Below are 217728 nucleotides of genomic sequence, written 5' to 3'. Positions count from 1 at the left end.
TGTGACACTTGGAGGAGAGAAAGGAGGTCACATTGAGGTGGAATAATGTCAGAAATCACCTGTGTTTAATAGCTTTTATTATGAATGGTATGTCCACTACAACATGACGTAGTAGGAAAAGAAAGGGAAATATGAGAGTATAAATAACCAGGGTTTCTGAAAGTCCTTTCGGAAGCCTTCCCCCTCCTCAGATTTACAGCAGCTCTCCACAGATCTTCTGTAGTTGGAGGAGTCTCATGAAGTATTTTTACAAGACAGTTTTGGGGTTTTTTTGCCAGAAAGGAGATGAAAATCTTATACCAAAAATGTCTTTTGACTTTAAATTTGGAGCTGTTGTCGCAATGTAATTCTTTAGAGAGCTGCCAGAGAGGTTTTAAAAAGTACTATTTATACATGTGCATTAAAAACAGGAGAACAACATGGCTATAAGAAATTAATTTTCTGGTTTTGAAGCTAGCAATTAAGGTTGGAACAAATGTTCCTGCTTGTTGTTCCTTCTGCAGTCACTCTTGTAAAGCTAAAGGAGAACCACTGACATGAAAGCTCTGTTGGTGTCATCACCGCTGGCCTGCTTTGCTTTGTGGAGTGCCAGCCTCTGGTTACAATGACATTGTGTAAGGCTCTTAGAATCCTGCTGAGGTCCCTGAATCCTGTTAGGGGATCCCTCATTAAAAATTCTGGAAGACAGTCTAAATTGTCACTTGCTGTAGAGAATGAGCTTGTTGACAAGTCCACATTAAACCCAACACTTTTTGTGAGTACAGTTTGCAAACCCAGAGAGACAAAGTGTGGTGTGTTCCTGATTCCCTTCTTGGTTCTGTCTGGGTGGAAAATGGAAAAACACTCTGGGTAAACTATCTCATGTTTTCAGCAAGAAAAACACCCTAAACTTAATCTAGACTTCATGTACAAGAGAGGAGGTTAAGAAAAAAGAGGAAGGAAGGGCCTGGTTTGTGAATGTGTTTTCTTCTGTAGCTCAAAGCCATTGGAAGATAATCCTCAGGGTAAAGAAGGAAGAACACAGTTGCTGCTAAGGCAATGCAAGTTGAAGGCATGCCACAGGAGGAGAAACAAGAGTATATTTCAATGCAAATGTCCCTATAAAATACATTTTTCACCAGGAAACTGTGTGGATAGCCCCGTGCTTTGTGTGTGTGTGTGACACACTGCAGTAGGAGGTAGCAATATTCCCAACATGGGCAAAGGAAGATACAGTCCTCTGGATCACACACAGGTGTCTGTGAGAAGCATTGCTACCAATGTAAGAACAGATCCTTCTGAGCACTGGCCCCTGCCTGGCACCTCGGGAGGAATTTGGCCAGACCTGTTTGGTTGTGAGTCAAAGTTGCGCACTCAAGTTCCAAGTGACTGGAGCTATAAACAGCTTAAAATTATTTTCAGGGGAGTTCAAAGATGAATAATGCAGCTCTTCAAGCTTGTAAGTGATCTTTTATTCACAGAAAATCAAAGCAATGTACAAATGTAGTTGCTGGCCTTGGGGACAGGATTCTGAATGACTCCTTGTCATTCACAGTAGCTACCAGAGGTGATGTGACATCTGAAAGGAAGAGATGAAAGATCCATTGCAATTTGTTAAATAAAAAACACCTCAGTGTCTTGCTAAATGGATGATAATCAGAGGTGCAGAATTCCAATCTGTTGTTTAGGGCTTCGATAGCAAAAAGAGGAGCTCATATGCTACAACCTACAGATGTTTTTCTTCCATAATTTTATGGAAGTTTGCTTGTAGTATCCATGGAAATTCCCCATGACAGAATTACTTGTCCTGCCACTCTGTGTCATGGCATTACTGAGTACTTTTCCTGTCACTGCCTTCCATTCTGTTTGGTTTGGTGGCTAGTTTTGTTTTAGCCACTGCATCCTACAACACCCAGGTTTGTGTGGTTCAGGACTGGGATCTGAACACAAGGTGAGAATCTAAACTTGACCCTTCTGGTTTCCAAAAGCAGGAGGTAGGAAAGGTTATGTGTCTGTCTGGAAAGTTCCTTCATAACTTAAAAACTGCATTTAATTATGAGACCATTTTTGCTAATAGATCCTGGGGGAAAATAGTTTGCTGTTTAGCATTTGTGATCTAAATAGACAGTTAACCATAAGAATCATTTGCATATTTCTTAACACTTTTAAGTTTGTCTGAAAAGATGCGTGTGCCTTTTCTTACTCTGTAATGCTGAAATTTTTATTCCTGTCATGAGAAAGAAACATTCCTGTCCTGAAGTGGGAAATGAATGTAAATCTGAAGGCAAGCCAATGGACCAACAGTTAATCCTTCAGTGCATCTCCTCTTTTGTGTTAGCAGAGGCACCAAAAGGTTAAGGGCTGAAGTGCTGCTGAGCTTTTCATGCTGTTTGCCTTTCACAGGCCTGGCCCTCGTGGGATGCCAGGATGTATGTGAGCCCTTCTTGGTCTCACCTTGAGGTTTTCCCATCAACAGCAGCTGCATTTCAACAAATGAATAGTCTTTTAGAAAATTTATGGATCGTACAAGAAGCTCCACACTGGCAAATATTAAAAGTTTTTGTGTCAGTGCTGGGTGTTTAGAAGTGGAATCCGTTATGCAGAGGGGTAAACCTGTCCTGTCTTGTGTAGCCTTTGTGAATGATTCCCAGGGAGCTTCCTGCTCCCAGCACCACTAACCCTGTGTTTAGGGAGGCCAGTGGTCAAAACCTTACTGACTTAAATGAGCCATGCCCTGGTCCTGCCTCACTGGACCAAGCAGCACCCAAACAGCCCTTTGTGCCCTCACTCTGTCCACACAGCCCCGTCCTGCCCTCTGCCAGGACAGTCCTTGCCCTCTACAGTGTCTTTCCTCTGGAGAGGACCTACCAGGTGAGCATTTCCATGTGCCTGTGCTGCCTTCCTTCCAGTTTTTCCCACAACTGATGGTCTCCTATGGTTGCAAGGAACAAAGTGCCAGTCTTGGTTCATGAACAGTAATGCAGAGTTGCTGTTATGGGCCTCCAGGAAGGACTTGGGAGTGGAGCCCATCTGTGTCTGTGCTGATGGAAATTCCTCAGGGCTGTGTGATCTGTTCTGGCCTCTTGCCTGCCCCTCTAGGGAGTGTATTTCCATGCAGAGTTAGTCAGAGCCGTTTGTGTTTTGCCATGTTCCCAAGGTAATCAGTATCCTTACCACATCTATTTGCTTACTGCACACCTGAAGTGACCTTTGCAAAGGTCAGCTCAGCTTGTCCAGCAGGTGAAGGCAACTGGGAGAGGAAGGACAACAAAGTATCTTGTCCTGGAGCAGAGGATGGAGGGGCCAGGAGGTGTGAGCAGAACTGGAAAGCCAAGGACTGGGCCAAGGCTGAGCTGAATATCCCAGCACAGGTACCCTGCTGACACAATGTGGAGTATTGCAGGAGTGGGATGAGGTCCCTTGATGCCCTCTTGAGCATCATTCCTGCCTGCTAATGCTGGGATGAAGCTGGAGTCCCTCCATGGAGAGGCTACAGTAGATGGAGAAATGTTGGCTGGAGGTTGAGAGGTGGTGCAGCTCACCAACATCTCCTCACAACCCACCTCCACTTCTGACTGCCACTTAGAATTGAAATGAGAATGGGCTGATCTGCATCCCCTGTTAGAGATGTGAGGGGCCCAGGGCCCAAGTGCCTGCCATACCCTGACACACAGGGCCCTCCTGGAGAGCACATTTTTCCTGCCTCACCTCTCCCCAATGTACTGGTTCAGAGTGAAGGCATGAAGCTGTTAAATGAGACCCAAATTTTAGTGTTTGCTGTTGTAATGGAGAAATGTATGCGTTACGTACTAAATATGTGCAGATTTCAAGAACTTTAAGGCTGGAGGAAGGAGTGGTGTCTGTTGGCCAGAGCTGGCAGCTACAGGGCTTTTGAGTTCTGTTCCTCTTCTTGCCAGTGATTCACTGCATGGTTCCAGGCAAGACACGTAACCAAGCTGGAATATTTTCTTCCAGCTGCAAAAGAGTTATAATGCCAAATACAAGGACGGCCTCTGAGGTTTAACCAATTTCAGTTTATGGAAAGCCTTGAGATCCTCACAAGGAGAAAGGCAAGAATTGAAGTACTGCAGTATTTCACACTGCTGTTCATAAATGAGCACATTGGTGAAAAGCAGTGGCTGGGCTCCCTCTGCAAACAAAACAAAAAAACCCAACCCCAGTGAAGGGGGTAGGGATGCAGGCAAATGGATGTGAAACCACAGCAGGAGAGGCCGCAGCAAACTCTATTGCTTCTTGTTGCTGCATCATGGACCAAGCTAGAGCAAACTTTCCCTGCTAAGAGACTTGAAGAGACTGAAGAAAGTTCAGAGAGGTGTGAAGGTTAGCCCTCAGGGAGCTCCCCTTGTTGGGCAGTGCTGTCTGAGATGTCTGGCTGATTTTCCTTCCAGCTGGGCAGTGGGAAAGCCCAAGCACAGGTAGAAGCCAAGATGTTTCTGCCAGGTTGCAACAGCCCCAGCGATGGGACCTGCGAGCAGCTGCTGAAAACCCTCTCTGGGTTTGTTGGGAAGGGCTTGGGCGCTGCAGAGCAGCTCTGCCCACCGCCCCGACCGGCCAGGCCAGGCCAGGCCGTGTGGTCAGGCCGTGACCCTCGGCTGCTGCAGGGTGGCACCTGCTGGTCCAGCGCCCGAGGGAACGAAGGGGCCCATTCCCCGGAGGCTCCGGCCGCTGGGGAGCCTGAGGCCCGGGTCAGCCAGCAGGGACGTGCGCCGGGATGCCGCAGCCGCGGCTGGCTGTAGGACACGGCGTTGTTTGGCGTTCAGCGGTGCCCTGAAGAGAGAGGAGAGAGCCCCCGCCGTGCTGCAGGGGTCTGGGAGCCCTGCATCCGCATCCTCCTGCTCGGCGCAGGGAGGGGCTCCCGGGCTGCAGGGCTGGGCAAGCGGGGAGGCGCTGGGAAGGGTCGGGGAGCAGCCGGGAGCTGCGTGGAGCCCCGGGGGGACTCGAACCGTGCCCCCCTGAGGCCGGGCCGTGCCGCCGCCCGTCCGCCAGAGGGCGCACTCCGTGCCGCCACCCCGCAGGGGCGCGCGAACCCGCGGGCTGCCCCGCCCAAGCCCCGCCCACGGCGGGAGCCCCGCCCACGGCGGGAGCCACGCCCCCCCCGCGCTCTGGTACCGCGGCCCCGCGCCCCGCCCATCCCGCCGGCCCCGCCCCCAGGCCCCGCGCGCAGCCGCCCCCTGGCGGCGGGGCGGGGCGGCGCCGGGATCGCTCCGGGCCGGCCGCGCCGGGAGCCCCGGTGAGAGCGCGGGGGGCGGCCGGGGACCCCGCCCGGCACCGCGGCGGGGGCGGCTCTGCGGGGATCCGCGGGGCCCGGCAGGCAGCGCCGCGCCGATCCGGTCCGGTCCCCCCAGGCTGCGGCCTGCTTGGAGCCGGAGGGCGCCGGCCGGGTCCCGCAGCGCTCCGGCGGTGGGCACGCCCGTGGCGGGGGCTGTGCCGGTGCGAAGGGCGCTGCTCGCGGGCAGGCGGGGCCCAGGGCTGCGGCTCCCGGCAGGCAGGCCGGACTGCGGGGCCGCTCGGGGCAGACCCCCACCCTCCCCCGGGCACGGGCACCGGGAGGGTCGACATCCCGGGCGGAAGGGGGAGCTGACATCCCCGGCCCCTGAAGAGGGCCGGGGGGAACCGGCAGTGCCTGCCAGTGCCGGCGGGGAACGAGCCACGGGAACCGGGAAGAACAGCCAGAAATACCCTGCTCTCCTCTGGGTCGGCTGCCGTCAGGGCCCTGGGGCTGGGCGTGGGGCTGGCAGCTCGGGGGAATCACCGGAGCCGTGATTGGAAGTGCCAGGTCTGTGTTGGTTACAGGGAGGAGCCCAGGCGCTGCGGGAGCGGGTGTATCCCTCCGGGAGCTCTCTGCTGCCAGGGCACCCGGGAGCAGCTCCGGCTGCGGCTCGGGTGGCCCCGGGGACGGCCGGGCTGGGACACACCAGCAGAGGCAGGACATCGTCCTCTTTCACCGTTCCTTCCCCATTTCCATGTTTCTTGGTGCCCGTGCATTCAGTCGCAGAGTTTTGGGAAGAACTCTTGGCCTGCATGGTCCTGCAGGAGGTTCTCCTCGGGACACCCCTCCTTTGGGGAGCGGGTCCGAGGTGACGGGGCGCCTTTCGGCTGCACTGCCACAGCTGTGTTGCCTTTGGTCCCGTGAGTTTGACAGGAAGCAATGATACTTATTTTTTCCTGCTGCAGCGCCACAGATCCTGCACCCCTGTGGATCAGATGTCTTGAAGCATTTCTGAGCTGAGCTGGTTTTTCAGGTGAGTGGGGTCATGGTGTGAGATGGTGCCTGGCCTGGGAGCGTGGCCCCAGTTTGGGCTCCGCAGGGCTTGGTTTTGCTGTGTGTCTGCTTGCCGGGCTCAAGCAGAGCGGAGCCGCCTGCGCTTCCTACCAGGATGTGGCTTTTCTCCTGTAAAGCTGAGTGAACAAGCAGCAGCCTTGGTGAACGACACTTTGTGGACAAAGTGTGTTTGTAGCACACAGAGGTAAAGGTGGATTGTTTACTTCAGCGCTCACTTCTAAACCTTCTGTGAAAGTCCCAGGGGAGCATCACAACCCGTTCCCTGTTTGACCAGAGCTGTGTCTCAAGGGAGCATAAAACACAAACAACTCTTCTGGAATGGTTTGGATTGCAACTCCCCAGAGGGTTTGCACTTGGTAGGTGAAAACAAGCAGGAGGCATTCACCAGGCTGCTGTGTCCCACCGTCAGCACAAGAGAAAAGATGCCAAACAAAACAGGAAGCCTTTGTTGAAGTTATAAAAACTCTTTTAGTTTAAAATAAAGCCATCTAAAAGGAATACCAGTAATTCATTGTACCCGAGTGTGTTGAAAGTGCTTTTTCTAGATGGGTTTTCAGCTTTCTCTGAGCCTGTCTGGGTGCTTGAATCTAGATCTGAACTGGTGTGGTCCTCATTTGGGTCATGACAGGAAGGTCTGAGCTTCTGGATGTATTGACAAAGGGGCTGCCCTGCTTAGAGTGGGCCTGATACCCATAAATGATTTTACTATGGTTCCCTGATCCTTAGCCCAGTGTTATGTATTTGTTATCTGTTGCATGGTGCAGGCTCTCAGGGTGGTTTTTCGGTCTCTCCTGGATGCAAAACTGGATTTGGACAGTTTTAAGGAGATGGAGATGATGCCTCTCTGTCCTCCCTTCAAAACCACCTCATTCCCAAGTGGCACTGAAGCAATATAATTTGTACCTGGTGACCAATTGGAACAGGCTGATGCAATGTGGCACTAATATACAGGAGGCTTCTGGAGGGGTTCCACTCTGTTAAGCTTCACACATAAGAAGAATTGCAAAAGAGTGCATTTTGCTGCAAATCAGTCATTTTAGACAGCAGTTCTTTGCCCAAGTGGTGGCTTGACTGCCCTTCCTTTTCTTCTCTCTCTTGCTGCCAGTGCCTCAGGAGCCGTGGCGCACCAGGTGTCCATCATGACCGACTGGGTGCTGCTGGGGCTGATCGCGGCGCTGGTCGTGCTGCTGCTGCTCACCGTCTTCGGCTTCGTCGTCTACTCGGGGCTCTTCACCGAGGTGGTTGTGAGTGCTGGCTCCCCCCCTGTCGGCAACATGACTCTGGCCTACAAGTTCAGGGTGGGCCCCTATGGAGAATCCGGGCAGCTCTTCACGGATGGCTGCAGCATCTCCTCCAAGCTCTGCTCCATCGGCGTCTACTATGACAACCCTCACACGGTAAGGTGTGCCCAGCGAGGCCAGCACGCTCTCGTGGTTCCCAGCTCGGGATACTCCCTAATTGTGTTTGAGGCACGTGCAGCTCATCCTCTGTAGGTGAGCACTGGGGTTCACAAGGTCTCCCAGATCTACAGAGGACATTGTGTGGGGAAAAGCACCTGAAAGCAGATGGGGTTTTGCATAATCCTCACTGAAAGGCATTGGGCGAGCAAAGCTTGGTATCTTCTGATAGCCTCTGCTGAACAGGGTATCAGCAGGATAACAGAGCTGGTTATGGAACAGAAGGCAGTGTTTATGACCCCAAGGTGAGGCATTCCTTGGCATGTTCCTTGGAAGTGCAGCCAAGGCTCCTTCTGGACTTGCAGCTCTGTGGTTGAAAGCAGATGGTCGCTTCTCAAAAGCTCGGTCTGTTCTCATCCATACTCCTTCTCTTGTTTCTAGTGTTCTCATGTGTTTCTGAGCTTCCCTGTAGTTCTTCCATCCCCTGAGAGTTCTTACTGAAGTCTCAGGTGCTGCATGCTGAGCTGAGGGCTCCTATCTGATGAAACAGTTTCTCCATGATGCTCCTTGGGCTGAGAGGTGAGCAGAAAGCACGCTGCCTGATGGCTGCCAGCCAGAGCCCAGTACTCCATGGGAACAGTTAAAGACAAGGAACAAACAAAAGTGCATCAGGACTTGCTGGGGGGGATGGAACCTGGCTGCTGATGCTGAATGACTCTGGGGTTTCCAAATAATGGCATGTGGGCATTTGTCTGGGGCAGACAGCCTGGCTCCCTGGTAATTCTGCAGTAGCTAGTGTGACCGTGGAGGAATCTGTGGGGAGGAGGAACAAAAGAGTGGCCAGCAGCTGTGCATGTGTGCTTGGGCTTGTGTGTTGGGGGCTGGTGCAGGGCACAGTGCTTGGGCTGATAGCTCTCACCCAGTGCTTCTGCTCTAGGGGTGTCTGGTCCTGATTTAGAAAACTTGTTTTGTTCCTTGCAAGATGGTTCTTCCAAGGACTGGACCTGCTTTGAGGGAAGAACTTGTCCATGAAAACATAGTGCTGAGTGAGCTGTGACAGGAAGATACTGGAGGTGAGAAAGCACTGGGCTTGGCTGTGCACAGAGGAGCCTGGTTGTTCAGCCACCTTGTGTCCTTGTATCCTGTGATGCCCTGACTTGTCTCTACCTACCTGGATCACGGGAGGCACTACTGTGGTGCCTCTTCCTGGCCTGGGAAGGATGATAACAAGGATGACTTCTTTCCTTAGGATGAGCTGGGCAGAGGCGGGGTTAGACTAGACATGCTTGGACACTTTTGTCTGGAGGAAGTGTCATGTTTGGAGCTGTAGCCATGGTGCTCATGTGTTCAGAGTGTCCATTTCATTGCCACTAATTTGTATCCTTGTGTTGAGGGTCTCACCTGGAGCTGAGAATCCTGATGCTGCTGCTTGTTCTGCCGTGGTCTCCAGACACAGAGCAGGCAGTCAGTCCTGTGGGAAGGACTCAGTGTCCATTCCCAGTGCTGTCCTGCTCCAGGGACGTGATTTGCACATGCCTGTGGTTGCCCTGCAGTCTTTCAGCTGACATTGTAGCAAGGGTGTTGTGCCTTGGCTCTTTGTTTGCTAAAGCCTGGGCTAGCAAAAGCCTGTACTGCTGGGGCTCACAGATACTGATAAGGATATTTGTGGTAACTCCTGCCCTGGCTGGCACAGGGAATGCTTTCCCTGGTAGCACCAGGTGAAACTAGGAAGGAGTAACTCTGATCTGACCCTGAAAATTTGGGCTGTCAATGCAGGGTGAAACTGCCTCCCCTTCCAGGTCTTTTTTTTTTTTTCTCCTCTTGCTGCATCTCTGCCTTCACCCTGTGGTTTTGGAAGCCAACTGTTCCGCCTTGTGCAAGAGTCTAACCTGCCCTCCAGGGCTTGGCAGGCAGCCCCATGGACCTTGCCCTTCTCTGGAATGGCTGCCTTTGCTCATGACACTGAGCAGGTGACACTGGCCTGAGCCTCCTGTCTCTAGCCACTGTGGTGGCTGGGGCACGGGGGGGCTGTGCAGGTTATAGTTGCAGTGCCTGCAGCTCTCCATAGTAGCAGGAGCCTCCCCTTGCCTGCCATCCACAAGCACAGTGTCAGACCTGGTCTGCTGGAGCAGCTGGGTGCTGGTGGGACCTTCCACGTGCTGATCTTTGGCTCCTGAAATGGTCCCCACAGAGATCTGCATATCACCAACAGGCAGGTCAGGCCAGGCAGGGTGCTGGGAGTGAGAATGTGTTTGGGCAGATGGTTCTCTTGCCTGTGGGCAGGTGAAGAAAGGGCCAGCTGTGGCTTGGTCTCTTGGCTGGAGACTGCAGTGCTTGTACCTGATGTGCTGGCTCAGGTGCAGAGCACCCCAGTGTCCCCTGGGGCTCCCTATGTGCTCATATCCACTGAGCCAAGATGGCTTGGGAGATGGTGTGCACTGCTGGCTCCTCATTCCTGGAGGTTCCGCAGGGTGGGATTGGTCACCCAGGCTGCCTTTCCCCTGGGAGGAAGAGATGATTTCCTCCTCTTCCTCCTCATTCTCTGTGCTCTCCTGACCTCGGTGAAGCACCCTCTGACAGAGCTGGCTCACCCAGAGCTGGCCACTGGCCACGGATGTTGACTTGTCTATAAAAATAGACCTTTGTCATCAGGCAGCTGAAAGTGCTGGCTGCGTCCTGCGGTGTCGGGGGTGGAGCACTGGAAGGCTCTGGCCAGACAGCCACCCCCAGCCATGGCTCCTGGGGGGTTTGGTGCCCCCAGCACTGGGACAGGAAGGGGCTGGTGGCCAGCAAGTGCCATGTGGCAATTACTGTGCTGGTGGACTCATGGCCAAAGGAAGCTTTGGCTAAGAGAAAGGATGGGAATGCTGAGCTGGAGAGCAGCAGCTGTATGCTGCTTTTGGCTGGGGGTGGGGCTGGGGGGGAACCCCATGGCCTAGAGCATGTGGGCTGCCTCAGGGTCATGCCAGTCCTCAGGGCAGCCACTGCCACCAGCATCCCTGGGGCTCCCTGCTGACTCCTGGCTCTCCCAACATTCACACAAGGATGTTCCCCGAGTGCTGCCAAAACCCTGCCAGCAATGTTTTATGTGTTTTAATGGATGAGATTAATATTAATTTAAACTCCCTTTTTTTTTTCCTTTTTATTTAATATTTAGCAGCCCAGAGGACTTCTCCCTCCTTTTCCCATCTCTGGCAGGAACAAAAATAACTCCTCAGCAAGGAGTGGATGTGGCGGGTGGGTTTGTGCTCAGCTCCAGCCAAGCTCCTGCTCACATATAGCTGTGGGCACATGCCAGGGACTTTTGCCTGCAGTCCATGTGCTCAGCCACAAGCCCATGCCCAGGTGTTGGATGGATAAGACCAAAATGCTCTGTGAATGCAGAAATGGGTTTTGTTCCAATTGGCAAAGCTGATGGATAGGTTAAGCAATGATTTCCAGAACTTCTCTGTCAGGATGCTTGAGGGACCAGAGGCTTTGATCAGCACCTGCCTACTGGAATAGACAAATCTGTTAGGCAAAGGCTGGTTTTAAGTGGAGCCTTTTTCCTTTTTCCTTTCCTCCCCTCTTTCTTTTTCCTTCTCATCTTGTCCCTTTCCATTCCAAGAGGGCAAATCTGCCTTGTTGCTACCCTTGGAAAGACGTCTGTGGGGCTACATGCTGTGAAAAGGAAAGGTAAAGGAGGAGGGAGGAAGGAAACATGCCTAGCCATGCGTTGCTTCCCACTCCAGCAGCTCCTGTCCTTCCAATAGTCACTCTGGGGCTGGGATTGAGCTGTCTTTGCTCAGGACATAAATGGAGATTGAATGTTTAAAGGAATTTAACCTAGATTTCCATATCTCCTTGTTTCATCTGGCTCATTTTCCAGGGATGCCATTTATGGCTGCCTCTTGCTGTCTTTGGGGTGGATCTGCTTCTCCTTTCCTGCCCGGAGCGGTGATGGATGCTGGGCACAGCCCTGTCTGCAGCTCCCTCTTGCAGCACAGGAGGGCAAGAGCGAGCCATGAGACATGTCCCCAGCCCGATGGATGCTGCTCCTCAGGCTGCTTTCCTCCTTCCATTTACATCTACGCATGTTCCCCCTCCTGCTCTGCCACATCAGAAGGTGTTTAAGGGAAAGGCAGGGCAGGGAGTGCAGAGAGAGTGGTTACACTGCAGGAGGAAGCTTTGGTGAGCTTTAGTACAGCAAAGTTAGGGATGAGATCAGGGAGCACAGATCCCTTTGTGGTGTTGCATGGGGATGGGAATGGGTAAAACGCTGGCCTTGGTGCATCCTTTCTCTGCTTCACATCGTCCCTGTGAGAGTTTTGTGACACCTTTGTGCCCTTAGGTTATGTCAGGGGGAGTGGCTAGGTTGTCCAGCCCCCTCCCATGTTCCTGCCCAGGGCTGTGCATAAGCTTGAAGTCAAGTGGTGAGATTCTGTTGAAAACTAGAAATGAAAGTTGTGGCCTGGGTCAGCTTTGGTGTGGAGATGGCTGGAGTCCCGTGGCCCATCACTGTGCTGGTGGCAGGGCTTTGAGCACCCCCCTTGCTGGGCTGAGAGCCCTGCACCCCCTGTCTTAATGGGAGGCATCCTCAAATCTGTAAAGAGAGCATGCTTTAGGTTTCCTGTGTTGTTTGGGTTCAGGATAGGAGTGAATATGTTTCTCTTAGTGTTACTACAAACAGCTGGGTGTCTGCATGCAGGTCTTACCTGCCTCAGTTTCCCCACCCCAAAACTGCCATACTGAGTGTGCCTACTTTGGAAGGACCTGGGAGCCTCTGGATTTCTCTCCAGCTTAGTGCTGGTGGCCCATGGTGGTTGGTGGCATGTGCTCATGGCTGCCAGGGGACTTCCTCAGGGGTGGGGTGGAGGCAAATTGGGCAAGCTGTGATCACATCTCTAAGCCCCCTCCCTATGCTGCCGGGTGTCCTGCAGAAGGGGATGGCTGCGACCAGTTGTTGACAGAAAGGTGTCTGATGCAGGAGAGACACTTTCTGCAATGACTGTCACCTGGGACAGGTTTGAGTGAGCAGCTTGGTGTGTTTAGCTCTTCTCTGCTGCAAATCCTTCTACCCTGCAAGGAGCAGAGCAGAACCTTCCCCAATGGGCTGTGCTTTTAGGCAGGGAGGAGTGTAGATGATTTAGGCCTGGATCAGCCTGGGTTAGGACTGGGCACCTGCTTTGCTGTGCCCGATCATGCTGGGCCATTGCCTTTACTGGTTTATGGTCATCTCCTGCCTCCAACCTCAGCAAGTTGAGGTTTTGGCTAGTTTCAAGCCTCTCTCTTCTTCTGACACCGTCTGTCTGTCCCCTTCAATCAGGTGTCTCCAGAGAAGTGCCGCTTCGCCATAGGCCGCATCCTGAGCGAGGGAGACGCGAAGCCGTCGGAAGAGCAGATCAAACGGTTCCAGAAGTATGGCTTTAAGATCTTCAGCTTCCCTGCTCCCAGCCACGTGGTCATGGCGACCTTCCCATTCACTACACCGTTGTCCATCCATCTGGCAGTCAACCGTGTCCACCCAGCCCTTGACACTTACATCAAGGTAAGCGAGTGTGGTGTGAGGACATTGCATGTGTTCAGAGGGCTGTCAGAGGCTTCTCTTCCTGACAGCTGATGGGGCTGCTCTGATGTGTCATGTCTTGATGTTTTCCCTTGGGCACTACCATCAAGATCTCCTCCTTTTGCAATCTGGCAGGTAGGTCCCCAGCAGGGATGTCCTTCCATTCGCTCGATAGGCACAGAGGTGTCTTTTCTTCTGTTTTGTGTTTATGAAAAACAAGTTCCCATCTAATAACTTGCTGGTTTTCTCCTTAACACAGAGATAAAAGCTGATTTTCCCCTTGAGTCTCTTTCTTGTTGTTAGGATCTGGCAGGTATGTGCCTTTTGGTGTAATGCTTTGTGCTATGGAGCTTCTGTTTTGAGTGCCAGCCTCACCGATGGGGCAGCTGTCTTCTTCAGGAACAGCAGGAGAAGTTAGAAACTTTCTGGCCTATGGGCTTATGAAAACTTCCTTTCAAGCAACACATTGAAATTAGTGGGTCTTGGCCCTGTCTGGGTAGCTGGCTGCTGTGGGCTGTGTTTGCCCTTGCTCTGAGTGGCCATCCCTGCTGCTTGTGGTCTTTTTGAAGCCAGCTCTGCTGCCTTACTCTGGCTGCCAGGGCAGCTGTGGCAAGGGTGTTCCCAAGCAGCACATCTGACACAGACACCTCCAGGTGCAGGCTTTCCAGAGAGCAAGGAAGGTCCTGGCTAGCTGGGTGATGGAGGGCAGGGACTGTCCTTCCCAGTGGGGGAGGATGCTGTGGAGGGGCCAGTGCTCAGCCCTTGGCTTATCTGACTGTTGAGTTCTGACGCTTTCGTTTGTTCATGTTGAAACACACTATTTATAAACTTGCTTTTCCTGGCGAAACTCCCAGCCTTGTGGGGGAACCGTGTGAATCCCTCCAGCCTGCGCTGTGCTGCAGAATGGCTGCCTGGGTGCCAATCCTGGAACTTCAGCTGGTCTTTGCCAGTCTCTTGTCCACTCTGGCTGCGAGGAGCTGCCCGCTGCTACTGGCGGAACATGCATTAGTGCTGGCAGTAGGTGACACCACCAGTGCTCCTTACCCCCGTTCTGGAAAGCAGAACCAGTCCCCCGTTCTCATCCTCTCGCTCCATCCTCCGTGTCTCCTCCTGGAGCTGTGCCAGTTTCGTTGTGGGGGCATCAGGCACTGCTGCCAGCCCCGTGGCGGATGCGCAGGCGTGCACGGAGGGGGCTGGCGCAGGCGGGAGCGCCAGGTTGGCCGCGGGAGTGCTCGGAGACACCGGGCTGACGCTGCCTGAGCCGGGGAAAGGTCCCGGCAGCGCATCTGCCGCATGAGACACGGAGCTGTTAGAGCTAAAAAGGGAACCACGGGTTCTGCTGGGAGCACCTGGTAGTGTTTAATGGGAGCGGTCGGTTTCGATTTACAATAACTGAAATCATAGGGAAACAGAGCACCCACAGGCACTTACAGAGGGAGGGGACACATTTTGCTTTCTGCCCCAGTCCCAGCAGCACGTGGGTCAGGGTGCCTGTGCCTGTCCTAATGTCCTGCTGCAGAGCAGGACCCCCTGCCCATCTGGCACTGACCGTGGGGACACAGGCAGGAAGAGGGTGGATTTGCCATGCCAGGAGGGGCAGAGGGGAGTGGGTGCTGCTGCTCCCTGCACGCTGCACCGTGGGGATGCCCTGCCTTTCTCCAGTGTGGCACAGGGGACTCGGAAGGCCATTTTCAGCTGTGCCAGCAGCATCCCTGCCATTCCAGTGTCATTCACTTAATTCATTGTCAGCCTGGACTGTCTGCACCCCTGGGGCTGTGCTGGCACTTCCTGGGATGGAGGGATGGGGAGGGAAGGGGGAAACTTTCATGGAAACAGGTGACCTGTGCCCGCTCAGTGGTGGGAATGGGGGTTGCCATAGAGACAGCTTCTCCAAATAGCATCCTTCATCCCACCCCCGGAGCCCAACTCCCTTAAGCAACCCGAGAGCGAGACAGATTTACTTTATTTATTTATTTATTTCCTGTGTGCCTGCTTTGGTAAAGGTGCTCTTAATGAGAGCTGAGTGTCAGGCCTGCCAAGAGCAGGTCCCCCACAGCTCTCCCATCTCAGGAGGTCAGAAGGCAGAAGCCATGAGGCATGAAAGGGGACTCAGTGGCAGGGATGAAAAGCTGGCTCCCATGGAGAGAGGGAATTAGCTGAAGTGGAGGGAGGATGATATGGCTGCCTAGTCCTAGAAAGAAGGTGTGGGAGAGCTGGGGATGGAAAGGGAGCTGAAGGAGGCAGGAATAAAGTTGCAAGGTGGGGAGGGAGGGTGGAGAAAGTTTTGGAGATGCTGAAAAATAGAGAAGAGGGATTGGAGGAGAAGGGGACTGGAGGAGGGCATGTAGGGCAAAGGAGCTGAGGGTTTGGGGTCCAGCTGAGGGAACAGGGCAGCGAGAGGTGGGGGGGAAGTCTGGGCCAGAGTTGAAAGAAGCCTTACCACGGATGGCACTCCAGCAGCCTTCCCATGGCATCCCCTGAGGTTAACTTAGGGACATCTAGTCCCAAAGGCTGGTGGATGTGGATATGTGGCTCCCTCTGGGCTTGCTGGTGCTGTGCAGCAGTTACCAGGAATGCATGTGGCTCATGTTTCCCAAGCAGTGGGGGTGCAGTGGTACTGGCTTTTAGCAGTCTGGACTTTGTGTTTCCCAGTCTGCCATGGCTTTGGAGGGACAGGAAAAGTTAAAAATAAATTTGTAACAAGAATTTAAAAAGAGCAGTAGGGTGACAGTCTCCTTTCATTAAGAGTGGAAGGGAGATGAGCTGGCACGGAGCAGGAGGTCTCATGTCCAGGCTATCCTTGCAGCATGCATCTTTGACCCCATGGCTCTTGTGAGCACAGGAGCTGGCATTTCTGTGAGACTTTTGCTGCAGGCCTGGCTTTTGGGAGCTGTGGGGAAATGGCTGCAGCCATCCTTGGCAGGTAAGAGGACATCTTTCCCCTGGAATAGCAGGTTGGCAGTGACTTACTGGCTAGAATTGCCTTCTGAGGAGCCCAGGAGGGGCTGCTGGTTCATTGCTCTGAACATAGGTTATTTAAGGCATAGGCTGGGGTTATTTAGTGTCCCTTAAAAGCATTTCCTCCCTAATAACCTCTGATGTTGCTTCTCTCTGCCTCCAGGCAGGTATGCCCTGCTTTCCTGGGATGTGTACTCCTAGCCCACAACACAGCTGCCTGTCAGACCAGGCACTCCCAACTCCTGGGAGCAAAGGAGAAAGCTCTTCTCTGGTGGGGACCCTTTCTGACAGGTCTGGGAGCAGGTTATTCCCCTGTAACCTCCTGCCATTTCAAGGAGTGTTTCTTCTGCTTTAGGTATATTGAGCTCTCTCTGGTGGGCTGTGTCCCTGCATCTCTCTGCATCCATTCTAGCATCTAGTGGGCACTGCCAGGTGGGTGGACTTGGACCTCCTGGCTGTTGGTCTCCTCTGGCAGCTGGAAAGGTGGCTAATTGCATCCAAGACAGAGCTGGCAGGTGTCTCCCACTACAGCCCTAGAAGTTCCTGCTTCAACATGGCCTCCTTTTGTGGTTTTTTTTGGGTCAGTTTTGTGGTCTTCAGCCAAGGCAGATGTGGAAGTGGATGCTGGTATCATCCTGACTGCCTTGTACCCTCCAGAGCACCAGCTGACTGACCTCAAACTCTGACTCTGCCTAACTTGGAAAACTGGGGTTTTATCTCTTTAGATGGTCTTGTAAAGGTATTCTCCACCTTCAGCTAAACTCCCAGCTTTTTTGCTTTCCCTGGACTCTGTAGTCACAAGTTTCCCACTTCCATGGGCTTGTGAATCACTCCTTTACAATGCAGATCTCAGGCAAGCAGGGCTGGCATGGACTCTGTGATGTCAGGAAATATTTGGGAACTATCAGGTTGGCTCCTGCCTGACAGAGGCTGTCATGTTCCTCCACACCTCAGCTCCCCATAAAAGGAGCTCCACAAGGTGCTAGAAAGATGTGACTTGCTCCTGTTTACAGCCAGGGAAATGTGTTATTCCTTGGACCATTAGCTTGGAGCAAGCTTTGCTCCCCTTGTCAGTTTTGGCAGTTTAGGATGTAGTCACCTCTTGCCTCTCTCTTTGTTAAGCTAAATACAAAAAGCTTTTAAAGTTCCCACATTTTCCAATGTTTTCCATATTTTCTGACCTTAATTTCTGGTTTCTTTTTTGGACCTATTTTCAGCTTAGAAAGTTCTGTGACTTGTCAGTAGCTCAAACACATGCTTTATTTCAGCAGTGGTCGTATTGCTGTAGCACATGAATCTGTGGTGGAGATATTGTCCCCTGCCACAGACCCCCCAGTCCTGGGTTTGATCTGAGCCAGCTAATAGCAACTTCAAACACGTGCCTCTGCCCTTTGATGGAGTTGTAGTTTCTCAGTTCAAGGTGGGAAACAATGCCAAGTCCTACATCTTCTCTGAGCTTGATTGAATGGCACGAGTGCTGGTTTGTTTATCAGTCAAGCCTGCCCTCCCCACTAAAACAAATCCTGTTTGCCAACAGGATCTGACAGCTGTAAACGAGTGTTGGTTGGCATTAATTACGCTGATCTCCTTTGCTTCCTGGTGATCTGGCCCAGTTGCAGCCATCCGTGTATTTTGTCGTGGCTGTCTTTGCCTGGGCAGTCTGTGCTTGTTCAAGTCAGTTATTTACCCGTTGAATGTTGGCAGGTACAGGCTGCTGTCTCTCCTGGGACTTTTTAGCATCTCCAGCTGGCCAGAGATCACCCTCTGACATGTGGACAGCTTGTCAGCGGGGACTTCAGCATGTTAAAATGTGTGTTATCTGGGCCTGCAAGCCATGTGTTTTATCTTGTTATGGAAGAACAAACATTTCACCTGCATCCTCTGCCCATGTCGTCTGACTTTGTCCTAATTTCAGTGCAGAAATACTCAGTGAACACTTCTCCTTTCTCACTGGTGCTGCTGAGGTTTCTCCTGGCTGACCTATCCAGGATCTGTGCCATCCTTCAGACACTTCTCCCCTACCTAGTGCCCCAAACAGCTCCATAACATGGATGCTTCTGTCTGGGGGGAGCTGGGAGCCTAAGTGGTCCTTTATGGCAGCTGAGCCTCAGCACCCTTGTGAGGCTGCACCTCATCTTTCCCCTTTGGCTCACCTGACCGTGCTGCTGAGCCTGCTGCCTTTGCTCAGATCTGTTGAAAATCCTTTTCTCCCAGCTGTTTTAAATGAAGGTCTGTGGAGTTGTGTTCCCATCCCAGGTGGTTTGTGCTTTAAAGGCCATCCTTTTGCTTGGCTGTGCTGGGAGGCTGAGGTTGGGGGTTGGGAGCTGATAAAACATTTGCAAAAATGGCTCAATTATTGGGATGTTTTTCCACTTAAATTCTTTCTCCTGGATGATTTAGTTTATTTGTTTGTCTCTGAGCATGAAGCATTCTTAAATGCCAGCTTGTCGTGTGTGAGCAGCTCTGGCTTCAGTCTGCACGTGCGTGAGAGCTGATCACAATGGCAGCTTCAGCCAATCAACTTTTGCCTGAATTTTCCTCCAGAGGTCTAGGAATTACTAACAAATGCTCAGTCCTGTGTTCCTCGGCCACAGCTTCATTTGTCCTCATGAACTCCTTGGCTCTCCTGCAAGCCCTGGGGACCAGAGGAGCCCTTGCTGGGCCAGGGCCACTCAAAGCCATATATCCATCTCTCTAGAAAGAAGGAGGAGCAGGATACCTTTATCCAGAACTTATCACCACTAACCTGGGACTTTGCTGCCCTCAGTGTCTCATCACGTGGGTCTGGCAAGACTTAATCCAGTTGACGTTCTTTCTCTTTGCATAAATGGGTTACCCTGCAGAATATGCCAGTGGCTTTCTGGGAAATAGAGCCCTCAATCCTTCTCCTGCCTTTTTCCCATGCCCCAATGTGACTGGGAATTGATTTGCTTAAAGAGGGTGCTGGGGTTAGGGGTGGTGGCTCAGCTGCCTGGCTGGGTGGGATGACCTTCAGTTTAAGCCCATGTGCTCTTGGGTATCGGTCTGTAGGGTTCCCAGAAAGACAGGAGTTTGCCTGACACTGCTGGGAAGTGATCCTCACACATCCAATAATAATGGGGGAAAAAGTCCTAGAGAGTCTTAGAGGATTTGATGTGTCCACCTTCTATTGATGTCAAGGACGAGACCAGAGCTGACAGTGTGACAGGCTGCTTGGCCGTGGGCTGTCAGATGTTTGGAGCAAGGATACAGGCTTCAGGGAAAGTGTTTTGGGAGCCCTTGCATGGTCCCAAGCTGGGCTGTAGGTCATGTCCCATGTGGCTTGTGCACTATTCATGGACCATTCTCGGTTGTCCACCAGCCTGGCTGATGTTGAGGACAAGGACCGGAGTGGCTTGGTCAGCAGTGCTGGAGAACACCTTTGGCTGGTGTGTGCTCTCTGCCAGGAGCCAGTGAAGCTCTGGATCTCAGGCTGGGCAGGAGGAGCAGGCGAGGGGTGGGCATTGTGATGCTCCAGCTCGAGCCCGTCCAAAAGGTGACATGCAACAGCAGGGAGCGGAGAGGGACCCCGGGGTGTCTGTGCCTTTGCAGGCACGTTCATCTCGCTCTGACCTGCACTGACAGCTGGTTTTCAGTGGGCTCTCTGCAGCGAGGCTGCCTGCTCACTGCGGGTTGGCACCCCCCAGCTGGATGTCACATCACATCAGTTCGCGCATTCGCCGCGACTTTTAGCTATTAAATATTTTTAGCGACAGAGCCATCCAAAGATGTTTCAGTCCTGTGAGCTGAGTGACCTCGCCTTCAGCCTGGAGCGGGCAGGGGAGGGCAAGATGCCCACGAGGTCAGGCTGAGGGCTGAGCCAGGTGGAAGGGGGTTTGGTGGGCAGCGTCGTGTAGCGCCGTGGGGGCCTTTGGAGCGGGGTGGGTTGTGCAGCGGAACAGGTCTGTTTAACCTGTGTCTGCAGGGAGTGCGCTCCTCCTGCGTGGCTAATGGAACATATGGGGATCCAGGGCTCTGCGTCACGTCTCCTGCCACCCGCAGCAGGCAGCCCCACTTTCCCTTTCCCCAGAGGAATGCAGCAGCCCCAGGCCACTACTCATCTGCTGTCACCTTCTCCATGGTCCTTGTGGGCAGGCTGTGAATTAACACTGACCATGCTTCATGTTCAGTGGTGCCTGTGCCAGGCACGTCAGTGTGCACCAGTCAGTGTGTGCTGGTTTCCCAGCCTGTGCTTGTACCATTCCTGCTTTCCTCTTGCAAGCAAACTGTGCAGCTTCTGTTTTGGCTCTGCTGTTCAGCTCTTGCACGGGAGCAGGTGGGAAACTGCAGCTCTGATAGCACTGCTGCTTTGAGCAGGAAAGTTTTGCTGACCAGCTTTGAGTTTTGGTAGTTACAAAGACTCCTTCCTTCCCTCTGCAGCTTGTGGCATGTGTGAAATCATCCAGGTTTTCCTCAACTTTTTGTTGACTCTGTGCAAGAGTCTGTCCTAGCAGCAGGCAGGGGAGTCCTGATTCTAGGGAAGCAGCTGATGTGGGATGCAGCTCCTGCCACTGTGGCCTCCCAGTTCTAATTGATCACAAAATGGGAACAGGTTGGAAGTTGCATGTGAAGAGAGTCTGGTACAACCTTTGATGGGAAAGGGAGTGTGGTTATCTGGAACAATTGCATCTTGAAAGCCTCTGGCTATGGGAGGCTGTTCAAGCTGGCAGATCAGCCCCAGGTCTCTGCCACAATGGGTGCTTTCCTGTGACATCCAGCATTTTGACCCTATTGTTATCCCAGCTCCTTTTTCAGGAACATTTCCAAAGGCAGCTCCTGGAAGAAGAGTGAACTTCAAGTGCCTTCCCTCCTGTGTATGCCAAACTGTGTGGGCACCCCTGATGGCCTGACAGCCAAAAGCCTGGACCAGTGTTGGCTGTCAATCAGTGGCCCTGTTTGGAGGCATTTTGGTCCAAGGAGGGAGTAGGAAGCCACCTCACCTTCCTGAGCTGCTGCTTTGGAAAGTTGGGAGAGCAGCTTTGTAATGACTTGCTCAACCTTGCAAAATTCTCACAGAGATGAATATTCTCAGACAAAAGATCTGCTTCCCTCTCTTCTTTGCAGCGAGGATTAATGATCACGGGAGGAGCCGGGGATATTTCATACGGCTGTCCAAGGAAGAGAAAGGACTGAAATGGTTTGCCTTGGGCAAGGAGGGAGAGTAAAATACTACAGTGCTTTTCTGTCAGATCTCTTTATCGACTTGATCTGTACGTATGCTCTCCCCAGATGTATTTATAGAGAATCCCAGAGGATGCAATCAGTTCAAAAGGTTTTCTTTGTCAGGCATTGGAGACGTGTCCAGATCTTTCCAGCAGCGACAGTGTCCTGAACCTTGGGGTCTTCCCTTCTTGACAGCTAGTCAATTAATTCAAGGATGAGATTGATCTGCCTCTCTGCAATTATTTTAGCTGAGTACTAATGAGTTTTGTCTGGACAGGTTCTTCCCCATAGCCCTCTGAGCCAGACCTTGCCAGCTGTGCCAGGCTTAAGAAATAGCAAAATGAACCCAATCAAATGCGAAACAGCTTCATAGAAATATTGCTCTTTTCCAACAAATGCTGTTGGCCCAGTTTCCCTGGCTGTGAAGCTCCCACTTTGAAACCTGTGGAGCGGGCAGATAATACACTTGAAAGCAGTGGCATTTTTACTTCCAGAAAAGGGACCATTTTGCTATGACTAACTTGCACTTTTTCAATTCTAGTTAGGTATAAAACGGTAGGAAAGGCCCTGCTTTGGGGAGGGCAGGAGAGTGAAAACATTTCTCTTCTGCAATGAGTCAAAATATGGATGGATGAGTCGCGAGGTTGGGTGGTGATCGGATCACAGGGATGAAAGAACAAAATCAGTTCTTCCTCCTCCTCCTGCCTAGAGCGTGTGTGCCATAGGCAAGGCACAGCTTTGGGGCTGCACCAGTGGCTGGGGCACCAGTGAGGTCACCGGGCCCAGCTGTTTGCTCTGAAGAAAAGGGTCACACTGGAAGTCCCTTGGGGTCTCTTTGTTTGACAGGGAGATAAATACACACACACAACTCTGTCAACTCTGCCTGCCTGCAGCAGCTGCTGCCCTGGGGATGCTGTTTGAATTGATGCTGCTGTGTGCTGGTGGCCCTGGGCAGAGGCAGCAGTCTGGAGGTGTCCAGAGGCTACTCCTCATGACCGTGACAGGTGTGGAGATGTGTGGAGCTGCTCATGTCTTGGGAAGGCCTTCATGGGCTCAGGATGTGCTTTTCCTCTCGCTATGCTGTTGCCTGCTGGCTGCACCTCATCTTCATGGTATCCAGCTGCCTCAGCTGTTGCAGGGCTCCAGAGCAGCTTGCAGACCGACTGTGAGCTCCTTGAAAGAGGAAGGTTGAGCTATACTTAATTATTGGCTTGCAGGCTTTTGGAGAGTGCTTGTGAACCCTCAGCTCTAGGACTCCTTTTGTGTCTTTTCCAGCATGTGGCAGCTTATTCTAGCCTGTGCTTCAGCCACACCAGGGAAAATCAGAGCCTGTAATATAAATGTTGGCAGTTTCTAACTCCACCACTCATGCCTGGGGCTGGAAGGGATTACTCCAGATCAGAGCTGCCCTGAGGCAGCTGATAGAGGTCTGCAGCATGGCAGGATGTCCAAGCTTCCTGAGCTGCTTCCCCTGCTCCATCTCCAGCGAACAAGTCATGACAGTTCTCTTCACCTTCATGGCCATTCTGCTGGGTGGGTCACCTGGCACCTCTCTGATTGCATGGGAACAAGGAAAGGTATGTTTTCCCCTTCTGTCAGACCACAGTGGGCAGAGGGGCCAGGCTTCCTGGGGAGCACAACAAGCACTGGCTTGTCCTCTGTCACCCCTGAGCTGGTTTCTCTCATGATCTAGTGCAGTGCCCAGTGTTGGTAAGAGATGGAAGGTACCTGTTACCCTCAAGAGTGGATCAGCACCTGATGGTGCCTGTAGTCCAACCCCTTTCTTTGTCCCCAGCCCACCCAACATTCACCTTTCTCGGGATCCTCAGTGCTGTGGTGAGTGTGAGGAGGCAGAGGCTCACGCCTGGCTTGAGCAGATGCATTTCTGCTGTCTTTGTTGGAGATAAGCTCTCCCTTAGGTAGGATGCCTCTGCCCTGCCAGGTCTGCTAGGCTGGGTGTGTAATCTGAAAAAGAATGCACTTCCAGTATGGAGGAGAGGAACAAGCCTTCCTAAGAGAGGAGATGATGATGGGAGGTCACTTCTTCTGAGTACCAGAGAGTAACTAGTACTGATTTGGTGCAAAGGCTCAATACAGCGTTCAGGACAGAATCAGCCTCCTCTGGCACTGGGATGGCAAAAGAAAGATGCTGGGGCCATGAAGTGGAGTTACTGGTGAAGCTTGGAGTATGCTTATCTTCCAGACCACTGACATCTGAATTTTGCACATGTATGTTTTGCATGGCTGCGTCTTCCTTAAGCTCAGCAAGGCTCTGCTGATCTGAGGCTGAGCTCCAAATTAAATGACACCAAACTGCGTGGCTTTACATTTCAAAGGCTCAGAGCAGAAGGATGCCTGGGACTTTCTGTCGCTATGGAATAATTGGAATGATTTTTTTTTTGGCGACTTGTACAATGACCACCGGGTGCTCGCTACACAGACAGATGGTTTTACCTGCATCTTCTGCTAATATGAGGAATTAAAACAACCCTGCAGGGATGAAGAGGGGTGACAAAGGTGAGTACAGTGGAGACAGCAAGTTAGTAGCTGTTCTGCATCCCTGGCTCTGGCTGCTTATCACAGTGGTAACTTGTGGATGGGCACATTTGCATCTCACAACCCCTGGAAATTTCTGCTTCTGTTCTCCCATTCCACACACCACCAACCAGAAAATCTCCTAGTACATTTAAAGTTGCTACTGTGTCTCTTTCCCTTATCTTCTCAGGGATGGACTCAGCAAAGGTGCTGCTTGAAGGTCAAAGATGGAGCTCTAAGGCAGCTGGGAAAATGGTTGGTCTGGGAGCCCCAGTCCCAGCATGGCAGTGGGGGCTGTTGCCTTTCAAATGAAACCTGAAGGGGTGTCTTGGCCCTGGGGGATGAAGAGAATGTGCCATGGCTGATTACAGAGTCACCCAGTCTGCAGCTGCCTGTTGGTTTCATGCATTTGCTGACAGGCTCTGTTCCTACTCTGTAAGGCTGTAACATAACAACACCCTGGGAAGGCTGCAGGGAGTGAAACAATGGCCTCATTCCCATTGTGGACACCTGCATTTTTTCCCTGCTACTGGATTGCTGGTTACTCTCATTAACTCAGGGATTTATTTCTGCCTGGAGCTGATGGCAGGTCCTTGACATGCAGGAAGGTAGATATCTATCATCTGCTGGGGCCAGCTGCTCTGCTCTTCATGCTGTGCAGATTCACAGCTTGGGGTAAGGTCCTCCCAATGATTCAGTAACCAGCCCGTGAGCTGGCAAAAGCTTATCAAGAGGTCAGTGGAGAAAGACTTGCTTGGGTATTTCTCGGACGAGCAGTACAGGGATGAGCAAAGCAGAATGGCTGCTGTGGCTGCAGGAGCTGCCAGATGTTGTGGGCTCACAGTGGAGCAACACAGCCATCGACTCCTCTCTGTTCTTGCATCTTCCTCCTCCTCTCTCACATGTGTCTCTACGTGCCAAGTTCAATTGTCCCACCCAAGTCCTGCCACCCCAAGAAGCCACCACCCTCATCTCCCAGCTGTGTCTCTTGGTGGACCTGCTTTGGGACCCATAGCATTGGCTCAGCCCTGGCTTTCTGCTGTGCCCTGGGCCCAGAACTAATGTCCAAATCCCTCACCTCTTGCTATCCAAGACCCAGCAGCCTTCCTGGGACAGAGCTGCAGCAGGCGGAGTACACCTCCTGCCCAGGGCAAGCTGCGGCTGCTTGGGGAAGGGCAGAATGGGACAGTGGTGTAGATATGCTTCCCCAAAGTCCTCCCCATCCTCCAGGTACTCAGAGGAGGGACATCAGCACTGGGAAGGGGAGGGATGTCCTCTAGGTCTCAGGGCACTAATGAGGATCTGGGGCAGCTCTGGTGGCTGCAGCTTTGGCTGCTGTGCTGCTGTCAGTAGTGTTACACAGGGCTATGTATGGTTTGGGGTACCTGGGGGTGCAGAGCAGTGGTACAGATGGGGAGTTGGCTCCCCGGGAGGGAGAGATCTGAAAAGCTTAGTGGTGTGATGCATCTCCAGAGCATTACTAGCTCATGGAACACATCTGGGGCCATATGGGATCCTTGTGGAAGGGCAGAGTCAGGCTGGGCTCTGTCCTTGCTTAACTGCTTTGATTTCTCCTCCTGATTGATCTGCACAGTCAAACTCACGATCCTGTGCTGGCAGAGGAGCAGTTGCCAGACTGCAAAGGTCGCTGAAAGCAGCTGCTCCCCTCCCCTGCTGCCTCTGTTGCCGGCAGAAGAGCCCGGCTTTGGAGGCGCTCAGCTTGTGTCCCTGCTGGCACCGCCAGCCACTGGCTCCCCGCACGCCCGGCACACCGCGGCCGCTGCTCTGCGGGTGCTCTGCTCTCCCGACCAAGGTAATGAGCCCCCTGGGACCTGCGCCGGGTCCCTGGTGGGCCGGGGAGGAGGAGGAGGACGAGGTGAAAGCTGCAGAGGAACGGCAGCCTCACCTCGCCTTGCCATGCCAGGTCACAGCAGTGCCAGTGGAGAAGTGCGGCCAGCACGTGTGGCCGCTGAAATGGCATGTCTGGGCTCGGGGACACCTGGAGCTGTCCCTGATGAATCTACCTGGTGCCGCTGCTTTGTCTCCCTTCCACGCCCTGCTCGCCTGTGTTCCCAGCTCCTCCCGCATTGCGGGCAGCCTGCCCGGCTGTGCCGTTTGCTCTGTGCCCGCCAGCGCTGTTTGATGCACTGGGGATTTCCTCGGGCGAGTCGTTACCGCCGGCGGCTGCAGCGGCTGCAGGCTCTGGGGGCTTCATTAGCCGAGCTCACCGGGAGGAATTGTCATCATGCAGGAGCCCGCCAGAGTCACTGTTTCTTTGCCCTTTGCCAGGTTTTTGGGGAAGAGAAGTGCAAGCTCTTGGATGTGGGGGTTTGAAGGTGGCTTTGCTGGAAGCCTGCGGGGAAATGCCTCTTGTTCATTTATAAGCATTCAGTAAGGAACTTGTCCCGAGCCCTGGCTTGCATTTAAAACATGGAGATATGTGTCCCTGGGGCAAGGGAAGGAGGAGCAGGAGGGGCAGCGAACCAAAGGTAACCAGTGGCCCATGGGTGTCTGCCCTACAGAGAGCCTGGTTGGGATCCCTGTCACCCAAGTCAAGTCTGTGAGTGCAAGGTTTCCCTGAGCCAGAGCTCAAACAATCTTTCTCCACAGTTGGCTGCACTTAGCTGATAGCTTTGAAGATCCTCCTGTCCTGGAAATTTGCTTTCTGACATCAGATTTGCCAACGTGTTGTACTTGAGATGTGCTTAGGGATGTCGTGATCAGCTTGCCTATTCCTCCTCAGCAAACCAGGCTGAAACCCGCTTGATCTCTTCCTCTGGATCTTCCTTGCCTTCCAAATGAGGCCAGTAAGCCTGACAGTAAGTCCCCGTGGGTGGGGAGGGAGGACTATTTTGTCTGGGAATCAGGCGGTTGCATCGTGGCTTTGCCCTGGGCTGCTGGTGGCTTTATCTGTGCAAGTTCAGTGAGGTTAAGTTCTTCAGCTTCCCTTTTTGGCTTTCTCAGCTGTGAAGGGATGGTGTGAGGCTGAGCTTAGCTCATCGTGAAATATATTCCATGAAGCCTGGGAGCTGGGGGCGTTGCAGAAAGACAAGGTTGTTCAAGGAGGTAGGAAGGGACAGGGAGGGTATTTATTCCACTCCTCCATTTTCCTCCTGGGGCCATTGATGTGACACCTGAGTTTGTCCTGGTGATTGAGGCTGTGAAAGAACAGCTAGAGATGCCTGCAATCCAAAGAGCAAGAGGAAAGGGTTGAGATTTGGGAGGGGCAGCTCAGACCTTGTCTCAGGAGACTGAGAGCCCCCATGTGCTGTGGGCACCAGGCACTGCTGCTCCTGCTCCACGGCTGTTGCTTTGGCTTTACTACAGGAGGATTTTGTGACAGGACTCGTTGCGGGTGAGGACGTGTGTGAGAAGGCTGCAAACCACAAGCCTCCAGCTTGTCTGAACATTCTTATTGCAGAAGGGCAAGTACTCAAGTGAATGGTGGCCCAGGAGAGAAAGCCATCAAGGTGGGTTGGGAATGTCCACCTGGATGAGGAGCTCACCAAGTTATCCATGGAAGAAGATCTGTCACCACAAGAGTTCTCACGGCAGGGTGGAGCAGGTCACTCTAGGTTAGGACTTACTCTCCCTGTGAGCAGCATCACAAAGACACAAGTTTCAAAGAGGCTCTTTTTGCCTGTGTGGTGTCCCATGCAGGGTGGGAGGCTGCCGTGCAGTGGGCTGCCTGGCTGAGGCAGAACAACAGGAGATGATCTTGGATGATACCCCTTTCCTGAAAGGCCCTGCCTTGACAGGAGACAGAGAAATTGCCACAGCTGCTGCTCTTGGCAGCCTTGCCAAGGCAGCAGAGCAGGCAAAGTGATTTAGCATTGCTTCAGTCATCCGTGGTGGCAGAGATCATTGCATCAACCCCTACAGCATTGTGTTTAATGCTGAAGAAGCATCCTGTGAGGGCTGGGAGGAGTGTGTTGGTCCCTGGAGATCTGCTCTCTGAAGCAAAGGCAACTCTCTCCAGCTGTGGCCCTCCTCTCCCACAGTGTCATCCGCCTCCTTTCGTGTGCAGCTGTTGACCTGTGTGCTCCCGTAGTGATGGAGTTCCTAGGAACTGGGACAGGAATTCAGGACTGGTTCCTCAGGAGAGGAGAGATTATGTGGATTTACACAGATTCTTGTCTTATGATGAAAATCTGGTGTTTGAGCTTCCAGAATGGTTAAAATCAAAGTCCCATACAGAAAGCTTATGTGTGGCTGTGATGGGGAAGGAGGAGAAGAAAACAGGAGGTGGTGGGGTCAGGTAGGAGGAAGAGTGTGAGAACGTTATGGAGCTCTGGGAAGCTGGTGAGTACCATCTCCCCAGCTGGCATTCTATCCATTGTGGGTACAGGAGCAAGGCAGAACTTGGGAAAGTGGAAAGCACTGAGTCTTTAAGAAAACGAATCTTTTTTAATGCTAAAGTTTCCTTTACTTCTGCAACTCTCTGCTCTAGGACTAATTACCAACAAATAACCATAGCACCAGGGGGGACCCAAGCCCCATGAATTGTGTTAGTTTGCACCATCTGCTCTTTATTCTGCAGGTGACATTCCTGTAGTTGGGGGCAGTACGATCCATCCCTGGAAGCACACAGACTAATGTACCTGAACGTATCTGGGCTGGCAGTTTTGTCCAAGGCTTGTCCTAACCCCACACTGGGGGCTCTGACTGCCCGTGGCTACTTTCTGAGAGGCTTTATCTCACTGGGACTTGCTACCTGGCTCGTCTCTGAAGATGATGGATGCTCCTTTATGTGCTGCAGGATTTCTCTTGCAGTTCAAGTGGGTGCTGGAAGAGGAGAAGGTCCAGAGTGTGTCAGGGCCTCTAGCGAGGTAGGGCTGGAGCTTATTCCCTTTTGCTGGAGAACAGGATGGAATTTCCATCCCAAGGAGGACAAAAGTGTTCATGACTCTCACAGTAGCGGCCAGCCATGACCTGGAAGCCTGTGCCTGGTCCCTGCCAGTCCTCTTAGGGTGCTGGGATCTCCTGAACCCACCAATTCCCCCGGGCTCGTTCCTTTACCTCTCAGTTTGTCCGTGCCTGGCAGCTGCCACTCTGCAGCTCCCACCCTGGAGGAGCCATGGGAGCAGCTGGGTGGTTCGGCCCTGGGAAGCGCGGGCGGGTAAGGTGTAAATTGCATGGCGGGCTGCCTTCACTGAGGTGAAAATGAAAAACTCTCCCAAGCTATCAAGCCCGGTGTTTCATGGCTCCCACGGTCCAAATGCACTCCCACTCCCTCTCGCTGCTGCGGACAGGATCTTGGGGGCTGGTATTCTCCTGCCTGTCCTGGAGCCATGGCACTGCCACGTCAGCATACGGTGTGTCCTAGTTGCAGGCAGGACGGGGGGCCTGGAGGGAAGGGGGAAATGTGCTGAGGGCAAGCAAGGATGCTGATGGTGTGGGAGGTGCTAATTGCCAGGCTCTGTATTCTGCTACCTGCAGGATTTGTTACCCTTTGGTGAGACTTTGTTTTCCGCTGCCGTAGTGCTGGTGGTGGCACTCGTTTTTCCTGCTGGCTGATGGAAACAGCCTTTTCTTGATTGCAATAATATCACCTTCTGTTTCTGAAACACCTCACAGCCCAGAGGATTTGAAAGTAAAGTGCACGTGCGTGGGAGCAGTCTCACCACCTCTGAAGTGTGAGTTTCTCCAGGCTCGGAAGCAGCAGCTGTTCCACAGCCCTTGGCAGCCTGGTGCTGGCGGCTGTGCCGTGTGCTGGAGCTGGCTCCAGGTGCTGTCACCCTGGGAGGCAGGGCCTGCCCGGCTCCATGTGCACCCTGCTGGAGCTGCAAGCTGAGATGTTGGGGTTTCCTTGATGTTTGAGGTATTACTGGTGTTAGCCGTGTCTGCCTGCCTCTCCCTCCAGCAATTGGTCTTTCCTTCTGCCCAGCCATCTCTTGGGCTGATGGCTTTTCCTCAGCCTCTGGCTGCCCTTCATTGAGCAGCCCTAAGCACCCAGGCTTCATCCCTGTCTCCCATTGTTAGGCTGTGGCTTAGCAGAGAGGACCAGAATCTGGGTTGGGTTTGAAGGGACATTTAAAGATCATCCAGTCCCGCCCCTCTGCTGTGGGCAAGGGCATCTTTCACTAGGGCAGGTTGCTTAAAGCCCCATCCAGCCAGGCCTTGAACACTTGGCTATGTCCAGGGATGGGACATCCACAGCTTCTCTGGGCAGCCTGTTCCAGTGCCTAACAACCTTCATCACAAGGCATTTTATGTCCAGTCTAACCTGATAGCTTTTGCTTTAAACCCACTGCCCCTTGCCCTATCACTACAGGCCCTGGTAAAAAATCTACATCTCTTACAAGCACACTTTAGGGCTCCTCAAAGGCTTCTCCTCTCCAGGCTGAACAACCATAATTCTCTCAGCCTGTCTCCACTGCAGAGTTGTTCCAACCCTTGGATTGTTTCTGTGGCCTCCTCTGGACCTGCCCTGGCTGTCTCGTGGGGACCCCAGAGCTGGAGGCAGTATTCCATGTGGGATCTAACAAGAGCAGAACTGAGGAGAAACATCCCCCTCAGGCTGCCGTGCACGCCACTTATAGTGCAGCCGAGGAGACACTTTGCCCCAGGAGAAGGGGTGCCTCTATTTTTTTGCTTTCATCAGCTCAGGTGGGTGACTTGAAGCAGTATCTAGCCTCAAGCTGCTGTCTGAGCAAAGAGGAATGGGAACAGGGACATTCCCAGTCTGGGCCTGGGACAGAGGGATGGCCCAGCAAGGAGTCTGTCTCCTGGCTGAACAGAGAGAACACCAAAGGGCGCTGAGTGCTGTGCAAATGAATTGCAAAGCCTCTCAGGACTACCTAGCACCCGTGTTCTAAGATAGGCAGGGATGACACACCGAGCATGGAGCGTGTGAGGAAGCGAGGAGGATGTGGCACAAAGCATGCTAGCACGCTCCCCCCAAACTGAGCTGGTGGCTCAGTTTCAGCTTTTAATTTTAGCAACTGATTTAGGGCTGTTCAGCTCCACGCAGTTTTGTTGTTCCTTTAAAATCCCTGGGACCGAAGCGTCCGACTCCATAATTGACAGGTGGAGAGGATGGGTGCCTCCAGCTGGAAGGAAGGTGTGGGGGAGTTGTGTTGTCTGGCGTGTGAGGACAGGGCTGGTGGGTCCCCCAGGGGTCTCCCCACACTCTCCCAGGTGCCAGCTGACTTGCTGGCACTGCCCAGAGCAGCACAGGCAAGGGGAGGCTTGTGGCAGTGAGGCTTGTGGCTGGCTGGGGAGATGCTGGTGAGCCCCCTCAACAGGCAGCAATCCCCAGCGATGGTCACAAGCCCCCTGTGTGTTTGCACCCTCCATCTCTTCCTTCTTTACGTGTGGCAGCATAATAAACAGAAAGGACTGACCCAACTGCCTATGGAAAAACTCCTCATGTGGTTGGTGTTGCTCCAGCGTCACAGCAGGATGTGGATGGAACCAGCTCAGTGTGCCCTTCTGCTTCCCTGCAATGGCAGCAGCACATCCTGTCACAATAAGAGCAAGGGTGAGCAGCAGTTCCAGGCACACTGTGCCAAAATGAAGTTTAGACAATCCCTGTGTACAGCTCACAGCTTTTCCTGAGTCTGGCCCTCGTGGCCACGTGTCCATTGGCCCCTCTGGGAGGTTGTTCTCTCGACTGGCTCTGGGCAGAGAGCTGTCAATGCTTAGGCTGGACCCTGCACTGTTGGCTTTCCCAGTGGCTCTGGGCAGGTGGCCAGGAGAGCAACTGGGGTCTGCCTGGTTTCCCTAAGGGAGAAGAGGGTTTGCATCTGCTGGGTGACCAGCTGCTTTCTCCCCGTGGTTTTTCCAGCCCTGGCTGGGGTTTAACAGGCATGTTTTTCACGTGTTGCAGGCAGAAGGTGCTCTGGCAGGTATGGGTGACAGGCACAAGCAATGGCTGTGTTCCTGTGGCACACAGGTGGCTGGAGCATGAAATGGACATCTCTGCAGTGGAACCAGGAGCTGCTGGGCAGCACGAACAGCTCAGCCTCCAGCTCTGCTCCTACAGCATCAGTCCTGAAACAGGGACTCAGCAGGCTGGTGTGACTTAACCATCACCTTGTAAGTCATTCCAGGAGGTCACAGTAAGGAGTCAAGGGTGACAGGGAGCTTGTGGGGTGAAGTAGGGTGAGGTCAGCAGCTGCCTCCCCACTGCCTTCCTGGCAACACTAGAAGTGTTCTGGGTTCAGCTGGAGCCTGATTGCCAGCATGGTGAGGATCCAGAGAACATCTACAAGGCTCGTTTGTGGTCTCCTAACAAGATGAATTCTTGCAGCAGTGGGAGATGAAGCAAATCCAGTTGGTGACATTTGAATTCCTGAGCAGTTGAACCTGGCAGAGTGACAAAGACAGTCCCTGCAGTGCCCCAGCTTATCTTCTGCTTCCCAGCAGGTGCTGAGGGCCATGGTGTGACATGAGCACCCTGCCACCTCCTTCTGCCTTTGCACAATTCTGCTGGGATTTTAATGACTGCAGGTCATGTCTTGGATACCTTGTCATGTCCTCTGTAGCCCTGGGACTGCCTTTGTACTCACCCAGGAAAGTGAGGGCATCTTCCTCCTGGGAGGCTGTGCCCAAGCCATATCATGAGCAGACATTGTAACCTTATGGACAAGTAGGGGGAGGAAGATTTGTGCTGATGAGTAGCTGGCACCTCCTGCTGCTGGAGAAGGTCTCCCAAAATGCTGGTCATTGCATAATCCTGTTGTTCTTTCTGATGCATGAGGCTAGGGGTGCTCCATTCCTAGCAGGATGAGAGTGACCTGGAGGAAATCCTATAGTCAGTACGTGGTGGGAGGTGATATGGAACCCGAGGTTAAAGATTGGGTGAGATGCTATTCCATCTGGGAAAGAGGAGTGCAAGAGTCTTCCCTTACGTAACGCCTTGCTCCCGAGGAGGTGGTGAGCAGCACCCCACCACGTTCCTCAGATGGGCTGAGAAGGAGTTGGCTTCATGGGAAGCAGTGGGTCTGATGTGGCAGGAGTATGCTGGAGCTGCTCTTCTGTCAGAACTGAACTTGTGGACTCTGGATGCATTTGTGTGTGTAGATGGGCTGTATGGATTATGTGCAATGAATCCCCTGTTTCAGGTGCCCAGGGGAGGGTCCTGGATAGAAATCAGCCCTGAACGCTGCGCTGCTGCCTCTGTCTTTGCTGGCCATAGGAAGGGAGAGCTCCTGGTGGAGTCTGAGGAGGGAGGTGGCACTGCATGACCTTGCAAAGGGACAAGTCCTCTTTCCTGTCCCACTTACCGGTCCTGTTGTCACAGCCAGCAGCCTGACACTCACAGTGTCCCACTGTTCACCTCTCGCTGAGCTCCTCCACCCGTGTGAGGCTGCATTGGATTTGACTGGAGGGCTCTACCTTGCAAACTCCACGTTCCCATTGCTGCTCCATCTGTTGGCTTGGTGGCACAGCCAGCCAGGGGCTCCCGTCTCAGTGGCAGTGCAATACTGCCTGTTGAGCCTTTCTGTTGTTTTGCCATGTTGTTGAGCCTTTGCTAATTTGCTCTCTTCCCGCACCTTTGCCTTTGGACTCTGCTCTCCAGTCTCTCTAGGTTGTTTCTTTTCATTGCAGTGTTTCTCTCCATGGGGATAATCCCAAACTCAATGTGTCACCAGCCTCTTTTGCACTTTGCTGCACTATTCTTGCCTGGCCTCTGCCTGCTTCCTAATCTCCTTTGGTATGATCACAAGGCTGATCTCCCTGCCCCTTTAGAAGATCCCCTTATCCTTTTCTGTTGTCCTGGCTCCCCACCTCATTGCCTCTGCCCATTTCTCAAGTCTTTATGCAGCCTCATCCCTTTGTCACAGGCTGGACAAAACAGCATTCCCAACTGCAACCTCTCTGCTCCTTCTTGGGGACATTTTCGTTTCCTGAGCCCACCTGCCAGTGCTGAGCTCTGCAGCAGCCCTGCCAGAGGCTGGGTTCTCTGGGAAGAAGCATAGAAGCAGAGGCCAGCTCACTAACCTGGTTTCCAGCTTAATTTGTACAGAAATAAACTAGCACCCCCAGGCTTTGGTTTCCCTTCCTTTCATTTTGGGAAAAACCCCGGATGAACTGGGAAGAAATCAGGTGTTGTAGCTGTCCCTAATGAGGCAGGCATGGGTATTGACAGTGAGTGTCCAGCCACTTCGGCGTGGTCCCACTGACCTGGTCCCCAGCCATGGGCTTTGGGCTGGACACCTGGGCTCTTCTGGCTTTGGGGACACAGAGCTGCTCCTGGCAGGGTGGAACATCCCTGTCTCTCTTATAGGATAATCTTGAGTGTGAAGCAGCATTTGACTCTAGAGCCAGTCCTGCTCTTCATTCAGGTGTGGATTTTTATTCTTTAAAAAGCCAAGATTCCCACATTTTGTATGGGCAGAGGGGGTGTTGTCTGTGTTTTGGGGGTGCCACTTCTATGTCTGTGTAATTGGAAGTTGTAGCAGCCTAGAGTAGATTGTAGGGAGAGGGTATGTCCCAAGTCTACTCTTTTGGAACTTTAGGAAGGGCTTTGGAAAGTCATCTTGGGATGTCTTGAAGGCCAGACTGGAGCCCTGAGGATTTAGACTGGTTGGAGACTTCACATGAAGTTAATGAAGATCTCTTTGCTCTAAGATCCTTTGAGTAGTCCTCATCTGCATGAAGTGGTGGAGGGCCAGCGGGATTTGTGCAAAAAGCCCTGCAAATCCTGGAGATACCTATCTCTGGTGTGTGTTGCAGTAACCTAAAATAAGGAGCTGAGCTGGAGGTTGGCGGATGGGCTTGTGGTTGGTAGAGCAAGGGGCAGAGCGGCAGGGAGGGCTCTCGTCTGCGTTGTTGCTGAAAAAGCAGGAGTGATATGAGCCGCCTCTGCTCTGCTGCTAAAAACAACCCAGCTTGTTTTTATTTAATGCGGTTTTGATCTGCAGGCCCCAGTGTTTCACCTGCCTGCAAGTGGGAACTCCAAACTCCAAGTGCTTTGGAAGCCTGCCTGCGTCCCTGCGTGTCCCTGCAGCACTGGGATAGGAAATGTGGTTCCTCCTCAGCTGGAGGAGGGACTGCTGAAATTCAGGCTGGAAGGCATTGGGACGGGACAGGTGAAGCTTCTGTTGGGGTCATGTTTCTGCCACTGAGGTGTTTCTGGGTAAATTGGGCCTCTGCATTGCCAGATTCTGCAGGCTTTCCCAGGAAAATGGACCCAAAAACTGCTCATGTGGGATTTCTGCCTGTATTTCTTGTGCTGCATCCTGGCAGCGTGGAGGTGGCTCTTCAGGTAGTACAACTGCCAGCACCGGGGAGAGGGTCAGTGTTGGCTCATGTCTGTTGTGGATCCTGCCTGGTGCCAGCATTAGTCTGGGAAATAAATGATTCTTAAATCACATTGGTCCATCCCCAGGGCTGAAGGGAGTCAGGCTTTTGTAAGGTCATGATTGATGTGTCCATAGAGCTCATTCTTGGTGTGGGACCAGCTCTGGCAACAGAGAGCCCTAGAGGGATGTGGACCCTGCTGGAAGATGTGCAAACAAGCCACACCAGCGGGCCATGACAGAGGAGAATAGTTGAAGCAGGGAGGAAAATCACTGGGTCAGGGAAGAAGAAGAGGATAATCAGGGCTAGAGGGAGGAAGAGAATAGCTGGGGCAGGGAGGAGGAGGAGGAGGAGGAGGATAATCAAGGTGGTTGCAGGGTTAAATAAAAGCTGTCAGTGATTTGAAAAGGGGAAAGAAAGGAAAAGAAAACCCGCTGAAGAGACACTCTCCTTTCTCACCCGGCTTGTAATCAGCCGCCCCCTCTGCCAGCGAGCAGCTGGCGGGCGGGCGGGCGAGGAGGGGGTGGCAAGAGGGGTCCAGCTGCTCCTCAGCCCGGCCTCGGCACCCCAGGAGTCCCCACAGCCCCAGCTCAGCACGGGCTGCACGGCCCGGGGGACATGCCCCTGTCATGGGTCCCTGACAGGCTGGGGGTCTGAGGTCTTGAAGAGCACTGCCAGGGGGAGGTGGGTGAGGAAAAGGAGGAGGGGGACTTGTCTGAAATGGCAGGGATTCATCTCCCACTCCCCCTGCCCTTGCCTTTCTTAAAGGAGCTGCTTGAGCTGTCGGCTCTGGATTATATTAATTAGCAGAGAAGTGCTGTGCCTGCTCATGGGGCTGTGCTGCTCATGGGGCTGTGCTGTTTGTGGGGCTGTGCTGCCAGCAGGAACTGGAGATCTGGCAGGTCTGTGTGAAGCAGCTGCCTGGCTCCCCAAAACCCCTCACTCCAGCCCAAAATAAGCACATCGAAACCAAGTGAGCTGAGGGTCTTCAGCATCTCCTCCTGGAGCCCAGCTGGCTGCTTACCTTCTGGGCCAAACCTGCCTGCCCTGATACCTGGGCTGGTACCCACACCTGGCTGGTGTGGTAGGGAAAGCAGCAGCATGGTTTTGGGATGGCACCCTCTGCTCCTCACTAGGCCTCCACGCCTGTGGGCAAAGAGGACCAGGCTGACCGTGCCAGGCTGACAAGTCAGTGTGGTGGGGGATCTGCTGGGGTGGGGGGCGAGGGCACATCCCTGCCCATGGCTACTTTGTGTCTTCCAGGAGAGGAAGCTGTGTGCCCACCCCCGGATCGAGATCTACAAGCAGGACCGCATCTACTTCGTGTGTCCCCTTGCCCGCCAAGGGGACTTCTATGTGCCTGAAATGAAAGAACTGGAGAGGAAGAGCAGGGCTGCTGCAGCTGTGGCCGAGGACGCCCAGACAGACATCACAGGTATCCCTGGCTTGTGCACAGGCTCCATCTTCAATCATCCCCACAGAGGTGGTGTCCTGGTATCCCCAGTCCTGCTGCCTAAGCAGAGAGGGACTGACCTGTGCCCACCTGGTACCCAACCACCAAGTCTCAGCACACCTCTTCCCCTCACCCTGTGCTGGTCCCCAAGGATCTGAGATGACATCCCCTGACATATCATGGCATGTCTCAAGGAGCACCCAGGAACCCTTACAGTTTTGGGTTAAGCCACTGGCCCACTGTTGTCAGTGCAGAGCTGGATCTCACAGCTTTTAGTTGCAGCTGGGCTTGTTTTTCTCTTTGTCATATACATCTTCCTTGATCTCATCTTCATCTGTTACATATTGGGATTGCAAAGAGCTTAAATACCAGGTTGCTGTAGCTCGTGGTGGAGTTGCCTGAGAGCATCTGCTCAGCAAGATTTGTTGGAGCCTGGATGTATTCACACAGGAAGGGACCACAATGGCTGTAGGCGCAGAACAGCAGTGCTATAGTAACCCAAAATGCTAGTTGCCTTCAGCAGCCCACATGCTCCCGTGCCTGAGAGACGTAGGAGCTGGCTATCCAAGCATTCCCAGGCACTGGACAGCACACCCAAGCTGGCTGCTGGCAGGGGCAGCCACCTCCCCCTGCCCCACGGGTCGCCCAGGCTTGTGTAATGTGCATGAAAAAACCATGAGGGCTGTGCTCGCCTCACGGGCAGTTGGGTCATTTGCTTTAACTCATCTTCAGGTTTGGGTCGCTTTAATTCTTAATCGCATAAAAGCAAGCCAGGGAATTGCTTTCTGGGAGCTCTGTCCATTTAGCCTTGCAATGAGGAGTCTAATTGGAGCTGTTTCTCAGCACTTCCAGGGCCCGTGTTAGCACGGTGCTCACTTGGCTCTTCTCTTTGTCTGCCTTGTGTTGGGGCACCAGCCCCCTTGGCCAGAGGTGCCCCAAAGCCCACTTGCTCTGACATCTTCCTACAGTCCTTCTCCCTTGGTTTTGGAGAGGGGTGGCGGGACCCATGGGAGCAAAAGCAGCTTGAGGGTTGCGCCTTCATAGCTGCGTGTGCTCCTGTCTGCCCTGCTCAGGGGGTGCATGATCCCACAGCACTGCCAGGGGTGCTCGGAGCAGTCACTGTCCTGTGCCCTGGCTGTCTTGGTGCTTTCCCTGGGGTGCCACTGCCAGCATGCCCATGGTGGGGGAGTCCTCTGCCCTGCTGGAAGAAGGGCTAGGAAGGTCTTCCCAGTTTTAGAAGGCAAATGATATTGGACTTTCCCACTCTGGGCTGGGGTCTCCAGCAGCAGCTCTAGGCCAGCTCCTCCACCACCCCTTCCCTTCCAGGCATGAATTTTTGTCAGTGCAATCTGATGCAGTGCATCTGCTGAGTCTGCACAAAACCAACTTAAAATAATAATAACTGTGGGGTTGGCCCAGGCTGAGAGACTAAAGAGTTGGGCTTGGATGTTGCACTGTGATTGTCACTGCTGGGCACAGTGGCAGAACCACATCTGATGGGGTGTCACATCCTTGCTCTGGCTGAGGATGTAGCAAGCCTATGGTTTGCTTGTGCAGCTCCTGCTTGAGGGCTTTGGTGGTCCCGTGAAGGTTACACCTTATGGAATGAGACTGGTCCTCCCTTCCCAACGATTTTATGTGCTGGGATCTGTGCAACCACCTCTGTGTTGGAGGAAGAGAAACCTCTTTTCCCATGAAGCAAGCTCCAGTTAGCCACAGCCCCTTCAGCATGAATGATGGACATGATATCTTGATGACCCAGCAGATTCCAGGATGTCTATGACAGTTTTCAAGCTTTCCTCTGTCAACTGGAGGGTGGGCATGGTAATGTCCCCATTTATCTGTCAGCACGATCTCTGCTACACCCCAGGTGCTTGTATTTGGGTTATTTCTTGATCCTTCTCAGGTTTGAGTAGATGTTTCAAGTGATCCTACTCTGCTGGAGGCTCAGAAAGTGCTCCTGGGACAGTGGGGGCAGGTGGCAGTCCCTGATGGTGGCTGTCAGCTACTCTAGCTGTGCCTGAGCTGCACAAATCCAGGTGTAGGGCTTTAATACCCAGTTGTCTCAATGGATAAGTGAAGACTGGGAAGGTTCTGAGCCCCATTTCCTCTCCCAACGGCAGCTGAGGCTGCTCTATGCGCAGAAGCTTTGGGCTGTCTGTCCTGATGTGGCAGCAGAAGAAACCTCCCCTTTCCCCCTCCCAAAACACCAAGATAAGGGCACTGAGTGTGATTTCAGAATGGACATCATGTGGAGTAATGCTCTGTGTGAACACGCCACTGGTCGGTCACAGCTCAAGAAACTGCCCACCAGCAGCTGGATTATGCTTTCTTTGAATTAAAGACTTGAGAAGTTCCAAGTGGAAGGTGTTGCCATTTCTCCTCACCTGCCATTGTGGCTGGTGCCAGATGATACCAAGCGACTTGGAAAGTGTAAGAAAAGCTTAGATTTGTTTTCTCGAGCCTCCTGACCTTGGACCAATCTCTCCATTTAGGCTGTCATCTGCTGTCCTTGCTCCTGAGCTCACCCTGTCAGGTGTCGTGTGCCTGTGGCTACAAGCAAAGCCAGTGGCCACAAAGGCTGTGGGGCATGGTCCAGGGTCTCTGCTTTCTGCTGCTGCTCTGCACAGAGCAGGGTGCTGGCAGCTCTACTGAGGACAGACACACTCAGCACACAAGGAAGGGGCCGGGGGCTGTGGCTGCTTCTGCACCAATTCCGTCCCTTCTTTGCCGTGGTCAGGGTCATTGGAAAGACAGGAAGCATTTTAGGAAGGCAGCTGATGGGTCTCCAGGGGGCCAGTGTCAATCATGATCAGTTATTTTGTACTTAATTGTTTTCTGGGGCTTTGGCTTGGCGGGTCCTCGCTGCCAGCTCCCCCCCAGCAGCGCTCTGCAGCGTGACCCCGCTGCTGCGCGTGGAAGGTGAAAGCAAACAAAAGCAGCCTCTCCACACGGGCTGCTGGCATGAACACAGATGGTTCCCGAGCCTGTGGCTCTGCCCAGATCTCAGGTGCTCATTTTCCTGGAGCAGAGTCTGTCCCACAGCATTTAGGTACAACTGATGGCATCACACGCTGAGCTCCAGTGCCACAGAGGAGCAACTTTCCTGGTGTGTTCTGCCTCATCCTTGCTTGCTTTCATCCTTCAAAGAGCCCTGCCTGTTCCTACCTGCCTCTACATCCTGGGAAGGGCCCCAGTCCCTCTCCTCATGGCTTGCGTGCCCCTGGCAGTCATGGAGGAGCTGTGCCCCTGGCACAGCTGTATTTAGAGGTGATGAATATTTGATGGAATGAGGGGAAGGAAAGGGCCCAGGAGCACCAGGAGTGGAGCACTGCTCAGGCATCAGTGTTGCACAGGGGTGGTGCAGGAGGAGAGCATGCCCTCATTCTGGATTTGGGAATATCAATACCTGGTATGGCACAGGGCTGAAATGTCTGGGGAGCCAGCTTCCCACCAGTCTCGTTGGCAGTATGGGTGAGGGGTTCCCATTGCACTCATCCCTGGCTGGCCTCTTGGAGTTGGCTGCTTGATATCCCTTCTTCCTTGGTGGCACTGGCTTTTGTGGGACTCCTCATCACCCTATAATGGCTTCACCCCAGGCTGTGCCTCTGTTTCCCAAATGCAAACTCCTGAGTCCCATGTCCCTGCTGAGTGAGAGTGCAGTGGGATGGCTATGCCATCCTTGAGGGAGCAAGGTCAAGGGCAAGTTTCAACAGAGGATGGCTGCTACCTTGCAATGTGCCAGAGGGAAAAGCCATGCTGGATCAGGGTGTTGGACTGGTTCCTGGTGTAAGGACCAGCCTTGGGAAAGCGGATGCAAGGAATGGGCAGTGGGTCATGGGAGGACCAAACAAGGTGTGTGGGGACAGATGGACCAGTGGGTGTAGCAGCTGCTGGAATTGTGTGCCTGTGAGATGAGAGCTGAGGCCCTGCTTGCCCTCCCACAGGGCTTTGGTTGCCCTCTCGGAGCCCCTTGCACTGCCTTCCTGGCCTCCCTGGTAGGACAGCTGGGTGTTTCTGCCACATTCCCATGTCAGAGCTGACCCCAATGGTCCCTGGCAGCAGCAGCTCTGTTGCCCTGCCCATCCCAGACATTTATCCTGGCCAGGCTCAGTGGCCATGCCAGAGCCAGCCTTTTCCTGTGCAGAGGAGAGCAAGGCTGCTGAAATGGGCAAATTTGCCAGCTGAGGCTGCTCAAACATGATCAGAAGTGACAGAACAGTGACAAAGTGCCTGGCTGAAGGGAAACAGGACTCGATTTATTGTTGCCCTTGGAGCGAGGGAGAGGAAGGTGGCTATGAGAGTGAGGACAGCAGTGCTTTCCCACGGCGGTGGCTTGGAGCAGTGTGTAGGTCAGCTTCATCTCTGTCTTCTTCTTCTTCCTGAGCTGCTGCTCCTCTCCTCAGGAGCTTCTTTGCTTTGTGTCATGGGGTTACATGACAGCTTCTGAGACAAAATGTTCCCTGGGGTGCCAGGGGAGAGGTGCTGAGCAGGAAGGGCACTGCTTGGGGGATTGGTGTCACTCCTGTCCCCTGGGATCTTAGAGGGACGCAAGATGGCCACATATGACATGATCTGTCATGAAGCCGTGGTGGGAACGTGCCCATGTCACTTCAGGCCACTAATTTGGCCAAATCAGATTATTTCTTCTTTTCAGATCACCACTAAAGACCTTGCAAACCCTGATTTGTCTTCAAGGCTCAGGGTCTGCACAACTCCCCTTCATCCTCCTCAGCTCTCGATCTTCCCAGAGGCTCCTTGCTGACCCACTGCCCTGCTGAGGTCCTGTCAGGTGGGACAGCATCTCCCACCTTTCTGCTGCCCACTCAGTGGCTGCTGTCCCCTTCAGCGAGCGCCTCGCTGCAGCGTGCAGAACATTCTTTTTAACTTAGAGTAAATGTAGTTTCCATGTCGAGGTGCTCCCTGATGCTGCAGCAAAGGCAGTGTGTGTTAGTGGCCAGTGTTTTTTTTCCTCCTTTCCATGGGAGGGGTTACCTGGCATTGCCTGGAGAGGGGCCGAGGGCTCGGTTTGTGCCAGCTGCCAAAAGGGTTGCCAAGGTGAGAGGGTGGAGGTTCAGGTTCCTTTCCAGGATGAAGCCAATATGCCATCCAGGTGGGATGAAGCAGTGGGTGCACTGTGTCTGCAGATCTTTTCTGGCTACACCTCATCCTGCTACCACTGCTGGGTCCTCTCGGAACAGCCGTCACTCAGCCGGCAGGACCGTGGGATGATGCTGCTCAGGAGGCAGAGGACTGCCATTTACAAGCAGTTCTGCTGGCAGCTGCCCAGGCCGGGAAGAAAAACAGCACAGAAAAAGGATTTAAGGATGTTTGGAAGGAAAGTTCCCTCCTTGGTGAGTCTCCTTCAGGAGATCAGTGGCTGCCACACAACTGCAGGAGAGCAAGCAGCCCAGCCTTGGGCATCCTGGCTGCAGGAGCTGCAGGAGGCTGGAAGTGCCTGTGGAAACCCAAGGCAGCAGTTGAGGATGGAGCTGCACCAGCAGGAGACAATGTGGAGAAGAGGGCTCTCCTCTCCCACCTAGGATGGTGATGGCTGCAAAGAGGCTCCCATTTGCCACTTCCCAGCTCTGTTGGTGGCAAGCCCAGTCCTCCATGAGTGCTGCTGCTGAGTGGTGCTTCTCCTGGTTTCCCTCCTGGTGCATGATCCTCAGCAGGGGTGTTCAGTCCAGCATGGATGGAGGTGCTGGAAAGTGGCAGAGCCTGGCACTCACTTCCCACTGATACAAGGCAGGCAGGGAGGGCCAGGATGAAACAGCCTGCCCAGCATTTGCAGACATATCATAATTAACAATGTGGATCTGTGATGTCATAATTAACCACGTGGATCTGTGATGTCATAATTTACAATAATTAATGCTTAACAGGAGGGTTTTGTCTCCTGGCTGGTTGCTCTGGCAACAGCACCAAGCTGCCGGCCTCAATCTGATAACATTCCTCTCCTTGTCGACTCCTTAATTGTATTGTCGATGGAGCTAATGAGGCAGGGATCTGGGGAGGAGGACGTGGCCCAAGGGGTCCACCTGGGCAGGCAGGGGCAGCCCCTGGGGGCCTGGTCATGAGATGGGGTGTGGCTGGCAGCCAGGTCATGTGGAGAAACACAGAATGAGCTGGGAAGGCTCCCCGTATCCTCTGGCACCCCAAGACCTGTCTGCTGCTCCCCTGCCTATCTTCACACTGCTGCCAGAGCTGCCGGCAGCGGGGGAGCCATGGAAGGAGTGGATGCAGGCTGTTAGATGCTGAAGGCACCGGGATACCCTGGCATGAGGCTGGACATACATACCTGCTTCTGACAACAGAACATCTGAGCATTTGCACTTGTGCCATCATCCCCTTGGGTGCTTAAACAGTGCTGCAGCTCCACATCATCCTCACAGCACAGTGTCCTTCCTGCTCTTTGTCTCATTCCTGGTGCCATGCCAGAATCAGGTATTCTCCCTAAGGAAGGACTTGGCAGGTCCTTGTTATGTGCACAGGGAGCAGCTGTGGGGTCATGGTGTGGCAAGGAGGTCGGGGTATGGCTGGAAGTTGGTGCTTGTTTGTGCTGACTTGGGGGTTCCTGATTTCAGGGAGCAGTTTGAGCTCAGCCCATTCTTGACCTGGTCACATCTCAAAGGCATAGGAGGTGACAAGAGGTAGGAGCTGGTCTCCACCGTGGCCTGATATCTCAGAAGCTTCTGGTGGTTTCAGAGGCTGTGGCCCCCATCCCCATTGCCTCCTTCCCACAGCATTCACTCCCATTCTCTCTCCATCCCAGGTGTCGACACCATGAGTGAGACGAGCTCCATCAGCATGGAGGCCACAACTGACAGCAGAGACACCTCCGTGGCCACCTCCATCCTGCTGCCCTTCCCAGCCAGCCGTGGCCGGGAGGAGGCGGACAACCGCAGCGAGCACAGCTACAGCGAGTCAGGAGCCAGCGGCTCCTCCTTCGAGGAGCTGGACCTGGAGGTTGCCGGGGACGGGGAGGGAGCCCCGGGCCTGCTGCCTGATGCGGGCTATGCGGGCAACCAGGAGGTCACAGACAAGTGGACCAAGGAGCCCATTGCTGCTGAGAGAGGAGAGGAGTGAAGAGAGACCTGGCTACCTCACCTCCCACTAGGGTCTGGGTTACTGGGAACCAGTTGCCTTTCCCACCTCCTTCCTCTCCAGCCAAGAGATTTTGGTCAGATTCCCCCCAGGACCCGCTCTCCCTCTTTGCAGAAAGGTTGTTTGACCATTTTTGGGGGTGCTGGGAGGTGGAGGGGGGGGATTTCTGTGGTGCTTGGTGGCACAGGGTTAGGTGCAAGCTGGGGCGACAGCAAAATGCATTTGCCGTGTGTGTGTGTCAGGCACATGGCAGATTCCTTGCAGGTGTCTGGGGGATGGTGGTGGATGTCAGAGATGTCCCCCCTCATCTCTGCTGGTGCCCCTCTCACCCACAGCTTCTCTCTGCTGCACCACCACGTTTTCTAGCACCAAAGAGCTGTGAGTTGGGTCAGTTGGGTTTGTTCCCCTCTTCTCTTCCCCTTGCTGAACAATAAAACATCCTGTGTAAATGTGGTCCTCCTGGCACTGCCACGGGCGCTTTGGGGTCTGTAATAAAGTGGATGCTTTTCCTCACTGGTGGCTGGTGCATGCTGACTTGTTCTTTGGCCAATTTTGCCATCCTGTCCCATGGTGGGGAGTGGGCTGTGGATGGGAGCTGTCCCCACAGCCCTCGACTGAGCCAAAGAGCTGCCCAGGGGCTCTGCATCCCTGCTGCTCAGGCTTTCTTCCTGCTTGGGCAACCCAGCAGGGCACGGGGTCTGTCCCCAGCTTGTGCAAGCTGCAGGGGAAGTGGGGAGGGAAGGGTCCCAGCTGCCATGCTGGGCTGGGCAGAGCTGGAGGGAGGTGGCATCCCCACTCCTCCTGGGAACCTGTGGAGAGTAAAACCAGTATAAAGCCAGATATAAAACTGCTGCTGGGCCTCCTCCTGTGGCAGGGGACACCAGACTGCCTGCACTGTCCCTTCCTGACATCCCATCTGTCTGTCCTGCTGCAGTGGAATGCAGGCAGGGATGGCTGCCTGTGGTGGTCCCAGTTCCCTAAGTTTGGGACAAGAGAGCAGCCTGGGCATCATGGCCATGGTGCCACGAGGCAATGCCAGGTGCCAGAGCACCTCCTGAGTGACCGTGGTGCCTCCAGCAGCCCAGGGATTGTTTCCTGGTGGTCAAATGTGGCAGCCCAAAACTGGGACTTGGGGTGGGGGTGCCAGGGGCAGGGGAGGTCTGACTGTCTCTGCATGGTGGGAATGTGTCCTCCCTGGCTTGGAAAGGTCATGATTAGTCCTCAGCCAGTGATTGACATGAGATTGTTCATAAATATTTTGTGCTCTGAGTGATAAAATATTAAACTCCTCCAGCCCACATGGAAAAATATTGCTCTTCCTGGTGTTTATCTTTGTTGCTGGTTATTACAAAACTGCCAAGCCCCCTGAAATATTTATGCTTGGCTGAAGCTCCCGGGGGATTGGAGCCAGGCAGTGGATACTAGCAGTACTTGTCCCCTAACCCCACTGAAGCTGGGCACCAGGGGGGCTTTGCCATCATTCTGCTGCTCTCGACAGCGCTGGAGCAGCAGCCGGGACGATGCAGCCAGTGCCGAGGTGTGTGTGAGGCTGGAGCCAGGACCCATCTGCTGGGGGGAAGCGGGACCATAGCAGTGCCAGCATCCCTTGGCACAACACACCTCCAGTCCTCATCTTCCCTGTCCACCCTGGCCCACAGTGGTGAGGTCCCTCAGCCCAGGCACCCTCCTGTCCCCAGTGTCCCACTCTGTCTGCACCAACAGTCCTGAAAGGAGAGGGGCCAATGGGGTCTGGGGTCCTGCTGCTGTGGGACTCCAGGGGGGACCTTGCCACGGACGTTCTGAGTTATCCCTCCCCAAACCAGGATTGCTGGGAGGAAGGGAGTGCAGCAGAGTGTCTGAGTCACTGCAGTGCCCTCAACCCGCAGCCTGCAAGTGCAGAAGCTGGCAGAGGGGAAACTGAGGCACACAGTGGTGAGATGGTTACTCGGCGCAGTGCCCCAGAAGCACCCTTGTCCCCTGTGTCATCCCCTGTCCCGTTCTTGTCTCAGAGTGATGGAGCTCTGTGTGTGCAACGCTGCAGGATCCTGGGCAGCCGAATGGCTCTAGGAAGAGTTTGGGCAATTTGGTCCGAAACCTTCCCCAGCTGGGCGCTTGGGCTGCCGGTGAGTGCTGGCACTGCGTGGAATGCAGGTGGGCAGTGGCGAAATGCCGGGCACCTGAACTCCTCCCAAGGACTTGGGGAGTGGGGGGCAGGCCAGACAAGGGGGGAACAAACCCCGGGGCACCAGCTTGTGGCTGTGGAGCTTCATCTGCGGCTGGGTCCCCTCTCACTGGCTGGGAATGAGCTGGGGGCTCTGGGGCCAGGGGAGCGGGTGCCGAGCTGTGCCCTGCCAGGTCTGCCAGGGTTCAGATCAGGTCCTGCCTGCTCTGGCTCTGTCCTGCCTCTGCCCAGTCTGTATCTGACCGTTCCTTGCTTGCATGTAGCCATGCTTTCCCTGTGTCCCGCCTGGATCTGGCTGTGTCCTGCCTTCTCTGGCCATGTCCTGCTTGCATCCTGACGGCGCTCTGGATCATTCTGGCCATCCCTTGCCTGGATCTGGCTGTGTCTTGCCTGTGTTCTACCTTCTGTGTCCATGTTCTGCCCGTTCCTGCCTTCCCTGCCCGTGGCCCGCCCGTGCTCTGCCTGGACCTGGCCGTCTGGCCCCGGCTTTGCCCCAGCCCCGGCAGTGCCCTGCCCGGCTCAGCCGGTGCCGGAGCAAGCGGGGGGCAGTCGGGGCGGCCCCGGGGGTGCCGCTTCCCACCGGGCCGGGCCGGGCCGGACCGGGGCGGGGGCCGGGGCCGGGCCGGGCGGGGGGCGGAGCAGCTCCGCTCTGCTGGGGCTGGCGGAGTGTCAGAGGCGGCGGCGGGAGACGGTGGCAGCCGCAGCTCCGAGACAGCGGCGGCACCGGCACTGGCACCGGCTCCCGGCACAGTCCGCCGGGCCCAGGTAAGGGCTACGGTCCCACCCTGGCGCTCCCATCGCCGTGACCTCGGTTCGCGCCGTGCCTCGGCGGTGCGTCTCCCTCTCCAGAGCCCCGGTACCGGCGGCGGAGCGGCACGGAGACCGGCGATACCCCGCAGCCGTCGGGGCCGCGCCACGGCGGGGCTCGGAGACCGGTGCCCGGTGCCGGGGCTCCCGAAGCTGCGGGACGGGAGCAGGGCACGGGCACGGGCACCGGCACAGGAGGGGCCGGGGATGCGGGCGGTCAGGGTGGCACCGGGGCTGCTCCCGCCGCTCACCCTTGCCCGGCTCAAGACGCGGGGCTCCGGGAGAACGGCTTGGGGGGGTTCTCGTCCCCTCGGTGATCCGACAGCCCCGAGCCCCGCAGTGGGCACTCAGCAGGACCCGCCACCGCAGCCCCCGGCCGGGCTGCCCGCCGGCACCGGGGCAGGGAAGTGGGGTCACCGCCCGACCCGGCGGGGACAGACCCCGGTCTCCGCTGCTCCCCTGGGTCTTCCGTCCGGCTGTCCGGGCCGGGGAGAGCCGGGGCTTTGAGCGGGCTGTGAGTGTGCCAGGGCAGCCGGATCTCGGGACGGGATGTGCGGCGGCCGCGGGGGCGCCGGGAGAGCGCCCCGGGGAGGCGCCTCGGCCCCGCGGGGTGTCGGGGCTGGCAGCCCTTGTGCAGGGGACAGCTAGGGGCTCCTGGCAGAGCTCGGTGGCGGTGGAACCTCTGGGACCTTCGCGGGAGGTGACGCTGTCCCTGCGCCCCCGCAGCACTGCCGCTCTCGCACACGCCCCAGGTGTCACACAGCCCCTGGGATGCTGGTGTCGGAGGGGTCAGGGCTCCTGGCAGCGGGTGGGAAGCGCTCCGAGCACGGAGGAGTCACGGCCCCTTCTCACCCACCCCACTCGCGATGCCAGGAGAGGCTGCCCGCGGCTGGCAGGAGCTTCCCGCCGTACCGTGGCCGTCGGGCTGGACTTGGCTCTGCCCTACCCGGTGCTTCATTTCCCCGGGCGTTCTCCAGAGGTTCCCGCGGGCTGTCGTCTCCCCAGCACTAAACCAGTCGAGCTGAGCAGCTGTGGGAATGGTGGAAGCCCTGCTCACTGTCGGTCGTGGCTCGCTGCTGGGTGGGTGGTGGTTTGCCCTTCAGAGGAGCTTGGCCTGAAGGTGCCTTTCATCTGGTGGGTCCTGTCACCTGCCCCAAAAGACCTGCACCACAGAGACCTGGGTTCCCAGTGCCACCGGACCCCTGTGCCAGGCTCAGCCTGCCGCTGATGGGCTCCATCAATAATCCATGTGCCTGTGGCCTCTTCAGTGCTTGAGGAAACCCCAGGTCCCTTAGAAACATTTATTCCTGAAATAAGGCAGGGACCTTCTCTCTCCAAAGTCCTTCACACTGGGGGGTCAGGTAGGAGATGCCCTGAGACAGATAGGAATTTAGCAGCAGCAGACAGCACCTGAGAGCAGGCACTTAGGGGCATGGAGGAAGAGGAGGAGGTCTGCATGTGTCTTCTCACCCCACCCTGTTATGCTCTGTGCCACACTGCTGCCCACAGCCCCCTGGGCATCACTGCCAGCTCTGGCTGGTTGCTGGAGGGCTCCTACAGCACAGCCATCACCTGTCTGGGAGCAGCATGGGGGCATCAAGGGATGCTCCTCCTGCTCAGGGAGAGCGGCCTCAGTACAGGCTGCAGGGAACTGCAGGGGGGCCAGCACTCTCTGGCATCCCCCTCCCACCCTCTGTGCCCCCACAAGCACTGCTGGGCTGTGGAAGAGGCTGTGGTCCGGTCACAGCATCAGCAGCTTCCCATTCCAGAGCAGCCTGAGGCTTCTGAACTGCCAAGGGGTCTCCTTCTCCCATGGTCCCTGAAATGCCAGCCCCGTGGGATTTCAGCAGTCAGCTTCAAATGGGAAACAAATCTCTCCCGTGATTTGGGAAAAGACAACCAGTCTCGGAGGGGACTGCATCTTCTGCCAAAACAAGGCCTGCCTGCTGCAAAAGCCTTTGATTCCCCCGCGCCTCCGTGCTTTCTGCAGAGGGAGTCAGCAAACCTGGCTCTTACTTTTACTGAAGTCTCTGAATTTAGTATACAGGGAAGGAAGGGGCGGTGGTGAGAGAACAGACTCTGAAGCACCGCGGCTGCCAGAACCCTGCGCGTTGCTGTGTGAGGGTGAAGCCAGAGGCGAGTCCCTGCTCCAGCCCCCGTGCCACGGACAACCCTGGGAGCAGCAGCAGGGAGGGTAGGCTCCATGGCTATGGGATGGAGATTAAAATACTGTGAGCACTGGGTGCTCTGGGCACGGTGGGCTCATGGCTGGCTGCTTTTGGCAGTGCTCTCAGCTGGAGGCTGGGGTCTGTCAGCACCCCTGATGCTGCTGGGTGGGTCGGGGGCTCAGCTTGGCTCTATCTGCCCAGCCTGACTTCCCTATGCCAGGTGACATCCCTGGCTCTTTCCCCCTCCATGATATTTTAAGGCTGTCAAGCTGTCCCCCTGCAGGCTGTTCTGGCCGATGCTGCCAGAGGGGCCAGCTCTGTGCCCACCGCTATTGCAATGTGTCCCTGGGAGTGCTGTGGGGAGGCTGGTCCCTGTGCCCTTCCATGTGCCCTGGGATCTGTGTCACTTGCGTGTGTCCTGGGGGTTCTGGGTCACTGTGGGAGCTATTGCATCTGTTCATCTTGCCTTTCTGCAGGGGATTTCTTCCTAAGGGCATCCCGTGTGGGGGGCAGAGGCAGGCTCATGGCCTGGCTCTCCTGTGCAGCACTGACTGCCCCTGTCCCTGTCATGCCTTGCATCCCGCAGACCCAGCAGCTTTTCCCTTTGCTTTTCCAGGTGCCGAGGGCTCTGCTGGGGTGACACGACTTCCCTCCCACCGACACCACGCCGTGCCACCCCTCAGCACCCAATGCCTGGGGACTGCCTGCCCTCACCTTGACGGGTGGCAGTGGGTGACACGGGGTGGTGTGGGTCCCCCAGCCAGCACCAGCACACCCCATGGCGGTCCCCTTGGCCGCCTGGCTGGGGCTGATGCACCTGGCCACCTGTCTGGCTGCTGGGCATGGCATGGCTGGCAAGAAGGAGATCAGCATGGATGGGGACCTGGTGATTGGGGGCCTCTTTCCCGTCCATGAGAAAGGAGTGGGGAGTGAAGACTGTGGCAAGATAAATGAGCACCGGGGCATCCAGCGCCTGGAGGCCATGCTCTTCGCCCTGGACGAGATCAACAAGGACGGGAGCATCCTGCCAGGGGTGAAGCTGGGTGCTCACATCCTCGACACCTGTTCCAAGGACACCTATGCCCTAGAGCAGTCCCTTGACTTCGTCCGTGCCTCCCTTACCAGGGTGGATGGTTCCGAGCACATCTGCCCCGATGGCTCCTACGCCGTCCACGATGATGTTCCCACAGCCATCACCGGCGTCATCGGGGGCTCCTACAGTGATGTTTCCATCCAGGTACCTCCCAGGCAAGAGGGACTCGGATAGGGCTGGGGGTTTGGAGTGGGGGAGGGGGATAAAACCTTGGCAGCAGTGCAGTGATGTCACTGCCAGTGTGGCACAGGGAAGTTCACTCATCCCTCACCGTGATGCTCTGCCCCTTTCTCCAGTGGGGAGGGAATGCTAGGCAGGCACCTGAACGAGCCATCTCTCTGTGATTGTGGGGGATGTACCCAGCATCCCCTTGGAGCCTGCATGAGTCCCCCAAACCTCCATTAGCTGTAGGAGCCAAGCCTCACATGAAGACAGGTGTTTACTCCTCTCCTGAGTTCAAGGTGGCAAGTGCAGCTCCTGCTGTACCAGGCAGAGCAGACCAGTGTGAGGGGGTACTGTCCCCCTTTCCCCTACAAGGGCAGCCCATGAGGTGCTGCAAGGGACACGCACCTCTGAGGGGCTCAGCCGTAGGGCTGCCTGGCTAAGGCAGGGTGAGCTCAGATGACAAGTGTCCCCGTGTCCCCAGTGATCCCACAGGAACAGGCACCTTGAGCTTCAGACCTGGCTGTGACCCTGGGTGGGGTGCATCTCAGTCCCCAAAACCACAGCTCTGTGGACTTGGAGGTTGGTTTCAGCAGGGAGAAGAGCATCCCCTGAGGATGCAGGACTCAGCAGGACCAGCTGAGTCACAGGGGTGGTCAGTGGGCCACATGCTTGCTGAGATTTAATGAGTCCCCAGCGTGTACCAGACTGTGTCCTGGTCCCTGGGGTCCCTGCATCCCCCAGCTATGGGCTAGGAGAAGCTGGGACTGTGTGATGGAGGCAGCATCCCAGCCCACCTGGGCACTTGTCCCTTCACCTGCTGGGAACCCAGCATGTCCCCATGTCCCAACCTCGGGCAGGCAGGTGTCAGCAGGGGCAGAATGTGGGCCGGCTGAGGAGCTCAAGGGGCACTGGAAGGACATGGCAGGCTGGCCGCTCCCATGCATGGTGAGGACAGGCAGCAGCATCACTGCACTCGGGGACATTCTTGCCATTAGGGGAATTTCGTCGTCAAGATCATTTGTCCATGTTAATTAGACACATCTCCTGCCTGGGGAGCAGTAAGATGTGGGCAGGCGTGGCAGCCCTGCTGGCACACTGGAGGCCCCTTGCTGCCCCCAGAGCCTGGATTTTAACAGCCTCATTAGTGGGGCTTTTTTCCCCTTTGAAGCTAACGAGGGATTCTGCTGAGTGGCTGGAAGGTGCCGGTCCCACTGAGCTCCTGATGTGGGATGTGCCGGCGCCATTCCCCTGACCCTGCATGGCCCACTTCTGCAGTTTCCCCTAGCCTGGTGGGGGGACTCTGCCCTGGCTCCCAGCCCCTAGAATCCTTTCTTCCTGTGCTGTAGGGCTGCCAGGCATCCTGGCTTTCTCCTTAATGTCAAACATCTCCCACAGGTCACCTATGGCAGATTTTCTGCTTTTGTCCCCTCCCCAGCCCTGAAATTTGGAGTGGAATGCTTGAAACACTAAAAAAAAAAAACCAAACAAAAAAACCAAAAAAAACCCCCGAGCATGTCTGAGGACTCAGTCACTCTGTGAATGTTTCATCCATTCTTCTCCAGTCCTTCCACAGATCAGGATGCTCTGGGTTGGTTGGGTTGTTCCTCAGCTCAATGGTTGTGTTTGGGAGCATTTGGGAGGTTGTGTTTTGGGTGCATCACTGGGTATTGGGCAGGGGTCCCTCCACAGGAATGTCCCTTGCTGGCCACCCCTTCAGGCACTCACCTCTCCTCCTCCATGCAGGTGGCCAACCTGCTGCGGCTCTTCCAGATCCCACAGATCAGCTATGCCTCCACCAGTGCCAAGCTCAGTGACAAGTCCCGCTATGACTACTTTGCCCGCACTGTCCCTCCAGACTTCTACCAAGCCAAAGCCATGGCAGAGATCCTCCGCTTCTTCAACTGGACTTATGTCTCCACTGTGGCCTCAGAGGGAGACTACGGGGAGACGGGGATTGAGGCTTTCGAGCAAGAAGCCCGCATGCGCAACATCTGCATTGCCACCTCGGAGAAGGTGGGGCGCTCCATGAACAAGAAGACCTACGATGGAGTGGTCCGGGCTCTCCTGCAGAAGCCCAATGCCAAAGTGGTCGTGCTATTCACCCGAAGTGAAGATGCCCGGGAGCTGCTGGCAGCTGCTCAGAGAGCCAATGTGTCCTTCATGTGGGTGGCCAGTGATGGGTGGGGAGCCCTGGAGAGCGTGGTGGCTGGCAGCGAAGCAGTGGCAGAGGGAGCCATCACCATCGAACTGGCAGCCTATCCCATTAAGGAGTTTGCTTCCTACTTCCGCAACCTCCACCCCTACAATAACAGCCGAAATCCCTGGTTTCGGGAGTTTTGGGAGCAGAAGTTTAGATGCAGCTTCCACACACAGGACTGTAGTCGGTACTCCCTCAAGACAGGCAAGTTTGAGCCAGAGTCCAAGATCACGTTTGTGGTCAATGCAGTCTATGCCATGGCTCACTCTCTTCACAACATGCACCGGACATTGTGCCCCAACTCCACCAAGCTCTGTGATGCCATGAAGCCTGTCAATGGCAAGAGGTTTTACAAGGACTTTATACTCAATGTTAATTTTGATGGTGAGTCCAAAATGGAGATGGGTTTTGGCGGCCAAACTGGAAAGGGATGGGTGGACGATAGGAAAGAAGAAGGCCTAGATTTAATCCAAAACCCTCCAATTCCTCCAGTCTGCCCACGCCCAGGACTGTGGTTGTCCTGAGGTGCCAACAGCCCACCATCATCCTTGGGAGGCAATCCAGGCCTTCTGTCCCCAGTGGAAATGTGTGGAGAGGCTGGCCACCAACTCCATTCTGCTACAACTGGGCGGGACTAGCCCCACCCAGCCCCAGGGACCCTCAAGAACATGGGTCCTTGCAACCATCATGATTTATTCACATTTCAGGGATTAAACTGGAGGGACACCCTTGATGAGGGACCCCTGTAGTGTGGGGTGAATTAGAACCATGTCCTCTGTGACTTGGGCTGAGGGTGTCTTGACTACAGGAGTCACTGAGAGCCACGGAGGCTGCACAACCGCCCTCTGCCCCTGCAGAGCTGGCTGGGGCTGACAGGCTCTCAGGCAGGTGGGTAGTTCTCCACCTTTGCTTTCCTGCTCCTAACGTGTGCATAGGCAGCAAGGATGGGAGTGAAGGCAGGAAACAGGTTGGACATTTGCCTGTGGCCATGGTGGGATGTGACCCTTTGGACGAGCCCTGTCTCGAGGCCTGGAGTGAGTGTTCTCCTGCTCTGAGGCAGTGATTATCTCCCCTTCTCCTCCCTGCAGCTCCATTCAGGCCAGCGGACACAGAGAGCGTAGTTCGATTTGACCGCTACGGCGATGGGATCGGGCGCTACAACATCTTCAACTACCACTACATGGACGGGCGGTATCGGTACCAGAAAGTGGGCTACTGGGCAGAGGGACTCATGCTTGACACCAGCCTCATCCCGTGGGCTGAGACCTCCATTCCCGTGTCCCAGTGCAGTGACCCCTGCAAGAAAAATGAGATCAAGAGCATGCAGCCCGGAGACATTTGCTGCTGGATCTGCATCCCCTGCCAGCCCTATGAGTACCTGCTGGATGAGTTCACCTGCATGGACTGCGGTCTTGGTTACTGGCCCAACGAGACCCTGAATGGTTGCTATGAGCTGCCCCAAGAGTACATCCGCTGGAAAGATGTCTGGGCCATTGGTCCTGTCACTATCTCTTGCCTGGGTTTTATCTCCACCCTCTTCGTTATCGGAGTCTTTGTGAAGAACAATGACACGCCCATTGTGAAGGCCTCTGGACGAGAGCTGTGCTACATTCTGCTGACTGGGGTCCTCATGTGCTACAGCATGACCTTCATCTTCATCGCAAAGCCCTCCACCGGGGTGTGCACGCTCCGGCGCCTGGGGCTGGGCACGTCCTTCGCCGTCTGCTACTCGGCCCTCTTGACCAAGACGAATCGGATCGCCAGGATCTTCAGTGGGGTGAAGGAGGGGGTCCAGCGCCCCCGCTTCATAAGCCCAACATCACAGGTGGTCATCTGCATGGCCCTCATCTCTTGCCAGCTGATCATTGTCATCATCTGGCTGCTGGTGGAGACCCCTGGCACAGGCAAGGAGACTGAGCCTGACAAGAGGTACATTGTCACCCTCAAGTGCAACAACCGTGACTCCAACATGCTCATTTCGCTCACCTATAATGTCCTCTTGATTGTCCTCTGCACGGTCTACGCCTTCAAGACACGGAAATGTCCCGAAAATTTCAATGAGGCCAAGTTCATTGGGTTCACCATGTACACGACCTGCATCATCTGGCTGGCCTTCCTGCCCATCTTCTACGTGACCTCCAGTGACTACCGTGTAAGACCTGGAGCTCTGAGGGGGCGCTGACAGGGCTTGATCTAAGTGGTCCTGGAGATCTGGGCCACGCAGGGTCCATAAGTAGGAGATGCATGGGCCTGGGGAAGGGTCTGCATCCACACACCTGGTGATGGTCACCTTTGCACTGGGTAATTCAGGACCAGGTGGAGGGTCCTGAAGGACTGTAGCTGATGGGGCAATGAGTCCTGGAGAGAGGACCTGCCCCCCTCCCTCCTTTGCTAGGATGAGGATGGGAAATGGCCCTGAGACCTCCAGAGATTCCCCCCTAGCCATGACTATCATGGAGGAATGATAGTCATCCTTCAGGCTGGTGACACAAAAGGATGAACAGCCCCTGGCTCATTCAGACATCACACCCCGGGGAATGAATGCCAGCCCCAGGGCCGGCCTGGTCCCTGGTCTGCCAAGCAGTGCCAGGAACTGGGTAGCATGGGGTGCATCCTGGCACGGACAACCAAACACACTCTTGATGGGTCTTGAGGAGTTGGTGGGGGCAGTTAGTCAGGGGCTTCCAGAGAGCACCTGCACCAGAATGGGGGAGTGCAGGCTCTGGCCCCAGGCAGTGTCACAAAGCAGCATGTTGGCAGGGGTGGGGTGTTGCTTTGCAGGGGCAACTTGTCCCCACCAGGACAGTGTCCATACTCTGCCCATGGGTCTCCTGCAGGACCACCCTGACAGAGGGATGCGGTGTGGGGTGGAATGTCCCTGCAGGGTGCAGCCTGCGCCCTGTGGGGCTGGCCAGTGCCACAGCATGGGCTTCATCCTGCCCTGCTTGGGGCAGAGGGCTGACAGGTGGAGCACCTGATGCCCACCCCTGTCTCCAGGTCCAGACCACCACCATGTGCATCTCGGTGAGCCTCAGCGGCACCGTGGTCCTCGGCTGCCTCTTCACCCCCAAGCTCCACATCATACTCTTCCAGCCGCAGAAGAACGTGGCCAGTCACCGTGTGGGCACCGCTCGGTTCAGCGTGGCAGCAGCCAGCTCCAGCCAGTCCCACGGTGAGCACGATGGGGCTGGGGAAGGGCTGGGGACAGCACCCCTTTCCTGCTGGGGGGTGTGTGTGGGCACCCCAGCATGGGCTCCTGAAGAAAAGTGGGGTATGGGGTAGGGCAAAGTGGGAAATGGGGGGGAATGGCAGATGTGTCCCCAGTGGCCCTTCCCTGTCCTCTGTCCCAATGCCTCACCTCCCAGGACAGCATAGCTGCCAGAGTGGTGCTGCTCCTGGGGGGCCCTCATTGCTCTGAGGGGACACTCTACCCCAACACAGGGGATTCAGCTACCCCCATGTGCTCCAGGGAATATGACCACCTTGGGCACCTGGGGGGACATGGCCATCCTGGGCTCCCTCCACCCCAACTCCCTGGGCACCACTGCCATGGGATGCTGGGTGGTCCTGCTGCCAGACCCCAACCCAGCCCTGACTGCTGCCTTCCTCTCCAGGCTCAGCCTCGCCATACGTGCCCACGGTGTGCAATGGCCGTGAGGTGGTGGATTCCACAACGTCATCCTTGTGAAGGACGGGGGGGCCAGGCTGTGGTGCTGCCACATAGCACCCCCACTGCTTCCCCAGGGAGAGCAGTGCCCACAGCACGGCCCACTGAGGTGCCAGGTGTAGCCAGGAGGCTCAGTCCCTGCCCCAGCACGAGCTACACATCCCACACGTCGGGTCATGGTACGTGTCAGCCCTCCCTTGCACTGAGCCACCTTACATGTACCCTGTCCTCCACACCCTGCACTGAGCCATGGTGAACATCCCCCTCCCTGAGCTGAGCCACGGTGCACGTCCCCAGCCCTCGCACTGAGCCATGGCACGTCCCTCTGTGTCACCTGCACTGAGCCATCGTGCCCCCACACCCCCTGCACTGAGCCATGGTGAATGTCCCCCCACCCCCTGCACTGAGCCGTAGTGCACATCGCACGGACCTCGCACTGAGCTGTGGCACAAATACCCTCTCCTTGTCCCTTGCACTGAGCCCTGGTGCAGACCTGCCTGCACCGAGCCCCGGGGCACATCCCCTGCCCCCTGTCCCCAGCCCCAGCGCACCACTCCACTCCCTCTCAAGCCACATTCCACCCCCTGCTTTTGGCTTGCACCAATCCATGCTGCACCTCCCACCCCCTCGCTGTGGTGCCACACACTGCCCTGGCCCCAAAGCCCACCTCACCATCCCAGTGGATGCCTTTCCCACCAGCCCCTGTGCCAAGCCTTGGACCACATCACCCCTTCCCTAGTGCTTTGCATTTTCATGTTTTCCTCCTGGTTTTGGCCTCAGGAGAGCCACCGAGCGTGGCTGGGCTGGGCCCAAGCCCCCACATTGCTTCCCTCACTGTGTGTGGCGCTCCTCATCCCTTACTGGGAGACAGGGCAGGAGTGGGGGCAGACAAATGCCCACTGACCCCAGCCCCTGCAGAGCCCAGGGGGCCATAGGAGGCTCAGGGCAAGCAACAGGATCCAGGTATTTGAGCCCAACCAAGTTTTTAAGAGTAGACTTTTTCTGTGAACAAAAGTGTGATTTTTTGTTTTTGTAATTTATGTAAATAAAGTGGTTTTGGTGTTGTTTTTTTTTTACAAAATGGATTGTTCCAGAGCTCAGGCACAGCAAAACCTGAGAGAAGGGAACAGACCCTCGCAGAGGGCAGAGCCACATCAAGACATGGGGCCAGCAGAATCAGGTGACAACCCCCACACACATCCTGCTGCCCACAGTGATGGCTGCACCAAGGATGGGAGGCACAGCTACAGGGACAGAATGACCTGCTCCAGTGGCTCCAGAGACAGAGGGCTAGGAGCTGCCAGGGGATTCAGGGCTGGAGGCTGTGGTCTTCTGCTTCAGGGGGATGATGCAGATACTATTTTTGGCTTCTTTGATTCTCCACCACCGTCCCAGCCTGTGGATGAGAGAGGTGTGGGGGTCACTCTCCAACAAGACCCAGAGGATGGGGAAGCTGCACCCCCAGGCAGCACCAGGGAGGGGGGACAGTACCGGTGCTCCTGTCCGATGCCAGCCACCAGGAAGTCACCAGCTGCTGAGAACTTGAGGCTGTTGACAAAACCCACCTGGAGGGGACAGGGCAGGGTAAAGGGACAGGGCAGGGTGAGGGGCTCCCATAGGCTTCTCCTGCTGCCCAAGAAGGGGAGCCCCTGCTGAGAGACCCTCCAGCCTAGCTCCAGAATTCCCAACCTGCCCATCCATCCATACCAAGGGGATGTCCAAGAGGTGCTCCAGCTTCCGAAATCCTTCACCACACTTCCAGAGCTTCACACTGCCGCTATGGGATCCTGGAGCACAGAGAGGAGTCTGTCATGCACCCCAGCCCAGGGACGGGAGCAAGATTCATTTCTCCCCCATGCTGCCACCCCACACACCTGTGGCCAGGAGGTCACTGTTGCGCAGGGCAGCCACGGCTGAGATCCAGTAGGGTTGCTGCAGGCCCTGGGCGTCCTGCTCTCCGTGTGCCTGCCGAGCCAGCGCCAGCGGCTTCTTCTTCGTCAGCCCCCACAGGGCTAAAGACCTGCGGGGGATGTGAGGGGTGAGGGGGCTGAGAGGGCATCCTGCCCACCCCAGGCACCATCCTGGCCCCAAGCTCACCCATCATCAGCACCAGACACCATGTGCTCCTCGTTGATGAGCTGGATACAGTCGATGGAGCCCCTGTGAAGAGAAGAGGCAAGTGCCAGCAGTTACAAGTATGCTTTGGGATCCTGCAGGGCATCAGCATCCCCACGGTGCTCCTGGCACCCACACAGCACTGCCCCAGCTGGACACACCTGCCTGCAGCCCCCTCTTCCACCCCAGACCTACTGGTGCCCAGAAAAGATGAGCTGTGATTCCTCAGGGATCTTCCAGAGCCGCACGGTGCCATCCCGTCCCCCTGCTGTCACACAGCACTCCCGGCTCAGGCTGTCCAGCCCTGTGATGATGTCCTGGTGTCCGAACCTGCAGAAGGAGATGACAAAGAGCTGTGGCAAGCATGGCCCTCTGCCCCCTCACCTCCTCTCAGGGCTGCTGGGCCCTGGAAGGGTCAGTGGGATTTCCCCAGGTCTTACAGGGTCTCCACGTATGCGTTCTCAGCCACATCCCAGACCTTGACGCAGCGGTCGTGGGAAGCGCTGTACAGCTGGTGTGTGCCCTTTCGGAAGGACAGGCCCTGGGGACAGATGGACAGACACGGCACAGCAGTGAGGGACACTGAGCTGGCCCCACAAGCATTGTGCCCAATGCCCCCAACTCACTGAGACGGCGTCGCGGTGCCCTCTGAAGATGTGCAGGCGCTTGCAGGTGGCTGCATCCCAGATCATGATCAGCTTGTTCCTGTCTCCTGTAGCCTGGCAGACAGTAGGAGACACCTGAGACCTGCACCCTGGAGACCCACAGCCCACGCCTGTCTCCACTCCCACTCCATGGGCTTTGACTGTCCCAGGGACCCATTCTTGACCCAGCAGGGGATAGGGGCTGCTTTAATCCAGCAAGGCACATCTGGGCATGAGACTGTACCCCCAGGACCCAGGGAGAACACTCCCCATGGCCATCTCTCCACCCCTGTCCCCATACCAGGTACTTGCTGTCCGACGAAATGGCCATGCAAAGGACTTGGGATGCGTGCCCCATGTGCCGCTCCTCCGTGCCCTTCTTCCCCCCAGGCACCACGCACAGCCTCTTCCCACTCTCCACCTCCCCTGCAGGAAAGTCATCACAATCACCCTCTGGGAGCCTCCCACCACTCCCAAAAGTGTCAGTGAGCCTTCCACAGAGCCTGAAATTATGCACAATCCAAGAATAGCCAAAGGCCAAGCCACCTCAGAGGGCACCTGAGTCCCTGCAGGGTTTGGGCTTGGGAACAGCCAGCCACAACCCCAGGTGAACACTTGCATTTGATAAGGGAGCCATCCTTGGAAGCAGAAAAAATGAATCTGTCATCAGGAGAGATAACGAGGCAGGTAACAGGCAGCTGGTGTCCCCGCAGCACACGGATCCTGGCTGGATCTGGAGGCTGTACCTGCAGGAAGAGCAGGATGTGAGCTGGGCTGCCCAGGACCCTTCCCCAGGCACAGGAGCACCCCAGCACAGCACCCTGACTTCTCCAGGGTGCCAGCACCAGGGAGAAAGGCTGTAGTGAGCTGGCCGTGCCTTAGCGTCCCCTAAGCTGGCACTTGCAGTCAGGCACCCCCAGCACCGGGCACTTACATCTTTGGCGACCAGGCGCTGTAGCCGGCCTCTCTGCTCCAACTGGGGAAGAAGGGGGAGGTTCAGAGGTGGCCTCAGTCCCGGTCCCGCGGGGAAGGGGACAGAGCCCGCTGCCGCCAAGGGGACCGAGAGGCCGCGCCCGCCTCCCCGCTCACCACGTCCTCCTTCAGCCGGTCCCCGATGAGATCCGCCGGCTCGAGTTCCTCCTCCTCCTCCGCCCGCTCCTCCTCTGCGGCGGGACAGTGCATGAGGGTCGGGCTCAGCGCCCGGGGCCGCCCCGCAGGGCACCGGCGCCAGGCGGGGACTCACCGAGCTGGCGGAGCTCCTCCAGGTACTGCTTGGCCAAGCGCAGCTTCTTCTCCTGCGGCGTCTCCTCCACCTCCTCCTCCGCTGCCTCTCGCCGCCGCCGCCCCAGCAACGGGCTGCAGGGACACGCGTGCGTGAGCATCGGTACCGGCACCCCACAGGTACTGGCACAGCCTCCGGTACCGGCATCCCCCGGGCCGGCATCTCTCCGATACCGGCATCACCCGGGCCGGCATCTCTCCGGTACCGGCATCCCCCGGGCCGGCATCTCTCCGGTACCGGCATCTCCCGGTGTCGGCGCCCCGCTACGGTAGCGGCACTCCCCAGGCGCAGCCCTTACCTCTCTGTCTCAGAGTCGCTAGACACTTCCTCGTCGGCGGGCCGACCGGCCGCCGCCCGCGCTCTCCCATCGGCGCCCGGTGCCTGCGGAACAAAATGGGGCGATCGACGGGAGGGGACGGGAATGGGGACGAGCGCAGCAAAAGCTCCACGGCGGCACCCCGGCGAGGCAGCCCTTCCTCTCCCGCCTCCCTGTCTCGCTCTGGCCCAGCCCTTACCGCCGGCCGCGGCCGCCGCCGTGCCGCCGCCCCGCGCGGGGCCTTGGCCCGCCTGCCGCCCGCCGCCGCCGCCATGCTGCCGCCGCACGTGGGCCCCCCCGGCCGCCAGCGGGGCTCAGGCCACGCCCCCGACAGCGCCTATTGGCTGTGACCGGCAGGATCCCGCCTCCTATTGGCCCTGCGGCACCGCCTCCCGGTCCCGGAAGCGCGGTCTGCTCCGCCCCCGTCGGACGGCCGCGCTGTCACTCGGGTGTGACGTCACGTGCCCGCCCCGCCCTCTAGTCCCGCCTCCAGTGTTTGGCCACGCCCCCTGCCGCTGCCGCCGCCCCTCCGGTCCCGGTGCCGGAGTGCCTTCGGCAGGGACCGGCCACTCGTGCCGGGGACCCGCAGCCCGGCACCGAGACCGGTTGTCAGAGCCCCAGGGCCCCCATCGCTGCCTCCTCTGCCCCCCATGGCCTTTGGGGCCCAGTCCTTCAGCTGGCAGACCCCGTGGTGACGGTGACGGTGACGGTGACAGTGGGTTGGTATTTCCGAAATCATGATCACTCGTTCTGCCCCTCAGGGACCCTTAACCAGCCTCTACTGTCGGGCATGGCCTCTGCTCCCTTCCCATGACCTTTGTGGAGTTCCAGGGACCCGTCCTTGGCCATGCTGTCTGTCTGGGATGGGTGATGCTCTAAAGAGCAAAAACCGCTTTTGTTAGAAATTTCATTATGTGCAAACAATCTCTTTTCTCTTCGGCACAGGGGGAGTCAGGGAAGGACAGTGGGAACGCCCTGCACTGGTCTCTGCAAGGCAACAGGCCTAGGGAGAGCCTGTCCCAGCCTGTGCAAGTGGATGCACCAGCTGGGGAGTGATGCTGCCCTCAGGCTCAGCGCCCCAGAGCATGGCAAGAGTAGCCACCCTCTCTGGCTGGAAGCCTGTTGAGGCTACAAAGATGTGGTCTTGGTGGCCCCAGGCTGCTGTGGACCTGCTGCTCAGGCTCTGAGGCTGCAGGAACCCATGCCAGGGGCAGTGTGGAAGGAGCCGGTGGACAAGGAACCCACCTCCCCATCCATCCGGGAAGCAGGAGCAGAAAGGCAGCTGTGGTCATGGAGGGGAGCTCTACCTAGGAACTGAGCAAGCTAGAACTCACGGGGACACATCTGAAGGGTCCAAACTGCAGGGCCCAAAATGCTGGCCAGTTTGGAAATCCCACCTTGGCCTCATCTGTGTCCCGGTCGTGCAAGTGAAGGAGCTGTCCTGCTTCATCATCTTCTTGGTGGTTCCCTTTGTAAGCCCCATCACGACTTGAAGGACACGGATGGAGAGCTCCCACACAGTATATCACTCCTCGGGGAGGAGGGGAGGACGTGAAGATGGACATCCCCAAAACAGCCTTGGGCAGCCCTGCTCCAGAAGGGAGCGAAGCTGCAGCACCGCACGTCTGCCCAGTGGGGCTTGGTGTCCCTGGGACTGGAGGCCCTGCGGGGGGCTGGGCAGGTCAGGTAGGGTGCGCCTCCGTCCTGCCACGGGCAAGGGTCTGTGGCTCCACGCGGGAATTTGGGAGCAGCCCGGAGCCGTGCGGGCAGCGCGGGGCTCCGGCGGGGCGGGCGGTGCGACCTCCGGCCGCCAGAGGGCGCGGGCGGGGCGGCGCGGGGCGGGGCGGGGCGGAGGAAGTGACGGCGGCGGCGGGGCCGAAGAACGGTACGGGCGGGACCGGGCTGGGACAGGGCAGCGAAAGGGGAGAAGGGCAGGGACAGGGGCTCGGTGGCGGCCCAGTGATGGGCCAGTGTTGGGTCAGTGATGCCTCAGTGGTGGGTCAATGCTGAGGTCACTGATAGGGTCAGTGACGGGTTGGTGGGGGGGTCAGGGATGGGCCAGTGAGAGGTTCAGCGATGGGTCAGCGATGGGTCAGTGATGGGTCAGTGTTGGGTCAGCGATGGGTCAGCGATGGGTCAGCGATGGATCAGTGTTGTGTCAGCGGTGGGTCAGTGGTGGGTCAGTGTTGGGTCAGCGATGGGTCAGAGTTGGGTCAGCGATGGGTCAGTGATGGATCAGCGATGGGTCAGAGTTGGGTCAGTGGTGGGTCAGTGATGGGTCAGCGATGGGTCAGTGTTAGGTCAGCGATGGGTCAGTGTTGGGTTAGTGATGGGTCAGTGGTGGGTCAGTGATAGGTCAGTGGTGGGTCAGTGTTGGGTCAGCGATGGGTCAGTGATGGGTCAGTGTTGGGTCAGTGTTGGGTCAGTGTTGGGTCAGCGATGGGTCAGCAGTGGGTCAGCGATGGGTCAGTGTTGGGTCAGCGATGGGTCAGCGGTGGGTCAGCGATGGGTCAGTGATGGGTCAGTGTTGTGTCAGCGGTGGGTCAGTGATGGGTCAGTGTTGGGTCAGCGGTGGGTCAGCGATGGGTCAGTGTTGGGTCAGCGGTGGGTCAGCAGTGGGTCAGTGTTGTGTCAGCGGTGGGTCAGTGATGGGTCAGCGGTGGGTCAGTGGTGGGTCAGCGGTGGGTCAGTGTTGGGTCAGCAGTGGGTCAGTGATGGGTCAGTGTTGGGTCAGCGATGGGTCAGTGGTGGGTCAGCAGTGGGTCAGTGTTGGGTCAGTGTTGGGTCAGCGGTGGGCCAGCGATGGGTCAGTGGTGGTTCAGTGTTGGGTCAGTGGTGGGTCAGCGGTGGGTCAGTGTTGGGTCAGTGTTGTGTCAGTGGTGGGTCAGTGTTGGGTCAGCGGTGGGTCAGTGGTGGGTCAGCGATGGGTCAGTGCTGGGTCAGTGGTGGTTCAGTGGTGGGTCATTGATGGGGTCAATGGCAGGTCAAACGACAGGTCAGTAATGTGGTGAGTGTTGGGTCAGTGGTGGTTGGTGAGGGTCAGCGGTGGGGTGGGGACCTGCGTTCAGGGGTGCAGCCATGCGGTGGGAGCAGCGATCAGCTGGGTGATGCCGTTTCAGTGCCTGTGTGTGAGCGCTCTGTGGTTTGGAGCAATCGGGGTGCAGGCAGGGTGAGTGCCCTGTGTGGGGGTGCAGCGTGGGAAGTGGGGGGTGCTGTGTGGGGCCCTGGACAGACGTGTCATTCACACCGGGGAAGCAGAACCAGGCGCTGTGGTTGGTCATGAGCCTGGGCTGCTTCCTGCTGCGCTGGCACCCGGGGCAAAGGAGCCAGCCGCAGCCGGCAGGGTGAGTGTGAGCAGGGTACAGGTGTGAGCAGGGTGGGTGTGAGCAGTGACTGAGCAGGGTGACTGTGGGCAGGGTGAGGTCAGACAGGGTGGGTAGGTGAAGGCAGGGTGAGTGCGGGCAGGTGGGTGGCAAGCAGATGCTGTTGGAGTCCTGGCGTGGCTTTGCTGGGCAGGCAGAAAGAAACCATCGCCTACTGAGGAGTGCTGGTGGGGTCTGGCCTCTGAAGGGGACAGTACAGGTTGGTCTGTCAGTCAGTTGTCTTGGAACTAGGGGGGTGACACCACCATGCCTCCTGGGGGCACCTAGGGTGTGGGAGGGCAGACTCAGGCCCTCCTCAACCCCCAGAGGGGAAGTGTGGCAGTTTGCTCAATCCTAGTTAATCAACTGGCGTGGTGGTTCCTCCTGCCTTCTGGCTGCGGCTTCTCCTTTGCAAGGGGAAATGCCAGGCTGAGAGAGGGGACCCCACGGCATGCTGTAGGATAGGGGTTTTCTGACCCCTCAGAGGCTACTTGGGTTTCTCAGAACGCCAACTCTGAGGACATGTGTGATGAGCTAGCTGGTCTGATGGGTGCCAAGGTGGCAGAAGCTAGTGGCAGGGGCTGGGGAGGAGGCAAGGCCAGCACTGTGCCTCCTGCCCCTCAGCTGATTTGTCAGTGCTAGACCTTTCTGCAGGTCTCATGGCATGATTTCCTGAAGCTGGCACCATGTGCCATTTCCCTGCCATGAATGTCTTGTTTGACCTTGGACCCGCCAAACGTCCATGAACTCATCTGGCTGTGCCAGAGTGGAACTGCGCCTGTACTGGGGCCAGTGGCGGGCTGGGGGGAACACACGCATGGTCTGTGCATTACTGCCTCTAAGCTGTGACCTGCTTGGTTTCCCGTCAGTGAGAAGAATGGGTTCTGTGTCAGAGGAGCTCAGCTTGGTCCCCTTGCACCAGAGGCCGGAGCTGCTGGAAGCCTGTGCCAAGCTGCTGGGCGAGGAGTGGGGGAAGAGCCGGGCGTCGCGGCTCCACATGCTCCAGCGCTCCTCGGACGCCTTTCCCACCTGCCTGCTGCTGCTGCGGAGCCGGGGCCCCAGCGAGACCCCCGCCGCCCGGGAGGGGCCCTGTGAGCTCGTGGGCCATGCCCGACTCTCCCGCGTGGTCAGCCGTCCCCATGACCTCTTCGTGGAGAGCGTGGTGGTGGCCCGGGCACTGCGGGGCCAGGGCTATGGGCGGCGGCTGATGGAGGCCACTGAGCAGTGGGCCCGGGCCCGGGGCTTTCGCTGCCTGCACCTCACCACCCATGACAAGCAGCATTTCTATGCCCACCTGGGCTTTGTCCTGGGTGAGCCGGTGCAGAACGTGGCCTTTCTCAGCCCGGCTATATCCTCTGAGGTGCTGCGGCTCTTCTCCGCCCCTTCTGGGGCTGCCACTGCCACCACCATCAGGCCATGGGTACCCGCTGCCCCCCCGCCACCCCTCACTGTCCCCCCACCGCCTCCCCCACCGACTGTGATCTGGGCGAGGGGTGTCCTGGCTGAGAGCAGCGAGCAGAGCCTCCTGGAATCCCCGCACCGCGATGCCAAAGGGCTCCCCATCTTCTGGATGAAGAAGGACATCTGAGGGGCTGGGGCCCCGAGCCGGTGATTAAAAGCAGTGCGGGTGGGGGCTGCCCGCCGCAGCACTGCCTGACTGCCTGCCATTCTTCAGGGCTGGCACCAGCTCCCCCAGCCTCCATGGTTCACTCTGGCCCCATTGCTGGGTGCGGGGGGTGCTGGCAGGGAATAGGCAGAGTTCCCGTACCCTGCCCTACCTGGGCATGCTGCCTCTGCTCCCGCCGGGCCTCCAGCTCACCTGCCTGGGGCTCTGGGACCACCAGCATGGTGGGGAGCCAGGCCCACCCCAGGCTGTGGGGTTGGCACTAGTCCTCAGGAGCACTGCCCAGTCCCACCAGTGTCTGCTCTACTCAAGATTTGCTGTGTGGCAGCTGGGGCTGATGGAATGTGGTGGCCTCCAGCATGGCCACAGCTGTCCTCACTGAGCAGTGTGGGGAAACTGAGGCACAGGATGGCTGGTGGGGCACTGTGGGAGTAGGGCATGGAGGTGGGGCTGCAGAATCGGGTCCTCTGCACTGCACAGCGAAGGGGGCAGGTGGCCAAACCCCCACTAAGGCAGTCGGCGTCAGCAAAGGCCAGAGGCATGGGAGCGGGAAGGTCAGAGAGAGTGTCCGGCCTCGCAACGAGGGATTAGCACTGTCCTGGCTGCATCACGCGGCCCTGGGCCCATTCCCTGCCTAATCCCCTCATTCTGGGCAGCTGGCCAGTACCGGGCAGGGGCACCAGACCCCTCTGGCCCTGCCTGGGCTGTGAGGGACAGAGCTGCCCCTTTGGCCCCACCATGCCTCTTGGAGGGACTCAGTCCTTCAGCAGGCCACCCAGCTGGGCTCAGCACTGTGCTGAAATGGGGACCAGGGAGTCTTGGTGCCTCCACTACAGGCTGGACTGGGAGGCAGCAGGGAAATTGAGGCACAAGGGTCAGTGGCTTGCAGTGCCACTCCAGAACTGTGCCATGCCTGTGGTGGTGCAAGCAGGATCTCAGCACCAGAGAGCAGCAGGCAGAGGTGACACTGGCAGTGCCAAGGCAGGAGGGGTCTCAAACCCCCAAGTGTACCCAGTCCTGTCAGGTTTTGGGGTGGGCAGCCTGTGCTTGCAGGACAGCCCAGCCCTTGTGGCCAGTCCTACTCCATCCACCATGTGCCAGGGGGCAGTGCCTGCTGGAATGCCCACTGCATCCCGCAGCCTCAGCCCCACGGCTCTCTTTTCCTTGCAGGGTGCTGGCCCCGCAAGCAGCTGGTGAGGCGGGATGGTGCTGGTGCTGGCACTGTGGGTCTGCCTGGCACTGGGCACAGCCAGTGAGGAGAGCCCGGCACCCGAGCCCCTGGCAGGTGGCCAGCCCTTTGCTGTGGTGTGGAACGTCCCCACTGGGCGCTGTCAGCACCGCTTTGGCATAGGGCTGCCCCTCAGCGACTACGGCATCGTGGAGAACCAGGGTGGCCACTTTGCTGGCCAAAACATCACCATCTTCTACAAGAACAAGTTTGGGCTGTACCCCTACCTGTCACAGCACGGTGTGCCCCATAACGGGGGCCTCCCCCAGCGTGTCTCCCTTGACGCCCACATCAACAGGGTGGCCGAGGACGTCCGCCTCCTCCTGCGACCTGCTTTCCATGGCTTGGCCGTGGTGGACTGGGAGGAGTGGAGCCCTCTGTGGGCCCAGAACTGGGGAGCCAAAAAGATGTACCGGACAGCCTCAGAGCAGTGGGTGCGGGACCAGTACGGCATCCTGCCGGCACGGCAGCAGCTCCGACTGGCCCAGCTGGAGTTCGAGCAGGCGGCACAGGCTCTAATGGAGGAGACACTTCTGGTGGGCCGAGCCCTGCGCCCCGGGGGGCTCTGGGGTTTCTACCGCTTTCCCGACTGCCTCAACAGCAACTGGGCCAAGGAGGCAAACTACACCGGGCAGTGCCAGCCGGCGGAGGTGCAGCGTAACAACCATCTGGGCTGGCTCTGGGCCGCCTCTTCCGCCCTCTACCCCAGCATCTACCTGCCGCTGGCACTGCCGCCCGCCCTGCGCCACCGCTACGTGCACCACCGGCTGCGCGAGGCCCTGCGCGTGGCCGCCTTCGGGGCCGACGGCCTCCTGCCCGTGATCGCCTACTCCCGCCTCTCCTTCCGCCGCTCCTCCCGGTTCCTGCAGCTGGTAAGCGTTGTGGGGCCGTAGCTGGCTGCAGGTGCGATGCGGGGTTCCGGCTGGCACAGGGACAGAGGCTGTGTCCCCCAGACGGGTCACGTCTATGTTCCTGGCAGGCTGACCTGGTGCACACCATCGGGGAGAGCGCGGCACTGGGAGCGGCTGGACTGGTGCTCTGGGGAGACCTGTCGTACTCCCACTCGGCTGTGAGTATGGCCCCCCGCAGCACTGGAGGCAGTGGGCAGCAGGAGATGGTGTGGGGTGTTCGGGGTGGCCACATCCCCCAGCCCACCAGGGAGGGCTGGCCAGGTCTCTGTTACTGGGGCGGGTTCTCACTCATGCTTCCTCCCCAGGAAAGCTGTGCCAGCCTGCGCCAATACCTCGTGTCCACCCTGGGTCCCTACGTGGCCAACGTGACGGCAGCAGCCCGAGAATGCAGCTATGGGCAGTGCCACGGACACGGGCGCTGTGTGCGCCGGCAGCCCCATGACCTGGGCAGCGTCCTGCACCTTGGCCCCGGTGCCAGCCCGCGAGCTGCCTTCCGCTGCCACTGCTACCGTGGCTGGGCAGGTGAAGGCTGTGCCCAGCGGGTACAGCTCAGCCCTGCCACCTCCTGCCAGGTGCCCGCCCACGCTCACAGCCTCTATGGGCACAAGGATCTCACATCTTCGGACACCTGCCTGCCACAGGGCACGTGGGGCTGGTGACAAAGGCCAGGGACCGCCACGGTCCCCTACTCCAGCAGTGCTGCTGCTGGCACTTCCTATATGACCTAAATAAATTCTCCTGGCACAGCTGGCATGGTTTTTGCGGGCAAAGCTGGGGGACTCTGTGGTGTCCCCATGCTGGGCACAATTGCCATTGCTACTGAGAGGCAGCACAGACCCCAGTTTGGCTCTGGATGGGTCCAGCAGTGTGTCATCTTTCCTGTGTGGGCTCTGCCCTGATCCCATGAGCTGGCAGCCCCTTTACCCTGGGAAAGGGGGCGTGGGGCACTGCCACAACCTGCTGTCCCTTTGCCACTGGCACTGTGCTGCCAGCAGGCCTGACCACGCCACCAGGCCCCCCTCCCCATAGCTATTTTTATCGCCCCCCAACCGTGTTTCTCACTGTCCTATTTTAAGCGGCGCAGTTGGCGCACCGGGAACCCAGTGCCCAGCTCCTGGGGGCCCTGCACCACCTCACTGCCCGCTCACACTGCCCAGGCACAGGGAGCCATGCCCAGGGAGGCTGCAGAAGGTACACTGGGGAGTGGGCTTGGGGCTGCTGGGGGCTCTAGCACGCCAGGGGATACCAGGCGATGCAAGGCTCTGGGGTTGGGATGGAAGCAGTGGACAGATGGTGCCCTCTGCCATGGGGTCTGTGGGCAGAGATGCCTGCCCAGGGAAGAAGGGGGTCCTGGAGGGCTGCAGGTGTAGGGCAGCAGGGTTTGGGAGGGTACAGGCAGCTGGCATGCACAGCCCCCCTGTGCCAAACCTATGTGACCAGCTGTGCCCCCCCACTTGGGGCAAGTGGGTGCAGGGGTGATGTGGGTACCTGTGGAGCAGTCCCTGGCCAAGGGTAGGGCTGTGGGGAGGGTCTGAGAGGACCCTGGGTATCAGCTGAGGCCCCCCAACTCTGATGCCTGCCAGCCCTCTGGGTGACACACAGTCTGGACAGCAGCAGCACGGCGCCACGCTGCCCTGCGACACGCCACTGACCCCGGGAGGGATTGGGAGTGGGCACAGTGCCAGCCTGCCATGCTCTGCCAAGGGCACAGTGCGTGGACCCTGCCCACTGCTCAAAAATAGACAAATACCTAGAAAATAATCTTTTCCCTCAACCCCAATGCAGGCATGGTTGCTTCCCAAAACAGTGCTGGAGCCTACTTCCAAAAAGCCCTCCCAGTCCTATGCAATGGGCTAGGGCAATGGGCACCAGGGCCCCCTGGCACAGCATACACCCCACATCTCCATCTGTGCACCCCCAAGCAGCACAGTATCTGCAGGGCAAGCTGGGCCACACCACAGACTGGCACTGCCCTGCACCTGCCCACCAGCTTCCAGCTGGCCCTTGGAGTCCCAGTCAGTCCCACAGTACCTGGGCTATCCCGTCTGGGGGGTGGCACATTCCTGCCCCCAAGCCAGGGCCAGATTCCAGCCCCACTAACAAGGCTCCGGGATCGTGGCCACCAGGCACCCGCTAACTGCTCTGATGACAGCGGTGGGGCCAGGGGGGGCACAGCCAGTGCTTGCCCACTGTGGCTGCAGGGCTGGGCCAAAGGAACACCAGTCTTGGCTGCCTGCCCTGGTGCAGCACCAGGCTGCCAAGGCTGACATCCCCCTGGCAGGGCTCTGGTCCCACAGGGGTGCCCAGGGCAGGCAGGGGCTGTGGGCAGGGCACAGGCTGACCCTTTGCCTCTGTTCCAGCAGACAGCATGGGAAGGGCTGAGGGTGCTGCGCCGGCAGAGCCTGGGGACCCCGACAGCAGTGAGTCTGGAGCTATCAGCCTGCGCCCCGTGGAGTCCATCAGCGACCTGTACTGGGCCTCGGGCGGGCACAAGGGCACAGAGGGTGAGAGCACTGCAGGGGGGCTGAGCAAGACCCGGCTGTGCCCGTGGCCAGGCTCTGACCCCTTCTCTCCCCTGCCTGCAGGCAATGGCCCGGCTCCCTCCAGCAGCCTGCACCGGCCTCCACCTCGGCCCATGTCCCCTGTGCCCCCGGCGCTCCTGCCCACCCTGCGCCCCGTGCCCCCCGCCAGCCCCTGCCCTTGCCTCGGCGCTGGCCACCCCCTGCTGCTGGCCCTGCTGGCGCTCCTGGCACTGTCGAGCCTGGTCCTGGCCACACTGGCCATCTACCTGAGTGGTACGTGGCACTGGCAGGGTGGGCAGATGGGGAATTGTGGGGGGGCGAAGTGCCGACCCTCAGCACGCTCCCATCCTCTCCCCGCAGTCCTGCAGAGCCAGTCGGTGCGGGTGCTGGCCCAGTGGCTCGAGAGCCAGGAGGACGCCGTGCACCAGCTGCAGGCAGCCAGCAGGCAGCTCTGGGCTCGCCTCAATGCCAGTGCCCAGCCTGGCGGGCACCGCTGAGCTGCTCCTGGTCCCACCATGGGCTCTGGGCCGCCACGGGAAGGGCACCGAAGGGCAGGAGGGGGAAGCAGGCAGCCTTACCCACTGAGACCTGGCAGCATTGCCCCTTGGGGCACAGGGGCAATCCCGGACCCTGTCCCAGGCTGTGAGAGAAAGAAACTGGGCTGTAAGGACCTGCATCTGCCCCAGTGACAGCCCTTCCTCTAAACAAGGCAGAAGGCATACTTTATTTAGCCTTTTAATTACCTCTTACAATCAAAGTCTTAGAAAATCACCATGATAGATACATTCCCAGGGTGGCAGGCACTGCCAACTGGCATGGCCCCATGACTGCCTGGGCAGTGGGCCCCCTGTAATTAATTTCCCACAAGATTACTATTTCATATAAAGCATTTGGCTGGAAAAGGGCTGAGAGTGGGCAGCTGGCAGGACTGGGCAGAGCTTCCCACTCCACACTGCTCTGCCACCATCACTGATTCCAGGCTTGCTAGGGAGGCAGGGGCTGTACCCAGCATGGCAGGGTGGGGAGAATGCTCCTGCCACAGGCACAGACACCAGGACCAGCTGCTCTGCAGCCCTGCACAGCTCTGCCCTCCCACCCACCCTTCAGGCTGTGCCAGGCCACCCTGGTGCCCCTGCAGGACTGGGGAGGGTGTACACGAGCCCTGCCACTGAAAGGGGCTGCAGGAGCCCGGGTGAGACCCCCTCCCACTGTGCCACATGGATCCCCAGCCACAGAGCAGGCACACAGCAGCAGGCCACCACCTCCCCCTGCTCTTCTTTTATCCTTCCTATTTCTTGGTTAAAAAAATAAAAGAGGGGACAGCCCTCGCTTGGGGCAGCTCCAGGCATTAAATACTCTGCTGTACATGAATAAAAGCCCAAAGGCTGGGGGCACCTGCCCCTCACAGTGCTGGGTCTGCAGTCCAGGTGGGCTGGGGGCTCTGCCCCCCTCTGCCCATCACAGCACATCTGCCCGCTTGTCCCGCACGCGGCTCCGGGCTTTCGTGCGGGCTTTGAAGGCAGCCGAGTTGTAGAGATGCTGGAAGGAGAGGGAAGGAGAGATTAGGGTTTGGGATGCCCCTCTGCCCACCTCCCCAGCAGTGCCCACCACACTCAGGCACTCAGCAGAAGCCCCCGGTGGCAGAGGAGGGGACTGTGGGCACACATCTGGGAGGTGGCACCCACCTTCTCAAAGCGGGAGACCTTGCTGGCTTTCAGAGCAGCTGCATCCAGCACCAAGGGGGGCCCGAGGCCGAAGATCTCCCGTAGCAGCTCATTGTTCTGTGAAAGCAGGGGTCTGTCAGCACCCACCAGCATCAGCCCAGCACTCCCTGGTGCATCTGCCCAGCCCATACCTGGAGGTGGTGGTGGATGCCAGAGCCCAGCACCTCCTTAAAGGCTTGGTAGGTGCGCTGGCGTGCCCAGCTGTCCAGGTACATGCACTCCAGGCCAAATCGGATGGTCTCCTCCTGGTACTCCCCACTCTGAGGAGAGAGAGGGGCACCAGCAATAACCTGGGCACAAGCCCTATGTGTCCCCTGGCTCTCCAGAGAGAAATCATCAGGCAGCTGGGAAGCAGCCACACAGTGGCAGGACAGGGCACCACCAGTACCTCAATGAAACGCAGGATGTCCCGGAAGATGGATCGCTGCCTCCGTCGGTCTGTCTTGGCTCGGTACTTGTTGCTCTCAGTAGCCAGGACCTTGAGTTGGGTACACAGGAACTCTGTATCTTGGTGGCACAAGTCCTCCTGCCAAAAAACAGAGGATTTAGAGGGATGAGCACTAGGCACTGCCCGCTGCCATGGCCAGGACAGGGCTGGGGGATCACTGGGGCTAGACCCTCTGCCTGTGTGCCTGCTAGTGACACCGCTCAATGCCAGCTCGGCCAGGGCATGTCAGGGTGTCACAGCAGCTCCCTCCCTGCTGCCTGGTTAGCGCCCACCCACTGCTCCCATTGCCTCAGCCCATGCCTTACCTCCAGGTCCTGGGCCAGCTCGAAGAGCAGCGCAATGGTTTCCCCAGCCAGGATGCGCAGGGCGACGCTGCTGCTGGTCAGCAGTGGGGGCAGCTGCAGCCAGTGACTGGGACAAGGAGGCAAGAGGGCAGTCTGAGAGGCCAAGCACTGCCCCAAGGGCTCAGTGCTCCACAGCTGGCTGCCCCACACTGGCCTCCACTCACTTCACACCCCACTCACTTGTCCAAAATACTCCTGAGGTGGGAGGGGGGGCAGATGGTGAGGAGCAGGGACCACGACTGGAGCGCGCTGCAGTGCAGAGGCCCGTGCTGGGCAGGTGCTGAGCCCCCTTCGCCTGTACTGGGGGGGCTGAAGATGCCCTCCAAGCAGGACAGGCATGAAACCAGGTCCTGGAGGAGAGAAACTTTGCCAGTCAGACCACAGCTGCCATGGAGATGCCACACTGAGCTGTGCACTGGGGACCAAAGGGGACCCACCTACCAAGGAATGCCAGGAACCCCTTGGGACAGGAGAGGCTACACCACCCACAACACCCCATCTGCTGGCTCCCCCCAGCTCAGCTCCAGGCTGCCCAGGGAAGGGGCCTGGGCTGTCACTCATGTCCCCGTACCCCTACTCCAGCTCAGCTCCAGGCTGCTCTGGCACTGTGGGCTGAGGACAGGTGGCATGGCAGCCCCTGGGTGCCCTCTTGCAGGGGTAGGATGACACCCAGGCGCAGTTACCTCGAGGTCAGCAGCAGCAATGTAGCAGCACATGCCCAGGGCTGTGGCACACTGGCAAGAGAAGTGAGGGAAACGCAGTCAGATCAGGCCCAGCTGGATCATGCCGGGCCCGATCCAGCATCCAGCCAAGGGGCAGCTGGGTTGGGGTGCCCCTGCTTTGCCCCACTGCACTCCATAGCGCCCAATCCTGTCACCCTCCCGGGACTGCAGGGGCTCCCAAAGGCATTGCCTGGGCTCTCCCCACCACAGAGGTGTCCCTGGGAGGAAAGGAGCCAGGCCTTACGCTCTGCCGGGCGCTGGGGCTGGCTGTGCTGTCTGTCAGGACGCTGATGAGCAGGGGCTTCAGGCTGCGGAACACCTCTTCTCCCTCCGGGCCAGAGCCCATCTGGAGGCAGAGGAGGGTGAGGACGGTGCCCGCCAGCGCCTGTTCTTCCCCTTTACCTGTGGGCAGCACGAGAGACCCCCCTCAGACACGGGTCACCGGCCCCGCCGGCCCCCGCCCGCCTGCACCCTGACCTTTCTTGAGGCACTTCTCCAGGGAGTCGGTGAGCGTGAGGCGGCGCTCCAGCAGGAACTCGGACAGGGTTTTGGAGGACAGGGCCAGGCGCAGGCTCTGCAGTGCCGCCTGCCGCGCCTTGGCGCTGCGAGACACGGCGGGACGTCACGGGCCGGGGTGTCCCGCGACGGGGCACGCCCCTGCCCCGGGCTGGCAGCGCAGGCAGGGGCGGGCGGCGTGCCCGGAGCGCCCAGGGGGGTGACAGCCGCTCCTCACCTCTTGTCCAGGAGGTTGTCCATGTGCTCTTTCAGCCTGTCCTCTACCTCCTCCTCCTGGCCTTGCTCACTCGCCGCCTCGCTCCCTGCCCGGGCGGCACCACGTGAAGCCGGGAAGCCCGAGGGCGGGGGACACCGCGACCCACATGGGGGGCACGATGGGGTCCGCGTGGCTCACCTAATCCCTCGTCAGCGGGGCTGGCGCTCTCGCTGGCACTGCTGCAGTGGCTCAGCACCTCGCTGCCGGCCTCCTCCTCGCTGCCGGGCGAGCTCGCCCGGGCGCTGCCGGTGCCGCCTGCGGGGGTTCGGGGCAGACTCGTGTGAGGCCGGCGCTGCCAGCCCGGCCATGTCACACGCGGCCCCGGCCCCCCGGTCCCCTGGCCCGGGCCCCCCCAACTCACGGCGCGCGGCGCGGCGGGAGCGCGGCATGGCCGGCGCGCGCGGACCCCGCGCCCCGCCCCCGCCGGGAGGCCCCGCCCCCGCTGGAAGGCCCCGCCCCCACCAGGAGGTTCTGCCCCCGCCGGAAGGCTCCGCCCCCGCCCGGAGGCCCCGCCCCCCGAAGGGCCCCGCCCCCACAGTGCGGTTCTGGCCCCGGGAGGCCCCGCCCCCCGGGAGGCCCCGCCCCCCGGGAGGCCCCGCCCCGCCCCGGGGCGCCCCCGCCATCTGCGCATGCGCCGCGGGACCTGCCCGAGCCCCGCGTCCCCGTCCCCGTCCCTGTCCCTGTCCCTGTCCCCGTCCCCGTCCCTGTCCCTGTCCCTGTCCCCGTCCCTGTCCCCGTCCCCGTCCCTGTCCCTGTCCCCGTCCCTGTCCCTGTCCCTGTCCCTGTCCCCGTCCCTGTCCCTGTCCCTGTCCCCGTCCCCGTCCCTGTCCCTGTCCCTGTCCCCGTCCCTGTCCCTGTCCCTGTCCCCGTCCCCGTCCCTGTCCCTGTCCCCGTCCCTGTCCCTGTCCCTGTCCCCGTCCCTGTCCCCGTCCCCGTCCCTGTCCCTGTCCCCGTCCCTGTCCCTGTCCCTGTCCCCGTCCCTGTCCCCGTCCCCGTCCCTGTCCCCGTCCCCGTCCCCGTCCCTGTCCCCGTCCCCGTCCCCGTCCCTGTCCCCGTCCCCGTCCCTGTCCCTGTCCCTGTCCCCGTCCCTGTCCCTGTCCCTGTCCCTGCCCGCCTCCCTGCCCCTCTCTCTGCCCTTCTCTCTGCCTTTCTCCCTGTCCAGGCGCCATGTTCATCCCTGCTCCCTCAGCAACCCTGCCCGTATCGCTGCCCCTCTCCCTGTCCTGACGCTATCTTCATCCCTGGTCCCTGATAGAAAAGATGCCTGCTGATGTTTTTACAAACAATTCCATGGGTGAGGGTCTTTAGGAGAAATAGGTGTTCATGTCTTTGAAATGGGTCTTCATGTCTCTACTAACCTCAAGACACCCAGGTTTGGTCCAGAACCCAGACAGTTCGACTACAGCTTGAATTCCTGAACTTTAGGGCAATAGACAAATGGGTCAGCACAAAGTCCATTGCAGAACTCATCCTGAACTTCTGAACTTCAGGGGGGAAATGACAGGTTCAAGGAACATGTGGCGGATGGTTTGGGAAGGCTGTACCTTCCTAGTACCTCAGCAAATGGGCAAAGGAAGAGGGCAACATGTGGCCGGGAGTTAGGATGAAAGGAGGCTGCATCATCTAACATCAGGAGAGAAATTCTGTGGGGGTATGGCCCAGTGGAGTCTCTCCCTTTATTCTAATAAAGTTGCAGGACCCCTTTGTCTCCTTTATGGACACTGGCTTTTCCTAATGTGATTTTCTGCACATCCCTGCCCTGTCTCTGTCCTGGCTCTATCTACATCCCTGGCCACTCACTATCCCTGCCAATATCCCTTTTTCTGTCCCTGACCCTGCCTGCATCTCATTAGGAAAATCTCATTCCCTAAGTAAAGTACCAATTAGTTTTTCTAGTATGAAATAGTTTGGCCTTTACTAAGATCTATATACCCCCTGTTACGTTGTACACGGCATAGCTGTGGCTGGGTGGGCAGGCAGATAAGGCTGACAGCCTGGACCCTCCAAGACCTCCCTGAGACCCTCCTGTCATCTGGCCTTACAGGTAAGTGCCCCTTAACATAGTGAGACTGACTCCAGACTGACTCCAGAGAAAAGAAGGATGCCAAAGCCATAGAATTGCACTGGCTTTACAAAGCCAGCAGGCTTTGTAAATGGGGACAGCAGGGAATTCTTGGAGCCTTGTTGTACCCCAACACTTGAAGGGTGCAAGAGCCACATGTGACCCACATTTGGGGTGCTTCGATTTGGCTGGGACAACCCCTGGGTGTGAATAAAGAATGTCTCTTGTCATGCTCATCTTGGTGTCCTGGTCTTGCTCCTCAGGCTGCATGGGTCAGGTGTGAAATGTTCATGACACCTGTCCCCGCCCACAGCTCTGCCCCTGCCTCTAACCCTGTCCCCAGTGCTGGTCCTCTCCCTTCCTCTCCTCCTAATATCCCCGCCCCCGCCTGTATTCCTGCCTTGTTGTCACCCAATACTAAGGGGACACCTATCCCTGCTCCTGCCTGCATCCCTGACCTGGCCATTTGCTGCTGCTGCCAATCACAGAATCACAGGGTTGGAAGAGACCTTTAAGATCATCGAGTCCAACCCAGCCCTAACACCTCAATTAAACCATGGCATTGAGTGCCACATCCAGTCTTCTTTTAAACACATCCAGGGATGGTGACTCCACCACCTCCCCGTGGACTCCACCACCTCCCCAGTACATTATCACTCTTTCTGTAAAAAAACTTTTTCCTAATATCCAGTATCTCTACTTCTGTCCTTGTCCCTGCTCCTGACTGTATCCCTGCAACCCTGCCCATCTCGCCTCTGTTCTATCTGTACCCCTGTATCCCTGTCCCTAACCCCAAATGGACCCTATCTCCCTCTTACTCATATCCCTGCCCCTGCTGCTGACCTTTCCCTGCCCCATCCTTGTCCCTATTCCTTCCCTTCCCTCTCTCCCTCTCCCCAGTCTCTGCCTGTCTCCTGCCCATGTCCTGACCCCCTGCCCCTTTTTGCTCTTGCCCCCATTCCCTCTCTGTTCCACTTCCCATTCTTGCCAGCCCCTGCTCCCAGAAGCACACTCCCCCTCTGCCTACAGCCCCCGCCCATCCTCCTGGCCCTGCCTGACCCTGAGCCGAGTTCCCAGGTGTGAGTTTCTGTTATTTGGCTCTTCCCAGTTTATTTGGGCCAGGGGGGCAGTCGCGGGTTCCTTTGCACTTTCATTTCCAGCTTGGCAGAGCCAGAAACTGAAATTGCGTCCGGAACAGAAACTGAAACTCCCAATCTCCCAGTTTAAGGCAGCACGGGCTGCAACATCCTGCTCGTACTACCTGCTGCCTCCTGCTCCCGGGATCGAGGGGCACCGGGGGCTCTGCTGATGCTGCACCGGCCGCATCCCACTGCAAGGGAGGGCACCAGCCTGCCTGGTGATGCTGGCATCAGCCGTGTCCCACTGACGGCGTTGACACCAGGACCCTCGGTGAAACTGGCTATGTCTGCATCTCATTGCCTACAGTGATGCCAGGGCATCTGCTGACACTGGTGACAGCCCCATTCCATTGCCCGTGGTGACACCAAGGTGGCATGGCCACATCCCATTGCCTCTGCTGACACCATGGCACAGTGTGAGCCATGTCCCGGTACTGGCTGTGCCCCAGCCCGGACACTTGAGCCCCCCGCGGGGGACTGGTGCCTGCGGAGGGGCTCTGCCTTTGTCCAGCTGGGCACCCGGGGCAGACCTTGTGCCACCGAAAGCACCGGGGCTATGAGGTCCCACCGCACCCCATAGCCGGCCTGCAGGCAGCTGCCTCTCTGCCACTGCCACCCGAGCTGAATGTCAGGGTGCCGCGCAGCCACTCCTGCCCCCTCCCAGCCCCCGCAGTGGTGGCACCGGAGACACCCGGGGCATCCCCTGGAAACGACCTGGGGCCACCTTAAGTTCCCAGCGGTGACGCATCGGGGCGGTGGCCCGGGAAGGTTTAAAAGCTGCTGCTGACAGAAGCAGGCTGTGGGGAGTGCTGCAGGCAGGAGTAGGCTTAGGAGGCAGCAAGTTAGAAGAGGGCCAAGGAGCGATACTCGTGTCAGCATGGATGTGTACCAGGCATCCGCGAACAGACTGAGAACAGTAACCACCGAGGAGCTGGATGGCTGGATCGCCAACACCCTGCAGCCCAGCACAGACTTCTCCATGCAGGTGAAGGAGATAGTGGGGCAAATCTGTGAATTCCTGAAGAGGAACTGCTTTGAGGATAATATCCAGGTTCAAAAGACCGTCAAGGTGAGTGCTGCCCGGCTTGGGGGCCAGCTGACACCCTTGCTGCCACCCTTCCCATTGTCCCATGCTCCAGCTCCTGCCCTGCCTCAGTTTCCATTGGCAGCTCCAGGAATGGTGGCAGCCGATCCTGGTGCTGGCAGTGATGCTGAGCAGGCAGGGTGTCTCTCTGCAGGGTGGATCAGCAGGAAAGGGCACAGCTCTGAAGAACAACTCTGATGCTGATGTGGTGCTTTTCCTCAGCTGCTTACCCAGCTACCAGGAGCAGAAGAACAACAGACAAGCTATCCTGGATTTGATCATGATAAAGCTGAATGCCTGCAGGGAGAGCTTGAGGTTCGATGTGTCCATTGGTGAGCCCAGGTACAAGGGTCCTGACAGCACGCCGCGCTCCCTCAGCGTTACTCTGTCCTCCAGGGAGAATAGAGAGTCCATTGATGTGGACATCCTGCCTGCCTATGATGCTTTGGGTAAGGGCTGCAGGCTGGCACAGGGACAGGCAATGGTGTCAGTGCTGGGATGGCTCTCACCCTCCTTCTCACCCCACAGGGCGGGTGACCCAGGATGCCCCACCAAATGCAGAAGTGTATGTGAGGCTCCTGCATGCCTGCAGCCACCCCGGGGAATTTTCCCTCTGCTTCACTAAGCTGCAGAAGATGTTTGTGAAGCGTTGCCCTGCCAAGCTGAAGAACCTCCTCCGCCTGGTCAAGTTCTGGTACAAGGAGGTGAGGGGCTGCCCAGCTTTCCCAGTTCCCAACAGACACCCATCCCAGCCAGCTCTCACCTCCATCTGTGTCTTCTCCCCAGCTGCTGAATCCACAGTACCCCAATGCTGACCTGCCCCCTAAGTATGCCCTGGAGCTGCTGACCATCTATGCCTGGGAGGAGGCCACAGGCTCCTCCAGCAGCTTTGACATGGCTCAGGGCTTCCGCACAGTGCTGGAACTGCTGTGCCGGCACCGGGAGATCTGCATCTACTGGGAGAAGTACTACTCGCTCCAGCACAGAGAGATTGGTGCCCATGTCAAGGGGTTGCTGCGCAGTCCCCGGTGAGGACCATGCCCAGTAGGATTGTGCCCGCTGGCCCCATGGTTGCCCAGGGCTGACAGCAATGCCCACTCTGTGTTTGCAGCCCTGTCATCCTGGACCCTGCTGACCCCACGGGGATCCTGGGCCAAGACAAGGACTGGGACTTGATGGCACAGGCAGCTGCCAGCTACTGCCACTCACTGCCCTTCCTTGAAAACGTCCAGCCCTGGGAAGTGCAGGTAAGGCTGCCTGAGCCTGTGAGTATCACGGTCCCCCACCCCTGCCCCCGCTGCCTTTGCCCACACGCTCTCCTGTCCCTGCAGCCAGCCCGGCCCGTGACCATTGAGGTGATGCAGCTGTCAGGCACCAAACTGACGCAGCGTGTCAGCCCCTACACCACCATCGGGCAGCTGAAGGAGATGATCCAGCAGAAGTGGGGCATCTTGCCATACAGACAGCGCCTGGCACAGCAGGAGCCAGGCAGAAACAACATCACCCTACAGGACTGCGATACCCTGGCCACGCATGGCATCTTCTACAACACCACGCTGGTGCTGCTGCAGACTGAGCCCCAGAAGATGGAGGTCTTTGTCAAGGATGATAAGAATCGGAGCACGACCTACACGGTGCTGCCCACCGACACTGTCCGACAGCTGAAGGAGCAGATCCAGGCCCGGCAAGGGCCTTCTGCCAGTGAGCAGCGCCTGACCTATGGCCGCAGGGAGCTGGAGGACCAGCACACGCTGGCGCACTACGATGTCAAGCCCATGAGCACAATCTACATGCTCCTGCGGCTCCGGGGGGGTGCAGGCCCCCAGCTCCCCTAGCTCCCTGCCTGCTTCACCTCCTGAGCATTGCCCTCAGCACCAGCCCATGCCCCTGTGTACCCTCCTGTCATGCTGGAAATAAATGCTTAGTAGATCCTTGTGCTGCTTGCTCATTTGGGGACAGTGACAGGTGTCCCATGGGGTAGTCAAAGGGGTTGGAGTCACCAACCCTTTCTGATGAGAGGGGACCTCAATGCCACAAACTGCTCGGACGGCACAGGGACAGAGGTGGAGTAAAGCAGTGCTCCCTGACCCCGGGCTGCTTGGTGGGGTGAGGGATGTCAGCCTGCTGCCAGCTTGGACCTCAGGAGAAAAACCAGCTCCTTTATCTGCCTGCTCCTGCCTGCACCACAGCCTGCCTGTGCTCATGCTGGGGGCTCAAGTGTCCAGGCTGGGGGGCAGCCGGTGCTGGGACATGGTTTGTGCTGGTAGCATGGTGTCACTACAGGCCGTGGGATGTGGCCAGTGCCACCAGGGGTCCTGATACCAGCGCAGACAGCAGGAGGCAGCAGACTCCGAGGTCACCTTCGGTCACTGCGTTAATTGCTGCCTGTTGGCACCGGGAAGTTTGGTTTTCATCTTCCAGAAATCAAAGTGGAGCTGGAAGCACGGGGAGCTGAAAGTCTGGGGGAAACCCATCAACCTTGGCAATGTCCCTGCAGGTCTTGTCTCCCCTCAGCCCTCCAGTGTTGCTGAACATCCCACCCCTCTAGGCTTGGGCGCCAGAGTGGGTCCATGCTGTGGGGCACCGGGCTGCCCGAGTGCTTCCTGGGGCTCTGGGTCAGACACAGGACCCTGGGCGGCTGAATCTGCTTTATTGTGCTCAATTAGTACAAGGTCCCCTGTGCCACTGTTCTACACCCAGGGCGGTGGGTGCCACCTTTATACCCCCCAACATCTCCCCTTTATGCTCCCTCCTCCTGCGTCCCACCAGTGCCTGTCCTGCCCCTCCGTGCTCCCACTGCTGCCTGTAGCCCTTTTGGGACCCGAGCGTGACCCTGCTGTGCCGTCCTCCCGCAGTGCCATGCTGGGGGGAGCACTGCCTGGCCCCGCAGGTTTACATTCATAATAACAGTCGTTAATAAATATTTCGGTGACTCTGCGATGCCGGCAGCCGGCTGGGTCCCCACCGGTGTTGGAGCCGGTGGCAAGGGCAGTCGGCAGCCCCTCGGGGGGCTGCTCAGCCCGGCTGCCCTCCTGCGGCCCCGGAGCTGCAGCCCCCCGCCACTGCCCACGCAGTGCTGCCGGCAGGGCGGCCGAGGCTGTGCCCCACCTGCGGCCCCGCTGCTAGGCAGAGCCTGGCGCCCGGGGCCGACCCCCGGGTCACCAGGGGGATGCGCTGCGGGGACCCCGCTCGGCCCGCGGCCCCTCGTGGGTGCGCCGGCGGCGGGCTCTGCGCGGCTCCTCACCCTGCCCGCGGCCGGGGGGGCCGGCGGGAGTGCGGGGCGGTGGCGGGGGTCTTCCCCGGCTCCAGAGCCTCTGGCAGACCTTGTCCGTGGCTCCCAGCGGTGGGCGCTCCACCAGCTGGAGGAAGTCCCGGTACCAGACCTTGCGGCCGGGGATCCCGGCGGCAAGCTGGGGGTCTCCAGCAGATGCCACGGCCGTGGCCTGCCAGGCGCCGATCACCTCCAGGGAGAGCCGCAGCAGGGGCTGGGTGAAGCCGTGCTCGGTGGCGTGGCAGAGGTAGAGGCCGGCGTCGGAGCGCTGCACGCTGCGCAGCAGGACACCCCGCTCCGTCCGCACCACCCGCTCGTCCATCTGCACCTGCAGTACCCGTGGGGATGGGCGGTCAGCTCGGCACGGCACGGCACGGCACAGTCCCACTGGCGGTACCTGGCCAGGGCGAGCCTACCTCTCGCTGGGGATCATTCAGGGTGTGCTGGTATGTCCAGAGGATGTGGGCTTGCAGGGATTTGGGGAGGCACTCCAGAAAGACGGTGCTTCCCTCCACCCCGTAGAGTTGCTTCTGGGGTACGGTGTCCTGCCTGGGATCTGCGGGGACACAGCCTGGCTGTGAGCCCCCCACCATGGCAGGGTTGTCCCCAGACTCCAGCTGGGTCCCAGCTCACCTTCAGAGCAAAGCACGTTGGGATCACCGTTGCGGACGTCCTGCCGGCGGAAACGCCTGGGGGAAGGCGATGGAGGAGCAGGGGCTGCAGCAGCGTGACCTGTGCTCCTCACCATGGCCTAGGGGCAGGCTGGCTGCCCCAGCACTGCATCCCGGCATGTCACCTACCTCTTGGTGTTGGGCACGTAGCGGGTGCAGGTGTTGCCATCCCAGGCGCAATATGGGTCCCGGGCCAGGCAGCACTCGGCACAGGCTTTGCCATAGGCACCGCAGCGGTGCAGGGGCAGCTGGGCCAGTGCTGTGGCTGAGCCAGCGTAGAGCTGATGCTGGGGGAAGAGCAGAGCTGAGCACTCCCATGCTGTAGCAGGGGGCTAGGCAGAGCCATGGTGGACCTGGGAATGCCCAGGGGTCCGCCCTTACCCGCTTGGAGGAGAGCTGCAGGCTGATGATGGGGGAGGCATCCTGTGGGCAGAGCATGGACAAGAGTTAAGGATGCATGGGGCAACCTAGGGATGCAGCATCCTGGCTCCCACATCCTGGCAGCTGGAGTGCCCTGGCACAACCCAGAACATGGACAGCACATGGAGATGCTGTGGGGAAGTCTGACTGGTGGGATGTGGAACCCTGACCCTCACCTGGAAGACCTGCAGCTCCTCCAGCAGCAGTGGCTCCATGCGGTGCCAGCTCTCCTTGGGCACTGAGACCACCTTCAGCACTGTGCCCACATCTGCAGGCAGGGAGGGGTGAGGCCACGGGTCCCAGCCCCAGCATCTCCCCACTCTCCCTCACTGTCCCATCCCTAGGGTCACTACATGCCTGTGCCAATGAAGAGGACATCGTAGTGGCCATCAGCAGCGGTGACACGGTCCACAGCTATGCGGGTGAAAGTGTAGGGCACAGCAGCTTGCAGGAAGAGGGGGCGCTGGCCATGGGGCAAGACAGGGTTATACATCAATGGGTGGTGACGGGCAAACTGGATCACTTCATCAGGGAAGTCCTTGGTGGAGCCGAAGGTGCCAAATGTTTTGCTGGGGCACTGCAGGGAGACAGCACTGGCTAAGCAGAGTCTCACACCCCATTGTCCCCACCCCACCAGCCGGGGCACCCCTACACTACGTACCATGCCTGGGCGGGGGTATGGCACACGCCCCTGGTATGACACCCATTGGTAGTTGGGACCTTCCTTGTGTGCAAAGGGGCCCAGGAAAGCCCGGCGGATGTCAGCCATGGTGTAGACACAGACAGCTGAGCCTTGGAAAACAGAGCTGGTGGGAGAGAGAAGGGAAAGATGTGAGGGGGCAAGCGGGGCACCACTGGGTATGCGCAGGGTCCTGGGGAGGGGGCTTGACCTGGAGGTAGAGAAGATGGCGTAGATCAGAGGGTTGCGCTTATCTCTTGTCTGCAACAGGAAAACATCCCCTGCAAGCAGGGAAGGCATCAGCGCTGCCAGTGTTGCCCACAGCTACACTGGTGGGGGTTGCATCCCTGTTTACTCACGGAGCTCATCAAAGTGGGTGTCTGCCCCATCAGGTCCTGGCACAGCACAGACCAGCCGAGCCTTCAGGAATGTCGTCCACCTGTTCACCAGGCTGCGCTGCCCACCCATGTCGTTCTGCCAGGGAAAGAAGGACACTGGTGTCAGCAGCAGCAGGTGGCACCCCTGGGCCCCCTGGCCCCCAGCCCACCTGCCTGTGGATGCTCTCACCCGGCAGATTTGGCCGATGCGGGCAAAGCTGGTCTTGCCCAGCCCCTGTTGCCGTTCAACCGCTGTCTCACGGAAGAAGAAGTAGATTTTGTCGTCGTCGGGGTCCTCACTCTCTGGCACCCAAAAAACGGCCACGAACTTGGGCTCTGGGGACAAAGGGGTGATGCTTCCAATGCCTCCACTAGCTCTGCTCCCCAGGGACCCTGGAGCACCTGCTGGGGTCCCAGGGGAGGGTGCAGAACCAACCCTGCCCAGCTGCAGAGCAGAGGCAGAATGAGGATGGGATTCCACCAGACATTGTGGGTATGGAGAGGACACAGGAATCCCTGAAATCACCCTCTGGAGGCAGTGAAGGATAGTGTACATCTGAGCCTGAAGGAGTCATTGCCCTGATGCCTCCAGGCATCAGCAGCACTGCTGTGCCAGGGTGCCAGTGGCTCCCCTGCCCCCCACCCTCTGAGTCCCCAGCACTGACCGTTGAGCCAGCGAGAGTCATGCTGCTCCGTGCGGATGGAGGGACGTCGGCCCAGGCTGCGGAAGATGGTAAAGTCACGGCCCATCAGATCGGTGGCCACCCCAGAGTAGAGCTCCTCACCTGGCAGGCACCGAGGGAAGTGTTATAGGGGACCCCCTGGCACCCCTGTGCCACACTGCACCCAGCACCAGGCTCAGAATGCCCTTACCCACAAGGACAGAGGCGGCTGTATGCCGGGGGTCATATGGGCTCTTCCCCTTGCCATCCTCAGTGTGGTGGGGGTCCAACTTAAAAACAGGCTCCTGGAGAGGAGTAAGGATGGGAGGTGGGCAGGTGGCAGCAGCTGGAGGCTGTGGTGGTGCCAGGGGAGGCTCACTTCTGCATGCTGGCCAGCCTCGATGAAGGCACAGACTGGGTGGAAGGCACCAGTGCCACAGGCATACAGGTGGGTCCGGTTGTAGATGTGCAGGATCTTCACAAAATTCATGCACTCAGCCTAGGGATGGAGGAAATGAAGGGTGAGGTAGTGCTGGGGCAGATCCCTGGCACAGTCCTGGCTTACCACACTCTATCACTCCATCACTCACAGTGATATCCTTGCCGGCCCAGTTGCATTCTTCTCTCCACTCCACAGGAGCCGGCCAGTAGATCTGTGGGTGGAAAAGGGGATGCTCATCACACCTGGAGCACCTGTCGCTGTCCCGGCAGCATGTCCCCCCCGCCCCATTACCTTCCTGTCCCGCTGGCTGATGTCATCCAGGGCCAAAGAAAGGAGGTGGTTCTGGGCGCCCACGAAGAGACGGCCGCGCTCCTCGTCCAGCAGCAGGGCCTCGTAGCAGCAGGAGTGCTCCAGCGAGAAGAGGCGCAGCCCATGGCGAGCCCGCAGCTCTGCCGGGACCCACCGGCACTGCTCAGCCCGGCCCCGCCACTGCCTGTCCATCTCCACTGCCCCGGACACGCTCCGAGGCAGCCTGGGTCAGGCCACGGCCCCCTGCCATGCCATCCCCTCCCCCAAACCTGTCCCACTGGCTTGACTAGGTTCACCAAGCCCTTGCTTGCCCAGGCCCACACCCATCCCCGTGTCCCCCGAGACTCATCCCCAAACCACTCAGCAGTGATTCCCATGCCCCTCGGCACCCATCTCTTCACCGCTCACTCGGCAGCAGGGGAGAAGGGGCCGTTCCCTGCCCCGCGGAGCTAATCCCACCGTGGCGGGAACAAACAGCCCTTTGTCAGGCTGGGAGGAGAGCTCTTGCTGAGTCCCGCTGCTGGACAAAGCCCCCTGCGCCGTGCTGGAGCCCGTGGAGTGGCCAGTCGGGACACGGCTTCAGCTCTCCAGCTGGCACAACATTCCCAACAGGTATGGCACAGCTGTGGCTAGAGAGTGCCACCATGGAGCACACAGGGATAGGGGCACCTGCGCCTGCACATGCCGGGGGCTGGGAGTGAGGTCCCCAGCGCAGGCATGGCCCCAAGGACAGGCAGGTGGCCCTGGAGGGGCTGGCATCAGGTAAGATCCATGGCAGCCAGTGCCAACACCTGATAGCCCGCGGGGAGGGTGGCAGCAGTGCTAGGGAAGAGCCAGAGGTTTTGCACCCGTCCCACCGTGCTGCTCCCCAGGATACTCCGGTCCCTCCCTCGGGATGATGCTGGCTGCTGCTGACACGTAACCAGTGCACCCAGACCTGACCGCACGCCCCCCACCCTGCCCGTGTCCCATGCTCACCGGGGAAGGACAGCTTGAGGCGGGGGGTGGCAGCGGTTGGGGGGCGGCCAGCGGCGAGGCCGCGCAGCAGAAGCAGGAGCAGGAGCAGCGTGCGGCTCATGGCCGGGGTCTGGCTGGTGGCGCCGCGGCTGGGGCAGAGAAACAAGACCTCAGCTCGGGTTACAGCCCCCTCCCCACAGCCCCCAGACCACGATCCCTCCCCGATGCTGCCGACGGTGTCTGGAGAGCCCTGAACATCAGCACAGGGCAACTCAAGGCACAGCATAAGAGAATCCCCCACTGGGCTCGACCTGGTAGTTGGAGGGGATGTGAGCCAGCCACATCCCTCCCTATTTTTAAGTCCCCATTGATCTAATCCCAAACATAATGGGCTTCAGAAACACCCCTCCCGCTCCTGCCCGTGGGGAAACAGAGGCAGCCCAGCCAAGCAGCATCCAGCCCTGCCCATGTCTGTCTGAGCCCATCTGCAGGAATATGCTGGGCTCTGCCCATTGCTGCCTGCAAAGCACAGAGCTGTCCTATAGGAATGGGGACAAGGATGGAGCAAGCACCGAAGTGGTGACAACCAGATAGGGCACCCTGGGCAGTCAGTGGGCTCCTGAGCACTGGGCGAGCTGTCCATGATGGTAGTCATGGGGTCCTATGCCTCAGTTTCCCCCACTGCTATAGCCCCACCATTAGCTCTTGGCCCTTCTTGTACCACCATGCAAATGGAAGTAGGATTTGGGGGCTCTGGCTAAGCAAGTGCCCACAATACCCAGAGGGGCCCATGCCAGTGTGTCTGCCACTCTGATGGGTGCCCACCACGAGGTAGGGAAGTCCTCCTCCGGCTGTGGCAGCAGCATGCTCTCCCCTGGGGAGTGGGAGGTGATTGTTATCAGGGCACTGTGCCAGAACACAGATCCCACCTTGCCCCTGGCCATGCTGCAGTGCCTTGTGCAAGGCACAAACTGAGCCATGCCAATCAGCAGCCCCTGTGGGTTTCACCCGCGGCACAGCCATTGGGACCTCACCAGGACACCAGTGACAATCAAAGCCCCACCACAATCCCGGGGCTCGGTGCAATCACCCCAGGCTCTGCTACCCTGCCTGAGCTGGGAACTGGTGGATGCTGGCCTGGAGGGTCACATATCCGTGGCACGGATGGGGCTCCTGCGGGCAGGGCAGCCCCCTCCGGGCTGGCCGGTGGAGGTGAGCCCGGGGCAGGCAGCGGGCAGCGGACAGGGCCTGGCTGGGCGCAGTGCCGGGTACGGCTGCCCGGTGTCCCGGCACGAAGGCGGTCGGCGCTAATGGCATTTACAGAGGCGCCGGGATGAGGCGCGGGACCCGCCGGGCTCTGGCAGCCCCGACGGCTGCCGCCAGCCAGGGCCGTGCCGGGGCACGGGGGCCTCCCGCCTGCCCTCACTTGCCGAGCGGCCCGAGCAGACCCCCGGGCGCGGACCCGCGTGGCTCTGACTCGGCTGCCACGGGGGTCGGGCGGGGTGCGGGCAGCGGCGGCAGCACCACAGACCCTCGGTGCTAACCCTGGCAGATCCAGCCCGCGAAACTCCCCGTGCCAACCCCGACTCCAGCCTTCCGGTGCCGGAGGGGACACCAACCCCGCCGCGAGCCCCCCGCTACCAGCACGGGCAGCTCCTCCGACGGCAGCGCAGAGACCCCGTCCCGGGACACTCCCCGGCCACCCCCGTACCCTGCCGGCCCGCAGTCCCCGGCACCCACCTGTGTCCCGGCTCGGCTCGGTCCGGCCCGGCCCCGCCCGCCGCGTCCTCCGGGAGGGAGCGGGGCGGCCCCGCGGGGCGGGGCGGGGCGGGGCCGGGGGCGCGCACAGGGACACGCACACGAGTGTGCGAACACACGCTCACGAGCAGACACGCGGGCACCCTCACACATGTACACACACACACACACACGCACACAGCCGAACACCCACGGCCCCTCACACACACACACACACACCCCCGTGCTGCCACCCCAGTGGCCCGGGGTGACACTCACGGAGATACCCACGGTGACATCCTCTGCCCCGGGGCAGAGCTGAGGATGACAAGATCAGCACACGTGTGGCTCAGCACACGAGTGGTGGCGGGGCTTCCTCCTCGGCGGGACAGGCACTTGCTTGCCCGAGCGTGGGGGCCGTGCCGGGGGGTGCCGGGGCCGTACCGGGGGTACGGGGGGCCGGTCCCGCGCCCCGCTCAGCTGCAGCCCAGATGTCTGGCCCGAGCCCAGCCCGGAGCAAACAAAATTCCTCCGCTGCCTCCCATTTTCCAGCTGCCGCTGCCAAGAATAGCAAGTGCCGAGTGGTGCCGGCAGCGGGGCCGCGCGTGCCTCGGCGGGCAGGGCTCGGGGCGGGGGGAACACGAACTGCCTTGGGGGCCACACCTGCCTTGTTCTCCCCGCGCCCCTGACTGTCTCTTCCTGCAGGTGCTGGAGTCCAGGAAGGCGGGTCCAGAATGAGTGGGGAGGCAGAGCTGCGGGCAGGCAGGGGGGCAGGCAGCAGGCTGTGCAGGCAGGTGCAGGGAGGCTGGGGAGGCAGGAGTGCGGGCAGAAGCGGGGGCGGGCAGGTGCAGGCAGTGGGTGCCAGCAAGCAGCGAGCACAGGTGGGCTGGCAGTGAGGGCAGGCAGGCCAGCAGCGGGTGCAGGCAGGTCAGGTGCAGGTGCAGGCAGGCAGCTGGCACACGCAGGCAGTGAGTTCAGCAGGAAGCCAGAGCCGTGCACGCAGGCCAGCAGTACGCAGAAGCTGTGCCAGGGAGGGTGCCCGGGAAATGCCCTTCTGTCCCACTGCCAGTAACCCTCATGCTGCCAGCCCTGGTACTCTGGCATGCTGGCAGGCTCTGTTCCAGCACCACAACTTGTTCTTCTCCTGGCTCTGCCAGAGTGCTGAGTGGCATCCAGCCCAGCTTTATGGGCAGCAAGGAGAACAGAGACAGCGAGGGGATGGGTGGAACATCAGAGGAGCTGGCACCGGCACGGCAGGGGTTACTCTGCAGTAAGACTTTGACCAGGCACCAGCAGCACTTTGGGCTGGGTGGTCCCCACACGGGCACGGCGCTGAGATGGTGGGGACAGGGATGTCGTGCCCAGTCCTGCACAGTGGGCACCTTCCTGTGCTAGTTCAGCACCGTGCCTCAGTTTCCCTTCACCCAGTTGGGACTTTTCCAACTACCGCCACTTCCGGCAAGCGTGGCGAGGTGGCCAGGTGACGTCACCATCACCCCAGCCCTGGAGCCCTGAGGGGACCTTGCTGGCAGCGGCTCCGCCTGGAGAAACCATCAAGCGTCAGAAGGGCCGGGCTTCCATCCCGGAAAAAACGGCGCGGGAGGGATGCGCCACGTCGCCCGCCGGCCACCCCTTCCCGCCCCACAGGGTGTTCCTGGCCAGCACCGGAGCCACTGGGCGCCGGCATGGTGACGGTCCCCATCCGGAATGGGCATCGTCGCTAGCATCCCGCCCTCATCCCTACACTCTGCCAGCCCGCGGAAGGTTTCACAGCCAGGTGCCGGTGGCCTGGCTCCCCGCCAGCGCGGGGGTGTCACTGCCGACGGCACCAGCAGGTGCTGGCGCTCTCGCTCTTTGATCCCGTCCCTGCCGCTGGCAGATCCGCACCCAGGGATCGCTGCCTCGGCCAAATCTCTCCCGGCGGTTCCGGCTCCGGCAAGCATCTGTAGCTCCGCCGGCAGCGCCCGAGCCCCCAGCGGTGTTAGCGGTAGGAAACGGCTCCTCTCCACCTCCGCAGGGCTCCGGGGGCGGCACGGCAGCAGGCAACGGCCAACGCTCCTGCATCTCCTGTGCGGGGCTGAGCCAGCAGGGCATGGGAGGTATCCATGCCATCAAACGGGTGACCAGGACCACTGACTGCTGGATACCCTGCATGCAGACAGAAGGGCTGGGACTGGGATCCACTAGCCCTCAGGATGGGTATGAATCCTGCATCCCAAATGGGAATGGTACCTCACCAGAAGAATCCTTGTGATTCTGTGGGGATCTGTGGGGTGACTCCCCCAAGGGTGCTACAGGGTGGTCCCCCATGTCCCTGGAGCCTAGGGGGCTTCCCTCTGCCCTGGTGGAGCCATCATGGCTGAGGAGATGGAAAATCCAAGGGTCAAGGTGAGCTGTGTCATGACAGCTGGTGCCATAGGCATCCCTGTGACACATGGGCTTGGCACAGCACTGCTCCCCAGCCAAGAGATGTGTTTGTGGAGGAGGGTGGCCTTTGCTAGCACTGCCAGTGATGCTGCCGACTTGTCAGCAGGGGAGAAGTGTGGTATCCTGACCCCAGCCTACACCCATGACCCGAGCACAGGGATACGCTGCTTGAACTAGTATCCCCTCGGTTTGGACACCCTAAAAAGCTGTTGATGGTTTGTGATGGTACTAAAGATGTGGCTTTGAGACTTCTTTGGGAGTCCATCTGTGGTGGTCCACATCCATAATGTTGGGCCATGAGATGGCACCGGGCCTTGTGTGGCTGCCACATTCCTGGTACAGGGGAAGGATGTGCTAGGCAGGGGACAGAGCTCATGGCATCCCAAGTGGGCCAGTGCGAGGGCTTGGCTGGCAGCAAACAAATGTGCCTGAGACAGCTGCATCCTTGTAGCACAGCATTGAGGCAATGTCCCGGGGCGACACCAGCTCTAGGTTCACACCCTGTCTGTGGATACACCCTGACCTTATATCCACCCCCCATCATAGCATGCTGGTGAGACCCCAGCATCAGGGACCCCAGTGGCCCCAGTGCATTCCTGCTGGGATTAGGTACCGGCTCCCGGCAGTGCCATGCTGGTGTAGCCCAGCTAATCCGTTTTTAATTGTCCCAGCCCTGTGTTGAACTGATCTGGGCTGCCCAGGGAAATGGGGGTGTTTTGTGCACCCCAGTGCCTGAGCACCTCTAGGGTGCTGCCATCGTGTGTCCCTTCTGTGGGACCAAGCCATAGGGTACACGGTGAACCTTTGGGGTAGTGATGAAGAAGGGGATGTCCATCCTCCAGGACAGTGGCTTTTTGGAAAGGGAAAGGGAGGAATCCTGGCCTTATAGGATCCTATTCTCCTGACCCAAGGTGACCATTTGCCCTTGGCTTCATGTCTGCCAGCAGCCAGGCTCTGGGACAGGCAGAGGGGCCATGTGCCCTGCACTGAAAACCACTGAAGCGCCTCAAAACCATACGTCGAGCAGGACACTCAGGCTTTCTGCCACTATCCAAGCACTCTCCTCACCCCAGCAGGAGGGCAGTGGGAGGTGCTGGCTGAGTCCCCCTGCCTGCTGTCCTGCCCATGTCCCTTTGGCCCTGCCCTGAGCCACACCAACCAGTGGCATCCAGCTCCTTAGGCTTTAAAAATAGGCTGGTGTCCCTGCCATGGGGTCAGTAATTTTAGCCAGGGTGTGTCTTGTTGGGAAGCACGCGGATCCATTCATCTTCTCCTGCTGGCCCGGCTGCATCCACACACAGGGCTGATGTCAGCCCCTCACTGCCCACTTGCTCATCCCTGCCCTGGGGCAAAGCAGTACAGCCATGCAGCCATGGCCACCTTGGGCATAGGCAATGCCTGGTGGAATGGTTAGGGTGGGGAAATGAGGACAGGAATGTCCAGCTGCCCCCTGAGCTGCCTGCCTGCTTTCTATCTTGGGCATCTCACCGCCAAAGTTGGTGGCACCAGGGAGCACAGCATTCTGTGGCACCCAGCAGCACCCAGACAGGCAGTGGTGGAGGAGTCCCGGCACCCTGCCCTCTTCTCTCACCCTTCTCCTCTCACCCTAGCCCCCCAACACAACAGCCACTTCAGATTGCCTCCCACGGTGCTCCCGGGGGGCTGTGCCGGCTGGGAGGGCTGCGGGGGCCGCTGCCGAGCATAATGGGGCTATTGATGGCCGAGCCAGCGGCCCCGGCACGGCACAATGGGGCCTTGTCTGCTGGCCCAGCTCCCGCTCCTGCCCAGCCCCGTGCCCAGCCTCAGGACACCCCCTTTCCCGATTGCCTCGGAGCTCACCCAGGTGCCAGCCAGGGCAAGCCCTGCCATGACCAAGTCAGTGAGTACTGCGAAGGAGCAGCAGGTGGGAGGCCACCAGGTGAGATTCCCTTCCCATAAACCAGTGCCCAGGGAAGGAGCATTGCTTGGGAAACTTCCCAGCATGGTGGTGCTCGCCCCTGCCACCCCCGACGGGACAGGGCTGAGGGGTTCCTGCTCAGCTGTGGGGTGGCAGTAACAAGGAGGTGGTACATGCCCAATGATGCCTTCGCTTCCCTCTCAGGACCATGTCCAAGCCCGCTGGCACCCGGTACCCACTGTGGGGAGGCAGGGACCTCGCCGCTTCCCAGGGAGCTCCGTTGTCTCAGTCCCCCAACGGCACAGCCCCCCTCAATGGGCCAGCCCGGTGCCCCAAACCCACCATCTCACCTGCTGTAGTGCGTGGGCTCTGCCGCAGCTCGCCTGCCTCCTCGCCCGGCGGGTAAGCTGGGGCTCTGGCTGCTGCCGGCTCTTTAAACCCCAAATCCCCGGTGCTGGGCGCCAGTCCCGCCAGCGGCGGGGGTGGAGGGAGGGGATGCAAAGCCCCGGTCCCTGCTCCCGGGGCCGGCACCAACAAAAGGCAACTGTGTCGTGTGTCCTCCCTCTGCACCCAACGACCTGGTTGGCCGCTTGGGAACAGCCCTTCGGGACGCCAGGGCTTTCCGGGGTGCTGCCACCCCCTCTGCCTGCACTGGAAAGGGAAGAGAGTGCGAGCAAGCCTAGGAATCCCGATCACAGCCGCGGTACATCCCGATGTCCCCAAGCACCCGTTCCTGCCTGCTCGGTCCTGTTCCTGCCTTGGAGGAGTGCCAGGGTGAAGGCACTCATCACCGTCCCAGTGCCTCATCTGCTCCGGCAAAGTGCAGCCCAGCAGGGCTGGAGGAGGAGGGAGGGGATGTGTCTGCTGCCATGGAGCCTGTTCTGGGGGGACGCACACCGTGGTACCCCCATAGCTGCCGGGGGGCCGCGTGAAGCACCCCTGCAGTCCGAAGGCCGAGCAGCCGGTGACGGCTCATTAATGTGGGGTAAATGTGTAACAAGTTCTCGGCTGGGCTGGGGCTGTTTGAGCCGCATGACTTCTCCTGCCTTCCCGGCATGCTGGGAGAAGGGGATTTAGTGGTTCTGTCGCAGTAAGAGCCACTCAGCCAGGGCAGGAGGGAGGAGGAAGGTCCGTGTTGTGGCTGGACACGCTGGGGTGTCCAGTGCTGGCTGGGTGGAAGAGTGGGCAGCACACTAGGCTGGGCTGGGTACAAGCCCATTGCTGGAGGGAGAGGATGATCTCAGCCCATCTGCCCTCCAAGAGGGCATGAGGTGAGGGAGCAAGGGAGCAAGGCTTTGTTCAGCAGTGCCTGCCAACATGGGAGGCAATGGGCACCATTTTAATAAAAAAAAAAAAAAAAAAAAACAAAAAAAAACAAAACAGGAAATTCCATCTGGAAGCAAGGGAATGTGTTTTTCTTCTGTGACAGTGGCCAGGTGCTGACACGGCTGTGCTAGAGGCTGCAGAGCATCCAGCCAAGAGGATCTGTGCCCAAGCAGCCAGCACCAGCTGAGCCACTCCTGCCATGGGGTGGGCTCAGGGCAGCCAGGGACTCTGCCAAAACTGTGCCAGGCCCCAGCCTCCCTCCTGTGACCATGCAGGTGGAGAGGGGCTGGAGCACGTGATCCTGGGATGTCAGTGACACCACAGAGCTGGGCTCTTAGCATCCTCCCAGAACTGACAGTGGATCACTGTGCTGTGCCATGTGGTACCAGGTGAAGCCCCAGAGCACCTCACAGTCTTGGGCTCCATGGAAAGCACTAGGGTGGCCAGAGGCCTCAGGGAACAGACAACACCCACTGGAGATGTGTGAGGCAGCATGGCCACCACTGTCCATGGGACAGATTGAGGGACTGTGGGGCGGGCAGGCTGCAGGCAGGGAGTGAGCAGTGAGCAGGCAGCTGGCAGCCAGGGGGTAGGCAGGGCGGGGGGGGCAGGCAGGGTGTGGGCAGTGGGCAGTGGGCAGTGGGCAGTGGGCAGTGACCAGTGGGCAGCAGGCAATGGGCAGTGTTTGGGCAGTGGGCATTGTTTGGGCTGTGGGCAGTGGGCAGTGTTTGGGCTGTGGGCAGTGTTTGGGCTGTGGGCAGTGGGCATTGTTTGGGCTGTGGGCAGTGGGCAGTGTTTGGGCAGTGGGCAGTGTTTGGGCTATGGGCAGTGGGCAGTGTTTGGGCAGTGGGCAGTGTTTGGGCAGTGGGCCGTGTTCGGGCAGTGACCAGTGGGCAGTGTTTGGGCATGGGCAGTGTTTGGGCTGTGGGCAGTGGGCAGTGTTTGGGCAGTGGGCCGTGTTCGGGCAGTGACCAGTGGGCAGTGTTTGGGCATGGGCAGTGTTTGGGCTGTGGGCAGTGGGCAGTGTTTGGGCAGTGGGCAGTGTTTGGGCAGTGGGCAGTGTTTGGGCTGTGGGCAGTGGGCAGTGTGTGGGCTGTGGGCAGTGTTTGGGCTGTGGGCAGTGGGCAGTGTGTGACCAGTGGGCAGTGTTTGGGCTGTGGGCAGTGGGCAGTGTTTGGGCTGTGGGCAGTGGGCAGTGTTTGGGCAGTGGGCAGTGTTTGGGCTGTGGGCAGTGGGCAGTGTTTGGGCAGTGGGCAGTGTTTGGGCTCTGGGCAGTGGGCAGTGTTTGGGCAGTGGGCAGTGTTTGGGCTCTGGGCAGTGGGCAGTGTTTGGGCAGTGGGCAGTGTTTGGGCTCTGGGCAGTGTTTGGGCTGTGGGCAGTGGGCAGTGTTTGGGCAGTGGGCAGTGTTTGGGCAGTGGGCAGTGTTTGGGCAGTGGGCAGTGGGCAGTGTTTGGGCAGTGGGCAGTGTTTGGGCTGTGGGCAGTGGGCAGTGTTTGGGCAGTGGGCAGTGTTTGGGCTGTGGGCAGTGGGCAGTGTTTGGGCAGTGGGCAGTGTTTGGGCAGTGGGCAGTGGGCCGTGTTCAGGCAGTGGGCAGTGGGCAGTGTGTGGGCAGTGGGCAGTGTTTGGGCAGTGGGCAGTGTTTGGGCTGTGGGCAGTGTTTGGGCTGTGGGCAGTGGGCAGTGTTTGGGCTGTGGGCAGTGTTTGGGCAGTGTTTGGGCAGCGCGCAGCGGGTGGGGCCGGGGGCGGGCAGGGCCGGGGAGCGGGCAGCGGGCCCGGCTGTGCCGCCGGCCGCCGCCAGGGGGCGGTCGCGCAGCGGCGCCGGCCGGGCCGCTCCGCCCGCGCTCGCTGCCGGTGCCCGCGGCGTTCCCGGTGCTCCCGGGCACGGGCATCGCCAGCCCACAAAGTCACGGCTCGGCGATGTCCCGCGTGGGTGGTGAGGGGTCACCAGCGCCATGCCCGTCCCTCCAGCCGGTGGGAACCGGGAGCGGCTGGCCGGCGGCGGGGGGATGGCGGGGGCCGTTGCTGCCGTAGCACCGCACTGACCTTGCCTGCGGCAGAGCGGGAGCGGGCAGCGCTCTAGGCAGAACCGGCGGAGCTGGAACAGCCGCCCGTGGCGTGGCACCCATAGCCTGACCTTCCCAGGGACAGCTGTAGTGCCGGGAGGACAGCTGGGGGCCTGTATGCCCATCCCCACCCTGGTATGGTGTCACCGTTGTGTCACCATTGTGCCACGGTGGCTGCTCTTGCTGGTGATGGCATTCCCCATGCCCATCCCGGCCCTCATCTGTGCTTCCTGCCACCACGGAGCCAAGTGCTGGTGGAGCGTGGGTCCTGCTGCTCACAGGCAGACTGGGGGTCCCAGGAGTGCCACGAGTGGGTGGTAGGACTTTGGGTGGTGTGGGATGTGCCGAGGGGGACTGGGACTGGAGCTGGCCTCTGGTATCCCCCTGGCATCTGGTGGGACTGGGGTGGGTCTCCAACAAGAGAGCTCTAGAAGGGTGCCAGGGGGACTTCCGTGAATCACCGTGCTCTACTGATGGGAAAAGTTTCAGGGAATTGGGCTGTGGGGGAAACATGTGAGGTGGCTAGGCAAGGCCATGGCATGTGCCCTGGTCATGTGCTGGCCTTCTGCCACCAACCAGCTGGCCCCAGCCACCCTGCAGCCCCAGGGAATGGCCCAACCCCATGGCAAACAGGGCTGAATTGGGCGAGCTGACCCTTGGACTGGGCAAGGAGGGACAACCCCGCAACCCAGGGCCAGTGGTCACAGCGCCACCCCGGCTGTGCCTCACTTCTCCCATTGCGGACAGCCCCTCTGCTAGCACGGTGGGTGCTTATCCTGGTTTCTGTCTCCTCCTCCCGGCTCAACCCCTGCAGCCCCTGGGCTCACTCCTGGCTGTGAGGCAGGTGGGTCAGTACCATTAGCCCCCTGGCAGCACCAGGCAGAGCGGTGCTCCAGCTCTGCGGGGTGGCAGAGGTCTCAGGGACAGGAGCACTGACTGGGGGTGCCGGGGGCTGGCTGCATGCCGGCAGTGGCAGGAGCCGGCTGGGGCTGTTTTCCTCTCTGTTTGCTCGGCCCTGGGGACGGCCAGCGATGCAGATCAAGGCCGGCGTCCTTCGGGCAGCCAATTGTCGTACAGCTCAGAGGGGAGGGAGAGGGGCAGCTGCCCCTGGGCTTTCCCAACCCTGGAGAGGGCCACCATGCCAGCACTGCCCAGCCTGAAATAGCAGCAGGTTTAGCTCACCCAAACACAAGGCTGGGTGGTGCACCCAGGGGTGCCTGCCAAGACCCAGCGGCCGGCGCTCCCCAGCTGCACCCCGGTTGGGGCAGGCACCCCACATCCCACCCCTGGGGCAGCTCAGGAGCCCCGGTGCTGCTGGGCATGGCAGCCTCAGTCCTGAGTGCCAGCGCCTCCTTTTGTGCTTCTCTCGCTGAATCCTTCTCCCTGATGGGCCATGAAAGGGCCTTTATCCCCCCTCCTCCTGGATCACACCCGACAGGAGCCTGTGGTGGACTGTCTAGCCCTGGGACTGACAGTCACCCCAGCCGGTGAGGGGGTTCAGGACAGCCCTACAGGTGCCTCTGTAGGGAGCCAGACCAGACTGTCCTTTCACTGGGACTGCAGGGACCATATCTGCTCCTTGGTGAGCTGTGGACAGACCACAGCACCCTGGGGAGAGGAGGGACATGGCTGTGGCCACGTCTCCATTTTTGGTCCGGTTATAAATAACTCTAAACAAGGATGCTACAGTTGTCTGGGCTGAAAGGTGTCCTTGGTCCTCCCCTGCTCCCCGGTCCCCAGCTCCCCAGCCATCTGCCACCCTGCTGCCCAGGCCCTGGGCAGTATGCCTGGCATCCCCCAGGGGCCTCCCAGCCAGCTCCACACTCTCTGACAGCTTGCAGGAAGCATGGAGATGAGCAGGAGAGCCCCTCCCCAGGGACTGGAGACCCCCCAACACTGCCCCACATTTCCTTCCACTGCCCCATGCTGCACTGCTGGCATCACCTTGAGCCTCCTCAGAGGTTCTGGCACCTGCCTGAGCTCCGTCCCTGTCCTCAGGAAGCCTGGGTGGCTGCAGTGGGGAATGTTGAGCTCCCTGAGGCATGGGGGACCCTGAGGCTTCGGGAGCTGATGTAAGGCAGCTCCTGGCCTGGACAGACTCAGGCCCTGTGCACATGGGAGGGTTCCCCTGTGAGCAGGGCTGACCCTGCAGAGTGGAGCTGCATCACCGTCCTGAGGGATAATTGCCAGATCGTCCCTCCAGCGGCTGATGGCATCCACCATCTCTTTGCCCACTCAAGAGAAAATACTGCTGGCCCCATGTCTGGCTTTCCAGTGGGATGTGGGGAGCAGCAGAGCACAGCAATTGGGGTCACTGGGGAAACAAGCCAAGACTCAGGGCAGCTGGACCCTGAGTGCTGGATGTTTCAGGAGCATCATGGCTACTTGGGTTTGTTTGGCTTGAAAGGCATTTGAGTTGCATTTAAAGGCATTCAAGTCCTTGCTAAATCCTTGCTTAATTACCTGAACAGCATTTAAGCCTTTGCTGCAGGATGGTCAACACCCAGAAACAAAGCCCCTGGCCCTGGTGGGGCTGTGGGTGCTGCCAGCGGGGATGGTGGGGACATGGCTGTCCAGTGTGGGTGGCAGAGACGAGCAGGCTGCCAGCAGGTGCCAGCACCTCTGGAGGGAACTGAAGGGGCAGTCTCCCCGTGCCAACAGGAACAGTTTATTCCCACACCTTATGGCTCAGGGCATCCTCCTGTCGACCGATGTTCCCAAGCAGCCATAGTGCTTGATGGGCTGGAGCTGGGGGATCCTGTGTAGGTCCCTCCAGACCCCTCAGTGGTGCAGGGAGAAGCATTGGGGTTACCCCGGGGCTCGTCCTCCAGTCCTTGGTTCCCAGATTGTGGCTTGGCAGGGAGGCGATTGAGCGCAGAGATAACCCACCCTTCAGGTCTGCTGAGCAGTGCTTTGCTTCTGGCTTCTGTAAAGTTAATTGGTTTCGAGGTTCCAGGAACAAACGAAGGAGAAAAACCCACTCTCCGATGTGCGGGATCATTGAATGCTCTCTGGTGAGTTATAATTGCAAATCATGTTTTGAAATCACATTAACCAATTAGCCCGTGTTGTTGTTGTGCCCTGCCACATGACAGCATGTGCCGCGAGGGAGGCGGCGGTCAAGGGCGAGGGAGGGGGCCACCAGCTGCTCCCCACCACCTCTGTGTGCAGGCACAGGCTACCAGCACCAGGGTGCTCCTGTGGAGGGAGGGCTGGGGGGAGGAAGGCTCCAGCCCTAGACATGGCCTCGGGCAGGTGTCACTCTGGAGTCCACCCAGCCCATGCTGCTGGCCACAGGCATCCTCTCCTCTTACAATCAGCATTCCTTTTGTGCCTCACTTGCTTCATGGTTACGGCGTCAAGAGGGCAGTGGGAGTTTTGAGCCCCTGTGTGTGCTGGCCTGTGTCTGTGGGATGCCCAGTGATGGGGACCAGAGGCACCCACTGGAATGTTCCTGGAAAGGGCAATCTCCCGGGCACTTTTTGCTCGAGAGGTCACAGTGGTGGTGAGGGGAACACTGCTTGGGGTGCAAATCTCACCATTATCTCTGCCGTATCTTCCTGCCATCTGGGCTCTGGGAACAGCGGGCAGTGGCAGGCAGCAGCAGGCAGCGGGCTCAGGGGCCGGGGAGGAAGCCGAGCATGACAAGGAGAGCGTGTCCTGGCCATACATAGCACCCACTGCTTTGTGCCTGGGTCCTGGGCTGGCTTGGCCGTGCTGCGGCATTTGAGGCCGAGGGTTTTATGGGTTCACTTTAATCTTTGATCTCGAAGCACGGCTGAAGGATAAGAAATAGGGCAGCTTTTGGCTGGGGGAAATGGTGAGAAGGCAAACCCCACGGGGGTGTGCTGAGGGCAAGGGCTCTGGCACAGCACATTGGTAAGGCTGCTGGAGAGATGAGCCGTGCTGTGCTCCCCTGAAGGCTCCTCACATACGGGAATCCAGCGTCAAACTTTCCAGCCAGCTGGAGAAAACCGCACGACTGCAGTTTTGCAATCCACTAAAGCCCTGACACCACCAGAGCCATTGGTGAGACTGGCCAGAGCTGCACTGGGGAAGCACTGTTGACCAGAGGGCTCAGGGGTCGAGAGCAGGGTCTTAGCCCACCCCTCTCATGGCTCCTCTCTATGTTGCCAGCCCAGCTGCAGGAGCCTGCAGCTACTGTGTGCCTGCTCCTGGGACAGGCTGTGGGAGGTTCTGGGGACATCTTCACTCTTTTCCTCCTCTCCTCACTGCTTTGATTTTCTGCAAAGCTTCAGCTTGACACGGTGGAGCCCTTGTCCTCTGCCCATCTGGAAAGTGAAAACACCGGTGAGGGTGTCACATGCTAGACAAGAGAGGGGACAGTAAAATGTAGACATGGCAGCATTTGTGCCAATATCAGGGGAAGGGCATTTGGAGGCTGGGAAGGATCAGACAGCCTCCAAATCACTTCCCACAGGTCCTCCAGCATGCTACCCCACAGCAGTCGCTGCACCCTGTGCCATGGGGCCACACTGCTGTCCCCATGCCTAGCACCTGTGCTCTGTTTGCTTACAGGGTGGAAGCTCTTGGCCGCCTTTTCCAACCCTGGTGAGACGTGTTGCCGCCCATCCCGGGACGTTTCTCCACAGGTGCCACGTGGCTGCACCCGCCTTCCCCAGAGCAGGGAAAGGGTTAAACTGATGGCTTGAGGCCAGCCATGCCCATCCTCTGGGTGCCTCTGGCTCCCCCGTCACACTGCCAAACCTGGCTGCCTCCAGTCCCCCGGCGTGCCAGCCAGCGCTGGTTCAGCACTTACGCATGCTGCTGTTATTAGAAATTAGTTAATGGATGTACGTCTCCAGCCAATGGAGAGCGGCAGTAACAGGAGCCGCGGGATTGCCGGGAGCGTGAGGGCAGAGCTGCCACTGAATATTTAACATCCCTCGATGTCCAGGCGAGAGAGAGGGTGCCTCTTCTCCCGATGGCGACGCTCGCTGCTGGCTGGCAAAGCCGTTTCTATCCCAGGCTGCCCGAGGCTTCGCAAGGATTTATGAAAGATATGCATAACACAAATAAAACCTTCCAGCAGCGTGTGGAGCCATTCTGCCAGTGCACAGCAGCTGGGTAGGGTTTGCAGCTCAGCATGGGAGGTGGGTGGACTCCCAAGCGTACACCCCCAAAATTTTCCTCTGAAGTAAAAGCTAGGCAGGACAGAGGAGCAGGACGTAGCTTAGGGGTGGCAGGCCTTGTAAAGGTACAGGGAATCTTTGGGGGCACAACTGGTGACTCACCAGAGCTCATGGCTCTCCCTAAAGCATGTGGGATGCACTTGGGAGAAATCTCCACTTTGGGGAACTTTTATGGGGATTTGTGTCTTCATGAAAATTGACATCTTTCAGCTCAAGTGGGGATGTTTGATGGAGACTGGAGGAGGGGGCTGGCCTGTCCCAGTTACTCTGGGTCTTGTTGGGATGATTCCACACGGGTTGTTTATGCCCAGTGTGCTGAGATGCTGGGGTGAATACTATGAGGGCAGCGGGCACCATGAGCAGGGCAGCCAGCTGGGCTGGCTTTACGTGGGAGCAACCTGAGCTTCCCAGGCCAGGGAGAGAATCTGGCTGAAGGAGTGCTGCTGGGTGACCTGTCCCTGCCTAAGAGGGGGGGAAAATGCTGCGCTCACACTCAGCACATACTGGATTTAACCCTTCAGGTAGATTAGAGCGACTGCTCCAGCTCTGCTTCTTTGGAAGCAGCCACTGGCCTCCGGCAGGAGCCTCAGCTGCTGTAGGCAGGGATGCCCGGTGGGGTGTCAACACCTGGCAGGATAGGGATGCCCAGTACAGTGATCATGCCGTGAGGGGCACAGATATCGGTGTGCTCGCCATGTGCGGTGCGTTGGGGATGCTTGGTGACGTACCTATTCCAGATGGGGCAGCGCTGCCTGGACACTGATGCCCAGAGGGGGATGGTGCCTGGTGTGGGGGGGTGATTCACTTGCGGGAGGTGACGCCCGGTGGGACGGCGATGCCCAGTGGGCGGCTGTGCCCGAGGAGCAGTGGTCCCGCCGGAGCGGGGCGGGGCGGGGCGGGGCAGGGGTCTGTCGATGCGGGGCGGTCGCTCCACCCGCTCCCCAGCGCTCCTCCTGTGCCCCGGCAGAGAGCAGATTGGGAGCCTCCGCGCTGGGGGCGGGCTCGGGTCTGGTTTAATCTCCAGCTCCACCGGGATTACGGTCGCAGGATAGTCTCTAATCCGCGGCACTGGCCACGGGGGGCTGCTTGCCCCAGCCCGCAGCAGAGGCACCACGGAGAGGGGGCAGGTAGGTCTCTCCAATATCCCCTGCTGCTCGCACTCCCAGGCTAGCTTCTCCGTGAAGCTCCGTGGTTGGAGGCTGCCGGACACTCGGACCCCTCAGGTCCCCTAGTTCTCCTCCGCACCCCATGCAGTCCTTTCCGACCCCTCTTCGCCGGCCCCGCTTTCCTCTCACAGCCCGGCTCTCTCTCCTCCTCCGTTTCCTTCTCCTCCTCCCGGCGCCGGGCAGCACCGGGAAGGCTCCGGGGCCCGGCAGCTCTGGCAGGTGCTAGCGCCCCGGGGCTGTTTGCTTTGCTGTACTCCTGCCGCTTCCCAGCGGCTGGCACCTTCCCACGGGTAGGTGACAGATCCCGCGGGTGCAGGGGGAGGCAGAGCCCTGCCGTACCCGGGGTACCCAACGCCCCGACACTGCCCCTGCCCGGGTCGCGGTGCTGGGGGCTTCGGCATGCATCGTTCCGCTGATACTCATAGTGACACCAACCCCCGAACTCCCTTCACTTTCCCTTTTTTCTGCTTTAATTTTTAATCGCCCGTGGGAATGACATATGTTTCTGAAGGCTGGAAGCGGCTGTGGCCAGGATCGGGTGTCAGGGTGCCGGGGTGCCGGGCCGGGGGGCACGGGCAGGGAGAGCGATGCCAGCAGTCATGGGCACTGGGGCTGGCTGGGACCTGCGTGCGGTGATTCCGCAGGCTGTGGTATTAATAGAGCCTGGCTGCCCGGGACAGCAGCGTGGAAAGCCAGGCAGCACATTGCGTTCCTGTTGGCCACGCGTGTCCTGTGCCAGCCGGTGTGGTGGCCCTCTTTGCCGTGTCAACTGTGAAAGTCCCACTGGAGAGAAATCGTCCCCAATGGAACCTGAACCACAGCAGGCGGTTGCTGGACTTGGGGCCCCCAAGCCGTGCGGTGGCACGGGTGAGACCGGGGACCTGGCAAGTCCCCAACAGGTGGGATGGCAGGGAAGCAGAACCCTGACTGGCTGCGGAGGGCATGGCTGTGCTGAGCTGACACGGAGGAGATGGGGAATTTTCCACTGGTGTTTGGACCAGGCCCAAGATGAGGTGTTAGACCTGCCTGGTCCCTGTGGCTTCAAGGGGGTACCCCAGAGAAAGGCGTCTGTGCCTCGCAACACTGCCCTGTCTCCCAGAACAGAGTGCCGGTGTGCTTTGGCTCTGGTGGCCAGGGATGCGAAGGAGCAGCGGGACACTCCATTCCACTCAGGGGTGGCATGGGGGTGCTGGCACTGCGGGGACCCTGGCTGAGGCGCAAAGGGCCCCACAGCACCCGGCCGTGCTGCAGCTGTAATCACACGCCGGGGCTGCGGCCACGGCAAACAAACAAGCACCGGCAGAGCCTATTTTCCTTGGCGCATGGGGACGGGGGGAAGGAGAGGAATCCCACGGGCTCCTTTGGAAGTGCAGCCCTTGAGAAAACAGAGGCGGGTCGGGGACAGAACAGACCCCCATGCCCCCGGCTCTCCTCGCCGTGTGGGTCTCAGCCGCCGCGTGCCTCCCCAGCTGCTGACGCAGGTCTGGGACTGGCTGGGTCTCCCATGCCAGCAGGGCACAGCCAACCCGGTCCTGCTGTCCCTGTGGAGCAAATGTCAGGCTGGTCCAGTGGTGAGAGTGGCACAGCCAGGCACAGTGGTGGTGCCATGGGGCTTGGGCGAATCATGGCTCCTGATTGTTACAGGGGGCTGTGCTGGGGGTGCCGGAGGTACATGGAGCTGTGGCTGAGGCCAGTCCCTCCTGATGTCCCCAGCACTGCCAGCAGCAAATGGCACCTTGGAATTTTTGCTATTGACCTGTCTGTGTCATCCCATTAAGGCCAGTTGTGTTTCGGGGAGTGTGAATTCTGGGAAAGCATCTTGCTTCCAGGACAAAACAAAACTCCAGAGGTGGAGTAGAAAACCTGACATGTCCTTTTCCAGGCCCTGTCTGTCCATCAATCTCTGCAGTGCCATTACCTGTGTCACCACCTTCCCTGGGTGGCCCTAGGTTCTCAGAGGGCAGTGCTTGAAGTTTAAAGCAAAACTTATCATACAGCCTAGCAGTGCCTGAGATGCTTTGGGCTCAAACTGGTGTCTCACTCAGCCTCCCCAGGAGCCACTCTGAGTGCCATCGGCCTCACGGCCTCGTGCTGTGCCCACCCTGTCCCCATCCCCATGCTGCCAGCTGCATCTGCCACCTGACCTTGTACCACATGGACTCAAGCTGGCAGGTGACAGCAACAACCTGGGCTGTCCCAGGGCTGGACATGACTCCCCTTGCTTGGCCTCAGCTTCCTCACTGCTTTTCCCAGCTTGCCTTGGTACTGGTGCTTGGATGTTGGAGGATGTGGCAGGATGGGGATGGCTGATACCTACAGCCATCCTGGGTTGTGTGCCTGGCAGGCGATGCCGTGGCTGAGCTGCACCGTGGCTCTGGCAGTGGAAAACCCTCAACATGGCCTCACCATGATGTTTGGATCCACCACTCCCCTCCCTGAACTGCCTTTCCCCTCCCTGGTATGTCCCAGACCCCATTCCCAGGCTCAGGTACAGCTCTCCCCCAAGACATGGGTGCCACTTGTGCTCAGAGGTATGGCCCTGGATGGACACCACTATCCACACGGTGCAACAGAGATGGTCAGAAGTGCCCAGGCAAGTGTTGGTGCTGCCAGAGCCCTGCTAGTCAGGACAGCAGCTTTAAGAGCCACTTGTTTCTACTTGTTACTGCCAATCCTGCCCTGGCTGGAGCACTAGGGGAGTTGCCTGACCTGAGGCTGAGCCATGGTGTGGTATTTGGGGCTGAAAGAGGTGAGGTGAGCCCAGGAGCAGTGCTGGGGGCATAAGTGGGGCTGGCTGGCATGACCAGCTGGTGGGGCTGTCATCTCCAGAGGATCTCAGGTGGAGCTATTGCAGGAGAATCTCTCGCAGATCTGTTTGGGAAAGGTCTACAGCAGGGCTATCCAGAGAAGTTCTCCAGCCATGTACCAGGCAAGTTGCCTCGACCTCTCCTTTCCCACAGCTTCTGGGGTTCCCATGCCCATGTGGATGCCCCCCAGAACCTTTGCTCCAAAGGTGAGGTGCCTGGCCATTCCCTGAATGGCCGGATTTGCCCCTTTGGGTGCCCCTTTCCTCTGGGGGAGGTGGCACCCTGGCACTGCCTTTGTTTAGCTGGGAAGTGGGGGATGGAACACCACAGGTTAAAACCAGGTTTGTGTTACTAATTTTAGGAAGACAGGCTGGAGGAAAGCTTTGCCTGTGTGTGCTTCAGGGGAAGGGCAGACCTACTCCCAGGGCAGGCGTGGAGGGGGGTTCTCTGTGGAAGGCAAGGAGAGGGGGCTTTCTCTGCTGTGTGCCCTGCTGGGGTCAACTTCCCTGGGTAGGGGTTGCCCAGGGACTGCCCAGGTTTGGGCTGTTGCCCAGCTCTGCCTGTGTGCCCACACACCCCTGTGCCCACAGCAGTGCCAGAGGCTGACCGGGGACCCCAGGCTGGGGCCACCCTGGGCCCAGCAGCCATGCTGGGGGGCTCATGGCTGTGGGGGGAACATGACTGGCATCCCTGCCCACTTGCCCTTGCTGCCCCTCTCTCTGGCAGGGCTCGGTCATCAGCACAGCCTCAGGGAACATGAGACCTGTGTGCCCAGCTCTGCTGAAACCCGAACGGCCACCTGGGCAGCCGGGCACAGGCGGGGGGGCTGCCATCCCCCTGGCACACACCGGCAGCAGTGGGATACCTGGCTGCCAGCACGCAGGCCGGCAGCTGCGGCAGGCTTGGCGCTAAAGCCGGATTACGACCCGGAATAGTCCCAGGGTTCCAGCTGGGCCGGATTAACAAGGATTCATCTACAAGGGAGAGAAGATGGGGAGGGAGCCTCTGCCCTGTGGGGGTCCCTGGCCTGGGGGAGCACCCACCTGCTGCCAGGGAGACCCTGTGCCTTCGCTCCGCACAGGTGGGAGCAGAGGGTGCTCACGGATGGGTGTTGTGGGCTGTGGGGACACGGCCCCCCAGGCTGGCGCTGCCTGGCACAGGCACGGCTGGCAGGCACTGGCTGCCTGTGCCCACGTGTGCTGCACTGCCACCGGCACCGCGTGCGCTGCTGGGGACTGTGCCGGGCCGGGGCTTGACCGAGGGAGCTGGCACAGTGCAGGAGCCAGGCTTGCCCAGCGTAATACACATCCTGCTGGCCACGTTGCCAGATGCAATGGACCTCCCATCCAACATATCTGCTGGCATTGCCGACAGAACTCCCTGCCCGACCCCCCGGCTCTCGCCCGTGCCTTCCTCCCGCTGGGATTTTCCACCTTTTAAATAAAGTGCGTGGAAGCGAGATGTGAGGCAGAGAGAGGGATGCAGTCCCTTCCAGGACTGAAACCCTCAGCATGGTGCCCTGGTCCCCGAGGAAGGCTGGCCGGGGGCCGAGGTGAGCCCAGGACTGCCCGTCTGCCAGAGCAGGGCAGGGATTTGGGAGCCCTGCTGCCCCACACACGTATCCCCATCGCAGCGAGGGCGGGCAGGCGTCTGTGCTGGCCGGGACGCAGCGTGCGAGACCGAAGGCAGCCTCCCCTGGAGCGCAGACGTGGCCGGCGGGACGGTACGTGCCGTCCCACGCATCCGGCTCCGTGTTCCATCTGCAGGGGCTGCGGGGCAGCACCAGCGCCCAGCTCCGGCTGCCTGGCCACACCGCAGTTTTGGTGGGGTGTCACCAAGCAGTGGGACAGCCGGAGCAGCCTGGGAGCGGTGGGAGGTCTGGCTGCAGCGGGGCTGTCGCTGTCCTTGTGTCCCAGAGCCCGGCAGGCAGCGGAGAGGCGCATGTCGGGAAATCGATGCAGCTTGCTCAGCACCCCCAGGAACGAGGCCCTGGGTGCCACAGCGGGGGGGGTTCTGTGCCCACACCTGTGGCTAGGTCCACGCCATCAGGCTGGCAGAGCGGGCGCTGGGGCTGCTGGTCAGGAGTGAGATGATGCCAGGCAGCATGTGGGCTACCCAACAAGGCAGTTGTTGAAGATGGCAGCATCCCATCTGCGTGGCAGCACCCTGAGGGGAGAGATCCCTGAGGAGATGCTCTTTGCCCAGAGCAGAGGGTTCCCAACTAAGGTGGGCACACAGTGAGGCAGTGAACCCACCAACCCCACCTGGAGGGGAACCAAGCCACCCCTTCTGGGCCACCCGTCACTCTGTATTTGTTGTTCTGCCTTATCGCAAGGCAAACAGCAGCAGGCAGGGCTCACGCTGCCCGATCGAATCGTCTCATGCTCCCTCCTCTTTCATCTCCCCCCTTGCCCTGGCTACTGCTACCAGGAGAGCCTGGCCGAGGGGCAAAGGCCAGGGCCAGCTGGGGAAGGGGCAGTGAGTGGTGCTGGGCCTGTGCCAGGACTGTGCCAAGGCTGTGCCAGGGCTGCCCGGCAGGAGGAAGCGTCTGGGTGGCAGCACGAAGCCTGGTGCATGCTGAATGAGTTTGGCCGTGCCGCTTGCTATTCCGAGAGACGCTTGGGGGAAGAAGTTGGTATTTCCTGAGCTGCCCAGAGAGGTGTAATTATAACCTGGGAGAAGAAAGGGGCTGCAGACGAGAGTGCCCAGCCTTCTTGGCGCCCGTGGGGGAGCGGGCAGGGGAGTGGGCAGATCCTGCCTGCCACCAGCGGGATGCGGTGAAGCCCTGCCCACAGGCAGCCCTGCGGCACTGGGGGGCTTAGGGAGGTGATGGAACATCACAGATCTGGTGCCCCCCCTCAATCCCATACTGGGTGAGTGGTGGGTTCAGTGATGCCTGCCTGTGGTGGTGGGAAGGCGCAGAGTTAACGGTGGCTTTTGGACGTGCTGGCAGCCTTGTTCATGCCTGGATCCATCCCAAGCGGAGGCCTAGTGGAGGGGATAAATCATCACCCAGAACCCGCCCTGTGCTTCCCTCTCGTCCCCCGCAAGGCTGAACCTTCTCATTTTGGTCTCTGCTGGCCTGTGTCCTGCCTCAGCTTCCCCACCTGGCTGGGTGCTGCAGGTAGGGTGGCCCAAATATGTGCCCACCACCCTGGGCCAACCCCAGGGGCTCAGCCCCCCTGGCAGTGCCAGTAGCCAGTGTGTGGCCTGGGATGACCCTGCCAGGTCTTTGTGGCCTGGATGGGCAGGGACAAGCAGGGCAGCAGCTCAGGAGACCGGAGGTGCTGGCACCCACACCCTGCCGTGTCATCCTTCCCTTGCGTGCCAGGAGGACTGCTGGACCCGACTGTGCTGTGGGAAGGCTCCTCAGATTTCTGGGGACACAGATCCCCTGGGAGCATAAAGATGGGCATGTCCCCTGCTCACCCCATGGCAACCCCAGGCAGCGGGGTGGTGGGGCAGCAGCATCCTCCTGGGACTGGGGACCACACTGCATCCCAGCCAGGCCTAACCTCCAGCCGGGTGGCACCAGCCCTTGGCTAGACATAGTCCCAGTGTGGAGCACCCTGGCCAGCCGGACAAGACCCCAGCCCCTCGGGGCAGTGGGGGGTGGCGGGACCCTGCCCCGGCTGCCAGCCTGCCCCAGAAAGCCACCCTGTGCCGTTTCCCAGCGGGGCGGGGAGGACCGGGGCTCGCACAGAGGCGGCTTTGTGCGGCGTGCCAAGGCGTCCCGCGCTCGGCAGCCCGGCCGCCTTCCCCTGCCAAGGAGCTGTCTCCCGGCCCCGCGCTCTTTCCTGCTCCGTTTGTCCAGCCCTGACGTGCCCCCGAGCCCCCCGCCTTGGCACCCCGGCAGCGGCGGGACGTGGGTGAGCCCTTCGCGCCGGGCAGCACCACGGGCTTTACATAACGGCGGCTGGGGGTCCCTGAGCTCCCTAGCCCGTCCTCAGCCGCCCTCCCAAACATCCCCACTCGCCTGCTGGCACCCATCTCCAGGAAGGGAAACTGAGTCACGGAGCCGAGAGCTGCGGGCAGGGGAGTGGAGGTGGGCAGGCGTTGTGGATGGGGACTCTGGGGCTGGGCAGGGCTGTGTTCTGAGCAAGGGAACAGGGTGGGCTGTGGGATGTCTGGCTGGGCGAGGGGGCAGTCCCACGTTGGGATTCCGGTGGGGCACTGGAGCTGGGGCTGAGTTCCATGGGACGCTGTGTGCTGAGCAGGCAGAGGGGAGAAGCACACCACCGTGATGCCTGGCTCGGTGACCCTCTCATCCCCGGGCGCCTGTGCCTGCCGTGCCACCAGTGCTGGTGCTGAGCCCAGCTCCAGTGTCCCCGGTGGAGGCAGGACTTGTGAGACTGCAGGCCAGCCCCTCTGGTGCTCCTGCCCAGAGCTGGACCTCTGTTGCCTCCCTCTTGCAGAGCCTGAGTAGAGCCCATAGCAAGCCCAGCCGTCTCCCAGCCATGGATACCACGGATGTGCCCCTCCAGGCCGAGATGGTGGAGCTGGTGCCCAATGGGAAGCACACAGCCGCTCTCACTGCCTCCACTGTCCCCTCACTGGCAGGTGACAGGTAGGGGCCTCAGGGCAAGCAGCGGTGCCAGGGACTTGGGGGGTCCTCCAAGCTGCTCCCTGTCCTTGAGATACCAGCCAGTGCTGATGGTCCCTGCTTCTGCTTTGGCTTCACTCCTCTCCCTCCATGGACAGATTTGAAGAGAACCAGACTGGTGTGGCAGAGATGGAGGAGTTCCTGCCCCACGGTGCTGAGAAGAAGCAGACACACTTCACTGATGTGAGTAGCAGCATGGGCACAGTGGTGGGGGTGGGACGGGGCAAGCTCCCAGTGTGTCTGGTGCATTCCCTCCTGTTGTGTCCTGTGAACAGTTTGAAGGGAAGACGTCTTTCGGGATGTCCGTCTTCAATCTGAGCAATGCCATCATGGGCAGCGGCATCCTGGGGCTGGCCTATGCCATGGCCAACACCGGCATCATCCTCTTCCTGTGAGTGCCGTGGGGGTATGGGGGTGGTGGGGGTGTCCACGTGTGGGGGGCTCCTCCAAGGGGATTGGTGGGAGCAGGCAAGAAAGAAGTCTCTGACTTGGGGTGATGCAGGAACCAGTGTCCTGCTGGCTGAGCAATGCCCATTGCTGGCATAAGTCTACCTGCTCTCCTGAGTGCTGTGCCCCACTTGGGGGGAGGAGGAGGAGGGTGAAGGCTTGCCTTCCTTACTACAAAGTCAGATTTACAAAAGTAGCTTGGAGGACATGAGTGATGGCTCCTTTTGGGTGTGGAGACATGGACTGAATCTGCCTCATGAGTGCCCATCTGGTACTGAGGCAAGGGGGGTGGTATCCTGCCAGGACAGCTGCCCACAGGCAGAGCACTTCTGCATGGGGTTTGCCCCACAGCCATGTCGGAGCCCTGTGCTGTGACCCACTGGTAACTGTGCTGTCCTCCTGCAGCTTTCTCCTCACAGCAGTGGCTCTGCTCTCCAGCTACTCCATCCACTTGCTGCTCAAGTCCTCGGGCATTGTGGGTGAGTGCCAAGTCCTCAGCAGGGCCGTGCCAGGGGGTCCCATCCTGACTCTCACCCACCACCGCTCCCCGTCCCACAGGCATTCGCGCCTATGAGCAGCTGGGCTACCGAGCCTTCGGCACGCCGGGGAAGCTGGCCGCAGCCATCGCCATCACGCTGCAGAACATCGGAGGTGAGGATGGCACTGGGGGGACCCGTCTGGGCTGGGGACAGGGGATGGGACAGAGAACACCAGTGCAGCAAGACCTCATTCTGCCCTGCAGCCATGTCCAGCTACCTGTACATTGTCAAATCTGAAGTGCCTCTGGTCATCCAGACCTTCCTGAACCTGGAGGAGAAGACCACGTGAGTGCCTCCAGCCCACACTGCCTGCGTGCCTTCTGTGGGCAGCGCCGGGGCCCTGGCTCCAGCTGTGCAGCCCATGGCAGGGATTTACTATCATTAAGCCACTACTATTTTTGATAACTGTCAGTGCTGAATAAGCCCCTGGGTGAGATTAAACTGAGCTGAACTTCCAATCCCTGCTCCTCACATCCCCTTGGGATCAGGCTTTCCTCCTTGAGCAGAACCTGGGGCTGCAGGGTGGGGGTCTGGTTGGGTATAGGTCCCCCACCCCATGCCCACATCCCCACTAGCAACTCTAGCCCTGTGGGTGCACCACTGTGGGGGTAGGCAGAACCCTAGCTCAAGGGCCCCCAGGGATGCTGGCCTCAGGGGTCCCCAGGGATGCTGGCTCAGGAGTCCCCAGGGATGTTAGCAGAGGAGGAATACCAGCCTCAGGGGACACCAGTGCCCCTGAGATTTTCCATCTTAAGGGTCCCTGGAATGGCAGACAGCCCCCACAGTGGCTGCCTCTGCCCCCTGTGCAATAGCAGAGTGGGGTGGTGAGCAGGCCCTCTGCTTTCAGGGACTGGTACATGAATGGGAACTACCTGGTGATCCTGGTTTCTGTCACCATTATCCTGCCCCTGGCCCTCATGAAGCAGCTGGGTAAGTCAGGGAGATGCTACCCATGGCACTGGGTCTCCCACGGGGTGATGGTGCCAGCCTGGATGTGCTGGGCAAGGAGGGGACACTTAGCCAGTGCAAGGGTCCCGTCCGCACCCACCAGCCACTCTCCTCCCTCCCCAGGCTACCTTGGCTACGCCAGCGGCTTCTCCCTCAGCTGTATGGTCTTCTTCCTCATCTCGGTGAGCACCCGCTGGCACATGCCGGTGCCTTGGGGTGCCAAGCATCCCTCCTGCCAGGGTGTGAGGCTGGGCTGGTTGCTGTGGGGACAGCAGAGGCAGCAGGGACAGCGGATGCTCGGGGCTGCAGACGCTGTGGCAGGGCTGTCAAGCTGCTGGGTTATTTTTGGCTGAAGGAACCGAATGTTGTGGAAAGGGAGAGGGGGAAGGTGCTGGAGGGTCATCTGCACATGTGGCCCCTCCACGTGCTGCTGCCTCACTCTGTCCCGCTGCTCAGCCCCACAGGGACAGGTTGGGGGAGCAGCATGTCCACAGGGCAGCACTAGCAAAGGGTGTCCCTAGGAGGGGTCCCAGCAGGGTCACTCTCCTGCTGGGCATGGTGCTGGTGTGGGCAATGTGTGCTGGGAGTTGGAGGCACCAAGAACTGACTGGCTTCATGTCCCCCCCATCCCAGGTCATCTACAAGAAGTTCCAGATCCCCTGCCCACTTCCGGAGCAGGAGGGGAACATCACGGGCATCCTCAATGTCACCACTGTCAGCACTAGTGACTACCAGAATGGCTACACAGTCCTCCAGGCCCCTGAGCAGGACACTTGCACACCCAGCTTTTTTACCCTGAACTCACAGGTAAGGACCTGGGATGCACCCCTGAGGCTCTGGGTGAGCCCCCACCCTGTGCACCCAATGAAGATGGGTGGTCCTGGTGCTGGCAGCACCTGCCACTGGGCCCCCCGCAGTCAGTCGTCCTCCTCTCGCACAGACAGCATACACCATCCCCATCATGGCCTTCGCCTTCGTCTGCCACCCCGAGGTCCTGCCCATCTACACTGAGCTGAAGGAGTGAGTCCTGGGTGGGGGCACCCACGGGGAGGGGTGGGCTTCATCCGGCACCCACCCAAAGGCAGTGCTGTCCATGTGTGGGACCTGCACCGGGGCATCATGGGGAAGGGGTGATATGACCCTGGGATGGGTGAGTGGGTGGGTGGATGGTGGCTGATAGGACCTAGAATGGGTGATATCAGTCTCAGGAGGTGAGTGATACAACCTGGGGTAGGTGGGCAGGTGGGTGGTAGGCAATATCACCCCTGGGAGATTGGTGATATAACCCTGGGTGGGTGCTATGACCCCTGGGAGGTGTGTGATGTGACTCAGAATGGGTGCAGGGATGGTATGACCCCTGGGAGGTGGGTGCCACGATCCAGGGGTGGTGGTGTGACCCCTGGGATGTGGTTGCTGTGACCCAGAGAGGGGGGGTGCCTAGTTGGTACCACCTTGCCCAGGAAGGGAGACGCAACCCTTGTCCGCACATCCCCTGCACACCCCAGAGTGTTTTGGCATCACCCCTCCTCACTGGGTGGGTGCTTGGTGTCAGTGGGTGTCACGGGGCTGTGCTGAGCCCACCATGTCCTGCAGCCCCTCCAAGAAGAAGATGCAGTGCATCTCCAACATCTCCATCATGGTCATGTACCTCATGTACTTCTTGGCTGCCCTCTTTGGCTACCTCACGTTTTACGGTGAGCCCTCGGGGAGGGGACTGGGGCTGGCACACCTGTGCCAGGGGGGTGGTGGTGCTGGGGCTCACCCAGGGGCTCCTTGATGGTGTTCACAGATCGTGTGGAGTCAGAGCTGCTGCACACGTACAACAAGGTGGACCCCTTTGATGTCCTCATCCTGTGTGTGCGTGTGGCTGTGCTGACGGCTGTCACCCTCACCGTCCCCATCGTCCTCTTCCCGGTGAGTGGCTGCACAGGAATGCCAGGTGGCTTCAGCACCAGGCTTTGAGAAGGGAAACTATGAGGCAGTGATGAAGACAGGGATTGGGGAACAGGACATTCTGGGTGCCAGGAACAGGGCTGGGGCAGAGGTAGGGTGATGGGGCAGAGTCAGGGCCACAGGAACAAGGCTGTGAAGGGGTGACAGGAACCAGTGGGGCTCAGAGTCAGAGCTTAGGGAGGGAAAGGGATTATGGTGACCTGCAGGGCCATAGGGATAGGGCTAGAGTAGGGGTGATGGGGACCAGCAGGGCTGCAGTGACAGGGTATGGGTCCTGGCTCCAAGGATGGAGTGTGATACCCCGTCCCTGTTCCCAGGTGCGTCGGGCCATCCAGCAGATGCTGTTCCAAGGGAAAGACTTCAGCTGGATCCGCCACATCGCCATTGCTGTGATCCTACTGACGTTCATCAACCTCCTCGTCATCTTTGCCCCCTCCATTCTCGGCATCTTCGGCTTGATTGGTGGGTGGCAGTGCCCTGCTCCTGTCCCTCCTTGATCGTGAGGTGTTGCAGCAGCATGCCAGCCCCTGTCCTGACTGGTGCTCTACTTTGACTGACCCTCCTGTGCCTCAGTTTGCCCTTCTCACCATGCCAGGACCAGGTGGTTGCGTGGATCACCCATCGCTGTCCTGGCAGGCTGGTTCCCACAGCACAGTGCCGGCATTGCTCTTCCCCTGCGTGTTTCCCTTGATCCCCCCAGCCAGGCTCCCCCTGCTCAGCACTCAGCTCAGTGCCAGGGCCTGGGCTGCAGGAGGGGTGTGGGGACAGTGCCAGCACACTGCGTCCCTGGGTTCCTGGAAGGCTTTGCCAGTACTGGGGGGGCAAGGAGGGGGTGGGGATGGACAGGACCTGTCCTGGCAGTGGGGCTGGCAGGGCTGACCTGCAGGGTGGCAGGCCCCTGCCCACTCTGTCCCTGTCTTCTTCAGGTGCCACCTCTGCTCCCTGCCTCATCTTCATCTTCCCTGCCATCTTCTACATCCGTATCATGCCCAAGGACAAGGAGCCACTGCGCTCCACCCCCAAAATATTGGTAAGCATGGGCAGGGGTACAACAATGGGGACAAGCATGGGTTCTGAGGCTGGCTGGGAACCCTGTTGCCCTGGCCATCCCTGAGTCCCTTCCTTGTCCCCACAGGCTGCCTGCTTTGCCCTCCTCGGGGTGGTCTTCATGATCATGAGCTTGAGCTTCATCATCATCGACTGGGCCACGGGTGGGGGGAAGAGCGGCGGCAGCCACTAGCCACTACCGGGTGCCCAAGCCAACCTCCCCCCCACCCACCCAGGGAGAGCCGACCCTGGGCTCAGCCCCCATGCTGCAGCCCCACCAGGATTCCCTGGGGACCTCCGCTGTTGCTGCCCGTCACCTGTGGTGATGGTGAGAGGGCATGAGCCATGGCAGGCATGGAGACTCCTCAACCTGTGTCCAGGATGGGGCAGTGAGCCTGGGGCAGGTCCTGTGCCCCCCAGCCACTCCAGCGGGCACCCTCCCTGCTCTGCGCCTCAGCTTCCTCATCTGTAAAATGGGGAGAATAATACTGCCCTACCTCACCCGGAGCTGGCTGTCAGGTGGAGCTCTTCTGCACCCCGAGAGCCACCAGCAGCAGGCACTGCCAGGGGCGCAGGGCACTGCCTGCCGTGGGGACCGAGGACCGGGCACTTCCCTGGCCTCGCCCAGATAGCATCAAGAGCCTGATGAACAGTGTCCGTGGGGGCTGGAATCCAGCAGGGCGGTCGGACCTGTGACAGCACCTGTGCCCAAGCCACCCGCCCTCTCCCCTGCCATCCCCCCATCCCCAAAGAGAAGCCACCCACTACCCTGGCATCACAGGGGCACCCCGGACCCTGTGGACAAGTGTGGTCCTCATGCTGTGGCTGGTGGTACCCAGCCTGCTGCTCCTGAGCCTGCCAGGGGAACTGTTGGCTCCTGGTGCCTGCAGATGGGAGCCTGCTGACCCCTAGGCCATGGATGGAGGGGACCAGCTGCATTGCTCCAGAGAGGTGGCATGCATGCCATGGACTTTGCATCTGGCATCCTGCCCATGCTGCAGCTTGGCTGCTGGGGGCCTGGTGCACCCAAGGGGCATGAGGGGGGCTTGGGCGGGGGGGGCTGGGGGCAGCACTTACTGGGGGCAAGCTCAGGGCTCTGGAGGCACCCCTTGTCTGCATGCCCAGATGCCAGGGTGATGGGCACCCCAGCAACCCAAGCTGTCCCTGCTTGCCTCGCACCCTGGGCCAGCACTCAGACCCCCTACAGCCCTCGCCCATCCATCCACCCATCCATGCCGCTGAGATGCCCCAAACCATGCCAAAAGCCGGAGAGCGGCTCTCCCACCCCCCACCTCCCTTCCCAGTACGGAGGGCAGCCCGGCAGGGTGGGCAGCACAGGGTTGGGGGGGTCTGTCCTGCGGCAAAGTACATAAGAGACGTATTTTTTTATGTGGTGGTGGAGGCTGGGATGCTTTTTATAAATACTGTACATAAGAGTAGATCTTTTTTAACGTGTTGTGTTGCTCTGGGTAGCTCTGTATAATGTACATATCATATGGGGGGCACCGCCACGGACTCTCACCATCGCCCCGGGTCTGCCACCGTTCCTGTCACCAGCCTGGCTGCCCCAGGGCCTCCTCTGACACTTTTAAATTATTGGTAGGGGTGATACTGGCGGTGGCAGGAGGCCAGAGGTGCGAATAAAGATGTGAATGTGCCCAGGTCTCGGGCATCACTGGGGCAGGTGAGGTGTTGGCACAGAGTCTGGCACCTCACACACGGCATCCTGAGGCAGCACGGACAGATGGACATGAGCCACATGGGTGCACAGACGGGTGAGGACAGCAGGGACATATGGACGTGGATATGCAGACAGATGAACAGCAGGACAGACAGCACGGACATACTGCAGGACAGCACAGACACATGGACGTGGATGTGCAGGGACCTCCATGGGAGCAGGGCCCCTGTGGGAATTAGACCCTATGGAAACTGGACCCCGAGGGAGTGGGATCACTGGGGAGCAGGACACCTGTGAGAGCAGGATCCCCAGGACAATGGGACACGTGTGGGAGCATGGCCCTGTGGAGTGGGACTCCTGAGGAGTGGGATACATGGGAGCAGGAACCCCAGCAAGTGCCATGGCAGTAGTATCCCTGGAGAGTGGGGCTGCTCTGGAAGCAGGGCTCCAGGGAAGCGGCGCGGGGGCATGCTGTGCCTGGTGCCTGGGCAGTGGGTGCCCCTAGTGCCCTCAGGGCCCCCCAGCCCTCACCCATGGCACAGTGCGGAGTGAGGGTGAGCCCCCCCGGCCCCGGCCCCTCGCTCTCCTCCGCCGGCCCCAGGTCTGGGCTCAGTGCCAGCTCGTTAGCAAAGCCTTGTTAGCACGGCAGCCCGCTCCCACGGGAACAGCCCTGCTCCCCCACGCCAGGCCCACGGGCACAGGCCTGCAGACCCCACGGGGGATGCTGTATCCCTTCCCCTGGCATTCTGAGTTGAAAGCATCCCTGCTTGCCCTCATCCTGCTCAGTTGGTGCCGGTGGGGTTGTGTGGAGGGCCTGCAGGGCCTGGGCAGGCATGAGGCACTGCTGTGGGGCTAGCATGGAGTGAGGATGGCTACGTGGGCACGGGCCAGTCCCCTGGGTCAGTGGGCACACCTGGCCCCCCTCCTCAGGAACTGTGGGGGGTTCTAGTTCCTAAGGGGGCAGCCCTGGGAGTTGGGGGATGGGGCAAGTGCCTGAGGGACCCCCTGTTCTGGGAAAAACCTGGAGATGCCCCATCCTGCCCAGTCCCATCCTGACCCCTTCCCTGTCACAGGCACCCCCAGCCCCGGCACCTGCCAAGGAGCTCCCTCCTCCTGCGGCAGGGAACACGGGAGCCTGAGGAGTGAGAGATGCCCAAGCTCTAAGCCACCACTCTGTGACACCGTGTCTCCACAAGAGGTAGCCCTGAAACACAGCATCACCCAAACCACTGTTCCCAGGGCTGCACCCACTGCTCTGCACCCAAAGGACCCCAAAAGGCAACACCCGGACTCCATCTCCCTCCCAATGTGTGTCCCGGGACACACCGTGTCCCCCTTCCTTCCCTTCCCGTCCCTCACACCCCGTGTGTCCCCCCCGCCGCTACCCGCCGCTGCCGCCTGAGGGCCCGCGCGCCGACAGCGAGCGGCCTCGCCCCGCAAGCCCCGCCCCAGCCCCGCCCCGCAAGCCCCGCCCATTGGCTGCGCCCGTTGGCCCCGCCCCCGGGGCGCGCGGGGCGGGGCCTGTCGGGGCGGGCCGGGCCGGGCCGGCAGAACCGCGGGCGCGCGCAGCAGCCGCCGCCGCCGCCGCCATGGGCTGCACCGTGAGCGCCGAGGACAAGGCGGCCGCCGAGCGCTCCCGCATGATCGACAAGAACCTGCGGGAGGACGGCGAGAAGGCTGCGCGGGAGGTGAAACTGCTGCTGCTGGGTAAGACCCCCGGGCCCCACCCCCGGGCCCCCCATCTTGGCTTCTTCGCCCGGCTCGGCCCGGCCGGAACCGGGCGGCCTCGCCACCTCCGCCCCCCGCTGCCCCGGGGCGATCCTGGGTACCAGCGCCAGGAGTGCCCCGCCCCGACCCGGAGATCCCCCGTGAGTGGGATGCTGGCCCCAGCCCAGGCTTCGGGTTCTCCGCGCAGTGAGCTGTCGGCTCCATCTCGGGCCGCGGGGATGTCCCCGGGAACGGGGGCCTGCCCCGCCCCAGGCTTCCGGGTTCCCCCCCATGAATGGAGCAGCAGGCCTTAGGATTTCCCCCTGGAGTCGGGTGTTGATTCCATCCCAGCTCCCAGGCATCCTCCCCAGCACTGGGGTGTTGATCCTGTCTAGTCTCAGGCATCCCCCGTCGCAGGAGTGAGATGTTGATCCAATCCGAGATCCTAGAGAGTCCCTCCAGGAGGGGGTTGTTGATCATATCCCAGTTCCCACGGATCCCCCCCCCGCCAGGAATGGGATGTTGACCTCATCCCAATTCCCAGTGTCTCTCCGCAGGACTGAGATGTTGACCCCATCCGATTCCCCCCAGGAGTGGGGTGTTGACCCCAGCCCATCTCCCAGGGTTTCCCCACAGGAAAAGAGCCCTGAACCCACAGCAGACCCTGGGTACCCTCCACAGTGGGGTTCTTCCCCCACCCCTCTGTGAGCAGGATGCCAGCTTTGTTCCAGGCTTTGGGGATCCCCCTGGCAGTAGGGTGCCGGCCCTACAGCAAGCCTTGGGTGCCCCTCAGAGAGGGTGCCACCCCACCCTGGGTTGTGGGGATCCCCCCAGAAATAGCTGCCACTCCACTATGGTACTGTCCCCCCCGGTCAGTGTCCAGTCTGGACATATCCCTTTGGGACAAAGGTGGGGGCATCCCCACTCTCCTGCTGGATGTCCCCCACCCAGCGAAGGTCCTGCAAGCTCAGGCACCCTGTCCCACCTGCCCAGGATCCCTGGACTCCTCCATGGACTCCTCTTTCCTGGCCTGTGGCTGTGATGGAGGTATCGGGGCTGACAGGCACCCATTGCCCAGTGCCTTCCCCACTGGAACACTGGGGCAGGCCCGAGCCCCTCCATCACCCTGCCCTCTCCGTGGGGGTTTGGGGGGCTTGGGCCATTGCCTGCCGTGGGCAGGGCCCCCCACAGCCCACGGGCTCTCTGCCTCAGGGACACTCGATTTTGGTACTGATAACGGGCTTTCACTCTTCAAAGCACCCTGGTGATGCGCCCAGGGGCGTTCACAGCCCTGCCCTGTGCCTGCGGGCAAGGCAGCACTTCGTTATTTTAATTCATTATTTCTCTTAATGACTTCCAGTTGGGCTTTTTATTCCCTTTGCGAAATTCCCAGGGAAGGCCTCCCTCCAGGTGCGAGGTGGGAGCGTGGGACGCTCCCATGGCACCGTGGGGCAGCAGCGGGACAGAGGGAACCCTGACAGAAAATGTCTTTGGACTCATCTGCTGTCTGCAGAGGAAGCTGCCAGCAGCAGGAAGTCACGCTGAAATCCGGCAGGCCTTTATTTGCTCAACCCCTGCCTGCCTTGAGAAATACGTAATTAACGCCTTAAAATGCTCCTTTATCAGAGTGCGTCTCTTTTTTATTTTATTTTATTTTGATTCTTTTTGCATTGGCACGAGCAGTGCTGGCAGCAAAACCCATCCTGGAGATACCGGGAGGGGATCTGTGCTGTATGGGGGGCTCGATGGTTGGGCACACTCGCTGCCCTATTTTTTTTCTGTGGAAGGGAGAGTGAGGGGAGTGGAACCCTGTTGTGGGATATGTGGGATAGTGGAGAAGCACGTGGTAGCTCTTTGTCATGAGCTGCTCCCGTGCTGGCCTTGCTGCCCGCTCTGCTCCTCTCAGCCCTCTGCCTGGTGGGAAGTCATGGGGAGGTAGCTGGCCAAGGAGGTTTGGCACCTCCGGTCTTGGGAGTCTCCTGGGACTGTCCAGGACCATCCAGGCAGTATCACCCTGGTGCTGTGAGCTGTGAGTGCCCGGGTAGGGAGGACCCATCCTGTTGGTGCTGAGCATCACCGAGAAGCAGCTGGGGGCTCGCTGGGTGACGAGGATTATGGTGTAGGCTGACTAGCTGACATCCCTTTCCTGGGTCTTGCTCTGTCCTGAAGTGGAAGCAGGAGGAGGAAGAGGATGTCTGCACTCCTTTCTTCTGGGGCCGGTGTTTACGAGTGGCATTTCTGATCTCAGCTGCTTTCTAAAGCCAAAAATAGAGCAAAATGGATCTTTTTGTACATTTAAAAAATGTTGTTTTCTTCCCTTTGCAGCTGTTCAGGTGTCAATAGCACTAGAGCCTTGGGTCAGCGCTGCCCATTTCTGAGCTGAGCCTTGGCCGGGAAATCCTCCCAAGCCGGCAGGTGGGGCCAGCACTGCCCCCCTGGGGACTGCTGCTTGTGACATGTCCCCTCTGTGAGGTGGGACGGCAGTGCTGGAGGGATGCTCCCACCTCCCTGCTGCTCACCCTTCATATGGCTTATTTCTTTTTCCCATGGTCAGGGGAATCTTTGAGGAGACCTGAGGCCTCACATGATTTTTGGTGAGCACCACATCTCCTCATCACTCTCAGCAAGGCAGAGCTCCAGGGTCCTCCGTGGGGGCTGCAGCCCTCCTGCCTCCTCCAGAAAAAGGGAGAGAAAAACTAGAGAGAAAAACAGCTTCATCCTTTGTGCTGCATCAACCTACAGCATGAGGAGGAAATGTCTCTTCGAAGTGTGGCATATTTTTTGGTGTCAACTCATGGTGTCCCACAGCCAGACTTTGGAGCTGGGGCACCACAGCCAGGCAGGGCATGGAAGGCACTGGTCTTGGTATGTGGTGATGGCATCAGGAGTGTAGGAGCAGAGAAGGCTTGGGGCTGACTGCTGCAGGTGCCTCAGATCTGTGCTGTGCTCTGTATGTGGCCATGAGCTGCCTCCTGCCTTTCCTCTGCCGTGGTGGGTGAGCTGGAGAGGAGTGGACACACTGTCAGTGCAGTGGGGGCAGCCAGGACCCCCCCAGTGGCACATGGCTCTGCAGGCGTGGGCACAGCACTGCTCCTGTGGCACCTGCCCGTGCCGTCAGGTTTTCCTCTGCTGTTTGCTCTGGCAAAATGAGTGTGTGTCAGATAGTTTGAAGCTCCAGGCTCTGATGGGGGGGCAGACCCAGATGAAGCAATATCCCCCAGGCAAAGCAATTCCCCCCAAACAAAGAATGTGTCTCTCCCTGCTACTGGAAACCAGCAGTCTGCCACGCTTTTGGTGCTGGACAGGGGGCCAGGAGCCATTACCAACACCTAAAAGCACCTGGAGCATGTGCCCCATACTTCCAACACCTCCTGGTGCTGCTGTCAGCTCCTCACTGTGGCTAGGACACAAAGCCCTGCAGTCACTGGCTGTTTCTGCTGGGCAGCAGTGTTCTGGCCAACCCATCTCCTTGCCTGTGGGAGCTGGGAATGCTCCAGGGGGATTCAGGGTTGGCAGCAGGCAAGTGATTGCTGTGCTCAGAGCCCCTTATTCCTTATCTTTGGAGGATTAGGAAAGTAAAGGATTTCTCAGCTATGTTAGAGGTGGAGCAGGCGCTGGTGGGTTGATGATGGTAATCCCCAGGGGTTTGCTCTAGGTGCAGACCCTGGGATGAGGACACTGCCCTTGCTGGCGTGGTGGCACCAGGGTACGTCATGTAGGAACTGCCTGTACCAGATCCTGCCTGGGACAGACAGTGGCCGGGCAGGGCTCGGAAGTAGCTGCTGCTTTTTTTGTTTTTTTTTTTTTCTTGCATAAAAATAGAGGAAGGGAGGGACCAGCTGTGACTTTCAGAGGTTGCGTGGCCCCAGAATTGCCCTGGGTTCTGTGTGAGTGTGTGAGCTGCCTACTTTGCAGTGCTTGGTCCTGTCTTGGGGGTTGTTTCTGTCCCCACTCCTTCCTCAGTCCTGGCTTTTGGAGGGGTTGGGTCCTCCGTTCAGTGGGGATGCTGAGAGCCCCAGTGCTGTTTTTTGCCATGGGCTAGGAGGTGTCACCGTGAGGGGGACAAGGGAAGAACTCAGTGCTGTTAGATGCAGAGGGACCTGATGTCCAACCCCCTGAAGCTGGTGTATGGGCTTGGGATAGGTTAGGATGGGAAGGGTCACTACAGTGACCCCACTGGTGGTGTCCTAGGGGCCAGCAGCTGCCCTCTGCTCCAAGATGAGCACTTAGACTTTGCCTAGGGCAAGCAGCAGGCTTATATGTATATGTTTAACATATATTTTTAGAGGTGTACATTAGAAATACATTTTTTATTTTAACTTTTTTAATATTTTAACTTATTTTAACATCTTACTTTTTTTATGGAGCACATATACATTGATTTCTATGTATCAAAAAGCACATATAAATATATATATATATATATATATATATATATATATATATATATATCTTCACCTATATGTATATGTGTAGCTTTATGGTGTCCCATGGTCTGAACCTACCCAGGGCTGGGATCACAGTGTCCCCAAGCGCTGTTGCTGTAGCCAGGGCTGGTCTGGCCTTTCCGCAGCCACCGGGTTTCCTGCTCCAGGCCGGAGCGCGGGTTTCCGGGCCGGAGACTTCTTGAATCACCGGAGCTGGGGGAGCTGAGTAATTCTCCATCCCGCTGGTGGAAAACCCGGCTGGAGGGATTCAGGTGCCGGCAGCATCCCGGCTGTGCCAGAGGGAGAGGCCCCATCCTGTCAGGGCAGGATGGACAGGATAATGGCACCCAGACCTGGGGGCACATGGTAGCAGTGGTGCGGGGGGAGAGGGACCACTCTGGCCATGGCAGGGGCAGAAACAGAGCAGCAAAGTTTCAGGATTGCTGGAAAAAGCCCAGCACAAGGATAGTTTTGTCCAGCTTGTGGACACCGGCGGCCCTTGTTGGCAGTGGGGTGCATTTTCCATGCTCCCCCTGGGAAACCATCCCTAGCCCACCTCCTCCCTGTGTGCCCTGAGCATCCTTCGTGCTGCCAATTTATTTCTATTTTATTTATTTTTGTGGGTTTTTTTTTTTTAATCTCTATCAGCTGCCTTGGACAGGGGGTCTGCACCCCCCCAGTTTTTTGAGGTTCTGCCTGAGGACGTGGCATTCCACCAGCCAACGATGCACGGCTCCTTCTGGGAAGCAGCCAGCCCTGTGCTGGAATGGGATGGCCCTTGGGAAAAACGCCCTGTGTCACTGTGGGGTTTTAAAAAAATGTGATTATTTTTACAGCAATTTTCCATCTATTTTGGGTAGGAAGGAAAATGTTGAGGGGAATCTCTTTTTGTTATTAGAGTCTTTAGGGTAACTCTGCTTTTAACACAGCCTTTTGTCTGTCCCATTTGATGGTGGGGACCCCACAGGTGCCAAGGGGGGTGGGCTCTGCAGCCTTCCCTCTGTCCTACTGTCTGTCTGTCCTGCAGGGAAGGGGATTGGTGGGTTTGTCCAGAGCTAAAACCCATCTGTAAATTCATGCTCAAATAATAGCTGCTGTTTGCCAGGTTGGGAAAGCTTGCCGGGATAGCAGCAGGGGATGGGCCTCTGGGTGCTGGGGATGGGGATGGCTCTGGACCTGCTGGCGGATTGAATTCCAGCTTTTCCCCTATAATGAGAATTTTCCAGCTATGCATTACTTCCATCTATGCCTGAATATTTGAAAGGATGGTGCCGTGCGGAAAAATGGAAAATCCCGTCGGTGATGTGGGGTGAGGTGGATCCTGAAACCTGTGGCCAGCTCCTAAAATACAGGGATTATGTCGGTGCTGCCCAGAACTATGTGCATATATTGCACTAAATATCTGCTGCCCAGAAAGCATCATAAATCATGGACTACAAAATATATATGTTGGCTCAATAAAGTTTTTGCCAGTGGATTAGCAGGGAGTTCTGGAGCCAGGCAGCTGCTTGCTTATTTTAAATTTTTGAAGATTATTTTTAACAAAGAAAGGAGGAAATGAGCCCAAGAGAGAGCTCTCGTCCTGTTTTTGCCAGGCACTGCCCTGGGAACAAGCACTGCCTGCAGAGAGGCAGGGCTGGAGGAAGCACAGCCGTGGGGTCGGCCCAGGGTACTGGGGGGTCTCCACCGCCCCCCCACCCCGATATGCCGGCACATATCGGCAGAGCTCCTCTGACACTGCCTCGTCCTGCCCGGGCTGGGCTGCAGGGTGGAAACTGGCAGTTGGCATCCAGCCCAGGAATTGTTTTGGGGCTGAATGGGCGGCAGCTGGGGTTTTCCGGGGATTGGAAATCCTTCCCCTCTGCTGCACTCATCGAGGGGGCTGGGGAGGGTCCCCCGCATGGGGAGGGGGGCTGTTAATTCAGATCCAAATTCCTGCTCACTGCAAGCGTACAATCTCTTGTGCTGGGCAAGCTTCTGATGGGAGGCAGAGGTGCTGACTTGGAACATGGCTACCTTCCTCAGAGAGCAGGGAAGGAGCTGGGAGATGTGGAGGAAGTTTGCAAGGAAATAGCCAGCCATGGTGACAGTCACCCTGTGACTGTCACTGAGCCGGGAGAAAGCAGGAGGCCCCGGCAGGGTTGTTCCCTCCTGGCAGGGAGAAAATGTCAGGCAGGGTCAGAGAGAGGAGGAGCCGGGGATGGCTGCCTGGCATCTCATCTCAGAGATGCTGATAAGCCAGGTTCTTGCTTTACACGTGCCTGAGTTTCTCTGTCCAGGCACCCACTGAGAAAGGATTGGGTGAATGCCACTGGCTCTGACCACCGGACCCAGTGGTACAGGATGATGTTAGAAACTAGAGGTATTTAATGGAAAAAATGAAGGGCTACGCCGAGTCCTTCCCCTCTGCTCCCAGCTCCAGGCAGGAGTTGCCAGCACTGACCACGAGCACTGGCCAGGCTGCGCCGGGTGCCGCGTCAGCGTCCTGGGGGAGGATGGGTCAGCAGTGCTGAGAGCCCCTGCTGTGCTGAGCAGTGACCTCTGAGCTGATCAGAGCCCCTCCCTTGGCACATACAGCATGGGAACCGTGGAGCAGGGTGCTCAGGTGGTAAATACAGGGTCTCTATAGCCTCAGTATGGCCCCGGCATCAGGGTGCTCCATGCCCTGAGCACTGCCCACAGTGATGTCCCTGGGGATGCATGCCTGTCACCTGGGTGGTGTTCAGGCCGGTGACATGCGTAGAAGGAGTTTGTTCCCTGCCACCATGTCTCAGCTGGCACGATGGGCCCTGTTTTTCCCAGTTAATTTTAGCATCATCTGTTTTTTTTTTTTTTCCTAATTTTTTTAACCTTCTCTATAATCTCTGTCCCCTCTGCAGCCATGCTGGCACCATCCTGCTTGGGGCCCCCTGTAAGGGCAGCTCCATGGTCAAGGGCAGCACTGGGGGGACCCATAAAAAGGGCTGTGAGAGGACACAGGGATGGACTTTGCTTGGGAGATCCTCTGGGATTTGCACCTGGAGGCAGGGACCTCAGCCTGCTGGGGGTCCTGGGGCAAGACGAGCCAGGCACTCATCCATCTCGTGACACTCCCTGCACAGAGAGGGGACAAGGGACATGCCCCTTTCTTTCAGCTTCCCCTTTTGGCTTCCCCTTTCTTGCAGCCAGGGTGACTTTGCTTCTTCCCTGCTCTCAGCCAGTGGAGGGAGGGCTGGGCCAAGCTGTTTATTGCCTGCGTCGGGTGACGTCCCTAGGGGGGACAGGGTGGGGGAAGGAGAACCTTAGGCACCCTGGCTGTCTCACTGAACTCACAGAACTCTGCGTTTGGATGCTGAAAAACAAAACGACCCCAAAAGCCGTCGGCTTTCCCTGCTGGCAGCTGCCTCTGCAGCAGGCTGGGGCACAGGACCCGGCAGGCTGGGAAGTGCGCACTATTTAAGAGCCAACCCGGGGGCGGCTGAGCCCGCCGGGATCGCTTGAGCTGGCTGGTGGAGGTGGCAACTTATTCCCGAGTTCCCTGCCTGTACCTTGTGGCACAAGCATCCCTGCATCCTAGCTGCTGCTGCCTCTAGCTGTGAACATGTAGTGGGGCTGGTGCTCCATTGTTCCCCAGCACAGAGGGGATGTAGGATACAGCATCTCAGGTTCTGCTGGGAGATGGGATGGCAGGTGATGGACAGAGCTTGGGCTCCTTGTCACAGGGAGTTTCCAGGTTCAGCCAAAGCCAGGATTGCCCATCAGCTGTGGCATGCAAGAACTGTGGGGAAAATGTTAGTGTGTTGATGCCATTTTCCTGGCCCAGAGCAGGTGTCATTTCTTCCCTTGGGACCTACGGCGAGGGCCCCCAGACTCTTCTTTTGTTCCTTCTTTCTTGGTCCTGACATTCCCAGTGCACATTCAGTCGTCTGCTCTGGCTAATGCTGCTTCTCCAATGGCCAAAGCACCTGCTGCATTCCCTCCCTGGGCTGGGCGGGTGTCCCAGTAGGGTAAGGGTTCCTGGCTTTGCATAGGACCTCATCCCTTCTCATTTCTCCACAGGTGCTGGCGAGTCTGGGAAGAGCACCATCGTCAAACAGATGAAGTGAGTGGTCCTTGTGCTGTCACTGTGGCTGACGCTGCTCAAGCCTTGGCCACAAGCTCCAAAACCAGTGGCTGACAGGGAAGGCTCCTTGTCGGTGTCGCCACAGGGCATGGGTGGGGAGCAGCATCCTGGAGTACCCACAAAGGGCTGACCTTGCCTGTGTCTCTTCCCTGCCCCAGGATCATCCATGAGGATGGCTATTCAGAGGAGGAGTGCCGGCAGTACAAAGCTGTGGTCTACAGCAACACCATCCAGTCCATTATGGCTATCATCAAGGCAATGGGGAACCTGCAGATTGACTTTGGAGACTCCTCCAGAGCGGTGGGTGCCCTCCTGCTCACACTATGCCTGGCAGGGATGGGGGTTCTTGGTGGCTAAAACAGATGTGCCCAAAACTGGACTAGGATTAAAGGTGGCTCAGCCCAAGCCCTGCTGTTGTCTGGTGGGCTGCCATCAGGTCCTTTGAGTGAGCGAGCTTCAATAAGTCCATGCCAATGCTCAAGCTATTTTGTCCCTGCAGGATGATGCTCGGCAGCTGTTTGCACTCTCCTCCACTGCTGAGGAGCTGGGCATCATGCCTGAGGACCTGGCCAACGTCATCCGGAGACTGTGGGCTGACAACGGGGTCCAGGCTTGTTTCAACCGCTCCCGAGAGTACCAGCTGAATGACTCTGCTGCCTAGTGAGTACCCCCTCCTCTGCCCCAGCTCAGCTGAGCCCTGTGAGCCACAGTGCTTTTATCAAGCAGCAGAAAATCCCCCCAGGGGCTGCTCTTCACTGTCACCGGGCATCACCAGGCTCAGGAGCTGGTGCTGCCACTTCCCGCATGGTGCTGGGGCTGAGCCGGAGCGGAACTGGGAAGGCGGATGTTTCGAAAGCTGTTTCCTTCTCTGGCGGGGTGCTGTGTACCCTGGGAGGGGGGGCACTGGGGCATCCCCCTCCTGCCACTGCTCTGTCCCCACTGCCCTTCCCCAGGAGATGCTCTCCACTGGCTGCCCACTCATGAGCACAGCCAGGTTCCTGCCCATCCTCATCACCCTTCATGGGCTGTCAAGGCAGGAAAAATTCCCAAGGAAATCCCTGGGGACCCTTAGGTCTGAAGAGGATGAGTAGGATGCTCAAGAGGCTTCTCTTTTTCTTTTAACTGTTTTTATACAGAAAGACTTGACATTACACTTGTGCATTACCCAGCAAATTGGTGTTTAGATAGATTGATGCAGCTGGTTGGGTTTATTCTTGAAGAGATTAATAAATAAAGTTAATCTGCCTAATGTACCATTACTGGAGAGAGCAACACAGCTGAGTCTGTGTTCAGCTCACACAGTGCCCTCCTACCCACTCCACCCAGACCCTTTATGGTAAAGCAGTGTGGGGGGAGCTCATGGTGTGCCAGGACCACCCCACCAAGCCTGGCCCCACCTGGGATCCTGCATGCTTGGAACTCACTTACTGCCATCCCAGGGAAAGTGGTTTCCCCAGCTGTCCCCTCATGTATGACATTGTCAGGTCCCTCTTTTGCACTGAGGTCACTGTGAACTTGAGACTGCAGGAAAGCTCCTGGCAACCACCAAACCTGGAGAAGCTCCTGTCAGCTCTTTCCTCCAGCACCCGCAGCTTTCACTTCCTCCTCCACGGGCACACACCCACCCTCCCCAGCCCCTGTCTGCTCAGCCTCATCACTCCCCAGCCAGCACTGGCATTTCTCTGGCAGTGGGTGCTGGTTTGGGAGCACAGGACACCCAGCAGGTGCCAGGAAGCTCACACACACACTTGGAGCAGGTGTATCTGCACACTGTCTGCCAAATGCCTGTCACTATCAGTGCCATTATGGAGCGTTTAGCACATGGTGGGGGGTTGGAAAACCATTAATTAGGAGCACCTTCAAGCTGTTGCTCCAGCCTTTTTCCAGCCCTGTGGAGATGCCAATTCCTTGCCCATCTCATAGGGATGATGTGCCCGCGGTGCTGCTGGAACAGGAAAGCCTGGGAACGAGGAGCCCCATGCCATGCCCAGCACACAGCCCACCTGTGTCCCAGGCCTCTGCAGCACAGCAGCCCCCATCCTGTTCCTCCTCTGCCTCTTGGGGTTCCAGGAGTTTGGGGTGCCAGGGTGGTGCTTACCAGCATCCTGGGGCTTGATGCAATGTCCAAGAGCCTGTGGCGCTGCACAGGGCCCTGCTGTGGCGTTTCCTGTTTTTCGTAGCCAGAGGCCATGTGTGTTTCCGGCTGTTTTTTAGCGGCTCTGCAGCAGTAACGTGCAGGTCCTCCACCCTCACATCCACAGCAAGCTCCTGGGGCACCTCCAGCTCTGGCCATGCCCTGACACGCTGCAGGGTTTCCCAGGAGCTGGTGAGTGGCCGTGCTACAGTCAGAGCCAAGGATCCCTATGGCCTCCCGGACTGTAATCTGGCTTTCACCAGATTACAGGGCCACAAATGCCTTAATTAAGACAAGCCTAATTTGCTTAAAGGAGCCCGTTTGTAGTAACCCAATTAAAGCAATGTGAGCTGGAGAAATCAAAACCTGCCTTGATCCCCCTAGCAGCCTTCATCAGTCCTGGTGGGTGTTGCACAGTGGGGACCCGGCCACCACCTTGGCTGGTACCCTGCAGGCAGCAGGGCAGGCAATGCTCCCCGGGGGGCTTGGGACGCCTGCAGCCTCCCACAGAGCTGCTCCCTGTCTCTCCAGCCTCCCGCCTCCTGCTTCCTCCCAGGACGCTGTCCCTTTGTGTTTTTGACTATAAATGGCATGGCGCCATCGATTGTTTCCGCCGGCACTGCAGCTGGTTGCCATAGCACTGAATATTTTCCTCTTGCCATTTCCCCCCTGTGCAATTGGCCAGGGAAACGGGGTGAGCCCCCCAGCCCTGGCTGCATCCTCTGCTGGGCTCCCAGTGCCAGCACACTGCCCCCAGTCCCTCAGTCCTGTGTGTCCCATGTCACCCTGGCCACTGGTGTCCTGCCCTGCCTGTGTCTAGCCGGGACATGGGCTTACCCAAGGATGCACATGGGGCCTCTGCTGTGCATCCCAACTTGGCGCTGCCCACCCCAAATGAACAGTGCTGGGAGATGGACAGGGGACTCTGGGCCAGTGTGGGGATGTCCCATGGGATCTGGGTGGGTCGTGCCCCACAGTCCAGCTCCCACAGCACCTTTCCTCTTTGTCCCCAGCTACCTGAACGACCTGGAGAGGATAGCCCGTGCTGACTACATCCCCACCCAGCAGGACGTGCTGCGCACCAGGGTGAAGACCACGGGCATCGTAGAGACTCACTTCACCTTTAAGGACCTGCACTTCAAGTATGTCTGACCTCTTTCCCTTTTGCCTTTTTGAAAGCAAAAAAAAACCCTTGCTCCCCATGTTGGGATGGACCATGGGTGCACACTGCATGCACTCAGTTCTCCCCACCTCCTGGTTTGCTCATGGCGGGAACTGCTGCCTCGGAGAGCGGAAACCACTGAAATAGCTGGAACAGCCTCAAAAACACTTCAGAGAACTCAGCCTGGGGGTGGATCCAGGATCTGGCGAGGAGGGGAGAGGGAAGGCGTCTCTCCTCCCACTGCTGTGACGCTGCTGCCACTGCAGGAAGGGCGCTGGGCAGGAGCTGGGGTCTCGGGGTCAGGCAGTGGCAGTGCTGCCTGCTGGCACCCTGTGGTTGCCTTCCACTGAAAACCCATGGGAAATAATAAGGGCTCCAGTTTCGGAGGCAAAAAGCTGCCATTGTGCACATCCCCAGGGGATTTAGTCCCATGGCAACAGAGCTGATGTCAGAAAGATCTGCTGGGGTCCTCTCTGAATGCAGGGGGCTCGCAGGGACCCCAATGCCACCCTGGTAGAATGGAGACACTTGGTTGTGCATTGCCAGGGGAGCACTTTGGAAGTGGCAGTGGGGGTGGTCTGGGGGGAATGCAGTATGTCCCCGTGGGGAAGCCTTCCCGCCAGCCAAGCAGTTGGCAATGGGCATGGCAGTGGATATGGAATTCTACTGCTGGGCTCTTCTCCATGGAGGCAGGGCATCCTCTGCTGCCCGTGGAGGGAGAGGCACATAGTGCATTGGGATCATTCCCAAGCTCTGTTCCTGCCACAATCCTGCTGAATCCACAGTGACTTGGCTCCCCTTGGTCCAAGGTCTGTGGCAAAGCCCTGCTGTGCCTGCTCTGGAGCAGGTCTCTGGGGAACATGACACTGACACCCCCTGGGAAAGGTGGCCTGATCCTGCCCCAGCTCACATCAGGGATTTGCTTTGGCTGGGAAATTAGCCTAGACACTTCCCGGCAGCAGGAGCTGGGGCAGATCCTCAGTACTGGCAAAATCCCTGGGGCAGAGGCACTGTGCTCTGCCTGCACCAGTGCTACTCCTGCTCCAGGCAGCTGGGGACACTGAGACAAGGCATGGGGTGAGGGTGGTGGCGTGGGAGCTGCCATCCATCCCAATGTCACCCCCTTGCTGCAGGATGTTTGATGTGGGTGGCCAGCGTTCGGAACGGAAGAAGTGGATCCACTGCTTTGAGGGGGTGACAGCCATCATTTTCTGTGTGGCCCTGAGTGCCTATGACCTGGTGCTGGCTGAAGATGAGGAGATGGTGAGTCACAGGGATGGAACCAGTGCCATTGAGACATTCCCTCTGTGGGGGGGCTGGGGGAGCAGCCCCTCCTCTGGTGGCCACCAGTGCCCTGGCCAGTTTGGCCTAAGCCTTGCAGGGCCATTGGCATCCCCTGCCCAGGCAGGCAGGAGCATGGGGGGGTGGCAGTCTGGGGTGCGGTGGGGTGGGTGGTGCCTGAGGGTCCCTGCCTGGCTCATGCTGCTGTCTTCCCTGCCAGAACCGGATGCATGAGAGCATGAAGTTGTTTGACAGCATCTGCAATAACAAGTGGTTCACAGACACGTCCATCATCCTCTTCCTCAACAAGAAGGACCTCTTCGAGGAGAAGATCGTGCACAGCTCCCTCACCATCTGCTTCCCTGAGTACACAGGTAGCACTGGGACCCTCTGTGCCCCCTGCCCTCCTGTCAGGAGCAGTGGGCGGTGCCTTGCCCCAGGCAGGGTAGCAGGAGGTGCTTGGGACAGAGATGCTGGCTCCCTTGTGCCTGAGGAGCAGTGGGTTGGGGCAGCAAGTGAGGTGTGATGGGTGTTTGGGTTGCCCCAGGAGATGGGAGATGTGGGGGGACGCAACACGAGGGGCAGCTGTCCTGAAGGGGGTTATCTGAGGCTCATTCTGCCTCTGGAGCCTCAATTTGGCAACAGGACAGTGGCTGTGGAGGGCCAGGCCAAGCCCAAACCCTTTGGTGGCTGTGGGCAACTGTGGGGCAGCCCAGTGTCTCTTCTTCCCCAGGGGCCAACAAGTATGATGAGGCAGCCAGCTACATCCAGAGCAAGTTCGAGGACCTGAACAAGCGGAAGGACACCAAGGAGATCTACACCCACTTTACCTGTGCCACGGACACCAAGAACGTGCAGTTCGTCTTCGACGCCGTCACCGACGTCATCATCAAAAACAACCTGAAGGACTGTGGTCTCTTCTGAGGATGGCGCTGCCCAGGTGGGTGGTGGTCTCAGTAGTGGCTCCTCAAATGGGGTGATCATGGACCATCCTTCAACTGCAGGCTCCCCTGTCCCCACACCCTCCCCTGCTCATGACCTCTCTCTCCTAGGGGCTGCAAAGGAAGGACCACACCATCTCCCACTCCTGCTTCTCTTCAGATTCATTCCTCCACCCACCACGTAAAGAGACTTTTTGAGTGTCAGCATGGTGGCAGGGCCCATGTACCCCTGCTGGCCGTGTTTGCCCCCCACCATTGTCCTCCTCCTCGCCGGCGTTGCCCTTCCAGGGAAGACAAGGTTTTAATCTTGGTTTGTACCCCTCCAACCGTTCCAGCCCCCATTTCATTCACTCCGAGCCCTGGTGCTCTCGCTGTTTACATTGCAAGTGTTGCTGGCACGGGGGGCACAGGGTCCCCTCGGGGATGCCCACCCAGCCACAAACACGACCGATGACATTCCTTTTAGTAAACCAGAAAAGAAAGAAGAAAATAAGAAAAAAAAAAAAGAAAAAAAAAAAAAGAAAAACCAACAAAACCAAACCCAAAACCATGCAAAAAATCCACACCACACCGGTTGGGCACAGTTTACTTTTTAAAGAAACCTTTTTACCAAACTATTTAAAAGCATCAAGTGCTACATGGTGGTGGCATCCTCCATAGCCAGCCCACCCCCCAACCGTGTGCCTTTGGGGGGGGAGGGTCTGCACCCCACCCCGCCTCGCTGCCCCCATCCCGATGGGCAGCTCAGGCAGGAGGGTGGGCAGGGGGTGCTGCCCACTGCCTCTATCCCCCCCCTCTTTCTAAGCCTAGTTTTTAGGGCTAGCTGTTGCATTGGGTGAGAAGAGCCCGCTGTACAGAGCGGCCCCCGCTGTCCCCCCTAGCCCAGGGGGACCCTTCAGTCGGTGCCTGCGGCCTCGCTTTTCCCACAGGATGTTTTACCAAGTTGTTCACCTGGTTTGAAATAATAAAATGTAGAAAGGAAAAAAAAAAAAAAGAGAGAGAAACATTATATATACTGAAATGTCCTGTGTGACATGGGAGTGGGCAGGGGGGGCTTCACCTCTGGGAGGGCTGGGGTGGTCCCCAGGGGTGGGAGAGGAACACAGGGTGGGTTCTCCTGGGGTCAGGAGAAGCCCCTGGTCGTGGGAGGTGAGGGCAGTGGTGGGACCCTTGGGGGTGTAGCTGGGATGCTGCTGCAGGGCTGAGCCCTACCCCAAGGAGCTGTGGGGTGGGGGGGGGAACAAACACATGACCACACCCTGGCTCTGCAGCGGTGACATAGTGGCACCAAGGGAGCCCCAGTATCACACAGTCCCTGAGGACATCCAGTAACCAGGAATACCCAATGATCTGTAGCCCAGAGGGATATGTAGCACCCCTTGCACCCAGCAACCCACAGGAACCCCCAGCCCCAGGGATCACCCATGGACACCCCACACCCAAAGGACCCCTAGCTCTGAGGAATTTGTGGAGACCCAGCACCCCCAGCTCCAGGGGGGCACCAGTGGACACCCAGCAGCACCCAAGGGACCACCCCACAACCCAGAGCTTCAGAGGGCACCTGGACCCCCCAGCACCCAAGGGAACCCCTAACACCCCTCAGCTCCAAGGGGTATGAGGGACTCCCAGCACCAAGGGGCACCTAAAACCCCCCAGTCTCCCCAGTGCCAAGGGTCATCTGGGAACCTGAGCACCTCTCAGCTCTAGAGGGAGCCCAGGGACACCCCAGGTTCCCTGAAATACCTAGGGACACCCAGGACCCCCAAACACCCCTCTGCTCCAAGGGGTACTCAAGGACCCTCAGCACCCAAGAGAACCCCCATAGCCCACAGCTCTGAGGGTTACCCAGGGACCTGCAGCACCCGAAAGTATTCAGCACCCTGTAGTATCCAGGGTCATCCAGGTACACCTAGGACCTGATCCCCAGAGACCTCCAACAGAACTGGGGGCCCCACAGTGCTGGCTGGTGGGAGAGTTGGTGGGGAGGGGGAGTGACATTGTGCCCCACCCCCCCACCCGCCCGCTCCTTCACCAGGGCTGGCTTTGGAGCTGAGCAGGTCAAATCCCACGGGGCTGGGGCAAGCAGAGATGGTTGTGGAGGTGGAAGGGGGTCAGCACTGGGGCTGGTCCCCAGGGGAGGGGTGCTTGGCTGGGGCTCAGAACAGCCCGCAGTCCTTGAGGTTCTCCTTGATGATGATGTCAGTGACAGCGTCAAAGACGAACTTGACATTCTCGGTATCGGTGGCGCAGGTCATGTGGGAGTAGATCTCCTTTACGTCCCGCCGCATATTCAGCTCCAGGAACTGCAGCTTGATGTAGTTGCCCGCATCGTCGTAGGTGTTGGGACCTGGCGGTGTGGCAGTGAGCAGGATCCCTTCCTGGGCTGGTGTCCCCCGCCAAATGCCGGCCCAGGATTACCCAGTGCTCCCTCGGGTGGGTAAATCTTGCATGCTCCCTCAACAAGGCTCATGCAGCACCACTTGCATGGGGTACTGAGGACACCTGGTGGGGGACTCCTGCGGGGGTGGTGGCACACAACCCTCCAGCAGCACCCCACCACCACCAGCCACTGCCACACTCACCGTCGTAGTCAGGGAAGCAGATGCTGAGATGGGCCTTCTTGATCTTCTCCAGGAAAACGTCCTTCTTGTTGAGGAAGAGGACGATGGAGGTGGTGGCAAAGTAGCGGTGGTTGCAGATGCTGTTGAAGAGGTGCAGGCTCTCATGCATGCGGTTCTGTGGAGGGACACAGCCTCATGATGACACCCAAGTCATGACCAGGACAAAGCAGAGGGAGTGTGAGGTGGTGAGCGTTCCTCACCACTTCATCATCCTCCACCAGGACCATGTCGTAGGCACTGAGAGCCGCGATGAAGATGATGCAGGTCACACCCTCAAAGCAGTGGATCCACTTCTTCCTCTCTGAGCGCTGCCCGCCCACGTCGAACATCCTGGGCAGGACAAAGGAGGGTCAGAAACCCCCACTCCCTGCCCACCCCCTGGCACCAGCCCTCACTGGGGGCCTGGCCCCCACCTGAAGTTGAGGTCTTTGAAGGAGAACTGGGTCTCGATGATGCCAGTTGTCTTGACGCGGGAACGCAGCACATCCTGCTCTGTGGGGACGTAGCCGGGGGTCACCAGGCGCTCCAGGTCTGACAGGTAGCTGGCCAGGCACGCGGTGGGCATGAGACACAGGTTGGAACCCCCCTCATGCCTCCCCCACCCACACTCCCTGACCCCACGTACTAGCCCGCAGAGTCATTGAGCTGGTACTCGGAGGCGCGGTCAAAGCAGGCTTGGATGCCCGGGTCCTTCCAGAGCCGCCCGATGATTTCTGACATCTCCTTAGGCATGGTCCCCTCCTCGATGGTGTCCGAGAGGTGCAGCAGCTTGCGGGCATCATCCTGTGAGGGAGAGGGGTTCAGTGGGGCCTGGGGACTGCGGGGAACCCTGCCCAACATGGAATACTCCTCACCTGGCGAGCTGTGTCCCCATACTGGATGTTGAGGGTGGTCATGGCCCGCACGATGGCCAGCATGGACTGGAGTGTGTTGCTGTAAATGATAGCAATGAACTCCAGGCATTCCTCCAGCGAGTAACCGTCCTGGTGGATGATCCTGGCCAGGGAAGATCACAGGCATGGAGCTGAGCTGGGTGCCGTGGAGCTGAGCCACACGATGGATGCACCCCATGGCAGTGGCATGGGGCAGAGTCAGGCACAGTGGAATAGGGCACCCCATGGCTGCAGTGTGGGACAGACATGGTACATGGTGGGCACGATCAAGTGAACCCCCCTTGGCACTTACTTCATCTGCTTGACAATGGTGCTCTTCCCCGACTCCCCTGCTCCTAAGGGGACAAAACATGGGTCATGGTGGTGCCTGTGCCATGGGCACTCCCAGCTGAGCCCCGTGCTGGCTCACTGAGAACCTTAGTGCCTGACATGGCTGCAGGCACTGTTGGCTGGGCTAGGTCCGTGGCTCGGTGTGTGCAGAGGGATTAACAGCCTGTGCCAGTGGCATTAAGGTTAGGCTGAGCTGCTGTGTCTAATGGGATCTGAAGCAGCTCAGCCAGGGACACTCTCAGGAACCCAGGGGAGGGGTTGGGGACATTGCAACCCTGCCACCCACCACCCAATGCCCCAAACTTGTGGCTGTGCAGACGGATGCCTCCTGGGCTAGGCTGTGAGGACAGTGATGCCACCCATGGCCCCACCACATACACAGCACCCCAATCCTCAGGCACCACTGGGGGACTGGGAAGGATTGGGAGGGACACACAGCATAAGGGGGCTCCAGGGACAGACATGGGGTGGTGGTATGGGCTGCATAGGGGTCCATAGGAGGATTGAGCAGGGGTGCTGATGGGCTGGGGTGGTGATAGGTAGAGGTGAAGGCTCTTAAGATGGGTTGGTTTGGGTTGGGGGACCTCGGATTTGGGGGATGTTAGGTGGGCTGGTTGTGTTGAGGGATATGTGGAAGCCAGGGGATCTTAGGGTGGATCTCAGGACCTTTGGATCTCAGGATCTCATCTTCTTGTTGAGATGGTTTGTTGTGTTTGGGGTTCCTGGTAGAGGGTGTCAAGCAAGCTGGGACAAGCTGTTTTAGGGGATCTTGGGAATGGGGGGGCTGTTAGGGTGGCTGGTTGGCTTTAGGGGTGCCAAGTGAGAAAGGAAATATTGGGTGGGCTTTTTGGGTTGACTGGTTGGCTTTAGGGGTGCTGTGGGGGTCAGAGGACTGCTAGAGTGGGCTGACTGGGTTTAGGGGTGCTTAGGAGCAGGGGCCTGGGGACTGTTGAAGTGATTGGATTTAGAATGGGGTCAGGGAAACTTTGGGTGTTTTACTGGGGAGGGCTTGGTTGGTTGTAGGGATGCCTGGGAGTGGGATGGGAGGCTGTTGGGGACACTTCTGGGTTGTGCTGGTTTGGTTTAAAGGTGCTGGAGGCATCAGGGAAACATTGGGTGAGCTCTGGAGATGGGGAGGTTTGGTTTAGGGCTGCTGGGAATGGGGTTGATGTTGGGGTAGGCTGCTTGGTTTTAAGAGTCCTGGGTGAGTCAGGAGAATGTTGAATGAACTGTGAGGGTGGGCTGCTTGGGTTTGGGGGTCCATCTGGGGGCCAGAGGAATGTTGGATTGGCTGGTTGGGTTCGGGGGCAGTTATGGGGTGTGCTGGTTATGTTGAGGGGCAGTGGTAGGTTTCAGGGGCACATTGGGTGGGCTGTTATGGTGAGATGCTCAAAGGATGGGTATGTCCCCCAGGGTGTTGTCTCCCTCTTACCCAGCAGCAGCAGCTTGACGGTCCTGGCGTCCTTCTCAGCGTCTTCCTTGAGCTTCTTCTCCAGCTCTCGGGAATGCTTCTCCTCGGCACTGGCCCCGGCTCCCATCCTCAGCCCCGCAGCCCTGCGGTTCACCACCCGCTCCTTGGAGGTCAGCACCAAGATGGGCAACAAGCTCCAGCCTCCCGCCGCCTCCAGCGCTCGCTCCCGGTGCCCGCCGCCGCCACTGCCACCACCGCCCGCCCGATGTGCGACAAGGACGGGGCCAAGGTCCCGGGGGGCCGCCTGCCGGGGGGCTGCGCTCAGCACCCGGGGCTTAAGCTGGGCCCCCCCGATAAACCCCCTTCAATCTGCAGCGGGCTGAGCTCAGCAATCCCGTGGTTCCCGGTGTCAGCACTTCTGCCGGGGGGTGCCCCGGCCCGACCAGCCTCCAGCTTTGCCTCCACCCTGGGGGAAGTGGGACCCCTACCCATCTCCAGCTCTGCTGTGGACCCCAGAGGTTTGGAACTGGGGGGTGGGATGGTGTGTGTGCTGGGATCTGGTCAGAGTGGGAGCAAATGTCCCCATTGTCCCCATCTCACCGGGTCATACCCCCTGCTCTGCACCACTGCCCACTGTCCCACCCCAATAAGCCATGCCAGTGTCCCCACGGGCACTGCCCACAGTGATAGAATGTCAGCCTCAGTCACCACACCCTGTGTCCCCAGGGACCCTTCCAGAACCCTCCACTAATGTCCCCCACCATGCCCCCGGGTGCACTTCTTAGTGTGCCTGCCCAGCCACCCGCCCGTACACTGGCAGTGCCACAGGCCAGCTCAGTATCACCTCCACAGCGTCCCCAGGCCCTCCAGCAACACCTGCACGATGTCCTTAGGGATACCCGCATACCCTCCACAGGGTTTCCAAAGCCCCCTCCAGCAACACTCCCCACTCCAGTGACTATGGAAGAAATCCCAGCGACCGTGACCACTCCAGTCAAAAAACAGCCTGTCCAAGGTCCAGGGACACTGCAATGCCACCTCTGTGTTACCACCCCAACCGCAGGGAGTCCCCCACAATGTCTCTGGGTCCCTCAGTGTGCCTTCCCAGTGCCCCCTCTTACATCCCCAGTGTCCCCCATTGCCACTGCGGCCACTAGAGCAAAACTGCGTTTCCCAAGGAACACCGCAGTACCTCCCCAGTGTTCCCCCACCTCCGATGACTCCAGGCCTTGCCAGGACTGCCGCAGTGACCCCAGTGCAGCCCAGTGCCCCTGTGTCCCCCTGTTTGTCCCCAGCGCTCCCCCTCCCCGCCCCGCGGCTCTCCTGCAGCGCCCCGCTCGGCCGCCAGAGGGCGGAAGCGCCCAGCGCGGCTCCCAGTGCAGCCCAGGGCTCCGAGAACAACCCAGCACAGACCAGTACGGACCAGTACAACCCAGTACAGACCAGTACAGACCAGTACGGACCAGTACGGACCAGTACAGACCAGCACAGACCAGTACGGACCAGTACGGACCAGCACAGACCAGTACAGACCAGCACAGACCAGCACAGACCAGTACAGACCAGCACAGACCAGCACAGACCAGTACAGACCAGTACAGACCAGCACAGACCAGTACAGACCAGCACAGACCAGTACAACCCAGCACAGACCAGTACAACCCAGTACAGACCAGTACAACCCAGTACAGACCAGTACAGACCAGTACAGACCAGTACAGACCAGCACAGACCAGCACAGACCAGTACAGACCAGTACAAACCAGTACAGACCAGCACAGACCAGTACAACCCAGTACAGACCAGTGCAACCCAGTACAGACCAGTACAGACCAGCACAGACCAGCGCTCCCAGTACAGCCCAGCGCACCCAGTACAGACCAGTACAACCCAGTACAGACCAGTACAACCCAGTACAGACCAGCGCTCCCAGTACAGACCAGTAAAACCCAGTGCACCCAGTACAACCCAGTACAGACCAGTGCAACCCAGTACAGACCAGTACAACCCAGTACAGACCAGTGCTCCCAGTACAGACCAGTAAAACCCAGTGCTCCCAGTACAACCCAGTACAGACCGGTACAACCCAGTACAGACCAGCGCTCTCAGTACAGACCAGTACAACCCAGTACAGACCAGTGCTCCCAATACAACCCAGTACAGACCGGTACAACCCAGTACAGACCAGTGCACCCAGTACAACCCAGTACAGACCAGCGCAGCTCCCAATACAGCCTAGCGCCCCCAGTACAGCCGTGCACACCCGCAGTACTCACACCAGTGCCTCTGGCCAGAGGAGCACAGTATCACTTCCATTACCCCAGTACTGAACAGAGTGCCCTGCTACAGCCCAGAACTGCCCACTACAGCCCCCAGGCACCCCTCTAGAACCATTACCACTTCCCTACCACTGCTCCCAGTGCCACCAAGTACCAGCTCCTACTACCAGATCCTAATGCCTCAGTACTTCCCCTAGTCCTTCCAGTACTGCTCAGTACCAACCTCCAGTGTGCCCAGGACTATCTCCGATGCAGCCCAGGACCTTTCAGAACTGACCCCAGTACCTCCTGGAACTACTCAGAGGAGCTTGGTACCACCCCCGTATCAAAGTGCTCCCAGTATCATCCACCACCACCCTCAGTGCCCTCTGTAGTTCCTCCCCTGCTCCATGCCCCCAGTACCACCAAGTACCAGCTCCCAGTACTATATCCTAGTGCTCCAGTACTTTCCTCAGGGTCCCCAGTACTTTCCTGTGCCCCCAGCAGTGAGTGACTCTGAGTGCTCCCAGTGCCTTCAGCAACACCCAGTGGTGGGGCCAGCCACCAGCCCAGCCCAGTGTATCCCAACACCCAGCAGCAGCACCCACTACTGCCACCTCCCCATACGCCCTGTCCTGCTCCCCAGCACCAGTGAGCCGGTGCTCTCCCAGGGGCAGGGCTCAGGGGATTGCGTGGTGGGGGCCAGGTCTGTCCCCTACACAGAGCACACGCAGGCGCCCACGTCTGTCCCAAAGCCAGTGTTTATTTGGGAGTGCGCCTAGTGCAGCAGGGGGCACTAACTCAGTCCTGGTCACCCCTGTGTTTCCCATGTACAACTATTGACAACCCTCCGCACCCACCGGGGTGCCCAAAGAGGGTGGCTGATGGGCTGGGTGCCCCAAAGACCTCTGGGTGCCACTGTCACCAATCACCAGCAGCTGCTCGAGGTTTTACACCAGCATGGCCCCTTCTCCTTCTCTTCTCCATCCAAAGACCCTGGGGTCAAGACCCCACTATTGCCTGAACACCTCGGTCCTATCTTGAGGTCCCATCTCACCCCTGCCAAGCCCCCAGGGAGGGGACAGAGCCGTGTACCCTCACCCCTCCTCCTCAGCTTGCCTGGTGGTCTACAGCTTCCCTAAAGAAAGCACTTGCTCCTCCATAACCCTGTGGGGAAACTGAGGCACAAAATTATAATGACCATGCCCAGCTTGCAGTGGGCAGCCCTTGTCTGGCACTGCCTCCCCCCTGCCTCACCCCCCTGCTCTCCCCAGGGCATCTTCCCCTCCCACACAAGGACATCCATGCCCCAGCACGGTGCCATGCCCCAGCTGTGTGGAAGAGGGGCTGTGGTGACCCATGGTTCCTGCACAACAGGATCTGGGGGTCCTTGGCAGGGGAGACGACAGCGATGGTGGCTGCAGCCACCTCAAGGGTCCCTGCTCCTCCCTGGAGCTGGGAGGTGGGGAGCGCGTGTGTCTGCGTGTGTGTGTGCGTGGATGTGTATATATATATATATATATATATATTTATTTATATATTTATAGATATTTTTAATATTAAAAGGGGGGAAAAATAGACCACTGTGCTAGCAAAGTCCCTGATGATGGTTTCATGTATGCCCATAGGTCTCTGGCTGGTGATTCCGGCGGTTTCGAGGCTTCTTCTGGTCCTGCTGCTCCTTGGCTTTGAGGCCAGCCAGTGGCTGCGGGGGGCTGGCGGCTGTGTGCCGCCAGTAGCCCTGACAGTACTGGTCCAGGAGTCCCATTTCAGGCTGAGTGAGGAGCTGCAGCAGGTCCTGGTAGCGGGGAGTGGGGGCACCCGGCAGGCCAGGGGGGGTCTCCGCCTGGACCAGCACGGTGTGGACGGCGCGGCTGCTGAGGACACGGAGCTGCACCTTGGTCACCGTGTGCTTGAAGTTGTTCTCGGTGGCGGTGCAGGAGTAGAGGCCGCTGTCGCTGAGCTGGAGGGCGCGCAGCAGCAAGCCCTGCTCCGTGCGCAGCACCCGGCCCTCCACCCGCAGCTGGGGGGGAGAGGGAGCACGGCTCAGCCGGCTGGCGCCCGGCACCCCCGGCACCCCCCCAGCAGTGCCCTGCCCTACCTCTTTCCGCCGGTCGCTGTTGTCCTTCTGCAGCAGCCACTTGACGCTGGCCTGGGGCGAGCGGGGCTGGCACTCCAGGAAGGCTGTGCTGCCCTCCACCCCGTACTGCACGGCCTCCACTGTGTTCTTGTTAGCTGCAGGGGGGCCATGGGCAGCCAGGTCACCCCCACCCCACTGCACTTCTCCCCTGCCCACTCTGTCTCCAAGGGTGGGTGTCCATCCATCCATCCATCCATCCATCCATGCATTCATCCCTCTATCCACCCATTCAAATCTGTTCAGTCTCCTCCCCAACATATCCATCCATCCATCCATTCATCCATCACATTCACCCATCCGTGAACCGACCCATTCATCCGTGCTTGTTCTCATCCCCAATGCTTCCACTCATCAGTGTTCATCTTCCTCCCTACAACTACCTACTCATCCACCCACCCACCCACCCATTCATCCGTGTATCTTCCCATACATCCACCCACAAAACCTGCCAAGGAATCCGTGTCCCCACCTGCAGCCCTGTGCCCTCAGCCTCCCCTCCCAGCTGCCCCACGCTGCAAGGCCTCGCGCCAGACCCCGCTCACCATTGGAGTTGTAGCCGCGGCACTGCCGGATGGGGTTGCCATGCCGGACGTCCTGCCGCCGGCTCCGCCTGTGGGGATGTGGGAGGTGAGAGGGGGAGCCTGTGGCTGGGGCGTCCCTCCCTGACCCTCTCCCTGGCCCACGCTGTACCTCTTGGAGGAGGCGGAGTAGCGGGTGCAGGCGCTGCCGTCCCAGGCACAGTACGGGTCCCGGGCCAGGCAGCAGTCAGCACAGGCTTCCCCGTACACGTCACAGCGGTGCAGGGCCAGGTGGGTCACGCCTACGGCCGAGGACACATACAGCTGTTGCTGTTGGGAACAAGGAGGACAGGGTGAGATACTACCTCATCCCCACTACATTAGGACCCCTGCAAACATCCTGTTCTGGTGCCGTGGTGATGCTGGGCAACACCACAGCTGGGACCAGGATGGGATCTGCCCACCCAGGCCTCTGCTACGACTCACCCTCTTGGAGGAGATGGTCATTGTCTTGATGGGTGCTGGCACCTGGATGAGAGCAGGAATGGAGAAGATGGAGGGATGACTGCTTGGACTGATGCTACAGCCCTGGGGTGGGCACCCCAGACCCCCCCACAGGCAGCTGGAGCAGGCAGAGCAGGCAGGGGGAGATGTGAGTGGGCAGCAGGCAGGAGAACCAAAGCCTGGAGTCCCTCCAGAGCTGGCCAAGAGGTAGCTGGTCTCCCAAGGGGCTGGCTGATGTCTCAAGGGGCTGGCTGCTGTCTCAGGGAGTGACTGGTAACTCAAGGGGCTGGCTGGTGTCCCAAAGGCTTGGTTGGCTGGGTCAAGAACACTCAGCAGAGGATGGAGGACATGCCAACCCTTACCTTGAACACTTCAATCTCCTCCAGCATGAGCTCCTCTGTCTCCATGTCATCCCGGGGGAGCACAATGACCTTCTGCACGGTGCCCCGATCTGCAAGACACCATAGTGCCCAGGTGCTCAGTGCTACCCCTGGACACCCATGCCCTCCCTGTCTGTGAAGGGGGTCCCTGCTGGGGCTGTGGAAAGGAAGGATCCCTCAGGCTCATCCCCATCTCTTTCCCGATAGCTATGTCTGGGCTGGAGTGTGCCAGCTCAGGTAACCACCTGTGTCTAGAGAGTGCCACCAGAATGCCAGAGAGTGCCCACAGCAGCATGCAGCCATGCACCAGGGCAAGAGAAGGACCAGGACAGATCACAGGGGCTCTGGGATGCACATTAAGAGCAGGAGAAGCACTGGCCTGGACGGTAGTGCCCCCAGGAGGGGTATTGAAGTCTGGGAAGGACAGGGCTGGATGTCAGTGCCTCTGGGATGGGCAACTGGGCAGAAAAGGCACAAGGCTGGATGATGATTGGCTTAGCATGGGCAGTAGGAAGCACGTTGGAAGGATGCTAGGGTCAGAAAAGGATAAGGCTGGATGATGAGGCCCCTGTAACAGGTACCAGGACAGGGGGAGGACCAGGCTGCACAGTAGAATCCCTAGGAAGGGAAGTATCATGCCGGATCACTGGCTTCAGGGATAGGAGCTGGGCTAGGGAAGGACCAGGCAGGACAGTAGGGTCTGTGGGATGGCATCGGGACAGGGAAAGAACAGTCTGGAGCCTTGAGGACGGGCAGGGATCTCAGGGGGGCATTCTCAGCCCCTCACCCTGCTCTAGCGGTGGAGGGCACCGTGCTCTGGCCAGCCCTGGTGGTGCCCGTGCCCTCCGGGGCCGCGCCGGAGCATGCTGCATTCCCCGCGGTGCGCGGCGTGGGTACCTGTGCCCAGGAAAAGCACCTCATAGCGCCCATCTGCCGCGTCCACCTGGTCCACGGCCACGGTGGTGAAGCGGTAGTTGACGTTGGTGCGGACCACCAGCGGCTGGCGGTGCGTGGGGTACACGGCGTGGTACATCAGCGGGTGTGTGCGCATGAAGTTGATCACTTCGTCGGGGTAGTCCTTGGTCGACTTCATGGATGGGGTGAAGGTCCCCCCAGGGCACTGCGGCACAAACATCACCAGTGCTTGGTGAGCTGGTACCTGAGCACAGGTCTGAGGGTGCTGGCTGCCTGGCAGGCACTGGCTCACCTACCCGTGGTGCCCAGGGGGTACTTACGGTGCCTGGACGGGGGTAGGGCATTTTTCCTGTGTAGGGCATCCACTGGTAGTTGGGTCCCTCCTTGTGGGCAAAGGGCCCATTGAAGACCATACGGATGTCAGCCATCGAGTAGACACACACAGCAGAGCCTTTGAAGACTGACCTGGGGGCAAGGACCTGCTGCCACTCTTTGTCATGGCATTGCCACAACACCCACCCAGCTAAGACTTCCTCCTCTCCTGCACTGTGCCAGGAGGGTCAGCACTCACCCCGAAGCAGAGAACACAGCGTAGATAACAGGGTTCTTGGTGTCCTGAGTCTGCTGGATGAAGACGTCCTCTTGGGACAGAAAGATGGAGGCGTCACCATAGGGAAGGTAGGCAGGGACACCAGGGTACAGGCAGAGCAGTTACCCATGGAAGAGCAAGAGGCAGGGGGCAGCAGGGATGTCCCCAGCTCTGCCCAGGGTGCCCCCCAAGCCTGCAAGGGTAGAGAAGGCTCCCATCCCTTTCCTCGCACACTCACGGAGCTCGTCGAAGTGTGTTTCGATTCCATCGGGTCCCGGCACAGAGCAGACGAGCCGGGCCTTCAGGAAGGTGCTCCACTTGTTCACAAGGCAGCAGTGGCCCCCGTCGTCATTCTGCAACAGTGAGACCCCTGTGCTCAGCCCTGCCTGTCCCCCTGCCCACTTCCTTGCCTGCTTTCCTGCCTGTCCTCTGCTGCACCTACCAGACAGATGCGCCCGATGCGGGAATAGACCCCAGGACTCAGTGGGGCATCAGCCGACTTCTCTCGGAAGAAGAAGTAGAGCTTGTCATCATTCCTCTCGCTGCTGTCAGGGATGAGCTGGGCACGGACGAAGGCTGGGTCTGGAATGGCACAGCACAGCATGTCACCATCAGCCCAGTGGCACTGCTGCTCCATGTCATAGCAGGATGCTGAGCCCCTCTTCGCTGAAGCATCACCTCACTCCTGGAAAAGCACTGTCACAGACTGAGAGCTACATCTCTGGGTGTCTCTTGTGATCTCTAGTGTACCAGGAGAGGCTTGAAGCATCTCTGGGGTCCCTGGGAGCATTCCTGAGGTCCACAGTTTGGAGAGATACATCAGCTCGACGAGCAAGGTGGTGGGAACCAGTCTTCCCCCCAGGAAGGAACCACACAGCATGGAAGCTTCTCAGGAAGCTTCTCCCTGCCATCCATCAGCCAGTGCCCAGCCTGTGCTGACAGCTCCCCCTCTTCGGGTTACCACCCCGCTGGCTCCCCAGCCCGGCAGGATCATCCCATCTGCTCTGCTCTGTTTACTCAGCTGCTGCCCCGCAGGCTGGGGTGCTCCGAGGGGGGCAGAATGAACGTTCGGGGTCACGACTGCAGGCGACACGGTTGACATCTCAGCGCTGCAGAAACCCATGCACTGACACCGGCAAAGCCAGCCCCGTCTCTTACCAGTCTGCTCTCGCCACCCAGCAAAGCTCCAGGCATGTCTGTCACTGCCCCATACAGCTATCCCTGCTCTTGTGCCTTCCCATCCATCCATCCATCCATCCATGATCAATTCATCCATCATCCATCCACCCACCCACCCATGATCAAGTCATCCATCCATCCATCATCAATTCATCTATCATCAATCCATCTATCCATGATCAATTCATCCATCCATCCATCCATCCATCCATCCATCCATCCGATGTCAACTATCCATCCACCCACCCACTGATCCACCTGCCCATGCTGACTGCTGTCTCTGTTCTGGCAGAAGGAGGCAGTACCACATGACAGGTCTCATCTCTAAGGCTGGAGCCATGAGGTCCCCAGGGCACCTGGGCTAGTGACACCTGGACTCACCATTGAGCCAGCGGGAATTGTACTGGTCCGTCCTCATGGCTGTCTGCTTGCCCATGGTGCGGAAGATGGCCGCGTCCGTGCCCATGAAGTCGATGTAGACACCAGCATAAAGCTCTTCATCTGCAGAGGGCAGAGGTCAGCCAGGAATCCCCACCTCATCCCATCCACCCACCTTCTTCAATTGCCAGCCCCAGACCTGGCCGGTAGCCACCAGACAACCAAGAGCCACCACCTGTGACCATCCCAGAGAGTTCTGGAGGTTGGCACTGGTCTGTAACCACGATCGCCACCTCTGCTGGGCCAGGTGCCTGGCCAGCTGAAGCAGGAAAGGGTGGCGGAGCAGGAACCCTGCTCCTGGTGGGAGCAGTTGTTCCATCCCGCCTGCATATTCCCTCTGCCCAGAGCAGGAAGCACTGGCACCAGGGAGCCACAGGACTCACTTATTAATGCAGAGACGGTGTCTACTTTGGGGTCATAGGAACACTTCCCCTTGCCCGACTCCAGCTTGTCTGGCTCCAGGTAGAAGATATAATCCTGGAGAAGGAAGCAGATAGAGCAGATGGTTGGACTTTCACTCCTCCATTTATGTGACAGCTCCCAAAACCCACCAGGAGAGGCAGCCTCCTCCAGGATGGTGCACAGCAGCGAGGACAGATGTGGAAGTGTCTGCAGGTCTCCTGAGAAGCTGAAGCTCCTGTGAGTGACTCCTCTAAAGATGCTGGGTTCTTCTCCATGCCCTCCACCACTTGGCGACTTGGCTGAGCCATCAGGCTGAAGTGGGGCATCCATCCCCCAGGTCTGGGAAAAATTGCCTCTTCACTCCAGCTGGCTGTGCTGCACATTGCCGCTTGCCCAGCAAGGTCACACAGCTCCAGCAGCTTCAGCAGGCAGGGCCTGGCCTGCAGCACAGCTCGGCACAGCTTGGCTGCTGGACCCACTGTACTTCTCTCTCCAGGGGCCATTTTCCAGTGCTTTTCTTCACACGATGAGATGATGTGTCTGCTCCATGGCATGCCTCCCTACTGTCACTTCTGCCTTCCCCGTGGCTATCCCTGGCACCATCACACATTCCCAGCCAGGAGTGAAACACGCTGCCTCTGGAGGCACATTCAAAATCCTCTGCCAGTGCTGGCTGGGGGCACACAGGGACAGGCTGGCCCAGCCATGTCACGCCTCACCCTGGCATAAGGGCCACCTTCACCTGAGACAAAGCACCAGCATAGAGCATCCATGGGGAGCCTGGGCATGGGGGGACCTTAAGCAACCAAACTGGGCAGACGCCCATGGGCCCTGTGCCCTGGCTTTGGCACATGGGTGACAGACATGGTGAGAGCCACCCTCCACTGAGAGGCCAGCAGGGTCCTGGTGGAGCCCAGGCTCTGGGAAGTACAAGAGAGGGTGAGGGGCTGGGATCTCACCGTGGGCATCTTGCACTGGAGTGTTTGCTCACACCAGCTCCTCCTGGGGCACCCATACCCAGAGATGGGCACAGCCATATTTCACCATCTGCACCACGCACTGTGCAGTCTGTACCACCATCACAAATGCCTCTGCCCAACTCTTTCCCCGCTTCTGAAGTGGGCAAACACCTCACATGGACAACCTCGCTCTCTCCAGCACAGCCCTGGCACTGGCTGCACCATCTCACCTTCCTGGTCAGGCAACACAGGAGCCATTGTGGTGCTGGCATTGCTGATCGACTAACACACCTTGAAGTGCACCAGAGCTGCCAGGAAGCATGTGCTGGCAGCCCCCAGGGAGCTCCTGCTGGGACATACACCCTCTCCCCAGCAGGGGTGACCTGAGGGGGCTAAAATGGCATCGGCATTTCCCAGCTGGCACTGGGGAACCGGCAGCAGGAGCTGCCCGCAGTCTCAGAGATGCTCACTGCCAAGCATCACCCTTTGCCCCCGACCACCCGAGGAGCTGGGGGAGCCCCAGGCTGCACCAGGGTGCCCACATCCCCCATGCTCCCCAGCCCATGCACTGGCCCATGTTAGTCATGAGGGGAGAGGCTTGGGGGTGACACTGTCAGGGTGGGCTGCACACTGCTGCTCCCAGAAGCTGGGGATGCTGTCACCTCCCTGAGTGCACTTGACTGCCAGGATGACATAAGCCCCTCTTGGGGCAAGGTGAAGCAGCTGCTCAGTAATGTTTCTGTAGGCCCTACTCAAACACTTTCTGCACATTACTTTGGCATCCTCCCCTGAATCATTCCAAGCCCTGTGGCTCTGCCGACACATGGTGCCACTTCCAAGGGACACAGCAAGCCTGGAGTCAGGTAAAGTCAGTGGTGGGTGGAGAGCCACCATCCCTGACAGTGTCCCCCACGGGGGAGATCCTACATGGACTGGGAGGGAGTTAGTGAGAGAAGGAAAGCCGACGCCAGGCCGGTGGCCGGGAGATGCTGTGCTGGGAGGGAAGGGTATGGTGCCCGGCCCAGGGGTCGGAAGCATGCCAGCGGGATGAAGGAGCCCGTGGCTCTGGTGTGCCCCTGCGGACAGGTGGGCACGGCTGCGGCGGGCTCCCAGACCGGTTCCCACCTTGCTTTGTGCTGGTCTCGGGCTGAGGGGGCTGTCGGTGGATCTGCTTTCCCGGCCTCCCGGCTGGCTCGGCGGGAACCCCTGGGGAAAAGGAGCAGGGCAGAGAGTTAGCGCCGGCAGGGGAAGGACCCCCAGGGCAGGGGTGAGCAGGGGACCCCCAAGAGCTGGGGTGATGGATGCCCATTGAGCAGCAGCACTGCTGTCCCCCTGCATTCCTTGAGGCTCCGGGCTGGGCTGGCCTCCAGCAGGAGCTTCTCCAGGATGGATCCTGCTCTCCCCCACAGAACTGGTGTGCCCTTAGCATGGGGTAGGAGAGAATTGAGAGATGGTTGCCCACTGCCAGCCAGGCTGGGCTCACACCTGGGAGCTCAAAAATGGCACCTGCCACCTTGTTCCTCCTGCGTTGATGAGTAATGCCTCACCACCAAAGCTATTAGCACCACGGGGTCACTGAACACTTCCACACTGCCACCGACTCTGCTGGATAACTAGTGCTGTCCTCAACTGCACTAGCACCCTAGGTCCTCCTCATATGCTGCCACTCCCCAGTTCAGTCCCAATCCAATCCCATTTTGGAATGGTCTGAGCAGCATCCACTTCTCTCAGTGCCCATCCCAGGTTTGGGGGCTCTGAGGCAGACGCCCGTCTTTCATATCCAGCGCCGTGATCCTCCCTCACTTTGGGCTGGTGACTCCCTCTCCAGCCTCAGGAGAAGACACAGCCTGGGACCTGTCACTCCAGCACGGAGGGAACAGACATCTCACAGGGCTTGGGACCCCTGGGATATTCATGCTGCTACTTGCAGAGACTGGCTCTCTCCCAAGGCTGTCCTGAAAATGCTCCTCTGTCTTCCACACACCCTGCCTGGTGGTATGCAGCTTTGATGCCACCCTCTCACTGCACGTTGTGGTCCTTGGTGCTGGGTGACATCCATCCGGGGATGTTCCTGACATGGCCACGTGAGCTGGCACAATCCCTGCACAGTCCTCCCTGAGCAGCACCAGTGCTGGAATCCTTGGAATCTACGGTGAGGAGCTCAGCAGCCTGGCAGCAAGTGGGAAGCTGTGTTGACATGTCCCTCGTCCCGGTGGAGATCCAGCAGTGGCTGCAGCCAGCAGGGTGGGAGGGCACCTTGTGTGGAAGCTGCCATCAGAGTACAGCCAAGTTCCAGCGTGAAGAGAAGTCCCTGGTCTGTGGAGATGGCTTGGCCCCACTCAGCAGCACAACACTGTTAGCCACGGTCATCCCCAGCCTGCCCTTGCCCACAGTCTTCAGTGCCCAACCCCCCCAGCAGCCAGCAGAGCTGAGCCAAGCACCCACCCCACTGCAGTCCCCCGGTGGCTGTGCCAGCACCGCCGTGCCAGACACCAGCTCAGCACCCCCATCCCTCCCGCCCCTCACCTGGGCTTTGCGCCCGCGGTTGACAAAGGCACAGATGGGGTTGTAGGCGCCAGTGCCACACACGTAGAGGTGTGTCCGGTTCCAGGGCTGGATCAGGCGGATGAAGTTGCCGCACTCCCCCTGGGAAGCAGAGGAGAACGTGTCAACCCAAGCACGGGGGCTATAGATTGCCATGGGGCTGTGTTGGTGAGGGCATGGGATGAAACACGTCACTGGATGGCATGTGGCATGGGACAGCATGGATCAGGGGTTGGCATGGGCCACAAGCCGGCAAGCCGGAGGGCCCAGCCCTGGCTGGTAGGAGGAAGCAGCACGGGGAGCTTGGCCTCCTACTTGCCCAGAAAGCTCTCCAGGACCTGCCTGGCTGCAACACAATGGGTGACAGGACACTGCAACACCCTGGAATGCCACCCCATCTCGACATGCTAGGCGGTGGCTTTTTCAGAGTAGAATACAGGGACATGAATCCCACTCCAGTGCCAGGTACCAGCCCCACTCCACTACCAGAAGGGGGTTCATGGTGGTTACTCACATTACTGTTCTTGCCTGATAGGATGCACTCATCGATCCTCTGCTGGGACGCGGGCCAATGGATCTGTGGAAACAGCAATCCAGGGGAGACCAGGACTCCCACCTGGCCCCACCAGCACCAGTTATGCCCATCGAGCTCTTGCCTTGGCATCCAAAAGGTCCCCAAAGTGCCCAACTACCCCCTTCCACCCACTCCGCCCTGCCCTGTGCTGGCAGCTTACGATGAGGGGCTCGCGGTTGATGTCGTGGAGGTCCAGCGAGAGAACATAGTCCTTGCTGCCCACATACATGCGGTCGTGGTCCTCATCCTTCAGCAGGATGCGGTAGTCACTGGAGTTGAGGAGGAAGTTGAAGAAATGTGCTGTGCCTGTTGCCTTCAGCTCTACAGGGTGAAAAGGGAAGGTGTCAGTACCACAGGGACCCCTGTGTCCACCAATGCCTTCCCTGAGTCCAAGCCTGGGCCCAGCTGGAGGACACCCTGTGAGAAGAGGTGCCCACTTTCCACTCCATGAGCACCATGATACTGCCACCTCCATGCAGGACAAGGGACAATGACAGAGATGCTCATGGCCAGCTGTGACAACCAAGAGTGGCCAGAAGTGAAATCATCAGAACCTGGGTTCAGGAGATCCAGCAACCCACAGCAGGGAGCGAAGGTTGCTATTGAGATGGGGCAGGAGGCTGGAGCTCTCTGCCACCTCAGCCCAGAGACCACAGCTCTCAAAATTTCCAGCATCATCCCCCTCCTGCACTGTGACCCCATGTTCCAGCCAAGCCTTTGGCTCCTAGCATGGGAGAGCTGGGACCCCAAGGAACCAGCTCCAGGGGAGATGATGAGCCTCTCCCCCACCCCGCCCACCCCATCCCCCCTTGGAAAGTTATTTTTAGTCTAAGTGTGGGAGCAAGGAGTGAAAGAGGATAATGAGGGTCATGAATATTCACAAGTGGAACGAGGCAGCCAGATGGAAGTCAGAAGTGCTGCAGATGATGTGGGCCAGTGCCAAGAACCACGCGGCAGGGGCCAGGGCACGAGTAAGACAGAGCACCCTGCCCCAACAGGATACAGTCTGTCCTGGAGGCCACCTCTTTGGAGATGCCACTCTGAAGGTGTCACTCCCCTTGGAGGTGTCACCCCCTTTGGATACCACCCCCAAATACCAGACGCCACCCCCATGGGATGACATCTGCCCTGCTACCCCTTTGGATACCACTCAAAGCCATCAGATGCCATCCCTATGGGATGTCATCTTCCCCACATGCTTCCTTTTGGACGTGCTCCTCTCTTAGGATGCCATTGGATGCCACCTCCACGTGATGCCATCAGCCTCTGAAGCCAATCCCTTTGGAGATGCCATGCTTTTAAAAGGTGTCACCCTCTTTGGATGCCACAAACAACAGTCAGATGCCATCCTCAGCCATTGGATGTCACCCTCATGGGATGCCATCTGCCCCAGACGCCATACTCTTTGGCGTTGTCATCCTCTTTGGATGCTACCAACAGCCAACAGATGCCACATCCATGATACACTGATCCAATGAGCACCCTCACCCTGTGGAGTGTGTCCCTCCATGCACAGGGGTGTCCTGTGCAGCAACCGGGAGCAGCTCTGGGGACCCTTCCTGGAGAGGAGCAGAGCAGGGTCCTGCAGGTCAGTGTCAGGAAGAATCACACATGCTTCCAGGCAGCACCTGGCAGGGCTCCAGCAGCCAGCTTCCCTTCCCAGCGGGAGGCCAAATGCCTGCAGATTCCCCCTGACCTCCCACCTCCTGGCTGCACAAGGGACTGGAATGTCCCACAGGTGCCCCCAGGGTATCTTCCCATCCAGGGCAACCCCTCTGTCCCACAGCTGGCAGCAGTTGATGGTCCCCAGTCCCGCACCTGCGCAGATGCTGGACCCGCTCAGCCGTGGCAGTGAGGCCAGAGCACACACACAGTGCGGGAACCATCGGAGCTGCCTGTGGGAAACGGCGTCACGGGATGTGACATGAACCTCTCCTGGCCTGGGGGCTTGGGGGCCTGCCTGTCTGCCAGGGCTGGATGGCAGGATGAGCACGGTGGGCATGTGCAAGGGCTGGAATTTGGGCTGCAGGCAGGGGGGCCATGGCAGAGGTGCAGTGGAACAGTGCCAAGGATGGGGGGCCAGGCATCCGCTCACCCACCCACCCACGGCAGGCTCCTCCTTCTGCCTGGCCCATGTGGGCTCCAGATGCTCCCTGTTGCTGGCGCTGGCTCACATGTCACCCATGGCGCCCCCAGCCTGTCCTGTAGCGGTCCCTGACTGTGCCATGGCACACTGGGTCTGGTCCCCGCCTGTCCTATGTCCTGAAGCTGCCCCACTGGCCCATACATTGTGTGTGTGCACGTGTGTGCCCCACACTCTGTGTGCTGGTGCTTCCCTCAGTGCAATGCTGGTGTCAGTGGGGACCAGAGCTCGGGAGGCAGGAAAGGGCAGGGTGGCTCTGGCAGTGAGTGACACAGGCAGAGCAGAAGAGCTCATCCCCAGCTGCCAATGATGGAACTGCATGCCCAGGCTTCCCACTCAGGACAGAGACACCTGCAGCAGGCAGAGACAGGGATGGCAATTAAACTGGACAGGAGGCCCCATGCCAGGACAGCCCCTCATCTGTCATCCCTGGCAAGCCTGGGAACACCAGCACCAACAGCCCTGGGATCCTGGAGTGCCGGGACACTGGCTGGTGAAGGGCTCCATGTCAGTGACAGCCCCACATCCATTAGGATGGGCGTCTCCAGGGCTTGGAAGGGGACAGGGCCAGTAGCACAAAGAGCCTTGGACCCCCACCGGTGGCTCCATTCAACCCCCCACGGCCCAGCGATCAGAGGGGGCACTCCCAAAGCAGGGCGGTGACAGACCCGCTGCCCCGTAACGCCCTCTGCAAAGACAATGGCGGGGTGGGCAAGACCCTGCCACAACCTCTGACCTCCCAAACCTCCATTGCACTGCCTAATCCCCCAGTGTCACTGTACCCCCAAACCTGCCCCCAGCAGCCATGGCTGTCCCTGGGGATGGAGTGGGGCAGGGGCCCGGGCCGGGCTGGAGAAGCCCCCTCACTGGCCGATGCGCCCCAACGAGCAAATTCCCTCCTGCTTTGCCATTGCCAATCCCGGCACCGGCAGAGCTTCCCCGGCTGGCCGGGAGCCTAATCCTGTTTTAATTGCCGAGCACCGGAGCCAGGAGCCGCTCGGCATCACAGCCAGGGTGGCCTCCGTGGGGACCGTCCCATCACAGCATTCCGCAGAGCCCTCACCGAGCCCCCCGGGACTCGCCTGCCCGCAATCGTTTTGTGTCCTTGGGCGCTGAGCTGTAATTACCCCGCGCCCTCGAGCGATGCCGGCGGCCAGGAGCCCGAGGGCTGGCAACAAGGCGCGATGCTCTGCTTTGCCCGCGGCACCACCGCCCGACTGCACGCTCTGCAAAGCCAAATTCCTCCTGCAATGCCAATTTCGGGCTGCATTCCCAGCTCCGGCAGCTGTCCACCGTTGCTGACTGTCACCACTGGCCCCCATCGGGCAGGGGTGAGTGGTCCCTATTCATCACCCAGTGGCACGGAGACCAGTGCTGATCTCCGAAGCAAAAGGGAGATTTTGGGGGTTCTCGATAAACCGCGCACCCCGTGGGACTCCTCACCCCACCCCAGTCCCTCAAATCCTCCCGACTCCCCCAAACATCACCAGGGCACCCGCATAAAGAGTTAATGCCATTACAACCCGAGCGGGTCACCTCCCCAGGTGCACCATCACTGCATTCCTCAAAACCAATTACAGGCGCTCTCACCTAATTAGATTCTAATTATGGGCTTGTAACGCATTCAACATAATTAGCATGTAAATTACACAGCGTGTTTATATTCAATAACCGCACTCCCGCCCCCCCCTACCACTCCCCCCCACCCCGGCTGGCGGAGCCAGCGCCTTTCGGGAGCCCTTTCTTTGCATGGGGAAGAATGAATTCACTTTAAATGCCGATGGAAAAGCCCAGCACTGATCCCAAGGGAGCCTGGCACAGCAGGGATAAATCCCATCTCCATCCTGCAGCGTTTTATCCCACAAATTTAAAAGCGTGCCCCAAATTTTGATTATGTTCCCTACTAATTTTTTTCCCTACTCGGAATTTGAGATGCAGCTTTTTGGGTATGCGTCAGAGGGGCAGGATGGGGAGCAATGCCAGGAGAGGGATAGGGGGCTGGATGTGTCCCCTCTCGTGGTTAAAGCATTTGTTGTTATTGGGGCTGATCAAAGAGCTGGGTGGGTCGTCCGATGAAAGCAGAATTGCTTATTTGTTTGAGCGTCACTCCGCTACCCCTTGATGGGTTATTTATGATGTAATTAAGCTAATTACATGTAATAAGAGAGTTTCCGTGGCCCCCAGCCAAGCTCTTTTCCCATTTAACCGATTCACAGGTGGGAGGAAACCGAAGCTGCCTTGCAGGGGTTTGGGAGATGAAATAACTCCTGTTCCCGCTTGCTGCCTTCCAGCCCCGACCATCTCCAGCCCCCCTGAAGCATCGCCCGTGCCGGCACCCGCGGCAGAGGACAGGTGCTGCAGCCGGGTCAAATCCCTCGGGATGAAAGAGGTGCCGGCCGGGTGCTCCCCGCAGCCATCGCAGCCCGGCAGGTTGGGCGCAAGCCAAAAAACAATCAAAAAAATATAAAAAAAAAAAAAAAAAGAAAACCCACATTTTTTTCAGCGGAAACCGCTGATTCATCCCCGGGCCAGCCTGCCCCATGCGCTGGTGTGTGCATGTGCCCCAACGAGCAGCGCTGCGAGGGGGACTTTGTCCCCACCAAGCATCACTGTGCAGTGGAGACCAGGCTCTTGGCTGGGTCGAGGGATGCTCCAGCAGCACAAAATCCCTGTCAGGAAAGAGCCTGGCTTCAGAAAAAAAAATACTTTGATCACCCCAAAAGCAAAGTGCTGAGCTGAGGTGCCCCAACCCACTGCTCTTTGGGCTCTTTTGTTTAATGTTTGGACATTATTTCTTTCCGCAGCCCTTGAGGGGAGGGCACGGTGCCGGGTGGAAACTGCGGCTGCTCCGTGCACGAGCAGCACTGGAGTGGGGACAACACCCCTGCCAGGACCCCGGGAAGGGCCATGCTGTTCCATAAGGAGCATTGTTAATTTGAGGGATAACTAGCTTATTAGATATAGGCTGGGGGGGGGGAGCTGAAATTGCACAGGGTTTTGGGGGGGGGAGGGTTTAAGGAGCTTATGGAGCTTCGCAGCCGGAGCCAGGGAGCTCAGCCCTGGCAGCAGCCGGTCCCAGCGGGTGGAGGGGCTCTGCCGCAGCCCCCCACTGTCCCAGCCAAGGAAATCCTCTTAGGGGTCACAGGGTTCAGCCCCATGTCCCCGCCCCTTAGGGCACGGGAAAGGGGACTGTGCATCCCCCTGACCTTTACAGGGTCTGAGGAGCAGCATGGGGCACTCACACCAGGCTGGGGACCAACAGTGCCAGTGTCCCCAGCACATTCCCAGCACTGGCTGTCCCTAAGCCCTTGGCCCTGCTCGCACCCTCCTGTTTATCCCATCCTGCTGTCACCAAGCAGTGCCCACAGCTGCAGCAGCTTAGGAGGGCGCCTGGGCGGCCCCCAGGACATGGTCCCCTATCCGGGCTCCTCTCCAGCCATCTGCCACCCCCTGGCCCAGATCAAGCGTGCCGCTATCTCCTGGCCACCGGTGGAGATGCCAGCGGGGTGGGAGGGTAAACTGAGGTAGGAGGCAGGCAGGAGAGAGGCCAGGCAGGGGGCTGGCAGTGGAGCCCAGAGGAGACTCCATGCTCAATTCATTCTTTTTAAAGTAATTTTTTTCCCCTGCAGGAACTGCCCTGCCTCTCACCCCACCCCTCCCCGCCAGGGCTGCCCCCGGCTGGACCTCAGCCACAGCTTTTCCGAGAGGTGCCAGCACGGCTGTTCCCCTCGCTGCGGGAAGCAGCTCCCGTTTGGAAGCCCCACGGAGAGCCCTGACCTCGAGGGCTTCCCGCCGTGATGCGGGGCCAGAGCCCACCCTTCCTTCCCGCACTCTTTTCCCACGCTGGACAGGGAGCAGGACACGGAGGGATGAATCACCATCATCACCATCACCTTCTGCATCCTCGTGGGGAATGGGCCAGCCTCTCTGGCCAGCCTCAGCCCCCGGCCCGGAGGAAGGCCCAGAGCAGAGGGGACCGCAGGATGTGTACAGCAGTGTGGGGAGTGAGTGAATTGTTAGCACGGAGATGATTAAAAATATCCACCCTATTTCTGGCCAGCACTGGGCTGGGATCTGGGAAGAGCTGTTGGCAAAAGGGAGCTGTGCCGGAGCCGCTCCCAGCACTGTTCTTTCCATGCTGGTCACCTTCCTCCTGCCGACACACGGACAGGAAAGCCTTGAGAGGAGGACAGACGTAAAGAGACCACAGGGGTGACGGGATGGGGCGAGGACCGACCCTGCCCAGCCCATCACCCTGCACCAGGGCACAGCAGCTCAGTTCCCACCCCTTTCCTATCACTTCAGTATTTTATAGATGTATATTTTTAATGCACTCAGACGCCGGGGCTCCGTGGAGGATGACGCAGGCCCCGGGGAGCTGCGACAAACCTCTGGCGCGCGATAACAAGCAAAGGCAAACAAACCCAGAGACGCTCCCGCAGCTGGCAGGGCTCCAGGCAGCACGGCCGCCCAGGCAAGGCGCCGGGGGACACACTTGGGGACATGGCGGCTTCTTCCCCAGCATCCTGGCCACAAGGCCACCTCGATCCCACCCTGGCATTGGGATGCTTTAGCCAGAGGGGAGCTCTGCTAGAGACCCACACCCCAACCCCAGCAGCTGTGGCTGCACAGCCACCTGGTCCCCTGTGGCACCACAGCCATCCCTGACAGCAGAGCCCAGCCAAACTCATCACACCAATGTCCCCCAGGCCAGACGCATCACACCCAACCCCACTGTCTGCAGCTGCACTGGGAGGTTTGGGGCTGGACATCTGGGTATCATCCCCACCTCTTCAGGCAAGAGAAGGGGCTGGACCATCCACGAAGTGCCACTGTCACCCCATATCTCATGATTCTCTGGCTTCAGGGAGGCTGCACGCAAATGATCAACTCAGGAGCTGGGAGCTCACCAGCAGTTTGGTGTGTGGCTCCCAGCTGGCCCTCGAGGAAGACCCTGGGAGAATTCTCCACCACTGCCACCCTTGTCCTTGAAGGGCAAATCAGCCCTTCTCCCACCACAACTCCCCCCTCTAGGCAGCAAGGGCAGGGAGAGCCCTGCCAGACCACCTCAGGCAGGAGGGAGGACTGGAGATCCTGAGCACAGCCAGGACCCATTGCTCCAAACAGCTGGGGCTAAAAAAACCAACCCCAAACCAGCCCCTAACTTGTGGCACAGCAAGCTTAACCATGCCTATCCCGAATTAATTTCACTCCTGGAGCACACCGTGGCAGTGGGCACCAGGTCCAGCTGGGACTTTGCTGGAGTTTCCCCTCCTCACAGCTGTGAGGAAGAGGTGTTTTAAGCCAAGGTGGGGAAGCATTTGTACAGCAGCTAAAGTGCCTTAGCAGCCCCCAAAAACCTCCAAAAACACTGTTTGGAGAGGAAAGTGGTGCCTGCCTCTGGGGAGGAACTTGCTCACTGCTTTCCAGCCTGAACTTGTCCCCAGACTCTTCATACCAGCCATTTTTTTCTGTCAAGACCAGCCTGTAACACCCATGGCTATTGCTGCTTCACCGTGTTTGCTGTCAGCCCCCCAGCCCCTCCTGCCTGGTTCTGCTGTGCTCACCATCAGTTCTGCCACCACATCCTTGGGCTCACAGCTTCAGTAGGTGACCAGAGGGCAAAGGCACAGTGGGACAGCAAAGGACGGGCACAGGCAGCACAGCCCCAGCTCTCCCACAGACCCTAAGGGGAGGCAGACATGAGACTCCTCGTGTCTGTCACCTCCTGACACACATCCAAGCAGGCAAGCCCCCAGCAGGAACAATTTCTGTTCTGCTCCTCAAGGTCTGCAGCCCCGGGACCTGCCTCATCAGCCTCAGCCTGCCCTGCTCAGCAACCTCAAAACATGAGCTCAAGACAAACCCTTCCACCAATGTGCACCCCAAAGCTGACCCAGCGGTCCCCCCACAGCTCCTAGAGTGGCTGGGTGGGCTAAGCAGCCCCGGTATGAAAGGGTTAAGCCCCTTCCCCCCACCCAGCACCCTCCCCTCCTGCCTCTCCCGGCTCCCTGCCAGCTCCCAGGCGTTAATACCAGCTGGGGGGGTCGGGGTGGCGTCAAGCTGCTGTCTGGAATCGGGGTGCTGCCGGGGGGGCTTCCTGCACCTCAGCACCCAGCTTTGCCAGATGGAGGGAGCCACCCACCCACAACAGGAAGCAGACTGGGGGGACTAGGCAGGCTACCAGCCCCTCAAGACTGCGTGTGCTGGCGCAGATCAGGAGCTCAGCCACACCTGAATATGGATCCCCGTGGAGATTTCGGAGGGTGCAGATCGCTGACGCCCCCCAAGCGAGGAGGAGGAGGAGGAGGAGGAGAAGGAGCCTGTGCTGGGGTGCCCGTGGTTTCCTCCATCTTAGGGTCCCACCCTGCCCCCCACTCCAACAACCAGACTCTTACCTTTGAAGGAGAGCTGAACCCTGGGGGTAGCGAAGCCGTGGTCTTTGGGATGGGCAGCCCGCCAGCCCAGAGTCAGCAGGGTGGCCCAGAGCAGGACACCGACCACGGGCATGGTGGGCACGCGCCTGGGCGCCGAGATCGAGGGGAGTCTGGGGGAGCCGAGCCTGCCAAGGAGGGCACACGTGGGAGGGATGTCAGTTCACTGCACCCACCACCCCCCTGAGGGGTACAAGCCCCACATCCCGCTCTCCATCAGCCACTGGCACGCAGCATCCTCCGGGGAGGACTGGAAGCCAGGCCCGGGAGGCTGAACTCTGCTCTGCAGACTGGGGGGCAGGGGGGACAAATCAGGGGGCCACAGCCTCACCTCCCCGGTGAGGATGCAGGGCGAGGCAAGCGCAGCGAGAGCCGCTGCAGCACCCTCCTCCACCCCAGCTGGCGAGCCTTGGCCAGGTGAAGAGCAGCCCTCCATCCCTCCTCACACCCCCCTCAGCTGCAGCATCCCCAGCCCCCCACTGGGCTGGCTTTTCCTGCCCCGGCACCTAAAGGAGTCCCACTTCCAGCCCTTGCCTCTCCACCTCTCCTCCCAGCCCCCAGCAAAGCCACAGCAAGCAGAGCTGGGATCAAATCTTTCCAACATGAAGGAAATCTGGACTTCATTATTCCAAGAACGTACAAAAAAAAAAAAAATTCATAAATAAAAGAGGAAGAAAAAGAAGAGGGAAAAAAAAAAGCCCTGCCTGTGTGCCAGGCAGCTGGACTCCCTGGGGCTCCGGCACTGAGCAGAGTCCGCCAAGCTGCCTCCAGCAAGCCACACATGCACCCCGGCATGGCACGGTGCACGGTGCCCCCCGTGCACCCCACTGCCCCTCCTGGACACACTATCCCCTGGGTCAGGCCCCTCTCCCGAGGCAGCACCCTCCTGGGGGTCTCCAGGGCACTTCAGGCAGGATTTGGGAGGAGGCCCGTGGTGGGAAACCCTAGGGAGCTGCATTCCTGGGTGGGATGCACTGTACCACAGTATCCGGGTGGGCTCAGGCATGTGGGGAATATCCAGCCAGCCCAGCAAAAGGGGGTCAGCTCTGTGGGAATAGGGGTCCCCAGTGTGACACCCCAGTGAAGCCATGCCCTCCAGGGCTCTGCCAGCTGCCACCACACAGCCCCACAGGGGACAGGCACACCCAAAGAAGCTGGGAACCATTTGGGGCACCCCGGAGAGAGATGCTGAGCTGCGAGGGGGACAATCCCGCACCCCACCCGGGTGGTCTAGCTGACCTCTCCTGCAGTGCACAGCACCCACACCGCCAGCCCCAGCCCCAAGCAGGGCAAGGGCAGCAGCACTGTCACCAGCAGCAGGGCAAGACCCCGAGTGTGGTGGCACTGCTGTTCCCTGGGGCTGTGTATTTTTATTTCTGATTCTTGCCTTTGGGGTCAGTAAATATTTCAATTTGCTCCTCTGTCCCTGAGCACACCCAGCTCTGCTCCATTGTACTGGTATTCGGTCCCTTTTCAGGCTGCCTTCCCCCTTCTCCCACCCATTCCCAGGCTCTGCCCTTCCCATCAGCGCCAGGCCGGGACAGCCTGTACCCCCAATTCCTCCACCAGCCAAAACTCCAGTTGGTTGCAGTTAAATAACCCCCCTCCATCCAAACCTCCCCCCTCTCCCCGGCAGCTTTAGGAAATAATTCTGGCAAATCCTACTATTGCATTTGGATGGAGCGGCGTACGCGTCAGAGACAGGGAGCGAGATGGCAAACAAAGGAAAAGAGGGAGAGGAGGGGAGCGCAGCAAGCGCAGGGCGAGGAGAGGGGAAAGGGCCGGCGGTGAGTGGGGGGCACAGAGACCCGGCTGGGAAAGGCAAATTCCAAGGAAGCAAAAAGGGAAACGGGCCACTGGAGTGCACCTTGGCCAGGAAATGTCCATTTCCAGGGTCATCTGCACTCGGGGGAAACGAAGAACTCCAGGGGAGAGCGGCCACATTCCTGCCCTCCAGCCCCCGGGCTGTCTGGGCTTGGAGGGAGTTTTTTAGCAATTAAAGTTTGGCCATTGCTTGTGCTGCCGCAGGAAGATCATAATCCCACTCGGCTTTATCGCCCCTTCCCCAGGCTGGTCAACCCAGCGCCGCCGAGCCCAAGCAATTAGGGAAAGGTTTTCTCGTCTGGAACAAGGATTCCTTTTGGGGATCGAACCCCCAAAGAGGGCTGAGGGGATGCCTCGGGAGAACCCCGGGGGGCCCAGGGGTTCTGCCTGCACGCCTGCTCCCCGCGGCCTCGGGAGAGAGCAGGAAACATTTTGGGAGGGAAAAGCAATAGAGGCAGGATAGGCAGTGGGAGGGGAGCCTGGCCCACCTCCGGCCACGGCGCGCGATGCCATCAGTGGGAAGGGGGGGAAAATAGGGGGAAAAAAAAAAAAACCCATAACATAATACAGTAACGCTAAATGTCCAGCGCGGCCCCGCGCACACGGGAAATAACTTTGCACAACTTTGCGCTCTGGCACGCCTGGCCTGTCCCCAGGGAGCGCCGGCTGTCCCCTGCGCCCCCCGCCCGGGCGTCCTCCGCGGAGCCCCAGAGCGCCGGGGCGCGGGGTCCTGCCGGGGCTCGGCGTCCCACCGGGGCGGGCTCCGCCAGCCTGCTCCAGGGTGCCGGGCGTTCTCCGGCGTGTGTGTCTCCCCCGGCACCCCCTCCCTGGGCACCCGCTCGCCGCCGAGCCCTGCCGCAACCCCCATGCCCCGGGAGCGTCCTACCAGTCCCCGTCCCCTGCGACAGTCCCCCCGCCCCGAGCGGGACCGGGGCGCGCCTGCCCAGCCGCGGCTCCCGGGAGCAGGGAGACCGGCAGGGTCCCCCCACCTCGGTATAATCCCGCTGCGAGGCGGGGAGCGGGGGTCCCCAACGCAGCCGGTGCCGCCGCCGGCTCGGGGATGGGGCCCCAGCACCTCACCGCCGGCACCAGCCCAAGCCCCACCTGCCCACTTCACCGGCAAGTTGCGGCGGGGGGGACCAACACGCGCGAGTTCCGAGCGGCGGAAAGTTTTCCCGGGGCGCCCCCCGCGCCGGGCATCCGCTCCGCCGCCCGCCGCCGCTCTTACCTCCGCGGGGGTCCCGGCGGCGGCCGGGCGGTGAGGAGGGCGGCGGGGCTCAGCGCCGCGCCGGGGTCCCGCGGCCCCCCGCCATCTCTCGGCCGCGACTGCCGCCGCGGCCCCGGCCCGTGAGCGCCGGGCGGGGCGGGGCGGGCACCGGGCGGGGCCCGGCCCCCACTGGGCCCCGTTGCGGGCCCGCCGCGGGGGGCGTCGTTTGCATAGACGCGCCCCCGGCCACTCCCACCGCCCCGGGCCGCAGGTTCGAGCCCCGGCGCCGCCCCCGCCGCTCACCTCCTGCTCCGGCCCTTTGTTGCGGGGTGCAGGCGGTGCCCCGCCGCGCCGTGCCTGCCCGCCGCTGGCTCGCCGCACCTCCGCAGCCCACCACCCTCCCGCCGGTCCCGGGAAGGAGGCGGATAAATAAGTGCCGTCCCTCCTTTGTCTGCCGCGGCGGGGGGCGGCCCGGGGCGGCGGGGTCTGCGGGGAGCCGAGCCCCGGCGAGTCGGCGGCTTTGTGAGAGCTCCGGCTCCGCTGAGAAACCAAAACGGTCTCCCAGACACGACATCTCCAAATGCTGGGAGTGGAGCGCCGTCCCTAGCCCCACCTTGCTCATTCTGCCGCCCCCACCCCGGGTACCCCCACTGGTGACCCCCGGCCCTCAGCCCAGGGCAGGCAGGTGACCCCTGCCAGCTGTGGTTGCACAGCATCCCGCAGCCCTGGGGCCTGTTGGCACCTGGGTGATCCCAGCTCAGTACCTGTGCCTGGCATCCAGGATCTGCTGGTTCCTGGGCATCCCTTCCTGGGACTGTTCTCTCCTGGGCTGGCACTGGGTGATCCCTGCCCAGCACCGTCCCCCCTGCGCACCCAAGGCAATGACTGCCAGGTGCTGTGCAGCTGAGCTTTGTAGCTCTGCTCTGGTCCGTCCTGCCTGAAGGGGACACCATGGCGTCCCCCAAGTGCCAGGCGTCCCCCAAGTGCCAGGCATATGTCTCAGTTCCCCTGCTCTGCTTCTGCCATGCTGGCAGCCTCTGTCAGGGCCTCCTCACCCAGATATGGGTACAATACCCTGCAAGCACCACAGGGCTTGGTCCCATGCCCCCCAATCCCAACAGGACTTTCCCCTTGGCCTAAGAGGGCCCATCCAGAGGTTTGCAGCCTCTCCTCCTGCTTATCTGCTCCCAAATGGGGTAACGAGGCGTTAAGGATGCTGAAAAACTACAACAACAGGTGCTGGAGCAGAAGGTGCCCTGCTCTAAGACCCATAATTTCCTCTGAGTCGAGGCTCCTTGGATAGGAGCAGGGAACGGGAGTCAAGGGAATGGAGAGCAGTAGCCACCCACAAGCAGATGCTGCTGCTGCTCCCCTGAGCACAGCCCCCTGCCCTGTCCCAGTGCCCCTCCATTCCCCTAGGTACCCCACAGGAAGAGGAGAAAGTTCGCAGGGCAGGGTTTCCACCCAGGCAGGGTCACCTTGTCACCCAGGCACTGCTGGTGCTTGAGAAGGAGGCAGAGAGGGTGTCTGCTCCCAGCCCCACTGTGATCTGCCCCCTGCTGCCTCTTCTTTTTCCAGAGATGGCTCCACAGAAATAAGCTGGCGCCGTCCTTCACCCTCACACATCTGCTCTGTCTTCCTCTGAAAAATGAGGAGTTTGTCACCGGATTCTCATCACCAGCCACTCTGTGTGCGGGAGGGCAGCAGCAATGGCCTCAGTCAGCAGCACAAATAAATGGCCCGAAACACGATACGCGGGAGCTCCCTGGGATAAAAGAATTTCTAAGGAGAGGTTTTATTTTCCCCTCGGAGCCCCAGTCTCTCGTGATCTGGTCCAAACACAAAGGCTGTCCTGAATTTCCAGTCTCACTTTCTCTCCTGGCAGCTGGTGAGCTGGGTGATGCTTTGGGGCACCTTGTCCCCTGTGCCAGCGCCTCAGCACACCGGGCTGTGGTGGTGGCAGTTCACCCGGCCCCCCCAGGAACTCCAGGGCCGCTGGGCTCTGGTGCAGCCTCCAGTTTCAGTTCTGGGGGTGGTGACACACATTTGGCAGCAAATTAAAGTGGGGCAGCCACAGCCGGAGGCTGCTCTCAGCCCCCCTCCACTCCTTGCCTGGTGCTGGGAGGGCTGTGGGTGCTCCCTCAAGCTGCGTTGGGGTGATGCCCAGCCCTGCCCCAGGCCACCTTCCCAAGACCTGGCCCCCAGAACAGGTGGGGGTGTCCTGGAGACCCACAAAGGAGCAGCTGGGTCCCCACCATCCCCTCTCATCCCCATGATCCATAGCTTGCTGGCATGGAAAGGGTCCTGGACCTCCCGGTGTATCATTAACCCAGAACTGAGCCATTAACTCTCCCAAGACTCCATAGTTATAAATCAGCCTTCCCGTAACTTCCTTCTCCCCTGCTGCAGTTTAAGCCTGTGGCTTCCTGTCCTAATTAGCCAGTGAGGTTAATTGGCCCCCAGGTTCTTTACACTTCCAAGCCTCTCTGAGGGGTGGGTCACTGCATCCTCTGTTCGTGCATTGACCCTTGGACCCTTCCCCACTCCATGAGCTCTTCCCCCAGCACCAGGGATGGGAAGTGCTGATGTGGCTACATCCATGCCATGGTTGAGGGTGGATGTGTGCCTATTCCAGCTCCTGCAAGCTTCTTTTTACCTCCTCAGCCCCTGCCAGGCCTGGAGTAGATACTCGCCACCTACCCAGCACCCTATCCCTGTCTTCATTCCTGTTCCTGCCCCAATTCCTATCCCCATCTTTATCTCCATCCCCACCCCATTCTCATCCCTATACCTCTTCCTGTTCCCATTTGTGTCCCTTTTCCTGTCCCCATTGCCATCCCTATCCCTGTCATCATTCCCATCTCTGTCCCTTTTCCTGTTCTCATCATGATTCCTGTCCTCATTCCCATGCCCATTCCTGTTCCCATCCCCAGTGCTGTCCCCATTCCCATCCCTTTTCCTGTCCCAATTTCCATTCTCCTCCCTATGCTTGTCCTCATCCCTGTTTCTGTGCCCATTTCCCCCATTCCCAGCCTGTCCCCTCTCCTTCCTTGTCCTGCTGCATGGCGGTGCAGAGGCCCCTGGCAGCTCTCGGATGCCTCGGCTCAGCCCGTGCCAGCTTCATGCTCTGGCCATCTGTCCCCCACCTGCCTGTCGTCTCACGCCTCCTCCTCCTCGGGGCCAGGGGTCCCTGTCTCGCCTGCCCCAGCCTGGGGATGCCAGCGAGTGCCAGGGTGGGTGTTCCCAGGGAGTCTCATGATGCCAGGAAGGAGCTGGGCAATGCTGGTGGCAGAGCAGTGCAGAGATGCCTGGACCACATTTGGTGGCCCCTCTGAGCCAGCCTGGGGACCAGCCCACTGCCACTCACCCCAGGGAGCCTGCAAGGACCTGAGGACCTGCCCAGCCCTTTGGGTCGTGCCCCAGCACCAAAGTGTCCCCCAGCATGCCGGGTGCCCTCGGTGTCACCTCCCGGGCGGTACTGCCATCCCCTGCCGGGCTGGCAGGCATCGCCTGCCGTGTGCTGCTCTGGGGGAAGCATTCCTGCTTTTTATAACCCTGCTGAGGCTCCCCAGCTGCCAGCCCCGTGCCAGCCTGCCTGCCCTCCTGCCTGCTGCCTGCATTGCCTCCCTGCCTGCCTGCCTGCCCGGGCATGGCCGGGGAGGGGGTGGCGGGGCCGGGGGCTGCAGGGCCCGTCCGACCTGCACAGCTGCATAGCTTGTCTCCAGCTATTAAACAAACTCCTCCATCTCCCCCCTCCTCCCGGTCCCCTTCCCGCCGCCAGACGCTGCTTAACCCTCTGCTGCCCCGCTCCTCGTCCCGCAGCAGCAGGAAGCAGCATCTGCCCCTCGCTGCCCGCCGCAGGTTTGGCTCCCAGCAGCGACCCCCGTACTGCCAGTGCCCCCAGGGCCGGCTGGGCAGCGATGGTGGTCACCCAGGTCCCCAGGGTGCCCGCAGCCTGGCACCATGCTGGGCACCCACGCTGAGGGCAGCGCAGGAGAGCTGGCAGCTGGGAGCTGGGGCTGGGAAGGGCAAGGGGATGCAGGGTCTGGGGGATACAGGCAGGAGGCTGCAGGGAATGGTGGATGCAGGATGGGAGAAGAGAGGAGCTGTACTGCAGGGCAGGGATGATGCGAGGGCTGCAGGGGAGGCTGAGGGGTGAGAGGTGAGGAGCTGGACCTTCCCTGACCCATCACCCTCTGCCCTTCCCACCCCCATGAAGCCCTCTACCCTTCCCACCTCACTGTAGGAAGCAATGCTGGGGAGCACCCCAGCCTCTGGGAGAGCTCCAGCTGCAGAAGTCCCCTGCAGATGTGGGCCAGTAAAGGAGGCAGGAGGGCACAGCAGCCCTGGGATTCCCCCCAGGGTGGCTCCTGAGATGGGCACACCTCGGTGCACAAAGACAGCAGTGCCACAGACTCCTCTTCCAGTCTGGCTTAGCCTGGCAATGCCACGAGAACAGCCTCCATCCCCCAGTCCCCACCAGCTGCCTGTACCCCCCTCTACAGCTCTCAGAGACACCAGCTTCGCACGGAAACCTCAGCAGCTCCCAGCTCAGGAACCACTGCAGGGGACGGGATGTGAGGAAGGAGCAGGATTTGCTCCTCCAGGCTCCTCTGGAAGGGTTGATGTGGTGATGCCATGCTCTTCTGCCACCATCCTAGGACACTGTGGAGAGGACAGACCCTCTCTGGCCCCTCCAGGACCTCCCTGGTTGCCCTCTGCCTCCCACGCTCCCTCCCCCAGATGTTTGGGATATCTGGTCCTTTCCCGCTCCAGCCCAGTGACAAATGCCTGAGCACGGTTTATTATTTTAAGAGCCTGGAGCTGGCTCTGGCCAACTTTCTGCCTGGGGCTAAGCCAGCAGCTGCAGGGCACCCTTCGGCACAGCCACCCCAGGGACGAGCTGTCCCTGCCCCGGGCACTCTCGGCGTGCCAAGGGGTGGGGACCGACCCCCTGACATTGCCCAGCACCCTCCGGGCGTCAGGAGCCCAGGGCAAGCCCCCAGCCCCTGGCAGGGTATGAATGTGGATTCTCCACCCTTCAGCTGGCAGTGTGGGGAGAGGCGTGGGGGGTTTGTTGAGACCCCCCAGTCCCCCTGCTCTTTCTCCCCTGGTCTGCTCCAGGGATGGGATGTTGTGGGCTGGAGCATGGCGGGCTCGATGATCGATGGCCGAGGCGTGGGCTTGCCAAGCCCTGCGTGTTTGGAAGGCGCCGTGTTTGTCTTGGCAGGAGCAGGGATGTCATCTCCTCTGCCTTGCACCGTGACGAGCTGGGAAAACCAACGGGGGGCTGTGCTGGAGCGGGTGCCCCAGTGGGACCCCTGGCAGCAGCAGAGGCATCTGACCCAGAGGGGCAGAGTGACGTCCCAGTGAGGCGAGCAGTCAAGCAGAGGCACCCAGTGGGTGTGTCGAGGGTGACATGGGGACAAACTGAGCCTGTTATCCCCTGGCAGAGGCGGTTTGGCCATCCAGGTGTGCCCTGCCCCTGACAGAGCTGCCCCCAGCCCGGGCGCTGAGGTGGCGCTGCCTGCAGGGTCACCAAGATCTGAGCTCTGCTGGTGGGGAAACTGAGGCAGGAGGGTAGCACCAGCTGGCAGCAGGGCCATGGAACAGGGGGATAAGGGTCTGTGAGTATGGCAGGCACTGGGAAAAGCAGTCTCTTGGGCAGGGAGCAGCCCGGCTGGAGCTCTGCCGGGAAAGAGGTGCAGTGAGGACATGAAAGGTGGCTGACGATCGATGTCCTGCCCAGCGCCGACGGCAAAGGCGTTTGAAGAGCAGCTCCTGCTGATGGCAGCGAGGCGCTTGGCGGTCGATAGCCGCCTGGAAGGGCGGGGTCACCTCCTGCTGGGGGTCCCCAGGCACAACAAGAGACCGTAAGGCGGGGGGAGATGAGTGCCTGGTAGTGTCTGCATTGTGATGTACTGGTGGACATGGGGCTGGGAGAGGCTGAGACTCTTGAAACGGGAACTGCTGAAGTAAGCACTGCCCCCAGGACTGAGGCTTTTCACTTCCCAGCTGCAATCCAGGATGCCTGGAATGACTGTGCCGACACACAAGCCCTTCCCAGGACCATGGGCAGAAGGGGGATGGTGCTGCCTGCACCAAGCCTAACCATGGTACCCATCCTGCTCTGCCCCCATGATGGTTTCTAAGCCAGAGGGGCAAGTGGTATGCCCACTCCTAGCATTCCTGCGGTCTGGTTGGCAGTGCTGAGGTCATCCATCCTTGCAGCTCTCCATGCTCCAGAGAAAGAAGCCATCACCTGCCTTTGGGTGAAGCCAGCCCCACCTCATCCATCCTTCAGCCTGGCCCCACAAGCACAGCCCCAGGCTCTGCAGCAGCAGGAGCATCATGCTGCCCGTGCCTGGCCACAACTGAGAATTCCTGGTGCCCTCTGGCTCACATGCAGGTGGGACCACAGCATGGTGGGGGACCACATCTGTGTCACCCCACAGGCTGCCATGGAAATGGGCAGGAGCTGTGCCAATGGAAAACAGACCTGGACTGGTGGCTCTGGGTCCCAGTGAGCCAGACCCAACACCCCCCACTTTGCCATGGGGTGCTCTGTGCTGGTGGGGAGGGGGTGATGTAGAGGGACACGGGAGCACAGGGGTGTGCACAGGATCGCAGGGATGTGTCACAATGTGTCTGTGTCCCCTCCAACACATCCCCGTGCACACCAAATTGATGAATACCAGTATTTTGGAGGGCTACAAGACCCTTTTCCTGTTCTAGGGAGAGGCTGGGGTCATGACTGGGACCACTGTCCTGTGGCTGCAGTGGCCATGCAGGAGATGACACCAGGAGCCAAGCCACTGGGCCAGGAGGAGCATCATCCTCAGATCAAGGGCTGCATTGGTCAGCATCCGGTGTCTGGACTGTGCTTCACTGCTGCCTGGAGCCATTTCCAGCCCCCACAAATACAGGGAGATGCTCAATGTTGTCTGTGCGAGAAGGATAACTGAATAACTCAATAGTTTTAAGATAACTTCCCAATTTTCTGGGGTGTCCAAGGGCTTTCATGACATGGGAAGGTAATGTGGGCAGAGGGTGGGGGCCAGCAGCTCTGTGGCACAGCCCTGACGTGCCGGTGTGCCACGTAAGTGGGTCAGTGGTACAGCTGTGGGCATTGGTGTGCACAGAGGAGCTGGAAAGGACAGGACGGAGGCAGCTGGAATGGCTCAAGGGCTGGAAGAAACTGGGACACGTCCATGCACGTGGGTCCTCCCAAAGAAGTTGGTCCGGGAGCTGGATCAGCTCACAGGGATAAAAGAGCACCAGGCAGTTGGAGAGGATTTTTGGCTGCGTGACTCAGCAATCGCTCAGCTCCAAGATCCTTCACTGGGACGTGTCCAGTGGTGGCTGCCTCATTCCAGCAAGGACAAATGGATGGATGGTCACAGCCTGGCATGGCCCAGCTAGCCCCAGCGTCCCTCTGGGTGGAGGAAAGGTGGTCAGCCCAGCCCAGACTGGGTTTGCAGCGGGAATACTGGTAAAAGGGTTCTCTATGGAGACTGAAGGAATTGGGAGAGCCCCATCCTGACTCCCCACCCCTCTCCCACAGACACAACCTGCCTCTCCCTTTCCCAGCCACATCCCGTGGAAATGATGCTCCTGCTCCTGGGTCGCCGTGGCAACCAGCAGGCCCAACAAGAGCGGGATGTAGGATCTGAACCCCATCGCTCCCTGCACCCAGGACCACTTCTCGGCACTCCCACAGCTCCATCGCCCCAGGGCTGCCTCCTTGCCAGGGGACTGCCACCTCTCCAAGGTCAGGCTCGGGCTGAGGGTCAAGGGAGGCCCAGGCAGCTGATGCCGACGCTGATGCCGGCACGTGCCTTGTGGGAAGCTGTCTCCCTGCCTTGCCCTTCACCACATCCCTCCCCAGCTGCTGCCTGAACTTCAAAGCCACTAAAGGCCACATGGCCTGGAGCGTCTTCTCCATATCACTTCCAGGGAGAAGAAGATGCTTTGAAACCCCCTGGCCCTTCTCCCCTCCTCTGCAGGGTAATTTCCATTTTTTTCAAAATCCCACAAAAAAGGAGCCTTTTTCCTCTTTGTTTCTCTTCTCTCTGTCTCTCTCTCTCTTTTTTTTTTTTTCCCTTGTCTTTGTCAGCTAAAAATATGCAACCCACCAGGGAGGGTGGGTGGGGGGGCTGCTGCTGCACCGAAGGTTAGCACCAGGCCGGGCTGGAAAAGCCACTGGAAGGAAATGCAGGTGCTCCCCACCACCTTTTGGGAGGGGTCCTGCCCCAGAAGGCCCCCTTTGCTCAGGCCGGGGTTCGGGGCTTTGCCCCCAACGTGCTGAGGGCATGCCTGGGAGGCAGCAGGGAAGTTTGAAGGCAGAGCCTGCTCAGGACTTGGTGTGACATAACATTCAGTGAAGGGGGCAGATACAGATCCATCTGTCGCGGTTGTTCCCCAGGGAGCTGGGAGATACCCAGGGATGCCCATCAAGCGGGGGCGGGATGTGCAGGCACCCCACGGAGACATGACCCCGCAGGGCAGGGATCAAAGCAGCCGGGGGCAGGCAGCAGCTCCAGGCTGGAGCGTGGGAGGGAGGTGGGCGGCCGTGGCAAAGGAGGGATGTGATTTACCTAATATCCCACTCCAACCAAAGAACTGATGGAGGAGAAAAACATCCCGGGGCTTCGATGTCTTGGGGAGATGCTGCCAGGGGCTGAGATGCACCGAGCAGTGCCAAAGCCAGCTGGGAAATTAAATTGGGATGAATCACCCAGAGCCGGGAGCATTCACCTGAGCTACAAACCTGCCACAAATTCAGAGAAAACACATTTCCCAGCTCCCAGGATTGCAATCTTAAGACTCGTCCAGCTTTGCAGGAAGGTGACAGACTTCAAAACTGGCTTACTATTTCTTCCCGCCCCCGCTTCCTCGCCCCCTCAAGCACGGGAATGTTGCAGCAGGATGTCTCGGCGTGGGGGTAATGACCAGCCACGGGCTCCCCTCCGGAGATGGTGACCCGGCAGCGGGATGCCGGAGCCAGGGCTCGCAGGCAGGGCCGATCCTCGGGCATCCTGCAGGGCTGGGAGAGACAGGCTGGGAGTGGAGACGGTGGAGTCAAACGTGTTGAGAAAGCGGGAGACACAGTAGGAAAAAATTTCCAGGGCATCTGTGGGTCAGGGGATTTACTGGCGCCCTGGGATGGAGGTGTGAGAAACAGGGAGGTGACAGAGTTGCTGCTGCTACTGAAATGGGGAGACACCGACACAGCGTGCACCAGACAGTGCTGCTTGAGCTGGGGGGGCCCTCCGTGGCTTGGAGGGCTAGGGGCAACTCATTCAGAGGATGCCTTTGCTACTTCAAACAAGCTGGCAGACCCCAGACCCGCGGGACGGCTCGGGGCGGGGGGTGTGTGTGATTTATGGAGTGGGGGATTAGGCGGGAGGAGGCGGCGGCAGCGGGACACACATGGCAGGCGCTGACGGAGGGGAAAGGGCTGCCGGAGCAGGACGGGGGTGAGTCCCAGGTGGCCAGGAAAGAAATTCTTCAGCCTTCCCTCGAGCTCGGATTTACCCCCGTGGCGATGAAGACGGCCCCGCCGGGCAGCAGGGGGCTTGGGGCACGTCTGCTCTCAGAAAAGCGTCCTGGTGCTCAGCTGCAGGGAGGGAGCAGGGTATGTCCTAACTGGGGGCTGTCTGGACAGACCTCCCCCCTCCTCCCACGGCCCAGGCATCCACATGTCCTCCCCAGAGGAGACATCAGGAAGGGGAAGCGTTTGGCAGGGGGTAAACTGAGGCAAGGTGGGGGTTGCCTAGCCCCGTTTCATGGGTTAGGACGTGGCGGCTCTGGGATTCCCAGCCACAGCTCATCTGGGGCCCCAGGAGCTGGTGGGACCACGCAGTTCCTCTGCTGCCTGATGGGCACCCAGTGCTCGGAGAGCCCTCACGCCTCCGCCGGATGGCGATCTGCCCGTGGGAGCAAGGACATCCCGGATCCTTCCCGCGCGCCCGGGCAGGTGGCGTCGGGTGTCCGCAGCTGCGAGCCGCCTTTCATCCCCTTCCAGGCCGGGGCTCGCTTTCCGTCACCTGCTGCCCTCCCGGACGGAGGCCAAGAGCCCGCGGGCAGGGCCGATGTGCGAGACGTGGCCGCTGTGCCCGCACGTCCTCCGGCTGGACGGGGTCAGCGAGGCGCCCGAGGCAGCATCCTGCCCCATGCACCCCACTGCCAGCTCCTCGGCTCAGGGTGGGCATAGCTGGGACAGAACCTGGCAAAGCCCCAGCCCAGAGACAGCAGCTCCACGCACTTTCCCTGCAAAAGTTTCCATTGCCTTCAGTTGCTGCAATCGGCAGGAAAAGGGGGAGCAGGCGGTGGGGTGTGGGTGCTGCTGGAACACACGTGGCCAGCAGTGTGTGCGTGTCCAGGACACATGTGCACATGTGCCAGCACATGGGTGTGAGCAGGAGCGAGTGCATCTGTGGGGAGATACACACAGAGATCTCCCTGTGCATCTCTGAGTGGGCACTGCATGCCTGTGAGACTGCAGCATCCCTTTTGCTGCAGCGTTTCTCAGCGTGTGCAGCCTAATGAGCTGGCACGGCAGAGTTAATTGAGGGGACAGGCAAGCGGAGCTCGTCATTAAGGAAGGCATTGCAGCAGGTACCGGTGACAAGATGCTGCCTTGTCCCCCCAGGCTGATGGCAGCCCCTGCAGGGGACAGTGACAGCCCCGAGTCCCCAGGAAAGATGGCTGAAGATGAGCATCCCACGTGCTGTAGCCCTCGCCCAGGGCCAGCTCCATTAGCAAAAGCAGCCAGGGAGTGGGAATTGCTGTTGCCTGCATGAAGGAATGAATCTGCCAGACTTTACAGTGGATACCAAGCCCTGGAGACGGTGGCTTGTCTACAGCCCTGTTTACATCCTGTCCACGGCACCTTCCAGCAGGAGCACGTCCCTGCTGATGCACACTCACACTGACTGTCAAAGCTGCCCCCTCAGCTCCCACCATTAGGTTCTAGAGTGAACATGCAGCAGAGGGGACAGAACAGCCGGCTCCCAGCAGCATGGTGAGACTGTGCCAACAGCCCACAAGGACGGGGAGCCTTGCTCAGGGCTGTCAGATTCTCGCTCAAGAAACTCAGAGAACTGGAAAGGAGCCTTCACCGCCTTCGTAGCCAGGAGCTCCCACACTCCGCCTCCCTCTTCGGCTCTCTTGCTGGCCATGCCTCTCCCTGGGGGGCCATGTCCTCACAAGACATGTCCACAGGTCCCCCCTTGGAACCTGGCTGTTCCTATGGGCATGTCCATCTGGAGGGCTGGGAATGCCCCTTCTGTCCCTTCCAGTAGGTGTTCGCTCTGAAACATAACGGTGGGGAAGAGCCTGTCCTGCAGGCAGGAAGTGATCCTGCTGGAGCTGAATCCAACCCTCTGCCTTCTGCCTCTTCCCTCCCATCAGTGCAGCCCCTCATGCCCTGCCCCAGCCACCAGTGCCACAGGCAGAATAAAACCTTCCAGAGTGAGCATCCCCCTGACCAGATTTGCTCTGCTCCCTGATGAGGGGCTCAGTCAGTTACTGCTGGGCTCCATCAGGGCGACCTGAGTGTTTACGAGTTGATAACCTTATCACAGACACATCCCTAATTAAGCTTTTTAGCTCTTTATGATAAACAACATATGGGCTGGGGCCAGCATGCTCCTCAGGCCCATGTGCTCTCCGGCAGTCACACAGCCCATTGGGGCAGTGCAGGCAGAGAACAAGCAGCCCTGTGTTCGTGCCTGCCTCTCCCTCCCCTTCACAAAACGGACCTTCAACCCTATGGCTTTGCTGACCCTCCCAACCATAATATTAATCCTGGGTTTCTCCTCCGGACTGGGGTAATCAGGAGGGGGCTGGGCTGGACAAGGCTGTCAAGGCTTTGCCAGTGCTACAGGATCCCCTTCCTGCTCCTACAGGGTCTACGGCAGCACGAGAGAGACCTACAGTCTGTTGAAGGCTGGGAGATGAAGGCATGATAGAGAACAGCAGCTCTATTCCTCATAGGAAGAAATGATGAGTGCAAACTGCTGGGGTTACACAGGCCTTGTGACCCATTCCAGCATAGTTTCTTTGTCCATTGTCTGGTTGGTAGCTGGAGATATCCATCCATCCATCCATCCATCCATCCATCCATCCATCCATCCATCCACACAGGCATAGCAGGGTGCTAGCAGGGTACCCTGGCATGACTCACCCAGGCATCCGCCCCACCATCTATCCTTGTCTTCATCCCTCCTGCTCCCCTATCTATCCACCAGACATCAACCCTTACCTTCACTCCTTCTTCTGTCCTACCAACCCACCTCACCATCCACTCTTGCCTTCATTCCTCCTCCTCTCTCTCGCCCATCTCTCTGCTCTCCCTAAGCTCAGACTGCTCATCACCTGCCCCCCCCCAAATCTCATTAATTATCAGCCTACGTCTCTGGGGCCAGACCTGTTAACGGGGTGCAGGGAGAGCGCCCGCTCACTCCCCCTCCTCACAGCTCTGCGTTTCTTATCTCCGAGATCCCACCTTGCTGGCGGAGGAGTGAGGCAGGACGCTGCTTCCCTGGGGAATGGCAAGCCAAGCGATAACGAAATCGCAGCGCGAGGAGAAATTACCTTGCCTGAATTTTAAAAACTTCTTGCTGAGGTTGCCGTGGTAACGGAAAGGTGCATCACGTTGCTCTGACAACCCCGAAACAGACAGGTTTTTGCCTGGCGGGCTCCAAAGCGGCAGGTTTTGGGGAGGGAGGAGCCCAATGTGGTGGGGAGCAGGGTTGTTCAGCCCGAAGCACCCAAGGCAGAGATGTCTCCCTCCCCAAACCACCAGCTGCATCAGTACCCTACCACAATTTCCAACCTCGCCCCATCCATCTCTCCTCAGAAACAATGAAGGAAGAGGAATAAGGAACTCCAAACCCAACCATGCAGTCCTTTGAGAAGGTGGCAGGGTGATGGGATGGGCTTCAGTGTGGTCCACCCTGCTCTGGGCATCCCTGGCACTGCAGGAGTTGCTGGGAGCCCCAGCAGGCAGCCTGGAGACCTCTCTGCACCCTGTTTGGGGAGTGGGTTGTGCACCCAGCATTGCTTTGGGCTCCAAGATCCCAGCAGAGTGCCAGCAGCATTGTCCCAGTCCGTGTAAATCACTCTGCCACGGAAATAGCCCCAGTGGGGTTGAAAAATAGCAGGTGACTCACGCAGAGCAAAGGGTCCAAAATAGCCCCTCCGGAGCACTCCTAAAATTAGTTTCCTTCCCGGGAGGTCCCAAGTACTGTGTCCTTGCCAGGGCACAGCCATGGTGTTGAGCTTGCCTGGCTGCTGCCACTGTGGCCACTTCTCTCTGGGGTGAGGGGCACAGGGCTCTCTTTGCTGGTCCCATCCCTCCTATATCTCCTGAAAACCCACCCTTGGGTGTGACTGAGTTGTGCATCTCTGAGTCTCTGTCAGATCTATGTGGCTCCTGTGGCTGCAGGCTGTTTCTTGGGGGATGCCCCATGCAACACTGGTAGACACCCAGCAAGATGCAGGCACCAAAAAACCACAGCCTTGGAAGCTGTGAGCTTCCAAGCTGTGAGCAGGGTACCAAGAACTTGCCCCCCATCCTGCTCCCTTTGCTCGGATTTCAGTGGGAGGGATGCCGAGGCAGCAGATCAGGTGTTTTCCAGCGACAGTGAGTCCCGCAGACACTCGGGTTTTCCCACACCAGCTCGTCGTTCCACCATGGCAGGGCAGCCCCAGCTTGCTGCTCCCACCCGCTGCCGGTGCTGGGAGGCGTGGGGGGCCTGGGGGGACACATGGAGGGACCTCGGGAGCAGCATCCGCTCTGCTGGCACGGCCGGGAGTGCTCCCCATGCCGGGCCACCGCTCCTGCGCGGGGGAGCTGTACCCAGTTAATTAGAGGAAGGGATGAATAATTCCTTTTTATAATGCAACGTCGCACGGCAGATGCCGTCTGCCTCGGCGCGCCGCGCGCGGGAGCCCGCGATATTCTGCTCTCAGCAGAGTTATTTATACACTGGGACATTTTTCAAAGCGCCGCTTTGATGGTCTTCCACCAGCTCGGAAAAAAAAGTAGTCCATCCCAAAATAACCCGAGTGAAAGTCACAGCTCTTCATTACGCAGAGCTTCAACCGAGGGGCTCAGGAACAAAAACCCGTCACATTCCTCCCATCAAATCCACCCTTTTCAAGTGCATTTCAAACAGGTTCAAACCGCCGCGGCGGCGACTAGACGAGCGCTAATGATGCTGCGGGCACATCCTGCCGGGGAGATGGATGGGGCTGGGGGACGGTGGGGTTTAAGCAGCTTCCAGAGCCGACAGATATTTTGGGGTGCCCAAGACAGTGTCCTGGGAGGATTGCAGTGGGATATGCTGGGAAAAATCCAGTCCCTCACTTGCCTGCTTTTTCGTGCTGCAGGAAGCAGTTTCTCTCCCCAAACCAGGCTTTGGAGGAGGGGAACAAGCACCAAATAATTTTTTTCTTAGGAACTGGAGCAAAAAAGGCCCAGTCTCTGTTTCTCAATTGCACCTGCATGCACACACCCCTCAGGTCTGGTTGCTGCTAAAGGGAAAAAAAAAAAAAAGGTGGAGGTAAAGAGATTTTTGTAGGTGGTGACAAATTCCTGTGAAAACGTTTTTGACATGAAATCGTCCCCCATTCAAGATCTCTCCCGGCGGAGACGGTGAGCAGCTCGCCCTCCCCCCCACTGCCATACCTGGCAAAGGGCCTGAGCTGCTCACCCCTGTCAGCCAGCCGGGTTCTGGGAGGCCAGGGCCCTGTGGGTGCCCCACGGGGGGTTCAGGTTGTCCCCACCGCCAGGCTCTGGCCCACTCCCTCCCCAGGGCCTGCCTGCAGCACGGCTGACACTGGCCTGCCCGCAGCCCCTCGGTCCCACCGCCCAACGCCCTCGTCCTCTCCGCCCGGGGCTCGGCTCCGCTGCCCGGGGCTCAGCGCAGCCTGCAGCCCAGCGCGCCGCGGCTCCGGGGCTGTCTGGCTGGTGATCGACGGCTCACTGCCGGAGGCATAGAAGAGTCTCTGCTGGGAAAACAATTTCTTTACCCTCCAAATCTGCATGTTCCAGCATTTCTGCAAGGTTGGAGAATGTGCCCTGGGAGAGCCTGGCAGTGGAAGATGCCAAAGGGCTCAGGACAGTGTGAGCTGCCTGGATAGGGAATAAGCATGCTGGATGTAGCCACCGGTCCCAGGCTCCAGGATCCCAGCCCCCATCTGTTTTTAGTTTTTCCAACAAAAAGAGCCCCCCGACTCCACCCCCCAGGGCTGCAAATTGTGTCCACGTTGCTGCAGATGGTGAGTCAATTAAAACCATCCTTCCTTTCCACCCCAGCAGAGAAACCTGGACCATGCAGTTCCCAAGCCAGAACTGGTCAAAACAGCATCCAAGTAGAGTAGCCAAGGGATAAGGGACACACCTCCCCTTCCTCACCCACCCTGGTACTGTGGGGCTGGGGAGGAAGAGTGTCCAGGATGACATGGCCACTGGTCTAGGGCCACAGGTGTTCCATGCCAAGGGGCAGGAGGGGTACTGGTATAGTGAGCACCTGCAGCAGGGTGCCTACACCCTTCCCAGCCCCCTTTATCTGTGCACCCTCCCCTCAGCTGTCCTTTTCCTGCCCTTTGAGCATCCCAAACAAGCAGGCTGCTGGGGTGCTACAGCAGTATCCATAGTGTGCAGGCAGGATGCTGCACCATGGCCCTGCTCATCCTTCCACCAGAGCCCCACAGCTGAAACCAGAGCCAGGTGATTGTGGGGCATTTGGGTAAAATAGGGAAAACTGTTCCAGGGCAATTCCGAAGTAGTTAGGACACATGAAGTAGCTCAGGAGAGGATGGACCGACATGGTGGGGAAGAGAAAAGGAAGCAGCCTTGTTAAATCCCCTGCGGCAGAGTGGGGAAAGAAGGCACTGGAGAGGAGCACGAGCACACACAGACACACAGGTGCATAACCTCACACACGTCTGTGCCCCCTGCCCCAGGCTCTCCCATGGCAGCAAACACCACCTCCCCCTTCAGATGCCCTTTTGGCACCAGGATACAAACCCCATGGAGCTGTGGGTGCCTGGCTTTGACTGACACTCAGCATGAGCACAACCCGTGGTCCCAGGTCACGGTTCTCTCCATGCCTGCTGGGCACAGGAGGCTTTTTGGCAGGGGGAATGCAGGAAATCCAACCCAATCCACACAGAGTCCTGGGGCCTCTGGCAGCCCCATACAGTGGCACAAGGATGTGTTCCTGCCTGCAAGCAGAATTTTAGTGATGGTGCAGGAGAGCCAGGCAGGCCTGGAGCTGGCCGTGCAGAGTGCCAAGCTGAGCCACGGGTTGGTAACTCCAGCGATTAAGGAATACTCAGGAGGAAAGCTGTTCACACTGATGATTTGGCTGCTTTCCTCGCTTCAATTAGCACGCAGGAGCTCCAAAGGTCTGCCGGAAAGCCAGGGCATAGGAGGCTTGGGAATTTTGATATTAATAATGCTGAAAGCCAGCCAGAAAAATTCCAAACTTTCTAACTGCACCAACAGGGGCCTTGGATTCTGCATATTGTAGGTGCTGGAAGGAGCTGCAGGCCTGTTGGAGCCAAGGCTCTAAAGTCATCCTGCAGCTGCCCTGAGCCTGGAAGGAGCTCCTGGCTGCAATCCTGCTCTCATGTACTTACTGCCCGTGGCAAAGGGCACAGGGTCCCTTTGAGTGTCCCCCCTTCCTCCCCAGCCTGGGGTCTACATCTGCTCTGGGGCTTAGTGCCTTTTCTTTTCCATTGCCAGCCACAGAGAGACCTTGTGGCTGCTCACAGAGAGGGAAACCGAAGCATAGGAGTGCAGTGAAGCTCTGCCCATCCAGAGACTGAGCTGCATCTCCTCCTGCCACTGCCCGGCTACACAAGCCTCTCTCCAGTATGCTGTGTCCCTCTGCATTCCTGGTGGGACCAGCTTCAGCCCCTCAGCATTTTGACAGTGGCCTGGCGCCTTTCTGGAGCATCCTGCCTCAGGCTCAGGCTCAGCTGCTCAGCCCCAGCGGGACTGGCACACTGGCAGCCTGCAAGCCGTGCCCAAGGCAGCTCCCCCCCTTGCTCCGGGGGGAATCCTGCCTTGTCTCTGCACACTTCTGGGGCTGGCCCCATCCCAGGGCTTCTCCTCCCGCCCCCACAGAGATTGGTCCCCAGGGAGGCAGGGACACCGTGTCCCTCTGAAGGCTGTGGGCCACGGTGCATTCAGTCACGAACAGCCGCACTGTGCTGCCTAAATTGGAGGTGCGGGGTGCTGGCAGGCGGTGGTGCCTCCATGCCCTGCTCCAGTGCCTGGCATGGGGTTTGGGGGCAGGCCTGGGAGTGGGGGAGCTGCATACCCCCTTCCCCCCATCTTCTCTTGTTCCTTGGGCACCCAGCAGCAGTGCCTTAACCCAGGAAGGAGGGCTTTAACCCACCTAACAGGAGGGGGTGGCTGCAAGCCCAGGACCCCATTAAAATCTCGCCCCAGGAAGGGACCCTGCTTTGGGCATCCCGTTCTAAGAGTTATCCCCATTAGCAGATCCCTGTGCCCCCATGGCATGCTCCTGGCTCCCCACTGCAACTGTTCTGCAGGAGGTACCAGCTGGGGCTGGCTCAGCTCCTGGCACTGGGGCAGCACTTTGTTGCAGCAAGGAGGGAGTGAACCTGACAGGAGAACACGGTGCTGTGCCCACTGCAGACCCTCCCCCGTGCCCGCAGCATCACCCCTCGTCAGGAGGATGCACTGGGATCGATGAGCTGGGAAGCAGCTGAGCTTCACAAATGCACTTTATCGATCCATCGAACCCACCTGCTGGGAAACAAACCCCCCCGTTTACAGCCCTGAGCAGCAAAGCACTTCACTGTGTTGCCAGCCGGGACACAACAGGGAGTGGGGGGAGGCTGCCAAAAGCACACGGGGCCCCATGACAGTTCACCAGGGCTGCCTTCCCCATCATCACCCTGGGGGGAAGCTGGGGCAGGGAGCTGTCACTTTTAGGTTGTTTCAAGCCACCCGGCTTCCTCAGTAGAGCCGAAGAGGGAATGCCACACGCTAGGGAAAAGCCCTGGAGCCCCAGCTAGGGAAAAGCCCTGGAGCCCCAGCGATGCTCGGCAGCCCTGCAGAGAGGAAACACTCCGCGACAGACTGTCAAGCTGGGCCACGCCTGCCACCTGGTGGAACGGCCCGGCGACTCTGGCAGGGACCCCACGCCCTGCGTGTCCTGATGCAGGTGTGGGGGCATTCCCCCACCTTGGCTCATCCCAAGCCAGGCACCCCTCAAAAAGCAGGCAACAGCCTGACAGTGCAACAGGGGCAGAGGTGAAGTTGCAGCAGCCAGTAAAGCAGGATCCAGGCATTCCAAAAAGCAGCTAGAAGATGCTGGTCTTGACCCCCAGAAGGGCTTTGCACCAAGCCCAAATGGTGAAGCTGCTTCTGCTTCATCCTCCCCCTCCTATACCTGCCCGGACAGTAGGAAAGCTCACCGCTGGCTCAGAAAGGCAGTAACAGGACAGCTGCAGAACACCTCTGGGGAACCTCATCCTCCCATCACCCAGCCTGCAGCTCCCCCACAGCATCTAGGCAGCCCAGAAGAAGCTGAGGTGGACCACACAAACCGTCCCCAAGGTGCCACAAGTCACTCCCCTCCTTGCCCAATGAAGGGCAAGTAACACCCAGGGCTCCTGGGCAAGTGCAGACACTGCTGCAGCACCTGTCCTGCTCCTACAGTGATGGCAAGGAGGGCTACAGAGAGATCTGATGCTCCACCAGCCACCATCCATGCTGGAACTACGAGAAAGATGCTGAGAACAAGGCACAGCACAGGGATGAAAGAAGGGAGGCGAGTAGAGAGCTGCATGGAACGGAGACTCCAGGATGAAGTCTCATCAAGGAAGAAGCAGAATGACAGAAAGGACAAGTAGCACTGGCAACTTATTTCTTCATTCACCCACCGAGAAACAGAAATACGATAATTTTTGGATGTATTTCATTTGGAAATGAGCCAAATTGGCTACTAGAATCAAAGTCTTCAAAAAGTCTATACAAAGATGTATTATACAAAATGTACAGGAAAATTCTCAAAAAAAAAAAAAAAACCCACAGACAATACAACAAAAGGAGAGCAGAGACAGTTTGAAAGCACAGCTAACAGGCCCTGCTGCTGCTCCAGAGGGCAGGAGCAGTACCTGGACAACATGCTAAAACACAGAATACATTACACTATATACACGACCATATAAAGATCAGCCATCCCCTTTGGTCTAACCAGGAGCTCTCCAGCATGATGTTGAGTCAGTTCAAACAATCTGCTCATGGAAGTGTTTTTTACATGCTGAGCAGGGAACAATGTCCAAGGGAATGAAATGGTCAACTCTAAACCAAAGCCGGGATACAGCCAGGTCACCAAGGCTACAGAGTTTAACAGTCAGTTCTTGCTAGCAAGAAGTGCTTTGCAGGCCAGAGGCGTTACTCCATCTCCGTGAACCGAGCGAACATGGCTTTCCGCACTGCATCTTTGTACGAATCTGCCGTGGAGACACCATAGGAGCTGCCCTTGGCTCCCAAGCCAGCTCCTCTCATTCGCACCTGGGCCTGCAAGGGAAGAGAGAGACACTTCAGCTCTGCAGCAAGCGGCCAAACCACCACGAGGGCACTGCCAAAAATCCCATCAATCCAGCCAGCTCCCCAAACTTCCCTGGGGATCTCTACAGCCGTAAATACCACCATGGACACCGAGAGACTGGAGCACATGTAATACCCCATACCTCACACTACTCTGGCCCCACTCCTACTGCACAGAACAGTTCCTAACAGCACAAGCTGGAGCACAGGCAAGGCCAGGAAAGGCAACAATTGGAGGGAGGGCAGCCCCTCCTGGTGTACTGGAGCCACAGTGCCTCAGGAGTCAAATACCAAATGGAGGAAGGCACAGCCATGCCTCTGCTTCAGCATCCAGTGGGAGAAATATGAGCAGGAGCCAACATAAATAGAGGCAGCTTTGCAGTGGCTGGCAGTTTATTCCTTCAGAGCTCTTTAGCAGCAAGCACTTCTGGTTAAACAAGAAAAAAAAACAAAGGCACCAACCCTCCTCAAGGAGACATCCCTCTTTACTTACCTCAATGGGAGCTGTGATGCCCTGGCATTTTCTTCCCAAGCCTGAACCTTCCCTCCAGCCCATGGCCTGCAACATCTTGTTGCCTATATTACTGTTGTCAAGGCCATCTTTGGTGGGCTGCTCATAATTCCTGCAGGAAGAAGAGAAGAGTTAACAAGTTAGCCACACTGCTCACGGTGCACCGAGGCAGTTGCTGAGGAGCTTTCAGATACGTACACTGTGCCTGCATCATAGACCTTCTTGCGCTTGGGCTCCGGTGGCTCAGGGATGCCGTACTTTTCTCGCCTCTCAGCTGCTCTATCTCTGTATTTCATCTGCATAAAGCAATTACAGTTAGCATGGATTTCAACACACTTTTGTTCAGCTTTGAGCTATGGGAGTAGATAAACGCCTGCTACTACTGAACGCTGTAGACTGCAGCCCACTAATACTAGCACCGCCAACAGCAGAGCCTAAGACCCAAATCCCTGGAGCACCATCTGAACCAGCACTGGGGCAGGAAGAGACTTGCAGGATTCTAGTCCCAGTTTGGCAGCCCTGAGCTAGAGGTGGAATGAGCCTTCCATGCTGAGCCAGATCTGTGGGATACAGGACACTTCTCTCCATCTCACAGGGCAGCTCTGAACATTGACTGGAAAAGGGGTTGGTTTACAGGATTATCTTGAGTGACGTGTGTCAGGATAAGGAGAGCTCAACAGATCACCTGCACAGGTTTTCCATTAGCTACTCATCTGCTTATCTCAACACTGACCTCTCTCTCACGCAGCTCCAAGGCTTCAAGTTCCTGCTCGGAAAGCTTTGATCTCCTATATATATCCATGTTTTGCTGAAACAAGAAGAGAGATTCACTTCAACAACATGAAATGTACAATAGCTCTTCTTAAATGAAGTAGTTGACTTTTGGGAGAGCAATCTACCTGCAGATTTCTGCTTTAAGAAAAACAGTTTTCCAAACAGCAACATGCCTCATGGTTTTGGTTTACACACTGAATTATGAAAACCCAGTATTTTCCTCACTAAGTAGTGTAACTACCTTGTGCAAGTCAGACAGCTGCTGGTGACGAATCAGAGCATCTTTGTTTGGGAACTGCCTTCTACACAGCAGACAAGCCATCTTCTTCCAGTCAGTCAGCTTCTCCTCCTCATTCTCCATTCTTTCCAGCAAGTCCTCATCATTATCGCTGTCACCACTGTAGGCAGCCACAAGGCCACGCTGAAAAGGAAAGACAGCATTAGGGGAGTGCAACAGTGCCACAGGTCCAGGGAGCACAAAGAGGGAACAAAGGCTGCAAATGTGTAGCACAGGAGGAACAGCATGTTCCCATTACTAAGGATGAAATCACAGAATGCCTGAGGTTGGATAGGACCACTGGAGATCATCCAGTCCAATCCTCCTGCTTAAACAGGGTCTGCCCCGAGCACATAGTGCTCAGGACTGTGTCCTGATGACCTCTGCGCATCTCTAGGAAAGGCGACTCCAGAGTCTCTCTAAGAAACCTTCCAGTGCTCAAGAAAGCTAGCACTCTCACACTGCTAGCTCTTTTCCCCATGTTCCCCTGGGTCAGGGATTCCTAAGGGCTGGCCTTGGCAGTGAAGACTGAAACAAAGGTGTTTAGTATTTCAGCCTTCTCTGCCACCTCTGTTGCAGGGTCCCTGTTCTATGAAGTACTGGGACCACACTTTGAAGTACTTCAACTCAAAAGAAGTACAACCACAGTGGCTGCAAGACAGCTCCCACTAGCCAAACAAAACTTCTCAGTACAGCCTATGTAGAAACCTCAAAACCCCAACTGAGCTCAAGGGTAAGAAGAATCACAGCTGTCCTAAGTGTATCTCAGTCACCCAGCCTACTGCACTTGCACCACACCACTGCAATCATCAGCACCACTTTTTACACGTAATGCCATGGAAATCTAGGTTTGAAAGCAAGTATTGGCTAGAGCTCCTCTACCATACTCACCTTTAGTGGATTTTCATCATCTCCATTTTTCAACACTTCTGGCAAGATCTGCTGTCGCTCAGACAGAGCTCCCTAGATGAGACAAGAATGCCATGAGCACGGAGCTCTCTGTCACAAGAACCCCACCACACACCACTGCCATCACCTTCACCTTTTTCTCAAAGAGGGCAAAGCCTGCATCTGCAGCTGCTGACTCCTTACGCTCCTCCTCCCTGGTACTCAGTGGCTGGAAGCTATTCTTGAAGTTCTCTTTCTGCTTGTTCAAACTCTTTGCCCAGCGCTCCATGTCTTTAGCAATCTGAAATGCAGAGTGGTTTGCTCACACAGCTCCTCTCACAACGATCAATCTCTTATGACACCCATTCAATCTCACATGCAGTTTCAGAACAAGACAACCCACTAGCTTTTATTTTTAAACCACAGAATACTGGATGTAGTGCAGGTGTTTCCCTGTATACAGCGTTCAAAGATAACACAGCTTGCTGCTTTTACTGTACAAACCCTTCTTATCAAGCTAATCCTCTATGTGATGGCTCAGTTATACTCCCACTGATCCTGGCAGGATTTCATAAGCACTCCTCCTATGCAGAGCTTATTTCTGCACTGAAGCCTTGCCAACTCCACCTCTCCTCAGCCCCCCACAGTGCCTGCAAATTGAAGGCATGCACTCCGCTAAATAACCTAGGATTTCCTTTCTCATGAGAAAGGAGAAATACCCCGTTCCACAGAGAAGACTTTATCCCAGTTATGATCCCATTCTCTCTTTTACCTGTTGGGCTGTTTTACTTTTAGGCTTCTCTTTCTTCTCTTTCACTTCTTTGGTGGTGGTTGTGGTAGCTGTCTGTTGGTATGTGACACCTTCTGCTGCAGGCATGTAGGTCTCCTTTTCGCCATCCCAGTACAGGTACTGCTGGGTTAAGGCATTGTAGTAATACTGCCAGAGGGAAGGAGAGGCAGACAGTTAAACACCTCACACAAGCTCAGTGTCCACGGGAGAACCCAAACAAGCTGATTCACACTACTGCACCAAACGGGAAGGCGTTTTGTAGAGTCCAAACAAGTTCTGCAGACTCCACAGAGGAGTCGAAAGGCAGGAAGTGGCTGAAGCCTCTGTCCCCAAACACAGGCTGTTCTGCCCAACAGCATTATGGAGAATCTTTTGCTTCTCCCAAGAGACGACCCACCAGAGCCCAGAGCTGGGTGCACTTTGCTGGGCACTCCGCAACGAAATAGCTCAGTTACAGTGGCTGTGACAAGTGCTAATCCTATATGGGCCAAATGTAGAGGAAAATTAAGGAGAGAAAAATGCAGGGCTATACCAGAGGGAAATCAAGTCCCAGCCCTACACACACTGCTGAGAGTTATCTGCAACATTTGGTATGTTGTGCACTTCAAATGTCACTCGTATGATGATAGGAAACTAATGGACCTTAACAGTTAAGACATGTGGGAAGAACTTGTGTTTACCTGGGAATTAGGATCATAGTAGAGCCCTGTTATAGGATCATAATAATATCCTGAAGATTCATCATATTGGTAGGTGGAAGTATCAGGGACAGCTGTAAAAAAATTAAAGCGTGGGACATGGTCGTTCCAGACGAATTCAGACAGGCATCTTTCTACATTTCAGGTAAAATTCGGAGATTACAGAAGCCACAACGGCAGACACGTCTGTAAAGGGCTCTTAATCACCCGTGCAGCCAACGCTCTCCGGGGCAGCTTCACCATGACAGGGTGATGGAGCACTTGGCCAAAGCCGAGTTTTATTGCTACAGTGACAGAAACTTGTCCCCGAGAGCAGCTCCCGAGCACTTACCGTACTTGGTTCCAGGCACTACGCCAGTCGGAGGAGCTGCCTGTGCCTGACTGCTAGTGGTAGGTGGTGCTGATTGGGTCTGAAAAAAACCCAAACCACAAACCTCAATTAGAAAATCTGTCACCAAGAAAACAAGGACAGCGAGCCAAGGCGTGAGCAGCGCACCCTACGCGTAGGACAGCTAACTCCTCCTCACCAGCATGCTTGGCACTCACCTTTAGCAAAGAACAAAACCATCCCAAAGAAATGGCAGGTGACTTATGACCACAAGCACTGTGACTAACCCATGGACACTCAGAAGCTTTGCTGTACCACCCACTTAAAAAAATCAAAGGCTACAGCTAAGCCACCTATCCCAGGCTTTGAAAGCAAGGACTCATCAGTGCTGTAATTACCGGAGAATCAGGTGAGTTTGTCTGCTGATTATACAGCTGAGGACTCTGGGAGACGACTGCAGCTGTCGTTGTAGTGACTGGAGCTCCTGCCAAAAGAGATCAGTAATGCATAAGCACACTAATTTGTTAAACTACTGCATCCTAGGGCAAAAATTACTTTGTTTATAGTTTCAGCTACTAATTCCAGCTCCAGCAGCCAAACAAGGCAATAAACGTCCTAGAGGAGATAGATACACAGTGGGTATCTTCCACCCAGACAAGGAATAGTTTCCTTTTCAGGAGGAAATATTCTGCTCCCAAAGTCAGCAATTCCTGGCCTCTACAGCTGTTATTGCTGAACATATGCTAGAGCTGCTTACACCACTAGCATAAGTTCAAGGCCCTTGTCAATAGTCTGTAACAGACACTTCCCTCTCATCTTGCACGAGAGGTTCCACTACAACAAATCTGTTACAGTTCTTCAGTAATGCATCCTCATTCAGACATCCTGAGAGCAAAATGAGCCAAGTCTTCTTCTGCACAGCAAATTCACAAAAACAGGCAAAATACTACTGCATAATTATCATTACAAACAACTGCTTCTAAGATGCTGGAAGCACTACCTGATATGGTAGCTGTGTCTGTGTCCAACACTCCTCCTTGATTTTGGTAGTACTGCTGATAATCCTGGGAATACTGTAAAGGGAAATGAATGACAACACAAGGTGAGTAATCTGCATGCCCAAATTCTGACAACCTGCTGGTTAGAGCACATCTCTACTACTAACCTGAGCATACTGTGAGTATCCATCCTGTCCTGACTGGAGATAGCTGTAGTCAAGGGTGCTGCCCTCTCCAGTCTGTGGCTGAAATTCAAGAAGATAGTATTTGTCAGGGAGAGATAAAATACTTTATTAAATAATTTCATGCACCCCACTGCCTAGGCTCCAAACAGACTGTGTGTGGACCAAATCTTTTGATGGCTGAATCTGCCATTAAACAATTGAACCAAGCACGTGGCCAGCAGGGCAATTACATGGTCCGCATTTTAATTTTCAGGAAAGCAGGACTCCAAACCATACCTGAGTGGATGACCACTGAGCTGCAGCAATGGCTGTACTTGCCACAGAGAAGGCGCTGACTCTGTTACCATCTGGGAGAAGCAGGTCTCTGCAATCACAAAAATCAGGCACCTGAGTAAGTACTGCATTTTACTGAAGTGTCTCCCTATGCAAGGAAGCAGAGTCTGTCCTCACACATTGATTTCTTGGCAGTTATAAAACATTCAGAATGTAATGAATGAGCCAAAACATTGCTTGGCAAGTAAAGGGACTTCAGGTTCATTGTTGTAGCGTCAGTAACAAGTCAGAAGGTCTCCTAGGAAAGAAATGTGCTGTGCACACAGTTACAGTGTTATCTTCAGAGGACTGGAAACAGGGGTGTGAGGAACACTGCTTTCACTCTACTGGTGAAAGCAGGATGCATGCAACAAAAGTGACTTATGGGAAGCAAAATTTTGGAGTTAGAATTTGCTTAATAAAAGCGTGGGTGACAAGAAGAAACCATCCAATATACAGGGAAGGGGTGGGTATGTGAATTTAAAAAAAGCAAAAAACAAGAACGCAATTGACTGCTATCACACTCACTTTCTGGCACTCTTTGCAAAGTCAACACCAATTGTTTTGCCATCAATTTTTAACGGTGGCTGAAGACTTTGTAAAATCTGTAGCAGTTGAGAAGCATCCTACAACAAAAAAATATTCATAATTACGAAGGGTAGTTTACTGTGGGGGATTCAGAAGTCCCCCAAACTCCATCTTTTCATGTAGAGCCACAGAACACAACAGGTGAAAAGAGCTGAAAATATAAAAACACCTGCATCTCCTCACATTACACACATGAAGAAGAGCAAAGCAAGACCCCTAACAGGTCACGTGAAAATACTGAGTATTTCCCTGGGTCACGTAGCATTAAATATGTTCCAAATGCTTAGCTTTATCAAGACACAAACTACTCCAAATGTGACATCGGCAAGAACTGAGATTAGGCACCTGTTTTAATCCAACCACCTGCTTTCCTCTGACTAAAGCAGGTCCAAACAGATCACACTGCTGCTCGAGTTTGATGTACACTCAATGAATCATTCAGGTTGGAAAGGACCTTTAAAATCATCAAGTCCAACAGTTAACCCAGCATTGCCAAGTCCACCACTATGCCACATCCCTCAGTGTCACATCCACATCCAAGAACAGAGATTCACTGCCCTTCACGGACCCCATGCCAGCATATGACCACCCTGAAACTTAGGAGGCTTTTCTCATACCTCTGCAATTTCCTGTGTTTCAATTTATGGCTGCTCCCTATTGTCCTATCCTTATGCATCCTTGAGAGTATGTTCCTACTGTCCCTTACACCCTCCCACTGGATGCTGCTAAGAAGAGCAACATCTGCCTCCTCCTCTCTTCTCAAGGTGGAAGAAGCCTAATTCTATGCACCTGTTCCCACACTGTATGCCCCAGATCTTAGAATCTGTCAACAAAATATGATCCTGCACCAGTACTTCTGCAATCCAAGCACGAAGCTAGGCTGCAATCCAGAACAGAACTCTGCTACCAAAATAGATTTTCAACGTGCTCCCAACATCCCACCACCTTTCAAACTGCAGCTACATATTATCAGCTTTGACACACAGTGTCCATCAACACTCCTTGAAGGGGGACAGTCCTTCAGACAGCTCAGGGCTCTATATGCTGCAAGGGAGAGAAGGTGGTTAACCAGCTGTTCCTCTCCAGAACACCAGTAAAGTCCTCACCATGGCAGAAGACAGCTGCACAAATGCAAAGCCTCTGTTCTGCTGAGTCTGCTTGTCTTTGATAAGACGAATATTATTGACTGCCAGAGATGCATATGGAGACAAGGCAGTCATGATGGATTCCACTACTGTGTGAGGAGCAATGTTTCGAAGAATGATGGCTGAGGAGAAAAAGGATGCCATTAGCAGTGCACACCACAACTTTGAAGAATATTTAAAGTCCTTCAGCTGGCATGCTGAGGTACGTATTTTTAGTATGTGTGTTTACATTTCGCATTTTAGAGTAAGTCAAAGATCACTTACTATCACAGTAATAATCCACAGACTGAACGGCTTCTGCTGCCCCAGGTGGTACCTCCTGCTCTGAATCTTCATATGAAGAGAAAATATTTCAGTCAGGACACAGCTCATTCACTTCAAGCTCAGCATTTCATAAGCCAGTCTAGAACCTACACAGAACTCTGGTTCCTACATAGGCCAGAAAATTTCCCACGAACTGAAAGAGATCACGGTAACGTACCAAACTTGTCCGCTCCACAGCGGAAGCATTTTAGCCTCCTTCTGAAGTTGTAAAGGCAGCACTGTGACAAACAAGAGAAGCCTAGTAAGAACTTGGGTAGTTTTAGTAACACTGCATTTGCTGTACACTAACAACACACAGAACATTGACACAAAGTAACACAATAAAGCTAACCCACCAGAATAATCTAGAACATCAAAAGACACCCTTATCTACACCACAGCTGCTTTTCAGAACATCCCAGCTACTTTCTCTCTAGCCATCCCAAATTAGTTATTGTAACTGTGTAGTCTTTGGCTTACAATCCCAGCATAGTCACAACATAGTTACTAAAAGCAGGGTTAGAAGGGAACACATGCTGAGGAATAATTTAACTTTATGGGGAGCAGGAGCAGGTGCAGGTTTGATTCAGGCATCACTTTCTTTAAACCACTGAGCAAGTGGTGAGCTCTAGAGCAAGAAAAACTCTCACACAGAAACATGTGTTGTACCTTGTTGCAGAGCCAGTCCTCAAATTTAGGCCTTGGGTTGCTGTAGTGCATTGCAATCTGCTTCCCTTGGATCACCAGCTTTTTCTGCAAAAAAAGTGGTTTCAATTATTCCTGTATCAAGACACACATGTCCATTTTCCCATGGCAGAGCACCCTTCGGAGGAATCAGTGCTCCTGAATTAAATGGACAACATATGGGGAGGATGTGGAGGACAACCACCGCCACCTACACCCTGCCCATCCAATCCTGCAGAGAGGAGGACGAGGGCAGTAAGAGAATGGGATGTGGAGCAAAGATAAACAGAATCAGGGAGCGTAGAAAAAGCTGCCAAACACTAAACGCTGACATGGAACCAGAAAGTGTCTCGAAGGAGACAAGAGTCCTAATCTGCTGCATTCAGATTAAACACATTTTTAGGAGTGTCTTTGCCCCCACATTTCTATTCACTTCTGGTATAGCACTGAGAGACTTTTTAAACATGTCCTTAGGTGACTGCTTCACTTCGTCCCTTACTCCAAACACCCCAGACCTTTTAACCATATTTGGATTTACTTTTCCAAGCACACTTCAGAAGTGTCCCCTTGAAAATACAGTAATTCCTCCCAAAGGGACCCTGCTTAGACTTCTTGAAGGCTGGATTACAAGTGCCATCAACTGAAACATAACTCAAGAGTGGTTTCATTTGACTACTGCATCAGTTCAATTGGAAGCCTGCACAAGAGGTTTGTGTTCTTCATTCAGGCAAGAGCTCTCCAAAATGAGTAACTAGATTGCACGTGAAGCTTCTCCAGGGGTAGGAAAAGTTCATAATGCTTTCAGCACGTCCTCTCACTCTGACTTCAGAGGAGTTAGGAATTTACAGCTATTAAGAAGCCTTGATTCTCAGCCTCACGCTTTGCCAAGCGTGGGTATGCAGAATGACCTTTCAAAATATGGCTATCAACATATTTTGGTCAAACAGGTGGAAGCACATGTGAGGCAGTGCATATTAGAGGCCACACCCCAGACACTGCAACGGCAGAACCATTTTCATAGCAGGTTGGCTTTCTGCAGAGGTACCACAGTGTCAGGACCAGTGGCTTTTCTGATAAGAGGGTCTGACACAGATCTAGCACGTAGCATGAATAAGGCTCTCACATTCTGCACGACTGAACAGGGCAAAGCCATTGCTCCTACCGGCAGGAGGGAGGGTTGGAGGGCCCAGCACTCACTGGATGTGCACACATAGAAACAAGGCTGCTGGCATAGTTGCAATACATCGTTCTGTCATCTAACAGTCAGCAACCCGGCTGCTGGGGACAGGCTATGTTTTCCCTACTACTAAGGTGGCTGCTTACTGGAGTGAATTTGAGTATATTTCAATAAATTATGCATCAGTACAGCTTTGTATATATTAAAAAAATCAATTCCTGAAAATATGTTCAGCATTAATTTCTTGGTATTAGTCTTTCCCCTGTAGCCACCTGCCCTACTGAGCAGCATGTCAGGAAAACAGACTTTGAAAGCTGCTCTCTGGCTGGGGATCTCACCCATAGTGTGGGACATATGAAACACTATTCCAGCACAAGGCATATGACAAGTTCCATCTGCTGGAACTGCCATGAACCCCAGGATGGTGCCATTTCTTTATTGTAACATCAACAGAGCAGAGAAACAGTCATAATGTTGTCATAGGACCACTGCATCAAATATTCAGGTGCAAGAAAAAAACCCCAGTGATTTGACACTTTGCTTGCTTTGAGAGTATTTTTAAGTTCTGTTGTTAAAATAGGTTAAGAATGCTTGAAAAAGCAGCAAAAGCAAGTGAAACTGTTTGCAGTGTTACAGGAAAATCTCATGGGAAAACAAACCAGAGGATTCTAACTGCATTTTGGCTCCTTATCAAGTCATAGTAACAAAAAAGCCAAAATACAGAACCTTAACAGATGTGAGATCTCACTGTCTGCCTAATTTAGTCGAAATGAATATGCTTTTTTCTCTAGAAGAGCCAGTTCCCCCTCTTTAACTGGGGTAACAGATTATTGCCAAGAACTGACAATTCTCTTTCACGGCTAATACCAATGTAACACAGATGTGGTGCTTTCTCTGACAACAGAGAAGGAAACATCAAGTGGAAATAAGCTAGGATTTTTTAACGACTACTAGTCAAATCTTCATAAATCAATTAAATGGAATCCAAGTCATTTAAAACAATGGCACCTTTCACCAAAGTAGAACTTTCTCTCCTAATTTTATCTTGTATGTTACAAATTTTAATATATACAAAGCTTTTATTCTTTAAATCACTGTTATGGAACAAACCACTCCTTCCACCTCTATTTTTTCCTTTTTTTTTTTTTTTTTCTCGTTAAACTGTACAGACTTGTTCCATTTTCAGGAATATCTAGACTTGGTGAGTGAAGCAACCTGATTGGCTTCCATCCAGCTGGTAGCATCTTGAAAGTGATAAAACTCCACGAAGGCGAAACCACGGCTTACACCTAGAGACAGCATTCAGATATAGACGGGATACTTGTGTTAGTCAGTTCCTTTAAAACAGGTGAATCTCTCTCCAACTGCTTCATTACTTCATGACAAAGCAGCTTTACAAATGCGACGTCAACTGCTGGGATCTGCTCGTTATTTTGCCATGGCAAGGAACCAAGCTGCCTTAACTGGCTACATTTCACTCGATTTGAATCCATGTTTAAGGGTAACCATGCAACAGACTACATACTATTAAATGGGTTTACGCTATGATTACTTACCAATACCTGTTAACAAAACCCCCTGTAGACAGACTTCTTTTAACATGTTGACCAGCTATCTAAGTCTTCCAAAAAGCCACATTCCTTAGCCATGGCAAACCTTTTTTTTTTATTGCATGTGCTTGCAGTTTGGGGACAATTCTGGATACTCTTTTGGGCTGGGGAAGAGGAAGGTGATGTCAAAAACTGGATTAAGAGCTCTCACCTGTCTTTCTTTTCATCAGCCTCACGTCTGCAGGCTGAGGACCTTCAAAGGACTCAATAAGCTCACGAATCTGCAGGAGATTTTGATCCAACAGTTAAAATTTTCATAACTTGGCAGACAGAAGTCACAGAAACCACCTACCTTGCAGTACCATGAAAGAGATACACAAAACAATGTTTTCAACACTATCTCGAAGACAAAGAAAACATTTACTGAGAACCCAACAGGGGACTGATGAGCATCAAAGTCCATGTAATCTTCTGCTACACGCTAAACCAACTGTAATCCCCACTCAGGACACTGAACCATCCAGAACATGAATTCCTACGATTGCGTGTTCTCAGATTATTTGGACAGTATTTGGCAAATCCCAAGATTTTAAAAAGAACACTGCTGGTATCCCTCTCCCTGCATGTCTAGAAAGCCTTTGCTCCTAGCAATGGAAAACAAGAAGCCCGCACTGCAAGGCTCCATGATGAATGTATTCCTAAGCCTCATGCTGAAGATCACATCCTCTAACTGATTTCCATTGATTTTTCAGGATAAAGTAGTTTTGTGAAGAACATGACATCAAAAAAAAAGCTAACGCAATGTCAATTCTTCAGGTGTAACAAAGCTGCTGTGGCACAGGCAGCCCCAGTCACTATGCAGAGGCATGGACGAAAAACAAACACTAACAGATTTTTTTACTCAAGAGCAGAAGACACAAGGTTTTTCAGCAGCTTTCACAGAATTCAAACCATATTACATGCAACAGGCCTGCTCAGCAGAATCAAAACTTATCTAAAGCTGCCCATTTATATGCTGACTGGAAATAATATCAGATATGCAAGTGAAATTTTCTTATGAAAAATGTAGGGAAATAATAAAATTGTGTACACAAGCAGAAATAATGTAAATGTAAAAATTTAACTCTACATTCCAAGATGCATTATCTACACTCCGAGTCCGGAATTAAACATATGTATAAATAATGCTACAGTTACTGCACAACTGTAGAGCTCCAAGATACATTGTCTACACTCTGAGTCCGGAATTAAACATATGTATAAATAATGCTACAGTTACTGCACAACTGTAGAGCTCCAACATCAGTATCTCAGAAACAAGAACTGTTCTAAAGTGTTCTGTGTATCGTCTGACCGGGCTGTCCCATTTGTATGCAGGGACCTATACTTGATTTCACACACTCATGAAAATGTTAGAGCAGTATATGATGAATAGTAACCCTCAATATCAGGAGGGTAACAAGTAATCAAAGAAAAAGCAAAGGAAAATCTCTCCATTGTAGAAATGGTGCAAATGTATTCTCTGTGTTAGCAATTAAGGCATATACACATCGGAGGCAGAGGCGGAGTCTTGACTGAAAACAAACTGGCATAGCTCAGCTTTTACCCCTCAAATAACACTTGTGTGCTTATAGCTTGGTAACCAAAATAACCCAGTAAGGAAAAAAACCCTAAGAAGTTAAGATAAATAAGAAAACCTTAAAGCTTTAATATCTTTTTATTAAACACGTCAGACAAGTAAGCACCAAGCTCGTCGGTACTTGCTCCCTCATCTCGGCAGCAGCCATTTTGACTCCCACAGCTGTGCCCACACAAAGCAGCTTTGTGCTCGGCTGTGCTCGGCTAAGAAGCTCGGTGACTGTGTGTGACCCCATCAGTCACAAGTTCTGGCCTCGGTAAAGACCAGAAAAACTGGTGAGTGCCACCTCTTTGTCACTGTGTTCCTCCTCCCTCCCTGCAGTGGGGCGAAGAGGCAAAAAAAAAAAAATCCGCCTCTTCCCTCTCCTACAGAAAAGCAGTTAAGAGCAGGTAGCTTAAAATCCATTCTTAGGGAAAGCATCCGTGAAAAAACGAGTATTCACAGCTCGTTCTATTTGAAAGGGACTGATTAACATTGAACTGACCTCTATTACTTAACACTGGGAGTTTAAATGCTTTCAGGACTCAAAATGGCAGCGCGACAGCGCTGGAGAGGGGCCACCATGATGCAGCGCTCAACAAAATGGCAGCAACCGCTCCGGCACGGCCCTGCCCGGGGGCAAGGCAGGCACAGCCCTGCCCGGCTACTCACATCGTTCTCCGTAACCGTGATGGGGAGCCCACGCAACATGATGGTCTTGCTTTCTTTTTCATCGTTAATATCGTTCCTGTAGTCATGCTCGCCGTAGTCGCCATCGGAATGGTATCCGTCCTCTGATTTGTCGCTGTTCCTGCGCTCCCGCTCCCTCTGGAAGCCAGCGCCCAGGGTTAGCCACCGCGATTCCCTGCAGCGTGTCCCCACAGTGCCACAGAACGGACGGCGACACGGACAGCGCCCGCTTGCCCGGGGCTGCTCCCCACGGCCTCGGGCAGCGCTCCAGGATCAAACCCGCCCCCGGTGCCCTCCGCCCCGCAGACCCCGGAGTGCCGGCCCCGGCCCCCCGACCCCGCTCACCTCGGGGCTGTCGTAATCGCGGCTGTCGTAGTCTCTATCATAGTCTCGGCTATCGCGACTGTCGTAGTCCCGGCAATCCCGACTATCGTAGTCCCGGCAATCGTAGTCTCGGCTGTCCCGGCTGTCGTAGTCGCGGCAATCTCGGCTATCGTAGTCTCGGCAATCGCGGCTGTCGCGACTGTCGTAGTCTCGGCAGACCCGGCTGTCTCGACTGTCATAGTCCCGACTGTCGTAGTCGCGGCAGTCTCGGCTATCGCGGCTGTCGTAGTCTCGGCTGTCGTAGTCTCGGCTGTCATAGTCGCGATAGTCATCATAGCGGTCACCGCGGCGCTCCTCACTGGACCTCTTGTAGTCATCCCTGCGCCGGCTGCGGGACTCCCTCTCGTCGCGGTCCTCCCTCTCCACGATGGAGCCGTAGCGGCCGCTCCGCTCCGTCCTGCTCACCCTGCGGGGCACAGCGGGCCGAGCTCAGAGCGTGAAGCGCCCGCCGCGACCCCCACCACTGCCCGACTCCTCCCGTCTCCCCTCGCCCTCCCACCGCCGCTCACCGCTTGTCCGAGCCCATGCCGCCGCCCAGGATCCGCAGGCACCCGGCACAGCACTATCCGGCGCCACACGCCAAGCACAACGGCGCAGTCCCTATCGCTGCCTCGCCACAAAATGGCGCCTCAGGGACCGCCCGTCTTCTACCCAGCAGCCACCTCGCGCCCCGACTGGAAGCTTCCAAGCGGGGCGCAGGCGCAGCGGCCGCGCGGCACGCCGGGAAATGGAGTTGGGGCTGCCGCCAGTGAGGGTCCGCGGTCCGGCCTCCCCCGCTCTCTGCCCGGGGTGCTCAGAGCCCTGTCCAGCTTAACGCTGGACGCTGCCAGGAATGCGGCAGCCGCAACTGCTCTGCGAAACAGGTCCCAGTACCTCGCCACAGTGCATTTCTTCCTCATGTCCAATCTAAAACTGCTGTCAGTTTAAAGCTGTTGTCCCCTGTGCTATCACTACGTGCCCCATCCAAAGTCCCTCTCCAGCCGACTTGGAGCCCCTTTAGGCACCGGAAGGGGCTCTTAGGTTCCCCCTGGAGTCATCTCTTCTCCAGACTGAAGAACCCCAGCTCCTCTTCCCTGCCAATAGTTAAATAGTTGTCATGGCCTACCATCCCTTTGGGGAGCACCTGCCTCAGTTAAAAGTGAATAATTTCTGCCCCCAGGGGAGGACATGGGACTGTACCCACACCTGCACTGCTTGGGCTCATATGGCCAAACCCAGGAGCTGCAAAGCCAACCAGACTTTGGCCCCAGCAAGGTTGTCCTCTCCATATTCCCAGCACAAAGGGCACCTCTGCCACCTTCCCATGACACCAGCACCAGTCCCTGCTCCTGCACAACTACTCCTGCCCGGACCTGTACCCTTCGGAGCACAGCAGGCGCTGGCACGAGCAGGCAGAGGTTGCTGAGAGCCCTTCAAACCACCTTCAAATGCAGTCAGGTCCTCCACACTGCCTGACCCTTAGCCCTGAGTGTTTGCCTGGGACCCAAGAAAAGATATTTAACACACAAAATGGTGCCATCTTTATTTTTTTTCAAGACATCTTTGTTAGTCTCAGAGCATGGCAGAGTGGGGCTGGCTGGAGGGCAGGGTGGGGTGAGGGTCACAGCTCATCCAGGGCCTGCTTGGCAGAGCAGGTAGTACAGACAGACAGTACAGACAGACAGGCAGTGGTGTCAAGCAGCAGGCAGGTCTGTCACAGGGTGCATGCGCTACCAGGAGGCGTTACAGCTGATCCTGTTGTCATCTGTGGGTGCTGCCTAGGGAAAAAGTTTCTCCTCTGGACAGGCTGCCCGACCAGGTGAAGGCTCTCGGCAGCTCCTCGACAGGCAGCCCTGGGCAGCAGGATCAGGTAGGAACAGCTGCTGCCTGTACCTCTGCCCCATTGCTGTGCCCTTCAGCTGGGACTGGCAGGGGGCATAGCAGACAGGGGCTGTCCGAGCCCCCTCCTCCCAAAATCAAAGCATTTCGCTGGTCCTGATAGGGACTGGGGGGATGACATTTAGTGTCTGGGGGTTGTCATTGCATTGTTTCCCCTCTTGCATATCCCTGGGGGCACAGAGCTGGCCGAGCCTTGGTGACACACTCCTGTGGATGGGGGATTCCTAGTGAGGGGAAGTGGGGGCACAGCTCCCCTGTGCTCCCCCTCGGCTCTGTGTCACTGGGCTCTTTCCACTTTGGGGTCCCTCAAGGGCTGAAGGGTGCTAAGAAGCTCTTCTACCCACCCTGGACACAGGGACAAGATTGAGACAGTTTTTGCCATCCCCTTCTCCAGCCCTGCTGTAGGCTGAAGGCATAGGGAAAACAAGGCACAGGCCACTGGACTTTCTGGGAAGGGCAGCCTGGCATCTCTCACCTCTCCCTGTGCTATCTCCAAGGATTTTTCTGGGGGATTAAGGCTGCACTAACTCGGTGGCAGCAGCGGGGCTGAGTCATGGCTTCCAAGTGCCAAGCTTCTTCCTCGAAGCAGCCAGAGAGCAGGGAAAAGAAACCGAAAGGGGAGGAGGAGGACGACACCTGGAGCTCCACCTTGGCAACCCTGAAAAGTGCTCCCAAGGAGAAGCGCCCTGCCACAATTGATGGGCTGTGCCCCCTGAGCACAGCACTGGGTGCCCAGGTGAGAGCGGGGCTGAGGTACTCAGAGGGACAGGAGTGGGAGGGGTGGGGGAGTCTCAGACCAGCCCCTGCCCTGTTGACACAGGGCCAGCCCCAGTTTTCCTTGCTGACCCCAGTGTGTTCCCACTGGGACCTTGCTGCACCCCTCCTTCCCCGAACGCTCCCAGGTGCCAGCCCGGGCCATGTCACTCACTATAGGTCTATGAGGACTATGACTGCACCCTGAACCAGACCAACATCGGCGCCAACAACAACAAGTTCTACATCATCCAGCTCCTTGAGCACGATGGTGCCTACAGTGTCTGGAGCCGCTGGGGCCGCGTGGTGAGTCCACCTGGGCATGCTCATCCCCTGCACCTCAGCTGTCCCCACCCTGCCTTCAGAACCCCAAAAATTCAGGGTGAACCTGGTGGTCCCTGGTCCCAAAGCAAGCACCCAAGTGTCCTGCTATAGCACTTTAATGGAGGAGCTTCAAGGGTCCCCACACAACATAGTCAGCCTGCCTGGGGCATGTGGCACCTGTCCCTGCAGTGAATGTGAGTGTGACAGCCCAGCAAGGAATCCTGGGGTGTCTTCCTGAGCTGGTGGCTCAGCACATTCCTGCTCACTGCCCCACAGCCTTGCTATCACAGCCCCCCTTGTTCCTGCCTGCTTCCACTGGCATGGGCCTGGTGGAGCAGGGATGCAGAGGAGGTCCTGACCACTGCTGTCCACTGCCAGGGAGAGGAGGGCCGGTCCAAGCTCATGCCCTGTGCCTCCCTGGAAGCTGCCAAGAAGGACTTTGAGAAGAAGTTTCGGGAGAAGACCGGGAACAGCTGGGCAACGAGGGAGAACTTCATTGCGCACCCAGGGAAGTACACGCTCATTGAGGTGCAGCCAGGGGCTGGGCCGGAGGTGGAGACTACACTCAGGGTGAGTACTGAGAGGTTGTCACCATGGTGGGATGGTCCTCACTGCACTCCAGGCCCACTGAACACCGGGGCATCCAGCAGGATGGGATGGGTTTTGAGGGGGGTCTGAATGCTTGCTGAAACAGCTTGCTGGCAGAGATTTGGGGCTAATGGGTTAAAAAGGAGTGGGAGGGCATCCTGGATGAGAAACATGGCCTTGCATTGGCCACGGAAAGTGGAGGCAGCACCTGGCCATTGCTCTGCTGCCCCAGGACCAGGCTGTCCTCACAGAGCCCTGGTGCCGTACTCCCACAGCCTCTTGCAGGCCCGCAGCTGATGTGGGGTGTTTGCAGGTGGATGCCGTGGATGGGGACAAGGTCTGCAAGCAGAGGGTGCTGCCCTGCACCTTGGACAAAGCCACACAGGACTTGGTGTCCCTCATCTTCAGCAGTGACATGTTCCAGGATGCCATGCAGACCAGGAATATCGGTAGGAGGTGGTGGGTTGATGGGTGGCATGGGCTCAGTCTGGGGTTGCAGGTGGGGAAGTGAACAGAGAAGAGGTGCTGATGGATTTTAGAGCATCCCCTCTGATATCCTGGCACCTGATGGGACTGTGGACACTCCGTGCTGGGTGTCCACACTTGCCCATGGTGATACTGGAGGTTCTTGGAAGTAGCTGCAGGGCAAGTGGGGTGGATGGGTTCACCTTGTCCTCCCCTGTAGATGTGAAGAAGATGCCTCTGGGGAAGCTGAGCAAGCAGCAGATCGCAAAGGGCTTTGAGGCACTGGAAGAGCTGGAGGCAGTGCTGAGGGAGCAGCCCCCCCAGGCCACTCGCCTGGAGGAGCTCTCCTCACGCTTCTACACCATCGTCCCACACAACTTTGGACGGGCACGGCCACCCACCATCAACTCCCCTGAACTGCTGTGTGCCAAGAAGGACATGCTGTTGGTGAGGTGCCAGAGCACGTAGTGCGTGACATCCCTTCCTGGTGGGGCAGGAGCTGCTGGCGGGAGGCTGGGCTTGCCCTGGTCCCCCGGCACAGTGCCCAGCACTGGTGGTGAGGATGTCCCTGCTCTGTCCCTGCCAGGTGTTGGCTGACATTGAGGTTGCACAGAGCCTGCAGGCTCAGAAAGAGAAGGAGGAGGAAGAGGAGAAAGAAGTCGCCCATCCACTGGATCAGAATTACGCCCTGCTCTGCTGCCAGCTCTCCCTGCTTGACCGAGCTTCCCGGGAATACCAGGTGCTGCTTGTGCCACAGTGTCCCATAATGGGAAACAATTATGTCAGGCCTGTGGGCACCCCAAAGGTTCCTACTGTCCCAGTGGGACCATGGGTATTGCAGAGATGGCTGCCTGGAAGTGACACAGCTTTTTTGCCTTCCCCTTGGCAGCTGATCCAGACCTACGTGACACAGACGGGGTGCAAACTCCGCATGCTCAACATCTGGCAAGTGGCCCGAGATGGTGAGGTGAGGAGGAGGTGATTCTCCCCATGTCACAGTGGGAAAGCCATGGTTACACCCTAGGATTGCTTTAGGGCTTCTCCACCCAGGAGGGCATTCAGCCCAACTGGGCAGGGCCAAACAGTCACCCAGTCTCCTGCCCCTCCAGCCAGGCACTGGGGCTGGACTGGGGAGGTGGGTAGCAGTCCTCTACCCCTGGGCACCCATAAGTGTCCCTCTGTGGACAGCCTTTAGCTCTGCATCTCTCTAGGATGAGCGTTTCAAGGCCCATGACCTCCTGGAGCACCGGCGCCTGCTTTGGCACGGCACCAATGTGGCAGAGGTGGTGGCCATCCTGAAGAATGGGCTGCGCATCATGCCCCGCTCAGGCGGGCGCGTGGGCGAGGGCATCTACTTTGTCTCAGAGAGCAGCAAATCAGCCTGCTATGGTGAGGGTCCTGGGATGGGCTGGGCTGCTTGTGATGTCCACAGGGTTGTGTGAGCCAGGCCGCCTTTGCATACCCCCTGCCAGGCAGCTGTAGGCTTGCCAAGCCCCTTCCCTGCCATGGCAATTGGTCGCTATGTTCCAGCGTGGCCTGGGCACAACCAGATGGGAGTACCAGAGATGGTGCTATCATTCCCATCCTTTTCTCCCATGGCAGTGGGCTGTACATCTAAGAAGGTTGGCATCATGTTCCTGACGGAGGTGGCCCTGGGCAAGCCCTACCGCATCACCTGCGATGACCCCACGCTGCGTCAGCCACCTGCTGGCTATGACAGTGTCCTGGCCTGTGGCCGGACAGAGCCGGGTGAGCTGGGGGCAGGAGGGCTGTGGTAGCTGTGGGGCTGTGGTGCACACAGGGCAGGGGGGAGAGGTCAGATCTCAGGTTTCATGTGGTGCTGGGGTGTCTTCTGGGCCAGATCCCGCACAGGATGAGGAGGTGCTGCTGGATGGCAAGAAGGTGCTGGTGTGCCAGGGCAAGCCCATACCCATGCCCGCCTACAAGGACTCCTCCTTCAGCCAGAGCGAGTACGTCATCTACAAGGAAAGCCAGTGCCGGATCCGTTACCTTGTCCAGCTCCGCTTCTGAGGGTGCCTGGGAGCACCACGGCCCTGGCCCAGCACCAGGTGGTGACACCCATCAGCCCAGAGCACAGTGATCTGGTGTGGCAAGCACATTTCTCTCTCTCTCAGGATTTTTCATAGAGGTGCACAAAGAGAAAGAAAGAGAAAACAATTTCTATTTCTGCTCCTTGTTTTTCCTATGTGGAATGTGCTTGGAGAATTGTTTACCTGGGGTGATTGCTTGATTGGATTCTGGTGAGAATTGTTTGAGTCTAGTGGCCAATCAGACCCACCTGTGTCTGGACTCTCTGGAACAGTGTCACGAGTTGGTAGTAGATATCGTAGTTAGAGAAAGTAGGTATGTAGTTTTAGTATCTTCCTTTATATAGTATATTCATGTATTGTAGCATAGTTATAATAAAGAAATCATTCAGCCTTCTGATCTAGAGTGGACATCATCATTTCTTCCCATTGAGTTCACCTGCATTTACAATAATCTGGATTCTCTGGCCACCCCACCTGTGGCTTGGCAAGGGACAGGCTGGCATGGGGACTGAGCTTGCTTTGACTATGAATGCAAGCACTGTGCCTTGCACCGGGTGGTGCTCTTGCTTTCCTGCCCAGCAAGGCGGGTGTGCTGTAGGGAAGGGTGTCAGTGGGTCCCTGAAGGGATGGCATGGGTGACTCTTGAGGGGCTGAAGCCTTCAGATGAAAGCTGGTGTCTTTGAGAGCCAGCTGATCTCATCACCTTAGCAAGGCACACGGCTCATGCCCACCCTGTGGCATCAAAGCTACAGAGGATGAGCAAGATCTGCTGCCCTGCCTGGGCACGGAGGAATTCATCCATCCATCCTGAGGGCGAGTGCCTGCCCTCCCTCTAGTGCCATGCCTCGTGTCATGTCTCCTGTCCTGCCCCAGCCTGGCACCCATGCCAAGCCCTTCTCTGTGCTCACGTGTGCCCCTTGAGCATGTCTGGGTGCTCAGGCTGCCAGGGAAGGGCAACTCCCAGCTGTGTTACCCTGATGCCCCTGGGTATCAGTTACTCTGTGATAGCCTGTGCCAGTGGAGATGATTTGCTGCAGACCTGCCTGTGGCTCTGTCCCTTGAGCCCAAGGAACTTGAGGGCTGAGGTGTTCCTGTGGAAGGACCAGGCCTGGTGCAGTGGGTGGCCATTCTGGGGGGGCACCAGGCTCAGGAACCCCGATCCCCCCTTCCTGAGGCCCCGCCGGCTGCTAGGACCCAGCAGCTGTCCCCGTGGGACTGCCACGGGTGCAGGCAGTGCAGGCAGCGCCGGGAGTGACAGCTGGTGCCATCCGCAGCTGGCGGGCTGCAGGCAAACAGGATGACGAGTGGGTGACGGGAGCGGGGAAGGGGGAGCGTGGCCTCACACAGGGCCGGCAGCCCCGCTTCTGCTGCGGGAGCAACACCAGCAAGCAGGACCTCAGTGAGGAGAGGAGCATCACTCATCTCCCCAGGAGTACAGGTGCGCTGAATCCCACCCACCCTGGGGTCCCCTGTGGCCAGAGCAAGACAGTTGGGACAGGCAAGTTGTGCTGTCCCGCCTCAGGACATATCGGTGCCATTGAAGAGGGGGGACGGGGTGTCAGCCTGGCATGGGTGGCCACAGGACCTAGCTATGCTATCTCTGGCCAGGTTGGGGACAGCCTGGGTGCCAGCTCTGGGAGAGCCAGGGTGATATGACTTCACTGGCTACCTCTCCCTCCTCCAGCACCTTGGAAGTGTGCTGGTTGTGTCTGTGTTTCTCTGTGGCTCTTCTCCATTTTGTTTCATTCCTTTCACACCTGGCTCCTGATCCCAACAGGCAAGGAGAAGGTAGCAGCCATGTTTGTGGTGGGGTTACCCTCTCTAGGACACAGGAGAAGAGCCCTTGCTGCCCAGGCACCAGAGCTGCTGGCTTAGCCCTGGAGGGGGATGCCGAGCTGGACAGGGTCAAACACCACGGACAGCCTAGAGCTGCTCTCCATCCCCGAGCACTCCATTGCCCAGGAGGTGGTGGGCCTCTTCTGCATGATCCTGCTCACCCTCACTGCCCTGGTGGCCAACATCGTGGTGATGGTCATCATCCTCAAAACGCCCCTTTTCAGGAAGTTCATCTTTGTCTGCCACCTCTGTGTGGTCAATCTCCTCTCAGCTATTTTCCTCATGCCCCTGGGGATCATCTCCAGCTCCTCCTGTTTCAACTGGGTTATCTACAGCATTGCTGAGTGCAAGGCCGTGATATTCCTGAACATCTGCTTCATCAGTGCCTCTATTCTCACCATCTGCATCATCAGCGTGGAGCGGTACTACTACATCGTCCACCCCTTGAGGTATGAGGTCAAGATGACCATCAGGCTGGCGGTGGCTGGAGTGGTTTTCATTTGGGTCAAGTCTGTTCTCACCACTGTCTTGGCATTAGTGGCATGGCCTCATGGCAATGGGGCCACCAGTGCTAGCCGCTGCACAGTCTACTGGAGCCCCGGGGCTCACAAGAAGGTTTTTGTGATCCTCTTCAGCATCACCTGCTTTATTCTGCCCACCGTCATTATCCTCGCTGTCTACTCCAGCATCTACCGCGTGGCCCGGACTGCGTCCCTGCAGCAGGCACCTGTGCCAGCACAGGCAGTTGCACCCAGACACCGATGTGACTCCATCGCCAGCCAAGTGACCATCCTCACTGCCAGGATCCTGATGCTGCCCAGGCTGATCCCAGATCGCCTTCTAGGAAGCAACAAGGCCATCCTCACCTTGGTCCTCATTGTGGGACAATTCTTGTGCTGCTGGCTGCCTTTCTTTGCCTTCCACTTGCACTCCTCTGTCACTGTTGGCACTGTGGGTGGTGGGCACGGGGAGATGGTGGTCACCTGGATTGCCTACTCCTCCTTTGCCGTTAATCCTTTCTTCTACGGGTTGCTGAACCGCCAAATCCGTGAGGAGCTGGCCCGGCTCCGTCGCAGCTGTCTTAACCATCCACTTGGTCAGGAGCTCTGTCTTTCCATCTCAGAGGCTTCTGTTCAGGAAAACTTCTTGCAGTTCCTCCAGAGAGCAACTTGCACACTGGAGACCCACACCAGCTGCATCAGCCCCAGCCCCAGGAACAGGCTGGACCAGACCGCAGCGGGCTTCCCTTCCCCAGGTCAAGTTCCCGAAGAGAGCAGCTGAGAAGGAGGCTCTGTCCCACTGTGCTGGGCAGGAAACCTGCCGGGGACCCATCAGACCTGCTTGGACCCAATCTCTTGGATTTGGTGCAGTCCTTATGCAGGTTTTGCCTCTTCTCTGAGCTTATGGTAAAAGATGGTTTCTCCGCTGGGAGAAGGTAGCAGATCTGAGGAAGTCACATCTCTCTTCTGCAGGCTGGAATTGTCTCTGGCTCCACCAGCACAGCCCAGTTCCGGGGATGGGCTCTCCTCAAGACATGGAGTGCCAGGGGGCTCCTGTGCAGGGGCAGGGGACGGGACACCCCCACCTCCATTGCCCCGGTGGGAGCACGCCTGGCCAGCGGGGAAGGGCCGATGTCCCTTGCACTCTGTCCAGGAGCAACATTCCAGCTAATGCCACTAACACCAGTAACACCCGGGCCCCGAGCCCCCTGTGAGCCCGGATGGCAGACACGGAGACTTCCATCCTTGGCTGTTTAACCCAAAACTAACGTCTGTGTGGAGGAGCTTCTGCTCCCTGTGACACTGATCAGGGGACACACCCACAGGGCTGGCTCTGGGTGTGTCACTGTTTGTCCTGCTGGCATGGCTGCACACAATGCCCGTGGCCACGCCTGGCCATGCCCTCTGTCCCTCTCAGCTGGCAGTGATCACCCCTCTGGGGGGGAACTGGCTGGCTGGGGGTTCATGCCAAGCTGTTTATGGACACAGCTGCCCACTTTGAAGCCTGGTCAGCAGTGCCAGGTGCCAGCCAACTTGGGCTGCTAGCCAAGGGCACGCTGGGTTGGACATGGTGACACAGGGTGGTGGGGGGTGCCTGTATGGGCTGCCTCAGGGCAGCAGCAGCCAGAGGGGATCAGGACCTGCTGTTCCTCTTCAGTCTCATTGCTTTTGAAGGGCTTGGGGACACTCTCATAGGGTCCCTACTGCTTGAAAGGGGACTGGACCCTTTTGGGGAATATCACCCTCTGTCCTCCCGCAAAGGTCCCAGGGATGGTGTTGGCATGGTGGTTTGGAGATGTCCTACTCCAGTAGGAACTGCAGGTCTGAGGGAAAACTGCCCTATGGCCTCTCTTACTGCCCTGTGGCAGGGAGGGGCTCCAGGAAGACCCTCAGAGAGATGGGGCTGAAGGCCAGCATCCCCCCCTAGACACAGGGATGCCCTGCCAGCCACCACCCAAGTACCCAGGAGCTGGGGCCACCCCTGCTCCGGGGGAAGTCTCCACCCAGGGTGGGGAATATCATTATTATTATTATTATTATTATTATTATTATTATTATTATTGTTGTTATTTTCTTGTAAATTTTGTCTTTTTATTAAACCATTGATAAGTTACAAAGGAGGAAAAAATATAGACTCATATATATACAGCATTTCCAAGCCAGCAGGGACTGGCTCTTGGATGGGGTTGCTGGGAGGCTATTGCCCCAGGGTGGCCCAGGAAGGGCCCCCCACCAGAGCCAGTGGAAGGGGGACTCCTGGAGAGGCCAGGCAGTCCTCATCCAGTGGGACCTGGCTTTTGGGTGCCAGATGGAGTGTGGGCATGAGCAGGATGGCAAGGGAGGCAGGGTGAGGAGCAGGAAGTAGGGGTCCCACACCAGCACAGGGCACTGGGAGAAGGGACCCTAGGCCAACAGGGACAGCCTCCCCACCCAACACTAGGACACATAGTCTCTGTGCAGAAAAACAGGGAGGGGGGCACAGCGCTGCTGGGATGGGCAGCAGGCAACAAAACAGCCCCTTCCTCCAGCAGGCATCACCACCAGGAAGACCCTTCCCTTCCCTTCCCTTCCTTGGGGTGGGGGACATAGGGCACCTGGCAGAGGCTGAGGTCAGGGTGGGCAACGGGAAAGTGTCCCTGCTACTGAGTAGCACCCTGGACCCCCTGGCCCACCCACCAGCGGGGTTCAGTAGGGCGAGAACTTCTGCCGGTCAGCTTTCTTGGTGCCATTGGCCGCCGAGATCTTGGTCGTGTAGGTGGTGGTGCCACCATTGGGACCTGCCATGGAGGATGGGGACAGTGCCAGGAAGGACACCGGCTTCAGGCCGATGAAGTTGGAGAGGGAGATGGCGTAGGGGGTGCCCAGCAGGGCCGGGGGGGCTGGCGCGACGGCGGGAAGTGCTGCACCGGAGCCTGGGGCGAGGGGCTGGGAGAAGCCCATGCCGAGGTCCATGGAGCCAGGGCCTGGTGGCACCTGGGAGGTAGATTTAGCAGTCTCTAAGCTGGGGAAGCAAGAGAGAAGGATGATGGTGAGTACCATGGTGACAGAGTGGTTCTCCCACCACAAGCTTAGGGTGCAGGAACCGCGCGCCCCATTCCTTCTGGCACATGTATCCATGGCACATCCTGCGTATCCCACTGAGCAGGATTAAAAAACTAGGCCTCAAATCTGGTGGGTCTTGGGTCCTGCACCTACCACCTCAGGATCTCAAAGCACCACCCAGCTCATTCTACCTGAGGATGCTGTGGATCCTCCAGAAGCTGCCTTGGGGTGCTGGTGAAAAGCCACCCCTCACTAGCACCCAGCATGAGGTGTCCCCCCTAGGCTGACACCTACCAGGCTGTGATGAGGTACTGAGCCAGGGTGATGCTGACAGGGGTCCCTGTGATGGTCACGTGCCGCTCACTGGAGCCCTCAGTCTGGTTGCCAATCTTGATGTGGGCACCCGACATCTGCCTGATCTCGCTGATCTTGCTGCCGTGCCGGCCGATGATGCAGCCGATGAGCTGAAAGAGCAGGGACGGGCTGAGCCAGGAGCAGCCAGGGCAGCCTTGCCAAGCAGGGAGCTCACCTGGACACCACCTACACCTCAGAGGTAAAACTGTGGAAGGCACTGGGAGGGCAGGACACTGCTTTCCTTGGGCAGGCCCTGCTTTTTTGGTCTCACTCAAGACTCTCTTGCTGGCATTGTGCCACATGCCAAGGCCTTTCCTTGGCAAACTCTTCCCCCCATCCTGTGTTTCAGTTTCCCCTTTCTTCTGCCCCAGCTACTCCCTCCTGCTCCTAAGCCCTGGCAGAGCCTCCATTGTGTGGGTCAGTGGGCGTTGGCTTCTGCAAAGTGCCTCTGGGATGGTACACATGGGTGGGGACAAGCTGGTGTGGTCATTCCCAGACCAATACGTACGTCATTGGGCACCAGGAACTCCTGGGAGCTGCTCTGGGAGCTGGCATCCAGACCTGCAGAGAGAGACAGGGATGTCAGCAATGAAGGGGCAGGTCTCCAGTAACTCTGTGCCCCTATCCCAGCCCCATACTGGGATGGTGAGTGGCCCTGGGGACAAACCTGAAGGATTGCTGGGGAGAGCAGGGGAGGACAGGACATAGACACAAGTCATAATTTGGTGCTGGTGCTCTCCCACTGCAGGACTGGGGAGCACTGGTGGGTGCAGTGATCCCAGGAAAACAATGACAAGGTTGTGCTGGAGGGGCAGATAGACATGCTGGGGGGGGCTGGGACTGGAAAGGGTGCAGAGGAGGGAAACCCCTTCATCAGGGCCAGGTGTCAGTGTGGATCAGGAGGGGCAGACGCAGCCTTGGGGGAGCATGGGAGATGCTCACCTGGCACCATGGTGGGTGCATGGCCCAGGGGGGCGAAGGGAAGCGCATGCCCTGACAGCTGCTGCAGCTTCGTCACCTGCCCGGACAGTGCGAAGAGGAGGAAGGTGGTGTTAGGGGTGATGGCAGAGGTCAGCTGTGCCCCAGTGCCTCCCAAGACAGGCATTCCCACCAGCAGCCATCCTGGTGGTCACAGACCCCATTGCCACAGAGACAGACTCACCTCTGCAGGAGAGACCCCGCTGTACTGGCCCTGCATGGAGAAACCCTGGGGAGAGAAAAAAGGGGCATCAGTGGGGAGCCAGGTGGGGACCATTGTCTCAGGTCACTCCCCCCTGGGGCAGAGAGACTACCCTGAGCCCACCAGAGTTGCCCCTTGCTGGTAGAGGCTTCCCTCCTGGCCACCTCATGCCCTCGGAGACGCTGTGGCCTCTTACCTGATTGGCAGAGAGCAGGATGGTGCCCAGGGAGAGACCAGGGTGGTAGGGTATGGTGGCCCCCTTCGGAGGCGACTGGAGACAGAAGGAAGGAGGTGGAGGAGATGAGAGATGAAGCTGAATGCCCCTGTAGCCCCAAGGACCCTCTGCCCCCTTATGCCCCCAGCAAGCTGGGCACAGCCCCTAGCACTACAAAGGCAGGGTGCTCATACGGGTTTCCACACAGGGGAATCCCAGTGTTTGGGTCCAGAAGGGCATGGGAAGCCTTGGGGAGGGGGAGGTGGGTAGCCCTGGGCTGGGCATGGGGCTTGGCAGGTACCTCCAGGATGACAGCGCAGATCTGCCTCACGCACTGGATGATGGTGTCTGGCACCCCTGAGACCGTGACAGCCCGTTCAGTGGAGTTGGGCAGCAAGTCACCAGCCACCTGCACCTGTGCCCCTGTGCTCTGCGGGAAGCAGAGAGATGCTGGCGTTCCGCAACCACTCCCTGCCAGGGCTCAGCACTTCACACCTCCCCTGTCCCCGTCCTGAGCCCCCAGGGACCATTGCAGGACCTGCAGGGTGATGCTCCCTCTCCTGCATCACCTCCCCTAGCCCCTGCAGGACTGTGTCAGCCCCCACACCGAGGGCTCTGTGCCCCCAGGGGGAAAAGGGGATCCCACATCCAGGCTACCCTCAGCCTCACCTCCCGGATCTCCCGGATCTTAGCTCCAGCCTTGCCGATGAGGGAACCGCATTGGCTGGCGGGGATGACAAGGCGCAGGGTCACCGGTGCTCTGCCTGCTGACACCCCATCGCCCCCTGCTCCCAGGTCCTGTGAGGGAAGTGGGATGCAGCGTCAGACCCCCAGGATCCCGCAGGTGTGGGGGCACCTGGCAGGGATTTAGGAGGGCTGTCTACCTCCTCCAGCTTGAAGGCGATCATGGAGACAGCGCGGAAGACAGCATCGGTGGAGCCGGTGATCGTGGTGATGCGCTCAGGGCAGGACCCTTCCGAGATAGTGATGCGTGCAGTGCTCTGGGGACAGTGTCACACCCCATTAGGGACGTCACAAGCCCTGTGCTTCATGACTTCCCCCAGGGATAGTCTCATAGGGGGAGACTGATGCCTTCAAGCCTGAGCCTTGCCCTTCCCACCTGCCCCAGGCAGCCTTTCCTGGGGTGCTGCTTTGTTTTCCCTGGTTCCACCTGGGATTTAGGGGGGCAAGCACATGGGAGCCACCAGGTACAGGCATGACAGGCAGCAGGACCTGGCAGCCCACCAGCATGCCCTTACCTGCTCTCGTATCCTCTTAACGGTCTCTCCTTTCTGCAGGTAAAGGAATAGGGTAGGTGGTCAGGTCCAGGGGAGCCAAGTGCTGGCAACACACAGGACCCCAAATCTTACCTTGCCGATGATGCTGCCAATCTCCTGAAAAGGCAGAGAAGAGTGGCACTGTCAGGAGGTGGCTCCCTGCCTGCCACATCCCTCCTCTGCCCACAGCCTGGCAACAGGCAGACTCTGCCCCAGGGGCACTGGGTGACTTAACTAGTGACACTGGGGAATGGGGATGTGCCCCTCCCTGGCTTAGGATGGGAAAAAAAAATCCTTCTGGGAATGCTATTCCCTGGGGAGACTGTGAGCATGGGAAGAAAATGGCACAGAAAACAGGGCAGGGTGAGGAGCTGGAGCTCCAGCATGGCCCCTCACCCCAGGCATTGCTGACCTCTCAGTGGCACTGAGCCCCCTGCCATTACCTTGCCATGCATGAGCATGCGGAGGGTCAGGGTGATGCTGAGCTCTGTCTCCTCAGGACTGCCGCCCACGCCACTGGCTCCGTCCGGCGATGCCATGGCGGGAGGGCGAGATGAGCCTGTGGGACATGGTGGTGTCCAGAAAGGGGGTATGCCCCAGCTAACCCCCCATTCCAGATCTGCAGCTTGAATATTCTATGGCTGGGAAATGGGCAAACTGAGGCAGAGGCAGCACTGTGCCCTCCTCTGGCAGGCGAGGGTCACATGGCCCCGTGGCATCCCACGGGCACGCTGCACCCCCAAAAGGGACCCGCTGCTATGTGTCTGCCTGAGCTGCCTCCAGGCTGGCCCGCACAAAGCCAGGAACTGGATGGATACAGGGGGAGGAGGCAAGGCGTGTGGAGCGTGGCTGCGGTGTAGGGTTCTGTTTGCAGACACTTGTTGGAGTGGGGAGAACAGAGGTGGCCTGGGTGGTCTCCCAGTCTATGCAAGCCACCTTCTTTCTCCTCCTCCCTTCCCCGTGCCCATGCACAAAGCTCCAGGGGACACTGAGGCAAGCTCCCTGACGGGGACCACCCCAACCAAACAACAGCATGATGCCTGCTGACTGACGCCGCTGCGGTCCCGTCCTAGAGCACCCCAGGGCCCCCCCGGACCCTGTGCCCGGCTGGCCGTGGGCGGCCAGGGCCCCCGGGAGGAGGACAATTACTGTGTGTCCAGGCCCGGGTGGGCGGCTGCGGCACCGCTGGCTCCCGGCAAGCTGGGCGATGCCAAGCAGCTTTGAAACAAAGCACCCGTGTTGAGGCTGGGGCCGCGTCCGCGGGCATGGCGGGGGGGGCGGCTATTTTAGGTGCTGGCAGGACTCGTCACCGCTACAGCACATCTCCTGCATCAGGGTAACGGGGGGGGGGGGGGCGGCGCAGCCCCTAAGTGCTATGCCTCGCACCCCCGGCGCGATTTGAACGCCCCGTCTCCTTCCCCCTGTTATCGCGGGCTGGAGAAAGGTGGAGAGACTGGAGAGGGGGAATATTCCCGTTCCTGGTGCAGGGGAGCCTGAAGTGGGGCGGAGGGGGAGGGATGCAGCCTGCCCGCGGCACCCGGAGATGTGTGGGGCGCCGGCAGGGACGCGCAGCCGGCCAGGGTCCCCAGTCCCCCTGGGGATGAATGGCAGCAGGAATCCGCCAGGGACAAAGACCTCGCCGGGGGAAGAAGGATGAGGCTGGCGATGGGACGGGGGAACGCAGCAGGGCCACGGGTGTGTCCCCCCGCTGCCACAGACAACGCCTGGGGGGTCTGCGGGCAGGGGGGACTCCCCCCCAGGTGAGGCAGGCTGGCAGGGACGCCAAAGGCCCCGGCGATGGCACGGGCCACCTGCCATGGCTGGCACTGGGACAGCCACCAAGCTGGGCACCGCCCGTCCTTCGGGGCACCTTCGGGTGACAAAGGGAAGGGGGACGACAGGAGGAAGACCCCACCCCGTCCCTGGGGAAACCTCTCTCTTCTCGCCCTCCCGGCTGCCCCAAGCCCCCTGGTCCCCGCGGGAGTGGGGCCTGGCGGGTACCTTTCCGTGCGCCTCGTCCCTCCACCGCCGGCCGCCCCTCTCAGTGCCACATTGTCCCCGGCGGCGCCCAGTGACACCCGGGGCAGGAACAATGAGCCGCTTGACAGGCCAGGGCCAAGCTGGCAGCCCCGGCCCCCACCCCGGTCCACGCCGGGGCCCCCCTCGCTCTTCCCCTCTCCCACATCCCTCCCTCCGGGATCCTATTACAGCGGATAAGAGACACTAAAAGGAACAATGCACCCTGGGTAAGGCCATCTGCCACCGCTGGGGACATTCCTGGCCCCCCCGGCCCCCCTCCCTTTGGCTCACACATCGCCCCTCTTTGTAATTGCGTGGTTTTTTTTCCTGGAAGCAGATCAGCTGGCAGGGCTCGAGGGCTCAAGGACACCAGAGCGGGCAGGGATGGGGCAGCTGGCACCCCAAGGCCCGCTGGCACCCCGGGCTGCTGCTGTGAGGTGGTGCCTGGAGGGGCAGGAGGCACCCCTGCATGGGGGGGTAGGGACAGCAACAGGGGACCTGAGCCATCGGGGGGGGTCAGGGATGCTCCAGACAGGGATCCTGCCAGACTGCCAGGACAGAGACCAGCTCCTGTGCCCTTGGCACTGCCTTGTGTCCCCCACACGGGCATCCTGTACCTGCAGAAAAGTGCCCCCTCCCCCCGTTACCTCCCCCACTAAATCCTCCTGGGCCCTGGCGTAAGCAGCTAAAGCTCAGGCAAGCTTGGGGAAGGGGGGGGCACTGGGGGGGCACCCTGCTGCCAGCTCCATCTGTGCCCCCGAGTGCACGGTGCAGCAGCACCAAAGGCAGAGGAGGCAGGTGGCAGGCAGGGGTCTTGTCCCCTGTCTGTCAGGCCTCCCTGCCCACCCTGTCATCTGTTCATGGCAGCCACTCCTTGGGTAAATCGCCCCCCACCTCCCCAGGGTGCTGGGCGGATGCTGCCGTGGGCAGGAGCCTCCCAGGGCTGGCAGCTCCCTTTTAAGCCCCTGTGGATTACCCTGGACTTGGGTGCATGCCAGGAGGGGTAGGAGGAGGAAGAGGAGGATGAAGAGCAGGCTGGCCGGCTGGGGACACGGATGTCACTACCTTGGGGGACCTAGCTGTCCCTGAACACAGCCCCAGGGCTGCCTGGGCACCCTCTGAGATTCATGGGGGTCCCATCAGGAGTGATGGGTGGACTCCAGTGAGGCTGGCACTCACCCATCCACAATCCCCTAATGTACCATCCCTCAGTGGCTGCATCTTCCCTGCTGTCACCCCCCAAACCTGTGCGGGAGACAAGCCATGGAGGTAGGGATGGGGTAAGGAGATGGGAAAGGTGGAAAAGAAGCAGGATGAAGGTGGCAGGAAAGCAGTGGCAGAGCTTAGGGTTTTATTTGGTCTCAAGAGAGGTGGGTGCTGGTGTGGGCCAGTGCAGCGTGAGTGCCAGCTGAGCACCTGGGTTGGCACAAGGGTGCATGTGCAGGCAGAGGGGTGGGTGGGCTGGCCACATCCCCCTGCCCTGTGGTTTCTTCCTGCTCACTTCAGCTGCTGCAGGAAGTCCAGGAGTCCACGGTGCCACTCATTGGGCTTGTCCAGGTAGCAGGCGTGTCCTGCACCCTGCAGCATCAGCACCTGGTGCTCAGGGAGGTGCTGCAGGTTGTTCAGGCTGGTCTGCCCCAGCTCTGCATCCTGGTCCCCATACACGATCAGCGTGGGGGTCTGTAGAGGGGGAAAGCACCCTGAGCCTGCAAGTGTCACCCAGGCACTTACTCCTCCTTGCCAGGGACACCCTGGAGGGAAGTCACTTGCCCTTCTCTCCCACCCAATATGACAAAGGGAAACTGAGGCTCAGACTCCTGGGTCTCCAGTTGTCCCTTCTTTACCTCCCACTACCCCACATTTACATTCCTTCATCATCAGGTTCTTCTCTTTCAGTAGCAACAGGGTTTTCTGGCCTGTTTGGCCTTTCCCCTGCTCAACCCTGGTGCCAGGGTCCCCTCTGCACCATCTCCTCCCAGTTCCCTGACCTCCCAAGTGCCCTTCCAGGCCGTACTTTGATCTGGGCATACTGCTCCACCGTGAATTTCTCAGTGCAGATGGGTGCCACAGGTACATAGGCCTTGAACAGCTGGCTGTGCTCTAAGAGGAAGGGCAGCGAGTACATGCCACTGAGCGATGGGCTGATCACCACAGCTGGACCCAGGTGCAGAGCCTCTGAAACTGCCTTCAGGAACGCTGCCGGTGCTGGCTGGCCCACGGGTGCTGGGGCCACAGCATCCTTTGAGCGGCCCAGCCCTGAATCGTGCGAGACACAAGTGGCCCTGTCAGGCTCCACACCGCCTCAATGATGGGGAGAAGCCAGGACAGCCCAGCACAACACAACACCCGGGTTGCCATCCTGACACCACAAACCGGTGGCTACCCTGCCTGACTCTAGGGCTGTGCTCACCACACCTTACCTGGCAGGTCGATGGCCACAGCTCGGTAGCCGTTCTCGGCCAGTGTGGCGAGTGTCCCCACCTGCAGCCAGGTTTCGGAGGAGAAGCGGATGCCGTGCAGCAGCAGCACGGTCAGCTTTGGCACTGCCTGGGCCGGGTCAGCTTGGCGGTAGAAGAGGGTCTGTCCTTGCACCGTGACGGTGCTCTCGGTGATCCGCGGGGTGGCCATGCCTGGGGGCCGGGGGGCTGTTAAGTGGGGCGAGAGGTGGGAAGGGGAGGGCTGACGGGCCTTCTGCCGCTGTCGAGGCCCGGTGGTGGCAGGAAGGCAACAGGGCTGTGAGAGGTCACACCGGCATCATCTTCACTGTGGTGGCACCACCGGGGTCACTGATGTGCCAGGCGGCCGCACGGGCCCGCCCCTGCCTCAGTTTCCCCGTCCATCGCTGGGCCTGCAGCCCTTACCTGCTGCTCCGCACACGGGGCCGGCCGCCGCTCGTCTCCTCCCCGCCGCACCACGGGACTGGGGGTGCCGCGCCCCGGGGCCAAAGACCGGGGGGACGGGCGAGAGAACGGCGGCACCGCGCCATGGAGCGCAAGGTCCGGGGCGGCCCCGGGAACCTCCGGGGCCCTGCCCCGCCAGGCGAAGCCGAGCTTTCCCGAGCAAAGCCGAGTATTGCCGAGCGAAACCGAGCCCTACCCGAACTTTACCGAGCCAGGCCGAGCGCTGTAGAGCAGAACGCGAGCTCTGCCCTGCAGTACTGAGCGCAACCCGAGCCCTGCCCGAGCTGTGGCGAGAGCCGCCGAGCCCTTGACGAACACAGCCGAGCTCTGCCGAGCTTGGCCGAGCTTGGCCGAGCCCCAGCCGATCGCCCGAGCCGGGGCTCCGCTACGGGCCCCGGCCGTTCTGTCCTTCGGGGCTGTAGTGTCGCGGGCTGCCGCCAGGCGGGGCCCGAGGGCAGAGCGGCGCCGTGCGCGGCGGGGCCGGGGGCGGCGGGGCCGCCGGAGCCGGGCGGGGGCTCGGGCTGGGCCGGAGCTGAGCGGAGCAGCGGGGACCGGGACCTGTTTCCCCGCAGCAGCGGGGCTGGGGTCCAGCAGCCCCGCGCTGCCGCTCTCCTTCTCCAGCGGGACGGGAGATGCTGCTTGCCCGCAGCCGCCTGGGGCTGCTGCTCCTCGGGGCGCTCCTCACTTTCCTCCTGTACCTCTTGCTCCCGGCCGCCCGGCGCTCACGGCCTGACGAGGGAAAGCGGGGTTGGCGGGCGGCCAACGGCACCGTGCGGACGGGGATGGCTGCGGGAGAGCCCCCCGTGTTCTACAGGGAGGTTCCCGCAGCAGCTGTCGGCCCCGGGAGGTGGGTCAGCCCGCCGGCAGGTGGGGGGTGGCAGGCCCTGGGGCCGGTCTTCACCAACCTCCGTGGTCGCTGGACGCTGCAGGCATGGCAGCCTTCCTGAACCCCTTCTCGCCTGTCTTCCCGCCGCAGGCCTGATGTCCTGTTCCTGCACGGCCAGGCGTTCACCTCCAAGACGTGGGAGGCCTTGGGCACACTGGCGCTGCTTGCTGGAGAAGGCTACCGTGTGGTTGCAATAGATCTGCCCGGTAGGACCATGGCACCGTGCTCAGCTGATCTCTTTGGGCAGCTCCAGTCCCTTGCCTTAGTCACTGCTGGGCTCTGGATCTCTTTAGGGAGGGCTCTGGATAGCTGCTGGCGATCCCTGAGGCAGTGTGCCTGGGATTCGCCTGTGTCCTGGGGCATTGATGGCTGTGACTGTACAACCCCGGGGCTTGATCAAATGTCCATTTTTTGCCAAGCCACTGAACCCTGCTGAGAGACCATTGCAGGCTGCGCAATGCCCCCTGACCACCCCGTGCCCTCTTCCCATACCAGGCTACGGGGATTCACCCCCAGTGGAGATGGCGCTGACAGCACAGGGCCGGAGGGCTTTCCTGGACCATGTCCTCCAGGAGCTGGGCATGCAGAGGCCAGTTCTCATCAGCCCCTCCATGAGCGGCCGCTTTGCCCTGCCCTTCCTCGTGGTGCACGGGGACCGGCTGGCCGGCTTTGTGCCCATCGCACCCGTGGGCACCAAGGACTACACTGCTGAGCAGTACCGGGGAGTCCAGGTGGGTTTTTGGGCTCTTGGGGGTTGTCCTGGGTATTGGCGAGCCTTGTGGGCCAGCTGGCTGCAGGATGATGTGGAGGGTGGCACTATTTTGGGGTGAGTGAGGGGGACCTGTGACACCCAGCTCATGGGGGTGCTGGCACCTGCCTCCCCTCAGCTTTGCAGCCCCCCGTGGTGATGGATGGAGGTGGGCACAGCCCAGGGGGAGTGCGGTGGCCATTTACCCCTCTGGCAGCTGCTCTTGTTTTCTCTCTCCCCTTACCAAGACACCCACCTTGATCCTCTATGGTGAGCGTGACACTGGCCTGGCTCCCCAGGCCCTGCAGAACCTCCAGCACCTCCCTAAGCACCGTGTGGCCGTGCTGTCTGGTGCTGGCCATGCCTGCTACCTGGACAAACCAGAGGACTTCCACCGGGCCCTGCTGGGCTTCCTGCGCCAGCTGAAGTGAGCACTCCTCCCTGCCAAGCAGAAGGGCTGGGGCATCCGAGGGACTGGGAGGCACAGACGGCTGGCATGAGGGATGATGCTTCCTCCGGGGGTATCCCCAGGATGGCGGGGGGTGGGACTGGAGGTGTCCCTTGCTGGCAGGACAGGGTGTCGTCTGTCGTGAGGCCAATAAACTGATGCTGCTCTGGTTTCTGCGTGTGTCCCAAGCGCCGCGGGGCTCCTTCATCTCTCTGCCGCTAGTGCGGGGCCAGGAGGGTGCCCTGTGCCCCTTGCGTACACCCTGCCCCTCCTGCGCGCCCCGCTCCTCCCCTGCCCGCTGCTGCCGGCGGGGCGGAGCGGGGCGGAATGGGGCGGAGCGGGGCGGGGCGGAGCGGAGCGGGGCGGGGCGGGGCGGAACGAAGCGGAGCGGGGCGGAGCGGAGCGGAGCGGGGCGGAGCGGCACGGGGCGGAGCGGGACGGCACGGGGCGGAGCGGAGCGGGGCGGAGCCGAGCGGCACGGGGCGGAGCGGGACGGCACGGGGCGGAGCGGAGCGGCACGGGGCGGAGCCGAGCGGCACGGGGCGGGGCGGAGCGGCACGGGGCGGAGCCGAGCGGGGCGGGGCGGAGCCGAGCGGGGCGGGGCGGAGCCGGGCGGAGCCGAGCGGCACGGGGCGGAGCGGGGCGGGGCGGAGCGGGCGGAGCGGGGCAGAGCGGGGCAGAGCGGGCGGAGCGGGGCCGGGCGGGAGGCGCCGGCGGCGGCAGCGCTGAGGTAGGGCCGGGGGCGGCGGGGGGCCGAGCAGCGGGGCCGGGCAGCGGCGCCCGGCACCCCGCGGGTGGGTGCCCCGGTGCCTTCGCCCCCTTTAAGCCCGGATCAAGGTACCTTGCACCCCCGCCCTTGCACCCTTCCTCTAC

General features: G+C 58.5%; 19 protein-coding genes across 24 annotated transcripts; 11 read left to right on the top strand and 8 right to left on the bottom strand.

Annotated features, from left to right (window-relative positions):
- The first annotated feature begins 5147 nt into the window (after window positions 1-5147).
- TEX264 (testis expressed 264, ER-phagy receptor) lies at window positions 5148-44222 on the top strand. 2 transcript variants are annotated; one of them, XM_068201749.1, is made up of 6 exons: window positions 5148-5230; window positions 6175-6233; window positions 7397-7680; window positions 12986-13207; window positions 36413-36584; window positions 43378-44222. In XM_068201749.1, the coding sequence occupies exons 3-6, from the start codon at window positions 7423-7425 to the stop codon at window positions 43689-43691; spliced, it is 966 nt and encodes a 321-aa protein (XP_068057850.1). In that variant the 5' UTR covers window positions 5148-5230; window positions 6175-6233; window positions 7397-7422; the 3' UTR covers window positions 43692-44222. The 2 variants fall into 2 exon arrangements, with proteins under 2 accessions (XP_068057850.1, XP_068057851.1); XM_068201750.1 differs by having other exon boundaries at window positions 5150-5230; window positions 6175-6242; window positions 7389-7680.
- A 2301-nt stretch (window positions 44223-46523) lies between these two features.
- GRM2 (glutamate metabotropic receptor 2) lies at window positions 46524-56538 on the top strand. Its single transcript, XM_068201748.1, has 6 exons — window positions 46524-46656; window positions 49483-50103; window positions 51868-52705; window positions 53410-54473; window positions 55319-55493; window positions 55936-56538. Exons 2-6 carry the CDS (start codon window positions 49645-49647, stop codon window positions 56007-56009), a joined length of 2610 nt encoding a protein of 869 aa, XP_068057849.1. The 5' UTR covers window positions 46524-46656; window positions 49483-49644; the 3' UTR covers window positions 56010-56538.
- A 467-nt stretch (window positions 56539-57005) lies between these two features.
- RRP9 (ribosomal RNA processing 9, U3 small nucleolar RNA binding protein) lies at window positions 57006-61194 on the bottom strand. Its single transcript, XM_068201403.1, has 15 exons — window positions 61128-61194; window positions 60328-60658; window positions 59991-60103; window positions 59837-59910; window positions 59682-59723; window positions 59367-59493; window positions 59049-59173; window positions 58730-58822; window positions 58544-58644; window positions 58299-58433; window positions 58086-58148; window positions 57863-58008; window positions 57696-57775; window positions 57480-57553; window positions 57006-57384 (listed from the first exon to the last, which is right to left on the bottom strand). The coding sequence occupies exons 1-15, from the start codon at window positions 61192-61194 to the stop codon at window positions 57279-57281; spliced, it is 1677 nt and encodes a 558-aa protein (XP_068057504.1). The 3' UTR covers window positions 57006-57278.
- A 983-nt stretch (window positions 61195-62177) lies between these two features.
- Window positions 62178-65417, top strand: NAA80 (N-alpha-acetyltransferase 80, NatH catalytic subunit). 2 transcript variants are annotated; one of them, XM_068201745.1, is made up of 2 exons: window positions 62178-62230; window positions 64577-65417. In XM_068201745.1, the coding sequence occupies exon 2, from the start codon at window positions 64585-64587 to the stop codon at window positions 65293-65295; it is 711 nt and encodes a 236-aa protein (XP_068057846.1). In that variant the 5' UTR covers window positions 62178-62230; window positions 64577-64584; the 3' UTR covers window positions 65296-65417. The 2 variants fall into 2 exon arrangements, with proteins under 2 accessions (XP_068057846.1, XP_068057845.1); XM_068201744.1 differs by lacking the exon at window positions 62178-62230 and adding an exon at window positions 63405-63689.
- Window positions 65418-66412: 995 nt separating this feature from the next.
- Window positions 66413-68264, top strand: HYAL3 (hyaluronidase 3). The gene is made up of 3 exons (XM_068201742.1): window positions 66413-67431; window positions 67539-67628; window positions 67776-68264. Exons 1-3 carry the CDS (start codon window positions 66535-66537, stop codon window positions 68127-68129), a joined length of 1341 nt encoding a protein of 446 aa, XP_068057843.1. The 5' UTR covers window positions 66413-66534; the 3' UTR covers window positions 68130-68264.
- Window positions 68265-68551: 287 nt separating this feature from the next.
- LSMEM2 (leucine rich single-pass membrane protein 2) lies at window positions 68552-70593 on the top strand. Its single transcript, XM_068201747.1, has 4 exons — window positions 68552-68661; window positions 69834-69974; window positions 70056-70265; window positions 70353-70593. Exons 1-4 carry the CDS (start codon window positions 68640-68642, stop codon window positions 70487-70489), a joined length of 510 nt encoding a protein of 169 aa, XP_068057848.1. The 5' UTR covers window positions 68552-68639; the 3' UTR covers window positions 70490-70593.
- A 102-nt stretch (window positions 70594-70695) lies between these two features.
- On the bottom strand, window positions 70696-74422 carry IFRD2 (interferon related developmental regulator 2). The gene is made up of 12 exons (XM_068201743.1): window positions 74364-74422; window positions 74141-74257; window positions 73964-74048; window positions 73708-73832; window positions 73475-73632; window positions 73192-73242; window positions 72689-72858; window positions 72470-72575; window positions 72105-72242; window positions 71848-71976; window positions 71678-71773; window positions 70696-71531 (listed from the first exon to the last, which is right to left on the bottom strand). Exons 1-12 carry the CDS (start codon window positions 74389-74391, stop codon window positions 71451-71453), a joined length of 1284 nt encoding a protein of 427 aa, XP_068057844.1. The 5' UTR covers window positions 74392-74422; the 3' UTR covers window positions 70696-71450.
- Window positions 74423-78043: 3621 nt separating this feature from the next.
- Window positions 78044-80221, top strand: LOC137480613 (2'-5'-oligoadenylate synthase 1-like). Its single transcript, XM_068201741.1, has 6 exons — window positions 78044-78272; window positions 78442-78736; window positions 78816-78991; window positions 79074-79315; window positions 79399-79534; window positions 79619-80221. The coding sequence occupies exons 1-6, from the start codon at window positions 78081-78083 to the stop codon at window positions 80120-80122; spliced, it is 1545 nt and encodes a 514-aa protein (XP_068057842.1). The 5' UTR covers window positions 78044-78080; the 3' UTR covers window positions 80123-80221.
- A 709-nt stretch (window positions 80222-80930) lies between these two features.
- On the bottom strand, window positions 80931-89103 carry SEMA3B (semaphorin 3B). The gene is made up of 19 exons (XM_068201402.1): window positions 88169-89103; window positions 87816-88086; window positions 86097-86224; window positions 85101-85258; window positions 84958-85020; window positions 84747-84866; window positions 84579-84672; window positions 84371-84490; window positions 83896-84041; window positions 83688-83802; window positions 83540-83609; window positions 83311-83455; window positions 83007-83226; window positions 82826-82917; window positions 82611-82652; window positions 82359-82516; window positions 82192-82247; window positions 81975-82114; window positions 80931-81886 (listed from the first exon to the last, which is right to left on the bottom strand). The coding sequence occupies exons 1-19, from the start codon at window positions 88914-88916 to the stop codon at window positions 81446-81448; spliced, it is 3327 nt and encodes a 1108-aa protein (XP_068057503.1). The 5' UTR covers window positions 88917-89103; the 3' UTR covers window positions 80931-81445.
- Window positions 89104-108574: 19471 nt separating this feature from the next.
- SLC38A3 (solute carrier family 38 member 3) lies at window positions 108575-115213 on the top strand. Its single transcript, XM_068201740.1, has 16 exons — window positions 108575-108696; window positions 109067-109218; window positions 109353-109437; window positions 109530-109645; window positions 110107-110180; window positions 110260-110352; window positions 110444-110525; window positions 111088-111170; window positions 111312-111370; window positions 111822-111995; window positions 112129-112208; window positions 112782-112882; window positions 112978-113102; window positions 113459-113603; window positions 114068-114171; window positions 114277-115213. Exons 2-16 carry the CDS (start codon window positions 109109-109111, stop codon window positions 114379-114381), a joined length of 1536 nt encoding a protein of 511 aa, XP_068057841.1. The 5' UTR covers window positions 108575-108696; window positions 109067-109108; the 3' UTR covers window positions 114382-115213.
- Window positions 115214-117399: 2186 nt separating this feature from the next.
- GNAI2 (G protein subunit alpha i2) lies at window positions 117400-132149 on the top strand. Its single transcript, XM_068201737.1, has 9 exons — window positions 117400-117576; window positions 126042-126084; window positions 126264-126405; window positions 126605-126765; window positions 129253-129381; window positions 130535-130664; window positions 130903-131056; window positions 131416-131622; window positions 131735-132149. Exons 1-8 carry the CDS (start codon window positions 117459-117461, stop codon window positions 131604-131606), a joined length of 1068 nt encoding a protein of 355 aa, XP_068057838.1. The 5' UTR covers window positions 117400-117458; the 3' UTR covers window positions 131607-131622; window positions 131735-132149.
- Window positions 131773-137821, bottom strand: GNAT1 (G protein subunit alpha transducin 1). Its single transcript, XM_068201739.1, has 8 exons — window positions 136900-137821; window positions 135430-135472; window positions 135099-135240; window positions 134870-135027; window positions 134658-134786; window positions 134445-134574; window positions 134206-134359; window positions 131773-133970 (listed from the first exon to the last, which is right to left on the bottom strand). Exons 1-8 carry the CDS (start codon window positions 137003-137005, stop codon window positions 133780-133782), a joined length of 1053 nt encoding a protein of 350 aa, XP_068057840.1. The 5' UTR covers window positions 137006-137821; the 3' UTR covers window positions 131773-133779.
- A 2835-nt stretch (window positions 137822-140656) lies between these two features.
- SEMA3F (semaphorin 3F) lies at window positions 140657-162046 on the bottom strand. Of its 2 annotated transcripts, XM_068201735.1 has the most exons (19): window positions 161908-162046; window positions 158820-158983; window positions 150439-150599; window positions 150219-150281; window positions 149687-149806; window positions 148286-148366; window positions 146183-146276; window positions 145743-145862; window positions 144625-144764; window positions 144421-144535; window positions 144165-144234; window positions 143914-144058; window positions 143576-143798; window positions 142661-142749; window positions 142281-142322; window positions 141967-142124; window positions 141819-141886; window positions 141238-141371; window positions 140657-141159 (listed from the first exon to the last, which is right to left on the bottom strand). In XM_068201735.1, exons 2-19 carry the CDS (start codon window positions 158929-158931, stop codon window positions 140749-140751), a joined length of 2346 nt encoding a protein of 781 aa, XP_068057836.1. In that variant the 5' UTR covers window positions 158932-158983; window positions 161908-162046; the 3' UTR covers window positions 140657-140748. The 2 variants fall into 2 exon arrangements, with proteins under 2 accessions (XP_068057836.1, XP_068057837.1); XM_068201736.1 differs by lacking the exon at window positions 148286-148366.
- An 18743-nt stretch (window positions 162047-180789) lies between these two features.
- RBM5 (RNA binding motif protein 5) lies at window positions 180790-196059 on the bottom strand. The gene is made up of 24 exons (XM_068201723.1): window positions 195902-196059; window positions 195354-195798; window positions 194991-195146; window positions 192912-192981; window positions 192366-192439; window positions 189959-190042; window positions 189468-189528; window positions 189251-189316; window positions 188948-189108; window positions 187782-187879; window positions 187218-187305; window positions 186924-187001; window positions 186759-186831; window positions 186157-186242; window positions 185762-185840; window positions 185413-185504; window positions 184715-184879; window positions 184097-184243; window positions 183946-184017; window positions 183019-183198; window positions 182737-182811; window positions 182202-182299; window positions 181986-182115; window positions 180790-181462 (listed from the first exon to the last, which is right to left on the bottom strand). The coding sequence occupies exons 1-24, from the start codon at window positions 195916-195918 to the stop codon at window positions 181337-181339; spliced, it is 2721 nt and encodes a 906-aa protein (XP_068057824.1). The 5' UTR covers window positions 195919-196059; the 3' UTR covers window positions 180790-181336.
- Window positions 196060-197670: 1611 nt separating this feature from the next.
- PARP3 (poly(ADP-ribose) polymerase family member 3) lies at window positions 197671-201501 on the top strand. Its single transcript, XM_068201727.1, has 10 exons — window positions 197671-198006; window positions 198204-198329; window positions 198726-198917; window positions 199249-199384; window positions 199621-199847; window positions 199987-200139; window positions 200290-200367; window positions 200612-200789; window positions 201003-201149; window positions 201262-201501. The coding sequence occupies exons 1-10, from the start codon at window positions 197824-197826 to the stop codon at window positions 201429-201431; spliced, it is 1590 nt and encodes a 529-aa protein (XP_068057828.1). The 5' UTR covers window positions 197671-197823; the 3' UTR covers window positions 201432-201501.
- A 1213-nt stretch (window positions 201502-202714) lies between these two features.
- GPR62 (G protein-coupled receptor 62) lies at window positions 202715-204715 on the top strand. The gene is made up of 2 exons (XM_068201720.1): window positions 202715-202889; window positions 203229-204715. The coding sequence occupies exon 2, from the start codon at window positions 203339-203341 to the stop codon at window positions 204566-204568; it is 1230 nt and encodes a 409-aa protein (XP_068057821.1). The 5' UTR covers window positions 202715-202889; window positions 203229-203338; the 3' UTR covers window positions 204569-204715.
- Window positions 204716-205859: 1144 nt separating this feature from the next.
- On the bottom strand, window positions 205860-213054 carry PCBP4 (poly(rC) binding protein 4). Its single transcript, XM_068201714.1, has 13 exons — window positions 211856-213054; window positions 210298-210413; window positions 209948-209971; window positions 209837-209869; window positions 209462-209578; window positions 209247-209375; window positions 208879-209007; window positions 208560-208634; window positions 208346-208390; window positions 208126-208201; window positions 207692-207744; window positions 207124-207293; window positions 205860-206788 (listed from the first exon to the last, which is right to left on the bottom strand). Exons 2-13 carry the CDS (start codon window positions 210391-210393, stop codon window positions 206473-206475), a joined length of 1263 nt encoding a protein of 420 aa, XP_068057815.1. The 5' UTR covers window positions 210394-210413; window positions 211856-213054; the 3' UTR covers window positions 205860-206472.
- Window positions 213055-213202: 148 nt separating this feature from the next.
- On the bottom strand, window positions 213203-214888 carry ABHD14B (abhydrolase domain containing 14B). 3 transcript variants are annotated; one of them, XM_068201718.1, is made up of 4 exons: window positions 214735-214888; window positions 214294-214518; window positions 213888-214129; window positions 213203-213553 (listed from the first exon to the last, which is right to left on the bottom strand). In XM_068201718.1, the coding sequence occupies exons 2-4, from the start codon at window positions 214499-214501 to the stop codon at window positions 213371-213373; spliced, it is 633 nt and encodes a 210-aa protein (XP_068057819.1). In that variant the 5' UTR covers window positions 214502-214518; window positions 214735-214888; the 3' UTR covers window positions 213203-213370. The 3 variants fall into 3 exon arrangements, with proteins under 3 accessions (XP_068057819.1, XP_068057820.1, XP_068057818.1); XM_068201719.1 differs by having other exon boundaries at window positions 214294-214503; window positions 214735-214887; XM_068201717.1 differs by having other exon boundaries at window positions 214294-214511; window positions 214736-214887.
- Window positions 214889-214979: 91 nt separating this feature from the next.
- Window positions 214980-217024, top strand: ABHD14A (abhydrolase domain containing 14A). Its single transcript, XM_068201715.1, has 4 exons — window positions 214980-215620; window positions 215750-215865; window positions 216155-216390; window positions 216656-217024. The coding sequence occupies exons 1-4, from the start codon at window positions 215406-215408 to the stop codon at window positions 216836-216838; spliced, it is 750 nt and encodes a 249-aa protein (XP_068057816.1). The 5' UTR covers window positions 214980-215405; the 3' UTR covers window positions 216839-217024.
- The last annotated feature ends 704 nt before the right edge of the window (window positions 217025-217728 follow it).

Source organism: Anomalospiza imberbis, chromosome 11 (assembly GCF_031753505.1).
Source record: "Anomalospiza imberbis isolate Cuckoo-Finch-1a 21T00152 chromosome 11, ASM3175350v1, whole genome shotgun sequence".
Classification (NCBI taxonomy): Eukaryota; Metazoa; Chordata; class Aves; order Passeriformes; family Viduidae; genus Anomalospiza; species Anomalospiza imberbis.
The sequence above is the reverse complement of the archived record's forward strand: the minus strand, read 5'-3'. Positions and strand labels throughout refer to the sequence as shown.

What these genes read in the sequence shown, in the direction of transcription:
- TEX264 (XM_068201749.1), top strand. Translation starts at nt 7,423, where the DNA reads ATGACCGACTGGGTGCTGCTGGGGCTGATCGCGGCGCTGGTCGTGCTG. An exon ending in CCCTTGACACTTACATCAAG is followed by an intron (nt 13,208 to 36,412) that starts GTAAGCGAGTGT and finishes TGTGTCTTCCAG; the next exon opens with GAGAGGAAGCTGTGTGCCCA. An exon ending in CGCCCAGACAGACATCACAG is followed by an intron (nt 36,585 to 43,377) that starts GTATCCCTGGCT and finishes TCTCCATCCCAG; the next exon opens with GTGTCGACACCATGAGTGAG.
- GRM2 (XM_068201748.1), top strand. Translation starts at nt 49,645, where the DNA reads ATGGCGGTCCCCTTGGCCGCCTGGCTGGGGCTGATGCACCTGGCCACC. An exon ending in ACTCAATGTTAATTTTGATG is followed by an intron (nt 52,706 to 53,409) that starts GTGAGTCCAAAA and finishes TCCTCCCTGCAG; the next exon opens with CTCCATTCAGGCCAGCGGAC. An exon ending in TGACCTCCAGTGACTACCGT is followed by an intron (nt 54,474 to 55,318) that starts GTAAGACCTGGA and finishes CCCTGTCTCCAG; the next exon opens with GTCCAGACCACCACCATGTG.
- RRP9 (XM_068201403.1), bottom strand. Translation starts at nt 61,194, where the DNA reads ATGGCCAAGGACGGGTCCCTGGAACTCCACAAAGGTCATGGGAAGGGA. An exon ending in AACGCATACGTGGAGACCCT is followed by an intron (nt 58,434 to 58,543) that starts GTAAGACCTGGG and finishes CTCCTTCTGCAG; the next exon opens with GTTCGGACACCAGGACATCA. An exon ending in GTGTCTGGTGCTGATGATGG is followed by an intron (nt 58,009 to 58,085) that starts GTGAGCTTGGGG and finishes CATCCCCCGCAG; the next exon opens with GTCTTTAGCCCTGTGGGGGC.
- NAA80 (XM_068201745.1), top strand. Translation starts at nt 64,585, where the DNA reads ATGGGTTCTGTGTCAGAGGAGCTCAGCTTGGTCCCCTTGCACCAGAGG.
- HYAL3 (XM_068201742.1), top strand. Translation starts at nt 66,535, where the DNA reads ATGGTGCTGGTGCTGGCACTGTGGGTCTGCCTGGCACTGGGCACAGCC. An exon ending in CCTCCCGGTTCCTGCAGCTG is followed by an intron (nt 67,432 to 67,538) that starts GTAAGCGTTGTG and finishes TGTTCCTGGCAG; the next exon opens with GCTGACCTGGTGCACACCAT. An exon ending in TGTCGTACTCCCACTCGGCT is followed by an intron (nt 67,629 to 67,775) that starts GTGAGTATGGCC and finishes CTTCCTCCCCAG; the next exon opens with GAAAGCTGTGCCAGCCTGCG.
- LSMEM2 (XM_068201747.1), top strand. Translation starts at nt 68,640, where the DNA reads ATGCCCAGGGAGGCTGCAGAAG. An exon ending in GCCCAGGGAGGCTGCAGAAG is followed by an intron (nt 68,662 to 69,833) that starts GTACACTGGGGA and finishes CTGTTCCAGCAG; the next exon opens with ACAGCATGGGAAGGGCTGAG. An exon ending in CGGGCACAAGGGCACAGAGG is followed by an intron (nt 69,975 to 70,055) that starts GTGAGAGCACTG and finishes CCCTGCCTGCAG; the next exon opens with GCAATGGCCCGGCTCCCTCC.
- IFRD2 (XM_068201743.1), bottom strand. Translation starts at nt 74,391, where the DNA reads ATGCCGCGCTCCCGCCGCGCCGCGCGCC. An exon ending in TTGCTGCTGCTGACCTCGAG is followed by an intron (nt 72,859 to 73,191) that starts GTAACTGCGCCT and finishes TCTCTCCTCCAG; the next exon opens with GACCTGGTTTCATGCCTGTC. An exon ending in GCATCCACCACCACCTCCAG is followed by an intron (nt 71,774 to 71,847) that starts GTATGGGCTGGG and finishes CTGCTTTCACAG; the next exon opens with AACAATGAGCTGCTACGGGA.
- LOC137480613 (XM_068201741.1), top strand. Translation starts at nt 78,081, where the DNA reads ATGGATGTGTACCAGGCATCCGCGAACAGACTGAGAACAGTAACCACC. An exon ending in AGGTTCAAAAGACCGTCAAG is followed by an intron (nt 78,273 to 78,441) that starts GTGAGTGCTGCC and finishes GTCTCTCTGCAG; the next exon opens with GGTGGATCAGCAGGAAAGGG. An exon ending in TCAAGTTCTGGTACAAGGAG is followed by an intron (nt 78,992 to 79,073) that starts GTGAGGGGCTGC and finishes TCTTCTCCCCAG; the next exon opens with CTGCTGAATCCACAGTACCC.
- SEMA3B (XM_068201402.1), bottom strand. Translation starts at nt 88,916, where the DNA reads ATGCCAGAGTACCAGGGCTGGCAGCATGAGGGTTACTGGCAGTGGGAC. An exon ending in GAAGCCCCGCCACCACTCGT is followed by an intron (nt 88,087 to 88,168) that starts GTGCTGAGCCAC and finishes TATCTCCGTGAG; the next exon opens with TGTCACCCCGGGCCACTGGG. An exon ending in TGAATGATCCCCAGCGAGAG is followed by an intron (nt 81,887 to 81,974) that starts GTAGGCTCGCCC and finishes CGGGTACTGCAG; the next exon opens with GTGCAGATGGACGAGCGGGT.
- SLC38A3 (XM_068201740.1), top strand. Translation starts at nt 109,109, where the DNA reads ATGGATACCACGGATGTGCCCCTCCAGGCCGAGATGGTGGAGCTGGTG. An exon ending in AGCAGACACACTTCACTGAT is followed by an intron (nt 109,438 to 109,529) that starts GTGAGTAGCAGC and finishes TCCTGTGAACAG; the next exon opens with TTTGAAGGGAAGACGTCTTT. An exon ending in ATCTACACTGAGCTGAAGGA is followed by an intron (nt 112,209 to 112,781) that starts GTGAGTCCTGGG and finishes CATGTCCTGCAG; the next exon opens with CCCCTCCAAGAAGAAGATGC.
- GNAI2 (XM_068201737.1), top strand. Translation starts at nt 117,459, where the DNA reads ATGGGCTGCACCGTGAGCGCCGAGGACAAGGCGGCCGCCGAGCGCTCC. An exon ending in CTGAATGACTCTGCTGCCTA is followed by an intron (nt 126,766 to 129,252) that starts GTGAGTACCCCC and finishes CTTTGTCCCCAG; the next exon opens with CTACCTGAACGACCTGGAGA. An exon ending in CTGCTTCCCTGAGTACACAG is followed by an intron (nt 131,057 to 131,415) that starts GTAGCACTGGGA and finishes CTTCTTCCCCAG; the next exon opens with GGGCCAACAAGTATGATGAG.
- GNAT1 (XM_068201739.1), bottom strand. Translation starts at nt 137,005, where the DNA reads ATGGGAGCCGGGGCCAGTGCCGAGGAGAAGCATTCCCGAGAGCTGGAG. An exon ending in ACCATTGTCAAGCAGATGAA is followed by an intron (nt 135,241 to 135,429) that starts GTAAGTGCCAAG and finishes TTCCCTGGCCAG; the next exon opens with GATCATCCACCAGGACGGTT. An exon ending in CTGCTTCCCTGACTACGACG is followed by an intron (nt 133,971 to 134,205) that starts GTGAGTGTGGCA and finishes CCACACCGCCAG; the next exon opens with GTCCCAACACCTACGACGAT.
- SEMA3F (XM_068201735.1), bottom strand. Translation starts at nt 158,931, where the DNA reads ATGCCCGTGGTCGGTGTCCTGCTCTGGGCCACCCTGCTGACTCTGGGC. An exon ending in CACCGTCTCTGCATTAATAA is followed by an intron (nt 145,863 to 146,182) that starts GTGAGTCCTGTG and finishes TGCCCTCTGCAG; the next exon opens with ATGAAGAGCTTTATGCTGGT. An exon ending in CAATTCCCGCTGGCTCAATG is followed by an intron (nt 144,765 to 145,742) that starts GTGAGTCCAGGT and finishes GTGCCATTCCAG; the next exon opens with ACCCAGCCTTCGTCCGTGCC.
- RBM5 (XM_068201723.1), bottom strand. An exon ending in TGTGGATTATTACTGTGATA is followed by an intron (nt 189,109 to 189,250) that starts GTAAGTGATCTT and finishes TTTTCTCCTCAG; the next exon opens with CCATCATTCTTCGAAACATT. An exon ending in ATGATGAAAATCCACTAAAG is followed by an intron (nt 183,199 to 183,945) that starts GTGAGTATGGTA and finishes TTTCCTTTTCAG; the next exon opens with CGTGGCCTTGTGGCTGCCTA.
- PARP3 (XM_068201727.1), top strand. Translation starts at nt 197,824, where the DNA reads ATGGCTTCCAAGTGCCAAGCTTCTTCCTCGAAGCAGCCAGAGAGCAGG. An exon ending in AAGTGGCCCGAGATGGTGAG is followed by an intron (nt 200,368 to 200,611) that starts GTGAGGAGGAGG and finishes GCATCTCTCTAG; the next exon opens with GATGAGCGTTTCAAGGCCCA. An exon ending in CTGTGGCCGGACAGAGCCGG is followed by an intron (nt 201,150 to 201,261) that starts GTGAGCTGGGGG and finishes CTTCTGGGCCAG; the next exon opens with ATCCCGCACAGGATGAGGAG.
- GPR62 (XM_068201720.1), top strand. Translation starts at nt 203,339, where the DNA reads ATGCCGAGCTGGACAGGGTCAAACACCACGGACAGCCTAGAGCTGCTC.
- PCBP4 (XM_068201714.1), bottom strand. Translation starts at nt 210,393, where the DNA reads ATGGCATCGCCGGACGGAGCCAGTGGCGTGGGCGGCAGTCCTGAGGAG. An exon ending in TCCTGCTCTCTGCCAATCAG is followed by an intron (nt 208,391 to 208,559) that starts GTAAGAGGCCAC and finishes TTCTCTCCCCAG; the next exon opens with GGTTTCTCCATGCAGGGCCA. An exon ending in AGTTCCTGGTGCCCAATGAC is followed by an intron (nt 207,294 to 207,691) that starts GTACGTATTGGT and finishes CTGCTCTTTCAG; the next exon opens with CTCATCGGCTGCATCATCGG.
- ABHD14B (XM_068201718.1), bottom strand. Translation starts at nt 214,501, where the DNA reads ATGGCCACCCCGCGGATCACCGAGAGCACCGTCACGGTGCAAGGACAG. An exon ending in TGTGGCCATCGACCTGCCAG is followed by an intron (nt 214,130 to 214,293) that starts GTAAGGTGTGGT and finishes CGCACGATTCAG; the next exon opens with GGCTGGGCCGCTCAAAGGAT. An exon ending in AGCAGTATGCCCAGATCAAA is followed by an intron (nt 213,554 to 213,887) that starts GTACGGCCTGGA and finishes CCCCCTCTACAG; the next exon opens with ACCCCCACGCTGATCGTGTA.
- ABHD14A (XM_068201715.1), top strand. Translation starts at nt 215,406, where the DNA reads ATGCTGCTTGCCCGCAGCCGCCTGGGGCTGCTGCTCCTCGGGGCGCTC. An exon ending in GCAGCTGTCGGCCCCGGGAG is followed by an intron (nt 215,621 to 215,749) that starts GTGGGTCAGCCC and finishes TTCCCGCCGCAG; the next exon opens with GCCTGATGTCCTGTTCCTGC. An exon ending in GGTTGCAATAGATCTGCCCG is followed by an intron (nt 215,866 to 216,154) that starts GTAGGACCATGG and finishes TTCCCATACCAG; the next exon opens with GCTACGGGGATTCACCCCCA.